At 43.6% G+C, this 288,358-nt stretch overlaps 5 protein-coding genes and 1 long non-coding RNA gene across 7 annotated transcripts; 2 read left to right on the top strand and 4 right to left on the bottom strand.

Moving 5' to 3' along the window:
• The first annotated feature begins 74,742 nt into the window (after positions 1-74,742).
• DCBLD2 (discoidin, CUB and LCCL domain containing 2) lies at positions 74,743-142,795 on the top strand. The gene is made up of 15 exons (XM_075854441.1): positions 74,743-75,033; positions 112,379-112,606; positions 120,674-120,811; positions 124,185-124,236; positions 124,334-124,406; positions 126,673-126,806; positions 127,500-127,540; positions 128,968-129,183; positions 130,479-130,603; positions 131,069-131,216; positions 132,505-132,633; positions 135,515-135,608; positions 137,017-137,066; positions 137,214-137,339; positions 138,376-142,795. The coding sequence occupies exons 1-15, from the start codon at positions 74,940-74,942 to the stop codon at positions 138,801-138,803; spliced, it is 2,076 nt and encodes a 691-aa protein (XP_075710556.1). The 5' UTR covers positions 74,743-74,939; the 3' UTR covers positions 138,804-142,795.
• Positions 142,796-148,976: 6,181 nt separating this feature from the next.
• LOC142741521 (uncharacterized) lies at positions 148,977-189,713 on the bottom strand. 2 transcript variants are annotated; one of them, XM_075850899.1, is made up of 12 exons: positions 189,541-189,713; positions 187,219-187,357; positions 186,997-187,072; positions 183,543-183,647; positions 162,168-162,731; positions 159,834-159,912; positions 158,042-158,160; positions 156,005-156,106; positions 155,684-155,916; positions 155,415-155,487; positions 154,128-154,190; positions 148,977-149,509 (listed from the first exon to the last, which is right to left on the bottom strand). In XM_075850899.1, the coding sequence occupies exons 4-12, from the start codon at positions 183,630-183,632 to the stop codon at positions 149,327-149,329; spliced, it is 1,506 nt and encodes a 501-aa protein (XP_075707014.1). In that variant the 5' UTR covers positions 183,633-183,647; positions 186,997-187,072; positions 187,219-187,357; positions 189,541-189,713; the 3' UTR covers positions 148,977-149,326. The 2 variants fall into 2 exon arrangements, with proteins under 2 accessions (XP_075707014.1, XP_075707015.1); XM_075850900.1 differs by lacking the exons at positions 183,543-183,647; positions 186,997-187,072; positions 187,219-187,357; positions 189,541-189,713 and adding an exon at positions 164,838-165,885.
• Positions 186,691-207,192, bottom strand: LOC142741892 (zona pellucida sperm-binding protein 4-like). The gene is made up of 11 exons (XM_075851213.1): positions 207,184-207,192; positions 206,986-207,142; positions 206,247-206,368; positions 205,666-205,765; positions 194,765-194,952; positions 192,448-192,545; positions 192,009-192,133; positions 189,541-189,727; positions 187,219-187,357; positions 186,997-187,072; positions 186,691-186,770 (listed from the first exon to the last, which is right to left on the bottom strand). The coding sequence occupies exons 1-11, from the start codon at positions 207,190-207,192 to the stop codon at positions 186,691-186,693; spliced, it is 1,281 nt and encodes a 426-aa protein (XP_075707328.1).
• A 2,133-nt stretch (positions 207,193-209,325) lies between these two features.
• On the top strand, positions 209,326-264,974 carry LOC142743558 (uncharacterized). Its single transcript, XR_012881583.1, has 3 exons — positions 209,326-209,389; positions 216,957-217,107; positions 264,616-264,974. It is a non-coding gene; the product is annotated as an uncharacterized LOC142743558 (long non-coding RNA).
• Positions 218,445-227,690, bottom strand: LOC142743738 (zona pellucida sperm-binding protein 4-like). The gene is made up of 12 exons (XM_075854761.1): positions 227,525-227,690; positions 225,589-225,710; positions 224,113-224,209; positions 223,821-223,976; positions 223,545-223,732; positions 221,228-221,325; positions 220,105-220,232; positions 219,818-220,007; positions 219,264-219,405; positions 219,103-219,178; positions 218,926-219,018; positions 218,445-218,581 (listed from the first exon to the last, which is right to left on the bottom strand). Exons 1-12 carry the CDS (start codon positions 227,688-227,690, stop codon positions 218,445-218,447), a joined length of 1,593 nt encoding a protein of 530 aa, XP_075710876.1.
• Positions 240,024-264,936, bottom strand: LOC142743557 (cell cycle control protein 50C-like). The gene is made up of 7 exons (XM_075854440.1): positions 264,596-264,936; positions 261,872-261,982; positions 259,034-259,144; positions 253,442-253,538; positions 251,771-251,914; positions 248,384-248,593; positions 240,024-244,163 (listed from the first exon to the last, which is right to left on the bottom strand). The coding sequence occupies exons 1-7, from the start codon at positions 264,800-264,802 to the stop codon at positions 243,973-243,975; spliced, it is 1,071 nt and encodes a 356-aa protein (XP_075710555.1). The 5' UTR covers positions 264,803-264,936; the 3' UTR covers positions 240,024-243,972.
• Positions 264,975-288,358: the final 23,384 nt, after the last annotated feature.

Genomic DNA, 288,358 nt, shown 5'->3' with positions numbered 1-288,358 from the left:
GCAAAGTCCCTGTGGGACCAAAACAGTGGATCCCCCCCAGAAGTGACCCCATTTTGGAAACTACACCCCTCAAGGTATTCACCTAGGGGTGTAGTGAGCATATTAACCCCACAGGTGATTGGCAGAAATTGGTGTGCACGCGATGTTGCAAAGTGAAAATGTTTTTTCAATAGATATGCCAATATGTGGCGCCCAGCTTGTGCCACTGGAGACACACACCCCAAAAATTGTTAAAAGGGTTCTCCCGGGTATGGCGATGCCATATATGTGGAAGTAAACTTCTGTTTGGGCACACTGTAGGGTTCAGAAGGGAGGTAGCGCCATTTGGCTTTTGGAGCGTGGATTTTGCTTGTAGTAGTTTTGTTTGAGTATTACTGGTGTTTCCGTTTATAATGTGGGGGTACATGTAAGGCGGGCGGAGTATATAACGGGCATAGTCAGGTGGTATAGTGGGGTAAAAAAAAACAATAAAATAATCCATAGATGTGTGTTATGCTGTGACACAATCCTTTCTGCACAGGCCAGTGTCGCACTAATAAATGGTCTTTACTTATTCCCCTTTTGGTCCACACTCGGCACCTTTGAAGTTTGGGGAATTTTGCTGGGAAAGTGTTGTCCTGGTATAATACCGGCGCCCTCACTTCCAGCAGATATGTTTGGGCCCTCCCCTTCCTGGTTCCCTAATTTTAGGGGCCTTGATAATTTGCCACTTGAAACAGAAGAAACGTTCCCCTCGGGCCGGCACAACTGCATATTTTTATTTCCTGGCTTATTTGTGCCTTGACTAATTTTATTTTTTCATAGACGTAGTGGTATGAGGGCTGTTTTTTTTTGTGTGACGAGCTGTAGTTTTTATTGGTACCATTTTGGGGTACATGCGACTTTTTGATCACTTGTTATCCTTTTTTTGGGGGGGAGGCAAGGTGACCAAAAAATAGCAATTCTGGCATATTTTTTTAGTTCTTTTTATACAGCGTTCACCATGCGTTATAAATTACATGTTACCTTTATTCTGCAGGTCAGTCCGATTCCGGTGATACCTAATTTATAGCACTTTTTATGTTTTACAACTTTTTGCACAATAAAATAACTTTTGTAAAGAGAATGGATTTTTTTCTGTCACCAAGTTGTGAGAGCCATAACGGTTTTAAATTTTTCGTTGACGGAGCTGTATGAGAGCTTGTTTTTAGCGAGACGAGTTATAGTTTTTATAGGTACCATTTTTAGGTACATGCGACTTTTTGATCACTTTTTATTTAAATTTTTGGAAGACAAAGTGACCAAAAAATAGCAATTATGTCAGTATTTTTTAGTTATTTTTTTTACGGCGTTACGGTCGCAGCGATACCAAATATGTATGGCTTTATTATTTTTTTCAATAATAAATGACTTGATAAGGGAAAAAGGGCAATTGTGTTTTGTGTTATTATTTGAAACTTTTATTGTATTTTTTACAACTTTTATTTTTACTTTTTTTACACTTTTTTTTTACACTTTTCTTTAGTCCCACTAGGGGACTTGAAGGTCCAACTGTTTGTTTGATGTTCTAATACATTGCACTACCTATGTAGTGCAATGTATTAGAACTGTCAGTTGTTCATTGACAGCAAGCCGATCAGGCTCCGCCTACGGGCGGGACCTAATCGGCTAACGTAATGGCAGATAGGAAGCCATTGTTAGGCATCCTGTTGCCATAGTAGCAGTCGCCAGCCTTGCCATCGCATGGCAAGGCTGCCGATTGCATACAAACCACTTTGATGCAGCGATTGCATTGAATCGCTGCATTGAAGGGGTTAATGGCAGGAATCGGAGCTAGCTCCGGTTCCTGCCGATAGATCGGGGTGTCCGCTGTAACATACAGCGGACACCCACTGCTGATGACGCCGGCTCAGCTTCTGAGCCAGAAGCTGAGCCGGCGCCATCTTGCCGATGGTACCGGAAGCCTCCTGGGCCCCGCCGCCGACGGGGCATAGGAGGATTCCGTTACTGGCGGACCGGGAGGTGAGTATTAGCCCTCCGATCGCCTTTTCAGCCACCGGCAACCCAGCGATCACGTTGCTGGGGCGCCGGTGGCTATAAACTCCTCACATGCTGCGATCTCTATTGAACGCAGCATGTGAGGGGTTAATCGGTCGGATCGGAGGCTAGCTCCGGTCCTAGCCGATACCTCAGGGTGCCAGCTGTAACATACAGCTGTCACCCGGCGGTGATGTCGCTGGCTCAGCTCCTGAGCCAGCTTCATCTCCATCACGTACAGTTACGTGGAGATGCGGGAAAAGGCCATCTCCCATCACGTAACTGTACGTGAAATGGCGGGAAGGGGTTAAAACAGTGCATTCGGAAAATCTTTATACTCTTTCACTTTGTTATGTTGAGTTCTTGTGCTAAAATAAAAAAATTAATACATTTTTCCCATCATTCTGCACTCAATACCCCATAATGACAAAGTGAAAACAGAATGCTAGAAATGTTTGCAAATTTATTAAAAATGAAAAACTCGCATGACATAAGTATTCAGACCCTTTGCTATGACACTTGAGATTTTGCTCTGGGGGCCTCCCATTTCTCTAGATCATCTTTGAAAAGTTTCTACACCTTGATTGGAGTCCACCTGTGGTAAATTCATTTGATTGGGTCTCACAGCTGACTGACCTTATATAGATAGGGTTGTGTCTTTCCAAATCATGTCCAATCAAATGAATTTACCACAGGTGGACTCCAATCAAGGTGGGAAAAAAATATATATTTTTTTTATTTTAGCACAAGGCCTCAACATAACAAACATGATATCAGAGCAAAAACCAAGCCATTAGGAGGAATAAACAGCCTGTAGAGCTCAAAGACTGGATTGAGTGGAGGCACAGATCTGAAGAAGACTACAAAAAAATTCGGATGCACTGAAAGTTCCCAAGAGCACAGTGGCCTTCATAATTCTTAAATGGAAGAAGTTTGGAACAACCAGGACTCGTCCTAGAGCTGGCCGCCCCAGCAAACTAAGTAATCGGGGAAAAGGGTCTTAATAAGATAGGTGACCAAAAACCCAATGGTCACTCTGGCTGCGCACCAAAGATCCTGTGTACAGATGGGAGAAACTTCCAGAAGGTGAACTATCACTGTAACACCCCACCTGTAGCGTCCATGGCCACGGGCCGTCGGGATTACTCACCTCCCAACGCCCGCAGCCATGGATCTGTGAGCGCTGGTCCCCATCTCCTTCCTAGAAGATGCCAGCGCTCACTTCTGCTCCGGTCTGCTGTGTTCCGCTCTTAAAGGGCCAGCACGCACACCTGTTAAACAATCATCATCATCAACCACATGATTTCCTGGTCTATAAGAAGGCCCCAGCCCTTCTGATCCTTGCCTGAGCATTGTTAGTTATCCCAAGTCTGTCTTGCAAATGGTACCTTAATGTTTCCCGTTCCAGTTGTTACCTGTGCCCTGTTACCTGGTCCTGTATCTCGTGCTGTTCTTGTTCCTGTGCCTACTAGCGTTGGAGTCGCGTCTACTGCACCTGCTGTCGTTGCCACGTCCAGTGTCTTCTGCCACGTCCAGTGTCTTCTGCCACGTCCAGTGTCTTCTGCCTCGTCCAGTGTCTTCTGCCACATCGGATACTGCCCGCCACGTCTGGCACTACCTGCTGAACCGACCTCCATCCATGCTGAAGCCACAGCCACTGTCGGGACGAGTTCAGGTACCCAAGTGTTACTAACTACTATAGACTTTCGTATAGACTGTGACCTGGTCAGCTGCCTCTCCGCTTAAGCGTAGCGGCCTAGTGGGTCCACATACCCTGTGATCGTGACACCACCAATCTGGGCTTTATGGCAGAGTGGCCAGAAAGAAGACTCTCCTCAGTAAAAGACACATGAAAGCTCATCTGTAGTTTGCGAAAAAGCACCTAAAGGACTCTCAGACTGTGAGAAACAAGATTCTGTGGTCTGATGAAACCAAGATTTAAATTTTTGGCCTCAATTCTAAGTGTTATGTCTGGAGGAAACCAGGCATTGCTCATCACCTGCCCAATTCCATCCAAACAGTGAAGCATGGTTGTGGCAGCATCATGCTGTTGGGGAGTTTTCAGCGGCTGGGACAGGGAGACTGGTCAGGGTTGAGGGAAAGATGAATGAAGCAAAGTAGAGAGATATTTTTTATGAAAACCAGATCCAGAGTGCTCTGGATGTCAAACTGGGCCGAAGGTTCACCTTCCAACAAGAAAATGATCCTAAGCACACAGACAAGACAACACAGGAGTGGCTTAGAGACAACCCTGTGAATGTCCTTGAGTGGCCCAGCCAGAGCCCTGACTTGAACCCAATCGAACATCTCTGGAGAGACCTGAAAATGTATATCCACCTACGGAACCCATCCAACCTGACAGAGCGTGAGAGGATCTGCATAGAAGAATGGCAGAAAATCTCCAAATCCAGGTGCAAACCTTGTGGCATCATACCCAAGAAGACTGGAGGCTGTTATCGCTGCCAAAGGTGCTTCAACTAAGTACAGAGTAAAGGGTCTGAATACTTTTATCAATACAAGATTTTCATTTTTCCCTCTCAATAAATTAGCAAACATTACTAACATTCTGTTTTCACTTTGTCATTATTGTGTATTGAGTGCAGAATGACGGGGAAAATTTTTTTTTTTTTCTTTTAGCACAAGGACTCAACATAACTAAATGTGAAAAAATTGAAAGGGTCTGAAGACTTTCCGAATGCATTGTACATAAAAAAAAACACATTGCTCAGACATTTTGCCATCTGCTGGATCACACTTTTCATTTTGCAGAAGACTTATCATGCATGGAAATGTTTAAATTGACACCGTAATTATCATGGCTGGTGAATCAGCAATGTGATGTACTCACTGGAATGCACAAGTCTGCCAACGAAATGCTGAAGCATAAAATGTTTTCACAAGGAGGTGACACTGATCTCTATATCATAGATGGAAGCTGCCATTAACTACTTATTGCTGGTGTGAATTGCCAAAGGCAGGAAATACTTAATGCGCTGATCTTCCTTTTGCATTTAAGAAATTACATAATATAATTTTCTAGCGTTCTGTTCTAGATCAAGGAAGAAGTTAACCCTTAGGGCCCATTCACACGTGCGTGAATAACGTCTGTGTGCCACGAATGGAAATCACGTGCAGCACACGGACCCATTGAGTTCAATGAAGCCGTTCACACGTGCGTGAGTTTTCACGCAGCGAGAGTCCGCTGCGTGAAACTCAATGCATGTCCTATATTTGTGCGTTTTCATGCACATCCTTGTGTGGTGCGTGATTTGCGCATCAATTCGATTGAAAAAAAAAAGATGTGCTTTGTGAGTGCGTGAAAAACGCATGCCACTCTCAAAGCACACTGATGCATAACGCAACACACACAGACCAGGTTCACGTGCGTTTTTTATGCGCGTGAATCTGACACGCTCGTGTGAATGTTGCCTTATTCAGGGCTCAACTTGTGCTTCTAACTTATCTGGTCACATGAGTCATAAAATAGGAAAGAGGTTAGAAGTGTTTTCTGTTATCTCTATTATTTTTGGTGGATTCTCAGCTTACTTCAGATGTAGGAAAATTTGGACAAGATGCTGTCCAAATGGCAGACTGCCTGTGACTTCTCAGACAAAAATGTTATCCTCAACGTAATGAGGTTACTGCAATAAAATGGTGTCTACAGACGATCATAAGGAAATGCTATCCGCTTTAAGTCTTCGTTCACATCTGCGTCAGGGCTCAGTTCCGAGGTTTCCGTTTCCATCACCATTGATTTCAATGGTGACGGATCCGGTGCCAATGGTTTCCGTTTCTCTCAGTTGTGCAAGGGTTTCGTCAGGTTCCATTGTTTTGTCGGAATCAATAGCGTAGTCAACTACGCTATTGATTCCGTCAAAACGACGGAACCCCTGCAGAACTGAGACAAGGCACTGGATCTGTCACCATTGAAATCAATGGTGATAGAAACGGAAACCTCTGGTTTCGGTTTGTGTCAGTCAGGGCTCCGTTCCGACGGAAAGCTCAGACGGAACGTTGGAACGTAGCCCTAACGCAGATGTGAATGAAGCCTAACAGGTCCCGTGATATCTACGAGGGACCGCCTTATTCAATTGAAATTTTTGTATCAAATTTACTACACCCCTTCTAAACTATTTAGAATAGGACGTATACCTACTCCTGTCTGTCCACGGTGCCACGGATTTGAAGGCTCCTTCCTACACATGTTATGGGGATTATTAATAATTTCTGGGCTGAGGTATTGGAGTTCCTTGAGCTGAAAGTAGGACTCTATCGTATACATGAACCCAGAACGTGTCTTTTATTATTACTAGAAAAAATTATATCTACTGTAAATGTTCGATCTCTCATGACACTCCTCTTGTCCTATGCTAAAAAGACCATACTCATGAATTGGAAACATCCAAAGGTTCCTACATTGTTAAGCATGAATTCAGTGGCGGATTATCATTAGGGCGGTTTGGGCGGCTGCCCGGGGCCCAAGGCTCCCGGGGGGCCAATGGCCGTCCGAACCACCCATGATCGAACGGCCCGCCTCATGCACGGTGTGGCGTCTCTAGCACCGTTGGGGGCCCCGGTGCTAGCGGCAGCCACATTCACACATCAATGAAATGTTACTATAGTAACTGGGGCCTATGTAATAAACTACACGGGCCCCTGTTACTATAGTAACTGACAGTACTTACCCCTCCTCTTCCTGGAGCGCATCGGATGTTGTGACGTCACAGCGCTGTGCGCAGCGCATTACGTCACGATGCTATGCGCCGCGCACAGCGTCCCGACAGTTGATGCAGTGAGGACCTGCGGCCGAAGAGGAGGTAAGTTTAGTTTTATTGTTTTGCTGATGGGTTGGGGTCAGACACCCGGGACCCCCGCAAATCAGCTGTTTTGAAGGAGTTGCAGCCGATCGTACGAGTGCTACTTCCCCTTCATTCCGGTCACTTTCTCACACTGAATCGCCGACACGGACGAGTCAGCGATTCCATAACACCCATTTGTTAATGCTTGCCCAAAAAGGTAGTGTTAAAAATAGTTACGGCGCGGCAGGGCGGCGGTGCGCAAGGGTGGCCCAAGTTTGGGTAACAGCCCAGGGCCCATTGTCTACTTAATCCGCCACTGCATGAATTGCATTGGTTAATTCTACCTTGCCACTCCTTAAGCTCACTTATGAAGCACGTGGGTGCCCTGATAAATTTCGTATGTAGAGCTTGGATAGCCAACTCTCATAATAGCTCATAAATTGTTATTGCTCAGGTAGCTTGGGTCTGGAATTGGCTGACATTTCTCTGCGGTCCCCGGTTCCTCCGTTAACTGTTGGTATTGACTGGACCTAATCTTAGCTTACATTTTCTTCTGATAAGGAAACGCTGTTTGTTTCATTTTTGTTTTCTATTATTTATACTTACTGATATGTGAAGTAATATATCCGTATGTTTTTGTTAAAAATAGACCGTGTAGACTTGGTACAGCTGTGCTATGTTGTGTTTATAACATAGTTTTATACTTGTTCATTTTGTACCGCTGTTTTATATGAGGTCGTAATAAAGCTACCTTAAAAAAATGCTATGTAAACCTTTGAAAGTGAATTTTTCAGTGTGTTTTGTGCAACTTTCAAATTAGCTTTTATTAAAAATTATTTTTACTTTTTCAGATACAGCTGCTCTGTATCCTGTATACAAAGTGGCTGTATCGTTCGCTGAATCCTGTACACGTCAGGTCCGCGGGACTGACGGGTTCAGTGACAGCAGGGATCCACCTGTAGTCAATCATATCTAAGTTATAAACGCTGACTAGATACTATACACACTAGAGATTTTGGACAGCTGAAAAGACTGATTTAGACTATCTCGATAGATAGATAGATAGATAGATAGATAGATAGATAGATAGATAGATAGATAGATAGATAGATAGATAGATAGATAGATAGATAGATAGATAGATAGATAGATAGATAGATAGATAGATAGATAGATAGATAGATTTGTACACGCTATATACCACTGATGATGCATATGAAAGGTAGGGCTGTTGCATCATCTCTTCTGCTTAGTGATGTTTCACTTTGTGGGGTACCACATCCAGGAACACCACACACACATTATAATGCAGTCATTACATGAAGAATGACTGATCCTTTAAGAATTGGTGAATCATCAAGTCTTACATTTTCAGAAGTGATTGCCTTTTATTTTAGACTTCTTTCCAAAAGCAGATGCCTTTCCTGCTCCTTGCCCTTACTTTCCTCCCACATTGGGCTGCTGGAGTCACTATAAGGACACAGTGATTACAATCTGTGATTCTGGGAATAAGGATTGTGTGATGTCACTCCAGCTTGTTCTACACCTATAGAAAGGAGGCAATTATCTCTATTACAGTACGATAAATGATAAAACCATACTGAAAGCACATCTACTATTATATATAGCTATGCAATTAAGTAATGCTGACTGGACATTAAATAGAATCTGTCGGCTCTCCTAAAATATCTCTTTGTAGTAAATACTTGTATCCCCATGAAATAACAATTCTTGAGGATCTTCTCTTAGAGCTCTGCATTGTGCCCTTCCTCTGTTATTCCTCTTGGAAATATATAATTAAATTGACACCTGGATGTTACCATTCCCTTTGTCATTAGGGTATTTTTCTACACAGCCTGACACTGTCAAACACTAAGGCTATATTCACACGACAGTGAAAAATGGCCGGGTTGTCACACGGCTATTTTTAGAACATGTTCTATGGGTGTATTCACACGGCCGTTTTTTTAAGGACCCGTGAATAATGGCCGTCAAAAATAGGACATGTCCTATTTTTGGCCGTTTTCACGGCCAGGTGGCCCCCATAGAAGTCAATGGATCCATTTTTAATGGCTGTCAATACATGTAACAACCGTTAAAAACAGATCTGTGACATGGGGATTGGCAAGGGGACTACTAGTTCCCTTGCTGGCTATCGTTGGCATACTCACCGATGCAGCACTGTCCTCTTCAGGTGTGGTCTCTCGTCTTCACGGGTTCTGCAAAGGGGACGCAGATCCCGTGCAGACAAGAGACCACACCTGAAGAGGACGAGAGACGGCGCTGCACCAGTGAGTATGTAGGGCAGCCAAAAGTTAAATGTAGTGTATTGTTGCGCTCACTACAAGGGTAGTGTGGCGCTAGTACAGGGGGCATTGTACATAGTAGTCAACTGTAGTGAATTTTCCGGGACTGTCCAGAATTTACAGAGACAGCCCCTGAAAATTCCTACAGGTAGGGTGGGGGAGGGTGTGTGTGGCATCATCTACAGGTGGTATGTGTGGCATCATCTACATCGGGGCTGTGTGGCATCATCTACATCGGGGCTATGTGGCATATACAGGGGTCTGTGTGTCATCATTTACAGGGAGGCTGTGTGTCATCATATACAGGGAGGATGTGTGGCATCATCTACAGGGAGGCTGTGTGGCATCATCTACAGGGAGGCTGTGGCATCATCTACAGGGGAGCTGTATGGCATCATGTACAGGGAGGCTGTGTGGCATTATATACAGGGGGTCTGTGTGCCAACATCTATTGCATCTGTTGTGAAACAATTATGAGTGCCACTTGGGCCATTTTTCACGCCATCCGAGTGGCACCCGATAGTTTTCACGGACCCATTCACTTCAGTGGGTAAATCGAGTCCGTAACTGGACACTGTCAGACTGTGAAGGCAAGGGGCCTATTGGCAAGGGGAATGGTTATACTTGCCTGAGCGTTGTTAGTAAATCCCATGTTAGTCTTTTCAAATGGTCCCTTAGTGTTATCCTGTTTCCGTTGTCCCCGTGCCCTGCTACCTGTATCCCGTATCCCGTGCTGTGTTAGGGTATGTTCACACGGCCTATTTACGGACGTAATTCGGGCGTTTTTGCCCCGAATTACGTCTGAAAATAGCGCCTCAATAGCGCTGACAAACATCTGCCCATTGAAAGCAATGGGCAGACGTTTGTCTGTTCACACGAGGCGTATATTTACGCGCCGCTGTCAAATGACGGCGCGTAAATTGACGCCCGCGTAGAAGAAGTGACCTGTCACTTCTTTGGCCGTAATTGGAGCCGCTATTCATTGACTGCAATGAATAGCAGCGCTAATTACGGCCGTAATTGACGCGGCGTTCAAGCGCCTGCACATGCCGGTACGGCTGAAATTACGGGGATGTTTTCAGGCTGAAACATCCCCGTAATTTCAGCCGTTACGGACCCCCGCCGTGTGAACATACCCTCATTGTTCCTGAGCCTGTTTAGTGGTTGGAGTCGTGTCTTACTACACCCATTGTCATCCGCCACATCTGGCGCAACCTACTGCTCCCGTTCTCATCCGCCACCTCTTGCGCAACCTACTGCACCCGTTCTCATCCGACACGTCTTGCGCAACCTACTGCACCTGTTGTCATCCGCCACGTCTGGCACAACCTACTGCATCCATTGTCATCTGCCACATCTGGCGCAACCTACTGCACCTGCTGTCAACCGCCACGTCAGGCGCAACCTGTTACACCTACTACCATCCGTGCCAGAGCCCCTGCCACCATCTGGACTATTTCAGGTACCCTTGTGCTACGAACTCGTATAGACTTTTGCATAGACTGTGACTTGGTCAGCTGCCTCTCCGCTAGCGGTGGAGCAGCCTAGTGGGTCCACATACCCCTAGATCGTGACACTATGGCACTATCTGCCATAGGCTTTTGTAACAGGAATTTGACAGATCTAAAAAATTGTCTAGATGCCTTTCCTGAAAATACTAATATTACAAGTTCTGTGTACTGGACTCCAATGGGTCATTGTTGGAGGGATTTATTCTTATTGCCATATTTGGAGTCAGAAATTTAATTTAACCTTTAAAATTAGAAAATTCTGCTTCTGCTTTATGGGGTTGGTTTGTCTTATCTGCGTCGGAGCATTCTATTAATCTGCTTCATCAGAGGAGCAGAACAAGGGAATGCCAGATGCAACAGTTTCGTTACAACACAGACACCACCGGCAGCCAACGGAACCCAATGACTTTAATGGGTACCGTCGGCTTTCCATCAGGGTGTCCATGGTTTTACCGCAAACAATAGCGCAGCATGCTGTGCTATTGCTTCTGGTAATTACTGCAGGATCTGCTCAAAGGCCCCTAATGGAATCTCCAACAAGATGTGAACAGGGCCTAACTCACGATCAACACAGAGAGAATAGCTTGAACTAGTAAACATGACTATGTTACAATGCAACTATTTGTTTGCTCTTATTAATGCTGAATCTTGAACTCTGTTCAGACTGGCCTCAGACTGACTTCGATTTTTAAAGTAGCCGTGATGGATATGATAGATGTGTTATAATCCATTTTGTCATGGATCCTAACAGATTATGAAGGATGACATTGACTTAAAATGGGCTCATTGTGTTTCTGTTTTTTTTACTAGAGAGAACAGCGAATCATTCTTAACTCCTATGTCAAACAACTAATAACCACATGCGAATGCCGGGATCGGGCCATTTAACCCCACAGGAGGCTCCCTCTGTCCCCGGATTGCTTCCCCTGCCAATCGGGTGCCATGGCAGCCGGAGGCCTATTGAAGGCCTCAAGGTCTGCCATCAGTCCCCTACTACAATGCCTTGTCAGAGACAAGACTTAAAGGACAGGTGTCGCGAAAAATACTTTTTTAATATCAATTTGCTTTTATTGTGTTATTAAAATAAATGTTATTTATTTGTGTGTTTGTGTTTTACTTTCTTCTTACTTATACTTCACTATGGGGGCTGCCATTTCTTTTTTCATCTCTGTATGTGTCGATTAACGACACATACAGAGATGGAATACGGCACATACATCCCCATAGAGAATGCGAACGGGAGCCGTTCCATTCACTATGGTGTACGCCGTCTGTGTGGGAACGGCGCATGCACTGCTCCCACACAGTCCAAAAGGAAGGTCTTCGGCCGAGCGACATCCGGCGCCATTTTCTTGTGGACTGGAAGCCGCGGCCGGACAGTAAGATGACTACTTCCGGTCGCGGCTTCCGGACATGTGTTCAGAAGCAAGGACTAGTAGCGGAGGCAGCGGACGGAGCGGAGGGAGCGGCAGTTATGTTTGTGTATGTTCGTGTTTTACTGTGTGATTACCACTGTATGTAAGCCTACTACACTGTGCATTCGCTCAAAAAATGGCGGCACACAGTGTAGGAGGTTTGAACATTCAACCCCCTCCTTTCTCCTGGCACTAGCCAGGATAAAGGAGGGGGATTAATTGAGCACACTAGAGCGAGTGTGTCTTCTCCAATTTTGCAGCATAAAGCAATGAGGTTGCTTTATCACATGCCAATGCTGCAATTTTGGGAATAAATTTTGGGATTTTAAAAATATTAAAAAAAAACCTTTTCCCAATTTACACAAAACATTATGTAAGCAATAAAAAATATATAAACATAATTGGTATTGCCGGGTCCATAAAATTCTGAACCAATAAAATATCACATTATTTAAACTACCGGATAAACGCTGTAAAATTTTTCAATGCAGGCAAAAAAGCGGAATAAAATATACCGATTTTACCGCATGATGAATGGCGTTAAAAACGAAACCTAAAGAACAATGGAGGAGTCACTGTTTTTTTTCCCATTTTTTTCCAATTCACTGTCAATGGGACTGCGATGTACTTGTCTATCTCTTGCAGTCCCATAGACAGTGAATGTACTGGTGGCTGAGCATGTGCAGTACCACTCCATTCATATAGAGGACTCAGAGATTCTCGTTCTCGTGATTGGTGTGGTTGCCAGCAGGCAGATCCCCACGGATCAGACATTTATGTGAAAACCCCATTTAACTATTCTGGCCGTCAAATGCAATAGATACCTGATGTAGAAGAATGGAATTGGGAACAGAGCAGAGGATTTTCACACAAAGCATAAAAATAGCTATATATAGGTAAATCCAAAATTTAGTAATTATGTTTCCTTCACTTAAGACGCTTTTACACAGGCCACTGATCGAGCGAACGAGGATTCAAATGAACACTCGTTCATGATCACTGCACTGTGTAAACACGGCAAAGATCAGCTGGTGATCGCTTTTATGCGACCCATTAAATGTGCTAGTCGGCAGCACATCTCCCTGTGTAAATAGGGAGATGTGCTGCCAACATGTAGCAACAGTGGAAAGCGGCTACATAAGGGGTCACTTGCTCTGGAGGACTTGGCATGTTCATGCACTACATGGAGAGGCCATTGATTTCAATGAGCAGATGTAATACTTAATTTCCCCTGTGGTGGTACTGTAGGGACACTAAACACTACCTGCCCACTTCCCTACAAGATTACAAATGAACCCTGGGGGGCACAGCAATGGGACGCCATATGATTAGTTTATCATCGTCTTCTAAGGGCCCATTCACACGAACGTGATTTTTACGCGCGTAAATCTGATACGCTCATGTGAATATAGCCTTACAGAGAGAGATTTTTCTATGTCTAATTTAACCTACAACGCTTTCCTTTTTTTTCTAGTTTTCTTCTGCATACACATTACTGCTTGAAAAATCATTTTTCAAGGTTAAATATGAATTGTAAATTGCGTAGTATAAAAATAGGACTGGCAGTAGGAAATGAATTTATTACAACTTATTAATCAGGTTACTTACTGTAACTGAAGTATAAGTAAAGGTCAAGAACAGTGTCTCGTCTGTCTGTAATTAATGGAGCTGCATTCAATTAAAAGGGGCTGTCCATTCTTTTTGTTCGTCAGTCTTTTGGGTCTTTCATAACAGGAATACTGGCCTCCCACAGCTTTCTGAGGAAATATTCAAATAGCAGAATGCTTTATAGTTATGTTTTTTTTTTTTCAATCTAAGTAATTTTGTGTTTTATTGTTCTTGCCTAAAAGCAAAGTCCTTGATTCGTCGTTTTCCGTCATGTTACTAAAAACTAAATTCAGCCAATTTCTTAGTTATATCTGTTTCTAGGACAGCTGATCACATTTAGGTCTAGCTCACACAGTGCAATTTTTATTTTTATTTTTTGTTATAGACTTTGTTTTTCTTAACCCCTTAATGACCAGCCTATTTTAAACTTTAATGACCAAGCACTTTTTTGCGTTTTTCCATCGTCGCATTCCAAGAGCTATAACTTTTTTATTGTTGCGTTGACATAGCTGTATAAAGTCTTGTTTTTTGCGAGACAAGTTTTTTTGGGGTACATATAATTTATTGATTAAAGAGGCTCTGTCACCACATTATAAGTGCCCTATCTCCTATATAAGGAGATCGGCGCTGTAATGTAGGTCACAGTAATGCTTTTTATTTAAAAAAACGATCTATTTTCACAACGTTAGGAGCGATTTTGGTTTATGCTAATGAGCTTTCTTAATGCCCAAGTGGGCGTATTTTTACTTTCGACCAAGTGGGCGTTGTACAGAGGAGTGCATGACGCTGACCAATCAGCATCATGCACTCCTCTCCATTCATTTACACTGCACTAGCGATATAGTTATATCACTATGTGCAGCCTCATACACAAGCCCTAACATTACTACAGTGTCCTGATAATGAATACACATGACCATCCAGCCTGGACGTCATGTGTACTCAGAATCCTGACACTGCTGAATCTTTTTTGTCAGATTCCGGCAAGTGAAACGAAATCTCGCGAGATTACGGAGCTAAACGAGATTTCTTTCAAAATTATTTGGTTTTGAGTCATAATTGTTTTATTTTTACGCCGATGCATCTGTATGAGGGCTTGTTTTTTGCAGGACGACTTCTAGTTTTTAATGGTACCATTTTGGAGTACATGCGACTTTTTTATCACTTTTTCTCAAAAAATTTTGGCAGGATGAACATAAAACAGCAATTCTGGCATTGTTTTTTATTTTATTTTTTATGGCATTCACTGTGCGGGTTAAATAACTTAATAGTTTTATAGGTGGGGTCGTTACGGACGCGATAATACCAAATATGTGGATTGTTTTCATTTTTTTGTTTTTTCATATTAAAGTATTTTATAAGGGAAAAAGTGGGTTTTTCATTATTTTTGGGAGGCGATTTTTACTTATTTATTATTAACTTTATTAAACTTTTTGATAACTTAATTTTAATTCCACTAGGGAACTTCACTATGCTATCTTTTGATCGCTTTTATAATACACTGCAATACTTCCGTATTGTAGTGTATTATTGCCTGTCAGTGTAAAACTGACAGGCACCTGATATGTCATGCCTCAGCCACTACAGGCACACCTGGGGGCCTTTGTTAGGCCCCCAGCTGCCATAGAAGCCATCGGCACCCTGCGATTGCAATTGCAGGGTGCCGGTGGGGTGAGAGAGGGAGCACCCTCCCTTCAAAACCACCTGGATGCGGCGCATGCTATTGAACACCGCATCTAAGGGTTTAAATGGGTGGGATCGATGTTGAAATCGATCCCACCCATTAGAGCAGGTGCCCGACTGTCTTTAGACCGCCTGACACCCGCTTTAGCCGGCACAGGACACTTGTGTCGGGCTTATGTCACAGCGCCGTGAAAAGTACCCTTTAACGGCCGCCGTGCAAAGGCATATTGGCGGCCGTTAAAAGGTTAATGTCTTCATTAGTATTCATCGTGATACAGATTGAAACCAAAACTACTACACAGTCCTGGATCCGTCACACAACAGACACCAGTGGAGCCCGACGGACCCCATTGACTTATGCCACGCTATTTTTTACTGTCAAATATGACCCAATCTGAGAACAAGCCTCCTAACAGAGATGGAGACATAACCTCAGGCTCTGTTCAGACAGTGTTCAAATCTTCCATTGGAGGTTTACATCGGGAGGATTTCCTGGCAAACCTCCGACAGAAGGCTTCGACATCTGCCAATGTATAAGCATACAGTAGCATACGACGCCCATAGGCTTCCATGTAAAAAAAAATGGATACCGCACAGCATACATTTTTTTAATAGATGCCTCAGCATAAAAACGCATAGTTGACTATGTTTTTCTATACAGTAGAAAAAAAAATGTTTACAAGCCCAAAGAGGCCAAAAGCACAATTTTTTTGCCTCCTTCAGGTGAATGGGGGTCTATGGCTGTGGTCCGTGCACACGCCAGGAACTTTCCTGGAGCATGTGTTGAACATGTTCACAACATGCGATATGCACAGGAAAAAGAAGAGAAAAGAAAAACATAGAACGATAAGCAGGTATTTGGATATGCAAATTCCTGAGAAGTGGCTATAAAAATGGAACATTGATGGGATATATATATGTATATATATATATATATATATATATATATATATACACACCGCATTCCAAATTATTATGCAAATGTTATTTTTCGCTGATCTTCCTAAATAGTCGATGCAAATGACAGTCAGTATAATCTTCAAGCCATCAACCGTTGGAATATAATGCAAATTTTATTGAACAAATCTCCTAATTATAACAGATTTTTTTTAGAAGTACAAAAATCAAAATGCACTGTTTCAAATTATTATGCACAACAGAGATCAAAATATTTTAAAGGTTGTAAAGAGAACTAAAATGGTAATTTGTTGAATTTGCAGCATCAGGAGGTCATATTTACAGAAATCAAAAGCTCTTTCAATCAAAAAAAACTTAGCAGGCCAAGTTACATGTTAACATAGGACACCTTCTTTGATATCACCTTCACAATTCTTGCATCCATTGAATTTGTGAGTATTTGGACAGTTTCTGCTTGAATATCTTTGCAGGATGTCAGAATAGCCTCCCAGAGCTTCTGTTATGATGTGAACTGCCTCCCACCCTCATAGATATTTTGCTTGAGGATGCTCCAAAGCTTCTCAATAGGGTTAAGGTCAGGGGAACATGGGGGCCACACCATGAGTTTCTCTCCTTTTATGCCCATAGCAGCCAATGACACAGAGGTATTCTTTGCAGCGTGAGATTATGCATTGTCATGCATGAAGATAATTTTGCTACGGAAGGCACAGTTCTTCTTTTTGTACCACGGAAGAAAGTGGTCAGTCATAAACTCTACGTACTTTGCAGAGGTCATTTTCACACCGTCAGGGACCCTAAAGGGGCCTACCAGCTCTCTCCCCATGATTCCAGCCCAAAACATGACTCCACCACCTCCTTGCTGACGTCGCAGCCTTGTTGGGAGATGCTGGCCATTCACCAACCATCCACTACTACATCCATCTGGACCATCCACGGTTGCACGGCACTCATCAGTAAACAACACGGTTTGAAAATTAGTCTTCATGTATTTCTGAGCCCACTGCAACCGTTTCTGCTTGTGAGCATTGTTTAGGGGTGGCCGAATAATAGCTTTATGCACACTTGCAAACCTCTGGAGGATCCTACACCTTGAGGTTCGTGGGACTCCAGAGGCACCAGCGGCTTCAAATACCTGTTTGCTGCTTTGCAATGCGTTTTAGCAGCTGCTCTCCTAATCCTATTAATTTGTCTGGCAGAAACCTTCCTCATTATGCCTTTATCTGAACGAACCCTTCTGTGCTCTGAATCAGCCACAAATCTTTTCACAGTACGATGATCACGCCTAAGTTTTCATGAAATATCCAATGTTTTCATACCTTGTCCAAGGTATTGCACTATTTCACGCTTTTTTGGCAGCAGAGAGATCCTTTTTCTTTCCCATATTGCTTGAAACCTGTGGCCTGCTTAATAATGTGGAATGTCCTTCTTAAGTAGTTTTCCTTTGATTGGGCACACCTGGCAAACTAATTATCACACGTGTCTGAGATTGATTACAATGATCCAAAGAGCCCTAAGACACAATACCATCCATGAGTTTAATTGAAAAACTAATAATTAAATGTTTATGACACTTAAATCCAATGTCCATAGTAATTTGGAACACGGTGTATATATATATATATATATATATATATATATATATATATATATATATATATATATATATATACAAAAGAAAGAAGTCTTGCAGCACTCCAACAGGATGAATGAAAAAATGGTGATTTATTCAAGCCAACATATAACAGTGCAATGTTTCAGTCCAACATTAGGAATTTTTTCCAAGCATAATGGTGTGTACAACAGTCATGGTTTATATAGTGTGCATCAAATACAGGCAATCAAGCTCATTAGAATAATTTAAAAAAATACAAACAGCATTTAGCTACGTGTCAAACAAGAGCTACGGTATCAAAAAATTAGAACATTGATCCAAAAAGTGACAAGTGACGTATTAAAAACAACTAAAATCGTCTACATAACAAAACAACATAATATAGACCTAATTATGAATTAATCTAATATTTTCAAAAGATGTGTCTCAAGTTAAGGCTGTCAAACCACTCACCAATCAGAAGACTGATGTTTAATTCATGTAAAGTGCTATAACGTGTTTGACTCACGTCTTCCATATCCGGCATTCATTGTCAGCAAGTGCGCATGCGTCAAGCTGACAGCAACCGGAAGTGACGTTTGAAGTAGGTTGCCAAGTTACCGGCAATCAACAAACTCCTGTAGCCATTGCGCACGCGTTAGACTAGCGAGAGCCGTAAAGAAGCTCCGGAGTCCGTTGCCAAGTGACAGGTAACAATCAATGTTATTGTAAATATTCTATGAAAATAGATTTCATGTATACATATAGACACAAAATACATAGAACGATGGAATAACAGAATTTATAAATATTCAAGACATATATATGTCCGAAGATGTCCAGGATCAGTATCAAGAGAAAGGTAAATAAACCTGTATATACAAATGTATATGTGTGAGAGGGAAGCAGCAATAGAAGCACAAGGTACAGCAGATAGCTGAAAGCATACATATCAATCCATTCATAAAAAGGTAATAGAACTTCTATATAGTAGATGCCAGTTTTAAACTGCGGAAGTAGGATTCACACGAAAGCGGAGGAATCAGGGTCACACTTATGTGCTCCATGAAATCCTACACCAAGGTTCGCGGAACGACAGTATCACACTCCCGTGTGCCAAGTCGAACCACTAAAACCAGCAATCCTGTATCGAACCCATGAGGACAACTCCACAGTAGTTTATTAGACCAAAGTCAGTACCATACACTAATATTCAAATTATTACTGCTCCCCTGTCGCATACATTAAAGACATTTTTCAAAGCATTAATACATGAAAACTAGTCACAGGACATCTAGGCTTGAATATCCAATTTCCATCTTCGATTTAATCCTGGTCAATTTTGTATCATGTAGTCTGGAGTGGTTTACATTCACCTTATGGTCTAAAATAGAAAAATAAAGTGTCAGAGATCTAGGCATATGTATATATATCTCATATAAAAAAAAAAAAAAATAATAATAATAATAATAAGAAAAGGACATTGCTAGAGGAGGAATACAGATGTTGGGGAACAAACTCAGAGGGTGGCCCTAGCGAAATTAAATTCAACATTGAGATCTTTAGGTCTCAATGTTTCCAAGAGGAAAATCCACTTTAATTCGCATTTGTGTAATAATAAATTTCTATCACCCCCACTCTGGGGTAGTGGGATATGTTCCAAAATCATACATTTCAAATCTTTTTCGGTATGACCTAGTTCAAGAAAATGTTTCGCTACAGGCAAATCACGTTTACGTTTCCTAATGGAATACCGATGATTATTCAACCTAGTTTTGAAATCGCAGGTGGTTTCACCAACATATAATAACTGGCAGGGGCACCATAACACGTAAATTATCCAATCCGAATGACACGTAAAGTGTTGTCTAATGTTGTACTTTCTGTGTGTTTGAGGGTGATAGATTGATACATTGAAAATTCACGGGTTTTAACGATCTCAATAGGGTCTGTTTACCACTGCTGGATATCTTACTTGTCCTGGATTTAACCAATTTGTCACATAAACTCCGAGGTCTCCTAAATTACATAAGAGGTGGGCTGTTAAGCTCGCCAATGTGTTCGTAACTGTTACTAATAATTCTCCAATGTTTATTCAGAATTTTTGATATATCCCCGCTCAAGTCATTATAGGTGGAAATTAATGGTATCTGATATCTGTCTACTTTTTTAGTCGTTTTTACCAATTTATCCCTAGGGATACTATCAACCCTTGTCTTGTGAGCATATAGTAACTGTTTAGGATATCGTCTGTTTAAAAAATTAGATCAAACGATCTAAGGATTAATCTAATTCAGTAGGGTAATCCTCAATGCGTTTAAGTCTAACCATCTGGCTATATGGTAGTGATCGTATCATATTTTTAGGATGGTTACTCTCAAATCTTAGGCGTGTGTTTCGATCCGTATCCTTGGTGTATAGCTCAGTGACTAACAAATTACCAACCAATTTTACACAAACATCCAAAAATTTTATTTTCTCAGCTGAATAAATCATTGTGAACTGTATATTGTTATCAATCTGATTAAGGAATTGATGAAAGGACTGAAGAGAAGCTTCAGTATCTGTCCAGATGAGGAAGATGTCGTCTATGTATCTACACCACCCCAAAACATGTCTGAAGTGGTGGGACAAATAGACGAATATCTCCTTAATCATATCCATAAAAAGGTTGGCATAGGTAGGGGCCATATTGGACCCCATTGCCGTGCCCTAAAGTTGAATATAATACTTGTCATCAAAGGTAAAGTAGTTAGATGTCAATATAAGGTCAAGTAAAGAGATTATGAATTCACAACTGGAGGCATCATAATTTGAACAAGCCAATTTCTTTCTAACTGCCTCTACACCTTCACTGTGCCCAATGGAGGTGTAGAGGGACACGACATCAATGGAAACCAGTAACGACTCAGGTGGGGGTGTCATTAATTTAAGTTTGTGCAAAAAATCAGAGGTGTCCCTAATATATGACCCAGTCTCAAGAACGAATTGTCTTAGGGCTCTATCAACAAAAATAGAGATATGGCTCAATAAAGAGCCCCTCCCTGATACGATATGGCAGCTAGGTGGATTCACCAAACCCTTGTGAATCTTGGGGAGTAGATACAGACTGGGAGTATTAGGATGGCTAACCGTAAGGAATGTCTGTAATGCAGAGTCAATAATATTATCCTCAAAGGCCTTAGTCAAGCAGTTCTTAATTCTCCTCTCAATGTCAAATCTAGGATCATAACTCAATAGTCTATAGACCTTAATGTCATAAAGTTGCCTATATGCTTCGGAAATATAGGTTTTGGAGTCCATAACCATGACCGCACCCCCTTTGTCAGCGGGTTTGATGGTGAGGTCGAAGTTATGGACTAACTCCTCCAGTGCAGACAATTCAGATGTATTAATGTTAGGGTGTTTCAAAGTATTACCATATGTCTTAGACCGTAGATCGCATGATTAGTGCATGGTACTGACTTTGGTCTAATAAACTACTGTGGAGTTGTCCTCATGGGTTCGATACAGGATTGCTGGTTTTAGTGGTTCGACTTGGCACACGGGAGTGTGATACTGTCGTTCCGCGAACCTTGGTGTAGGATTTCATGGAGCACATAAGTGTGACCCTGATTCCTCCCCTTTCGTGTGAATCCTACTTCGGCAGTTTAACCCCTTCCCGACATATATATATACGGCGCTGCCGGGCAGGGCTTCCCGCAAAGCGCAGTACCATTACGTTGCGGTGATAGTGCGGGCTCAGGAGCTGAGCCCGCACCATCACCACCGGGTGACAGCTGTATGTTACAGCTGGCACCCTGAAGTATCGGCCAGGACCTGAGCTAGCATCCGATCCGGCCGATTAACCCCTCAGATGCTGCGTTCAATAGAGATCGCAGCATGTGAGGAGTTTTTAGTGACCGAGATCGCTGGGTTGCCGGTGGCTGCAAAGGCGATCGGAGGCCTAATACTTACCTCCCGGTCTGCCAGCAATGGAAGCCTCCTATGCCCCGCTCTCCGGCGGGGCCTAAAAGGCTTCCGGTACCATCGGCAAGATGGCGCCGGCTCAGCTTCCGGCTCAGAAGCTGAGCCGGCGTCATCAGCAGTGGGTGTCCGCTGTATGTTACAGCGAACACCCCGATGTATCAGCAGGAACCGTAGCTAGCTCTGATTCCTGCCATTAACTCCTTTGATGCAGCGATCCAATGCGATCGCTGCATCAAAATGGTTTGTAGCAAATCGGCGGCCTGCCATGCGATGGCAAGGCTGGCGACTGCTACTATGGCAACAGGAGGACTAACAATGGCCTCCTGTCTGCCATTACGGAAGCCGATAAGGCCCCGACCGGAGCCAGAGCCTGATCGGCTTGCTGTCAGTGAACAACTGACAGTTCTAATACATTGCACTACATAAGTAGTGCAATGTATTAGAACATCAATCAAACCGTTGGACCTTCAAGTCCCCTAGTGGGACAAAAGAGAAGTGTAAAAAAAGTAAAAATAAAAGTTGTAAAAAATAAAATCAAAGTTTCAAATAATAACATAAAACACAATCGCCCCTTTTCCCTTATCAAGTCCTTTATTATTGAAAAAAAATATTAAAAGCATACATATTTGGTCTCGCCGCATCCGTAATGACCTGAGCTATAAAAATATTATGTTATTTATCCCGCACAGTAAACGCCGTAAAAAACAACCTAAAAAACAATGCCGGAATTGGTTTTTTTTTGGTCACTTTGTCTTCCAAAAATGTAAATAAAAAGTGATCAAAAACTTGCTTGTATCCAAAAATGGTACCTATGAAAACTATAGCTCGTCTTGCAAGCCCTCATACAGCACCGTGGACGAAAAAATTAAAAAGTTATGGCTCTTACAACATGGCGACAGAAAAAATACATTATTTTTGCAAAAGTAATTTTATTGTGCAAAAAGTTGTACAACATAACAAAGTGCTATAAATTAGGTATCGCCGGAATCGTGCTGAGCCGCAGAATAAAGTTAGCATTTAATTTATAAAGCATGGTGAACGCTGTATAAAAAAAACCCTAAAAAAACGATGCCAGAATTGCTGTTTTTTGATTACCTTGCCTCCCAAAAAAAGGATAACAAGTGATCAGAAAGTCGCATGTACCCCAGAATGGTACCAATAATGACAGCTCGTCCCGCAAAAAAACAGCCCCCATACCACTACGTCTATGAAAAAATAAAATAAAATAAGGCTCCAATAAATCAGGAAAGAAAAATATACAGTTGTGCCGGCCCAAGGGGAAAATTTTTTCTGTTTCAAGTGGCGATTTATCAAGGCCCTAAAATTAGGGAACCAGGAAGGGGAGGGTCCAAACATATCCGCTGGAAGCGAGGGCGCCCATATTATACCAGGACAACACTTTGTCAGCAAAACTCCCCAAACTACAAAGGTGCGGAGTGTGGACCAAATGGGAGATAAGTAAGGACACCATTTATCACTGCGACACCGGCCTGTGCAGAAAGGATTGCTCCACAGCGTAAGTATTTATGGATTATTTTATTGTTTACCCCATTATTATACCACCAGACTATGCCCCTGATGTGCTCTGCCCAGTTTAAATAAGCGCCAACATAATAAACTGAAATACCAGTAATACTCAAACAAAATTACTACCAAGCAAAATCCACGCTCCAAAAGCTAAATGGCGCTCCTTGACTTCTGAGCCCTACAGCGTGCCCAAACAGCAGTTTACTTACACATACATGGCACCGCTATACCCAGGAGAACCCTTTTAACAATTTTTGGGGTGTGTGTCTACAGTGGCATAAGCTGGGCATGACATATTTCCCACTGAAATGTCATATCTAGGGAAAAATTTAAATTTTTACTTTGCACCATCTGCAGCGCCATCATTTATGGAAAAGACCTGGGGGTGAAAATGCCCACTACACCCCTTAATAAATGCCTTGAGGTGTGTCGTTTCCAAAATGGGGTCACTTCTCAGTGGTTTCTTTTATTATTTCACATCAGAGCTTCTGCAATTGTGAACCAATACTTTTATATGTCGCCAAATTAGGCCTCAATTTCGCATTGTACTCTCTCTCCTGAGCCCTGTCGATAGTCCAGGTAAAAGATTAGGGCTACATGTAGGGTGTTTCTAAAACCGGGAAACACAGCATAATAATTGTAGAGCTGTCTTGTTATGGTGGCACAAGCTGGGCACCACACATTGGCATATCTATGGAAAAAATACAATTTTCACTCTGCAACATGGAGTGCACACTAATTTCTTCAAAACACCTGCGGGGTTAAAATGCTCACTACACCCCTAGGTGAATACCTTGAAGGGTGAAGTTTCCAAAATGGGGTCAGTTCTGGGAGTTTCCACTGTTTTGGTCCCATAGGGGCTTTGCAAATACGACATAGCAACCAGAAACCAATCCAGCAAAATCTGGACTCCAAAAGCCAAATGGCGCTCCTTCCCTCCTGAGCCCTGCCGTATGCCCAAACAGCAGTTTATGACCACATATCGGCTATTGCCATACTCAGGAGAAATTGCTTTACAAACGTTGTGTTTCTTTTTTTTTCCTTTATTTATTGAGAAAATGGAAACATTTGAGCTAAAGCTGCGTCTTATTGAAGAAAAAGGATTTTTTTTATTTTCACTGCCCAATTCTAATAAAATCTATAAAACCCCTATTCCTCAAGGGGTGTAGTTTCCAAAATGGGGTCACTTGTGGGAGGTTTCCACTGTTTTGTCCCTTCGGGGGCTTTGCAAATTCGACATGGCCTCCGCAAACCATTCCTGCTAAATTTGAGCTCCAAAAGCCAAATGGCGCTCTTTCCCTTCTAAGCCCTGTCGTGTGCCCAAACAGCCGTTTATGACCAAATGTGGGGTGTTGTTTTAATCTGGAGAAATTGCTTTACAAATTTTGTGGTGCTTTTTCTCCTTTAGTCCTTGTGGAAATGAGAAAAAATTAGCTAAACCTACATTTTCTATGAAAGAATGTAGATTTTAATTTTCACGGCCCACTTCCAATAGTTTCTGCAAAAAAAATGCTTGGTCAAAATACTCACTATACCCCTAGATAATTTCCTTGAGGGGTCTAGTTTCCCAAATGGGGTTACTTTTAGGGGATTTCCACTGTTTTGGCACCGCAAGAGCACTTCAAACCTGACATGGTGCCTAAAATATTTTCTAATAAAAAGGAGGCCCCAAAATCCACTAGGTGCTCCTTTGCTTCTGAGGCATGGGGTGCTTCAGTCCATTAGCACACTAGGGCCACATGTGGGATATTTCTAAAAACTGCAGAATCTGGGCAATAAATATTGAGTTGCATCTCTCTGGTAAAACCTTCCGTGTTACAAAAATTCTTTATTAAAAAAGAATTTCTGCATAAAAAAAATGAAATTTGTAAATTTCACCTCTACTTTGGTTTATTTCCTGTGAAACATCTAAAGGGTTAAGAAACTTTCTAAATGCTGATTTGAATACTTTGAGGGGTGACGTTTTTAAGATGGGGTGATTTATTAAGGGTTTCTAATATATAAAGCCCGCAAAGCCACTTCACAACTGAACTGCCCCCTGTAAAAATAGCCTTTTGAAATTTTCTTGAAAATGTGAGAAATTGCAGCTAAAGTTCTAAGCCTTGTAACGTCTTAGAAAAATAAAACGATATTCAAAACATGATGCCGATCTAAAGTAGACATAAGGGGGGTGTTAATTAGCAACAATTTTGTGTAGTATAACTGCTTGTCTTACAAGCAGATATATTTAACTTTAGAAAAATGCTAATATTTGCAAGTTTTCACCCAATTTTGGTGTTTTTCACAATTAAATACTGAATATATCGAGCAAATTTTGCCACTAACTTAAAGCCCAATGTGTCACAAGAAAACAATCTCAGAATCGCTTGGATAGGTGAAAGCATTCCGAAGTTATTACCACATGAAGTGAAACATGTCAGATTTGAAAAATGAGGGTCCGTCAGGAAGGTCAAAAGTGGCCAAAGCGGGAAGGGGTTAAAACTGGCATCTACTATATAGAAGTTCTATTACCTTTTTATGAATGGATTGAGATGTATGCTTTCAGCTATCTGCTGTACCTTGTGCTTCTATTGCTGCTTCCCTCTCACATATATACATTTGTATATACAGGTTTATTTACCTTTCTATTGATACTGATCCTGGACATCTTCGAACATATATATGTCTTAAATATTTATAAATTCTGTTATTCCATCGTTCTATGTATTTTGTGTCTATATGTATACATGACATCTAGTTTCATAGAATATGTACAATAACATTGATTGTTACCTGTCACTTGGCAACGGGCTCCGGAGCTTCTTTCCGGCTCTCGCTAGTCTAACGCGTGCGCAATGGCTACAGGAGTTTGTTGACTGCCGGTAACTTGTCAACCTACTTCAAACGTCACTTCCGGTTGCTGTCAGCTTGACGCATGCGCACTCGCTGACAATGAATGCCGGATGTGGAAGACGTGAGTCAAACACGTTATAGCACTTTACATGATCAGTCTTCTGATTGGTGGGTGGTTTGACAGCCTTAACTTGAGACACATCTTTTGAAAATATTAGATTCATAATTAGGTTCTATACTATGATTTTAATACGTCACTTGTCACTTTTTGTATCAATGTTCTAATTTTTTTATACCGTAGCTCTTGTTTGACACGTAGCTAAATGCTGTTTGTATTTTTTTAAATTCTTCTAATGAGCTTGATTGCCTGTATTTGATGCACACTATATAAACCATGACTGTTGTACACACCATTATGCTTGAAAAAAAGTCCTAATTTGGACTGAAACGTTGCACTGTTATATGTTGGCTTGATTAAATCACAGTTTTTTCATTCATCCTGTTGGAGTGCTGAAAGATTTATTTCTTTTGAATATCGATACAGTCCTTGGATTTGGACTGCTTGCTGGCACCCATTCACATACGTAAGCTTTCCTTTACCGAGTGCTGCTGCTTTCTCTGTTGAATATATATATATATACATATACTGTGTATATATATATATATATATATATATATATATATATATATATATATATATATATAAAAATATATATATATATATATGGACTGTGACGTCAAGTACTCCTCTGGGACCGAAATCCCCGGCCAGAGCGTCCTCTGGCCGGGGATTCCACTGTTAGAGGGAGCCCAAATGGCGCTATCTACAGAGGGGAGTGTGTATGGCACTATTTACAAGGAGGTGTGTGTGGCTTTTTCTTCGGGGGGCTGTGGCACTATCTACAGGGAGCAGATCTACAGGGAGCACTGTGTGGTAATATCTAAAGGGAGCATTGTGTGGCATTATCTACAGGGAAGCAGTGTGTGACATTATCTACAGGGAGCACTGTGTGGTAATATCTACAGGAAGCAGTGTGTGGTAATATCTACAGGGAGCAGTGTGTGGCATTATCTACAGGGGGCTGTGTGTGACATTATCTACAGGGGGCTGTGTGTGGCATTATCTACAGGGGGCTGTGTGTGGCATTATCTACAGGGGGCTGTGTGTGGCATTATCTACAGGGGGCTGTTTGTGGCATTATCTACAGGGGGCTTTGTGTGGCATTATCTACAAGGGATGTGTGTGTGGCATTATCTACAGGGGGCTTTGTGGCATTATCTACAGGAGGCTTTGTGGCATTATCTACAGGGGGCTGTGTGTGGCATTATCTACAGGGGATGTGGCATTATCTACAGGGGCTGTGTGTGGCATAATCTGCAGGGGGCTGTGTGTGGCATTATCTACAGGGGGCTGTGTGGGACATTATCTACAGGGGCTGTGTGTAAGGGGATGTGTATGTGTGACATTATCCACAGGGGGCTGTGTGTGGCATTATCTAAATGGGGGGTGTGGCATTATCTACAGGAGGTATGGCATTCGACGCCACATTCAATAGTTTCTGCATCCTTTGGAAGCAGATGCTATTGATCACTATGACAGAGCAGGGAGGTATCTCCCTGCTCTGCCATAGGCTACTGTACACAGTGGAGTAGCTCTAGGGGTCACAACGGTCGCAATTGCGACCAGGCCCCTAAGCCTGGGGGGCCCACAGGGCCCCCAAAGACACACAGCGCTGGTCCAGCTTCCTGAATGCATTCACTCTGCTGTGAGCGGCTCAGCGCAGGCAAGCGCGATGTAGTGACGTCATCGCGCCTGTCTGTGCCGAGTCACTCATAGCACAGACGTAGGAGGAGAAGGATCCGCCACCTGTCGTGGGAACGGGGATAGGTAAGTAATTATGTTATTATTTTTCTATTAGGCACCAAGGGGACATTATACTGGATAGGGAAGGGGGGCTGATATGGTGGCAGCTATAGGAGCATTTTACTATATGAGGGGCATTATATGAGGGGCATTATACTGAATTTTACTGTATGGGGCATTATACTGTGGGGGAATTATTCTGGGGGGACAGCTATGTTGGGCATTATACTGTGGGGGCAGCTATGGGGGCATTATATTGTGGGGGCAGATATGGGGGGCATTATATTGTGGGGGCAGCTATGGGGGCATTATACTGTGTGGGGGCAGCTATGGGGGCTTTATACTGTGGAGGCAGCTATGGGGGGCATTAAACTGTGGGGGCAGCTATGGGAGGAGAGTTTTATTGTGGGGGCAGCTATGCGGGGGCATTATACTGTGTGGGGCATTATACTGTGGGGGCTGCTATGGGGCAATATACTGTGGAGGCAGCTATGGGAGGCATTATACTGAGTGGGGCAGCTATGGGGGCATTATGCTGCATGGGGCATTATACTGTGGGGGCTGCTATGGGGCAATATACTGTGGGGGCAGCTATGGGAGGCATTATACTGCTTGGGGCGGCTATGGAGAGCATTATACTGTGCGGGGGCAGCTATGAGGGGCATTATACTGTGTGGGGCAGCTATAGGGAGCATTATACTGTGGGGGCAGCTATGGGGGTATTATGCTGCATGGGGGCAGCTATGGGGCATTATGATGTATGGGGGAATTTGTTTGGGCATTGTACAGCATGGGGGCATCTGTGTGGGTATTATACTGTAAGGGGGCATCTGTGTAGGCATTATACTGTATGGGGCATCTGTGTGGGCATTATTCTGTATGGGGAATCTGTGTGGGCATTATACTGTATGTGGCATCTGTGTGGGCATTATCCTGTGTGGGGGGCACTATGGGAGCATGATACTGTGTGGGCTGGACCGGGTGTGTATGGGCGGGGATTGGATGGGATTAGAGGTGTGGCTTAAAAGATAAAAACTTGCCGCTGCGCGCCGCATCGATTGTCCCTCTTTGTGATACTTGAAAGTATAGCACTGTCTACAGGGGGTGCTGTATATCACTGTATGGGGAGGCTGTATAGCACTGTATGGGGAGGCTGTATAACACTGTATGTGGAGGCTGTATAGCCCTATCTACATGGGGCGCTGTATAGCACTGTCTACAGGGGGGCTGTATAGCACTGTCTACAGGGGGGTTGTATAGCACTGTCTACAGGAGGGGGCTGTATAGCACTGTCTACAGGAGAGGGCTGTATGGCTGTCACATAGGGTTCGTGGACCCACTGGGCCGTACCGCCTTCGCGGTATGGCAGCTGGCCAACAGGGCGCAGGTCACAGTCTATAGTTCGTATAGTGTACCTGTGGCAGCTCGGACAGTAGCAAGGCAGGCTCGGCTGGGACTAGATAGCGGGTAGACGTCAGGTGTGGAGTATCAGGACAGCACGACTACAGCACAGCACGGCACTTGACCAGTATAGCACGGGATACAGGATACAGGAACAGGGAACACTGGGAACTGGAAAACACTGGGAGACCATTTGCTTAGACAAACTAGGATATGGCAAACAACGCTCAGGCATCGAAGCAAGGGGCTGGGCCCCTCTTATATTCCAGGGCACTCATGGGATGATTACACATTAAGGTCTGGTGCACGCGCTGCCCCTTTAAGAACAGGCACGAGCATGCGCGCCCACCCTACGGGACCCGGCCGAGGTGAGTGGAAGTGAGTGCTGGCGTCTCTTGAGGAGGAGACTGGGGCCAGCGCTCGCAGACCCATGGCTGCAGCCGTCAGGAGAAGAGTGGACCTGACGGCCCGCAGCCACGGACATGACAATGGCACTATTTACAGGGGGGCACTATCTAAAAGGGCGGGCTATGTGTGGTACCCAGGGGAGGGCCTCAGTCAAAAGCTTGCTATGGGGCCCCATCTTTCCTAGTTACACCCCTGAAAACAGGGGAAGAATTTCTGACCCTGCCCGGCTTTACAGACCTTTAAAGGGAATGTGTTGCCAGCAAAACATGTTTGTTTTTTTTAATTAAACATTTAGTGTGTAGGTGATTAAACATTGTTCAAATTTTTTTTATTTTTTTCACGAGTCAGGAAATATTATAAATTAGATTCTAATTTATAATATTTCCCAGTGCTGGTCACTAGATGGAGCTATTCCCAAAATTGCAGCATTGCATGTGGTAAAGCAACCACATTGCTTTTTGCTGCAAAATTTGGAAAAAAGCACTCGCTCTAGTGAGCTCTGAGAATCCCCCCCTCCTTTATCCTGGCTAGTGCCGGGATAAACGAGGAGATTGAACGGTCTAACCTCCTACACTGTGTGTCGCCATTTTTTGAGCTAACAAACAGTGTAGTAGGTTTACATACAGTAGTAAACACACACAAACACGAACATACATAGAAATCTCTTACCTGCTCCTGCCGCCGCGGCTCCCTCCGGCCCGTCCGCTCCGTCTGCTGCCGTTGGTCCAAGTGCACAAGTCCGGAAGCCGCGACCGGAAGTAGTAATCTTACTGTCCGGCCGCGACTTCCGGTCCACAGGAAAATGGCGCCGGACGACGCGCATTTCAAATTGGACTGTGTGGGAGCGGCGCATGTGCAGTTCCCACACAGACGGCGTACACAGAAGTGGATGGGACGGGACCCGTTCGCAGTCCCTATGGGACTGTGGCTGCCGTATTCCATGTCTGTATGTGTCGTTAATCGACATATACAGAAATGGAGAAAAAAAATGGCAGCCCCCATAGGGAAGAAAAAGTGTAAAAATAAGAAAAAGTAACACACAAACACACAAATTAATCCAAACGTTTTTAATAAAGCACTACCATCTTTAACATATTAAAAAAAAAATTGTGATGACACTGTTCCTTTAAAGTCACCATACCCAACCTAATCCCAGCCTAATAATGCAGTGATATGGGGCAGGATGTATCCCATAAATACTGTAAGTTGATTTAAAGGGAACCTACTCACCGCTCGCTGTCCGCTGCTGTCAAAATTTCATTGCCGTTATCCCCTCTTCTGAACTCCTCCTCCGACCGTAAATAATGTACTGCAAACATTTTGCGCCTTTTATTTTAATAATCCGGCAGTCTCATTCATTCCTCTTCATATGCCCGCCCTCCGGTGAAAACTGGCCCGCTCTGAATGTTGAAAACTCGTCTGAGATAGCGTGCATGCGCCCTTCTTGTATGGTCCGACACTCTTCCCTGCTTTGTCCAGGCCTTAAAATCTAGTTACTGCGCATGCGACGCTATGGTGTCCCGTTGGGCACATGCAACAGAACAGTTTAACAAACCGAACAATACCCCAATTTGTACTAGTGGTCCTAGTGACTAATATAACAAAACCAGAAAAAGAAGCAAGTCACGACCAGTTATTTGAAAAAATACAAACAGTCTTTATTAAAATCAATTAGACACAGAAAAAACATATTAGGCTGGGTTCACACGACCTATTTTCAGGCGTAAACGAGGCGTATTATGGCTCAATTTACGCCTGAAAATACGGCTCCAATACGTCGGCAAACATCTGCCCATTCATTTGAATGGGTTTGCCGACGTACTGTGCTGACGACCTGTCATTTACGCGTCGTCGTTTGACAGCTGTCAAACAACGACGCTTAAAATGACTGCCTCGTCAAAGAAGTGCAGGACACTTCTTTGAAACGTAATTTGAGCCGTTCTTCATTGAATTCAATGAAGAGCAGCTCAAGATTTACGAGCGTTACAGACGCCTCGCATAATGCGAGGAGGAGCTTTTACGTCTGAAACGACGCAGCTGTTTTCTCCTGAAAACAGTCTGTCTTTTCAGACGTAAAAGGCTGGGTTCACACGACCTATTTTCAGACGTAAACGAGGCGTATTATGCCTCGTTTTACGCCTGAAAATAGGGCTATAATACGTCGGCAAACATCTGCCCATTCATTTGAATGGGTTTGCCGACGTATTGTGCAGACGACCTGTCATTTACGCGTCGTCGTTTGACAGCTGTCAAACGACGACGCGTAAATTAACTGCCTCGGCAAAGAAGTGCAGGACACTTCTTTGCAACGTAATTTGAGCCATTCTTCATTGAACTCAATGAAGAGCAGCTCAAGATTACAGGCGTCAAAGACGCCTCGCATAATACGAGGAGCAGCTTTTACGGCTGAAACGAGGCAGCTGTTTTCTCCTGAAAACAGTCTGTCATTTCAGCCGTAAAAGCCTCTTATCGTGTGCACATACCCAAAGCCAGTTCTCGTGTGCACATACCCTAACAGTTATACATAGTAAAATGCCATGGACCCTCGAACAGAAACGGAATCCGAACATAAAAGCAGAGTAGCCCCTGAGATGTTAAAATGGTCAAAAAATCCTATATACGGCTAAAGTGCATAAATACATATTATTGAGCAGGTGCTAGGCATGATACGTTTGCACAGATGGACACATATGTATAATATGAGAAATATAGAAAGTGCAGACCTAGGTACATATAACATGCAGAGCAATATACCTACACCTACGTAGTAGAAGATGAATAGGAGATCAGGACCAGGAGAGGGGACCTCTGCTTAACTGTTATATGTTTTTTCTGTGTCTAATTGATTCTAATAAAGACTGTTTGTATTTTTTCAAATACCTGGTCGTGACTTGCTTCTTTTTCTGGTTTTATTATGCACCAGAACAGAACAACGATGCGCAAGCGCAGGATTTCATGTGTTCTGTGTGGAGGCGAGAAGCTGTCAATCAAAGGTAACTTTGGCGGGATTAACTCGAAAAGGCTTGAGGAATGAAAATATGACTCTTTTCGAACAAAGATAAGACTCTTTTATGCTCATTAGCATACAGCACAGGAACACTAAAAAACGGAATACTAAAGGTACAGAGTCGACTTAGAAGATCATTGTAGGTTACATAAAAATGATTTTTCACCCACTACCACCAGGTATTGCTGGTTTAATAGGTGAAATGCTGATGACAGGTTCCCTTTAAGTTTGAAATCTGTGGTGAAATTCCACAACATTTCCACACCAAAATGGACATGCTGTGGGGTTGAACATCTGCAGCATGCCCTTAATTGCGCACAGATTTTTTTTCCGCTACACGTGGATGGATTTTTGAAGACCCCCATCCACATGTATTGTGCTGTAAATTGTCACCGATTTTCGGTGCGGATTTCGCAACATCTGAACATACCCTTACCTCCTTTTTTGTTTATCCAATCAAAACTGTTGAGATGTCCAGATGGCATACACCGCCGAAGTTCTGCAGGGATTAAATTAAAGACCATTATTTCGGATATTGCCGCATAAAAGGGTTTGACATAAAATGAGAATGCTGGGACTGAGGGGAAATATGTGTAATTGGGTTAATAACTGGCTCAGTGATAAAAACAGAGGGTTGTTATGAATGGTACATCCTCAGAGTGGGTCACATTTATCAGTGGGGTATCACAGGGCTTAGTATTGGGCCCTTTTTGTTCTAAGGGTATGTTCACATGCAAATGCAAAATACGTCTGAAATTACGGAGCTATTTTCAGGTGAAAACAGCTCCTGAATTTCAGAAGTTTTTGCATGTACTTGGAGTCAATGAAAAACGGCTCCAAAATCGTCCCAAGAAGTGTCCTGCACTTCTTTAACGCGGGCGTAATTTTACGCGCCGTCTTTTGACAGCGACGCGTAAAATTACACCTCGTCTGAACAGAACACCGTAAAACCCATTGCAGGCAATGGGCAGATGTTTGCAGACGTATTGGAGGCGTCTTTTCAGTCGTTATTCGAGGCGTAAAATGCCTGAATTGCGTCTGAAAATAGGTTGTGTGCACATACCCTAATATGTTTATTAAGGCTTATTGAAACTTTAAGGGTATGTGTGCACACGATAACGACCATTACGTCTGAAATTACGGAGCTGTTTTCAGGAGAAAACCGCTCCGTCATTTCAGACGTAATTGCTCGTACTCGCATTTTGCGAGGCGTCTTTGACGGCCGTAATTTGGAGCTGTTCTTCATTGTATTCAATGAAAAACGGCTCAACTTACGTCCAAAGAAGTGTCCTGCACTTCTTTGACGAGGCAGTCATTTTACGCATCGTCTTTAGACAGCGACGCGTAAAATGACAGGTCGTCGGCACAGTACGTCGGCAAACCTATTCAAATGAATGGGCAGATGTTTGCCGACGTATTGGAGCCGTATTTTCAGGCGTAAATCGAGGCATAATACGCCTCGTTTACGCCTGAAAATAGGTCGTGTGAACCCAGCCTAAGGCTCCATTAACTACTATGACACAGAAGCTGTGCCAGTGCAATCAACAGCAGTCGCCTGGCTGTGATTGACAGCTCTCTTTCAGCCATTAACCCCTTTAATACCACTCTGATCCTAGCCATTAAACACTAAGATGCCGCAGTCAATATTGATCTCAGCATCTAAGGACCTTGATGGGGGGCTCCCCCTGTCCGCCGATCAGTGTCCCACAATCACGCTGCCAATGCGTTACCATGGCAACCAGAGGCCTAACAAAAGTATTACTGACAGCCAATAATGATTTGGAATACTAAGTATTCCAAATAATTATACAAGCAGTCATACGATCACAGCTTCTGGTCATTTAGTGGGACACAAAAAAAAAGAAATTAAGTTTAAAAAAGTTTAGTTAAAAAAAATAGTCCCCCAAAAAGATAAATAAATAAACCCCTTTTTTAAAAATTAAATATTTAATTGTTTTAAAAAATAGTAAACAATAAAAATAAACCACGTAGGGCACAACTGCAACAACCTGCAGAATAAAGGTAACATAATAATTATACCGCATGGCACATGGCGTAAAAAAGGAAAACGAATGATGGCGGCTTTGCTTTTTTCCCATTCATCACAATTTTTTTTTACAAAAGTTATGAGATTAATTATATGTGCCCAAAAAAATTATATGTGCCCCAAAATGGTACTGATTTAAAACGACAACTCATGCAAAACAATGCAAAAAACAAACCATCGTACTGCGAGGTCGACGGAAAAATAAAAAAAATGATGGCTCCTATAATGGGGCAATGAAGAGACCCTTGAAAGGTTTGGACCATCAAGGAAATTTTTTAAATGCCTCAACATTGGGACTCCCACTGATAATTTTTTCAACCTTATCAACGATGTAAGTATGCTTAGACTACGTTTTTACCCTACAATAGATGTATACTGTAATGTGCCCATTAGCTTGTATAGTGCAGAAGTATGCCGAAAGTGTTTCCTTTAGCATAGGTTTGACAGGTTTATATCTGGACACGTTTGTTTGTTTGTTTGTTTGTTTGTTTGTTTGTTTGTTTGTTTGTTTGTTTGTTTGTTTGTTTTTATCTTTGAAAAGAACTACATATGCCTAAAAGAACTACATACACTACCGTTCAAAAGTTTAGGGTTACTTAGAAATTTCCTTATTTTTGAAAGAAAAGCATAGTTTTTTTCAATGAAGAGAACATTAAATTAATCAGAAATACACTCTATGCATTGTTAATGTGCTGCAAACGTCTGGTTTTTATTGCAATATCTACATAGGTGTATAGAGGCCCATTTCCAGCAACCATCACTCCAGTGTTCTAATGGTACATTGTGTTTGCTAACTGTGTTAGAAGGCTAATGGATGATTAGAAAACACTTGAAAACCCTTGTGCAATTATGTTAGCACCGCTGTAAACAGTTTTGCTGTTTAGAGGAGCTATAAAACTGACCTTCCTTTGAGCTAGTTGAGAATCTGGAGCATTACATTTGTGGGTTTGATTAAACTCTCCAAATGACTAGAAAAAGAGAGCTTTCATGTGAAACTCGACAGTCTATTCTTGTTCTTAGAAATGAAGGCTATTCCATGGGAGAAATTGCCAAGAAACTGAAGATTTCCTACAACGGTGTGTACTACTCCCTTCAGAGGACAGCACAAACAGGTTCTAACCTGAGTAGAAAGAGAAGTGGGAGGCCCCGCTGCACAACTGAGCAACAAGACAAGTACATTAGAGTCTCTAGTTTGAGAAATAGACGCCTCACAGGTCCTCAACTGGCAGCTTCATTAAATAGTACCCGCAAAACGCCAGTGTCAACGTCTACAGTGAAGAGGCGACTCCGTGATGCTGGCCTTCAGGGCAGAGTGGCAAAGAAAAAGCCATATCTGAGACTGGCTAATAAAAGGAAAAGATTAATATGGGCAAAAGCACACAGACATTGGACAGAGGAAGATTGGAAAAAAGTGTTATGGACAGACTAATCGAAGTTTGAGGTGTTTGGATCACACAGAAGAACATTTGTGAGACGCAGAACAACTGAAAAGATGCTGGAAGAGTGCCTGACGCCATCTGTCAAGCATGGTAGAGGTAATGTGATGGTCTGGGGTTGCTTTCGTGCTGGTAAAGTGGGAGATTTGTACAAGGTAAAAGGGATTTTGAATAAGGAAGGCTATCACTCCATTTTGCAACGCCATGCCATACCCTGTGGACAGCGCTTGATTGGAGCCAATTTCATCCTACAACAGGAAAATGACCCAAAGCACACCTCCAAATTATGCAAGAACTATTTAGGGAAGAAGCAGGCAGCTGGTATTCTATCTGTAATGGAGTGGCCAGCGCAGTCACCAGATCTCAACCCCATAGAGGTGTTGTGGGAGCAGCTTGACCGTATGGTACGCAAGAAGTGCCCATCAAGCCAATCCAATTTGTGGGAGGGGCTTCTGGAAGCATGGGGTGAAATTTCTCCCGATTACCTCAGCAAATTAACAGCTAGAATGCCAAAGGTGTGCAATGCTGTAATTGCTGCAAATGGAGCATTCTTTGACGAAAGCAAAGTTTGAAGGGGAAAATTATTATTTCAAATAAAAATCATTATTTCTAACCTTGTCAATGTCTTGACTATATTTTCTAGTCATTTTGCAACTCATTTGATAAATATAAGTGTGAGTTTTCATGGAAAACACAAAATTGTGTGGATGACCCCAAACTTTTGTATGCCTGAAAGAACTACATATGCCTAAACTGTCAAAATAAATAAAATTGTAACATGTTTAAAAAAAATTGCTGCTGACAAAGCGGTGATGAGGAGGAGGGCATTGTAACAATATTATTCACCCGGCGCCGCGATCACAAGTGCCACTAAGGCGGGCACTTTATGTGGAAGTGCTCTTGGTTTCTCCTGCACTGCATGCTGCCAGGCCCGCACCCCTGCTCTGCGTGATGGCTCCAGCGGTCTCCTGATTGTCCTCTAGAGTCATCACTCAGAACAGAGAGTGGCACTTGTGAAAGCCACACTCAGGGAATCAAACATCGGTATGTTTACAAAACCCCTCCCCTATATCACTATGTCAGCAGTTTTGAGGCCTCAAAACTGTTGACGCATTACTTTTAACTTATGAGATGTACAGGTCAATGTATCTCCAAAATGTAATGTGAATTGAATTAAAAATAAAAGTAAACAAATACCCATGTACTGCAAATGTGACTTGTAGTATTTTTTATGGTGACAAATGTAATACATCATTTATTTGCAGTTAGGCCCCTTTCACATCATGTAGGGGAGATCCGGTCTCCCATACGGTAATTTAGATCTAAGGGGGGGATCAGATAACAACACAAGGGAGAGGGGAAACATATTATGTAGGTACTATGTGTATATATAGTTGAGTGACATTATTATGACCACCTAATACTTTCAAAGTCGGCAGTGCGTAGCCCATGGAGTAAGTGATGTGTCATGGGCTAACTTGGTGGGTATATAAGGTGTGCAATAGGCTGTCTGAACACATAACTCGTTGTAGCCAAGGGTAAAAGGGGCGATTTATCAGAGTTGCAAAAAGGGATAATTGGCTTTCGAGCCAAGGGTGGCGGTATTTCTCAAACAGCGCAGTTTGTGAACTGTTCGCGTGCTGCTGTGCTGAAAGTGTGTCGTGAGTGAACAAATTGCACCATTGGGAATAACCGACGTGGAAACTGCAGATCACCACGTGCTATTGATGTGAGAGTTAAACGTCAGTTACGAAGGTGCGCGAGTTCCGAATGACACGCTACAGTGGAGCAGATCACCATAAAACCAGGTGGATACCAGACGTGTGTCTAAAACAACAGTTCAGCGAACCCTACTGCGTATGGGGCTCCGAAGCAGACGGATGGTCCCTGCTCCTATGCCAAAAAAGGTGCATCGGAAAAAAAGTCTTCAATTTGCACAGCAGTATCGGATTTGCACCACCGGTAATTAGCAAAGGGTTTCCTTCCCCGATGAGTCACGTTTTCTGCTTCATCGAACGGATGGATGTTGGTGTGTAAGGCGAGAAACATCAGAGAACAAACACCCTGCAACCATTGCTGGAAGAACACAAGCTGGTGGCAGCAGTGTTGTGGTCTGGGGAATTTTTTCATGGCCTTCTCTGGACCCACTCAACCATGTGGAAGGCTCTCTGAACCAATTTGGGTAGGAATCCATTGTTGCAGATCACTTCCACCCATATATGCTGTCAGGGGCGTAACTGGGAAACACTGGGCCCTATAGCAAACTTTTTACAGGGCACCCCTCCCCAGGGTGCCACACACAGCCCACCATTGTAGATAGTGCCCCCCTGTAGATAGTGCCATACAGCCCCTCCAGTAGTTTGTGCCATACAGCCCCCCTGTAGACAGTGCTATACAGCCACCCTGTAGACAGTGCTATACAGCCCCCCCGTAGATAGTACTATACAGGCAGTGGCGTAACTACCGCCGTAGCAGCCGTAGCGGCAGCTACGGGGCCCGCGGCATGAGGGGGCCCGTGTTTCGCCCGCCGGCACGGGCCCCCACCATGGCCGGAGGCTCCGCTAGCAGCCGCTATGGCTGCTACAGCGGGACGCCACTGAACTCTACGGCAGAGCAAGGAGGTATCTCCCCGCTCTGCCATTAACTGGTTCCCGACCGCTGGCTGTATTTTTACGGCCAGCGGTCAGGGTCCTTAAAACCCGAGCCATAGACTTTTTACGGCTCGGGTTTTAACTTGCTGCCCGCGCGATCGGGCAGCTGAATGTCGGGTCTCCGGCTGTCAGTGACTGCCGGGGATCCTGAGGAGAAGATAGGAGCAGCTGTCGCTGCTTCTATCTTCTTCGATGTCTTTTTACACAGCGCTCAATGAACGCTGTGTATAGGAATAGAGACAGCAGCAGCGGCGCTGTCTCTATTCCTCCCGGTGATCATGTGACTGGTCACATGATCGCCGGGTGCCGTTAGTGGCAGACTGCTGCTGGGTCTTACTAGACCCAGCACAGCCCAGTTAGTGACAATCGTCACTATGAGAGGGCTGATTTCCCCTGTAACTGGGGTTGCTGTGCAGCCCCAGTTACAGTGGAAAAACATAAAGTAAAAGAAAGAAAAATATATATAAGCTTCCCCAAAGGTCTTTTTTGACCTTTGAGGGACAGACTATAGTAATACAAAAATAATAAAGTAAAGTGCAAAAAATATTGAAATAATAAATACACATAAAATACCCACCCCAAAAAAAAACGTTCCCCCCGCGAATCATTGTTGTAACGCTAGCGCTGACCCAATTACCCTAATATAGACATGTAATATATTAACATTTACGGTAGACAATGACGAACACAAATAAAAGGTCTATTTTAGGGTAAAACTATGTTATTACCAATAAAAAATAGCTGAAACGTAAAAAAAGCTTATTTTTTTACTATTATTTTCAAACTTTATGAATAAAAATTCTAAAATAGAAAAAAAGGTGTGTATAAAAACGATAAAAAATGAAACCTGCATTGTCTACGGAAAAAAACGTCGCAAAAATCACGTCGTTAGCCCAACAAATAAAAAAGTTATAGCCATTTAACTAACACGTGCTAAAAATGGCTAAACGGTGTCTGGTCCTAAAAGCGCAAAATAGAGCAAAAGACATGTATCCCGTATCCACAGGATATCCACAGGATAGGGGATACATGTGTGATCGCTGGCATTGATAGGGAGAACGGGGGACTGAAAGTCCCCTGAAGTTCTCAATCACAAACATCGGACTTCCGTCGTCTGTGTCGGCAGCTCCGTAGAAATGAATGGAGCGTCGGTCGTGCTTGTCCGCATGCGTGAACAGCGCTCCTTTCATTTTTATTGAGCTGCCGACACAGATGCCGGAAGTCAGAGGTTAGTCATGGAGAAATTCGGGGGACGTTCTCCCTATCGCTGCCAGCGATCACACATGTATCCCCTGTCCTGCGGATAGGGGATACATGTATTTTGTAGGACACACAGTAGGTCGCATTTTTTTGGGAGGGGGGACGCTGTATGGCGTTCCCTACAGGGGAGGCTGTATGGTGTTCCCTATAGGGGGGGCTGTATGGCGTTCCCTACAGGGGGGGCTGTATGGCGTTCTCTACAGGGGGGGCTGTATGGCGTTCTCTACATCTCTACAGGGGGGCTGTATGGTGTTCCCTACAGGGGGGCTGTATGGCGTTCCCTACAGGGGGGCTGTATGGCGTTCCCTACAGGGGGGCTGTATGGCGTTATCTACAGGGGGATGTATGGCGTTATCTACAGGGGGATATATGGCGTTATCTACAGGGGGGGGCTGTAAAAAAGGCACTATCTACAATGGGGGGGATTGTGTGACACCCAGGGGAGGGGGGGGCCCCAGTCAAAAGTTTGCTATGGGGCCCAGTCTTTCCTAGTTACGCCCCTGTATACAGGTCCCCCTGTAGACAGTACTATACAGCGCCCCCTGTAGACAGGGCTATACAGCCTCCCCATACAGTGCTATACAGCCCTCCCTGTAGACAGTGCTATACTTTCAAGTATCACAAAGAGGGACAACCGATGAGTCATGCAGCGTGTCGCAACAATTTTTTTTCTTCTAAGCCAAACCTCTACACACCCGGTTCAGTCCACACAGTATCATGCTCCCACCATACAGTATACTAACCCATAGATGCCCCCATACAGTATAATGCCCACACAGATGCCCCCATACAATATAATGCCCCCATAGCTACCTCATACAGTATAATGCCCCCCATACAACTTAATGCCCCCAAAGCTGCCCCAATACAGCATAATGCCCCCATAGCTGCCCCCATAGGGTATAATGACCCCTAGCTGCCCTTATACAGTATAATGCCCCCTTAACTGCCCCTAGTGCCAGTGCCCTTGCATATAGTGACACAGTGCCCATGTAGATAGTGCCCATGTAGATAGTTCCCCTATATAGTGCCACAGTGTCCATGTAGATAGTGGCACCCCCCCCCCCCTTGAAAATAGCGCCACCCCCTGTCCATCTACGAGTGGAATTCCCAGCCAGGGCATAGGCCGGGGATTCCACTCCTAGAGGAAAGCCCTGATGTCACTGTCCATATATGGAGAGTGACATCAGTGGCTACTCCTTGAGCGGAATCCCTGTTGCCGACTCTGGCCAGGGATTCCACTCCAGGTGGAGCCCCGGACGTTAATGTCCATATATGGACAGTGACCTCAGGGGTTTCCTCTAGGAGCAGAATCCCCGTTGCCGATGATCTGGCAGGGATTAGGAGTAGCCACTGACATAGTCGTCAAGGGCTTCCCCGGGTAAACGCTTAAAGTAGTGCTGTGCCCGGCGAGTCCTCGGCGAGCGGAGGAGCTCCCTCTGCTCTGAACTAATTCTGAAGCAGGGAGTTGATGTTTCCCTGCTACAGAATTGGGTCCAACTGTATCTGCGTCCTGGGGATGCAGATACAGTTGACAGCGGGACATACCCCTGCCGTCTGGGACAGCGGGACTGTCCCTCTGAATCCAGGATGGTTGGGAGGTATGTAAGTCTATGGCAGAGCAGGGAGATACATCTCTGCTCTGTCATACTGTTCAATAGTATCTGCATCAGAAGGACCCAGATACTATTGAATGTGGTGTCGCTACCGCTTTAGCAGTCATAAGGGCTGCTAGAGGAGCCTCCGGGCATGGGGGGGCACATGCTGGCGGGCGGCACAGGCCCCCTCATGCCGCGAGCCCTGTAGCAGCCACTGCAGCACAGGCCCCCTCATGCCGCAGGCCCTGTAGCAGACGCTGTTTGCCTTCCCTGGGGCAGATGGAATCTTCCAGCAAGACAATGCGACATGTCACACGGCTAGAAATGTCCAACAGTGGTTGGATGAGCACGTCCAAGACATCCAAGTACTTCCCTGGTCCCCTAATTCTCCATATTTTAACCCAATTGAGCATCTGTGGGACCACCTCGATCATCTTGTTCGCTCTATGGATCTTCCCCCACACACCCTCCAGCAAATGTGGAATGCACTGCAGTCAGCATGGCTCCAGATACCTAAGACAACCTACCAGCACCTTATTGAGTCACTCCCAGCCCGTCTAGCTGCTGTCCATGCTGTACACGGCTGTTACTCTGGATATTAGCTGGTGGTCATAATGTGACTCGACTGTGTATGTGATTCAACTGCTTCACTGCAAGTGTTTGTTGTGGTAGTGGTTGCCTGCCCAGTAGGGGGCAATATGCTCAAGGCACATTGCTTCATCATGGGTGAACAGATCTCCACAAGCTATAAATGCACCGCATACAGTACAAAGCAAAAAATATATATAAAATAACATGGTGTATGTTTGGTAAATTAAAGCGCCCCTATACCTGAAATAAAAACTAGACAGCTGAATGCTTTTGATGTAGATGAAATAATGAAGTCTCTTTTTTTAAACAAAGACTAGAAGGACACAAATAAGGCATCAAGTCCCCCTCCCTCTCATCTTCTATCCTGTATGACTTTATCGCTGCATGAATAATTTTCCTTTTAAAGCAAAGCACCTGCCACTAACCTCAAACATATCTGCTGACCATGGAAAAAATGCAAGCTTTGTTGCCTGTCATTGAAATGCATATTGCTTTTCAGATGATTGAATCGGATAATTTACATTTCGGACTCTTCCAGACCATTGATTCCACAGGGAGTAGGTACAGCCTATTCAATGTGCCCTGCATGTATTAAACTATGATTCCGACACCTGAGGCCAGCCAGCAAAGACATAATATGGCTACATACATCCGAGAAAGAAGCTCAAGTTCTTGGTTAATCATGCGAGATGTCTGTGGAGGATTGAGAAATAATATTGTATCTGAAGTCTACATTTGACTGCAGCATACCGTTTCTGCAAGAATCTCTAAGGCATAATTTAGTTGCTCTTTTTGCAGTAATATTCTATGATTTTTCCCTCCCACATTTGTATTTAAAGGGAATGTCTCATCAGAAAATGACCTATTGTTTAAATCAAGTTTTCATGTTAAAAAAAATTTTGGGGGATTTTTGATGAATTTTTTTATTTTCTATGTTATTATCTGTATTAAAAAATAATCCTAAAATCTTGTAGTTTTCCCTCTGGCCACTGAGCCTCACAATAGACGAATACTTCCTGTTCTGTAGAGATCACTTCAGAACAGCCATCTCATTATCATCACATGCCGGATTACAATGACAGGTAACACCTCTATGTATAACACAGAATCCACCAATGATAATAGGTGATAGACACCGCTCCTCTCATATACCTTCCTGCACAACGACCTCTGCACAGAAGTCAATGGGTCACATCCTGTTCACAGGTTTCTATGGTCCATGTGGCTGCTGTAAAGCATATCTTTAAATCCCGGAAAAGGCAGTTCAGGCAAGTTTGCTGCCTCCACAAGCATTTATTAAAAAAAAGAATCTACAATCAAAAAATTAAAATAGATTAGACAAACAGATTATGTCTTACTATCTCATTTTAATTAGGAAAAAAAATATAGGTAAAGCTTTGCCTTTAAGTAGGAACCCTGATTAAATTAACTCCGTATTTACTGAAATACTTACAGACATTTATATATCTACTTAACCTTCAAGTTAAATGAAATGGAGTCTGGCACTAAGGCCTCATGCCCACTTCAGTTATTTTTGTCAGAGTTCTATCCGTTTTTTTAACTGATAGCACCCTGACACATTAATTTCTATGGGGCCATGCACACTTCCGTTGTTTTAACCGAACCGTGTGTCCGTTCCGTCATAAATAGGACAGGTCCTACTCCTGTCCGTTTTTTATGGAACAGTCTCGGCCTTCTCATTTATTTGGTTCGTGAAACAACGGACTGCACACGGAAGCCATCCATGTGCGGTCCGTGTTTCACGAATCCATCAATAACGGCCGTACGACGGCCAACGGAAGTGTGCATGAGGCCTTAGAAGACCCTTTTAATTAAAGGTGTTTTCCACGATCAGCCAACTGATGACCTGTCCACTGGATAGGTCATCAGTGTATGATCAGTGCGGGTCCGACACCCGGACCCCGCGCCGATCAGCTGCTGCGGCTGCCTCTGGGCATCTGACGATATTACCTGAAGCAGATGTCTCCTGTCAAAGAATAGCGGCAGGTGCAGAGCCACAGTTCTGCCGAACGGCCACTATGCAGTGGTCGGAGTCATCTGCTTCCGGCTCCAACTACTGTATACCGTTCAAAACATCCGGTGCCTGGAGGCAGTCGTATTAGTTGATCGGTGCGGGGTCCGGGTTTTTCGATCATACACTGATGACCTATCCGGTGGATAGGTCATCAGTTGTCAGAACGTGGAAAACCCTTTTAAATAAAACGTAAGATTCCTAATAAAGTCCTAATTACACCTACTTAACAGGCTCAAATGTTTATCACAGGAGAAGGGGGAACAAGTGCTCCTCACATACTAATGCCGCCTCCCTAAAGGCTTTTTTACGCGGGCCAATAATCGGGCGAACGAGCGTTTGGATGAACGCTCATTCCTGATAATTGCCTTGTGTAAACAGGGCAGCGATCAGCTGACAAACGAGCAAACGCTTGTTTATCGGCTGATCGCATCTTTTATGGAGCCAGAAAAAAGGTCGCTGTCGACAGCACATCTCCACATGTAAACAGAAGATGGGTTGCCGACAAGTTGCAAATGTATGGGGACGAACGATTGTATTAACGTTAGTTTGTCCCCATACATTTCGATCATTGCTCTGTTTGAATGGAGCAAACTAGCGCATATCAACATGCTGAATTGTTAAATGCCGCTTGTTTACGAGGCAGAATATCTGCCCACATAAAAGGGCCTCCCAAAAACCCCCCTAAAACTACAATAATCAGTCAATAGTGTAAAAGACACTGATTCTGAATCTATAAGTTTTATCTTACCAGAATCCCGATGGAACCAAGACAGATGCTTTTAGTCTATAGAAAACTGATCTGGCAGAGCTGTCACACTAATGTGAATAGAGCTGACTTTTTAGAAGCACTTGCTGCTACTAATAATAAAGGATGGAAAAACAGTGACATGTGAGCGCATCAGCACCTTTGACTAGCCAAGAGGGCTCAAAGAGAGGCAAGGTGCATTACCAAATAGAGTGCTTTTCATTTTGCCGTATATCTATAGGCTCTGTTCACACTTTTGTCAGGTTTCTTTTGCTTATAATCCATAAGGACACAGACAATTTAAAAAAATATATATTTAAATTTTTGGGGGAAAAGCCATAACTTTTTTATTTTTTCTTCATAATAGCCGTATGAGGGCTTGATTTTTACACGGGCCGAGTTGTATTTTTTAATGTCTCCATTTAATGTACCATCTAATGTATTAAGAAACTTTAAAAAAATAAAAATTGGTGGGTGGAATTGAAAAACAATTAAATTCTGCCATAGTTATTTAGGTTTCGTTCTTAGGGTATGTTCACACGGCCTATTTTCGGCTGTAAACACACCGAAAAACGGCTAAAAATGCGGGGGCTGAACGCCTACAAACATCTGCCCATTGATTTCAATGGTAAAAACACAGTTCCGTTCCCACGCTTAAAAACGTCTGAAAATCAGGAGCTGTTTTCTCTTGAAAACAGCTCTGTATTTTCAGTCGTTTTTTGTTAAGCGTTCACTGTGTGATAAAAATTGCATGTTAACTTTATTCTGCCGTAATAGCACATTTATTTTTGGTTTTTTTGTTTTACTACTTTTACAAATTTAAAAACCTTTTCTTAAACATTCTGAGACCTATAATCTATTTTTTATTTTTCCGTCGATAGAGCTGTATGAGGGCTTTTTGTTGGGCTAGCTGTAGTTTGTATTGTTACAATTTTGGGGTACATACCACTTTTTATTCCATATTTTGGGGGTAAGCGAGGTGAGCAAAAAGCAACAATTACTGATATTATGATTATTTTTCCCCCTCCGTCGTTCACTCTGCAAGTAAAATAACGTGATACCTTTTACGGACGCGACCATACCTAGAAATTTTCCATTGTTTTTGCAAGAGAAATTGATACGCTGCAGATTGAGAATCCACGCCGCGGGTCGGTTCCACACGTCTTTTCTGCACATTTTTTCCGCAGCACGTGGATGATAAATTCGATTGTTCAAGTCTCATCCATTTTGCTGCTACTGTAATACTTTGCGGAATTTCTGCACGGAAATTCCGCAATAATTACGCTACATGCGAACTTTGCCTTAAAATTAGAACTAGATGCAGGAAATTAGCAACTAAACATGACGAAGAATGACCGTTTTCTATAAGGGCAGTAAAAAATGTCACATTGTTCTATTAAATGTTTTTTTAAGAAAGATTCATAACTAGTCTATTGTCATATGAAATTATGTACTAAAACATTATTTACATAGAAATGTAAACAGCGCGCAGATCTCCCGGACGCTTTCAGATCTATTAAAGTCTATAAAGAAATTGATAGCAGCTTTGCGCTAAATGTAGTTTAAACACCATTATGACACCATGGGATACGTTTATTGGCAAACAGAGTATTTGGCTTATTGCCCAGTTAATTAGAGACGCTCAGAAGGAATGGGCTGCATACATTTATTAACAGAGCTAGACCAGAAGGAGACATTTTATGTTTCAGGGTCGTTCCAGACTGATATCATGTATCACACTAATTGCCACAAGGATTTTACAAATGTATTATGATAGATGCCAATGGATCTTAATGCTCACAGCTAACAACAAAACCACATCCATGTCATGTATCAGATATACTTGTCAGCCTGCTGATACAGAAAGGATTACTAGTGTTTTAGCTTTACATTTTTTGAGATTTATTGTATACAAATATACGCCCAAACTCATTTTGGCATCACATTCAATATTCTCTGTTAGGATCTTTTTTTTTTTATCAGGCCAGAAAACATGCCACAATTTTCCCTCCTTACATGTTTTGTATCCCATTTTTAAGTTAATAGATGTGTACAATTTTGCAAAAAAAAAAATGATCCAATGCTTTTAAAATACAAAAATGAAGCAACTTTGCAAATGGGTGGGAGTTTAAAAAAGAATCTACATTTTTGTGTATACAGCTCCTATGCAGACCACAATTAAAACAGGCAGCAAACATTTTAGTCTGATACTTCAATTATGTGTTAAAGAAGGGGCAGATGGAAGAGATTAAAGGGGTATTCCCATATGCTATAAATGTCTGATAGATGCTGGTACCAGCACTGGGTGGGACCTACAATTTTCTCAAGATTGGGGGTCCATCGACCCCGTTTGGTAAAAATTGCCGCTGGCCATTGCATCAAGACAGGGAATCGGTGCAGAGGTGGTCGGATATGGATATGCCATGAATGTCTGAGATGGGAATATGCCTTTAATACCGCAGGCTCAGACTACACACTAGTTTTGTTTGTAGTCTGTAACTATGGAGACACTAGATCTGCATAAGAGTTATATACATAAAACATCAAGTCTATTTGCAAAGTTGCTTAAAGAGGTTGTCCAGAGAAACAAAAACATGAACTTTGCTCTAAAATAAATGTAAAGCACTTACCAGTTAGTTTACATTAGCAAAAATGCCCTTATTGCCAGAACAGAGGAGTGGTAAAGTGATCCCAGACGTTTAGTAGGTTTTTAGAATGCTGTAACGCTTCATCACAGCTATGTGCCACAGGTAGCTGCCTTCCCTCCCATATGTGTATGCGTAGCACTTCCCATCTATGTAGTATGCCATCCTGCCCCTTTCCCCCATGTGAATAGTGTAGCGTCCATGGCCGCGGGCCGTCGGGTTTACTCACCTCCCGACGCCCGCAGCCATGGATCCGTGAGCGCTTGCCCCCATCTCCTTCCTAGGAGACGCCAGCGCTCACTTCCGCTCTGGTCTGCTGGGTCCTGTAGGGTGCACGTGCACGCTCGTGCCTGGCCTTAAAGGGCCAGCGTGCGCACAAAGGAAGTCATCATCATTATCAACTGCCACGATTTCCTGGTCTATAAGAAGGCCCCAGGCCTTCTGATCCTTGCCTGAGCGTTGTTCGTTTTCCCAGCCTATCTTGCAAATGGTCCCTTAGTGTTTCCCGTTCCAGTTGTTACCCATGCCTTGTTACCTGTTCCTGTTTCTCGTACTGTGCCTTTAGTATTGAGTCTGACACGTCTGGAGGAATCCGCAACGTCCTGTGTCATCTGCCACGTCCGGAGGAATCCGCCACGTCCTTTGTCATCTGCCACGTCCGGAGGAATCCGCCACGTCCTGTGTAATCTGCCACGTCCGGAGGAATCCGCCACGTCTGGCGCAACCTGCGGCACCTGTGTCATCCGCCACATTTGGCGTTATCTGCTGCACCCATCTCCATCAGTGACAGAGCTGTGGCCACTGTCGGGACTATCCAGGTACTCTTGTGCGGGACATTGTATTACTGGGGTTTTCGTGTTGTTTGGCCAGCTGCCTCCCCGCTACGGCGGTACGGCCTAGTGGGTCCACTAATCCGCTCCGTGATAACTAGTGACATGCCGACACATACAGGATGAGGAGGCAGCTCCTTGTGAAGAGCAGCTGTGACAACGTGTTATATATTTAGAAAAAAACGACTAAACTGCTGGGATCACATGACCACTCCTCCGTTCAGGAAATAATGGCATCTTTGCCATTGGAAACTAAATAGTAAGTGCTTAGTATTTATATTAAGACAAGAACAATGGTCATGCTTTTTTTCTTTATACAACCCCTTTTATTATTTTAGATGAACTGATCCAAATGGCACCACCTTGCATGATTAATGTAAGGCGTCAGCCTTTGGTATTCCTGATGGCAAAAAGGTCCAGATGCAGGTGGTTAGAGCTAGTGGAGAAAAATAGACTTCGATGTAAAAGGTAGATGTTCTCCGGACAGATTAGCTTTAACTTTATGGTGACTCATTTTCTGAAATTGTAATTTAAGATCTGGTCCAGATGTTGATTTTCATAATCAAACATGTAAACCTTCTGTCAGGATTCGAGCCCAGAAGCACCTGTGCCCTAGACAGTAGTTCTTCTTATTGAGCTACTAGTGTAGCTGGACAGCTCCAATTCGGAATCTATTGTCTAGGTTCTCTCGAGTTTTGCCTCTTGAGATTCCTCGCTTGGTTACCTGATCAGTCTCACACTTTTTGGCTTACTATATAAGCTTGGCCCATGCAGTGGCTCATTGCCAGACTATTGAGCTTCCTGTATCTAGTCAGACTTGGATTGTTTCCTGACCATGTCTCTGCCTTACGCTACAAACTGTTGCCTCTTATCCATGTACCGTATTGGATTATTTGCTGAACACTTCTCTACCTTTTTTTTTTTTTTACAAACTGTACTGCTTATCTGTATACCGAACCTGGACTGTTACTTGACTACTCTTACTATTAAAACCCACCTTCCAGATAGTTTCAACTACTAGACTCCGAATCTGCTTTCAGATCTTTACACCTTTTCTACTTTCTTCAATCCATTCCCACTTTTTTCCAGAAAAAAAGCAGCCTCTCACAAAAGCCTAATTGGATAAGTCCATGGCACTTGGCATACACATGTACTAAATGTACTTGTCTAGTAAGTAGTCTTTACCTTAACCACTGGTGGCCAATTAGTAGACCGCAATCTACCAGTAGAAATCAGAGAGAAGTACACATCGATGGCTTCAAAACCGAAGGGGGAGGGGGGAATTGCTTCCACAGCAGTGTAGCTTTATGGAATGCAGAGGTAGCATTCGTACCCAAGCCCTGGTGCCTAACGGGAGTAAAAAGGCCCCAAAAGGGGGGCCACATAAGAAGACACCAGTGGTACTTGGTAGGTGAGGGCCCCAGAATTTACAGATTTTGCATTGGGGACTAGGAGCTTCAATTTACACCTCTGGGTCTCACACACTCCCTTAAAGGGGTATCCCGGTCAGAACAAGTAACCCCCTATCCGTATGATAGTGGGTAACTTGCTGATCGGTGTGTCTGACAGCTGGGACCCCCACCAATCACGAGAATGGGGGTGCCGTAACCCCCCCCCCCCCGTTTGAACTGAGCGTCAGGTCGCTTTTGCACACTGCCGCTCCATTCATTCTCTATGGTAGCACCAGAAATAGCTGAACGCATTACTTGGCTTTCTTCGCCGCTCCCATAGAGAATAAATGGAGCGGTAGTGCGCACGAGCGACCTGCCGCTCCCTTTAAACGAGGGGGGGCACGAGTTCTCGTGATCCCAGTAGTAGGGACACCCAACGATCAGTAAGTTACCCCCTAGCCTACGGAAGGAGGTAACTTGTTCTAACCAGAATGCCCCTTTAAAGAGGCTCTGTCACCAGATTTTGCAAACCTTATCTGCTATTTCAGCAGATAGGCGCTGCAATGTAGATTACAGTAACGTTTTTATTTTTAAAAAACGAGCGTTTTTGGCCAAGTTATGACCATTTTTGTATTTATGCAAATGAGGCTTGCAAAAGTCCAAGTGGGCGTGTTTAAAGTAAAAGTCCAAGTGGGCGTGTATTATGTGCGTACATCGGGGTGTTTTTACTACCTTTACTAGCTGGGCGTTCTGACGAGAAGTATCATCCACTTCTCTTCAGAACGCCCAGCTTCTGGCAGTGCAGACACGGCCGTGTTCTCGAGAGATCACGCTGTGACGTCACTCACTTCCTACCCCAGGTCCTGCATCGTGTCGGCCACATCGGCACCAGAGGCTACAGTTGATTCTGCAGCAGCATCAGCGTTTGCAGGTAAGTAGCTACATCGAATTACCTGCAAACGCCGATGCTGCTGCAGAATCAACTGAAGCCTCTGGTGCCGATGTGTCCTCGCTCGTCTGACACGATGCAGGACCTGTGAGTGACGTCACAGCGTGATCTGCCAGAAGCTGGGCGTTGTGAAGAGAAGTGGATGATACTTCTCGTCAGAACGCCCAGCTAGTAAAAGTAGTAAAAACGCCCCGATGTATGCACATAATACACGCCCAGTTGTACTTTTACTGTAAACATGCCCACTTGGACTTTTGCAAGCCTCATTTGCATAAATACAAAAATGGTCATAACTTGGCCAAAAATGCTCGTTTTTTAAAAATAAAAACGTTACTGTAATCTACATTGCAGCGCCGATCTGCTGCAATAGCAGATAGGGGTTGCAAAATCTGGTGACAGAGCCTCTTTAAGGCCAATATACACTCTAGCAAATAGCAGAAGAGGAACACTGTCTGGTATGAAGAAGGCAAGGCTGTGGAGCAAATGCAATGAGTAACTGGCTGCTATGACTGTTATCTAAGCACTTCTGAGATAGGAGAAAAAAAATGACAGCAGTGTCCTGTGTGTGCCATATGTGACTGTCCTTGATCTCTAAGAAAACACCACCTAGTGAGATAGTTTGGCTACTTCTGGACTAAACTATTTCAATGTAAGTACCGTGGTCACCATTAAGGACTGATGTGACTGATATGAGAGATTACTTGCTCAGAGCACAACAGAATATGTTGGTGCTATGCAAGTAGGAAGAAATAAATCTATAGTCACTGACCTAGGATTCCTTCTAAACCATAGTCATTCTATTAGTTTTTAGCTTTCGTACTCCACTGAATGCAAATCAATCCACCAACACTGTAATACCCTATAATGCTAAGAATTTAATGAGAAAAAAAAGAGAGATGTTCAATTCATAAGCCCTCCACATAACTGGAAAATGAAATTTGTCAATTATGTGCCTAAGTAGCTGCTATTATGACACATCAGTGCAATGTAATCCCTCTTCAATTATGAATGATGTATGTTTTATTTCTAAAAGATAGCTTAACATTGCTGACACAGCTATGGAGAGAAATGCCCTGGACATTAATGTAAGCACGTTTTCATTAGTTATTTCAGAATGGAAAAATAAAACAGCGGTTATCTTTCAGATAGAAAACATGTATCTCATGAAATATTTACAGGACATATAATATGATTATTCATTCCCACCGGGACGCTCAGTGGCGGATTATCATATGGGCGTTTCGGGCGGCCGCCCGGGGCCCGAGGCTCCCAGGGGGCCCATGGCAGCCCGAAACGCACATTATCCCCTAAATCTATTCAGCGCGCTAGCGCTGCTAACGGCCGAAGATGGGGAGGAGCAGGGAATTCGCCGGGATCCAGGGGTAGGACACGCCTCCCTGACAGTGCGGGCCGCCGCCATTGAGTAACAGAACAGCGACGGACGGCTGTTCTGTTACTCCAAAGCAGCAAGAGAAGAGCCGGCGGGCGGTCACCGGCGCTGAGGTCAGTACAGGATTATCCTCCTGCCCAACTGGTTCCCGACCGCTGGCTGTATTTTTACGGCCAGCGGTCAGGGACGGGTGCTTAAAACCCGAGCCATAGACTTTCTACGGCTCGGGTTTTAACTTGCTGCCCGCGCGATCGGGCAGCTGAATGTCGGGTCTCCGGCTGTCAGTGACTGCCGGGGACCCTGAGGAGAAGACAGAAGCAGCTTTCGCTGCTTCTGTCTTCTCCGATGTCTTCTTACACAGCGTTCAATGAACGCTGTGTACAGGAATAGAGACAGCAGCAGCGGCGCTGTCTCTATTCCTCCCGGTGATCATGTGACAGGTCACATGATCGCCGGGTGCCGTTAGTGGCAGACTGTTGCTGGGTCTTACTAGACCCAGCACAGCCCTATTAGTGACAATCGTCACTGTGAGAGGGCTGATTTCCCTGCTGTGCAGCTCCAGTTACAGTGGAAAAACATGGTGTAAAACAAAGAGAAAGTAGATATAAAGTTCCCCAAAGGTCTTTTTTGACCTTTGAGGATCAGAACATAGTAATAAAAAAATAGTAAAGTGCAAAAAAAAATAATAATAATAAATACACATAAAATACCCACCCCAAAAAAAACGTTCCCCCCCCCGCCAATCATTGTTGTAACGCTAGCGCTGACCCAATTACCCTAATATAGACATGTAATATATTAAAATTTACGGTAGACAATGACGATCACAGATAAAAGGTCTATTTTAGGGTAAAACAATGTTATTACCAAAAAAAAATAGCTGAAACGTAAAAAAGCTTATTTTTTTACTATTATTTTCAAACTTTATGAATAAAAATTCTAAAATGGCAAAAAATGTGTGCATAAAAACGATAAAAAACGAAACCTGCATTGTCTACGGAAAAAATGTCGCAAAAATAACGTCGGTTTTATTTTTTTTTAATAAAAATGTGTGTTTGGTGCAACTTTGTAATTACGTTTTATTAAAAAATATTTTCACTTTTTGAGATACAGCTGCTTTGTATCCTGTATCCGTCAGGTCAGCAGGACTGACGGGATCAGTGAAACGGGCCCTGCGCTAAATTATAATCTTAGATGTGATAGATTTGAGGTGGATCCTGCGTGTCACTGATCCCGTCAGTCCTGCTGACCTGACGGATACAGGATACAAAGCAGCCGTATCTCAAAAAGTGAAAATATTTTTTAATAAAATCAATCAATCACACTGATACACAGACATACTATATATATATATATAATTATAATATAAAGTTTTTAAATGTGTACATAACCTTGTGGCACTATATACAAGGGGGAGCGCTGTGTGGCACTATATACAAGGGGGAGCTCTGTGTGGCACTATATACAAGGGGGAGCGCTGTGTGACACTATATACAAGGGGGAGCGCTGTGAGGCACTATATACAAGGGGGAGCGCTGTGAGGCACTATATACAAGGGTGAGCGCTGTGAGGCACTATATACAAGGGGGAGCGCTGTGAGGCACTATATACAAGGGGGAGCGCTGTGAGGCACTATATACAAGGGGGAGCGCTGTGAGGCACTATATACAAGGGGGAGCGCTGTGAGGCACTATATACAAGGGGGAGCGCTGTGAGGCACTATATACAAGGGGGAGCGCTGTGAGGCACTATATACAAGGGGGAGCGCTGTGAGGCAAGGGGGGGCTGTGTAGTGCTATCCACCGTGGTATGTGTGTGGCGCTCTTTATAGGGGGGGCTTTTTGGTGCTATTTACAAGAGGGGGAGGGCTGTGTGGCGCTCTCTACAGGGGGGCTGTATGGCACTATCTATAGGGGGCTGTGTGTAACGCTCTCTACGAGGGGGATGTGTGATATATAGAGGGGGCTGTGTATGGCGATATCTATGGGGGTGTGTAATATCTACAGGGGCTGTGTGTGGCACTATGTACAGGGGGCTGTGTGTATGGTGTTTTACAGTGTGTGGTATTATATTCAGGCGCGCAGTGTTTGGTGCTATTATATTTAGGGGTACACTATGTGGCACCATGATAACTTTATTTTCGTTTATAGGTGTGGAAATGTTGGAAAAGTGAGGAGACGTCTAAGTGGCAAATTCTGCAGAAATGAGTCATGGCCGGGAGAAGTCGTCATGAGCGCTGGACCGGATGGAGAAGAAAAGAGGAAAAAAACTACTAGAATCTGAGACGTCGTCACCTGTGAGTCACTAGATTTATAGAGAATCTGTCACCTCTCCTGACATGTTTATTATAGGAAATCCTTGTATTTCACAAAAAGTCTTTCTGCAGTCCAGGACTGATAGACAATTCCCCTTGTCAGGAGGTTGTGTCCCTGCACAGTGTGATACTGTCAGTATGTAGGGACACCGCGCTGTGACAAGGGGAATCGTAACACTGTTAATGCTTGCCCAAAAAGGTAGTGTTAAAAATAGTTACGGTGAGGAAGGGGGGCCCAAGTTTGGGTAACAGCCCAGGGCCCATGGTCTACTTAATCCGCCACTGGGGACGCTGATTGCAGATGACTGATGCTCGATGCAGCCTGAATGGCAAAGTGCATGATGTAAGGCCGCAAGACATGTCAGGAGATTGAGAAGTACATTAACTATCAGTGTGGCGGTGAGATGGGGAGACAACAAGGCATCTCTGTGACATGGTTTATCACACTTATATAATACATCATTCTGATGCCACTTTTCATTTAGTTTAGTGGGAAAGGTGAGTTTGCAAACCACTCAAATACCATTTGCTTTCTTTTCTTTGGTTAATTTTGTACCTTTTTTTAAGAGAAGCTCAACTTTTATGTACAGTCAAACAATACGCCTATAATAAGCTTTTTACAATGAAAACGGTACTATGAAAAATTACAGCTAGTCAATTTTAAGGCTCATCCCATTCTAATAGAAATCAATCTGGCCACCATATTTTTTTCTACTACTCTTGCTTTAAGCGCTCATGTACCCGGCAGAGCCATGGGCACTGAACCTATGCTGCAGTGCCCATAAGCTGCATGGCTCCCCAATAACAGAGCTGCACAACCTCCATGTGCTGCCTTAAAGGCTCTGTTGGGTGTAGTATTTACAGAGATATTCTCCCAGAGAAGCAATGCTGCTGGAGCATGCCACAATTGTTTTTATGTTGGATATGAAAAATCTCCTTATGCCTGCATATGGAATCGGAAGCAGCTGGTAATACACTAGGGGCCCCATGCACCTCTATGTAAGCTGTAATACAGCCGTGTGCAAGAGCCCTAATAGTTTAGTATGTGCACAGTGACCCTTATAGGGAACCTGACGCCAGGATTTCACCTATTGAACTCTCCTCACCCCTCGCTGGCCGATGTGTCAAAAGTTCATTGCCGTAAATAACAGTCTGCAAACATTTTGTGCCTTTTATGGTAATAATCTGGCAGTCTCGTTAGTTCCTCTTTTTATGCCCGCACACTACCAAATACTGGCCTTCCCTGAATGACGAAATCTCGTCTGAGATAGCGTGCATGCGCCCGTCATGTATAGTCCAGCACCCATTCCTGCTTCAGCCTGCCCTCAAAACTAGTTACTGCGCATGTGCCGTTATGTTGTCCCGTTGTGCGCACGCACCAGAATGGGACATCGATGCACAAAAGCAGGATTTGGTGTGCGCTGGGGGGATGCGAGGACCAATCAAAAGTAAGGAGGCAGGGCAACCTCGGAAAGGCTTTTCGAATGAAGATATTACTTTTTGAACGAAGTTAGGACACTTTTATGCTCATTAGCATAAGGGCTCATTCAGATGAGCGTAATACTCGTCCGTGTGCTGTGCTTTGAAATCACTCACAGCACACGGACCCATTGATTTCAATGGGGCCATTCTCACATGCGTTGTTTTTTCACGCAGTCAGTGCCCATTGCGTGAAACTCACTGTATTTCCTATATTGGTTCGTTTTCACAGCACACGGACGACATCCGTGTGCTGTCTGTGTTTCACGCATCAAATACATTGAAAAGCAGAGAAATCTATTTTTTTTAAACTGAAGCACGGACGTGAAAAGCGCATGCCACACGCAAAGCACACTGATGCCAATACGCAACGCACACGGACAAGAAATGTAGGACACGTTCGTCTGAATGAAGCCTAAGGCACAGGAACACAAAAAAAAACAGAATACTAAAGGTACAGAACCGACTATGAAGATAATTATACGTTACATAAAAAAGATTTTTCACCCACTTCCACCAGGTATCTTAACACTTTTTGCTGTATGTGACTCTACCCTCACCCTCTTAGTTGTGTATGGTGGCTGAGTTTATATACATTTCTCTTATGACTTTGACATTTTATATTATTGTTGATGAATGAATAATGTAAAAGCAATATATATATACATATATATTATGTGATATTTGTTACATGTTTCTTGTTTTTACATCATTTTGGGACTTGGGCTATGGGTGATCGTTAAAGGGTACCACTGGAGCAGAACAACGGAAACCAGAACGTAGATGTGAACACGCCCTAAGACTGTACAATTTCAGGAAATTTAATTACCAGCTTTTCCCTAAGTTACCAATGTGCCCATACGTTACCAGGGTAATTTAAATTCTTCATTACTTTCCTGCCTGCTGTTTTATGATGTCTGTAGCCTCTGTGCTGAGACCAGTGATGGGGAATTTAAAACTTTAATGATTGACCTGCTCTGCTTTACATTTGTATGCACAGGCTGGCTGTTTGTAGGGAACAAAAGTTTATTTTCTAAAACTTCCTGTTAAAATCCAAAAGTTGTCGTCCAAGCTTGTTTAGCTAACAGAATTTTCTAGGCTGGATACATTTTAGCAAATCCTCAGCTGTGAGAAGTATTAGGTCAGTGATGAGGAATTAAAACACAAAGTTGGAAGTGTTAAGAAGTAGCAGAACTTTTTACTATAGAGTGAATAATACCTACAGGTACTTTAGAGCCCATGAACACTTGCGTTGGAGGCTCCGTCAGGGGCCTCCATCACAGATCCGGGCGAAAATACTGGAAACTATACTGCAGCATGCTGCGCTATTGTTTCCGATATAACCACAGACACCCGACAGAGACCTGACAGAACCCAGTAAAGTCAATAATACGGCCACATTACGCATGTCTGAAATCGGCATTATCCATGGTCAGCATATATGGAAGTCAATCAGCATGAAACTATTCAAGTCACATGGTTTATTTATACACATGCATATTTGTCTTTACCCAGGACGGCTAACAACACTGAATTTTTCAAATAATAATATAATAATAAATATAATTCTAAAAAAATACAGGGCATCGCCAGGTAATATATGATTGTAAATGTTAGCAACACCGTGATATTCATGTTAACAGTTTTAGACCCTATTTTTCATATCTGTACCAACAACGTAATGCTTGCCTAATGAATAATTTTGCCTGGGGCATTAAGAGTTTAATTAACTGCAAATCCCATATATCTGGCAAGAAATGGAGTAGATCTTGGCAAATATAATCCAACCATCATCCAGTTCTCAATTCTTGGGTGTTGACTTAAAAGCAATCTGTCCAAGTATGTGGTGTGGTGGTTTAACATTAACATTTCTTGGCGAAGGTCTTCACACTTCACATTACTGTGTGTGGCAGGTAATAAATTACATTAAAATATGTAATTCATATTTACTATGTTAAAGGGGGTATCAAGGTTCTAGAAAATAATACAGATCAGAATGAGAGGCTTAGGGAGAGGTTTATTAAGACTGGCATTTTATAATATCGTCTTAAAGAGGCTCTGTCACCACATTATAAGTGCCCTATCTCCTATATACGAAGATCGGCGCTGTAATGTAGGTGACAGTAATGCTTTTTATTTCTAAAAACGATCTATTTTAAACCACTTTATGAGCGATTTTTAGCTTTATGCTAATGAGTTTCTTAATGCCCAAGTGGGCGTGTTTTTACGTTAGACCAAGTGGGCGTTGTACAGAGAAGTGTATGACGCTGACCAATCAGCATCATGCACTTCTCTCCATTCATTTACACTGCACTAGCGATATAGTTATATCGTTATGTGCAGCTACATACACACACTATAACATTACTGTAGTGTCCTGATAATGAACATACATCACTACCAGCCTGGACGTGATGTTTATTCAGAATCCTGACACTTCTGAATCTTTTCTGTGAGATTCCAGCAAGGCAAGCGTAATCTCGTTTGAAATTACAGGTTACATCATAATCTCGCGAGATTACGTTTGCCTTGCTGGAATCTCACAGAAAAGATTCAGAAGTGTCAGGATTCTGAATAAACATCACGTCCAGGCTGGTAGTGATGTATGTTCATTATCAGGACACTGCAGTAATGTTATAGTGTGTGTATGTAGCTGCACATAACGATATAACTATATCACTAGTGCAGTGTAAATGAATGGAGAGAAGTGCATGATGCTGATTGGTCAGCGTCATACACTCCTCTGTACAACGCCCACTTGGTCTAACGTAAAAACACGCCCACTTGGGCATTAAGAAACTCATTAGCATAAAGCTAAAAATCGCTCATAAAGTGGTTTAAAATAGATCGTTTTTAGAAATAAAATGCATTACTGTCACCTACATTATAGCACCGATCTCCTTATATAGGAGATAGGGCACTTATTATGTGGTGATAGAGCCTCTTTAAAGGGTGATATAGGGGATGGAGAGGGCATTGGAAACGTACTTTTTTCTCAGTAATGCAAGTTACACGACTGAGACAATGATGTTCAATTCCCCTGATCGGCCGATTATAAGTGCCACTGAGGCGGGATTTGATGTGCAAGTGGTCCTGTACTGCACGCTGCAAGCCCTGCCCCTCTGCTCTGAGTGACGGCTCTAGTGGTCTCCTGAATGGCCGGTAGAGCCGTCACTCAGAGCAACTCAGAGTGGCACGTTCGACGAGTGAATCATACGTCGGTTTCTTGGTCATGCAACTAAGAAAAAGGCACGATTTGAATTCCCTTCCCCTCCCATATATCATTCAGTAAGCAGTTTTGAGGCCTCAAAACTGCTGACAGGTACCCTTTAATATAAAGATAGCTGGCATTAGATGTGCCTAATTTTATAAGAGGCGCCCTCCACTTATTAAATGATGCGCATCTCTTGCTTGCCCATGCGCCTGAAATGGAAATCTCTGCCAGCTACGACAAGTGGTAGATTTCCGCTATAATTTACGCCAGTTTCTGGCGTATATTATAGTAAATTAAGAAGGCTCCTCTTTACTAAGCCCTGTACACTTTTGGGAAAGGGGCGTAGTTGAATCAAAATGCATCAACAAAAAAAATGCAATAAATATTCTACTTTATATTTTTTTAGGCTCTGTTGACTAAAAGGGGAAATACAATAAGGGTATGTGCACACACACTAATTACGTCCGTAATTGACGGACGTATTTCGGCCGCAAGTACCGGACCGAACACAGTGCAGGGAGCCGGGCTCCTAGCATCATAGGAAGAAAAAAAAAACAGAACCAAGATCCAGCGCTGGGTGTGCGTTAAAAAGGAACTCCTGTTCCAATTTTATTGGTATAACAAAGATAAAAATGATAGAACTATATGGAGTAGTTCTGTGGCAGAGTACAGGAATGAATGTTAGGTGAAGGATAGCAGTAAGCCCTGTTCAAATGTACCTACGCGTTTCTGACACATCTGTGTCCTTATTCATGGCATGTCAGAAACGCGTAGGCACATTTGAACAGGGCTTACTGCTATCCTTCACCTAACATTCATTCCTGTACTCTGCCACAGAACTACTCCATATAGTTTTTTTTTTCTTCCTGTTGTTTACCGCTGGCCGCGCGGGAATCCGGGCGCTGTCTGCACTCAGACACAACTAAACGGTGAGCTGGAGGTCTACCTCCCCCCTCTTCCCCATTCATAAATTTTGTCCTAGCATCATAGTTATGTACGATGCTAGGAGTTCCTGCCTCTCCGTGGAACTGCTGTCCCGTACTGAAAACATGATTACAGTACGGGACAGTTGTCCTGCAGCGAGGCAGGGACTCCTAGCATCGTACATAAGTATGATGCTAGGAGCCCAGCTCCCTGCACTGTGTTCGGTCCGGGACTTGCGGCCGAAATACGTCCGTCAATTACGGACGTAATTAGTGTGTGTGCACATACCCTAATAATACAGACAGGTAAAGAACATGCTGAATATGTGAAATATGGATGTAAAGAATTTGTCCATGTTAGTAGCTGCTGTAACGTCTGTGGTCGCTGACCACAAACTCCTTCCATCCAGTCCACGCCCCTCTCTCCAGAGATGTCTGCACATACGGCCATCCTGTTCCACAGTGACCACAGGGTGCGCTCGAGAGCTCAGTCCAGACTCAAGAAGCCAGAGCACACGCATGTGGGAGATTTAGCTGATTGCTCCCAGAGCACCCTGGGCTATAAAAAGGCCTCAGCCCCTTCCTCCCACGCCTGAGCGTTGTTGTCGTATCCTAAGTTTGTCTTGCAAATGGTCCCCTAGTGTTTACTGTGCCCAGTGTTTCTTGTTCCTGTATCCTGTAACCTGTATCCTGATCTAGTGCCGTGTTGAGCTATTGCCGTGCTTTGCTGTATACCACGCCTGTCCTGCTACTCCACTCCTGATGTCTACCTGCTGCCTAGTCCCAGCCAAGCCAGCCTTGCTACTGTCCGAGCTGCCACAGGTACCCTATATGAACTATAGACTCTGACCTGCGCCCTGTTGGGCAGCTGCCATACTGCCAAGGCAGTACGGCCCTGTGGCTCCACAAACCCTACGTGACAGCTGCATTGACTTACATAATCTATGTATGCAGAACTTTCTGAATAAGAGATTAATGAAGACATGAATTCTATGTGTCAGTAGGTTGAATACTATCATGAGAATGGGAGAAATCCGGGTATGAATACCAACAGTGGTTCACTTCCACTTGGTACACCTAGATGAGAGATTCGGGTCTTTGTTCATTGCCTAAGTTTGGCATGGTGGACTTAACCCTGATTGGCCAGGACAATGTTTGAGCCCTTCTTGCGCCTTTTCTTCCTCTTAGGGGCCCCAAAGGCCTTTCCCTACCTTTATTCCCCCTGATTCTTCCTTTCTTTTTAACCTTTTTCCCTTCCCCCCTCTTCTCGTTTGTTCTGTGTTATCACATTTTTTGTGTCTTTTTGGTTGTTCAGTTTGGTTTTAACTTCTTTTGGTGCAGAGGTGTTGCAGAAAAAGTACACCCCTTCATGGCAACTGTAGACCTTAACGACAGTGACCTCTATTATCAGGACAATGTGCCCTGCCACACGTTAAAAATAGTTCAGAAATGGTTTAAGAAACATGATGAGAAGATCAAGGTGTTGACTTGGCCTCTAAATTCCCCACTTCTCAATCCGATTGAGCATCTATGGGATGTACTGGAAAAACCAGCCCGCTCCATGGAGGCTCCACCTCCAAACTTACTGCTGATAACACCTTTATGCCATATACCACAGGACACCTCCAGAGGTCTTGTGGTGTCCATCCCTAGACGGGTCAGAGCTATTTTGGCAGTACGGGAGGGACCTACAGAATATTAGGAAGGTGGTTTAAATGACTGATCGTGTATGTGTATAGCTCAGAATACTAATATGAACATGGTAGCAGCATTTCCTGTGAACTGTAAAATTATAATACAATCAATAACCTTCAAGAAAATCTGACACGTCTATTTTGTAATCTACACTGAAAAAAGTAACCTATTTCTACAGAGTGTTCAAAATAAGGGCCACCCACTATAGAAATGACCTAAACGATCAAAAGGAAGTAGCGGTCAGTGAACAGCTGACCATTCACATGAGATATCTGTTGACAGATCCAGTCATCTTTGATGGGGGCTATGTAATGTTTGTGGTCCAATCCTGTGGTCTAATCCTTTGTTTCCTAGGAAAATAAGCGGCACCATAGGTGTCTGGCAGAAGCATATCTCCCTCTCCCCATTGAAATAATATGCCCATGTGGCCATGCTGTTTATGGGGTAGTCTAGTATGATTGCTGTGAACTAAACGACCTGCTAGTTAACAACTCCATTTTGTGTATGGCCAGCTTTAGGCAGGACTGTTGTGGCTGCAACATGTCCAGCATGAAACAGATAAAACAAATCACCTTTAATTTCTACATACCTTTACACTGTATTGTTCCTATTGTGACTCCATTTCTGTTTTAGGCAATAAATAGCATTCATTGTCTAAAAACTGTGCAAAGTCGGTAAATCCCACATAGGGAGCGCTCAACCCACACCTTTTGTACAGTGTACGGCTTTACTAATTAGTAGATGAGCGGGTATCGATTAGCACCTTAAATGCTCATCCTTTGTATCATAATTAAGGGGATTATATACAGGTAATCTCGGAAATTGTAAACGTGGAAAACAGCTGAATTTTTAGCTAACACTTTATATAGTATAAAATAGTATATAATTTATTTTTGTGGGGGAACATATGTTCTTTCTCATTTTTACAGCCCATATCGAGGCGTGTCAAAGGAACTTAATTCTGAAGCACCATCAACTTTTGCCAATACCTTCATACAAGGAAACCCATGAGAAAGAAAACATCCATTTCTACGTAGAATCGGAGGTACTATAGGTATCTGCCCAAATAATCAGTGTCAGTTTATTCTGTATGAAGAAGAGGCTTGTCCAGCCTGAAATTTTAACAACTGTACACAATCAAATAATATCCTTATTAATGTTGACTCAAAAACCCCACGGCACCTCCATTGAATATGTAGCACATAGATCAAATATCTAATGGAATTACCAAATAAAACTTCCCTATGAAAGGAGCAATGTAGCATGGCCTTAAATACACTGGAGGGGAGGGACAGTGTTTGTTTGCAATACATATTGGAAAAAATATTAAGTTTGGGCTAGTCTTAATAAAAATCAAGCTGTAAGATGTAAGAGTAACATGCAACAAATTCACTTTTTCTACATTTTGTTATGTTGAGGTCTTGTGCTAAAATAAAATAAAAAATCAAGTTTTTTTTCCCATAATCCTGCACTGAATATCCCATAATGACAAAGTAAAAACAGAATGTTAGAAATTTTTGCAAATTTATTAAAAATGAAAAACTCATATTTTGCATGAACATAAGTATTTAGACCCTTTGCTATGACACTTGAAATTTAGCTCTTTCTAGAGCTGGCCGCCCCACCAAACGAAATAATGAGGGGAGAAAGGCCTTGGTAAGAGAGGTGACAAAGAACCCAATGGTCACTCTGGCTGAACTCCAGAGATCCTGTGTGCAGATGGGAGAAGCTTCCAGAAGGTCAGCCATCACTGCAGCACTCCACCAATCTGGGATTTATGGCAGAGTGGCCAGAATGGAGCCAGTAAAAGACACATGAAAGCCCGCCTGGAGTTTGCAAAAAAGCACCTAAAGAATTCTCAGACTGTGAGAAACAAGATTCTGTGGTCTGATGAAACCAAGATTGAACTATTTGGCCTCAATTCTAAGCATCATGTCTGGTCATCACCATCCCAATACAATCCCTACAGTGAAGCATGGTGGGGGCACCATCATGCTGTGGCAGTGTTTTTCAGCGGCTGGGACAGGCTGACTGGTCAGGGTTGAGGGAAAGATAAATGGAGCAAAGTACAGAGATATTCTTAATAAAAACCTGATCCAGAGTGCTTTGGACCTCAGACTGGGCCGAAGGTTTACTGTCCAACAAGACAATGACCCTAAGTACACAGCCAAGACAACACAGGAGTGGCTAAGGAACAACTCTGTTGTAGCGCTGGCGGCTTCTGACCACCGATGTTCCCCTCCTGCTGGCGGTAACGGCTTAACTGTGCTCACTGGCGCCCACCTCCTCCGGGATGCTGGCGAGCTGTGAGATGTGTCAGGCAGAGAGCACGATCTGCCCGTAGGGTGTGTGCGTGCGCTCTGGCAGTCTATTCAATGGCCAGCCCGCGCACCAGTAAAAGTGCCCCAAACCTAACCCTGTATACCCTGGACTATTAAAGGAACTCTGCCAACTGTCCCAGTGCCTGAGCAACGTTGTACTAACCTATTGTTATCCTGCGGAGGTTCTGTATCCTGTTTCCGTTACCAGTCGGTATCCTGTATCCTATACAGGGGCATAGCTAGGGGTGGGCAAGCGGGGCATGTACCCCGGGCGCAACTAGGTGGTAGTGAAGGGGGGCACCGCAGAGCAGCTGATCGCTGCTGATAGGCGCCCTGTATGTCGGACACCTGCAGCAGCGATCAGCTTTAGGTAGAGCCAGGAGATCATGCAGCGGCATTCTGACTGGGGTCTGTGACGGCCAGGGAGTGGACCAGTCCAGTCACCTGACCTGTCACCTGACCTCACGTCAGTGACATGAGATCAGATGACTCGGGTCAGGTGACTGGACTGGTCCACTCTTAGGCTGTCACCAGGGCCGGCCTTAGGGGTGTGCGAGCGCACAGGGCGCTGCACCCTCCCAGCATGTAGGGGGTGCCACTGGGCTCTGCCTCTACTCTGTGCTATGCTGTTACACACACACGGAGTAAATAACAGCCGAGGAGCAGAGGAGGTAGCTCCGCCCACAGGCCGTCCTGCAAGAAACCTGTGATCCTGTCAGCAAGGAGACATGGTGAGTATCTATGTGTGTATATGTGTGTCTGTGTGTATATGTGCTTGTAGTGGGTATACAGTATGTGTCTCTGTGTTTGTATGTGTATATGTTACAGTGCGTGCGTGTGTGTGTGTGTGTGTGTGTGTGTGTGTGTGTGTGTGTCTGCATGTGTTTATGTCTCTTTGTAAAAGTGTGTGTTCAATATTAAAGTAGAACAGATAAAATGCAGGTATATGTGCTCCCTCCTATATACCCTGCTGCCCCCTATATACTTTGCTGCCCTCTGTATACCCTGCTGCCCCTATATACCCTTCCGTCCCCTATATATCCTGCTGCCCCTTATATAACATGCTGCCATTTATATACCCTGCTGTCCCTATATACACTGCTGCCAATTATATATGATGCTGCCCCTTATATACCCTGCTGCCCCTTATATACCCTGCTGTCCCTATATACCCTGCTTTCCCTATATACCCTGCTGCCCCTATATACGCTGCTGCCCCTTATATACCTTGCTGCCCCTATATATTCTGCTGCCCCTATATACCCTGCTGCCCCTTATATACTCTGCTGCCCCCTATATACCCTTCTGACCCCTATATACCCTTCTGACCCCTATATACCATGCTGTCCTTTATATTCTCTGCTGCCCTTATATATATATGCCCGTGTGTGTGTGTGTGTGTGTGTGTGTGTGTGTGTGTGTGTGTGTGTGTGTGTGTGTGTGTGTGTGTGTGTGTGTGTGTGTGTCTGTGGGTATAGTTATCATTTACGACATTATCTGTATTCAGAGAGTTATTACTGTTATCTGTGGTGTTACATAGGACTGCAGGTAACATCTACTACATTATCTGTTCTCAGAGAGTTATCACTGTGTTATCTGTGGTGTTACATAGGACTGCAGGTAACATCTACTACATTATCTGTACTCAGAGAGTTATCACTGTGTGTTACCTGTGGTGTTACATAGGACTGCAGGTAACATCTACTACATTATCTGTACTCAGAGCGCTATCACTGTGTTATCTGTGGTGTTACATAGGACTGTAGGTAACATCTACTACATTATCTGTTCTTAGAGTTATCACTGTGTTAGCTGTGGTGTTACATAGGACTGCAGGTAACATCTACTACATTATCTGTTCTTAGAGTTATCACTGTGTTATCTGTGGTGTTACATAGGACTGCAGGTAACATCTACTACATTATCTGTACTCAGAGCATTATCACTGTGTGTTACCTGTGGTGTTACATAAGACTGCAGGTAACATCTACTACATTATCTGTACTCAGAGCGCTATCACTGTGTTATCTGTGGTGTTACTAAGGACTGCAGGTAACATCTACTACATTATCTGTTCTTAGAGTTATCACTGTGTTATCTGTGGTGTTACATAGGACTGCAGGTAACATCTACTACATTATCTGTACTCAAGAGAGTTATCACTGTGTGTTACCTGTGGTGTTACATAAGACTGCAGGTAACATCTACTACATTATCTATACTCAGAGAGTTATCACTGTGTTATCTGTGGTGTTACATAGGACTGCAGGTAACGTCTACTACATTACATGTACTCAGTTATTACTGTGTGTAATCGGTGGTGTTACATAGGACTGCAGGTAACATCTACTACATTATCTGTTCTTAGAGTTATCACTGTGTTATCTATGGTGTTACATAGGACTGCAGGTAACATCTACTACATTATCTGTACTCAGAGAGTTATCACTGTGTGTTACCTGTGGTGTTACATAAGACTGCAGGTAACATCTACTACATTATCTATACTCAGAGAGTTATCACTGTGTTATCTGTGGTGTTACATGGGACTGCAGGTAACGTCTACTACATTACATGTACTCAGTTATTACTGTGTGTAATCGGTGGTGTTACATAGGGCTGCACATGAAATCTACTACATTATCTGTACTCAGAGAATTATCACTGTGTTATCTGTGATGTTACATAGGACTGCATGTGAAATCTACAACATTATCTGTACTGGGTGTATATGGGTCTGTTTGTGAACGTGTCTTTTTACTTGTATATATGTGCCTTTTATGTATTTGTATATATTCCTGTCTGTGTATTTATCTGCCGGTGTATGTGTATATGTGTCTGTACGTCTATATATTTACCTGTATGTATATATTACAGATCTGTGTATGTATATTTGCCTGTATGTCTAAATATCTGTCTTTATGTAAAGGATCTGCCAGGCACAGCTTCGGGGTTAACTCCCAGAACTAATCAGTCAGCACCTGAGAATACATCCCTGAGACTGACTCCTGCTTCCACCATTCAGGCTGGCAGGCTTAGGAGTGGGAGAGCCTATCGTAACCTGGCCAGACTCAGCTAGCTCCCGCCCTCGGTCTATTTAAGCCTGCACTTCCTGTCCCTCGGTGCTTGTTATTGCTTGTGTTTCTTTCCTTGTGGTTTCCTGGCCCAGCTACAGCTCCTGCTATTTTTGATCCTGCTCCATACAGACCCTGGCTTACCGACTACTCTTCTGCTTTTCGTTTTGTACCTCGCACACTCCTGGCTTGACTCGGCTCGTTCACCACTCTGGTTGCTCACGGTGTTGCCGTGGGCAACGGCCCCTTTTCCTTGCTTGTGTTCCTTGTATGTTTGTCGTGTTTGTCGTGCACTTACTGAGCGCAGGGACCGCCGCCCAGTTGTACCCCGTCGCCTAGGGCGGGTCGTTGCAAGTAGGCAGGGACAGAGTGGCGGGTAGATTAGGGCTCACTTGTCCGTCTCCCTACCCCCTGCCATTACACTTTATGTATATACAGTATATATGTTCCAGTATGTGCGTGTCTATATATGTGGTTAATTTTTGGTTTGTGTAGGGGGCGGCAATAGAGTCCCGCACAGGGCGCCATCCAACCTTAGGCCGGCCCTGGCTGTCACCAACCCTAGTCAGAAGGAACTCCGCCGCTGCCTGCGCCGCATGACAACCTTGGCTCCTCTGGTAAGTTACGTCAGGCAGAGTGGAGAGTGGTAGCAGTAGGCTACCGCTCACCGCTCTGTTTACAGTGTGGCACTAAGTACAAGGGGGGAGTGTGGCGCTATTTAAAAGGGGGGAAATGTGGCGCTATTTAAAAGTGGGGAAATGTGGTGCTATTTACAAGGGGGGAGTGTGGCGCTATTTACAAAGGGACACCGGGCTGTGTGTGGCACTATCTACAAGTGGGGGAGTGTGTCGCTATTTACAAGGAGTGGAGTGTGCCGCTAACTACAAGGGGGGAAGTGGGCTGTGTGTAGCACTATCTACAAGGGGGGCTGTGTGGCGCTATTTAAAAGGGGAGCTGTGTGTGGCGCTATCTACAAGGGGGATGTGTGTGGCACTATCTAAAAGAGAGGGGCTGTGTGTGGCGCTATCTACAAGGGGGGCTGTGTGTGGCGCTATCTACAAGGGGGGCTGTGTGTGGTGCTATCTACAAGGGGGGCTGTGTGTGGCGCTATCTACAAGGGGGGCTGTGTGTGGCGCTATCTACAAGGGGGGCTGTGTGGCGCTATCTACAACAGGGGGGCTGTGTGGCACTATCTACAACAGGGGGGCTGTGTGGCACTATCTACAACAGGGGGGCTGTGTGGCGTTAACTATAAGGGGGGGGCTGTGTGTGGCGCTATCTACAGGGGGCTGTGTGTGGCCTCTTTCATTTATTTTCTCTTAATTTATTTTTATGTTAACTATGTTATCAACTATATTGCTTGTAAAATGTAGAAATGCTTTTATGCTCGAGTTACATTAAAAAAATTGTGAAAAAAAATTGCACCTCATTGATTTGTAGAGAAAGCAAACATGGCGAGGGGGAAGGAGATGTCGGGAAATAAGTTGGGGGGGGCAATCTGAATCTTTTCACCGGGTGCAGGAGAACCTAGCTACGACTCTGTCCTATGTCCTGCATCCTGTGTCCGTGACCAGTCGGTATCCTGCATCCTGTGTCCGTGACCAGTCGGTATCCTGCATCCTGTGTCCGTGACCAAGTCGGCATCCTGCATCCTGTGTCTGTGACCAGTTGGTATCTTGTACCCTGTGGCCGCTTCCAGTAATCCGGCACCAGCCTTCTCCCAGTAATCCGGCTCCAGCCTTCTTCCAGTAATCTGGCAACAGCCTGCTTCCAGTAATCCGGCACCAGCCGAGTAATCCAGCACCAGTTTGTATCCACTACCTGCAATCTGACTGTAACCAGCTGCCACCATGGTAGCATCTACCCGTGACTGTTTAACCCATCTGGCCAGCAGCTACTCCATTACGGCGGAGTAGCCCAGTGGATCCACAACCCCATTGGACTTACATCTGTGAATATCCTTGAGTGGCCCAGCCAGAGCCCTGACTGGAACTCAATAAAAAATCTCCGGAGAGACCTGAAAATGGGTGTTAACCGACGGTGCCCATCCAACCTGACAGAGCTTGCAAGGATCTGCAGAGAAGAATGGCATAAAATCCCAAATTCCAGGTGCAAAGCTTGTGGCATCATGCCCAAGAAGACTGGAGGCTGTTATCGCTGCCAAAGATGCTTCAACTAAGTACTGAGTAAAGGGTCTGAACACTTATGTCAATGCAAGATTTTAGTTTTTCTCTTTCAATAAATTAGCAAAGATTACTAGCATTCTGTTTTCACTATGTCATTATGGGGTATTGAGTGCAGAATGATGGAGAAAAACTTGAATTGTTTTTATTTTAGCACAAGTCCTCAACAATACAAAATGTGAAAAAATTTAAAGGGTCTGAGGACTTTCCGAATGCATTGTATTTAGAGGCACACTCCTCTTAATAAATTTGTTGCATTTTCAGCTGTCCATGTGCCGCTAAATTAAATCTTTACCATCCAGGAGCTCGCGTAGATTTACGCAGTAATATATGACAGATTCTGGCGTAAATCATAGTAAATGCGGCAGGCTGCTGTGGCCACACCCCCTTCTGCTAAGCTACGCACTCTTTTTTAAAAGAGTCTAGAGCGGCCCGTTTGCAACATTTTTTTGACGTAGAAACGTTGTTACATTTCCCCCTTTGTCACTAAATCCATAGACATCAATATGGAGTTGGTTCCCTTTTGCAGCTAAAACACTCTTCTTGCACTCTTGAGTGTCAGTGGAAATATTTGCCCATTAGTCCAGGGGAGCATTTGTGAGGTCAGACACTGATGTTGGACATGAGGGCCTGGGTCGCAATCTCAATTCTTGTACATCCCAAAGGGCTTGGATGGGGTTGAGGTCAGGACTCTGTGCGAGACAGTCAAGTTCAACTACACAAAACTCCCCCAACCATTCCTTTATGCACCAAAGTTGGAAGTTACAATTGTCCTACATGTCTTGGTAAGATGAAGCCAGTAGCGAATTATCATTAGGGCGTTTCGGGCGGTCGCCCGGGGCCCAAGGCTCCCAGGGGGCCCAAGGCTCCCAGGGGGCCCATGACCGCCCGAACCCCCTCATGCCCAGTGGCGTCGCTAGCACCGGAGGGAGCCCCGGTGCCAGGACCGCACCTGTCAGGCGAGGGGAGCTTCGCTTCTACTTAGCAGCCGTGGTCTGTGCTGCTTTAGAAGCTCCCCCTCCAGCCCCCCTTCCCTGCTCTAAACATCTCTCCTCTGCTGCTAGCTGTCGGGACATGGGGGAGGGGAGACTGTCGGCGGGCTCTGTGTCGTGCTGTGAGCAGGAGAAGAGCTGCAGTGAAGACTTAAAAGGTAAGTGCATGTGTGTTTAATGTCCATATTCATGTATGTTTAATGTCCATATTCATGTGTGTTTAATGTCCATATTCATGTATGTTTAATGTCCATATTCATGTATGTTTAATGTCCATATTCATGTGTGTTTAATGTGTATATTCATGTGTGTTTAATGTCCATATTCATGTGTTTACAAGGTGTACTTTGTGTATAATGTGCATACTCGTGTGTACTTTGCGTACTATGCATACTTTGTGTATAATGTGCGTACTTTGTGTATAATGTGCCTACTTGGTGTACTTTGTGTATAATGTGCATACTCGTGTGTACTTTGCATACTATGCATACTTTGTGTATAATGTGCGTACTTTGTGTATAATGTGCCTACTTTGTGCATAATGTGTGTACTTTGTGTACTGTGCGTACTTTGTGCATAATGTGCGTACTTTGTGCATAATGTGTGTACTGTGCGTACTTTGTGCATAATGTGCGTACTTTGTGCATAATGTGCGTACTTTGTGCATAATGTGGTACTTTGTGTACTGTGTGTACTTTGTGCATAATGTGCCTACTTTGTGTACTTTGTGCATAATGTGCGTACTTTGTGCATAATGTGCCTACTTTGTGTACTTTGTGCATAATGTGCGTACTTTGTGCATAATGTGGTACTTTGTGCATAATGTGGTACTTTGTGTACTGTGCGTACTTTGTGCATAATGTGCCTACTTTGTGCATAATGTGCGTCCTTTGTGCATAATGTGCGTACTTTGTGCATAATGTGCGTACTTTGTGCATAATGTGGTACTTTGTGTACTGTGCGTACTTTGTGCATAATGTGCCTACTTTGTGCATAATGTGCGTACTTTGTGCATAATGTGCGTACTTTGTGCATAATGTGCGTACTTTGTGCATAATGTGCGTACTTTGTGCATAATGTGGTACTTTGTGTACTGTGCGTACTTTGTGCATAATGTGCGTACTTTGTGCATAATGTGCGTACTTTGTGCATAATGTGGTACTTTGTGTACGGTGCGTACTTTGTGCATAATGTGCGTACTTTGTGCATAATGTGCGTACTTTGTGCATAATGTGCGTACTTTGTGCATAATGTGCGTACTTTGTGTACGGTGCGTACTTTGTGCATAATGTGCCTACTTTGTGCATAATGTGCGTACTTTGTGCATAATGTGCCTACTTTGTGTACTTTGTGCATAATGTGCGTACTTTGTGCATAATGTGCCTACTTTGTGCATAATGTGCGTCCTTTGTGCATAATGTGCGTACTTTGTGCATAATGTGGTACTTTGTGTACTGTGCGTACTTTGTGCATAATGTGCCTACTTTGTGCATAATGTGCCTACTTTTTGCATAATGTGCGTACTTTGTGCATAATGTGCGTACTTTGTGCATAATGTGCGTACTTTGTGTACTGTGTGTACTTTGTGCATAATGTGCGTACTTTGTGTACTGTGTGTACTTTGTGCATAATGTGCGTACTTTGTGCATAATGTGGTACTTTGTGTACTGTGCGTACTTTGTGCATAATGTGCCTACTGTGCGTACTTTTTGCATAATGTGCGTACTTTGTGCATAATGTGCGTACTTTGTGTACTGTGCGTACTTTGTGCATAATGTGCGTACTTTGTGCATAATGTGCGTACTTTGTGCATAATGTGTGTACTTTGTGCATAATGTGCATACTTTGTGTACTAGTGTTTAGGTAGTGTTAGCAATAGTTACGGCGCGGCAGGGTGGTGGTGGAGAAGTGGGGCCCAAGTTTGGGTAACAGCCCAGGGCCCATGGTCTTCTTCATCCGCCACTGGATGAAGCATTAGGATTTCCCTTCACTGAAACTAAGGGGCCTGGACCAACCCCTGAAAAACAACCCTATAGCTTTATCCCTCCTCCACCAAACTTTACCGTTGGCACAATGCAGTCAGGCATGTAACGTTCTCCTGGCATTCACCAAACCCAGACTCGTCCATCAGACTGCCAGATAGAGAAGCGTGATTCATCACTTCACAGAACACGTTTCCACTGCTCCAGAGTCCAGTGGCGGCGGCTTTACACCACGCCATCTGACGCTTGGCATTGTGCTTGGTGATGTAGGGTTTGAATGCAGCTACTCGGCCATGGAAACCCATTCTATGAAGCTCCCGAGGCAGTTTTTGTGCGGATATTAATGGCAGAGATTTGTAGCTCTGCAGTCATTGAGCCAGCCGAGTGTTGGCGACATTCGTGCACCTCAGTACTCGGTGACCCCGCTCTGTAACTTTACATGGTCTGCCAGTAATACCACTCACAGGTTATTGTGGAATATCTAAGAAAGTTGAAATTTCATGAACTGACTTATTGCAGCGGTGGCATCTCATTACAGTACCACGCTGGAATTCAGTGATCTCTTTGGAACGAGCCATTCTTTCACAGATGTTTGTACGGGTAGACTGTATGGCGAGGTGCTGGATTTTATACACCTATGGCAATGGGACTGAACAAAACACCTGAATACAATGAGTAAGAGGTGTGTCCCAATACTTATGTCCATATAGTGTAGGATAGACCGAAAGGTATCTATGTACATGTACCATCCATATGGATACACATATGGTATGAAATACCTTGGCATCCACGGTGTAAACTGGCCATAGACATAAGATTTTTATCAGTGGGTCCTAAAAATGCTCCGCTAACAATCTCATGACTATGCCCAAAGGTCCCACCAGCATCTGCTATGGGGTGGGGGAGGGGGAGGGGAATCGGACAAGTTAGATGTGACCTGTCTCTGGGCGCAGCTATAGGGGGTGAAGAGGTAGCAGTTTCAAGTCCTGGTTCTAAAAGCCTCTCTGCCACATAAGAAGACACCAGTATAATGAATGCCACATAGTAGGTGGGTGCCCTTTTACCGATTTTGCATTGGGGCCAAGAAGCTTCAAATTACGCCTCAGGGACTGAGCGCTGGAGGGGGCGGCAACTCATGGAGACGGCTAAGTACAATTTCTGGGTGCGCCCCTGTCTATAGGAGTAATGAACACAGTCGAGTGAGTGCGTTCCTATAGTCTATAATGGAGAGTGCCCGCACATGTATGGCCAAGCTCTCCATTCTTCTTCCCAGTATTCAGTAGATGGGGCACAGGGCCACAAATGCTTGTTTACCACCTAGGCTACCCACGATCAGGCATTTATGGTGTATCCTATAGAGTTGTCACTCCAGGGACCTTCACACAACATTTACCACAATGTGTAGGATTTTCCCATCATGCACACATTATAGAGTGATGTTAGAAGGAGCCGAAATTCTCTGCCAAGTGTTATAAAAATTTTTTTTGAAATCTTCCATCTCATGTAAGAAATTTGTCAGTTGTGATTCTTACCATTGTATCAATATACCCAATTCTGAATTTTTCATTATAGTGACGCAAGTCATTAAAGGGGCATACACTGCAAAATGTCTGGAATAGTCAAAACGACACCCCTCCTTCCCAAATATCATATACGGCAACTGCGGCACTTGTATTTTCTCATATAATAACGGATAAATGTTTACAGATCTGTTACAATTACGGATTGGGTTTACAGTCGCACCAGTACGGGCTTGGTGTAATTATAATGTGGTGACTGAGCCTCTTTAAGGTCGGGTTATCAATGAGAACTTACTTGTTATACTAAGATGAATCTATATTGGACTCTATTGGGAACAGAATCCCTACATGCACCTGAGGCCCCCTGCAGGACTCTCCCTGACATGGAGTGGACAGTCATGTGGACGGACACTACACGCTAGACACACGTGTGCACAAAGTAAACATTCCCGCTGTGGACGTGACATGTGTTATGGGAGGAGCCTGTCACGTGTGAGGGGGTCTATCTTCCTTACTGGGGGGGGGGGATTACACCATAGCCCTCTCAGAGAGGAGGAGGGCGAGTGATTACCCGCCCCCCCTTGGACGTCCCCTTAACCCCACGCACGCCAGGCAGTGGTAGCAGCTGCAGCATAGTCAACTTGTTGCAGGCGGCGCTGTATCTCCAGGACATTAGGGGTTAACGGGAGTCCTGCTGTGGGGATCCGGCGGCGGAAGTCGTGCGCGCTCACAGGATCTGCCGGGATCCGCTGTGTGATCAGTGTGCGGATCTGCTCTCCCGCCGCCCAGCATGTATTCACCCTGGCCGCTGTTGCTGGGATGGACACCGGGGGGATGCTGAACCGCCGGCAAGTGCTGATCGTTACCGGCTGGGTCCTCTCTGTGCTGCTCCGGACTGCGGGGGCTCAAAACGGTGAGTGGGGCCGCCGGGGGCTGCTCCGATGTGTACATATCACAGTGGGTATATATCTGTGTGTGTTTTATATATATATATATATATATATATATATATATATCACATCACAGCTGTCATCTCTATCAGAACTATTCTATAGCACATTGTTCTTATATAGTGATACATTGTACACGTGTGATCTATACATTGTAACAGTTTTGCATTCTTGTGTTTTTAACCTCTTCCTCGCTCCCCTTTGGAGCTCTGCTGAGGTCTATGGAGCCGCTCACAGTAATGTCTCGTTGTAGTGTTGAGAGTTATGACCTCTTCAGATCCATATGGAGACTGTGATATGACATGAGAATTTGTGTTGTGATTCTGCTGAAGTTTGTTGCTTCTATGCCGGGTTTCAGAGTGGGTTTTTACAAATCCCAGAAAATGTAACATTTCATGGACTCCTGTACTAAGCGTTATCATGCCGTGTTTATTGCCATATACATATATCCAGGAGTGGTCCTGACCCGCTGTGTGTGATCCAGCATTGTTATATATTGTGATGTACAGCTGCATGTGTGTGATCCAGCATTGTTATATATTGTGATGTACAGCTGCATGTGTGTGACTATAAGGTATCTTCTATATGTGACCATTGGATATTTTGCAAATAATTTGTGTTTTTTAAAAGGGAATAAGGATTGAAACCAACCACCTGAAACATGTAGATATTTTTTTTTATTGTCTGGTCATATGTTTTTTGTAGTTCTTGTTCCATAGTATTATATAACAGTCATCTGATAGGAATTTTCCACGTAGGGCAAAGGAAATATTAATACATACCGGCTTTTACTGCTGTCAGAATAATTTTCCATGAGAAATTGTTTAGATAGCAAAATATCTGCACATGTATATTGTGTAGGGACAGTGAGAAATCTATCAGTTCTTGACTGGGGCTCATATAGCAGCGTGTTGTAGTTGTAATAAAGATTATTATTATTAGTTGTTTACGGTCCTGGACACAGATGGGGGACACCATATGGCCGAGACGTAAAATTTTTTTGAAGATAAGGCTTCTCAGGAAAGTGGAATTCTTCTTTAAGGCCAGGATCACACACTGTTTTGATGCAGTTTTTGATGCAGTTGTTGGCTCTTTTTGATCTGAGGTCAGGATTAGATCCAAATGGAAGTAAAGATACAAAGTAAAAACTGATCTCCTTTTATTTGTGTTTTGCTTTAAAAAAAAAAAAAAAAGTGACAAAATTGAGACAATTTGCATCAGATCTGTGTGTGTGTGATTCTGGCCTAAGGAAATGTGAGCAGAGGACTGTTTTATTGCTGTAAAGGTATAAAGTGACAGCAGTAATATGCTATAATATAGATGTCTTGTAAAACGTGTCTTCATTGACTTCTAGTAGTCGATGCCCCGACTCTCTTGGAATCCGCGCCAGTCAACTTGGTTAACAGTAAAGTAGAATTAATGTGTTCTCATGGCCTGGGTGATATTGATTTCTAAGCTCCAGTCCAGATTGTGACACTGCTCTGTTATCAGTCCTCAGACTCCTTCTGCTCTGTCCTGGCGAGGACGTAGTGGCACAGAGGTGGCAGTGTCTCCTTTCTGTAATAAAGCAGTAAATGCAATAAATTCTGTTTTTTTTCTGACGGAATAAATAGCTCACTCGACTGCGCTATTGATTCCGTTAAAGCGCAACCCTCTCTCAACGGTGGTAAACGGAAACCATTAGCCAAGTATCCGTCACCATTGACATCAATGGTTATGCAAGCAGAAGCTATGGCTTCCATTGAGGGGTTCCTCCAACAAAAAGCTCAGATGGAACCCCTGAACGGAATGACGACGCTGATGTGAACAGGCCCTTAGTTGGTACGGATTTCCCAAAATCTCCTATAAATTCGAAACTGGTCCCTTTTTTTTTTTTTTTTCAAAATAAACGCACCCCCTAGTAGACTTGATTTACAAATGTATATTGTGCTGAAGCTTCAGGCAAGTTGGTTGTTAATTGATAGTGCACTTAGTGGAGCGAGCCATGTCTGCTCAGGGCTGGATCAAGTGGATATATCTTTAGTCACTGGGATAGCGTAGAACGTTTCCAGTAACAGTAATCTGCTAATCTGACACAATTTCTGGCATTCACTGCGCAATATACTTAGCAAATGAATGTAAGTGATGGAGAGGGTTGTAAATTTCACAGCAGTCACTTTACAGCATAGCAGCCAATGATTGCAGCGTTGGCCTTAGAAGTCGCTTTGTAAGAGGTTATAGACTTTATTTTACACATACTCTATTCACATCAGATTAATTTCCATTTCTAGTCGGTCTTCAGCTACAGAAATTTGGCATTATTTGTAGCCTTGTTTTTTTTTTGTATGACTATTGATCACTTCTTAAAGGGATTTTCTACTTTAGGACATATGCAAAAAGATGATCTAACCCACAAGCCAGCTATTCTAGACTTTAACATTTTATCATCTATCCATCAGAAAAACTTATCAAAAGAAGCCTTCTCCCCAAACTACTTGATCTACTGGGGGTAACTGCAAGCGGACAGATATTTCTCCTGCTCGAAACCTAGAATTACACGACGGCTATTTAAGTGCATGGGCGAGCATACACACTTTTGCTGAGTTCTTCCGAGTGGGAACTGGTCTTACCAGAGGCTTTCCGTTCTGGCTAATGGGACTTTAACTTTAAGCGGATTCCATCCGCAATGTGTGGCACTTGGTCCGTAAACAGCAATGCATCAGTTCTGTAAGGCCCATTTCAGGAATGAGTCACAATACACAATGTGTCTGTCCCAATTGTCACATAAGACTAAGCTCCAGAATATAATAGTTGTAATGTTTTATATAAATAGAACTCAACACTAAATATGTTGTAAGTTTGTTGCATAAATTATGTACAAATGTAATGTCCATTTCTTTTTTTATAGACTTAAAGGGAATGTGTTGCCAGCAAAAAATGTATTTTTTTTTTTTTTTTTAGTTAAACAATTAGTGTATAGGTGATTAAACATTGTTCTAATGTTTTTTTTATTTTTTTTCACGAGTCAGGAAATATTATAAATTGGATTCAATTTATAATATTTCCCATTGCTGGTCACTAGATGGAGCAATTCCAAAAATTGCAGCATTGCATGTGGTAAAGCAACCACATTGCTTTATGCTGCAAAATTGGGAAAAAAATCCCTCGCTCTAGTGAGCTCTGAGAATCCCCCCCTCCTTTATCCTGGCTAGTGCCGGGAGAAACGAGGGGATTGAACGGTCAAACCTCCTACACTGTGTGTCGCCATTTTTTGAGCTAACACAGTGTAGTAGGTTAACATACACTAGTAAACACACACTGAAACATGAACATACATAGAAATAACTTACCTGCTCCAGTCGCCGCCGCTCCCTCCGGACCGTCCGTTCCGTCTGCTGCCGCTGCTCCATGTGCACAAGTCCGGAAGCCGCGACCGGAAGTAGTAATCTTACTGTCCGGCCGCGACTTCCGGTCCACAGTAAAATGGCGCCGGACTGCGCGCATTTCAAATTGAACTGTGTGGGAGTGGCGCATGCGCAGTTCCCACACAGCGGCGTACACGAAAGTGGATGGAACGGGCCCCGTTCGCATTCACTATGGGACTGTGGCTGCCGTATTCCATGTCTGTATGTGTCGTTAATCGACACATACAGAAATGGAAAAAAAAATGGCAGCCCCCATAGGGAAGAAAAAGTGTAAAAATAAAAAAAAGTAACACACAAATAAATACAAACGTTTTTAATAAAACACTAACATCAAACTGATATAAAAAAAAATATTTTTGGTGACACTGTTCCTTTAAGCTTTACAATATGGACCCGGAAAGGTTTTGCACCCATGTATTGTGGTAGTCTTACCAAAGGAGAGCTGTGTAGTTTTTCTGCAACACACATAGCATATGAGCATCACCAAAATAACATTCTGTATTGGACTAAGGCTTCGTTCACATTTGCGAAAGAGCTTATTTACACGAGTGTGTTAAACATCTCCGATCTATGTAATTCAATGTGACCGTTCACACAGCCGTTGTTTCAGCCGTTCTTTTCGTGCATCACACATCCCTCCATAGACTCAACTATGGGGGATGCGTGACATCACGTCCCGCAGCGCTGAGCATGGATACACCTCGGACATGAAAAACGGCAGTTCATGTCCGAGATGAGCAGTGCTCGTGTGAATCAGGCCTAAGGGTCCCGTTCTGATGGAGCTTCCGGTTTGCATCACCATCATTTCAATGGTGACAGATCCGGTGCCAATGGTTTCCGTTTGTCTCAGTTGTGCAAGGGTTCTGTCGTTTTGACGGAATGAATAGCACAGTAGACTACGATATTGATTCCGTCAAAACGACAGAACCCTTGCACAACTGAGACAAACGAAAACCATTGGCACCGTATCCACCACAATTGGAATCAATGGTGATGCAAACAGAAAGATATGGTTTCAGTTAGGGAAGGAACGTCAGAACGGGACCGTGGTGTTCAGATGTGAACAAAGCCCAAGCTGTCCACATAAAAAAATAATAATAATAATAATATATTTAATATTTCTCTCTTCTAACGACTTGTATCTACCCAGTGCATGCCAAAAAAAGGGCTATGGACCATGGATAGTTATCAAAATGAAAACTTAAGTGCCTTGATCTCCTATCAGTGTTTGTCCCTTGGGCTATGTGACTGCTTAGTAACCCGTCCATGCTTTTAGTCCATTTGTAAATAAGAGGATAATCACTGGGGTGTTGTTTGGGAGCCCATCTGTCCACGACTCTGTCTAGGAGCCAGCTGAGCATTTGATGTACTTATTTTCAAAGGAAAATAGACTTGCGAAATGTTTAAAGCGGGTCGTAAATGCAGATTTTTGGTTGGTTGTTTTGTGAGAGGAAAAAACATGGGCTTATTCTATAAGATACATCTGACCAGTAGAAACCGTGCGTATACTTCATGACCCATGTGTCCTTTCAAGGCCAGGATCACAGTTTTTGAGGATTTTTATTTTTTTTGGGCGCTTTTTTTATTTATTTTTTTGAGCCAAAGTCAGAAGTGGATCTGAAAGGCAGGAAAGGTATAAAAAAAGACTGATGCATCTCCTTACTTTTGTGTTCACTCCTGTGTTTGGCTCAAAAACTGAACTAAAAACGACATAAAAAACTGTGTGTGATCCTGGCCAAACTGGGACTGCGGAAGCTGCAAACTGCGTCTCAAAGTAACTGGTCATGGGTCTCAAGACAGCGGCACCCTCGTGAGTTGTGCACAGATTATAGCAGATACTGAGAGACAGATACATGAGACAATACCATACAAACAACAATCTACCATAAACCTACAGGGCGTCCAGCATATCTGAGATGGAACAGCTTCCATCCGAGACACATAAAGAAATCCATCATCTACAGCCAGGCTCTGCGCTACATACGGATCTGTTCAGACAGTGAAGACAGAAAACAACACCGGCTATCACTGAGGAATACATTCTTACAACAGGGATACCATCCAAGGATTATAGATGATCAGATCTACAGAGCAACAAGAACTCCAAGGAGCAATCTTCTGGAGAACAAAAAGAAGGAAGACAACAGCAGGGTTCCCCTAGTGGTCATATACAACCCCCAAATGAACATCTTGAGGAAAATTGCTTCTGATCTCCAACCTATATTTAACAAAGACAGAAAACTGAAGGAATTATTCCCGGATTTACCACTCCTTGCCTACAAACAGTCACCAAACCTAAGGAATCTCCTGGTCAGAAGTCCCTCTCATCACCATCAGAGACTGGCACTTTTCCTTGCAACAGTAGAAAATGCAAGACCTGTACCAACATCTGGTCATCAAACACCATCCAGATACCAAACACGCAGCAGGACTATAAAATCACTGTCACGTTCTCCTGTACATCCTCCAATGTAGTGTACATGATCCTGTGTACAAGGTGCATCAATAAAGGAATCTACATTGGAGAAACAATACAAAAACTACAAACCAGGATGAATCTTCACAGACATACAATAAACCAGGAGGTGGATACACCGGTGGGAAAACACTTCTCTGGACCTGATCACAGTTTGGCAGATTTAAAGGTCCTAATACTGAAGGGTCATTTTAAAAACAACAGAGAAAGAGAAAAATTTGGGAATTCAAGCTGATGATAAAATTCCAGCCATTGACACAAGGCCTCAATCTAACACCAGGATTTATGAGCCACTACATGACACACGTCACATCCCCCATCAGACTGACGACAGATCCCTATAAGTCATCACCCCTATAACCTCAGTTTTATTGCCTTGGGTTATCTTAATGATGTATCACCTCATGTACTAATTGTCTTTGTGCAACATCTTAAATGTTGTGCTTTTTTCTAAGTCATTCATTTGTAAACTGCCTGAAGAAGGGGCCTGTGTGCTCTGAAAGCCGCATATAGAACTTTTATGGTTAGCCAATAAAGGTATCATACCTACTATACTTTTGTCTTTTTTGACACAAAAGTATTTAACATTTCACTAGGTCAATCCAAAACCCTCCTAGCCTCGCCCTATTGCTTTTGTGTTTTGCATCATTGTCTTGCTGCCTACTCCAGTTACACTATTCCTTATGGACAGATGACTTTGACTTTTTCCTCTTGGGGTTTATTCAAACATGGCGTTTAGATGTAATTTACTACAGCGGACTAAGTTTAGAGTCCAACATGGACTGTACTATTGGAAACTGAGATGTTTAGGGAATTCTGTATATTTTTGGCATTGCAGTATTTAAAGTTTGTTCTGAATACCCACAGCCCTAATACATATCTATATTGTATTATACATCAGGACTGCAAATATTACAGGAACAAGGTAGTCATGGTTCCTAATATTTTACAGCTGGTGCCTAACTTTTCCAGTTTATATTCATTTCTATAGATTTTGCGTTGCCCTGCGTACGTGCATAAATATATTTAAAGGCTATGTGCACCTTTTGAAAACGTCTTTTTTTTATTTTTTATATAAAACTGTATCCGTGTGATTGGTGCAACTTTCTAATTACTTTTTATTAAATAATTTTTTTACTTTTTGAGATGCAGCGACTATCTTGCGCTGAGACCTGAATCCATCATGCCAGCAGGACTGACGTATACAGTTCTAGTTCCACCTGTTATCTATCACATCTAAGTTATGAACTTAGATGTGATCGATAACCACTCTATCAGACCCGCTGTCACTGAACCGTTCCGCTGACCTGACGGATGTGTTACATCGTTAGATACAGCTGCTCTGTATACAGGTTACAAAGCAGCTGTATCTCAAAGTAAAAAATATTCTTTAATAAAAAGTAATTAGAAAATGGCTTCAATCGCACTGATAGACTGTTTTGTGAGAACAAAATAACATCTTTTTCAAAGGTGTACATTGCTTTGTACAATGAGGATAGTAATTCACTAAAAAAATATATAATACGTTCCGTCCATTACGGACGTAACCTGCTCGTGTGAACCCAGCCTTAGTCTCCATTGCACATTCCATAAAATTTGACCGGAAACAAAAGCTCTGCACGCACATGCCAATGGGTGCCACAGGTATCCATGCAGCAGATTTAGCACTGCGTCGTGGCTTCTGTTATTATCGGAAACTATTACGGAGATGTGAACAGAGCCTTATTGGGAGAAAACGTTTGGTTACGTTGTGATACTCATGTATTATACTTTGTAAACTTCATATTTAGCAGTTTGCGAGCCAGTGCACTGGAGTCAGCTGACAGACTCTTGGGTCAGAAAGGCAAGGACTTGGCAGAAGATGGTGAATGTGTCGTTGTGAGCTGGTTTGGCATTATTCAGCATTCATATCAAAGGGAAACCTATCAGATCGCAGTCACCCAGGCTCACTACTGCAGCTGTGCCCACTTATTCTGGTCAGGATTTGGACTTTGTTCTACTTTACTTAATCTGTTGGGCAAGGCATATGATTCAGATCCCGTGCACTTGATGTTGAAATTTCTCCCTTGATTTAATACTTTCCCCTTTGGTTTGCCGCAAGTTTTTGGCTGTGTGTAATGAAAGGCGGAAGCTCATACAATGCAGAGCATATATTGTAAGCAAACACCCGAATGAACAGCGCTGCAAAAGTCGTGTTGGTGGAAGAAGGGAGGAGGAGATCACGTTCACACACGGCAGATTTGTTGAATGGAGCTTGCAGAAAATCATGTACCTGCTGCAAAAACAACCAACCAGATATGTGGAACTGATTTTCAGTCCTAAAAATTTCTGCAACAAATGTGATGTGTGAAGTCGCCAATTAAAGGGCTTGTACCAGTATCAAAAAATGATCCCCTGTCCACAGGATTCTCCTCACTGCGCCCTCCGCAATGAGGAGGACATTGAATGGAGCCGTGGTCCAGCATGTGCGCTGCCACTTTATTCAAAGTCCATGGGAATGACGGAAACAGCCGAGAATATTGTTTGGTTGTTTCTGTCATTCTTATAGACACTGAATAGAGCGGCAGCGCGCATGCTCACCACCGCTCCATTCATTCCGAATCTTCGACACAGATGTAGCGGCGATTCACAGTATTGCAGCCTTCTCCCATTCCCGGGAGTCAGACCCTGAGCTATCAGCTATTGATGGCTTATCCTGATGATAGGCGATCAATTTTTAGGGATTGGAAAACCCCTTTTAAGGCTGGCGTTTCATATGCAAGTCTTAATATGAAGAAAGTAAATTGATCCTCCTGGGAAATTAGGCAGATACCTGGCCGTCTGTGCACCAGACAGTGAAATCTACACCAGCCATGAAGGTAGATTTAGGGTATGTGCACACACACTAATTACGTCCGTAATTGACGGACGTATTTCGGCCGCAAGTACCGGACCGAACACAGTGCAGGGAGCCGGGCTCCTAGCATCATAGTTATGTACGACGCTAGGAGTCCCTGCCATGCTGCAGGACAACTGTCCCGTACTGAAAACATGATTACAGTACGGGACAGATGTCCTGCAGCGAGGCAGGGACTCCTAGCGTCGTACATAAGTATGATGCTAGGAGCCCGGCTCCCTGCACTGTGTTCGGTCCGGTACTTGCGGCCGAAATACGTCCGTCAATTACAGACGTAATGCCCTCGTGTGCACATACCCTTATGCCAGTCTCTGGCGTAAACTATGAAAAATTTGACGGCTGCTCCACTCCTTCCGTCTACCTGCGCCCAATTTTCAGAAAATTGCTGTGAGCGGCGGAAACAGCGTAAAAGCTGACATTTTTTGCCGCAAATCGAGAATTGTGCAGTTTGCGACACTTCTACGGTAGAAAAGTTAGGAAATATTTATTAAGGGGTTACCATAATTAATTCATATCCAATAACCGTAACAAGGCTTCGTCCTAAAGACTCAAGCATATGAGTCCAAATTTAAATTGAACCATCGAAGACCTTGTCCACCCATATTTTATTGGGCGACGACTCCTTAAGCCAAAGCAGTCATAATTGCCATTGCCCCCCCCCCCCCCCAAAACGCAGCCTTCTGAATTACTGATTGAAAAGCAACATTAAATATATCTAAAGCAATATCAGATAAATGCACCGTATCTGATCTATAGAAACCTGACAAAAAAAACGAACTCGCAATGCCAAAAAGACACATCACCGACTGAATCCAGAAATGTCATCAGTTTTCTATGGATCCTTTTTTTTTTTTATCTTCTCGGTAAAGGCAAAATCAGAAAGACCAGAAGTCTTGGAACAATTTCTGAAAAACTCAAAATTGTATTAGGAAACGAACACTTCAAATGTGAAAAGTCTCTTTTCATTTCCCACAATAAATTTAAGGTAGTGATTTTACCAAGGATGTTACCCCCTGCATGAATTATTTGAAACGGGGTCTGGCCAAAACTGTCTTCTATCTTCAATTTCCCGTAATACGTTTCTCCATCTTAAAACTCACTCCCCACCAAAAAAAACTTGAACTTTTCAGTATAACAACGATCGGCTGCCCTCTTCTGAGCCCAGAAGATAAAAGAATGTCCTACGATCTAGACAAAAATCTTCCGGGAACCTAAGAAGAAAATGATAAAACTCTCTTAAATCTGGTCTAATATAAATTTTTAAGCTATCTCTTATTACTGCCTCGTCCAAGCCTAAATGAGAAGCCTCAGTGGCAGCAACAATTAGAAATGAATGTGAAGAAAGTTTAACCTTATCTAATTTTAGTCCAGCACAATCGCAGCATCTAAGATGGTACAAACAGGGGGGAGCCCCGCTCTGACAGCTCGTCGCCCCCCCCTCCCCCCCGCAAACAAACAGTAGATACAATACAAAGGACACAACCAAGTAGCCGTATTCTTGATAGGAGCACCATTTTTAAAAGCTAAATACATAATCAAACATTTCATTGTGTGTGTGTGTGTGTGTGTGTGTGTGTATATATATATATATAATTATTTATTTATTTGAAAAGCAAAACCTTATTCTGATCCAGGCTAGGGGATTTGAAGATGTGTGTGTGTGTGTGTGTGTGTGTTGTTTTTTCTCCAATAATAAAGAACTCTGAGGGGTCTGGCAGTGGTTTTTTGACGTCTTCCGCATTGAAAACACATGTAAGCTTGGCTGAGCCGAGTGTGCATGTTAATGGGGTCCGGAGGAATAGCCGTCGGCCGAATAAGCATTCGTCGGGCATCTATCTATAGGGTATGCCACCTTCACTCCGGGTTATTTTATTTTTATTCATGAGCCTGAGAAGGTGGAGGACACATCACTGCTGAATTTGGACAAATGGGCTTTAAAATAGTTGTAATAAACAAATAAAGTAGATGGATGCAGTGGTTGGTTATCAGTAGTCCACAAGGTCAATTCCGTTGTTTATGTTTTTATAAATCCATTTTTTTTTTCTTTTTATAGAATAATTGAAACCCTGCCAGCTGTCAAAAAAATCTCAATACACTGAAGTGTTTACCACCTGCCTACTACCGCTGATTCTTGCCTACTACCGGGCGGGTTGTTTACATATATCGGACTGGCTGTATATAAAGCAGCTGCTGATTAGTGCTTAAAATTATGCTGCGACTTCCTGCTGGTAGTGGGGGCTGAAGAGCTTGTCTCAGAAATATACAGTGTAGTGCAGTTGCCATGATAAGCAATGTATCTGTTTTGTCTTCTTGGAAACTCTTGTGAAATTGAACTCTTGGAGTGCTGGGAATGGGAGTGTTTCCTACATGCAACTTTTTATGTTGTCACCTTTTAGAGCAGGCCTATTAAACAGTCAACCCCAGTAGGAGCTGCCAGCCTCCCTGTTTATGTAGCGTTACTCATTGCTGCGTGTGCTCGGACTATTCTCAGCTTAACAGCTATGTAGACCGTTGCCTGTGATTGATGCGGGTTTGGAGTAAGCAGTGCTGTTATTAATCACCTCTTCTTCTTAAAGCTTCCACAGCTCTTACAAACCCTTATGCAATAATCATATCTAGGAAGCTTAAGAGCAATTTTAAAGAGGCTATATCACCACATTATAAATGCCCTATCTCCTACATAATATGATCGTCGCTGTAATGTCGATAAGTGTTTTTTATTTAGAAAAACTTCGGTAACGTTTGTTTGTGATTTACAGCAAGGCAAGCGTAATCTCGTTTTTAAATGACAGTTTACAGCGTAATCTTGCGAGATTACGCTTGCCTTTCTGTAAATCTCACACAAACGTTACCGAAGTGTCAATTCTGAATAGACCTCACGTCTTGGCTGGAGGTGATGCCTATTCATTGTAGGGACACTTGAGTAACGTTAATATGTGTGTATGTGGCTGCACATAGTGATCTAGTAAGATCACTATGTGCTGTGTAAATGAATAGGGAGAAGTGTATGACGCTAATTGGTCACTGATTGGTCAGCGTCATACACTTCTCTCCGGAACGCCCACTTGGTCAAAAAGTAAAACGCCCAGTTGGGCATTAAGAAACTCATTAGCATAAAGCTAATATAGGTCATAACGCCGTCAAAAATGATCGTTTTTCGAAATAAAAATCTGCTGTAATCTACATTACAGCGCCGATCACATTATGTAGAAGATAGGGCACTTATAATGTGGTGACAGAGCCTCTTTAACTTTTAACCTCTCTTTCAGATATTCTTCTGACATGTCCATTAGTGATATGTTTACTGTGTGGTTTTCCACCTGGACTAATGTTCAACTAGTGAAGATAAGTCTACTAACATATGTATCATATTATTCGGGGGTGTAAACCCTATTTTGCGATGGAAAGGGTGTATTTACATAAGCCTTTTTAATTTAAAAAAAAATTTTTTTTTGGTGTCATATTTTTTCTTTTTTCATTTTATTTTTTAAATCACTGCAAAATCGGCACAGAACGACTCCTGTGAGTACACCTTCTAGACTATCGAAAAATAACACCTTATTAACCTATTTCTTGGCCATTTTAATACCGTAGTTGTAGGGGATTCTATAATCCGAAAGACGGATAGAATAATTTGTTTCCAAGACCGCCTCAACCGAATGGTTTGCGGTCTCCATGGTGCCAGGGTTCAGCATGTGGTGGAACGGGTGGACAAACTGCTGGGAGGGGCTGGTGATCCAGCTGCAGTGGTCTGTGGGTACGAACGACAGAATACATGGTAGGTGGGGGAGCCTTAAGAATAATTGTAAAGAACTAGGCTACAAGCTGAAGGGAAGGACCTCCAAGGTTGCATTCTCAGGAATACTGCCTGTGCCATGCGCATCACAGGAAAGACAGCGGGAGCTCAGGGAGATAAATGCATGGCTGAAGTCTTGGTGTAGAGGAGAAGGCTTTGGGTACCTAGAGCACTGGACTGACTTTTCATTAGGGAACAAACTGTATTCTGCAGATGATTTGCACCGAAATGGAAGGGGGTCCGCTGTGCTGGGGGAGAGAATTCTAGCTGGGGTGGCAGAGTATTTAAACTAGGGCTGAGGAGGGAGGCCAATGTAGAAAATAAAGGGGTAGTTAGGTTAGAGAGGGGTCAGACTATATTGAAGACTGGGGAGAGGACTAGGCAACAAGATAAGGAGATCCTTTCGTTACAAAACAGCAGTGAAAATAAAAAGGCCCAAATGTCAAAGAATCATATTTCTGATACTGAAAGTGAAACATTTAAAGGCAAGTTAAAGTGTGTGTTCACAAATGGCAGAAGTCTAGCAAGCAAAATAGGGGAGCTGGAGGCCTTGATACTGGAAGAAAATATAGATATAGTTGGTGTTGCTGAAACATGGCTGGACTCTTCACATGATTGGGCTGTAAATCTACAGGTTTTTACACTGTTTCGGAAAGACAGGGCGAATAGGAAAGGTGGTGGTGTATGTCTGTATTATGTGAGAAGTGATATGAAGGTGGTGGTGTATGTCTGTATCTGAGAAGTGATATGAAGGCGAGTGTGAAAGAGACATTAGAGGGTGAAGATTGTGAGAAGGTTGAAACCTTGTGGGTGGAATTACAAAGGGAGGTAAACACTGAAAAAAATACTTTTGGTGTAACCTATAGACCCCCCCCCCCCCAATAGAACTGAGGAGATGGAAGATCCGCTATATAACCAGATGGAGATTTTAATTACAGGGATATTAGTTGGTATCATGGTTCGGCTTCAACTGCAAAGGGGAGACATTTCCTCAACGTGTTGCAGGAAAATTTCATGGGCCAGTTTGTGGAAGACCCGACTAGAGGTGAAGCTCTGTTGGATCTGGTCATTTCTAATAATGCAGAGCTTGTTGGGAACGTCAATGTTCGTGAAAACCTTGGTAACAGTGATCATATAGTTATATTTTACATATACTGTAAAAAACAAACACAGGCTGGGAGGGCAAAAACACTTAATTTTAAGAAGGCCAATTTCCCCAAGATGAGGGCTGCAATTCAGGATATAGACTGGGAAGAACTAATGTCAAATAATGGTACAAATGATAAATGGAAGATTTTCAATCTACTTTGGGTAATTATAGTGCAAAATTTATTCCTATAGGTAACAAGTATAAACTACTAAAATGAAATCCCACATGGCTTACACCTTCTGTAAAAAGGGCAATACATGACAAAAAAAAGGGCATTTGAAAAATACAAATCTGAGGGTACAGCTGTAGCCTTTGTAAATTATGAAGAGCTTAATAAAATCTGTAAAAAGGTAATAAAATCAGCAAAAATACAAAATGAAAAGGCAGGTGGCCAAGGATAGTAAAACAGATCCCAAAAAGTCTTCAAGTATATAAATGCAAAAAAGCCAAGGTCTGAACATGTAGGACCCCTAGATAGTGGTAATGGGGAGTTGGTCACAGGGGATCAAGAGAAGGCAGAGTTACTAAATGGGTTCTTCAGCTCCGTATATACAACAGAAGAAAGAGCAGCTGATGTAACTGGTGCCAGTGCTGTTAATATATCAGTTGATATACTGAATTGGATGACTGTAGATATGGTCCAAGCTAAATTAAATAAAATTTGCACAAGGCCCCGGGACCAGATGGGTCTCACCCTAGAATTCTTAAAGAGCTTAGTTCAGTTATTTCTGACCCCCTTTTCATAATATTCAGAGAATCTCTAGTGACTGGTATAGTGCCAAGGGACTGGCGCAGGGCAAATGTGGTGCCTATTTTCAAAAAGGGCTTTAGCTCTTCCCCGGGTAATTATAGACCAGTAAGCTTGACATCCATCGTGGGGAAAATGTTTGAGGGGCTATTGAGGGACTATATACAGGATTATGTGACAATAAATAGTATTATAAGTGACAGCCAGCACGGTTTTACTAAGGACAGAAGTTGTCAAACTAACCTAATCTGTTTTTATGAAGAGGTGAGCAGAAGCCTAGACAGAGGGGCCGCTGTGGATATAGTGTTTTTGGACTTTGCAAAGGCATTTGACACTGTCCCCCATAGACGTCTAATGGGTAAATTAAGGACTATAGGTTTAGATAGTATAGTTTGTAATTGGATTGAGAATTGGCTCATGGACCGTATCCAGAGAGTTGTGGTCAATGATTCCTACTCTGAATGGTCCCCGGTTATAAGTGGTGTACCCCAGGGGTCCGTGCTGGGACCACTATTATTCAACTTATTTATTAATGATATAGAAGATGGGATTAATAGCACTATTTCTATTTTTGCAGATGACACCAAGCTATGTAGTATAGTTCAGACTATGGAAGATGTTTGTGAATTGCAAGCAGATTTAAACAAACTGAGTGTTTGGGCATACAGTTGGCAAATTAAGTTTAATGTAGATAAATGTAAAGTTATGCATCTGGGTACCAACAACCTGCATGCATCATATGTCCTAGGGGGAGCTACACTGGGGGAGTCGCTTGTTGAGAAGGATCTGGATGTACTTGTGGATTATAAACTAACAGCATGCAATGTCAATCAGTTGCTTCAAAGGCCAGCAGGATATTGTCGTGTATTAAAAGAGGCATGGACTCGCGGGACAGGGATGTAATATTACCACTTTACAAAGCATTAGTGAGACCTCATCTAGAATATGCAGTCCAGTTCTGGGCTCCAGTTCCTAGAAAGGATGCCCAGGAGTTGGAAAAAATACAAAGAAGAGCAACCAAGCTAATAAGGGGCATGGAGAATCTAAGTTATGAGGAAAGATTAAAAGAACTAAACCTATTTAGCCTTGACAAAAAGACGACTAAGGGGGGACATGATTAATTTATATAAATATATGAATGACACATACAAAAAATATGGTGAAATCCTGTTCCATCTAAAACCCCCTCAAAAAACAGGGGGGCACTCCCTCCGTCTAGAGAAAAAAAGGTTGAACCTGCAGAGGCGACAAGCCTTCTTTACTGTGAGAACTGTGAATCTATGGAATAGTCCCCGCAGGAGCCGTCACAACAGGGACAGTAGATGGCTTTAAAAAAGGTTTAGATTTCCTAGAACGCAAAAATGTATAAGCTCCTATGTGTAGAATTTTTTTACTTCTCGCTTTCCCATCCCTTGGTTGAACTTGATGGACATGTGTCTTTTTTTTTTTTTTTTTTTTTTTCCAACCGTAGAAACTATGTAACTATTTTAATAATGGACAGCATACAGACTGATACAAATCAATGGAGCTATTCACACCTGGTTTTTTTTCAACGTAGTCTGTGACTGTTCTGAGAAACTTACTGCATGCCCTATTCTGGTCCGTTTTTGCGTACAAGACTTGCCCATTAAAGTCTATAGGTGCGTGATAAAAACTGACAGCATATTCGTGACATCCATGTGCTGTTTAAATTTTTTGCGGATTTGTTATTAAACCAGTAATTCTACATGCACACAACAGTCTGTATTTTGCGGTCCGTAAACTGATCCGGTAAAAACGGACGGCATCCGTTTGCCGTCTGTTTTCACATCGCCATAGACTTGAATAGGTTAGCCGAGCCGCAAACACGAACTGGTATAGGACCTGCTCTGAGTTTTGTTTTTGTGGCATGTTTGCACAGCGTTTAGTATTTTTATTTGCTGCACTCACTTAAAGAGGCTCTGTCACCAGATTTTGCAGCCCCTATCTGCTATTGCAGCAGATAGGCGCTGCAATGTAGATTACAGTAACGTTTTTAACGCTTGCAAAAGTACAACTGGGCGTGTATTATGTGCGTACATCGGGGCGTTTTTACTTCTTTTACTAGCTGGGCGTTCTGACGAGAAGTATCATCCACTTCTCTTCAGAACGCCCAGCTTCTGGCAGTGCAGACACAGCGTGTTCTCAAGAGATCACGTTGTGACGTCACTCACAGGTCCTGCATCGTGTCGGACGAGCGAGGACACATCGGCACCAGAGGCTACAGATGATTCTGCAGCAGCATCGGCGTTTGCAGGTAAGTCGATGTAGCTACTTACCTGCAAACGCTGATGCTGCTGCAGAATGAACTGTAGCCTCTGGTGCCGATGTGTCCTCGCTCGTCTGACACGATGCAGGACCTGTGAGTGACGACACAGCGTGATCTGCCAGAAGCTGGGCGTTCTGAAGAGAAGTGGATGATACTTCTCGTCAGAACGCCCAGCTAGTAAAAGTAGTAAAAACGCCCCGATGTACGCACATAATACACGCCCAGTTGTACTTTTACTTTTCAACACGCCCAGTTGTACTTTTGCAAGCCTCATTTGCATAAATACAAAAATGGTCATAACTTGGCCAAAAATGCTCGTTTTTTAAAAATAAAAACGTTACTGTAATCTACATTGCAGCGCCTATCTGCTGCAATAGCAGATAGGGGTTGCAAAATCTGGTGACAGAGCCTCTTTAAGCTAGGAGTCCGTCTGACTTGGGCCACATTTTACCCTGTGTACTCGTGCCCAACATGGTGACTGCATCTCATTTTAAACAACGCTACAGAATGTCACTTCACGTTGGGTAAAAAATAGTCTTGTTGTACATGTTGGTTATCGCTGGAAAGCCTCTTCACATGGCGCTAAAGAAACAACGTGTAAACATGTGAAATACGCAAGCGTTTCTTGTGAAACGCTTATTAAAATACAGGCATTTTTGATACACAATCAGGACTCCCATTGACAATGGGAGCGTTGGGCATGTTTTACGCGTCAAAAAATTGACATGATGCTTCTCTTTTACGCCATGATTTCTTATAAAGGGGCACACTGAGTTTCTTAGTCCATGTTATGGAAATGTAGACATTCAGAAGCACCAGGTTCACTCCTGCAGGAATGTTTCTGGGGGAGGATAGCTCTGTAATACGGCATTCGATTAAAACCTGCCACGTGTCTTTACGGTCTTGGTAGGACGTTGTAGTTCATAGGTTGAGAACTCCTTTTCATTGGATAACTGAATACATTAAATTCATTCTTTTGATGCAGCTTATTGTGTGTTACTCCGCACTAAAATGTGACTTCACTCTGCCTTGTTCTATTTATTGCTAACACAGTACAGCACCCTAACACAGCAGTCTAGGTGGAAATATGTGGGATCTTTAGGGGGTTATCCAGGTTTGGAAAAAACATTTTCTTTTCCCCCTGAAACAGCGCCATTCTTTTTCATGGGTTGTCTGGTACTGCATCTAATCGCCATTCAACTGAAAAGAGCTGAGCTGCAATAACGGAATACATGCCCATGCATAAGAGTGGCGCTGTTTCTAGAGCGAAAAGCAGACCCTTTTTCTTATCCCAGATAACTCCTTTAACTTCTTAGTTTAGCTTTTGCAAAAAATGCTACGTTTCAGTCAGTTCAGCAGGACCTTTCTCAAGCAATGGTGATATATGTAGATCAGGGTTTTATACCCGCCACTTGTGATTACTTCATTAGTGATAATTAACCCCTTCCCGACATTTGCCGTATGGGTACGCCATGGAAAGCATTGACTTCCCGCATTTTGCCGTACCCATACGCCAAATGTTTGGCACCGGCTCAGAAGCTGATTCAGTGCCATCATCGTCGGATCTCAGCAGTTTTTTACAGCTGACATCCGACTGTAACAGCGGGGACCGAAATTTAGCTTCGATCCCCGCCATTAACCCCTGAAGTGCAGCGCTCAAACGCGATCGCTGCACTTAAGGTGTTTGCAGCTCATCGGAACCTCAGCAATGAAATTGCCGGGGTTCCGGTGGCTGCAATGGCAACCGGAGGCCTAATACTGGCCTCCCGGTCTGCCTAGCACGGAAACCGGTCAAGATCCACCCGGCGGCAGAGCCTGATCGGCTTCCGTAGCCGCCGGCAAGATGGCGCCAGGTCAGGAGCTGATCCGGCGTCATCAGCGGTGGAAGTCAGCTGTGTGTTACAGCTGACATCCACCTGTAACGGCAGGAACTGGAGCTAGCTCCGATACCTGCCATTAACCCCTTCGATGCAGCAATCGAAAGCGACTGCTGCATCGTAGCGGTTACTAGCAGATCGCCAGCCCTGACAGGCAATCGGGACTGGCGACTGCTGCTATGGCAACAGGAGACACAATGGTCTCCTTCTCTGCCATTACAGAAGCCGATTAGGCCCCGCCGGGAGGCAAAGCCTAATCGACTTGCTGTCAGTGAATAACTGACAGATCTAATACATTGCACTACGTAGGTAGTGCAATGTATTAGAAAAAAATAAATCTGACAGCTGGACCTTCAAGTCCCCTAGTGGGACTTGAGAAAAAGTGTAAAAAAAAAAGTGAAAAAAATAAAAGTTTGAAAACAATAAAAGTTGCAAGTAATAAAATAAGAGTAAAAGGGGATGGCGTTTTATCAAGTCCTTTTTATTATTGAAAAAAATAAACCATACGTATTTTGCATCGCCACGACCGTAACGACCGGAGGTATCAAAATATGATATTTATTTCACGCGGTGAACCGCATAAAAAAAAAACGTAAAAAACTAGACCAGAGTTTCTGTTTTTTGGTCACTTTGACCTATAAATATTGGAATAAAAAATTATCAAAGTCGCACGTATTCCAAAAATGGTACCTATAAAAACTATAGCTCGTCTCGCAAAAAACAAGCCCTCATACAGCTGCGTCGACAAAAAATTAAAAAGTTATGGTTCTCACAACTTGGCGAGAGAAAAAATACATTATTTTTACAAAAGTAGTTTTGTTGTGCAAAAAGTTGCAAAACATGAAGTCCTATAAAATAGGTATCGCCGGAATCGTACTGACCCGCAGAATAAAGTTAACATGTAATTTATAACGCTTGGTGAACACTGTATAAAAAAACTAAATAAAACTCCAATAAATCAGGAAATAAAAAATATGCAGTTGTTTGAAGAGGCGATTCATCAAGGACCAAAAATTAGGGAACCAGGAAAGGGAGGGCCCAAACATATCTGCTGGAAGCGAGGGTGCCCGTATTATACCAGAACAACACTTTCCCAGCAAAATTCCCCAAACTGCAAAGGTGTGGACCAAAAGGGGCATAAGAAAGGACGCCATATATCAGTGTGACACCGGCCTGTGCAGAAAGGATTGCTTCACATCGTAACACACATCTATGGATCACTTTATTGTTTTTTACACCATTATTATACTGCCTGACTATGCCCCTGATGTACTCTGCCCAGCTTACATGTACCCCCACATTATAAACGGAAACACCAGCAATACTCAAACAAAACTACTACCAAGCAATATCCGCTCTCCAAAAGCCAAATGGCGCTCCCTCCGCTCTGAACCCTACAGCATGCCCAAACACCATTTTCCTTCCACATATATGGCATCGTCATACCCGGGAGAACCCTTTTAACAATTCTTGGGCTGTGTGTCTCCAGTGGCATAAGCTGGGCATGACATATTTGCCACTGAAATGGCGTATCTAGGGAAAAATATACATTTTTAGTTTGCACCATCCGCAGCGCATTCATTTATGGAAAAGACCTGTGGGGTGAAATGCTCACTACACCCCTCAATAAATGCCTTGAGGGGTGCAGTTTCCAAATGGGGTCACTTCTCAGGGGTTTCTTTTTATTATTTCACATCAGAGCCTCTGCAATTGTGAACCAATACTTTGTAAATCGCCATATTAGGCCTCAATTTCGCATGGTACTCTCTCACTCCTGAGCCCTGTCGTATGTCCAGGCAAAAGATTAGGGCCACATGTAGGGTGTTTCTAAAACCGGGAAACACCGCATAATAATTAGAGGGCTGTCTTGTTATGGTGGCACAATCCGGGCACCACATATTGGCATATATATGGAAAAAATCCCATTTTCACTCTTCAACATGGAGTGCACACTAATTTCTACAAAACACCTGCGGGGTTAACATGCTCACTACACCACTGGGTAAATGCATAGAGGGGTGTAGTTTCCAAAATGGGTTCACTTCTGGGGGGTTTCCACTGTTTTGGTCCCACAGGCGCCCAGAAACCAATCCAGCAAAATCTGCACTCCAAATGGCGCTACTTCCCTTCTGAGCCCTGGCGTGTGCCCAAATAGCAGTTTCTGACCACATATGGGGTATTGCCGTACTCGGGAGAAATTGCTTTACAAATGTTGGTTTTGTTTTTTTTCTCCTTTCTTTGTTGAGAAAATGAAAAATGTTGCGCTAAAGCTACGTTTTATTGAAGAAAAAGGATTGTTTTTATTTTCACTGCCCAATTCTAATCCTATGAAACATCTATGGCGTCTAAATGCTTACTACACCCCTAGATGAATTCCTCAAGGGTTGTAGTTTCCTAAATGGCATCACTTTTTGGGAATTTTCCTTGTTTTGTCCCCTCAGGAGCTTTGCAAATGTGACATGGCCTCCGCAAACCATTCCTGCTAAATGTGATCTCCAAAAGCCAAATAGCGCTCTTTCACTTCTAAGCCCCGCCGTGTGTCCAAACAGCCGTTTATGACCACATGTGGGGTATTTTACTCTGGAGAAATTGCTTTACAAATTTTGCGGTGCTTTTTCTCCTTCAGTCCTTGTGGAAATGAGAAAAAAATTAGCTAAACCTACATTTTCTTTGAAAAAAATGTCGATTTTTATTTTCGTGGCCTACTTCCAATCATTTCTGCAAAAAACCTGTGGGGTCAAAACGCTCACTATACCCCTAGATAATTTCATCAATGGGTGTAGTTTACAAAATGGGGTCACTTGTGGGGGGTTTCCACTGTTTTGTCCCCTCAGGGGCTTTGTAAATGTGACATGGCCTCCGCAAACCATTCCTGCTAAATGCGATCTCCAAAAACCAAATGGTGCTCCATGCCTTCTAAGCCCTGCCGTGTGTCCAAACAGCCGTTTATTACCACATGTGGGGTATTGTTTTACTCGGGAGAAATTGCTTTACAAATTTGGTGGTGCTTTTTCTCCTTTAGTCCTTGTGGAAATGAGAAAAAAAAAATGCTAAACTTACATTTTCTTTGAAAAAATGTAGATATTAATTTTCACGGCCTAATTCCAATAATTTCTGTAAAAAAACTGTGCGGTCAAAATGCTCACTACACTAGATAATTTCCCTGAGGTGTGTAGTTTCCCAAATGGGGTCACTTTTGGGGGATTTCCACTGTTTTGGCACCGCAATAGCCCTTCAAGCCTGACATGGTGCCTAAAATATATTGTAATAAAAATAAGGCCCCAAAATCCACTGGGTGCTCCTTTGCTTCTGAGGCCGGTCCTTCAGTCCAGTGACACGCTAGGGCCACATGTGGGATATTTCCTAAAACTGCAGAACCTGGGCAATAAATATTGAGTTGCATTTCTCTGCTAAAACTTTCTGTGTTATAAAGAAAATTGGATTAAAAATAATTTCTGCCAAAAAATATGAAATTTGTAAATTTCACCTCTACTCTGCTTTAATTCCTATGAAAAGTCTAAAGGGTTAAGAAATTTTCTAAATGCTGTTGTGAATACTTTGAGGGGTGAAGTTTTTAAAATGGAGTGACTTTTTGGGGGTTTCTAATATATAAGGACCTCAAAGCCACTTCACAACTGAACTGGCCCCTGTAAAAATAGCCTTTTGAAATTTTCTTGAAAATGTCAGAAATTGCTGCTAAAGTTGAAAGCCTTGTGATGTCATAGAAAAATAAAAGGATGTTCAAAAAACTATGCCAATCTAATGTAGACATATGGGGGATGTTAATTAGCAACAATTTTGTGTGTTATAACTGCCTGTCTTACAAGCAGATACATTTAAGTTGAGAAAAATGCTAATTTTTGCAATTTTTCGCAAAATTTGGGTGTTTTTCACAATTACTGAACATATCGAGCAAATTTTGCCAGTAACACAAAGTCCAATGTGTCACGAGAAAATAATCTCAGAATCGCTTGGATAGGTAAAAGCATTCCGAAGTTATTACCACATAAAGTGAAACATGTCAGATTTGAAAAATGAGGCTCGGTCAGGAAGGTCAAAAGTGGCTAAAGAGGGAAGGGGTTAAATACAAAACCTTGAAAAATGCAAAACAATGCTTTATAAATACAATAAAATTGTGTATATGCATTATACATACATTGATTAAAGTGCGTAGTGAAAATACATCATATAAACCATAAAAAAATCGTCTATTGTCAAAGAACTCATGAATATTCATAAGGAGGAATACCTTCTACATACAAAGATGGATAGATAGATATGAGATCGATAGATGCAAAGAAAGATGATAGATGAGAGAGATCTGAGATGGATAGATCGATCTAAATTGCGATTTATTTATTTTTTGTGTTATACGAATAAAGATTATTTCTATCTCTTTATCTCTATCTTTCATATCATATGTATAGCTGTATTGTACCTTTTTAGGCTGGGGCTACAGCGGCGACTTTGGCCGCGAGACTGGTCGCATACACAAAGATCGCTATGGAACCTGCTTTGGAAAATTTGCTCTCCAAAAGCCAGTTTGCGCATCGCTCATTGTAAGCTCCGCCTTGCGCCCAGCGTGTATGAAATGCCACATATTTGGTATAGTTGAAGTCGGCAGAAGTTGCCAAGTATGTATTCAGGTGTGTTAACCCAGTGGCATGCACCAGATGTAATTCAATGAATTGTCTGGAAAAAATAGAGGGCTAAAATCTTTTATGTCGCTAAACTAATACCTTGAGGGGTCTAATTTTAAAGCCTCTGGTCAAGAAGTGGTTTAAAAAAGAAATATGTAAACAAAAATTTACACAAATGCAATTATTATTTTTTTTACAAGAAATAAACTTTATTAAATATAAAACCTAAAATAAGACATATTTGGTATCTTCATGACCCTAACAACATGCACAATAAATGTATAGCATTACTTATGATCAGTGGTGTATGCCATGAAAAATTAAATTAATTACTAAAACCTGCTTATTTTTTTATTTTTTTCTGCATTTTTGCCAAAATAAAAATTAACCAATAAGAATGCTAATGTATATGTGCCAAAAAGTGTCACCTAAATAAAGTACAACTACATCGACCAAAAAATAAAGCCGAAAAATAAAACATTGTTCTGGTCCTCAAGGTCAAAATTGTCCCATTCCTTTAGGTCTCATTCACACTTCAATCACCGTTTTCACGGCCGTTTCTCACGGATCAGTGGGTCCGTTATGGTTTCCATGTGTACTCCGTGTCCGTTCCATATTTCCGTTTCAAACGGACGTTGTGCTTCCGTTAAGAAAACGGAAGGTATTAAACTTTATTTGAACTTGTCACATGACCCAGTCTGTGAACTTTGGCACACCCTGCCGTTGCTAGGGCAAAGGATCCGTCAAAAACAGGCGGCACACGGAAGCCTTCCGTGTGTCGTCCATTTTTTGGGATGGACCCTTTGACTTCTATGGGCCCCACTGTCACGGAATCACTGACCAAAGTAGGACATGCTCTAGTTTTGACGGATCGGAGCAACGGACCGTCAAAAAAACTGAAGTGTGCATGGGCCCATTGAAATGACTGGTTTCAGGGTGCTATCAGTGACAAAAACGGATAGCACCGTGATGGAAAAAACTGAAGTGGGCATGAGGCCTTAGGCCTCATGCCCACTTCAGTTTTTTCCTTCAGGGTGCTATCAATTTTTGTCACCGATAGCACCCTGAACCCATTCATTTCAATGGGGCCATGCACACTTCAGTTTTTTTGACGGTCCGTTGCTCCTTTCCGATCCAATGTAGAGCATGTCCTACTTGGTCCGGGATTCCGTGACCGTGAGGCCCATGCAAGTCAATGGGGCCGTCAAAAAAACTGAAGGCACACGGAAGGCATCCGTGTGCCGTCCGTATGTGACGGAGCCGTTGCCTAGCAACCGCAGGGCGGGCAGAAAAACATTAGAAAAATATTACACTAATCGGCAGCCACTTGTCTCTATCAATAACTGATAGAGAAAAGAGGCTGCTGATTAAAAATAAAAAGCATTTCATACGTACCCGGTCGTTGTCTTGGTGACACGTCCCTCTTCTTCCTCCAGTCCGACCTTCTTTCTTGACGCGGCAGCCTGTGATTGGCTGCAGAGGCCGCGGCAGCCTGTGATTGGCTGCAGAGGCCGCGGCAGCCTGTGATTGGCTGCAGAGGCCGCGGCAGCCTGTGATTGGCTGCAGAGGCCGCGGCAGCCTGTGATTGGCTGCAGAGGCCGCGGCAGCCTGTGATTGGCTGCAGAGGCCGCGGCAGCCTGTGATTGGCTGCAGAGGCCGCGGCAGCCTGTGATTGGCTGCAGCGGCGACATGGATTGAACGTCATTGCTGGAGGCCGGACAGGAGGAATGTAAGTATGAACTTTTTTTTTATTACATTAAAATTGTATTTTCCGCGCGCCGGGCATGGTACTGTCACCCTGGACAGTACCATGCTCGGCGCACGGAAACAGAATCACGGCCGCTAAAACGGGTTCACGGACCCGTCAAAAGCGGCTGTGAAAACGGTGACGTAAGTGTGCACGAGGCCTAAGGGGTTATGTCATGCATTGGTTTAAAATATGCATAACTCTTTTTGTCGCGATTATTGTAAGTGCTTAATTACTAAACACATTAACATATACACATCTTTTACATAAAAATGCATATGTAAATATGCTTGCCCAGGCCTCATGTTTTATATATTATACTAGAAAAAGTACCCGGCGCTGCCCGGGTATAACCGGTCAGTCTGTGTTCGTTGGATTTGTTCCAAGGGTGCCCAGGAGTCTAATCCATGCCCTCATATTTTTTGGGTTTACGCGCAAATCGCTAGTAGCCCTATATGCTCCAGCAGTTACACACTGTTTTATTTCAATTTTAACTTCCTAAATACCTAACCGCTAAACTGGCAGAAAATGGAGTCACAAGACTGTGACAGAGCCTGTTGATTAACAACTTTGGCAGTTTTATTACCAGTTGGCCATAGACTATGGTTGGATCATAATTGAAAACCGCATCATGCATGAAAGCCCACTCATTAGCACGCTAAACCCGATGATGTGCTTTATCAGCTTGCTTTCTGCTGGCCTGGGTTCGGGCAGGAGTCTCTGTGCTTCTGAAAGCCACCTGTCTGATCTGTTGCTGAGAGAGCCTGAGTTTGCTGAGGAGTTTCAGCAGCTCAAGCAGCAGTAGGATGCATTTTATTAGCTTGCAGTTGGGCAAGAGGAGTCTCTGCAGCTAGTAATGCAGCTTTCCTCTTGGCCCTCAGTAATCTGGTTGCTATGGGTAACCGCTCCCCTGTACCTTCCCATCTAGGATTATCTTGCAAAGTGCACTACCTGCTACTGCCAGACAAAAACATCTTTACTATAAAAGTGAATGTCTGTATTCCCTTTTATAGTATTGGATCACGATAATGGCTCATACCCGAAAATAACGGTAAGGTTGGGACCTTTACAAAAACCTTCCCGGACACCCGATGTACCTATGTGCCAAATTTCGGGTCAAATGGTTCAGGCGTTTGGATGCCTATAGAAAACAGACATTGACTTTTATAATATAGAATAGCAGAGTTCCCCGGCTTCACACTGGTCCATTTGTTTGTGTGTGTGGTTAAAAACGTAATTTCCTACTGATATGAAGCCAACGTATCCAATAAAATCCAAGTGCAGGGTTCCCTTTTGGAGGCAGGACTGGTCTGAAAGGGGTTCAATTTATGAGACTGCTGAAATCCAGGTGCTTGATTCTGTCAATTTCTGCAGCTCGGGCAGCAGCCATGCACTTTGCCACAGGAGTCTTTCGTCTAAGTGCAGGTACCTTTTAGGAGGCATGACTGGTATGAAAGGGTTGCAATTTATGAGAAAGCTGAAATCCAGTATAGATACAGTTAATTTACAGCGAGTAACACGTAGCGTAAAGAAAAATGTCTTGGTTGTTATGGAAACCTGTTCTAAAATGGTGTGTATGTGTGTGAGGCTAAGAATGAAGGACCTGCGAGCTTCTATTGGCTAATACAGGTCATCTGATGTGATATGAAGGAAGGTCCTTGATGTGGAAGCCAATGGTGCCATATTTGCTTTTGTGTATATGTCGAAGAGTAGGTCCTAGAGAGCTGAAACCTGGTCCAAACCTTCGGAAACGCGTGACTTACTTATGTGCATGTGAATTTGGTGCAGATGTTTGGCCGTGTATAAAGAACAGACATCAGAAATTTTTATATATATATACGCCAGTTTGGGCACAAGCGCAGTAACTCCAGAAAGTAAGCTTCCCTCACGTACGTCACTTAATGACTGATGCGGCATGAGAGCGGCTTCTCTGGAGTCCTATGGCGCATTAGTTCGAGCTACTTCAGCACTAGCGCAGTAGCTCGGGAGATAGCACTGCCCTGTCTATGCTGCATCGCTGATGATGCACCGTACATTAAGGCAGTTAGCCATGTGACGTCACGACCAAGGGGAACCGGGAACAGAGGCCAAAAACAAAATTTTAATTGATTTTAAAATACACTAACGTTACTGTAGAAAAGTTAGTTAATTTTTTGTATCTTCTTAAACAAATCCGATTTAAAGGTTATGTTTTAGATTAAGGATCACGTCCTGCCACTATTGTATGTTGCTCTAGAAAAGACATTGCCCCCCCCCCCCCTCCAAAAAAAAAAAAAGTCTTGGAATGACCCCTTTAAACATTAAATATCCTTTCTCGGACACATTGGCGCCTAGGAATTATTTGTAAAAATAGATTTTACAATTCCTCTTGATTTGCGTTTTGTAATTCCGATCGCCTTTAGAGCGTTGTAACTTGCTAATGAAGCTTTCCTGGAGATTGCACCAGAGGGAGCTGTGAATACTGGCATTACAATGAAGCCTATGCAGAATGTTTCTCGCTGCGCCAGTCCTTGCTCTGCAGTCTCGCAGAGTTCACTGTTCCGCGATCGATTGGCACTGGGCAGAAATACAATTGCTAGTGTTTACTGCTTGTCAGAGTGGTTTACTTTATTTACAATACACCTAATGAAATACCCCAGTGACTTGTATTAATTTACTGTGTAAGTAATTTGCTTTCATCTAGACCTTACTAGAAAGACTTGTGGTTCTGCTGCATGATGCATCGGAGAAGCTCCTTCTGTCAATCACTGGACTAAGGCTTTGTGGATGTGACTAGAAATGTCACATCTTGTCTGCTTCGTTGTTAGTATTTAGCTCCTCGTTTTTGCCTCTCAGCCATAACTTATTTTATTTTTGCATTGACATGGTGATATGAGGCCCCGTTTTATGCGGGAGAAATTGTAATTCTTTTCTGCGCAGTTTGGGGGTAAATTTTTTTTTATTTTTTTTACGGTCTAAGTTATGTAATTTATTATTGCAGCGTGAATATAGAAAAGTGGTTTTCGGTGTTTTTTTTTTAATTTTTTTTTAAAATAATTATTCTTCAAGTTATTACGGTTGTGTAGATACTTAATGTGTCGTTTTTTTGTTTTTATGTAATGTATGGGCAAAAAAAATGATATGTTTTTACCCATGAAGTTTTTAACAACTTTTATCTTTTTTACTTATGTATTGGTATACTCCTGTATGCTAATAAATGACACGGTCACTATAATAATAATAATCTTTATTTATATAGCGCCAACATATTACGCAGCACTTTACAATTTAGAGGGAACATGTACAGACAATATCAGACATTACATAGTGACAAAGTTAATTTACAATTCAAACCTGGGGAGTGAGGACACTGCTCGCAAGAGCTTACAATCTATGAGGAAATAAGGGAGACACAAAGTGTAACAGTGTTTGTTCTGTACAATGGTCCTGCCATTTTTATACATATGGGGTGGTAACATAAAGCTGCATGAGCCGGCCACCAGCCGGTATGTGTATGACAGACGTGAAGAGAAGGAGTGTGAGGGAATCTTATTCTGATGACTAATCTAAAAGGAGGGCCATGGAAAGGAGTCCGATTAGGGAATGTTATAGGCCTGTCTAAATAGATGTGCTTTCAGGGCACGTTTAAAACTGGATATTGGTAATTAATCGGATTGTCTGGGGTAGCGCATTCCAGAGGACGAGTGCAGTACGAGAAAAATCTTGGAGACGGGAGTGGGAGGTTCACTATGACACAGGCTGCTCTTAGGGCAACACACAGTGTCCTGAAACAGCAGGCATACTGCGCAGACAGCCCTGGGGTACTTTCTAGGTCCCCAGGGCTGACTGATCCAGGAAGGGAGTCGCCTTTTGATCATGTCTCGGACCGATGAGATCAAAGGGTTAAACGGCTGGGGTCAGCGTTGCCTCCGATCCCATCTGTATTCAGCAGGCTTCTCTAAGAATAGGAGCTATAGTGACAGCTCCTTCTTAGAGAATGAACGCTCACTGGAGCGCTCAAAAGCCTATCTTAGGCGTTGTTTACACGGTGCAGATTTGCTGCAGATTTTGCCAGTATTTTTCAAGCCAAAACCAAGAACGAAACCTAAACAGAAGAAATATGCAAAGGAAGGCCTTATAGGTCAGCTCTCCTGCATCCAATTTTGTTTTTTGCTTAAAAAAATGCACGCAAAATCTGCAGCAAATCTGCAAGGGCATGTTCATAAAAGCGCAGTGACACCAATAGATGACGACGTCGATGGACCTGCGGTCAAGGCAGTGGGCGGTTGTAAAGGAATTTCTCAAATTTCAGCAAATAAAGTTTAAGGCCTGCAACTATTTTGGGCCTTGATCGCGGCACCTTTTAATTTTTTTGTTTTAATCGTTTGTTTTTGTGTCACTGCGTTTTGAGAGCCATAGTTGTTTTGTGTTTTTTGTTTGTTTTTTTTTACCCTCATTTGAGCTGTGAGTCTTGTTTTCTTTGCGGGACAAGTTGTTTTGTGATTCGCTAAGTCTGAAAGTTCTTATTTAGCACGGTGGTCTGAACTTGCATTTATTCATTCAAACATTAGTGGAATTAGATTTTTCTGATGTTTACTTCGTACAGAGATCGACACTACTGTGATAAAACCACTAGGTGAAGTATAATAATCTGTATGTTAGGCAAGGTTTACACCATGTTTTTTGTGTTTTGTTGAAATGTCTCTTTTTTTTTTTTTTTCTTCTTTTCAAAATGATAGAAAAAGGTTCCTTGACTCCTATTAAAAAAAAAAAGAAGGAAAGATCTGTCTGGATCCTGTTCTTTTACAGGACAGAATAAATGAGCCTGCATCATTTTTGTGTCCAGTTGCATTTTGTGTTTAAAGGTAAATTGGACCAATAAATTAAAACAAAACCTTTCAACAGGATGCAAAAACGTGGTGTGAGCCTAGCGTTGGGCTTCCTTCACATCTGCGTCGGGGTTCCATTCATTGGTTCCGTCAGACCTTTCCATCAGGGGAACCCATGAACGGAAACTATAGATTTCAATGTAAACGTTTCCGTTTCTAATGGTTTCCGTCTGTCTCCGTTCCCTAAGGTTTCCTTTTTTTTCTTTTGTGTTAACAATAGCTCAGCCGACTACGCTGTTGTTTCTGCTAAAAACGAAAACCTTACGGAACGGAGACAAACTGGAAGCATTTGCAACGCAAGCGTTACCATTGAAATTAATGGTAGTACAAAAAGAAGCTATGGGTTCAGTTTGGCTTTCCGTTCATGGGTTTCCCTCACGTAAAGGTCTGATGGAACCAATGAACGGAACCCCAACGCAGATGTGAACGAGGCCTTAGAAAACGAAACTCCAGAAAGTGGCCAAACTGAAATAGCAATTTGAAATTCATGACTGGAATATGGAACGTGTGGTGTTGCAAAAGGTGTTACTGAACATAAGATGGGAACTACTTGCATGACTGCTGGCAGAAACCACTTCCAGCGTCTCCTGTAACGAGTAAATACATAATTCTTCCATTATCCTCTACAAACCACACAAGGGAAACCTGGTTCTATTTTCATGGCTTACCCTGTGTAATAAGTCCTTACGTGTCATGGTTTCTTCTCTAATCTTACCCAAAGCTAAAAATCTGAATACTGCTTGTTTCTTCTTATTCGAGTGGTGCATAATGGGCGTTCAGATGACTCTGGTACAAGTAGAGCTACTTTTTGTTTTTCAGGTACATTTTTTGGGGGGGAAATTGAGCAACTAAACTGCGGACACGTTCCAAGTAGCAACTTGCCTAATTTTTACTTTCACTTTGGAGGTTAATGGAGAAGACGGCAAAAGACTAAATTGTACAAAATAAGCAAACCAAAGTATTTGCTAAGTTGTTTAGAAATGCACTGGGTCACTTGACAGTTTTACGTTTTTTTTTTTTGTACAGCTAGAAAGTCTGACGTTTCAGAAACTTTGAACATTATATTTCAGGGCGTTGGGCATGTGCGGCCGTCGCTAGCTTTAATGACACCCAAGGCTCTGCTACAAAGCATTTCTAGACCTATTGACTCCCGGCTCCTGAGTCTCAGGAAAGAGATCCTTCCTGTCACGAGGATGCAGAAAATATTCCTCAAAAATGTGCAGTGAATTCTATAAATATGCAACGCAAGAAAACAATATATATATAAATAGGGGCACAGAAAGAAAACTAACTTTCATTCAGGATAAGAAATAGACTGATGTAATTTCCTGAGGAAAGCCCATGTATCTGGCTCCATCCCAACATTCCTCTGCAGACCTATTGAGGTCATCACCATGTTTGTGGTTAGTGATTCTCTGCTCCAATGTTTCTCATTTTTGAAAAATGGAGCTGCTTGTTGTTTCCTAGAACAATTGTAAAACCCATTCTGGAACATCTCTAGGTCACAAGAACGTAGGAATGCAGAACACCCAATTTTCAATGTGGACTGGTGAGATATTCTACTAGTCGCATGAAAAGACTACACATTCCAAACGTCTGAAGAGCTATCTAGGAAAATGCAAAACCCTAATTCTCTAATGACCTCTGTTGTGGCTTCCGTTCAGAATTGAAGCCATGACAATGTTCCGACTTTGTTGTACGACTGACTCCGTTGACTTGCAATGGATTTGTCATTTTGCGAACATAGCCTTAGTAGAACGAAGTAGACTACTCAAAGCTGGTGCCCACCAATGGGGAGTTACTGCTATTGATGCACTAGTCCAGTTGGCCAAAAAAAGCATTTAGCCAACAGCTATCTCCCACGACCTTGTCTGCCAGTGGAAGACAGTCAAAATGTCTTTTGAAGCCCAGGCCACAGCGTTGCCAACTTTTTGGCTGCGAACTCCGGCATTGAAAAGCTCTAAACATGACTGTCCATATACAGAAAGTGACGTCAAGGGCTTCCCCAGTGCCTGGTCAGGGACTCCGGCATTGAAAAGCTCTAAACATGACTGTCCATATACAGAAAGTGACGTCAAGGGCTTCCCCAGTGCCTGGTCAGGGACTCCGGCATTGTAAAGCTCCTGACGTCACTGTCCATATATGGACAGTGACATCAGGGGTGGAATCCCCAACCACAGCGTTGCCGACTCTGGTTGGGAACTCCAGCATTGAAAAGCTCTTGACCTCACTGTCCATATATGGACAGTGATGTCAGGAGCTTCCACAGCGCCAGGGATGCTATGCCTGGGGACTCTGGCCCTGGGGTAGCTCCTGACGTCATTGTCCATATATGGACAGTGATTACAGGAGTTTCTCCATGCAACGTATCCCACTGTATGCTATACAGTGGAATGTTTTGGCCTTCCGTTAGAGGCCCCCCCCCCCCCCGATGTATACCCTCAAAAGGAAGGCAAAAACACGATGTGAAGGGACCTAGCCCTTTAAACTTTCATCCAATGTGTAAAGGCGGTTTAACATATTTGTAAAGCAGTATATGAGTGTATATACTTCCAGTTTGAGACCTGTGGCTTGTGTGACTTTTTTTTTTTTTCTTTAATACAGCTATTGAATGACCTCGTCCTTTTCATCAGGTGAATTTTAGACTAGGGGAGTGAAAGGGCTGAAATATCTCTGTACAGCAAGTTGTGAGGAGTAGAGGAGGCATTACAATTTAACGTTGTGAAAATCTCATGACTTATAGGTATAACGGATGCCTGTGACATATGCCATATAGTGGCATATGTTACTTATTGGCTAACAAGTTTTTTTGTTTTTTTTAAAAACAACAAAAAGTATACTGTGCAGTATACGTTTTTTTTTTGTGGGATCTCATTCTATCGACACCAACCAGCCCAACAGTGGCCAAAAGGACCCTTTTTTTTTTTTTTTTTTTTTTTCTTCTTCTCCTTTTTTTGGCCTCCTTCAGGCAAATAAAGCCCTATGGACAAATTTAGCATGTGGATGTTGTGAGCTTTCCTGGCATACATTATAAACAGGGCCCGAGGTACCAGAAAACATCTCAAGGATTGGGGATATCTTTCTTGATGGGTGGGGGATGAGATGATGCCAGTAGGGTAGTGAACCCTTCAAATCCAGGAGCAATGGTGAATCGTAGTTAGGGTAATTGGGGGAAAATAAGGCAAAGAGATTATTTCATTGTGTCCCCACACTGAAGAGTGTAGTGCTAGTATGATTGGATGAAGTCAGGAGGGAAAGCCAAAGAAACATTACCCAAGCCATTGGAAAATATTCAGCTACCTCCAGGGTCTGATAGATGTGGGAGATCGGTAAAGGCTAGTTGTTTTTTTTATTGCATATAGTCAAACTCCCAGATCGCCTGAGGTTTTGGTTCTAAATAATACGGAGTTCTTTATTGGGGGAATAGTCTTACCAAGTTTGACCATGTAAAGTCCTAACAAAGATAACCATGTCGCATCGGAGTGATTGCTTATTGGCACTTGCTCTTATAGATCCGCTTTCATTTGTGGTTTCTGATGGGTGTAGGTGAAAATGTCTCTTGTCAGCGCTTTATAACATATGAGGGGCTTGTAAATCAAGGATGATCATAATAGTTTGACATTTAATAGCTGTGGAACATCTTCTCCACCCTAAATGTTATGTCTCTTGCTTCAGTTATATTTAAACCTTGGCTTGACCCTCGGAAAGTGCAGAAGTGAAGCATGCGTAAAGGAAGTATCTGTAGCTGAAATATTTAAGTGGTACATGTTCTCCGAACATACTTGTGGTTTAGCTGAAAGTTGATGACCAAGTGTCACGCAGAGGAATGTCATGTCTTTGATCTTCCTTCTGGGGAGGTGCTATATTCTCTCTATACTAGTACAATCTATTATTGTACTACCTAAAGGTTAATTTACTCATAGCATTTCTTTCTGACCACAAATGATCGGAGTGATCATTACAATTACCTGATTGATATTTCCATCAGTACAGTTGCCGTACATATGCTGCCATTTTAGAAAAGGTATGGCATCGCTGTGTACATGTTTATTGCAAATGTAGAGGTTACATTTTGTGAATATTTTTATGGATGCTCGATCAGTTTTGATCAATGACAAACAATCGTTTATGATCTTTTCATGCATTAAAGGGGTTTTACCGTAATCAATGGAGCTGCTGAAGACACCGCTACATTCATATGGAGCTCATGAGAATGGCCCTACCTAGCTGTCCCTATGATCAGTCCCAGCGGTCGGAACCCCCACTGATAACATATTTATAACCTATCCCCCTTTAAGTCTAGGCAATAACCTTTTCAACAGCTGAAACTAATTATTGTTACATGTAAACTGTTTTTAAGGCAGTTTTCATTTAATTTAAAATCCTATAAACCTCAAATAACACCTAAATTACCAAATAAAAATTAAAAATCATACTAAACCCCCATACCTATATATTTTCAGAAAATACACATCTGGCACATTATCAAAATGCCACTCCGCACTTTATAGACACAGACAGCAGCATGCAATTTCACGTCACATTTTAGTTCAATGTATGCCTATGTCTTCATGCACATATCTTCATAAAATCACCAGAATTGAACAGACCAAAAACCTTGTTTTAAGCTGGAATTTTTTTTTATTTTTTTTAAAGTAACCTATAAAATACTCGGATTACACCATTTATAAAAGTGAGTTCAAACCCTATATATTTCCTGAAAGCCGACAACCTGACCACTGAAGCTGTACTGGTGTGTGGTTAACAGCCATGTCCAGCTTCACGTATTAAATTTGCGTCCGCTGAAAACAGACCGTTTTTGATTCACTTGTGTGTCCGTGTGGTTTCCATTTTTCTTGTCCATTTTTCTCCTCTGCAAGCACTTCCTGGTTTCACTTTATTTCTTTTTTTTTTCTTTTTCCTGCATTTCTTTAGCAACTGATTCTAAAACGCACAGCACACAGATTTTGTCCGTGTACTGTCCGTTTTGTTTTCACGCACGCATAGACTTCAATGGGCGAGTCTGTTTTGCAAGAACAGGCCAGAATAGGGCATTATTTTTTTTGAGCGCGCATAGCTCACTAGGTATAAAAATACAACTTGATTCATACAAACCAGCACCTTCACACAACTATGCATCAAACAGTGATACAAGCAAAAATTGCTTTAAAATTCAACTTTGTAAGGCCCCATGTACACGACTGTAAGAAAATATCTCCGTAATTATGGACCGTAATACTGTCCGCAATTACGGACCCGTTCGGTTCTATTGGCAGCGGACACCTTTCTGTATTGCTATGGATAGGTGTCCGTGACGTAGAACTGTACTGCAAAAATAGAACATGTTCTATGTTTTGCGGTTTACGGGTCGTGCTCCCATACTTTGTATGGGAGCACGACCCGAAAATGCAGCCTGCGGCCGTCCGTGATTACGGGCACGGCCGTGTTCATGAGGCCTAACTAAAATGCGTACCCAAGCAGACCCCTTATGCAAACAAAATGTACTCTGCAAAAAAACGAAATAAAATGTACTCTGAAAAACTGTATAGAGGTGAGGAGTTGATACATACCACACCACAAGAGTGCACCCATTAATTTTGCATGCAAACTAAACGAGAGATTATATAGGTATCTCATATTCCACCCCCCCCCCCTATACAAACACTAATGCTGTGTTCACACGTTGCAGTCAAATAGCTTTTTCATGTTTTTTTAAAACAATTGCAGCAAAATCACACTATTTTGCTGCGATTCATTCGAACATCGCAGAAAATGCACAAATTGACCAACATGTGAACCCAGCCTAACCCTAATGAATTATCGCAATTCCTAAACGTAAAAAAACAACAAAACCGCATTAGATGAAGTAGTACTAGTTGGTAGCTATTGTTTATGGTGAACATCAGGGGAAAAAAATTATCTTCTGACTGACGAAAATCTTTTTCCAGCCATCAGAAATGTTTAGACATTTACTCTCTAGTGAGTGATCGTTATTGCGATGACTGTAGCTTGTAACGGCTATCACTGAAGAACCGGTCAGCAAATTTTACAGGAAAGCTAGGATAGGGACAGTGTAACAAACTTTATGGATGTTTGTGTGTGGTGCAAGTGAATTGTTCCTCTTATTTGAACCGATGATCTGGACGCTGGTAAACATCCAGGTCGTGGAGTCCGTAAATGGCCGAATTAAGCACAGTGGGGTGATTAGATGCACTACTACTCATCTTCTCACTCCTTTTCTGGAAAAGATTTTAAAAAAAGACCTCCCCCTGCCCCCATAAGTGAGCAAGCATTCTATCGTATATGATGGAGAGTGGTGGTGATCACATGAAGAAAAGTTCATATTACCTCTCCTTCTGGAATCCTCTACAGCCATACAGGGACAGGCAGAGGATCACCGATTTCTCTTCCTCTCCCCACACACTGCCAGCACGTCACTTGGGCTACCTCAGGGAAGCTCCAGTGATGTAGCTTCCGTGGGCAGAGATAGCAGCTGGGGACTCTGACTGCTTTAACATTCCTGCAGTTGCAGGGGGATTTGGGGGCACTGTGCCTTGGTGTCTTGAGTCGGGACCGCTCTGGCTGGGGACACTGGCATCGCGATGCTTCTGACATCACTGTCCATATATGGACCGTGATGTCAAGTGCTTCCACAGGGCCGGAAAACCCTGGCCTGAGGACGTCTGATGCTATAGACAGGGACTTTGGCATTGCAAAGCTCCAGACATCACATTCCATATATGGACAGTGATGTCAGGAGCTCCTCCAGGACCAAATGTATTTCTATACAGTGGAATACATTGCAGCCTTCCCTCGGAGATATATGTCGGGAGTCCTTCCGATGTATACCTTCGACGGAAGGAATAAACGCAATGTGAACTGGTCCTTAATGTTAAAATTTCACATTGTTGAGCTTGAGGACCACTGTTTGTGGGAGGATACTTGTTTAATAGCTGAGGCCAACTGACCAACGTATAACCAAGTCAAGCATGCTGATGAGTAACTTTATTAATGATGAAAAGTGTCGGACTGCGTTGCATATCAGAGGTGTATTATGGTTTTGTTTTTTTTGGACTAGGTGGCTTATGAATCATCTTTGTGTTTATGCATTTAGGTAGGGGGACCTTTAAAGTGGCTTCTGCATGGTAACGGAGTGAGAATAGAACCAGAAATTGCAGACTGGTGCCCTCAGGCCTGTCTGAACGATTTCATGTAATTATCATTCTGTTTCAGCAGTTGAAGGAGTTTTTTATTTTCTCCTTTTTTACCTTTCAGTTCCCCCTGCCGATTTTTGTCTTGAGTGGAGATTATTGTTGTACAATCTATTTGAGCATTATGTATGCAGACTTTTAATAGATGTGATTGTTATTTAATATATACCTTTTTAATTTTTGTTTACAATTTATTTTTTATTTTTAGGTGATGGTTGTGGCTACACATTTTTTGGTCCAGAAAGTGGAACTTTTACATCGAAGAACTATCCTAATACATACCCAAACAACACTGTGTGTGAGTGGAAAATACAAGTGAAACCCGGTAAAAGGATTCTTCTGAAGTTTGGAGACTTCGATATTGAGGATGTTGATTCCTGTCATTCCAGTTACTTGAGGATTTATGATGGCTTTGGAGCCTCAAGAACCGAACTAGGTAAGAAGCTTTCATAATTGTAAACCTATCCTATGAAATCCAGATAACTGAAAGCTCTCAAACGTTACCCAATTTGTGATATTTGTCTTGTTCTCTGTAGCAGCAAGCATTTTAGCCAATTAGTATATTTGGTGTCTGTCAAAATAAAAATAATTTAAAAAAATTAATTGTAAGGGCCGCAAGAATTGCTAAGCAAAAAAGTTGCAATTATATCTTCGATACTTAGACTTCACAATTTGATACATCTTTTGGTTGTTATAACTTGGCTTTTTTTTTTTTTTTTAAGAAGGGAATTATAGAAAAAACATAAAAGATTAGTACAGTCAACAATGAGAGAAAACCGATCGGATCGATCCAATATTAACAAGAAGATCAATGACTGTTCATTGTGTCAAAAACAGGCATTCCGTATATGAACATGCCTCTACAAATCCCCTTTTGTTTTTAAGAAAATTTGTTATTACAGGTTTTGTGATCCTCACATGATAACTTTTTGGAGCACCCAATGTTAAGTATTCTTTCACATAATGCTTACTTAACACGATGGCGCTCTACTCCTTCCACATAACCGAAAATTGATGGCTTCATCGTAACTAGACTGAGCTGGGAGAAGCTGTCCAATACAAAAGAATAGTGTTTGTACTTGTAATCTGTATATTCATGGTTTCCCACTGCTGCACATATGAAAATCTGAAACCTCTGTTGTATACCACAGTGGTATAAATGCGGATCCTGCTAGCCGTTTTTGTTTCCGGGTTTTTTTTTTTTTTTTCTCGCCAAAAACCGGAGTAAATACAAAAGAAAGGAGATGCATACGTTTTTTGTTTTTTCTTTTATACCTTTCCTCCCTTTTCTGGCTTTGACTAAAAAAACTGATCCAAAGACTGCATCAAAATGGTGTGTGTGATCCCACCTAAAAAAAAGTTTAACTACTTGTTGAAGTCACAACGTCTTGTTTTTTTAGGCTGTTTCCTTTACCTCGAATACAACTTTTTAAAATGTTCTGATGGAATTCACTTAGCAGAAAAAAATTTTAACAAATAATTTTTCTACCATTTTAGTTCTATAGGCTCTTTAACTGGTTGTTTCATCAGAGACCACACTTTTCATATTGAATCCTGCGGTTTTGACTCACCACAAACAGTTCATTTTGCAGAGAAGGCTCACATGGCCAGACATTTCCCCAGCAGTAGCTGCTTCAGGGGTAATGTAGTATTACATGCGGCCATTCAGATGAATGGCCGACCATGTAGGACAGGTAGAGCTTGCCAGAACAGGAGCTGCATCGGTCACGTGACGACGACTCATCACTAGAAGTTGAACGTAAAAAGATAGTCAGGGAAGTGTTGCAAAAAAGGGAGCGTCAGGGAAGTATAGCCATAATATCAAGCACAGTAGAAGGAAGTCAGCACCACTCTCAATCTTCACAGCATGGAACAGGCAGATAGATGCAAGTGGAGTCAGGGTTTCCTCATTTAAGCAAACTTCGGGCGGTGCTCAGCATAAAAACAGACGGTCTTGTAGTATAATATAGATGAAAGAAATGAAAATGCGGCACTCACCCGTTTGCAAATCTTCTCAACTTTATTGTGTCACCTTGGCGAGGGTAAAAGCATTACAGGGAGGACAGCTAGTTGTAGGTTACAGCCTGTTTCGCGCTGGAGATCGCGCTTCTTCTGGTTCTTCTGGTCAGAAGATTTGCAAACGGGTGAGTGCCGCATTTTCATTTCTTTCATCTATATGGCTGGTTGTCTTGGTGTGGATTTCCTTGCAACGGTCTGTGGATATGCTGTTAAGTTACTGCAGCAAATCGCTGTGTGTGGACTTAACTCTTACCTCTTTGCACAAACCCCCAGCAGATCGCAGAATTCCCAGTTTGAGCCAAGATGACCTTTTGGCCTTATATGCACAGCTGTATTATGGCTCACTGTTGTATGGAGCCAAAATAGGGCACCCATAGATGTGTATGGAGCTTTACCCTGCCTCCATAGTCATACAGAAACATTCCGAGTATTCTTCTTTTCTTTTTTTTTTTTTTTTCCTTTTTGATTCCGTAAGAATAAAATCGTGGCATTCCCCATTGCATGCCCTATTACAGAGGTGTTCTCTCATATCTCCACCGTAGATCATGCATCATCTGATGGCACAGTGTCCTGACAAACGGTCACTTGCGCCCTGCCATGTCCATGATGCCATTCCTTGCAGTTCTGTCCAGGGCTCATGGTCGATATCATGGAAGGTTTTTTTTTTCTTCTGTCATTTTGCTTGTGCTTCCTTTTTCAGGAAGTCCAAGCTGTTGCCTTGATTTAGTGCTTCCATGTTCACACTTCACGTACTATGGGATAGATGTTGGCGCCATTTTGTTTTTATTAGGCAAGTGACTAAAACAACAAACTTTTTTTGTATAGATTTTGTAATCCTGTCTGCAAAGTGATAAACACAAAGGCACTTAGAATTTTTCATCAGTTTTGAGCCCTTAAAACTGCTAAGAGCGCTAGATAGAGGGGGAGGGCATTGTAACACTTCCTGTCATGTCGATCATGCAACTTGAAGTTTAATGCCGCCAGTGCCACGATCGCAAATACCACTCTCCGCTCTGAGTGACGCTCTACTGTCCAATCAGGAGTTCACTAGAGCGCAGAGGGGAGGGGCTGGCAGTGTTCAGTGAGTCTGGAGCACATAAATATCAAGGGCCACCTCATTTGTACTTCGATCGTTGGGGCGGGGGCATTAAACATCGATTTCTCACAACCGGTATCGTTACGCTGCCCCCTGCCTTCCTCTGTAGAGCTCTGTTAGATTTGAGGGCTCAAAACTGCTCACAGGTTCTCTTTAAATGGCAAGGAATTCGGCACTGACTGCGTATTCATTTCAGCGTGTGATGTTTTCCAGGTCTCTGTCTCTTCTTTGGTTGTTTTTAGTAAGTTTATATAATACGATATGACTCCTGTGAGCTGTGTACAGTGTAACTGAAAGTCAACTGCAGTATCCGGCCATTGCCATCCTTTACACTTGTTTTCCAACGATTACACTGAATCGTGCAGGTCACCAGCAAGGGATGCTGGCACACTACATCTCCCAGCATGCACTAATAATTTTCCTGTCTGTGCTCCCAACCATCAAAAGAAACTCTGATGCGTACACATCCGTGTTGCAGTGTTTGCTGATGGTAACCACTCACATGAAATGAATATTGAGTAACATTCTCATATACCTCGCACATTGGACAAGACTTTGGAGTTACATGTTAGGCCCTTGTGATGTCACATTTTTGGCCTACGTCTAACGTATACGCCTGGAAAAAGCACCCAATGTAAATGTTGAATGTAGGCTGTGATGGATGCACAGTGGCATACGTCACCATAGACTATAATAACTGTTAAACAGATACGTCGTGAGTGTTCATGACAGATCTGTTCAACCAATGCCATTATAGTCTATGGATGACAAATGCCACTACCAGACATCCGTTTAATGTATCCGTCATGAATGGCTATTAAAAAAACAACCTGTGACGTATGTTAAACACATACCGATGACATATGCCGAACAGTGGTATAGGCCACCATAGACTCCCATATTAAAAAAACAAATGTATGCTGCGCAGTATCCATTGTTTTGTTTTTTTTGTGGGATCCAGCAGAATAGAAAAGCGGAGTCTACTATGCTATTCCGTCCTTCAAAAAAAAAAAAAAAGGGACACTGATGTGTACCAGCCCGACACAGGCCAAAAGGAAACGTATTTTTCGGCCTTCTTCGGACTAACACACCTCAAAGTTTGGCCCGTGAAAAACAGTCAGTGTTGGCCGCATTTCCCGGGCCGACCACGGTACAGGTGAGCGGGAACTGGCATCAGACATTTATGATGCTAGGAGTCTCTGCCTCCCCACGGAACTGCTGTTCCATACTGTATCATTTTGTTCAGCACAGAACCGAAGTTCCCTGGGGAGTCTGACTCCTAGCATCAGAAAATGTCTCTGATGTCGGGAGTCCCATTCACCTGTACCGTGGTCGGGCCGGGAAATGCGGCCGACACTCGGACTGTTTTTCACGGCCCGAACTTTGTCGTGTGCAAGAGGTGTAATGGAGCCTTCATTTGCATATATTTTCTTATGAAGTAACGTTTTAATTAAACAAGCAAAACCTCAGAACAATTATTAGGCTCTGTTCATATTGGCATCATGGCTCATTTATAACCAATCATGACAGCTATGACCGACACATTTTTGATACTATTGGTTTATAATGCGGTCTTTTCTACACTATTCTTTTCATCAAAAATATCAACCTCTTATGGAACGCAAATCCCCAAATGTGAACAGAGCCTAAATGGAATAGAGGGGGGAATTGTTACGATCTTTGAAAAAGAAAAATGCCATTATTTTTTTTTTTGTTTTTTTTGGTGTGGCTTATTATGAAAATGTGTGTGTGTGTGTGTTAGGCTATGTTCACACGGAGTATTTTGGGGGAGGAATATCTGCCTCAAAATTCCGTTTGGAACTTTGAGGCAGATATTCCTCTCCCTGCACGCCGGTTTTCGCGGCAATTATCGCGCCGTTTTTCGCCTGCGGCCATTGAGCGCCGCGGGCATAAAACAGCGAGAAATATGCTTTCTCCTGCCTCCCATTGAAGTCAATGGGAGGTCGGAGGCGGAAGCGCCCGAAGATAGGGCATGTCGCTTCTTTTTCCCGCGAGGCAGTTTTACTGCTCGCGGGAAAAAGACGCCGACACCTCCCATTGAAATCAATGGGAGGCGTTCTCGGGCCGTTTCTGCCGAGTTTTGCGACGCAGTTTCCGCGTTAAAAAACTCGGCAAAATACCCCGTGTGAACATAGCCTTAAACTGGTTTTAATTAGCTTATTAATTAACTTCTTTTCATGACGCACTTTTTTTTATTTTAGTGTAAAACTATTTCTGTTTTTGTTTTTTACCTGTATGTTTTAATTTAGTTAAGAGATCATATCTAGTGAGTTAGAGTGCAGTAGGGGTTCCACTTCATTAGCACTCGATTGCAGTGCATGTTCCGCATATACTAGTCCTTCTCAATGAATTAGAATATCATCAAAAAGTTAATTTATTTCAGTAATTCAATTCAAAAAGTGAAACTCCTATATTATATAGATTAATTACACACAGAGTGATCTATTTCCAGCATTATTTTTTTGTTTAATGCTGATGATTATGGTAACCGTTAATGGAAACCCCAAATTTAGTGTCTCAGAAAATTAGAATATTATATAAGCCCAATTTCAAAAATGATTTTTAATACTGAAATGTTGGCCTACTGAAAAGTATGTACAGTATATGCCCTCAATACTTGGTCGGAGCTCCTTTTGCATGAATTACTGCATCAATGCGGCGTGGCATGGGGGTGATCAGCCTGTGGCACTGCTGAGGTGTTATCAATGCGGCGTGGCATGGAGGTGATCAGCCTGTGGCACTGCTGAGGTGTTCTAGAAGCCCAGGTTGCTTTGATGGCGGCCTTCAGCTCGTCTGCATTGTTGGGTCTGGTGTCTCATCTTCCTCTTGACAATACTCCATAGATTCTCTATGGGGTTTAGGTCGGCGAGTTTGCTGGCCAATCAAGCACAGTGTTACTGTGGTTATTACACCAGGTATTGGTACTTGTGGCTGTGTGGGCAGGTGCCAAGTCCTGCTGGAAAATGAAATCAGCATCTCCATAAAGCTTGTCAGCAGAGCGAAGCATGAAGTGCCCTAAAATGTCCTGCTAGACACTGCGCTGACTCTGGACTTGATATAACACAGTGGACCAACACTGCTGCTCAGTGGTCCAAAGTCCTCTTTTGAGATGTAAATTTGGAATTTCATTTGGAAATCTCAGTCCCAGAGTCTGGAGGAAGAGTGGAGAGGCATCAATCCAAGTTGCTTGCGGTCCAGTGTGAAGATTCCACAGTCAGTGATGGTTTGGGAGCCATGTCATCTGCTGGTGTTGGTCCACTGTGTTATATCAAGTCCAGAGTCAGCACAGCTTCTACCAAGACATTTTCCATCACTTCATGCTTCCGTCCGCTGACAAGCTTTATGGAGATGCTGATTTCATTTTCCAGCAGGACTTGGCACCTGTCCACACTGCCAAAAGTACCAATACCTGGTGTAATAACCTCAGTATCACTGCTCTTGATAGGCCAGCAAACTCGCTGACCTAAACCCCATAGAGAATCTATAGGGAATTGTCAAGAGGAAGATGAGACACCAGACCCAACAATTCAGACGAGCTGAAGGCCGCTATCAAAGCAACCTGGGCTTCCATAACACCTCAGCAGTGCCACAGGCTGATCGCCCCATGCCACGCCGCAGTGATAACACCTCAGCAGTGCCACACGCTGATCGCCCCATGCCACGCCGCAGTGATGTAGTAATTCATGCAAAAGGAGCCCCAACCAAGTATTGAGGGCAGATACTGCACATTTCACTAGGCCAACATTTTTATATTCTAATTTTCTAAAACACTAAATTTTGGGTTTTCATTAACTGTTAGCCATAATCAAAACTAAAAGGGAAAAAAAATGCTGGAAATAGATCACTCTGTGTAATGAATCTATATAATATGAGTTTCACTTTTTGAATTGAAATACTGAAATTAACTTTTTAATATTCTAATTAATTGAGAAGGACTAGTATGCTGAGCCTTTGGTATTCTTGCCAGATCCTTTGTATTGAAAGTGTAGTACACTCTTTTTTGGCATACGCCGGGTCCATAGAAGTCTGGACACATTGGGTGTATACTTCGAGCGTGCACTGCACACAGTGTGAATAGAGTCTTGGCAACTACTTGCAGCACTTTTAGTGCATCCTTGTAAGATTTATAGTTTCTAGAAATTTAATTTTAGCAGATCATGATGACCTTTTTTTATTGCCTTGTCTTTATAGTCTCTATAATTTTGTAATGTGCAATGAAAACGCGTCCGGCTATCTCTGAGTTAAGTGTAGTGGAGACGTGACTTTTTCAAAGTGTCAGCAGGCTCTGTGCAATTTCATGCAACTCCCATATCTGTGTCTTTCTAAAGGAGAACTCTGATCCCTAAGCAGAAACGTACTGTCTCGGGGATCATATTGAATGTCCGTGCACCTGTATTCAATATATTCTACCACACATACTGCATACATTGTATTTGTTTTCATCAGTCCTTGTTATCGCGGCGCTGGCAATCGAATTTCAGATGTAATGTCCGGTTTATCAGTAGCGATAATTATCATTGATATTTGGTCGTTTTTACATAAAAATAATCGTTCTTGTTTGTCAACAATGTTGACTGTAAATGGTCATCTGATGAACTGTATTTGCTAGTACAGTAAAATCGCTTTAATTCACGATTTGATGATCCGGTACTTATTTCTAGCAGGAAACTCCAATATAAAGGTAAATTGCACAAGGCTTTATTCACAGATGTCGAATTTGGCACAAATTCTGCGTCAAATCCGAGGACAAGTTGCAGTCAAGGCACGTGAATAGGGTTTCCGAAACTCTAAACTTAAATGCTATTTCATTTTCCTGATTTGGGTTTTTGTTCGCACCATGGGAAAAAAGTCAGCGCAAAGATCAGTAGCATGCTACTTATTGCCGCGTATTCCGCATGGAATATTCTTGTGTATCTGCTGCCCACCACCTAAGTTTTCCCTGCACAGCAGCGCTTCCGGGGCACAGCCCCAAACCTAGAAGGGAACACCGGCTTAAGGCAGTGCTGCAGCGTTTTTATTCTCCGGATCGGTGGGTGTTCCAGAGGTCGGACCCCTCTGATCATAAAGTGAAGGTATAAGGTGAGGTTTTTTGCAATACTCAAGAATTGCAGTAATTTGTAATACTGCTGTAAGGAGCAGCTTTGCTTGACATCATTCAGCATTGGCATGGAGTAAATATCCGGCCTACAGGTTTTGTAAAACACAAAGTATACTTTCACATTTGGCATCTGTGAAGGGCAAAGTATTGAAATGCGCTGAAGAAATAACTATTAAACCTTGCTATATCTCTGAGAAAGTAATGGAGCCGTGCTGGAAGTCGCTAGTTTCTCTCTATTAAAGATTTCCTGTCTTTCCCTCTCTGGCCAGGGGCTAAGTATTGCGGCTTGGCGTTAAAACCAGAAGACGTGGAGTCCAAGAGCCATGAGGTCACGGTGCTGTTCATGAGTGGGATCCACATCTCTGGGAGAGGCTTTCTGGCTTCATATTCAACCACAAATAAAACAGGTATTGGTTACTTTGCTTTGGCGTAAAGTTTTGTGGGGGGATATTGGGGTTTTCTGGCCTGTTCATTGTCTGAATATACTGTATGTATAGTATGCAAGTCTGGAGGGTAGAACACATTGATACAGGACGTCCTCTCTTCGGTCATTTTTTTTTTATTTTTATGATATTTCTTAGTTCTGTTCCTGGGAAAGTTGTGCGGCAACCAATTTGTTCATTGTTACAGTTCTCACTCTACTTTTTGACAGTCCTGAATGGTTCATCTTCCAAGCTATGTGTTGATCTTTTCTCTGCACCCCTATCTATTCATAACCGGGTGTTTGCCATTCAGGAACATGGGAGAGTTGAGTGATAATCACTGTGGGAATTGAAATGGTGTCCATATTGGCTGGAGCACGGCTTTCTGTGCAACGGATATGGAGCTGAGAAATGGCTGAATGGAAAAAGGGAGCTCAAAGATATCTCTCTCTCTCTATATCTGATGTATTTATTTTAGGGGGTAAATGCTTTTGAAATCCGAACACTCATAAGTATTCGCACGGCCAGTGGAAATATGTGACAATCATTAAGAGGCGTTTGCCTTAAGTGTGTCGAATGTGACGCCAGCGAGTTTAATACTGGTGTATGCAATGCCAGTCTAGGTACATCTGCGACATTGTCTTTAGTGATTGGCGGCCCTTTTTCACTGATTATCTGAATGTAACGAGTGCAAATTAACAATATAGCCAGTTGATTGGTCATACGAAAGTGCGCTCGATCATCGGCCCGTTTTAAAAGGGCCTATAGCTTTCCCACGATAACCCTGCTGCTACATCATTGTTAACTGCAGGGAATGGAAACTCCTACTGTAAGAATGCGTTCAGATGTTCAAATTTATGGCCTCCACATTGAAAATGTGCAGCAAATCGCAATACAGTACAGCAGGGGTCCGCAACCGGTGGCAGCGGTGCCACAGCCGGCACGTGGTGCATGATCCGCTGGCGTACTTCCCTCTCCCGATGTCCAGCGCTGTTGTGTGCTTGGTGGCGTTGTACACAGGAGAGAGAGCAGTGCTTCATTGTGTCTGTCGCTGCTGAACACTTGACGACAAGCGCTTCTCTCACCTGGTGATCCGTGCCACAAGGACTGCGTTCAGTAATCACTCTGTAAAGGAAAAAGGGCTTCTATGTGCAGTGCCCCCGAGCTGGTGTTCAGTAGCCGCGGTCTCTCTTCTATTGTGCGCCCTTCCCTAAGCGGTGTTCAGTTACCTCGTATGCACCACAGATGGATCGTCTTCACAAAGTCAGGGACGAGGGTCACACTGAAATAGAAGTATAATTAACTGGTTAATTGGTTTATGGCACATACATAACTGTTTGTTTTATTACTTTAATTTTTGCACGGCACACTTCATCGTTTTGTTTTTTATCGGCACACCATACAAAAAAGTTTGCCTACCCCTACAGTACAAGGTTTTACAGAACCCTATTCAGACATAGTAGAACAAGTCTGCAGGGATTTTAGGTCCTGCTGTGGGTTTTCATATCAAGAGAATTTTGCGGTTATGCCGTAGATTTCATTCAACTCTTGCAAATCCCCAGCACAAACTCTGACCGTAATACATATTTTTGCAGAAGATTGGCTGCATATTTGAAAATGATTTGCAGAAATGGCCAGAGGAAAACATCTGCCACATCTGAAGGTAGCCGTAAAGAGCAATTCAATAACCATATATTAGGAAATGGTTATAAGACCATTACATGAAGTTTATTAGGTGTCCCTTTTCTAATTTCGATCAAATGTATGGCACTCCTTTTCTAATTGACAGAGCTAACCCTTTATGTAATCCTGTAGCACTAGAAGGATAATGGGGTCACCATACAGAGCATTGATGTGATAACCCGCTACTGTACAATTTGTTAGATTCAGTTCCTATTACTATGGGAGGCGTCATTGTACAGAATGATGTAGAAAGCCATATTGTACAATCTGTTTTGTAAAGGCTTATGTCCCTTTAAACTGCCGTCCATCACTATTCTCTGTCTCTTCTCATTGTGATCCTTTTATTTGTTTTCTCTGAGCGAACTATGGAAATTTCTGCTTTTTGTTTCTTTGCCAAAAAGTCCAGGGCAGTTTATTTCCTTTCGTTAGAGGAGTTTGCACAATACCCTTGGGATCACATCACATCACTTCCCTTTCATTTCTTTAGATTACTTTAATAAAAGTGTAAGCACGGCCCATCCTGGGGCCTCCAGCACAGGCCACTCTTTCTGAATAGTCTAAAGTAGCTTCTCCTAAATTCCTCTCACCTTTTTGAAGAAGATATTAAAGGGGTTGTATGAGATTCAATGGGGTTCTGCTGCAATACCAGACACCATCCACAGACAATAGTGGCGCTGTTTCTTGGGGAAAAGCAGACCTGTTTTCTAATGGAATACAACCACTGTAAAAAAAAACGAAAAAAAAAAAAAACCTTGTATATACGCAGTTTCCTATTATGCTGTTGTTAATGGAATCCCTTCCCCCTAGTCACGAGAGTGAACCAGAGAGCAGGACAGCATCGAGGAAATTCAGATTACTTTGAGTTTCTGTCGCTTACTATTGATCACCATTGACAGCAGTCTGTAATTTGCCAATAGGGTGCACACTGTGAAATGTCATAGACCAACCTGTAGACTGCTGTAGGCTTTACTGAGAAATTTAGATTTTTGTGCTGCCATGTTTTGCTGCATAAACTAGACCCCCCCCCCCCCCTCCATTAAACACCGTACCGTTTCATTTTTTTACGCAGATCTTATCTGAGTCAGTCATTGGGGTTTTCCAGTCTAGACAATGAAACTGTGCTTTACAGCCCTGTTGACTTCACTGGGAAAACCGTACTGCAGACTCAGAGATCTGAAGATCTTAGGGTTAGCGATCAGTGGAAACCCCAGTGATGACATCATCTGATAGGTCAGCAGATGATCAAAGGTGAACCAGAGGTACTCTTTAACCCCTAGATGTCCACAATCCTTATCTTTATGTTCTAGATGTCGATGCCTCATGCAGCTAGAACGCAAATATACAGTGCGATGTGCCATTAAACTAGATTTATAAGTGATCTGTCATTAAAGAGATCGGCTGACACTTTGTCAGTAGTAGTTATTTTGCTTGCATGGTGAAGATCTTCGTTCCGTGCAGTCAGCGAATGGTACTCTGCTATAACATAAATTGCTATAACCTAAATTACTAGGATACTATTCAATAGATTAAGAAATGGCGAAGAGGGGGCAAGAGCAACAGAGGCAGAGAAGGAACTTGACGTCCATACAAGAGATCTATATCCATGAAACAATTGGTGGTTGCGCATGAAGTTCATACATCGGACATGTAGCTTATTGTTTTCTTCACTTCCTAGATCTCATCACATGCTTGGAGAAGGCGAGCCGGTTTTCTGAACCTGAATACAGGTAATGTGTTACATGTATGGTATATATCGGCTTATTTGGGGGTGGCTGCCTGTTTGGAATAATTTCATATATCATATGAATTTTTCTTATCGTACAGAAAATACTGTCCGGCCGGTTGTCTGACACCTTTTGGGGAAATCTCAGGAACTATCCCTGTCGGCTACAGAGATGTATGTATTTTAATTTTATATATTTTTTTTCTCTCTAATTTGATTTTCTGTGGAAAGCGATAGATGGCTCTCCCTGTATAACGGAGCCATGTACAACTGTATCCTATTTTTATCTGATACAATGATTGTAATATCCTTTGTCAGATTGTTGTGGATTTCCACCAAAAACATTTATTAGTAAATTAGAGATTACAATAGAGCAGCATTATGTGAACTGTTTTACTTAACCCCTTAATGACACAACTATTTAGGGCTTTTTTTTTTTTTTTAGCATCACTGCGCTCTGAGGGCCATTTCTTCTTCTTTTTGTTTTCTGTGTTTTTTGCAGGACGGGTTGTCGTTTTTAATGGCACAGTTTTGGGGTTCATATCATGTTTTTAAATCTTGTATTCATTTTTGGGGGGGGGGGGGAATGGAAACAAAACAATTCCACAATTGTTTTTGGGGTTTTGTTTTTCCTTGTGTAGTATAAATGACCTGCTCACTTTTATTCTGCAGGTCGATAAGATTCGAAATGATTTTCTTTTATATTTTCTAAGTTGATTCGTTACAACGTTTTATAGTTTATTCTCTGCTGAAAAAACTTCATGTGAACACTCGCTAATCAAAGCAATTAGTCTGTAGTTTATTATAATCTGTTTCTGGATCACGCTGCATCAGATGTTTGCAGCTAGAAATGCGGAGCAGTCCGGGCCCTTCCCACACGCAGTCATGTTACCTCATTAAACTGGTGGAATGACATGCCGAATATTTTCCAGTTGAAAAGTTCATTGAGTTCACGACCATTGTGCATGTGATGTGTATAATACAGTATACGTTTTCATAGCTGTATGATCGCATTGCCGCGTACCGTTTATAGCGCCAGCACGTTGTCACGTATCCTGGATGTGGGGATTTTTTTTGGTTTTTTTTCAAAGATGTAAACTTTTTTACTGTGTGTTTCTCTGCAATATGAAGATACCGTATTTCTCTGCCTAGGCCCGTGACACACAATGGTCTGATTTATATAATGTTTCTTTTTTTTTTGTCAGTGTTGCATCAAATTCCTGTCAGTGTTTTTTACATTTTTCTTGACCGTTAAAAAAATAAAAATAAATAATATGGTAGGAGGCACAGAGTCACTTTTGTCACAATTTTAGATCCATCCTTCTGAAAACACCCAAGGAAGGTGTCATGATCGCACAGATCCAATTTTCTATTGCTTTACAGCATATAGAGCACTTTGATTCTACTACTTTGTTGGAACAGTTTTGGGCTATATTTTTGGCTGCTTATCAGGTCTTCCTTACCTGTGGAAAGTTTTCTGGGGGTCTCACTCATCTTCCGTCGATTTGGCCAGCAACGTGAGAGCCACGTAAAGTCAATGTGCTTCAGCGGTGTGGAGGAGACCATGATTTCACTTTCTGTTGATTGGCACTGTATCCGTTAAAATCAGATCGCACACGGATCATTTCCGTATGCAATCTGTTTTTTCCAAAATCTCTTCGGCTTGAATGGCTTAGTCTGATCTGGAAAAACTGGCCAGAAAAGAACATTCACGGAGTTTCTCGAAATGGACACACAGATGCGTTTAAAAAAACCAAAAACTGATGTGTCAATTGCCCGTTTACTTGTATAGGTCAGTGTACTTGTGCCTTGTTAAAACGGACCGCACACTGAAGAGAAATACGGTTGTGAAAGCAAGGCCTTATTTATTATGCATTGACTCACAGATGGTTCCCTATACAAAGTGGACTTTACAATCTAATTTCCCTGTCTAAGGCCTCGTTCACGTCAGAGTTGGTATTTCAGTCGTTCTGCTTCGTCAGAGGAGCAGAACAACGTAAATACTGGAGGCGCCGGTTCCGTTGCAAGATGGACACCATCCGCACCCGATGAAACCCATTGACTTTAATGGGATAATTCGGGTTTCCGTCGGTGTGCCCGTCGCTTTACCAGAAACAATAGCGCAGCATGCTGCCCTGTAGTCAGTATTTTCGGACAGATCTGTGACCGAACCTCCAATGCAGAGGTCTTGGGTAATAAATTTTAATAAGGAAGATTAATTCGTATGTTGAAGTATGGTAGGAAAACGAAATACATGTAAGAACATACAATCTCTGTTCTCTTGTTATATCAGGCCTAGGACCATAGCACTGCAAGGCAATAGAGCGAACCACTGAGCCTCCGTAGTTTCTGCTGGTTTATAAGTAAAGTTGAGACCATATAGTATGAAGATTTTTACGGTATTTGCTGAGGTTTATATAAAATTTATTTTCTTTTTCAGTCCTCGTTGCTGTGTATGGCGGGGATTCATGCAGGGGTGGTGTCTAATGCACTTGGAGGATCAATCAGCGTTGTCATAAGTAATGGCATCGCATATTACGACACTGCTCAGGCAAACAATGTTACATCTAAAGTGTGAGTATTGTTACTCTGCTCCTGTTATGGTCTGTGCCGTTTCCATGTTGGGGCTATTAAATAAGTGGCTGTAGGTCCTGTCCCTGCCCAGAGTAGAAGGTTCATCGGGTACTGGATTATCCGATTTATCTGGATTAGGGATTATTGGACAGTCATAGAAAAATGTATGAAATTTCGATATCCCAACGTAAAATGCTTAAAGGGGTTACCTAGGATTTTAAAATATTATATGGCATATCCTTAGGATAGGTCATCGATATTCGCTCAGTGGGGGTCCTCCCCCGCCGATCAGCTGTTTTGAAGGGGCTGCGGTGCGCGTACTCAAACCAGTAAGAAACCGATGTAAACCTTGAAGAGCTTGTGCCCCAGTTCATCCAAAAAGCTGATCGGTGGGGGAGCACAGAGACTGATTAGCCATTGATTAACATTTCTCTAGTTTCAGATTTATAACCAGCTTTTCTTTTATTCTGCCCCATCTCCTTCCTTGACACATTGGCATTTTTCATGTGTATATGTGGAAGAATGCATTATAATGAGATGGATATATGGTAAACCCCGTAATTTACACTGATGTTCCTCATATAAGGCTTCTGAAATGGGGCAAGAACAAAAGAAATTTCTCGAATATACTTAAGAAAAGATAGTTCTTCAGTTACACTTATAACATCGCTCCGTGTCTTTGTTTCTTAAAAGGGGTTCTTTGTCGTCGACGCTCTTCACGTTCAAGACTAGTGGTAAGTATTTTATCTATCTTTCCCTAATGTGATTCGTTGGGCTATTTACTTCAATAAAATACTTCAGTGTTCAGGCCCTATTACATCAGCCGATAATCAACCTCGTTGATCGGCTCTAGTTTGCTCCTGTCCGATCGCTCGTCCCCATACCTTATTATCATATCGGCAGCGCGTCTCCCTGTTTGTTCTGCCGACAACAATAATATTTCACTTTTTTAAAACAATACGATCAGCAGATGAACGAGCGTTTGCTCATTAGTCTGCTGATCAATGCCCTGTTTATACAGTGCATTATTGGCAACGAGCGTTCTATGAACGCTTGTCTGCCCGATAATCGCCCAGTGTTAAACCCCCTTTACTCTAATCTTTCAAGACTGTCAACTTAAAATTTAAATCAAAGGGGTTGTCTCAAGATTAAAAGTTATCTCCTAACCACAGGATATGTGATAACATGCTCACGAGAACGGGGGTCAGTTCCTCCGAATAAATGGAGCGGCAGGTTGCGCTTGTCCCCTGCTGCACCATTCCTTCTCTATGGCACTGCCGGATATAGCTGAGCACTGTACTCTATCTCTGGCAGTCCCATAGACTGTAAATGGAGCGGTCGGGCGCATTCTCTACCTGCCACTCAGTTCATTCAGAGGAACGGTGACCCCTGTCCTTGGTGGGGGTCCCATCGATCAGACCCCCACCGATCAGCATGTTATAATTTATCCTATGGTTAGGAGATTACTTTTAATCCTGAGACATCCCCATTAAGGCTCAAATTGCAGCGTCAAACTGTGATGGCAAATGTACTGTTTTCTGGATCTTTATAAGGCTTAATTTACACGAGTGTGTCCAATTTGCAGCCACAAAGAACAGACCATTTTTCGTGTATATAAATGTGCGTGTTGCGTTCATGTGGTTTGCGTCCTCTGCGAGCACTTCCTTTTTTCTGAATATCTTAGCAACTGATCAGATGTCGTCCGTGTGCTGTCCATTTTTTCTCCTTTTTCCCATAGACTTTTTAATGGGGGGAGTTTGATCAGCAAAAACGGACCAGAATGGGACATGCGTTGAGTTTCTCTAAACGAACACATGCAATGTGGAAAAAAAAAATTAAATAGCCCACTTGACGTGTATGGGTCAGTGTTCTGTCCGTTGTTAAAACAAACAGCACACAGACCAAAAAATACGTTTGTGACACCAAGGCCTAAGGGTATGTTCACACGTACAAAAAGAAATGGCTGAAAATTACGGAGCTGTTTTCAAAGGAAAACAGCCTCACACTACACTGGATGTGGCGCATCCCCAATCTGTAAGTCGTATTCTGTGACGGTTTCAGCTCATCGATATCTATGCATGTTGAGCGACCACACTGAATCTTGGTGTATGTGGAAATTTACATATTAAGACCTACTATACAAAATCTTGTTATTCTATAGGCTGCTATGGATTTCTGGGAATGGAAAATGGGGCTATTCCTGACTCTCAAGTAATGGCCTCTTCTGTTCTGGAATGGACGGACCACGCAGGGCAGATTAATATATGGAAGCCTGAGAAAGCCAGACTGAAAAAACAAGGGCCTCCCTGGGCTGCATCATTCAATGATGAGCATCAGTGGCTGCAAATCGATCTGAACAAGCTGACCAGGGTCGCAGGTCAGTAATAAGATTTATGCTTGTAACTTTTCTTGGTAGTCTGGAGTTTTTTTTATTTTCCCGGCTAAAATATTCTCACAGTTTTCAATACAGCTACAGCACTCTGTTGATTAGTAGCGGTGAGCTCAAATGCTATGGATGCCTTTGACAAGGGAAGAAAAAATATTTTTTTTACATAAATTAGTGGTTACATAGAGTTTAAAAAAAAATAAAAATGCTTGCACTATGTTTCAGACTGCAATCTTCATTCCATCCTTAATTCATTTTCAGACCCCCTGATATGCAGTTTGCAACCTGCTCCTAGTTTTTAGACTTTTCTCCTATGTACGTGTCTCTCCCAGTAATAAACGTTGGATGTGAGTCCAGAATGCTGCTGTATTCACTAGCTCTCATGCCTTAGCACAGCTTCATTCCGGTACTGCTTTCACCTTCCACAGCCTGTTGTGTGAACTCTCCCTCCTCCCCAGCAGATTCTGTTGTGGATTCTTCACTCCTCAACCTCCTCTCCTCCCTGCTGGTATCTGACACTGTACTACTGTAAGCGGAGGGAGGGGTAGAGCAGATTGTTAGCCCTAAGCAAACGGTGGCCAAAAGCCGTATTCTGTAGCATCTATGTCAGAAGCAGCAGCATAGTACGCTATGGACAGGAGCTGCACAGACTTTAGAAGAGCAAAATGGTAGGAAATTTGAAATTGAAGGCTATTTAGAAAGTTTAGGGGAAAAAAAAATCTTTGCAAAGGTGTCCAAAAGCTTTAATAGGGTCCCATAATAATTTCCTTTGAACTACAAAGTGTACTGCACAACGTAAACCACAAAGTAATATAAGAATCACCCATGTAATTAAAAAATACTTCTAGGTAAAGCGTTCGATTCCCTTCTACGTGACAAAAGGATCAGAAATGTTATGTGCTGTTTTGAATGACTTATGTGGAGTTCGCCCAAGAAAGCGTTATGGTATCAAATGTACTGATTGCCTCGATGTAGAAATATACGTCCAGTCCAGTGTAAGTTACCTGAAAAACTAATAGAACTGCTTATAAGCCCTTACCGCCTTCAGAAAAAAACCAGTAGTGTCCATAAAACCTACCCCCTCCACAAAAAAAACTAAATCTTAAAGTAGTGCCCATAACAGTAGGACCATTCATCAAAACCATTCCTATTCCTTACCTGCCTTACACTTGCACATTGCGCCCCCTGCTGGCATTCAGGAAACTACCCGTACCTATCACAAGCTGGTTTTGCCAATGTAGATTTAAGCGGTTATGTAACAGAACATTCTTGTTTCCATTTAATAGGTATCATAACCACTGGATCCACAATGTCCGCTTACAATTACTATGTTACATCGTATAGAATCGAGTACAGTGATGATGGCCTGAAGTGGACACTTTATAGAGAACATAATGTGGATAGAGACAAGGTAAGTTTCTCCAGGTCTTGAGAGATTAAAGGCTATGTAAACCTTTGAAAGGGAGTTGTTGTGTTTTTTTAATCAAAAGGCCTATCTGTGTGATTTGTGTAACTTTATAATTAGTTTTTATTAAAAATTATTTTTACTTTTTGAGATACAGCTGCTCTGTAGCCTGTATACAGAGCAGCTGTATCGTGCGCAAGATCCTGTAAAAGCTGGTCTACGCAGGATCCACCTGTTATCCATCACATCGAAGTTCAGAGACACGCAGGACCCGCTGACACTGAACGCGTCAGGTCCATGGGACTGACGGATTCAGTCCTTAGCGAACGATACAATTGCTCTGTATACAGGATACAGAGCAGCTGTATCTCAAAGTAAAAATTTATAGTGTGTGTGTCTAGATTGTATTTAAAAAAAAATACATTATAAATTAAATCTTATTTGTTCACTGTAACCCGCTTCACAACCTAGATATTTCAAGCAAACTCTGACTACTACCAAGAAGTCCGAAACAACTTAATTCCTCCCATAGTTGCAAGGTTTGTCAAGATCAGACCCACAAGTTGGCACCAGAAAATTGCCATGAAAGTAGAATTACTTGGGTGCCAGTTTATACCAGGTAAGAACCAATATTTGTGTGTCTGTCTGTTGTAATACTGTAGGTGCATTAGAGTCCAGCTTCTTTAAATTGGCATACATATGGGATGTTGACTGATCTCCCCCAAAAGCATGGGGATCCGCCAATCTGAGCCTGCGTGTTAACTTAAAGTCAACCTGTCACATTATAAAAGCAGTCTGATCTGGTTGCAGCATGTCATGGAGCAGATTTATTTAACGTTTTGTGGGAAAAATTAAATATAACCTGTAATTTATTGATCTAAATCTCTGCTCATTCTGGGCTTAGGAGTCCCGTGGGCAGTCCTTAGTGAGTGACCTCTGTATGCACACTCATACAGGGAAGGCGTTCAATCACTGAGTAGGACCGCCCACTGGACTCCCTAGCCCAGAATGAGCAGAGATTTAGATCAATAAATTACACCTATATGTCAGTCTGCTGAACTCCTCCTGCAATATAACATACTGCCACCAGATCCGACTGTATTTTCAATGTGACCGGTACCCTATTAATAGAGAGGAGCCGCTATCAGACGCCTGGCAGCACTTTTGTCTCAGCGTCGTGCTTAAGTTTGCCATGTTAAAATCCTATTAGTTTTCCACTAGGGGACAGTCGGACTGTACCCATAATATTTTGTCCGATCCCCTGAAATTGGCAGGTACGTTTGTGTGGCTTCTTCTCTGGAGGTCAAAGCCCTAAAAGGTCCTGGCACTCATAAAAAATAATAAAGATATGACTGCACATACTGTAAATGCCATTATCTGAATAGCCCTTTAAGGGGAATCTGTCATGAAACACACCCTTTTAATAAAGAATATTTATAAGATGCTTAATTTTGTGATTCAGCGGGTGCTACTGCACATTCTGGAAGGCACCTGTCGTATGCCAATTACAGCACTTTGATGCCAATCAGGCTGAGATGTGCCGTGATTAGAATGACGCGTTCTCGATCGATGACCCGGAATATCACCCACTGAAGCACAATACTTTGAGCATTCTCTTTATAAGGTGATGACAGATTCACTTTATAACAAGAAGGGCAGATTTTTTGGGAAGTCTGAAATGGTGTAATACATTAAAAAAAATCTATATGTTTGGCAAGGGGTAAATCGTCGTATTTTTCGTACCGTAAGTAACTGCAATATTTCAGCTACTGACCTGTTTCCGATAATATCAGACTATCAATTTCTCGATGCAAGCATAAAATAGATGTTCAGCGTCTCCTGTATACGACAATAGCACAACAAAGACTTTCACGTATTTTTGTATGTGTTTTTTATTTTCTTTCAAGCACCTATTCCAAAATTAACAGTTCCTCCTGCATTTGGGCCACGTGCCAATCACCACCCACTACCAGTAGACAAGACCACCTCCCCTCCTGAAATTAAGAACACAACGGTGACTCCAGATATTAACAAAGGTAAACCTCTTGACGTGACTCTGGTATAACCCGTGCTTCGGCATTATAGGGCTACGACATGGGGTCGCTGTTCTCACACACGGTTTCTTCTTTTTAGCGTTTTTTTATTTTTTTACACCGCTTCTATGTTCAGCTTGCGGTGTGAAGCACCTAAAAACCATGGAGGGGGTTGGAGCTGTGCTTCTCGCCTGGAGTTGCTTCATTCTGTCTTATGTCAGCGGCCTGCCTCCGCATCAGGAATGTAGGGGCTGACATCAGTGCTGTGAACTCTAAGCGTACTCTGACTCATCCTGCGCAGGCCGCATATCATCTTTAACTATGTCATTCCCTGCAGGATTTGGGTTGTACATTTTGCATTTTTTAGTGCTTACATTTCTGTACAGGCTTAGTATTAAAATGAATTTTTTACAGACAATTCGCTGCGGGATACTCCTATTTATGAGCCCATGATCAGTATTCATGCTTATGGACTTGTGTTAATGCATTTACATATAACCATTGTAACATGGACATCCAAGCAAAAGAAGTACTACAGCACTCACCATCTGTTAAAATGGGGAAGCTTTATTCTATAGGTGCAATACAGGAACACGACTAGTAATCCCGGCCATAAACATTATCGTTGATGCGTGTAGGTTTGATCTCTGTAACGACAGATGAGACACTAATTCTGACGCATAAAGTTGGTAAATGTCTGTTGTATATGACAGATTTTTTTATATTGCTACCGTTAAAGGGTTTTTCCCAGAATCCATATTTATCACCTACCACGGGATAGGGAATAAATCTGATCGGTGGGGGTTCGACCACTGGTACCCGCCACAGATCACAAGAATGGGCTTACGCTGACGTTCCTTGGAGCCCCATATGAACGGAGCGGAGGTGCGCATGTTCTGCCACCGCTCCTTTCGTTTCTATGCTGTCAGACCCCCACTGTTCAGATATGTGAATAGGTGATGAATATTGATTATGGGAAAACCCATTTTATGGTTTCAATTAGTGGGTTCCCTAACCGTAGTTTAAAGGGCTGCTTACAACCTGCTCACTGAATCAATCAGGTAAGTGAGGCAGTGCGAGGGAATCCATACCTAGAATGATGCTCAACCAATCCGATATGAGCCCTGTGGTTTCTGGTTAGCCATGGCAATGTGATAGGTATTCCCTGGCACTGCACCACCCGTCTCGCCCGTGTCTAGTCCTGTTAGGAATCACTGGATCACCCCTTTATGGTCATGGTTTAATATGTTTGTTTTTGAAAGGTAAAAGGAAATTTTGTCTAACATCCTCTTGTAAAGTGTTGTATAGACATAGCAAAATATTAGATTTGGGGTTCTGTGAGTTTGCTCCCCTTTCAAAGTAGAAGCTGTCATCTGTAGAGCGGCTAAGCTTCTCTGAATTTACTTTGAAATTTGGATTACTGGAAATTTCTAAAAATAGCCATGAGTACCTCCCCCCACTGGTGTCCGGTGTATGACCGGTCTGAAGAAGAGAACTACATGGAACCGAATGTATGCACATTGCAATAATGCTCCAATATATATCCAGCATTTAAAATGTCATGTTAGGCCCCATGCACACGACCGTAGAATTTGTCCGTAATTGCGGACCGTAATTACACTCCGCAATTACGGACCAATTCACTTCTATTGACCACGGACACCTTCGCATATATTTGCGGGAAGGTGTCCGGGGCGTAAAAAGCCTACGCAAAAGATAGGACACGTCCTAACCTTTTGCTTTTTTACGGACTGTGCGCCCACACTTTGTATGGGAGCACGAGCCGAAAATGCGGATGGCTTTCCGCGGCCGGCCGTTTGCTGGGGGCCTTATAGTGCATTTTACAATATAGTATTATATAGCATATGAATTGACCTAGGCTCTGTTCACACTTAGGCCTTGTTCACACAGTGCAGATTTGATGCAGATTTTGCGTGCATTTTTTAAGCCAGAATCTGATCCAGGAGCGCACACATATAAGGCCTTTCTTTATATATTCCTTTTGTTTAGGTTATGTACCTGGTTTTGGCTTAAAAAATACATGCAAAATCTGCACTGTGGGAACAAGGCCTTAAACTTTTGTTTTTAATGGAGTCGTGACCGGTATGATGGTCCCATTGACTTATAACGGGGTCTGTCAGGTGAATAATACTACAGACTGCTCTTCTTGTTCGCAAAAATGTTTGAGCTCCGACAGAACTGAACTCCGCGCCAATTGGAACAGAGCCTATGGCCACTTTCACCCGGCAGTATTTGGCCACTTTCACCCGGCAGTATTTTGCTCATTATATTGCTTCAGTATTTAGACGCCAAAACTATGAGTCGAACCTACAGAGAAAAGGCGTAATAGAGAGAATTGCACATCTTCCGTGTTTTGGACCCTCTCCCCCCAAATACTGACCAAAATAATGCCGTGTGGAAGAGAACTTACTGTATTATATTGTATAGACGCCACTTATTAATGTGAAGAAAATACTTAAGATTTATAACCGAGCTGTAATATGCCGGCAAAATGCACGTTCTCTGCCCCACAAGTGGCGATGTGAAGTGGCGTCAATGCTCTGTACCATGCATTATATATTGATTTTGGCCATGATTGTGACGCGACTACTCCGCAGGATGAAGCACGCCATTTTACCTAAAGCATCCAAAATGCCAACTTGTATTATTACTACTATAATACAGGGGTTTAGAGCCTTTTGCTTCCATGATACCCCGACCCGCCACCACCTTGTTGCAGATGGATTTTGCCGAGTGTGGTGTGAAATTGTTGCTTCTGTTATACTGGTGACCGGGAAGAGCAAACTCCTTCCAACACCTACACAGGAATGTGGTCCGTGATCGGCGTGTAAGTTGATCTGTTCTTGTTTTTAATGGGTTACAGATGTACCCTTGGCAGCCATCCTGGTCCCTGTGTTGTTCATGGTCTGCACCAGCATCGTAGTGCTGCTTCTTTGCGCCTGGCACTGGAGAAACAGGTTGGTCGGATTTTACACTTTGTTTAAGGACTGATTTCATGTTGTGTATGTTCTTGTGTAATGGATAAGAAGAATTGCAAAACTGCAGAAACGAACCTTTCCTTCTAGCGGAATGTGTATGGATGATATAATCGCTATATGGTAAACCTTCCGGGATCAGGCTGCCATAGGTCTTGCAGCAAAGGGGTAAATACATGGCAATATGTTCATAAGCCCATGCAGATTTCAGGCCACTTCGTTGTGGGAACATGGCTTGTGTGCTACTGCATCGCATTTGCATTAAGTGTTTACTGAAAAGACGCTTTCCAATAACTTGTGTGCCTGATGTAAGGGTATGTTCACACAGGTTATTTTTGGCAGTTTTTCGCGCCGTAAACGTCACATGTCGGAAGGAGAACGCCTCCAAACATCTGGCCATTGATTTCAATGGGAAAAGCGGTATTCTGCTCTGATGGGCTGTTCTTTTCGTGGCGGTTTTCAAAGTGGCCGCCTAAAAAAAACAGCCACGAAAAAGAAGTGCATGTTACTACTTCAGCCGTTTTTTGAGCCGTTTTTCATGCTCTATTGAAAAACCGCTCCAAAAACGCAGAGAAAATCGCAAGTGGCTTAAAAACATGAGCTGTTTTCCCTTGAAAACAGCTCCATATTTTCAGACGTTTTTGAGTTTGTGTGCACATACCCTAATAATCATGGGAGTGAAAAGAAACCTTCCGCCAAAACAAAGAAAGGGAGCAGAGAAGCTTAAAAAATGTAAGCTTTCTTCCAGTAACAGCGGCACTCTTGTTCAGGAGCTGTTTCTGGTATTGCAGCTGAGCTCCATTCAACTGATTAAGAATAAGCTGCAATTCCAGACGCAGTCCATGAACATGAGTGGCGCTGTTACTAGAAGAAAAACACTTTCTCCTTTAAACTTGGCATGATCGGAAAAGCTTATTTTTCAACTAAATACAAATCTAGACTTTATTATATTTGACCTACATAACCAAGACAAATTTGGGGAATGAGAAATTGGACATGCATACATACATGCATACATACATACATACATACATACATACATACATACATACAATGATAACCTGGATACAAATCAATGTGGGTACCTGCTATACAATTGTGTACAAGCTCTAAGAAATTGCTATTGAAATCTACTACACCAGCGACATCTGCTGGATAAAAAAAACTATTGCAGGGTAAACCATACTAACGTTACATATCAAAAATATACATGGGACCGTATTTTAGAGAAGCAGAAATTAAAAATCCCCATATCTTTCTGAATTCTTCTCATCTGGCTTTTGCTTTTTCCATATAATAAAGCTTTGTGTTCTGTAAAAAGAGTACAATTAGTAAAGAATGTTTGTATGTATTCAGTATTCTCATGATTTGATCTCTTCTCCCGCGTCAGAAAAAAGAAAACAGAAGGTACATATGACTTGCCATACTGGGATCGTGCAGGTAAAATATATTCATATTCTATATAGATATAGAGAGATGTACATGAATATATATATAACGGCAGCTCGTTCTACACTGAATGTATCTGGACCAAATATTAGATATTTAGTGCTGTTTAATATATATATATATAATCATTTTCTGCAGGCTGGTGGAAAGGAATGAAGCAGTTCCTGCCTGCCAAATCCGCAGAACACGAGGAGACACCGGTGAGGTACAGCAGCTGTGAAGTCAGCCGCCTGAGACCAAGGGAGATGACCACCATGTCAGCAGGTAGTGATCTTCTTTAGGTGGAATAGGTTTCCAGACACCTGATTTAGTATTATATGACCTCAATAGTAACATTTCTAAAACTGAAATAGCATAAAGGGGTGATTAGATTTCCAGTCTTGTGGGTTCTGGCTGTAGTTCATTGCTGCATACAAAGTAGCCTCTGAGTGCCTCTGTTAACAGAACTGCACATATTGTAAAATCGCAGGATTAAAACAGTTATTCAGGTGGTCATTTATACTGAGGATAAGTCATCGTTATATGATCGTGGGGGGGGGGGGGGGTGGTCTGGGCACCGGATGTTATGCAGTGGTCGGTGCCGAAGTCTACAGTCACAGTATAGCGGCCGTGCTGGGTTATCGCAGCCACTATACTGTGACCGGAGCTATCTGCTTCCAGCATGGACGGATAATCCGGGGCCTGGAGGCAGCCAGAGCAGCTGGTCAGTGCAGGATACAGGTTTTGGACCCCCACCGATCATATACTGATGACCTACCGCCCCATGCATGGACAGCCCCTTTAACACATCACATCCTCTGTTTTTGCTATGGGATAAAAGTTGCAAGTGGCCTTTGCAAAAAAAAAAAGTCTGTCGTTTTTTTGTGTTTTGCAATGGTCACAAGATTGCTTCCCTGTAAAACTTGGAGTTACGGTATACCCCAAATTTCTACACAACATATGCTGTAAAATTGCGGCATTGCCGTGCAACCTCAATGTTAACATATTGGTGGGGGGAAGCTTGCACACACGTCTTAAAAGTTGCCACCCATGGGGAAACATTAATGTTGCTTGCGAGTCGCGTTAATATGGCAGTTTTTGAACTACTTGCAGGCGACCTACACTTGCCTTGGAGGCCTAGCCTACTACCTTAGATCCTTATAAAAAGCTGTACGAAGTCTATGTCCTTGCACAACAATTGACTAACATTCCAGCTACAGGGAATACATGTCCTGCATGCAGCTGCCATGTGATTTGATTTCTGCATGGGATTTTACACGACTACTTTTTAAAAAAAACATGAAATCCATTATTTCCACAGAGTACGCCCAGCCTCTAGTTGGCGGAGCAGTTGGCACCTTGCATCAGAGATCAACCTTTAAACCAGAGGAAGGTAAAGAAGGTGGGTATGCCGATCTGGATTCCTACAACTCCCCCGACAAGGACATTTACCATGCATACGCAGAACCACTGCCAACCAGTGGTCCGGAATATGCTACACCAATCATTATGGATATGTCCGCGCATCCTGCCGGAACCATGTGCCTTCCCCCAACTTCTACTTTTAAAGGGGCAGGAAGCCAGGCTCCTGTACTAGTAGGGACTTACAACAAACTTGTGTCTAGGACAGACAGTTCGTCTGCACAGGTACTATATGACACACCAAAAGTGACGCCAGGCACATGTGCAGTGGAAGAGACGGTTTATCAAGTGCCACAGCCAACAGCCAGCAAGGATGTACCTCCTTAAGGGTCAATGGAGAAGCATAGACTTCTGTATGTATTCATTTGAACAAAATGGCTTTATTTTCTATGAGCACATTGCATTGTGTCCATAAATAGATTGTAGTTGCACATGATTTGAATCAAACTTCAAACCACTGTTCACGAGCTTTATACAGAAACACTAAACTACTTAACCAAAACTCCTGTACGAATATGCAAGATCAGGGAGAGGGCGCTGTGTACAGAAGATTGACCTGTAACGCTGGCTCCTGATTGGTTCATCGGTCCTGGTCTTGTAAGTTGTTCCACTTTATAAAACGTGTTTCTGGTGCTGATATCCACTTAACACTTATGTTATTTAATTTTGGTTTATGCCGTCAGGTCATCTTTATGTTAAAGCTTCAGGAACTGAAGTTCTGCGAATAACATGCCGATATTTATTTACTGCCTGTTTATCCTACTGAGCTCTGCTTAGGATCACAATTGTGCCAACCCTCCTGTGTGTGCGTCTAGCCTGAAACTCAAAAATGCTGTGATTTCTCTTCTTTTTTTTTTTTTAATTTTGTCTCTGGTGTTAGTATGTTGTCAGTGACCACAATCTGCGATGTCTTCAAGCCCTTTCGGTTTATGAAGCATGCAATGCCATGTAACACGTTTTTAGTAGGCCAGTATTAGTCCGTGTGTAGGTTAAATAATGGACATGGGCGCAGGCATATCTCTCTTCCACTACATATGTAGGGAATTTTCAGACTGGAGGTTTAAATCTTAAAGTGAAGCCCATGAACACCATTATTTTTTTAAATCTAAATACACGTTTTTCTGATTTTCATTTTTTAACATATCTTTATAGCATTTTACTAATGCAGTTAAATAATCAAACTCTGACTGGATGCCCATAGGGGGAGCATCCAATCTATACATTGAACTCTGTAAAGTAATATTTAGGTAGCTCTCGAGCTCCCCCTAGTGGTGGCTGTAAATGGTCAGATTTTTGTCACTGAACTGTCTATGCGGGGTATTTCAGAAAAACACTTTGATTGCTATAAAATATATATTAAGAAATCGGCACAGAATGTTGGACCTAAATACAACATGATGTGGACATGACAATCAGTCTTTGAGCTGGTGCGGGAGACTTAAGCCTGGGCTACTTTTAGTTGCGCTACTGATTGACTTTAACTATTGAGTGACTGCTGCGGTCCAAATGAGTACATTGAAGTGCATGCAATCTTGTGGACTGCAGCTGTCGCTCAAGAGGTAAAATCAATCAGTAGCGCTACTAAAAGTCTAGTAGCCCAGGCCTTAGCATTACTAGTCTTGTGTTACAATCAAGAAAGCATTGTCTGTCTGGGACAAATGAAAAATGTAATGTTGTTCGGTTTGCAAAAGTCAAAGATTTGAGCTTGTTGTAGGTGTATGGTGTTATCGGGCAACAGTTTGATATTGATGAAATATTGTTTGTTAGATTGGGGGAGAAATATTTCCATTTATAGCTGCCTTTAGTCCTAAATTCTATCCCAAGTCCTCTTCACATAAAAGACATCTATGGCTCCCTGAACTGTGGTCAGTCTGGGAAAACACGCCTGTCTTAATAGGGCCTTAAAGAGACTCTGTCACTGCTTTATTAATTCCCTATCTCCTAAGGCTATGTTCACATCTGCGTCAGGGCTCCGTTACGTCGGAGCGACCTGACTGACCCAAACGGAATCCATAGGTTTCAATTTCCATTGATTTCAATGGTGTGGGATCCGGTGCCAATGGTTTCCGTTTGTCTCCGTTGTGCAAGGGTTCTGTCGTTTTGACGGAATCAATAGCGTAGTAGACTGCTGTATTCTGCCAAAACGACCCTGACAGAGATCTGAACGAAGTCTTACTAGTTTAATAGGCGCTTTGCTGCTGATGATTACAGTGTGATTTTATTTTTTAATCTTTTATTTGCAAAGTTCTGAGCATTTTTCTAAATATGCCAATATGGCTATACTTGACAAACGGGAGGTGACTTTCTTTTCACTCTGGGCAGTGTAATGTTTTCTGTATGACGCTGTCTAATCAGCATACAGCTTCTCCCCCTTCCCTGCCCAGCAACACTGGGTTATCTTATAGTATACAGCTTCCATTCCCGACTGTGTATTCAACTGGCGATATCTCTGGTAATGTCACAGCTAGAACTTCGGATCCTGGTGTCGTATGAATGATTATAATCTCCTCATATGCCACCAGAACCGCTGTTCTAGGTGGTCCACAGCCCGAGATATGGCTGTTTGAAGTGATCCCCTTCCCTCCAGCCTCAGTCTCTCACACTGTGTGAAGCAGCTTCATGCTGATAGGACAGTGTCAGAGGCTGTGAGGAGGCTCCACCTCAGGAGTATCGCTGCTGTTATCTCCCAGTTGTCTAATAAAGGCTCATTTACATATTTAGAGAAAATTGTGTCCCAAAATGTTTATTATTTTAGAAGTTATGAGCTTTTTCTCTATCATCAGTGTGATCACTCCTATTAGATTAGCTAGGAGATTGGGCATTACTAAACTAGTGACAGAGCCTTTAAGTAAACCTTTAGTACCACATTCATTCACAGCCAATGTCTGGCTCCTGTATTTTGTAATTTGCTGACCTCTTCTGGGATATTTTCCTTCTAGGTTTCCCCTTCAGTGGCCAAGTGCAAAAAAAAAAACACAGTATGTTTTGTTTTTAAAGAATATGAAGCATTCCTAGGTATAATTTTTTCCAGTTTTCTGATGTTTTCATCAGACCCCAACACTGCAAAATAGCTTCCAGATCTGCATCCATGCTTTGACTTTAGTCCTGTCCAAGCAAATTGATGGAGATCTGTTAAGATTCATGCAGGAGACCAATCGTCTATCTAAACTGGCTTGAGAAATGCAAACAATGATCTGATTGGATGTTATGGCTGATTTTTCCACTTTCCTTTGCACTCGTTTTTGTGAATCTCCCTGGTCAAAATTTTCAGCCTGCAGACTACCTAAAGGTGACTTCTGTATGGGAATGAATGCCAAATAAAGTTCGAGGTGAAATTAATATTGAGGATATTTACTTGAAAGGAATTGTTTCCAAACGGTTATTTTATGATTGTGCTTTGGTTACAATTACATATATCAAAAACACCTCAGGGATGGTGTCATTTTGTTCACACTATATCTAGTTCTCGGTAACCACCTTTTTTTTATCCCAGTATTTTTTCACCTCCGCCATTAATGTGGTTTTACCAACATGTGGTTCTTGTTTATACAATGCAAAATACCATTCACGCATATTTTGTGGATTTTAAACATCACTATTGAATGGGGAAGTGTGCAAGCGGGATTATAATTTGGATATCATGCTGATGTGTTATGTCCACACACCACCATACAAGTCCTGGTGAGCCTTCTTACCTCCTTCCCTCAATTCTATGGCAATTCTGACGAGCTGAAGACCAGAGTAATCTGAGACAAACTGGTTGCTAGGAATGTGCTGCCTGTTGTTAGGCAGTGTATCCTTGACAACTAGCCTGTCAAATGTCTCGGCTGTGCAGCATAAAACTGGATTGACACTGCTGACGAGAAAGGGAGAAGCAGCTTTTCAACAGTCGGGCCACGTCATACACCATAACAGAGGGCATTATTAATCACAACTATATATATATATAACATTTGTTCTTGCAATCCGGTTTTCAACACTTTTATACAATTATGATATGTTGTATTTCTAGGCCATTAACTGCTCATCAGGCCATTAGTGGCTTAATATAGCAAGACTGTCCCATAGAAAAGGTGTCGTGGTTGCCCTCTCCATACTACGGTCATGGCTTCTGTTCATATTGGGGCCATGGCAAGTAGGACGCCCTCATGAAACGGTACACCGTTCTAATATGAACATAGCTTTTAGAAAATCTGTGTCTGTCTAGTTTACAAGTCTTACTATAGGAAACTTTGAACGCTTCAGATGACCAATATTTCTGACACTGTGAGTGAAACCTTAACGTAAACTTCCCCCATTAAATGTGCTCGTAACATTTACGCAAATGTGACCGGTACTTTTTAATTGATGTAGGAAATGGGATTATTGTTATAATTCAGATAGGTTGACTTACCTATATGACTTAAACCCTCAAGCCAAGAGTAGACTAGGCTATGAACACCTTTTGACATGGGAAAATTTTATTTTTGGATGTTAGTGCATCTTTTTGAACACAAAATCTGCCCTGGGTTCTACCTCCCCTCCCCGCTCTCTATCTTTATCTCTCTCGTGATCTCTTCCGCTACATACTATGGGTCCTTTACTCCCTCTCTGTTGTGTACAACCTTCCCCATTCCGGACATTTTTCCATCTGTAAGGAGTCAGAATTTCACTTCTGTATGTCATCAGTTTTTTTGTTTTGTTTTTTATTTTATTTTCAGCATAACTTGGTAATGTGGCATCCAGATGGTGTCTGTGTTTTTTTGGTTTTTTTCTGTCTCCTCTGCAAATCGGACTTCCCCCTCCGCAAAAGGAGGGGAAGAGCAGGGGACGCCAGCCACCAGCAGGAGCAGTTTTGTTGGATCTGTGTCAGAAGTAGCAGCACAACCATCTATGTACAGGAGTTGCACAGACTATACCAGCAAAATGGTAGTACATTTTTAATGAAGACTATTTGGATAGTTGCTTAATTTTTGCATTTAGGAAGCAAATGAACAATACATAAAGAATGCAATTGTGGCCGTAACTTGGGTTTTTACAGTTTTAAATAAACGCCTAATCCCTATATAAATAAAGTTCCACAACTTTCTAATGTACTTTGTGTTTTATTTCCTCATCTTCATGATATTTTTGTTATCAATGAATGAGAACACTCTTGTTTACATTCACGGACTACAAACCCTGGGCGAAAAAAATGAGATGTGAACAGAGCCTTAAACAGCCTGGACAGAGCTATGTGCAGCTGCTGATGTATTTAGCTCACAGATACAATTGTGCCGTCTAGGCAATGCTCTACTTGTCAGCTAAGAGTAGGACTACACCAGTTTGCTGCCTCTGAATGTAAACCAGTTCATTTTCAATATGTTTTTGCGGTCAGTGAATGGAGAGGAATTGAGACACAAAGGGGGAAATTTATTAAAGACACTTCAGTGATTTTTTTTATTTTATTTTTTTATTGTGGCACCCATTTGTAAAGTACACCAGGTAAAAGGTAGGGCAGCTCATCCTCCTACTGGGTGCTTTGTTGCCAAAATATCCCAGCCACAATTAAGTCACGTGACTGGCCGATTCCTACAGCGTCTGCTCTATGGACCGGAAGTCTCTTTCACTATACATTCCTATGAGACTCTTAGGGCTTGTCCACACGTAACAGAATTGCTGCGTATTTTCCGTCCGGAAATATGGACGGAAGATAAGGAGGAGCATACAGCTGCAACAAATCGGGTAAGATTCAATAAATCTCATCCACACGCTGCGTAATATTTCTAAGCAGAAATTCACCTGCGGTGCCTATTTTTCCTACCATAGCATCTCAATTCCTGCTGCAGAAAGTGGCCAGAATTGCTGCGTATTTCAGAGATGTCACCATCTCCTAACATTGAGAAAAACGCAGCAAAATCCGCACAATTTTCTGCAGTAAAAAACGCAGAAAATGGTGGTTTTTCCGCAGCGGAATTTCTGCTATTTCCTGTGAAATTACTGCAGAAATTTTCTGCAACAATTCCATTACGTGTGGACAAGCCCTTAATGTGTCTCATAGGAATGTACAGTGAAAGAGACTTCCGGTCCACACAGCAGACGCTGTAGGAATCGGACGGTCACATGACTCCATTGCAGCCCGGATATTTCGGCAACAATAGTCCGGTAAGAGGATGCGTTGTCCTTTTACTTTTCTATGCCGGTTTTCTGCCGCAAAAATGTCACAAATGGTGCAAAACTCTCAATTTCTGGGGAAAAAATTTGACTTTTGTGACACTTTTGTTGCTCACAGCACTCTTCTAAAAATTGGCTGAAAATTTACCATTTATTCCAGAAACTGGTGTAAATTATAGCGCAAATCTACTCCAGCTCGGCCAGAGATGCGCCTAATTGATTGAGACGTGTGCCTCTTAATAAATTAGGCGCATCTTACTCTGGTATAGACTGGTATATAAAACACCAGGATGCTGAATTCCCCTCGTATTACAGAACTTTTCATTCAGACACTTACTAAGCTTTATTTATAGAAAATCAGCGTTTTCAACCTTGGAAATCTGGAAAGTCGTCTTTATGTTGGTTTTCTGAGAATATATGAAGCGTTTGATCTGAATAAGGTGGTGAGCGCATACTTGAATTACTGTATCCGTGGACTGAATATTATGGTCAGGGGTTAAAAGCCTCTCCATACAAATAAAATATTTCACATGGTTCCATGTACAGGATACTTCTCATCTAGGGCACGGTCTAGAAGCCATTTATGACAGCGGGCATGCGGCCTCCTGTGCTATGTGCCCAGATGCGGTCTGTTTGCATTAGAAATATTGTAGATGTTAAATACGTATCACAGTTGATTTCATACGACCCTTGAGATTTTCCTGGAATCTTCTGTAAAGGTGGATGGGACATTGGTAAGTGCTGGCATGATGTTCTGTTAGTGCTACTCAATATCAAGATAATGTAAACCGCAATTTGCATGGGGTTTTGAATGTGAATTCACATTGGGTTAGAATGGCACCAGAAAAGGGCTTCATAAAATGGGTGTACGATAGACACTGAAGATTTTCAGCTCGGTTATGTCATTTAAACCTAATTCTTGAATATCTGAAAGGGGATTTACAGGACAACATATTCATGGCCTATCCTTGGATCGAGTCATTGATGTGCGATCTGTGCTACAGCCCCTCTGTCTGTCCAGGCATATCAGGGCATCTATGTGCGGCTGGGCCTGCACCCTGACCCCCTTTTAGTTCTAGTGATTAGTGAGGCTCCTAGAGGTCAGACCCCCCCCCCCCCCCCCCCACTGATCACGCATTGATGGCCTAGCCTAATGATTAGCCATCAAAATGTTTACCCCAAAAACCCTTTTGAGCCTAGACTGGCCCACGTGCTATTAGAACCTCATTCAGATGAATGGAACAGGTTTTCAGTTGCAGAAATCTGTCGTGCCCTAGGTGAATATCCTGACTGGCACATAGTCTCTTCCAGCCACCCCCCCCCCCCCCCCCAAATAAAATGGGCAAAATGTTAAACTAGAAAATATCTGATCGCTGCCATTAGTGATGGATCATGCTATGATAAAGAGTCTGACATGTCGTCGCGCGTAAGTGCGGGGAGAGATCGCTTCCAATTGGATTATAAATACAACTTTTATATAAAGAGGTGCTGGATGACTTTACCTTTTTTGTCAATCAGTAATTTTCCATTCTGGGAAATAGCCATTAATTCCATCTTCACAAAATATTGGTGTATGTAAATGGAAAGGTCAGACAATGGTTCCGGTTATTATCTAAAAACGTAACAAGACTGGCCAACATTTTGGTGTAGGATTTTGGGTTCTAGGGTGCTACTGTGCTGTTAACATGAATAGAGAATGTGTGCCCTGTACAAACGCCCCCACGATATCCAATGGCTGTAGTCTTACAAAAACAGCGCTAAACCTGTCCATGAGTAGTGTGGTATTAACGGGCTGAGCTGCAATACCAAATACAACCTGTGGTCAGATGCGGTGCTATTTTAGGGGGAGAGGAGCCATGTTTTTCTAATCCTGGACATTCCTCTTAGGCCTAGTTCAGTTTTTTTTGACATGGAAACTGTGCCAAAAAACATTTAAAATCGCCTCCCATTGATTTCAATGGGAGACAGAGGTGTTTTTTTTTTTCCCACGAGCGGGAAAGCAAAAACGCTCTGCTCCTTTTTTTTTTTTTTTCCTGCGTTTCCATCTCTGACCTCCCATTGACATCAATGGGAGGTAGAGAAAGCGATTTTTGCCTGCAGCGCTCAATGGCCACAGCCGAAAAACCACAGCAAAGAAAGTGCAGCCAGGTCAAAATCTGCCTCAAGATTCCTTCAGGAATTTTGAGGAAGATTTTTCTGCCTGCAAAAAAAACTGAAGTAACTAGGCCTAAATCCTGTTTTCCGACTGCTGAAACGCTCTGATCCGTTTTTTGCGATCATAAAATTGTGTTGGCGGTCTTCTACATGTTCAGATGTGCAGTAATTCACCATAACCGGCTATTAGCACTGACCAATATACTGCAACCTAAACTAAGCAAATGTTTCTGTATGGTGATCGGCGATCGCATATCAGATACTGCTGGTGTTGAATGTGAAAAGAATTGATTACGTTTTACTTCAGGTACTGAATTTATTAGAAGCATTCACTGTAGTAACTTTTATAATGGCTACAAAATGTTAGATGTTTTTTGTATTTATCTGCTTAGAAGCGGCACATAAAATGGACACAACTTCTCATGTTTTTCATATAAATCCACAGTGCTCTCCGAATGTAATGTGTTTGACATCAGCATGTACTGTAGGCACATTGTATATGTATATGTTGTTAGACTGTAGATTGTATAAAAGAAAGTTCTATGTCTTTTGAAAAAAAAAAACTGTACATAAAAATAAAAATTGAGTCGTGAGACTTTTGTAATTTTTTTTCCCTCTGGAGGTGTGGGTAACTTTTTTAAATGTAGGTACACGTAGAAATTAACTTTCTATGCAGATTATGATGGTGGACAATAAATTATTTAGCTTTTTTATAAGAGAGAAACTTTTTAATATACTTAAGGGCCTGTTCACAGCGTTCGGGCTTTGTTCATCGGTTCCGTTCAGCCTTTCCGTCAGAGAAACCAATGAACAGAAACCGTAGCTTCCGTTTGCTTTACCAATGATTTCAATGATAAGAGCCTGTTCACATCAGCGTTGGTTTCCGTTGAGGGATTCCGATTTTAAGCACCACTAATTGATTCTTAATTCTTGAGACTACTACAGTCCACAAGAATACATGTACCTCAACAGTTAAAAATGAACCAGTAGCGCTTTAAAAAATAAAAAAATTCTGTAGCACTGGCCTTTGAGAGTAGAGTGTCTTATGCTATGCTGACTAGACTACTGTAAGTAGAAATGTTTTAGTAATCGGGGCAGGAATAAATATCAGAGACATGATATAATAGGATGTCCACATTGGAGCAGACCGGTAGATTTTGGTAATTTTGCATGCATTCTTTTTTTTTTTTTTTCTAATAAGTCTATGGGAAAAATACTATATGCCTGATGCATTTTGAGAAAATAACTTCACTGACCCAAAAATGCACCAAAAGGCCAGAAACACAAGATATTGCATACAGAGCACTATAGATTTTTAGCTAATATGCTGCAAAAAACCTTACCAATCCATTTTTGGTGCAAGAGGCATAAAAAGATAAATACAAGTTGTGGCTTCAGTCTTAAAGGGAATGTGTCACTAGAATTATAATTTATTTTTTTTCCAGTCAAACAATTAGTATTTGAGTGATTACACATTGTTTTAATTTTTTCACAAGTCAGGAAATATAAATTAGATTCTAATTTATAACATTTCCATGTGCTGGTCACTAGAGGGAGCAGTTCCGAAAATTGCAGCATGGTCAATGTGGTAAAGCAACCTCATTGATTTATGCTGGAAATTTGGGGTGGACACTCTCCTCTAGTGTCCTCACACAATCCCCCTTCCCTTCTTCTGGCTAGTGCCAGGAGAAGGAGGGGTTTGTAGGTCTTCAAACCGCCTACACTGTGTGCTGCCATTTTCTGAGCGACTGCACAGTGTAGGAGGATTAGATACAGGGCTCAGCAGACAGTATAACACGAACATAATACACACATCACATACACGAACATAAATTACCTGCTCCTGCCGCCTCCGCTGGTCTACACTCCTTGCGCCTTCGCTTCGTTGAACATATGGCCGGAAGATGCAGCCGGAAGTCGTCTTACTGTCCGGCAGCGGCTTCCGGTCCACATGAAAATGGCGCCGGAGTTCGCTCTACGAACGAGCTTCGTTTTGGACTGGGTGGGAGCGGCGCATGCGCCGTTCCCACAGACTGCGTACGCTTCTGAGACTGGAATGGCTCCCGTTCGCATTCTCTATGGGGTTGTATGTGCCGTATTCCATCTCTGTATGTGTCGTTAATCAACACATACAGAGATGAGAAGAAAAAAAGACCGCCCCCATAGAGAAGAAAAAGCAAGAACACAGTAAAAAGTTTAGTCACAACACTAAAATACAATTTTTGTTTATATTTTATTAAAAGAAATATAATAAAAATAATTCATGACACCTTCCCTTTAAAGGAGACCACAGCTCCAGGACCATGTTTTCTTAACAAGTGAGGTGAGTAACGTACGGAGTAGTTGTAGTTCCATGCATAGCAAGAACTTGTAGACGTGTGGAGGAGATTTGAGGGCAGTGGATGTAATAAATATACCCAGAAGTGAGGCTCCGACAATAACTCTGGCCACATTGGCAGTTGGATCAATAGAGTAAATTCACTATTTCCATTTTCTACCGTCCTCCATAGTATAGAACCGAGGACTATCTTACACAACAAAAGGTTTTCTGATACATTGCCGAGTCATTGGAGGTCTTTTTTCAGCCTCTGAAGGATCCTTTCTCGTTCTAGATAGTTGTCTTTTCTATGGAGAATCCTTTGCAAGCTGCGGTTCATCTGGTCTTTGTCTTCATCTGACATCTCACTATTCTGCTTCACATGTTTTAAAGAGTAAGTGACTTGTAGTCTCTTTTTCTGCACGCTTGCCTGATGAACAGAAAACATATGTTAATTGGAAAAGCAAATAAAAGGCAAAGACGAGTCATCATTTTCTGTTCAATGGAAAGACATTGGCGTGTGCAGGCAAGTTAAAGGGAATGTGTCGCTGGAATTATTTATTTATTTTAGTTCAACAATCATTATTTGAGTGATTACACAGTTAATTTTTTTCACAAGTTGGGAAATATAAAATTAAATTCTAATTTATAACATTTCCATGTGCTGGTCACTAGAGGGAGCAGTTCCCAAAATTGCAGCATGGTCAATGTGGTAAAGCAACCTCATTGTTTTATGCTGCAAATTTGGGGTAGACACACTCGCTCTAGTGTCATCACACAATCCCCCCCCCTCCCTTATTCTGACTAGTGCCAGGAGAAGGAGGGGGGTTGATTCATCAAACCTCCTACAACGTGTGCTGCCATTTTCTGAGTGAATGCACAGTGTAGGACGATTAGATACAGTGCTAAGCAGACAGTATATCACAAACACAACTTACCTGCTCATGCTGCCTCCGCGCCTATTCATTGCGCCTTCGCTTCCTTGAACATGCAGCCGGAAGTAGTCATCTGACTGTACGGCAGCAGCTTCTGGTCCACATGAAAATGGCCCTGGATTTCGCTCTGCGAACAAGCTTTGTTTTGGTCTGTGTGGGAGCGGCGCATGCGCCATTCGCGCACAGACCGCGTACGCTGCAGTGAATGGAACGGCTCCCGTTCGCATTCTCTATGGGGATGTATGTGCCATATTCCATTTCTGTATGTGTCGTTAATCGACACATACAGAGATGAAAAAAAAAGTGGCAGCCCCCATAGAGAAGTAAAAGTAAGAAAAAAAAAAGTAGAACACAAATAAATAAAATGTATTTTAATATCACACTAATGAAATATTATTTTTTTTTATAATATTGCTATGACACCTTCCCTTTAAGAAACACTAAAGGGTGTCTACACCCAGCAGAAAGTCTGCAGGACCATCCAACTAATCTGTATGGGGATGTTCAGACTCTTCCTGCCACCAGATGTCAGAGAAAGAAGGTTCAAGCATTGACAACTACTTCTAAATTATTTTATTTTTTTATTTTCCCCATTGTGCCATTTTTATTTATTTTTTTTAAAAAGGAAATGATCTGGCGAGAAATAGAAGTTTCATCACACTCATTAGTTTAAAGAGGCTCTGTCACCAGATTTTGCAACCCCTATCTGCTATTGCAGCAGATCGGCGCTGCAATGTAGATTACAGTAACGTTTTTATTTTTAAAAAACGAGCATTTTTGGCCAGGTTATGGCCATTTTTGTATTTATGCAAATGAGGCTTGCAAAAGTACAACTGGGCGTGTTGAAAAGTAAAAGTACAACTGGGCGTGTATTATGTGCGTACATCGGGGCGTTTTTACTTCTTTTACTAGCTGGGCGTTGTGTATAGAAGTATCATCCACTTCTGTTCAGAACGCCCAGCTTCTGGCAGTGCACAGACACACAGCGTGTTCTCGAGAGATCACGCTGTGACGTCACTCACTTCCTGCCCCAGGTCCTGCATCGTGTCAGACGAGCGAGGACACATCGGCACCAGAGGCTACAGTTGATTCTGCAGCAGCATCAGCGTTTGCAGGTAAGTAGCTACAACGACTTACCTGCAAACGCTGATGCAGAATCAACTGTAGCCTCTGGTGCCGATGTGTCCTCGCTCGTCCGACACGATGCAGGACCTGGGGCAGGAAGTGAGTGACGTCACAGCGTGATCTCTCGAGAACACGCTGTGTCTGCACTGCCAGAAGCTGGGCGTTGTGAAGAGAAGTGGATGATACTTCTCGTCAGAACGCCCAGCTAGTGAAAGAAGTAAACACGCCCCGATGTAACACACATAATACACGCCCAGTTGTACTTTTGCAAGCCTCATTTGCATAAATACAAAAATGGTCATAACTTGGCCAAAAATGCTCGTTTTTTAAAAATAAAAACGTTACTGTAATCTACATTGCAGCGCCGATCTGCTGCAATAGCAGATAGGGGTTGCAAAATCTGGTGATAGAGCCTCTTTAACATCTTAGACTGGGGGATAAAAGTCTCAGGTCAGCTGGCATTTGAGTGTTTATTGTAGATGTTCAACTATAGCCCCCCAATATGTATATACTTTGGGACATGACTAAAGCATATGCATCAGGTCGGTAGGGTGAGACATCAGGGCATCTAGCGGTATCTCTGATTCTCATCCTGTCATGTAGACTAGTGACAGGTCTTCATTAAATCGGTTGCGTAGATAAACAAATTCTTTGTTTTAGTAAATACATATGTTCCAGAATTGTCATTTCATGGGAATACATTTTTACATAACGCTACATTGCACCGTTCCAGTTATTAAATATTGACAAGTAGTAACTTTAGTTAGATGAAGCCTTTCTGAAGATTGTCAGAACTGTAGATCTCTGGTAAAACCCTCAGGATGAAGTGTCTAAAGACCGCATCCCATGGCTGATAGACAATGGTTTCTGTTCACCTACGTGAAAAATGACATTCTTGAATTGCTCCCTCTGCTGGCTAATCATGAAATATTTCAGATTCCCCTGAATAAACCAAAAGGATTCAAATTTTCAATTAAAAAAAATATATATATATTTTGGTTACTTAAATAAAAGTATGCCCATTATATATTACCTTAAATGTTGGCCTGAATAAATGTTAAAGTGTTATTTAATAATAAAAAAAAAAAAATATTCCCAAGCTATAAAAATTCTATCTATGGTTGTGTTCCTACTGAATAACAACAAGCCGAGATCTGGAAAAATATGAGGAATTAATGCAGAATGTATTTAAGAAAAGGTTATAACTTAATTATGCAAAAAAAAAAAAAAGAATTTGCTGAAACCGGTCAACCCCTTTAAAGGTCATTCAGTTATATTATTATAACATTTGTGGAAGCTCCACCACCGCCTACACCGTGATTTTGTAACATAGACCGGTCTGAAATGATGACATTACAATGAGTAGGGGCATCTGGCCGACTATCTCATCCTGGATAAAACAGACACGGTTCCCTGCACATTACATTCAGTTCTGTACATCTTTGTTGATTAAAGGGAAGGTGTCACGAAAATAAAAAATAAAAATTTATGTTTTTGCTTTTAGTATGTTATTAAAATAAATTTTATTTATTTGTGTTTTTGTGTTGTACTTTTTTCTTTTTTCTAACATTTACTTCTCTATGGGGGCTGCCATTTTTTTTTTCATCTCTGTGTGGATTAACGACACATACAGAGATGGAAAACGGCACATACATCCCCATAGTGAATGCGAACGGGAGCCGTTCCAGTGTGTGTGTGTGCGCGCGTTCACACGTACACGTCCGATACGCCTGACATTACGGAGCTGTTTTCAGGACGTAAAGGCAAGTGCAGGCGTTTTTCGCAGCGTCCATTACGGTCGTCAATGGAAAACGACTTCAATTACGTCCCAAGAAGTGACAGGCACTTCTTTTACGCGGGCGTCTTTTTTATCTAAAAAATTACCGTCGGCACAGAACATCGTAAAGCTCATTCAAATGAATGGGCGGATGTTTGCCGGCGCATTGGAGCCGTATTTTCGGACGTAATTCGAGGTTAAAACGCCCGAATTACGTCCGTAAATAGGGTGTGGGAACCCAGCCTTATACTGTGAGATACCACTGTATCTAATCCTCCTACACTGTGCATTCGCTCAAAAAATGGCAGCACACAGTGTAGGAGGTTTGAACATTCAACCCCCTCCTTTCTCCTGGCACTTGCCAGGAAAAAGGAAGGGGGATTGTTTGAGGACGCTAGAGCGAGTGTGTCTTCTCCAATTTTGCAGCATAAAGCAATGAGGTTGCTTTACCACATGCCAATGCTGCTATTTTGGGAATTGCTCCCTCTAGTGACCAGCACATGGAAATGTTATAAATTAGAATCTAATTTATAATATTTCCTGACTTGTGAAAAAATTAAAAAAATTAGAACAACGTGTAATCATTTATATACTAACTGTTTAACGGAAAAAAAAAATCTATATATTTTTCTAGCAACACATTCACTTTAAAGAGGTTCTGTCACCAGATTATAAGTGCCCTATCTCCTACATAATCTGATCGGCGCTGGAATGTAGATAACAGTGGTTTTTATTTTGAAAAACGATCCTTTTTGACAAAGTTATGAACAATTTTCGATTTATGCTAATTTCGCTTCCAGCCCATTGTTACATTGTGATTGTGAACAATGAGACGTGTATGACGCGGATTGGTCACTGATCAACGTCATACACTCCTCTGTACAACGCCAGTTGGTCATTAAGAAACTAATTAGCATAAATCAAAAATTGCTCATAACTTGTTAAAAAATGATCGTTTTTCAAAATAAAAACCACGGTTATCTACATTACAGCGCCGATCAGATTATGTAGGAGACAGGGCACTTATAATCTGGTGACAGAGTCTCTTTAAATGAAGGATCAGATCTTGCCACAAGAGAGAGGCGAAACATTTCCTACAATTTATTTAGGGAATGTTTCCGATCATCGTTTAATAAAAAAAAAAAAAAAAAAAAAGAAGACGGACCTGCCGAACCAAAGACATAACAAACAAGATATAGTTGGATACTTGCCTCTAGCTCAGATTTATTATCCTCTGTCCGGTTAATCTGTGTTTTCAGGGTGATCACTTCTTCCTGTATACAAACAATAGAGAACATCACACTTAAGGCTGATTTACATGGCACATTTCTGCCCAGAACAAGCACCAATATGGAGATATAACAAGTAGATTGGCTCTCATTTAAAGGCCCTAGCAAACTATATAGGGGACGATCATTAATACAATCATTTGGTCCCCATACCGTTTGCATCATTGCTGTTTACACGAGGAGATGCGCTGCCGACAGCAATGATTTTATAGGCTGCATAAAAGATGCGATCAGTCGACAAACAAGCCGATCGGCTGCCCTGATTACATGGACCAATGATCGTTCACCCAATCATTGTCCCGTGCCAATGGGCCTTTATTTACCTGCAAGTCATTCAAGAAACCCACAGAAGACGTATACAGCATTATGTAAAGAACGTTTCATATGGAAGCTTACATAAGCCAGATACATGAATATACCACGGGAAGTCTCTTATCTCACCCCTAAGGCCTTTATTACCCAAATACACATATGCAAGTTTAAAACCGGTTGAGTGCCTAACGATCATGTCGTGGTATCCTCGGTTTACCACGTGGCCAATAAGTACAGTCAGCACTACAATGAGGTCTCTTTTGGTTCAGCTTTTAAGCTTAAGTGCCAAATACAGGAGTAGATCTTACGGAAAAATACACAGTATATTTCTCGTTTCGAGTCCATCCTGGTTTTGACTGAAATAGTGCAATGTTGTGCAGTTTTTAAAAACGATGTGAACAGCGGTCTCTCTGCTAGTGATGATCACCCTATAAATACGACAATATTACTCAATAGCATTGTTATTTGCATTGCAGCTCATCACCCTGGAGTCATGATGCGGCCCCGTAGTTTCTCATCCTGATGGCGCATTGGGATCGGCTATCTGCATCCCCAAGAGTGTTCTCGGGCTGAGAGCAACTGACAGACCGGATTCTCCCAAATGTCCTTTTCAGCTGTATACCAGGCACAATATACACCCACCACCCAAACGGGATCAGGGAGCCGTGCAGCTTCAGCACCCACTGGTTTCTGTCCACCTTATAGATGCCCCTGTTACAGAGCTGTTGTGTATATATGTTTTATGAAAGATTAGTAGATGTTCGATTATTATTATTATTATTATAAAATTAGCAGATGCACTTACATGTTTACAGTTGCTTTACGGGTCATTGTTAAATGTGACTAGTTCACTTACAGAAATTGCATTGGGATAACCCAAACCAGAGGACGTCATACCTTCAGCTGCTGGATTCTACATTGTACCTCCTTGAGGTGCTGCTCAGAGGATTTTACCTTTAAAGTCAAGGATCTGAAAGAAAGAACAGAGCCAAGGTTGGACACGAAATAGACCCGTTAGGCTGCACTTATTTGCATACATGATCTATAGTAGTGATAAGGGGGACCAATCTAGAACAGGCCATCAACATATTTCATATATATTATTGAGTGTGACCCGTGTCATGCATCTCATCCACCACATACAATGATATATTGTGTTACTTTACCTCCTCGGGTTTTCAGCCGGACTCGTTCTGTTGGCAGCTTCATGTTGTCTTCTGTGGAGTTCTTTCTCAGCTGCCGCTAGCTGATGTCTCACCTGCTGATGCAGACTTTGAATGCTCATAGAGTTTAATTGCTTTAGCAGATCATCAGGGGTCAGATCACCAACACTGCTCAGATCCCGTGTCCTGCTCAGCAGCGCTCTACCCAGCTGCACAGTTCTGTCAAATGATCGTTTCTACAAAACCAGAAGAAAGTATTGTACATTTCTTGGCATAAGCACAAACCATACTGTGTGTGGCGTAGACGAATAGAGTGTACATTACCATTTTCTCAATGTCATCTTCAATCTTTTCTTTCTTGGCCAAGACCAATTCTTTTTCTTGATTTGTGGCTGTGATGGCCTTTCTTAGACACAGTAATTCTTTCTAAGAAAAAAAAAAAGTAAAGGAAGTTGCTAGGGCAGTACCCCAGGGGTGTATGCAAGGTGGAGAGGGATAAACTCCCCCCCCCCCCCCCCCACACATCTTACAACACAGTTGCTGATGGAAGGGAGAGAAGCACCGGCCGGCCGCAGTACAGAAGGAAGAGCCAGCCAGCCCGCCCGCCCACCCACCTGGGACCTCCAACTCCTATGCTGAAGGACGACCTCTCCCTTCAGGGCTGATGAACTGGCTGCTGCCTGCTCTGCACTTCCTCACATGGCATCACCCACGCCCCTTCCATACAGCGCTGATAGAGATATATATATATATGCATATCTTTCTATATATAACTACATTTTGTTTATAGGGAATGTTGACATTTTAGCATTGTTTATGGTATTATTTGAGATTTACATGACAATATATTGTTGTATAGCGGCATTGTGTGTACAGTATGGCAGTATTCACTTGTACAGTATGACCATGTTACTTATGTGTACTGTATAGTGGAAATATATGCACAGTGCGGCAGCATTATCTACCTTTACTGTCTGGCGACATTATTCACTTTATAATGCGCGCAGGCTACGTCCATGTGCACCTATTTGTATGTTGTGCATGCAGCAATTGTATAACCAATATAACCGCACCCGTAAAACACCACACATCTGTCTTGACAAAATCCTGCTGGTGCCCCGGATGACTGTCCTTTGGTGTACCCCACCTGTCAAAGTCAAGCAATCGTATGGTATTCAATCCTCATCTGTAGCTCGAATGCCTAGATTGTTTACTAGCTATAATTAGTCAACGTCTTCTAGAGGAGCGTTTTCATAAGCATTCAGATCTATAGGGTTACATGAGTTTGAAACAATTATTGTCCCATGGTAGCAAAGTGATCAACAAAAATATAAATTTACTGTTGACAATTGTTATCTCCCATACATGCAATCTGATTGTTATATTTTGTAAATGTAAATCTTACACTGAACCACATCAGTGTGTAAATGGGTGTCCATTGTGTGATCAGCCTCGTTGTACACAGTTAAGGCCCTTTTACACCGGCCGATACTCGTTGATCGGCGCTCGTTTGCTCCTGTCACACGGAGCTATTGATGGGGATGAGCGGTCATTACTCCGATCGCTCGTCCCCATACATTATCATCATGTCGGCAGCGGGTCTCCCGGTTTACACAGGGAGATGCGCTGCAGTGAGTGATAATGTTTTGCTTATTTAAAACGATACGACCAGAAGATGATCGAGTACTTGCTCGTCTATCTGCTGATCGCTGCCCTTTTTACACAGGGAAACTATCGACAATAAGCGTTATATGAACGCTCGTCTGCCCGATAATCGTCCTGTGTAAAACCCCCTTAGGGCCCTGTTCTGATCACATCTGAGCCTCCAGTCAGATACACAAGTCGGAATTATTGCTAGATGTATACCTCTGAGGGGAGGCAAATCTTATCCATAGGGCTCTCTACCATTGAGCACGGTATAAGTTTGGCGTATATGCTGGGAATACCTCCTAGTGTATACATCAAAAGTTGGGCTCAAACACAGTGTAAGCAAAACCTTGTGTGTACACTATTGAACGAACCCGAGAAAATCTGTTTTGACAATAAGTAAATTTCCTGTTGCAAAGCTGTATTTAAAAAATAGAAGACAATGGAGGCTGAAAAGGTAAAATTCAGATCCATATTTAAGTGTCTATTGTCTAAATGTGAGAATAATTCAGATTTTTTTTTTTTTACAATTGTAATGCTTTTCAGGAATGGGGCACACATGATAAACGGAGGACGCTTACTTGAAGGTAAGCCAAAAGCATTAGAAAGGAAATATCCATCCTGTTGGATCTCTGTTTCCTGAGACACCAGCCCTCACAGCGGGACCGTCAGCAACAAAAATCTAGTGTCCATAGGCAGCTGTAGCGTTCGTACCTTTAACACTTTAGCTTTTTCTTGGTTTTCCATACTCTTGAGAAATTCTAGGTCCTCATTTCGACACTCATATCCGACCATCTTTTTCAGCACGCCGGATATACGCATCTGATTTAGTCCTGTATTTAAAAACACACAAATTACAAAATTCATTGAAGAAAAATAAAAACTACAAATATTGAAAACTTGATCACCTGCTGACTTGTAATAAGGCTTGAAAACATTTTGTAGATAATCAGAAAGAAAGGCCGCCTTCTCTCCCTCCATTTGTTTTACACCTCCCTAATCCATTACTTTGATCATGTAAAGAACACTATATTGAATGCGACATTGCTACATATGAAGTCACCTTAAAGATACAGTGCCTTATGAAAATAGTGCTCTCCGATTCCGGCAGTTTAACCCATTAAATGCCGCTGTCAATAGTGACAGCGGCATCTAATGTATTTGAAAGAAGGAGGGAGCTCCCTCTGTCACCCGATCGGCGCCCCCGCAAACAAATCGCGGGTCGCCGGCGGGTTTTCATGACAGCCGGGGGTCTAACAAAGACCCCCAGATCTGTCTTCAGCAAATGCCTGTTAGGCGATGCCGGAGGCATGACCTATTAGATTGCCTGTCAGTTTTACACTGACAGGCAATAATGCTTTGGTATACTAAGTATACCAAAGCATTATATATGCGATCAGCAGATTGCATAGTGAAGTCCCCTGGTGGGACTTTAAAAAAAAAATGTCAATCAGTTAAATAAAGTTTGTGAAAAAAATAAAATAAAAAAAAAGACAGTAAAAAGCAAATAAAACTACGTTTTTTGCTCAAAAAGTGGTTTTATTTAGTAAAAAAGTGTCAAAACAAATCACACATACACATATATGGTGTCCCCGCGATCGTAACAACTTGACCAATAAAATGAACACATTAATTAAACCGCCGGATGAACGGCATCCAAAAAAAAAATGCAAAAAACTACGGCAAAATTCTCTTTTCTCCCATTCCCATCAAAAATAAAAAAGTTAATCTATAAGTCCTATGTACCCCAAAATAGTACTAATGAAAACTACACATTGGCCCGCAAAAATCAAGCCCACGTACGGCCACATCGCCGGAAAAATAAAAAAATGACGGCTCTTGGAATGCGGCGATGCAAAAACAAGTAATTTTTTTCTAAATGGGTATTCATTGTGCAAACATAGGAAAACATATAAAACCTTTACATATTTGGTATCCCCGTAATCGTGCCGACCCATAGAATAAAGTTAACATGTTATTTACGCTGCACAGTAAACGGCGTAAATTTATAACGTGAAAATCAATGCTGGAATAGCGGCTTATTTTCAATTCTCTCCTAAAATAAAGTTAAAAGTTAATATATATGTTAGAAGCATCTAAAAATGGTACAATTACAAAATACAACTCGTCCTGCAAAAAACAAGCCCTTATACGGCTATGTCGACGGAATAAAAAAAAAAAGTTACGACTCTCGGAATGCGACCGTGAAAAAACAAAAAATAATCCTTGGTCATTAACGCGCAAAATGGCCCGGTCATTAAGGGGTTAAGCAATGTCAATGTTTTGATTTTTTTATTTAACCCAACTCTAATCTATACTTCTCCACAATGTCTGAAGTGAGTTGGTTTGACCAGACCTTATTTAGGTGTCATAACATAGGGGGTGAATACACTCACAACTTTGTTTCTTCAAAGATTATTTTTTTTTTTTCATTCCACTGTAGCAATTTGGACTATTTTGTCAGGTCTATTACATAGAATATTTTTCTCCTGCAGCACGCACTTACCTTGAACAGGCATTTGACTTATTCTCTTATTCTGGATCGTGGGCTTGCTAAAAGCTTCAACACTTTCACTTTTTAGTTCCTGCAAAATACATCATGTTCACAATTACACGCTTATTTAAAATCAAGAACATTTCACATGGGGGATAGTAGGTTCTAGATATTCTCTTTTTTTTATTTATATATATATATATATATATATATATATATATATATATATATAAATAATTTATTTATTTATTTATTTTTTTTTGGGCAGTTGTGGAAAAATGCTGCAAAGTAGGAATGCTTTAAAAAAGTTGAAGTGTTAAGTTTTTTTAAATATTAATTAACAAAATACAAAGTGAATGAACAGGAAAGAAATATAAATCAAAATTTGGTGTGCCCACCCTTTACCTTCAAAACAGCATAAATTCTTCTAGGTACACTTGCACAAAGTCATAGATTTTATAGGATTATATTCATGTGTATGATTAACCAATTATACTAAACAGGTGATAATGATCATTGTTTTCATGTGTAGGTTGAACCACAGTCATTAACTGTAACATAAACAGCTGTGTATGGGGCTCAAACAGCGAAACTCTGCTACAGAGGTGAGGTTGTGGAGGACAGTTTCATGTCACAGGTCCACCATGGCAAGAATGAGCACAGCAACAAGACACAAGGTAGTTATACTGCATCAGCAAGGTCTCTCCCAGGCAAAGATTGCAAAGCAGACTGGGGCTTCAAGATATGCTGATCAAGCTCTGTTGAAGAATCACAAAGAAACGGGCAACGTTGAGAACCATAGACGCAGTGATCGGCCAAGGAAACTTAGTAGAGCAGATCAAAGACACATCATGCTTTCTTCCCTTTAAAATCGGAAGATGTCCAGCAGTGCCATTAGCTGAGAACTGGCAGAAAACAATGGGAACCAAGTACACCCACCTAGTGCTCGGAGAAGTCTGGCCAGAAGTGGTCTTCATGGAAGAATTGCAGCCAAAAAGTCATACCTTCGATGTGGAAACAAGGCCAAGCGACTCAACTATGTATGAAAAGATAGGAACTGGGGTGCCGAAAAATGGCAGCAGGTGCTCTGGACTGAGGAGTCAAAATGTGAAATATTTGGCTATTTCAGAAGGCAGTTTGTTCACCGAAGGGCTGGAGAGCGGTACAATAATGAGTGTCTGCAGGAACAGTGAAGCATGGCGGAGGTTCCTTGCACGTTTGGGGCTGCATTTCAGCAAATTGAATTTGGAATTTGGTCAGGATAAATGGTGTCCTCAATGATGAGAAATACAGGCAGATACTTATCCATCATGCAATACCCTCAGGGAGGCGTCTGATTGGCTCCAAATTTATTCTGCAGCAGGACAACGACCCCAAACATACAATGTCATTAAAAACTATCTTCAGCGTAAAGAAGAACAAGGAGCCCTGGAAGTGATTTTATGGCCTCCACAGAGGTCACCATTATCCTGTCTGTCTGGGATTACATGAAGAGACAAAAGGATTTGAGGAAGTCTACATGCACAGAAGATCTGTAGTTACTTCTTGAAAATGTTTGGAACAACATTCCTGCCTCTTTTCCTTCAAAAACTGTGTGCAAGTGTACCTAGAAGAATTAATGCCGTTCTGAAGACAAAGGGTGGTCACACCAAATTTTGATTTAGATCTTTCTTCTGTTCATTCACTTTGCAGTTTGTTAATGGGTATAAAAAAAAAAAAAATATTAACACTTCTATGTTTGAAAGCATTCTTACTATGCAGCATTTTTCCACAACTGCCGAAAGCTTACTATATCTCTCTCTCTAATTACACACAGTATCAAAAAAATGTGAACCCCAAACACCAATCTTAACTCCCCCCCCCCCCCCCACTATTTCTACAAATTACAGCGCACATTACACTTAGGGTGCAGTCACACATACTCTCTTTGTAAAGGTATTCACAGCGTATGATTACGCTGTGGATAAATTTACAATATAAACCTATGGAAAAAATATTTTGCAGCGCAATTATTAGGGAAATATGTCCAAGTTGCGGAATATTTTCCCATTAGAATTTGTACCGTTTCCCGCAGAATATTTTTACGCTGCGGAAATAAAAGGCAAATACACCACGTGTGACTTCACCCTAGGAATCGATATTGCCGTAAATATGTCTTGGCTTTGAATGTTCTTTTGGCTTGGGGAATGCCTTGAGCAGAGGAGCAAAACCATCAGACCAATTCCAGAACACCCTCATAAGGACTCTGGCACATCATGTTCGGGAGCATCCAATTTCCCATAACTCTTATGATCAAAAGGAGGATCAGCTCTCGGCACTGGGTAGTATTTTATAGAAGTTACTAACCTTTGGCGTGGTCATCCTCTTACCACCAGAGGGCACGTTCTCCAGGTCTGGCATTGCGTCAGATCCTCTAGACACGGCATAGTTCTCATCATTGCGTTTACTTCTTACTTCCCTTTCTGCTTCATGTTTCCCATCACATTCACTTTTTTCTGTACTTTTGAATGGTCCAACTTTTTCATTGACCTGAATTTCTCGTAACACATTCACCCTAGTCGGGGTGCGTGCCAGCTGGTGACCACATGGCACCATATTGTCATGTACCCTGAATGAACCCTCATCATCACCTGTGCTTGGCTCAAACTTCTGAGAGGGCAGAAGGGCCAAAACCCCAGGACCCGGTGTCCGGACAAGTTGTCTCCCAGTATGGAGAACATTCCCGGGGGAAGGATATGTTGGGGCTTTTAATCTGTACTTTTTCTTCATACGTTTTACTTCTGGGTCTTTTTCTCTTTCTTTTCGTTTTTGCTCAGCCAATTCCTGGAAGAGACTTCCTGCGTTCTGTTCCCTCAGTGCATCTTTCGAGCACGTCCACGCTGATAAGCTTCTCTCTGGGTCCTGCATCATCTGCATGAAATGAGAGACATAAGTTACACGAGATACATTCCTCCTTAAGCACCGTTCACACGTCGCTAGAAAACGTGACGTGTATTTCTGACGCGGATGTGCTGTGGGTGAAGATCTGAATGAGGACAAGTCCGATTGTCATTTAATGGGGCTAATCCTCAGATTTTCCGTGCAGAAATCCATCGAAATAAATAGCATGCTACTCATTTCCACTACTGATTTTTTTTCTTTCCATGTTACGGCCAATTATGAAGGGTAAGTCTACACGTAGTGAAGATTTTGTCTTACGTGTGGATGGTGCCGCAGATTTTACCGTTTGCATTGCAAAGAATGAAATCCACAGCATTACCGCAATCTAATTGACGTGCAATGAATTCCGCACAGATTTTTCCCGCTACGTGTCCGATCTATCACAGAAATGGCACCATTTTTTCACCCTTTACAATGCAAATCTGTTGCAAAAATCCAGTTGTCAAAATATTTATACACTACAAGGGATTGGAAACATCCAAATAGGAAGTAAACATTTGAGAAGACTTTTGGAAACCGCTTCTATCCCAGACAATCCGCTCAGCAGCACAAGTCGCTCTCCTGTCCTGAAAGCAACGGCGCAGATTTACTAATGCTGTAAAGCGTGCAGTCACACGCCGCGTATTTTCCACAGCGTAAAAATACGCTACAGAAAACGTTACAATGTAAGTCTATGGGAAAAATATTCTGCAGTGCAAGAAACAGAGACATATTCTGAGCTGCGGAGGATTTCTCCCATTGGACGTTATACCGTTTTCCACGGCATATTTTTACTGCACCCGAAGATTCAGACAGCGTAAACTTAGAGCAGGCAGTTGGAAGATGCGCCATTATTTATCCCGGTGGCGCACGCTGTAGAATACATTTCACATTAGACACTTGTCCTTACACCACCTCCTGCTTGGCTTAGTTTACAACATTTTTTGTGTGCTGCACTTTGGCACCTTCCCTTTTCAATAAGCCACAACTCCTTTACGACACTTTTGAAAAAAGGTCTAGTGAGGCGCAAACATCTGTTCTTTTTGACGCATTTACTCCATAAAAAGATCTAAAACTTGATGTGACATTTCTAGGCACATTTTATGACAAGGTCCACATTACAAAATCTGCCCCAATGTGTCCGTGCAGGTAAAAGGCCGAGGCGGTTTAGTTCAGAGAACGCCATAAAAGTCTGATCCGCAAAACTCCGATCACAGTGGCCGCTGCGGGGAAAATGTGTTATTACATTCTGGCCAAACAAACAAATGGCCTCCCATGTAAAACATGGACAGAGTGGGTACAGCAAAGACAACATCTATAGGCATAAAGAGAGGGGATGTCTACATATTGGGGCTGCCAAAACAGCTAAGTGATCAAACGAGGATCAGTCAGAACTGCAGCGATCAGACGTTTATGACACATCTGAACAATAAGGGTATGTGCACACACACTATTTACGTCCGTAATTGACGGACGTATTTCGGCCGCAAGTCCCGGACCGAACACAGTGCAGGGAGCCGGGCTCCTAGCATCATAGTTATGTACGATGCTAGGAGTCCCTGCCTCTCTGCAGGACAACTGTAATCATGTTTTCAGTACGGGACAGCAGTTCCACGGAGTAGCAGGGACTCCTAGCATCGTACATAACTATGATGCTAGGAGCCCGGCCCCCTGCACTGTGTTCGGTCCGGGACTTGCGGCCGAAATACGTCCGTCAATTACGGACGTAAATAGTGTGTGTGCACATACCCTAAGACATAAATGTGGAATCAGAATGTCAGCAGGAGCAGTGACCACTGACAAACTCAGCTCTGCTACATCTGCAGTTTGGTACATTTAGAACATTCTGAATACTGAAAATGATTGGGGCTGTGGAAAGTTTATTCCGAATTTGCAAATGTTCCGTGAGAACGTCTACCATGGACACTTTAAACATTGGGATTATTTGGAGGTATTCATATGTAGAACCACTGGTCCCGGTATTCTATAGCAGCCGGGCTCGCACAGCACGTGATAAAGATGCTCCAGCAGAATTACAATTGCTAGTAAATAAAACCAGAAACAGCCGATAAATATACGATTAGGCCAGATTATTACCGTCCGATCGCCGCCTTCCCCTCCTTCCGGCCGCCGCGTCTGCTCTCGATTGTGAGATTTAAATGTCGCGCCACTTCCGTTCAGAATAGAGTCATCCGATTGGATAGAGAAGTAGAAACGATTGCAGTGATTGGCTCTTCCGGAAAGCCAATCGCCAAGCTAATTCCGTGGTTCGTCACGGCACCTAGATGCCACCTGGTGGGCAGAAGTGGAAAAGCACTCAGTAGACTTGCAATGAAGGAGCAGATGGAAGCGACGGTGCCGCATCTGCAGTGTGCATGGAGTTCATCATTATGTAGCCTCTCCTAGGCTTTTCTTTAATGTGTGCACTTCACCAGATTTTTTGTTCTTAAATTGAAAATTTTTGTGGGTCAGTTGGCTGGACATAAGGTCTGCAAACCAAAACCACATGATTATAGAAGAAAGCCGGTAGGGAATATAATTCCCCTACCGCCCCCATCCAGAAATAAAAAAAATATTAATCTTTTAACCTCTTAAGTACCAAGCCTTATTTGAGACTAAGGACCACATATTTAAAAAAAAAATGTCGTTTGAGTAGTTCATCAGAACGACTCATTAGTGTAACCGTACTTGGAGTCAGGTCTGTTGACTGGACTACCAACTCAAAAATCAGGAATCATTCTGGATCCATACATTGCAATTCCCAAGGGCGTAGCTAGGGGGGACAGGCGGGGCATGTGCCCTGGGCGCAACTGGGAGGGACATTAGAGAGGGGCGGCGGGCCGGGTGCAGGTAGAATGGACTTCTCCTCCTGGAACGGAATCGCCCCTGATGTCACTATCCATATATGGACAGTGACGTCAGGGGCTCCTGCTCCAGGAGAGGAATCATACCCCCCATTCGTCCTGGGCGACTAGTGATATGTCCCGCAGTCAACTGTATCTGCGTCCCCACACGGACAGTGATGTCAGTGGCTCCTCTGAAGCGGAATCCCCGTTGCCGAAGCTATGGCAGGAAATTTTGCTCCAGGAGGACAGTGACGCCTCTGAAGCAGAATCCCCGTTGCCGACGCTATGGCAGGGGATTCTGCTCCAGGACGTTACTTTCCATATATGAACAGTAGCATCTAGAAGCTGAATCCCCAGCACATGTTCTGGCTGGGTATTCCGCTCCTAGAGGGAGTACCAATGGGGCTATCTACAGGGGGAGGGGCTAGCGCTATCTACAGGGACAGTGGCGCTATCTTCGAGGGCGTGTGGCACTATCTGCATGGGCTCTGTGGCACTACATTGGCACTGGCACTAGGTGCATTATACTTTATGGGGCAGTTATGGTGGCATTTTACTATATATGGGCATCTAAGGCAGCATCATACTCTATGGGGGTAGCTATAGGTGCATTCTACTGTATGGGGCAGCTGTGGGGGCCCTATAATATATGGGGGCAATGAGGCATTATAGGACTGCTATAGAACATTATGCTGTATGGGAACAGCTATAGGGGAATTATGCTGTATGGGAGCAGCTATAGGGGAATTATGCTGTATGGGAGCAGCTATAGGGGTCACAGCAGTTGCGACCGGGCTCCTAAGCCTGGGGGGCCCACGGGCCCCCGTTGCCATACAGCATGTTTCCTATTAATCTTCTGTGCCGTGAAGCCGGCACTTCCTGGTTGCGGTCACATGGTACACTTAGTGTACCATGTGACCGTGTTGTCACGTGACACGGCTTCCAGACGGAGCAGAAGAGTAAGAGGACTCCAGGTAAGCTGCAGTGTAATGTAATGTATTGTGTTGTGATGCCTTGTGATGTTTGCGGTGGAGAGGGGGGGGGGCGTTAAATCACAGCCCCCCCCCCCTCCTCCACCACCACAAACTTCACAATACAGTATAGTACACATGACTATGAGAGCGGGGCTGCGGCTGTGTAAGGGTATGTGCACACACACTAATTACGTCCGTATTTTACGGACGTATTTCGGCCGCAAGTACCGGACCGAACACAGTGCAGGGAGCCGGGCTCCTAGCATCATAGTTATGTACGATGCTAGGAGTCCCTGCCTCTCTGCAGGACAACTGTCACGTACTGAAAACATGATTACACTACGGGACAGTTGTCCTGCAGCGAGGCAGGGACACCTAGCGTCGTACATAACTATGATGCTAGGAACCCGGCTCCCTGCACTGAGTTCGGTCCGGAACTTGCGGCCGAAATACGTCCGTCAATTACGGACGTAATTAGTGTGTGTGCACATACCCTAATACAGTCACTGCCCCGCTCCTGAGTCCTGACATGTGCGCGCCGTCAGGATGATGCGATGCTGCCGGCGCTGCACTAATGATCTGCAACACTGAAGACAGAACATGGCGGGCGCACTACAAAAACACCCCCATGTTCTGTCCTCAGTGCCTGAACCGCCGCTCATTAGTGCAGCGCTGGCCACATCTCCTCATGCTGACCGCGCGCGCACTTCCTGTCAGGAGCGGGGCAATGGCTGTATTACACAGCCGCAGCCCTGCTCTATAACGGCGGAGATCATAGAAACCTCTCATCTCCGCCGCTATTCTCCTGAATGCTGCGATCAAAGCTGACTGCAGCATTCAGGGGAAAATGAGAAGGGGGGATGCCCCTGGATCGCATCACAGGGAATTCCTGTGACGTGATTAAGGGACATACCATATATGGGCAGACAGCCCAGGGTCTATTGAAGGACCCCAGGGCTGTCCTACCATATTTCCTGTTAGGGCATACTGAGTTATGTCCTAACAACTGCCTGTGTACTATCAGTACACAGGCTAATGTACAGGTATATAGCTATAGGCCAGTACATTGATGTTTAAAAATAAAGTAAAAACAAAGTAATGTTAAATTAAAAAAATACACATACGCCTTTTTTACAATAAACATTAAAATAAGTCTCAATACATAAAACATGCACATAATCGGTCTTGGCGCGGCCGTAATAACCTGCACAACTATTCTTTTGCATCATTTATAAAAATTGCCTTCTATCACTTAGGCCCCATTTACATGACAGTGCCCGCAATCACGGCCCGCGATTGTGGGCACGGCCGGCCGCCGACTGCCACCACCATTTTCGGGCCATGCTCCCATACAAAGTATGGGAGCACGGCCCGCAAAATGCAAAAGGACGGACATGTTCCATAATTTTCGGAACATTTCTACGGCACGGACACCCATCCGTAGCGCTACGGAAATGTGTCCGCGCTCAATGAAAGTGAATGGGTCCATTTTTGCGGTCCGCAAAAACTGAGGTTATTTACGGTCGTGTGCATGGGGCCTAATTGTGAGGCACAAGGTGCATTGATGAATTTAACCTCCATGTGCCTCACATTAATAGTAATTAACCCCATCATGTACCTTACATATTAACCCATTATGACTGAGAAACATGATGGGGTTAATTACTATTAATGTGGGGCACATTCAAAATTCATCATCACACCTCGTGCCTCACATTAGAAAACGAAAGAACTTTTTTTTTTTTTTATTACTGTTGGCAAAGTAAACTAAGTATCGGTATCGAAGTCCAAATTTTGGTATCGTGACATCCCTACACTGTGAATCGCGTCCCCCTGGGGGATCGTGAGTCACTCACCGAGGTCCCGGTTCCAATCAATGCTGGAGCAAGGAGCTGACATCTCCTTGATCCAGCATTCCCTGTGCCCTGAGCGGCTCAACGCAGGCAGGCGGGATGTAGCGACATCATCATGCCTGCCTCGCTGAGTCACTCATAGCACACACCGGAGGAGGCGAAGGATCCTCCACTCGACGTGGGAACAGGGATAGGTAAGTAATTATGCACATATGGGGGCATTATACTGTATGGGGGGCTGATATGGGGAGCATTATACGGTATGGGGCTGTTATGGGGGGGGCAGTATACGTTATGGGCATTATACTGTGTGGGGGCAGCTATGGGAGCATTAACTGTGTGGGGGCATTATACTATGGGGGCTTTTGGGCAAGGCGTCTGGGCATAGGAGCGTGCAGGGGTCTGATGATGGTGGTGGTGCTGGGGAGGGGTAGGGGGCCCAAGCTGAATTCTTGCACCCGGTCCCATGAGCCTTTACCTATGCCCCCGATTATGCTGTATGGGCGCATCTATGGGGTCATTATACTGTATGGTGGCATTTAGAGGGCATTATGTGTTGCTACGCATGCTGCATCGGTTGTCCTTTGTGATATTTGAAAGTTTGGAGGTATGAAAGAAACCCCGGCCAAAGCTTGCCAACGCTCTTCCAGGGAATTCCGCTCCTGGAAAAGCTCCTTACATCACTATCTGTATATGGACGGTGACATCAGGGGCTCCTCTAGGGAGAGCCAACAGCACTACGTACAGGGATGAGGGTGTGACACTATCTACAAGAGGATGTGTGTGGCACTAAAGGGGGGGGGGGGTGACACTACAATTGGAGGCTGTTCATTATGTCACCATATAGTCTCACAAACCTTATACAATCTGTTTTAGTTCAGCACTGACCTCTTTGTTTTCTTTTATTGTTAAAAGAACTCCCTTATATAATGACACCGCTTGTAAATTGTACAAACTGTTTTATGCTCATTACATTAAGAAAACATTTTTTTTAATTATCTCATTGATTGGTAGAGAAAGCAAACCAACCTGGTGAGGGGGAAGATGTCAGGAAAGCGGTTCGAGTGGGTCCAAACTGAATCTTTGCCCCGGGTGCTGGAGAACCCAGCTACACCTCTGCCAGTGTCTTGATGGGTGTTTACAGATGGCATGTTGGGCATGGCACAGTTGACATGATTTGTTCACTACTTAGCCATAGACTCACTTTAAAAGGCTATACTTTATTATCCAAGGTAATGTATCCTATCATCATTAATGATTAGTGATTTGGATTCCTCTAACAATTTGTCTCCATTACCCTATAGGTTCGGCTTTATTCAGAGGGCCGTAATGCGGCTTCATTTTAGCATACTGATCCATATTATTGCTGCAAGTCCCCAACCTGACCGCATGTCTAATGACCCAAACTAAGAGCATCAGTGATCCCTAGGACGCTGTAATTATCTGAATGAGGGTATGTGCACACGTAGTGACCAAAAACGTCTGAAAATACAGAGCTGTTTTCAAGGGAAAACAGCCCCTGATTTTCAGATGTTTTTTGAGCAACTCGCGTTTTTCACGTCCGTTTTTGGAGCTGTTTTCAATGGAGTCTGGGAAAACAGCTCCAAAAACGTCCAAAGAAGTGTCCTGCACTTTTTTTGACAAGGCTGTATTTTTACGCATCGTCGTTTGACAGCTGTCAAACGACGACGCGTAAATGACAGGTCGTCTGCACAGTACGTCGACAAACCCATTCAAATGAATGGGCAGATGTTTGCCGACGTATTGTAGCCCTATTTTCAGAATAACGAGGCATAATACGCCTCGTTTACGTCTGAAAATAGGTCGTGTGAACCCAGCCTGAGGCTGTAAGTGCATGTACTAATGCCATTGTAGCCCAGAACCCCTCTAGTTCCTAATAAAACCAACATTAAAATAAGACACACAACACTTGATGTTGGATAAACTTATGGCCGTGATGTTTATTAAGGATTACATAAAATCATAACATCTGAATAGAATGATTAAATTAAAACCATTAGTCAGTTGAATAATCAATAACCAGGTAGCAGATAAAACAATTCCACCCAGCAATAGCTGGGATACTGCACCCCTCTAAAGCCAAGTTCCCATCTAGTTTTTACTGTACATCTGACATGTACGTTTTAAGACACACAAAAAAAAAAAGTGTACGACAGCGTTTACATTGATTTCTATGGTCAGGAGCAGTTGTGCCGTTTGTGTACTTACAGTCTATTCCCTCCCCCATGTCCTGAAAAGCATAGTCTACTACACTTTTCAGGACTTCTCCAAAAACGTATACACCGCGTTCCAAATTATTATGCAAATGTTATTTTTCGCTGATTTTCCTAAATAGTCGATGAAAATGACAGTCAGTATAATCTTCAAGCCATCAACCGTTGGAGTATAATGCGAATTTTATTGAACAAATCTCCTAATGATAACAGATTTTTTTTAGAAGTAAAAAACTCAAAATGCACTGTTTCAAATTATTATGCACAACAGAGATCAAAACATTTTAAAGGTTGTAAAGAGAACTAAAATGGTAATTTGTTGAATTTGCAGCATCAGGAGGTCATATTTACAGAAATGAAAAGCTCTTTCAATAAAACTTAGCAGGCCAAGTTACATGTTAACATAGGACCCCTTCTCTGATATCACCTTCACAATTCCTGCATCCATTGAATTTGTGAGTATTTGGACAGTTTCTGCTTGAATATCTTTGCAGGATGTCAGAATAGCCTCCCAGAGCTTCTGTTTTGATGTGAACTGCCTCCCACCCTCATAGATATTTTGCTTGAGAGTGCTCCAAAGGTTCTCAATAGGGTTGAGGTCAGGGGAACATGGGGGCCACACCATGAGTTTCTCTCCTTTTATGCCCATAGCCACCAAATGACACAGAAGTATTCTTTGCAGCATGAGATGGTGCATTGTCATGCACCAAGATAATTTTACTACAGAAGACACGGTTCTTCTTTTTGTACCACGGAAGAAAGTGGTCAGTCATAAACTCTACGTACTTTGCAGAGGTCATTTTCACACCGTCAGGAACCCTAAAGGGGCCTACCAGCTCTCTCCCCATGATTCCAGCCCAAAATATGACTCCGCCACCTCCTTGCTGAAGTCACAGCCTTCTTGGGACATGGTGGCCATTCACCAACCATCCATCCATCTGGACCATGCAGGGTTGCATGGCCCTCATCAGTAAACACGGTTTGAAAATTGGTCTTCATGTATTTGAGCCCACTGCAACCGTTTCTGCTTGTGAGCATTGTTTAGGGGTGGCCGATCAATAGCTTTATGCACACTTGCAAACCTCTGGAGGATCCTACACCTTGAGGTTTGCGGGACTCCAGAGGCACCAGCGGCTTCAAATACCTGTTTGCTGCTTTGCAATGGCATTGTAGCAGCTACTCTCCTAATCCTATTAATTTGTCTGGCAGAAACCTTCCTCATTATGCCTTTATCTGAACGTGCCCATCTGTGCTCTGAATCAGCCACAAATCTTTTCACAGTACGATGATCACGCTTAAGTTTTCTTTAAATATCCAATGTTTTCATACCTTGTCCAAGGTATTGCACTATTTCACACTTTTCGGCAGCAGAGAGATCCTTTTTCTTTCCCATATTGCTTGAAACCTGTGGCCTGCTTAATAATGTGGAACGTCCTTAAGTAGTTTTCCTTTGATTGGGCACACCTGGCAAACTAATTATCACAGGTGTCTGAGATTGATTACAATGATCCAAAGAGCCCTAAGACACAATACCATCCATTAGTTTAACCCTTTAGTGACCAACAATACGCCTTTTCACGTTCGTCACTAAGGGGCCTTAGGCTAGGCTGACGCCTTTTCACGTGAGCCTAGCCTAAGTCCTGCACGGGTCTCCCGTGCAGGCTGGAGCCGGGGCTCTGCTGTCTGATGACAGCTGGGCTCCTGCTCCAACACCCGCGATCGAAGTTTACTTAGATCGCGGCCGTTTAACCCGTTAAATGCCGTCAATAGCGACCGCGGCATTTAACTTGTTTACAGAGGGCGTGAGCTCCCTCTGTCACCCATCAGCGGGTCTACGATGGGTTGTCATGGCAGCCGGGGGCTTGATAAAAGCCCCCAGGTCTGCCCTCGACATATGCCCATTAGGACGCGCCTGAGGCACGTCCTAATAGATTGCCTGTCAGATTTACACTGACAGGCAATAATGCTCTGGTATACGAAGTATACCAAAGCATTATAGCAGCGATCTGAAGATCGCACAGTAAAGTCCCCTAGTGGGACTAATGAAAAATAATAAATGTGAAATAAAGATGAATAAAAATTACAGTAAAAAAACAAACAAAACCATTTTTTTTTCCATAAAAAGTGGTTTTATTTAGTAAAAGTGTAAAAAATAAATAAAAGTACACATATATGGTATCGCTGCGACCGTAACGACTCAATTAAAGTTAGTGTAATTGAAACCGCAAGGTGAACACCGTAAAAAAAAAAAACAATGGCAAAATTGCTATTTTTTTCCATTGCCCCTCAAAAAAGTCATAATAAAAATGAATCCATAAGTCCCATGCACCCCAAAACAGTACCAATCAAAACTACGTCTCGTCCTGCAAAAAAAATAAAAATAAAAAATCACTACATTGGAGGAAAAATAAAAAAAAAATGACGGCTCTTGGAAAGAAACGATGCAAAAACAAATACATTTTAGTTCAAAAGTGTTTTTATTGTGCAAAAGTCATAAAACATAAAAAACCTCTACATATGTGGTATCGCCGTAATCGTACCGACCCATAGAATAAAGGTAACATGTTATTTACGCCGCACAGTGAACGGCGTCAATTTAAAAACGCATAGAATAGTGGAATTTCAGGGGATTTTTATAATCCTCCAAAAAAAGTTAATAAAAAAAATTATGTACCCTAAAATGGTGCTATTAAAAAGTACAACCAATCCCGCAAAAAACAAGTCCTCATACAGCTATGTAGACGAAAAAATAAAAAAAAAGTTATACCTCTTTGAATGCGACTATAGAAAAACAAATAAAATAGCTTGGTCATTAGGGCCTAAAATGGGCTGGTCACTAAGGGGTTAATTGAAAAAGTAATAATTAAATGTTTATGACACTTAAATCCAATGTGCATAATAATTTGGAACACTGTGTACGTTTGTTTGTATTGAAGTTAATGGCAACGCATGCAATCCTATACCTTACGTTTGCATACCTTTTAGTCACCATATATGGGAAATCTTGACTTTACAAAGTCTGATTTAGCTCAAGAACAAAAACATGTTTTTAGAAGTAAGAACGGACACAAAATGTATACCACAAAAAGCCTAAATATATGTATAAATTTTTGTAACATTAAAACTTAACCTTAGAATTATCGCAACAAAAACAGGGCGGGTGGGCACTGGTCTTCAGGCTCTTCTTAACCAGTTCAGGACCGGGCTATTTTGAGCCTTCAGGACCAGACACCATTTAGCCCGTGTTAGTTAAAGGCAATGTGTTGCCAGAAAAACATGTTTTGTTTTTTTTTTAATTAAACATTTAGTGTGTAGGTGATTAAACATTGTTCAAATTTTTTTTATTTTTTTCACGAGTCAGGAAATATTATAAATTAATTCTAATTTATAATATTTCCCATTGCTGGTCACTAGATGGAGCTATTCCCAAAATTGCAGCATTGCATGTGGTAAAGCAACCACATTGCTTTATGCTGCAAAATTGGGTAAAAAGCCCTCGCTCTAGTGAGCTCTCAGCATCCCCCCCCCTCCTTTATCCTGGCTAGTGCCGGGATAAACGAGGGGTTTGAATGGTCTAACCTCCTACACTGTGTGTCGCCATTTTTTGAGCTAACACACAGTGTAGTAGGTTTACATACAGTAGTAAACGTACACAAACACGAACATACATATAAATCTCTTACCTGCTCCTGCCGCCGAGGCTCCCTCCGGCCCGTCCGCTCCATCTGCTGCCGCTGGTCCAAGTGCACAAGTCCGGAAGCCGCGACCGGAAGTAGTAATCTTACTGTCCGGGCGCGACTTCCGGTCCACACGAAAATGGCGCCGGACGGCGCGCATTTCAAATTGGACTGTGTGGGAGCGGCGCATGCGCAGTTCCCACACAGACGGCGTACATTGAAGTGGATGGGACGGGAGCCGTTCGCAGTCCCTATGGGACTGTGGCTGCCGTATTCCATGTCTGTATGTGTCGTTAATCGACACATACAGAAATGGAAAAAAAAAATGGCAGCCCCCATAGGGAAGAAAAAGTGTAAAAATAAGAAAAAGTAAAACACAAAACACACAAATATAAACATTTTTAATAAAGCACTAACATCGTTAACATATTACAAAAAAAATTGTGATGACACTGTTCCTTTAAATTGCTATAACTTTTTATTCATTGGGCCAATGATGTGATTTTTGCGACTTTTTTCCGTAGACAATGCAGGTTTCTTTTTTTATACACATCCCTTTTGCCATTTTAGAATTTTTATTCATACAGTTCGAAATGTAAAAAAGTTTTTTTATTTTTGTTTTGTTTACTATTTTCAGCTATTTTTTTGGTAATAACAGTTTTACCCTAAAAGAGACCTTTTATTTGTGATAGTCATTGTCTACCGTAAATTTTAAGATATTACATGTCTATATTAGGGTAATTGGGTCAGCGCTAGCGTTACAACAATGATTGGCGGGGGCGGCGTTTTTTTGTGTATTTATTATTAATTTTTTTTGCACTTTCCTATTTTTTTTATTACTATGGTCTGTCCCTCAAAAGGTCAAAAAAGACCTTTGGGGAACTGTATATATTTTTTTTCTCTTTTACACCATGTTTTTCCACTGTAACTGGGGCTGTATAGCAGCCCCAGTTACCTGAGAAATCATCCCTCTCATAGTGACGATTGTCACGAATAGTGACAGACTGCTGCTGGGTCTTACTAGACCCAGCACAGCCCTAACAGCACCCGGCGATCATGTGACCAGTCACATGATCACCGGGTGGACTAGAGACAGCGGCCCGGCCACTGCCTCTATTCCTATATACAGCGTGTGAAAGCTGCTTCTATACTCTCCTCAGGGTCCCCGGCAGTCACTGACAGTCGGAGACCCGACATTCAGCTGCCCGATCGGCGCAGGCAGCAAGTTAAAACCCGAGCCGTAAATAGTCTATGGCTCGGGTTTTAAGGACCCTGACCGCTGGCCGTAAAACACAGCCAGCGGTTGGGAACCAGTTATAATCTGGTGACAGAGCCTCTATAAGTCCCCTATCTCCTACATAATCTGATTGGCGCTGTAATGTAGATAAGTGGTTTTTATTTTGAAAAACGATAATTTTTGAGCAAGTTAACAATTTCAGATTTATGCTCATGAGTGTCTAAATAGACAACTGGGCGTGTTTTTACTTTTTACCAACTGGTCATTGTAACAAGAAGTGTATGACGCTGACCAATTAGCGTCCTACACTTCTCATTGTTCCAGCCCATTGTTACAGTGTTATTGTGCAGTGAAAGAAGCTGGGCTGGAACAATGAGAAGTGTATGACACTGATTGGTCAGCGTCATACGCTCCTCTTTACAACGCCCAATTGGTAAAAAGCAAAGACACGCCCAGTTGATGATTAAGAAACTAATTAGCATAAATCTAAAATTGCTCATAACTTGCTCAAAAATGATCGTTTTTCAAAATAAAAACCACTGTTATCTACATTACAGTGCCAATCACATTATGTAGGAGACAGGGCACTTATAATCTGGTGACCGTCTCTTTAAACTGCCCAGAACCACTGGCAACAGAAGTCTAAATACTTTCAATTTTCCCACCATTTAGCCCAACTGACCAATCAGCCGTGGTCACTAAGGCTCAGGAGAGAGGGCACATTAACCATAGCCTGCTCATGCCAAAGCACAGCTGACACAAATATGACCTTTCAATCAGGTAAAGCCACTGAGACAAGAAAAAAAGGGGGGCAGGCGGCGATGCCGACAGACAGGACTAAACCAAGTACCAAACATTAAAGAATTTAAAAAAAGGGGTATACGTTACCCCCTATCCATAGGATAGGGGTTAACTTGCTGATCGGTGGGTGTTTGACAGCTGGGACCCCCACTGTTTACAAGAACGGGGTCCCATATACCTGGTTTGAACGGAGTGTCAGGTTGCTCCTGCGCACTGCCACTCCATCATGCTCTATGGCAGTGCCAGAAATAGCCGAACACTGTACATTATCTCCGGCGCTGCCATAGAGTATGAATGCAGCGGCAGTGCACATGAGCAACCTAACACTCCGTTCAAATGATTGGTATGTGACCCACATCTCCAAAACGGCGGGGGTCCCAGCTGTCAGACACCCACCGATCAGCAAGTTTTCCCCTACCCTACAGATAGGGGGTAACTTGTTATAACCGGAATACCCCTTTAAATAATGAGCGAAATTAAAAAGGAAAATCAAAAGGGGGACCAAGCCACAATGTTGTCCCAAGCTAAATCGCTCTGGGTTCCCATGTCATTCTCATTTGTCAAGATAAAGTGGCTCACACATGACTTCGAGTGATCACACATGAGTCGAGTGATCAGTAATTATTCCTTACCCCCTTAAGAATAATAATACATGACACCAAGGTTGGATTTTAATGGCCACAGCAGCAGTTTATTATAAATTTTATAAAATTAGAGCTTTTATAACCAAACATTAAATAACCTAGAATTCCCCAAAATTGGAATTCTTCCAGAATACACATAACAAACCCTTAACAGGGTCAATATAAATAACACCTATAACATGACCAGGGGAAGCCATTGAGGTTACCACAACTTAGAAAAAATAGCCATCTGCCACCACCACTTGTTTTTACCTCCAGCCGTAACCCGGCTCGAAGGCACCGCTCACTTCTTGCAGATGGCTTTGCCCATAAAGCACTTCAAAAGGGGTAACACCCTAAGAAGCCTTCCACATATTTGGGGGATGCATACCCCTGATGTGACCCCCCCACCAGTTTTACTGACCAACCTCAAGGACTCCCCCCGCCACTGCGACATGGGCCTTGACCACCTCAAACCCATGAGCTCCTTCACACCAACACCCCTCTTTCAATCCCGTCTGCTAGGGCCAAACTCCACAAATCCATCCCCACCTCATTCAAATGCACCCCATCCTGTCTCCAATAACAACCTACGCCCGATTCTAGGTCCCTGTGCCTGACCACCACACCTCCATTTTTTGCCACAAATGCCGACACCGCCCTATTCACTTTTATTCTGGCCTTATTGAGCCTCTCCACGGATCGGGCCAAACGCCATGTCTTTCTGGGCACAATATCTGACCAGACTATAATCAGGCCCGGGTGTAACGCCCATAAACACAACAAATCGTGCTTAATATCCTTTACCAAATCACGAAAAGGGCGCACACTCAAGTCATTCCCCCCAACATGTAAAACTAAAATCTCGGGAACCCGGTCTAGCTGCGTATACACCTGAAACTCTGGTAACACCCTAGACCAAACCATTCCCCGGAAACCTAGCCAATGCAGAACAGCATCCTCCCGCGGAATCCTCAGTTGTCGACCATCCGGGCGAACTTCCGCCCTTAGTGCGCCCCAATACACAAAGGAGTGCCCCAAGATCCAAACCATCAAAGGACGCAAACCTGCGAAAGAAAAAAAAAAAAACACACACATCTTACAAATCCCATTCGCACTCCATCTTCCACAGGCACAACATACCCCCTAGCAAAATTTTAACAGTCTGACAGCAAATGAGGCTGAACATAAGTACGGAAACGGTTAGACTCCCATCTCCCAATACGCCTAACCCCTGCCTCATCCAAACCCCATCTCACCGCTTCAGTTGCTGCGCCAATTCGAAACGAATGGGAAGAATACTCAGCTGCCTTTAACCCAATTGCCAACAAACAGCGCTTGAACACCGCACCAAATTGGAATCTGGATAAAAAAGGACCAGTCTTCATGCCGCAATAACGGAACCCCCGTTACCCCCACCTGTACCCCAAAAGCAGACATACACTGTACCGGACACACCGCCGAACCCCCGATAGCAAACACAATCCATGTCCCCTTACCCGCCGTGTCAGTTTTTGACCTGCGCAGCACTATCTCCACTCTATCAGCAAACAACTCCACATCCTCTTGACATATTCCCCCCGCACGCAACCCACTCGGCGACACCAATTCACCTACTCTAAAAGCCCCAAAAAAGGCTAACGAAAAAGCCAAGCGAAACAAAATCGGACTTCAAAAGGCCGAACTACAAACCACCTCCACCGACGTACCCAACAGGCAAGGAATCCGGTAAGAAACTGGCCGCCAATCTACCGACCCTCTCCCCCTGCGAATACCTTTTAATGATTGAACCGCCAATAATTCCTTGGTCACATCTTTATCTCCATGCAATTTCAAGCCAAACGCCACAGCGGACACAAACTTGTTCACTTTTGCCACAGACACCTGACTCATACGCATCCCCCAACCAATACAAAAAGGCCACCAGCCTGTCCCGGTCTCACCGGACGTCGCCCAAACCTCTCAACCAAAGCTCCCATTGAGCCCAGCTAGCCCTATATGCTGCCCACGTAGAACTTGCCAAGGATCGCTCAATCAATGCTCCTGCCGCAGAGAAACCAACTCCCAAAGATGATCCGGGCACACTATGCCGATCCGATCTGCTCCGCTCCCGGCGCCAGCTGACGAAAACGATCCCACTGTGAGCGAGAAAGGGCATCAGCAACACAATTGTCAACCCCCGGCACATGCACCGCCACCACCCAAGCATTTAACGACAAACAAACTAGCACCAAAAATGCCGCAACAGTTGAACCACCGGAGGAGACGACGCTGAGATGTTATTGATAGCCAACACCACCCCCAGGTTATCGCAGTGAAAACGGATCTTCTTGTCCCTGAGCCTATCCCCCCAAATGGTCACAGCGACCACGATAGGAAATAGCTCGAGCAGGGCCAGGTTTTTTGTCACAGTTTTCCACCCAGCTAACCGGCCACCCCCCAGCACACCACAATAGGCCCCAAAACCACCCCCTCCAGCCGCATCTGTAAACAAGTCTAGATCCACGGAATCGAAAGCCCCAGCCATCCACAGGGACCGCCCATTGTACTGTCCCAAAAACCGATGCCATACTTCCAAGTCGTCCCGATGTTCCCCGCTCAATCTTACAAAGTGATGCGGTGCCAACACACCAGCAGTCGCCGCCACCGCCAAACACCTACTAAAAACTCTGCCCATGGGCATGATCCGACACGCAAAGTTTAACTTCCCCAACAACGACTGCAGACTGCGTAACGTGACCTTTTTAAGCCGAGTCAACGCCTGAACCTCCAAAACGAAGGGCTGCCAATTTATCCTCCGGAAACCTGCATTCCATTAACACTGAGTCGATTTCAATGCCTAAAAAACGAATAACCGTAACTGGCCCCTCTTTTGTCAGGAGCCAGCGGGACTCCAAAATCCCTCAGGACTCCCTGCAAAGCAAACAAAATATTGGCGCACACAGCCGATCTGCCTGGGCCAACACACAAAAAATCATCAAGGTAGTGAATAACTTAATTCACACCTGCGACGTCCCGAGTCACCCATTCCAAAAATGAACTAAATGCCTCAAAATAGGCGCATGACAGGGAACAACCCGTGGGCAAACAACGATCTACAAAAAAAATCCCAATTCCAAAAACAACCCAACAACCATTGACTCTTGGGATGAACCGGCAGTAACCGAAAAGCCGCCTCAATATCAGTTTTTGCCAACAAGGCACCTGCACCCGCTTCCCGAACCAACACCACGGCCTTCTCAAACGACGCGTACACCACGGAACACAACACCGGATCAATACCATCATTAACCGATGCACCCCGGGGAAAAGAAAGATGATGTATCAACCGAAACTTGTTCGGCTCGCGCTTAGGCACCACACCCAACGGGGAAACAACAAGATCCGACACAGGTGGTTCCACAAAAGGCCCTGCCATGCGACCCAAAACCACTTCTTTACGAAGTTTTTCAGTCACCACCCCGGCGTGCTGATAAGCGGACTGGAGATTCCGACGAGTGACTGGAATGTCATAAGGAGAAGAAGGAATTACAAAGCCCATGCTAAACCCATCCGCAATCAATTGCGCCCCAGCCCTATCCGGATATCTACTTAGAAAGGGGGCCATCCTTTCCAGCTTCACCGTCGTCACCCCCTTGACCCCTGGTCCACCTCCCTTCTTGCCTTTTCGCAAACATTTTGACGCGCCATGGGATGACCCGCTGCAATGGGAACACACATGCTTGAACTTGCACGCTGCCCCAAATTTACATTGGCCGTCGTTAAACTGCCAGCAGAAACAGAGTTTTGAACCGGAACCTTGACCGGACTGACCGACCTGCGCTGCAGACCCTCCGCTCCCTGGAAAGGACTGTCCCGGCTTAACCGGAGCAGTCAACCACAACGCGATGTCTTTCTGATCCCATCTAATGCTGGGCCGCACCGCCTTCCGCTGCCAAAATTGCTCATCATAACGCAGCCAAGCCATACCGCCGTACACACGATGCGCCTCACCGATAGCATCCAAATAACGAAAAAAAAGCGCGGAACAATACTCCGGCGCCTTTTCCCCAACAACACTAGCCAAGATCGCGAAAGCCTGCAGCCAATTCACAAACATTTGCGGAATGAGCCTATAACGCCGACGTTCCTCCTCTTCCGTCTTACTCTCATCCCTCTTCCCTTTGTCCAAATTAAATTTTGCCAACGGAAGGAGAGAAAATATCTCCACATACTCGTCCTTCCAAATGTGCTCCCGAACTTCCTGTTTCAAATGCGCCCCCAACGGGCCCTCAAAACAGACAAACTTCACTTGCTCTATCATCCAACCACACCCTCTTACCCTCCTGAGCCCCATCTGTCTGCACCGACACAGCCACCGCAGAGCTCCCCACCTGCACCCTATCTTGAGGCTGCCCTACCAACGGCGGCGCCGTCCAAACCGCAACCGGGGACACCCCCGCCGATACCAGGGCCCGCGACCTATCTAATTTGTTGACCAGCTCGTGCAAGCATCTCACTAATTCAACGAAACCGCTACCCCCCACCCTCAAGACCTGCCGACAGCCGTATAGCCCGCCGCATCCCCTAACATGCGCGTAGTAGGAGAAGAGAAAGAAGAAAAAACACCCACCTGGCTGCTCAGGCGCTGTGATCCCGCCAGCCGGACGAACTTGAACACGCCGATGCTCAACAACCTCTCCTTCTTCCAAGTCAACCGCCGTCTGCGACCGCTGCCCGCACCCACAATGCGAGCACGGAGATCCCCGACCAGACTGTCCCGAAGGGCCAGCCTCCATAGGAGCCCTGATGCTGATAGGGCCAGCCGCCTGCTATGCGGTATCCATAGCTCAGACCGCACTCCACGGCCCACCGGACTCGCCATTCTTCCTGACGCAGACCTCGAAGCAGCCAGCCCCCTGATTGGCACCTCACCAGTCGGGGCTGCCGACATCCCCGCATCTTGCACCACACCAGACAGAGGGGGGGGGTATTTAGGAAGCCAGGAGCCAACACCCCCCCCCCCTAGCTGCCAATCACAGCCGCGGCTGGGGATTTCTGCCAGGCCGGGACACCCGAGGGGATGCAGCTCTCCCTGGAGACCGGACTGCAGCGACCCTGAAGGGGCTTCCCCTGCGGCGCTGTACCCGCGGGATTTCGTCAGGGCTAAGTCTCGCTGGAGGTCGGGCACGCCGTGACCTGCGAGCAGGCACGACCTCAGATGAACCAACATCGGGCATGATCCCTCCACTAGCCGGAGGGCTGAGCAGCAGAGGGCTGCCTAAAGCTAAGTCCAGCACTACAGGGGACGACAGGGACGAAGCCGCCCCACCCCCCTCCCTGGACACCGCGCGAAAAGAGCGCAGGGCCCAGCTGCCTGGGGCACAGGCAGCCCCACAAGTCTCGTCACCTGCTCAAACCAGCAGACATCCTGATGATCAGCTGCCGCCCGGAGCCACTCCACAAGATCATTGAAGGACGCCATCGCAAACGAGCAGGTAAGAAAGATAACACACCACGACGCTGCTGCTGCTACTCCTGTTGATGTGTTACCTCCCACTGTCTCCCTCGCACTGAGGAAACCAGCGGGAAGCCCGAGACTCCCACCCCCTCCCTTCCAAACCACTCCCTGCTACGAAACCCTTAACCCATTCCTCACCTGTTCCCTCCTATCCTGTCATGGCGGCCACTCCTGGAGGTACTAGGGGTTTTAAAACCTACTTTTATGTGTTTATTTTTTTTGACAATGTCAGATCCTTGACTTGGATTATGTTACAGTCACAAATAACACCAGTTCATATAGATTTCACTTCTCGTAATTTTGCCACATTTGCATTGGTCTGGTAACGCTGCCCGGCCTTCTGCATCTCCAAGGCAATGGATCGTCACACTTGCTCTCTACCATTACGCAGCCAAGCGCTCATTTATGGCAGCGGAAGATCTTCCTCCTTTTCCAGCACATGGGGTGGCACATAGTCCTACTTCTGGTTTAGAATTGCCAGGGTAATGGGCAGATGCCACCAGGCCCGCACCTGCTGAAACTCCACCAGTCTGGGATATGCTGTATGACCGGTTACAATAACCTTCTTGACGGGCAGCCTCTACAATTTACCAATCACTTTAGCTAAAATGAGTAAGTCATTCTCCGCTGATGACTAAAATATAAATTAACCTGCAGCACTTTAAAAGCAGAACAAAAGTTGTTGGTTTTCCTCATGATAGTTCACCATTACCTCTAGCAGACTCATTTACCCTCACCCAGAGTAATAGAAATACGCAAGGGACATGGCACAAAAGAGTTTTATGCATTATTTAAAAAGTAATGTGTTTTTTTATTGTTAAACTGGTACATGGTATTTGTCATTGAGCATCTTGCATCTTCTCTTGATCACACAAATACCTGCTAACAGAGCAGCAAGAACACAGACTACAAGAACGATCCTGACCCACTCTTTGTCTAGTGGTCCAGTGAGCACAGGAGACCCTGTAAGAGAAGGAGGTTGACTCGCACAAGATTGACTATATACAGACACCAGAGAAGTCTGTATAGGTCCTAATCATACGTATATAATACAGACCTTTTCCAGAAGCATCATCCTCCTCTGAAGTTGGGAAGTACACCGGCCCCTGGGAGGACACCAAGATTGTCCTGTTGCTGCCAGTTTCATCTATTGCCCGCTTCTCTGTAGAGGTGAAACATAAAAGACACAGGCGTATGCTTGTCTATTATAGCACAATATAGGTGGATTCACACCATTTACAATAAAACAATGGAGGGCAAGACATTTCTCCTCTTTAGGACTCGCATAAAAAAATAAAAATAAAAAAAAGGTAGTACAATCTTCTGTTGCTTCACCCTATCCCCTAAGAAAGTAGTATGGGACTTGCATCTTACCAACTCTGCAAGCTGAGGTTTATGGTGAGCAGGAAGGTCATATTTAAAAAAATATAAAAATAGTAAGACTCTGAATGGAAATATAATTTTTTTTCAAAAAGTCAGGACCTGTAACAGCAGAGAGCACCAAGTTACAATTCCAATGAGAAATTGGCTCTAAGCTTGGGTTTCAGTCTTGTAGAGTCCACTATGAGTCTCCTGATACTTGGGTGGTCAGCCAGCTGGCAAAAATAAAAAAAAATAAAAGCACACCCTTTCAAGCTTCGACTTTTTATCTAGACCTGCCTGAAGGAAATCTAAAATTAAAGCTATAAAAATGTGTTTCGATAATGGCTTCTGATCTTTAGTCTGTAAAATTGATGAAGGCATTCCATATGGCAAGATAAATATTCAAGGTAACCCGTTTCCTATTGGCCAAAAGGATAGATATGAGTCAGGCAAGCTTCTTGGAAACTGAATGCTAATTTCAAAGTTAGAGGCTCTGTCACCACATTATAAGTGGCATATATTGTACATAATGTGATCGGCGCTGTAATGTAGATTACAGCAGTTTTTTTTATTTAGAAAAACGCTCATTTGATGGAGTTATGACCTATATTAGCTTTATTCTAATGCGTTTCTTAATGGACAACTGGGCGTGTTTTACTTTTGACCAAGTGGATGTTGTGGAGAGAAGTGTATGACGCTGACCAATCAGCATCATACACGTCTCCCCATTCATTTACACAGCACATAGCTATATCGCTATGTGCAGTCACATATTAACGTTACTGCAGTGTCCTGACAATGAATATACATTACCTCCAGCCAGGACGGATGTGTATTCAGAATCCTGATCACTTCTGTAGCGTCTGTGTGAGACTACAGCACAGCACAGCGAGATCTCACTGTAAATGACAGCTTAATCTCACGAGACTACGCCGGCTATGCTGTAAATCAGAGAAGTGGTCAGGATTCTGAATAAACATCACGTCCTGGCTGGAGGTAATGTGTATTCATGGTCAGGACACTGCAGTAATGTTAGGGTGTTTATGTGGCTGCACATCGCGATATAGCTATATCGTTGTGTAAATGAATGGGGAGAAGTGTATGACGCTGATTGGTCAGTGTCCTACACCTCTCCACAACACCCAGTTGGCCAAAAAGTAAAAAACACGCCCAGTTGTCCATTGAGAAACACATAAGCATAAAGCTAATATAGGTCATAACTCAGTCAAAAATGATCATTTTTCTAAATAAAAAACGCTAATGCCGATCATATCATGTACAATATAGGCAACTTATAATGTGGTGACAAAGCCTCTTTAAGTGCAGCTTGGACAATGGATGAAGAACTGGGCCCTGGTATAGAAGATCTTGTCTGGTAGAATCCAATGTTGGCTTGACATTTTTCTCAGCCAAGTAAACCACTGTCTTTTTGGCCAGTATGGGGCAGAGTGATTCAGAGGATAAGGCCTCATTTATTCTCTTTCAGAATCAGACAAAATTGAGAAAGGCAGTTCCCCTCTTGGCTCCAATATTGTGCTGGAGCATTCATGGCTACCGGGCAACCCCTAAACTTCCAATGCTCTCCGGATGCAAAGGAGGTCTGGAGGGGATTCCCAATTTTGCTCTTATATGCAAGATTTTGGAATGCAACGACTGCTCCGGTTGGCTTTACTGAACCCTGCTCAAAAAGTCAGCTACCCAATTGTCCTTGTTCTGGAGATGGACTGCCGAAATGTGAAAGGAGATGCTTTGCTAGCGAATTTAAAAAAAATAAGTGTTCCTTGTAGCTTGGATTAGTCAAACATCCTTCAGGAACCTTGGAATCCACAAATAAGTAGTAATTGTATGCTATGTTCACACATTGCAGACTTTAATGTCAGAAGTGGTTTCAAAGGAAATGAGAGTTATAAAAATGGAACTGCTACATTCTCCTGCATCCACTTCTGGTTTTGGCTCAAAAATATGCAACAAATTGTGACATGTTAACATAGCCTTAATGTGCTCCCAACCCCAGGTACTTACAACTGTGGTTATATTCACTGTGGCAGAAGTTACCCATGAAACTCCCATTTTTATGTGTTTTTTTTCTAACTACCACATGAGACAACCAGGTCTTGGAGGAAAGGGATAGGACAGGCCCAGAGTAGATTTGGTTCCATTTCATTTCCTGAGGATCTCTATATGAAGTGACCTAACCAAAAGGGAAGCCAATTGCACCGCTGAAATGTAGGCTGGTAATAGAGCCACGACTGACATTGTATTCCTGAATGATGTTGTAGGGAGATAGAAAAAGTTCTGACATAGTCCCTCACTCACTTTACCTTTTCTGGGAGGGGACGGACGTTTTATGGAGTCCAGGAGAATCCCTAGAAAAACAATTTCTTTGAAGAGGTCAAACGGGACGAGTTGTAGTTTCTGTTCCATCCTAGATTGAGCAGTTGATCTTTAGGAGATCAGTTAGTTATTTGGATTATTTTTAAGTTGGAAAAAAATAAAATAAAAAAAAAAACTGATATGGAACCAGAAGAATGGTCCCATGGCTAATGACCCGCCCCAAGCTCTTTTCCCACGTGGGATGCAGAGTAAGCCACTTCCTAGGAAGTCAGTGTCACTCCGCTGTAAGGAGCACTGCACACTGAATACGGAGTGTCCAATGCTTGTGGAACTCCGTCCCCTCCAGGCAACCCATCTGAGTAACACTTACTCTGGGTGTGGAGAGGGGTGTCCATTTATTGTCTCATGTTTCCTGTCCTGTGGATGGGAAGTCTCTTCAGGGGTGCTTTCATGGGTGAGAGGGATATAATTGTTCTTTAGTAGCACTGCACAATTCTATTCATGAGCCTTTAACCTTGGTAATCTGGACTGCCCTGACAGGTCTGTAGGCACTCCGTATGCCACCGCTTAGTGCCTCCGAGCACTAATTCTAGAGAATACAGTGAAATACATAAGGGAGAATATGGCATCCGATGTAACAAGCCACAATTTATTCCTAATAGATTCTCTGAGAAGACACACACGATGAGCCCAGAGTTTTCTACGATGACCATATTACATAGATTTGTAATACGACAATGCATGAGTTAACAGTATAAAATTCTCAGTCCTTAGCCACTTTAGCTGACTGAATAAAATACATTTTAGAAACTTACCTCTTTGCAGGCACAGCGGGATACATGGATCAAGTGCACTTTGGAGGCATATAAAAACACGACAGTGGAAATATACCTAGTCAAAAAAAAAAAAATAATCAATAGTAGACCTACATTGTCAAATATTGGTCCTGGGCTGATGCCCTCTCAGTCAAAGTTGGTTAATTAAACAGAAGGCTATCAATTAATGGCAGAATTTCTCTCCAAGTAATTTTAACTTACCAACCCACCATCTAAGGGTGTTTCTGCTGGCTTGACAGCATTAACAATAAGTCGTTTGTAGTGTGATTGAAATTGCAGCCCAACAGGACTTGCCGGAAACACTTCATAAGATTTATAGTGGCCACCAGTAAATGGGCACCTAAGAGAGTGAAACAGTAAAAACTACAGTAGTAAGCCAAAAATACTGACCTCATTGGATCTTGAGCTGTGAGCATGTAAGAGAACATGGTTTGCTTAAAAAAAAAAAAAAAAAAAACCATTGTGGCCCCTTCATTCTTAGGACTAGGTTGGACCCCTATGGATTATAGAGTTATGGCATATGCTATCACCTTATAAAATAGTATACCCCTATGAGGCATTTTAGAAACTATACACATGCTAGCAAAACTAGTGTCCATACTCATGGCCGGCCTTCGCTATGTTCGACCAGTGCGGTCGCACAGGGTGCCAGCCGCCACACGGCAAGAGGGGCGCCAGCGGGTGTGTGTATCCCTGCGCCATTGCAACTACCAGCGGGGATACACACACTAACTGCAGTCGCACCCAGGCGCTTCTTCACTTAGTGGCTACCGCTGTAGCAGCCATAGCGGCTGCTAGCGGTGACACCGGGCATGAGGGCGGTGGCGCCGCTAGCAGCTGCTGTGGCTGTGGCTGCTATAGCGGTAGCGACGGCACTATAGCAGAGCAGGGAGATATCTCCCTGCTCTGCTGTCTACTAGCGCCACTGTAGCTCCCTTCTGCTACAGCGGCGCTAGTAGACAGCAGAGCAGGGAGATACCTCCCTTGCTCTGCTATAGTGCCCCCTGTAGATATCAACCCCCCCTTCCAGGATAGCGCCACCGCAGCTCCCTGAAGGAGCAGAATCCCCGTGTGGCCGGGGATTCTGGTCCTGGAGCGCTGCTTGATGCCTCTGTCCATATATGGACAGTGACATCAGGGGAAACTCCTGAAGCGGAATCCCCGGTCACAGCATTGCAGACTCTACGACCGGGGATTCCACTCCAGGAGAAGCCAATGACATCATGGACACAGACGACAGGCGCTTCTCCTGGAGTGGAATCGACGGTCATAGTGTCTGCAACGCTGTGGACGGGGATTCCGCCTCAGGAGTTTTCCCTGATGTCACTGTCCATATATGGACAGAGAAATCAAGCAGCGCTCCAGGAACGGAATCCCCGGCCACACAGGGATTCCGCTCCTTCAGGGAGCTACAGTGGCGCTATCTTTACTGGAAGGGGGGGGGTTGCTATCTACAGGGGGGCTGTGGGCTGTGTGGCACTACCTACAAAGGACAACTGTGCAGGAGCACACAAAATACCCAGCTTTCCCGGGTATCAAAAAATAAAAATAAAAAGTGTGGAAATGAACTAAGATAACTTTTATTTAATCTAGCTAAAAGGATTAATCCTTTACTCAGACTAAATAAAAGTTATATCTTAGTTTATTTCCACACATTTATTCGATAGCTGGGAATTGTGTGCTCCTGCACAGTTGTCCTTTTTTGAATGTCTATTGCCCGCCAGCTATCAGGGTCATTTCGTAGTCCTTGCACTACCTACAAGGGGGCTGTGGGCAGTGTGGCGCTACCCACAAGGGGGCTGTGCGGCGCTACCCACAGGAGGAATCTGAGTGGGGGGCTGATGGTCATTTTACTGTGAGTGGGGGGGCTGATGGTCTTCAAGCGGTTTCCACCTCTGACCTCCAATTGAAATTAATAGGAGGCAGAAAATACATGTGGCTCCCGTTGAGCTTTTTTTTCCTGCGTCTTTTGCATTTGCTTCAACAGCTTAAGAAAAAACACGAAGAAAAAAAAAAAAAAAAAAGGTCACAACGCTGTTAATTGCTGAAGGAATTTTAAGGCAGATTTTTTTTGCCTTACAAAAAACGTGTGTGAACAGACCCTACGAGTGTAGTGCTTGTTCTTAGCAGTTTTCTGTCTTTCTCAAAACATTTTTGGTAGGGGAGCCCTGAGGAAATTTTGTTTTTCCAGTGCTGCCTCGAGTCCGAAAAGTTTGGGAAACTGTACTAGGCTACAGGGTCCCGTCATGGAGCAGCTCAGTTCGTCATGGGAACGGGGCCTAGGTGAGTACAATTTTTGTTTTTGGTTGGAGGCACTGTCTACAAGGGGGAAGTGGGGGGACTGTATGGCACTGTCTACAGGGAGGCTGTATGGCAAAATCTACAGGGGGGCATTTTTTTTTTTATGACGGGGTGGGGCGCCGAAAGATCATTTCGCACAGGGCGCCATCTATCCTAGGGCCGGCCCTGTCCATACTATGGGTTTAGCAACTGTAAAGTATTATTATTTTTTTAAATTCTTACCCATTAACCAAAAAAGGCCACTGAGGCACTGTGTTTGGATCCTCCGTTGGAGTAGCCCAGCACTCATGAAGAGCCAATGTCAAGTTTGAATCGTTTTTCGGCAGTAACAAAACTTCTATCGGAATAAAATCTTCAAGTAGTTTCACCACAGGGTAATCTCCATCATAGTATTTAAGATAGAGGTAATCTGAGTAGAAAAGGTGCAAGTCATATGTTAAGCAGTTTATTGACCGTTCATTCTATCTACAGTATACTGGGAAATTCTATGGTGTAGGGGTTATAGTTCGGAGGTGACAATTAACAAAACAGATATGTTAGTATACATATAGAAACTAAAAATTGTAATAGTTGGTAAATTTGGATATTTTCTCTTTAACAAAAACAAAAATGAGAATATCGAGGGAGAACAGAAAACAGAAAGAATGGGGAATATGATGTTGAATGTGCAAGTACGGAAAACAGTTGCTTACACACATCTGTGTAATGGTTAAAAACATAAATAAAGGGGAGAGGAAAAAAACGTGGGGTGGGGGGGGGGGCGACGACATCATGCACAGTTGTCAAACGTACAATATTCAGATCCATCTCTGATCTGCGCGACAAAGAATTTTTCTTATGGATTTTGTCAGAGTCCCTAAGACGCCATTTTTCTGTAAATTTGTTTATAGAGATTTGTATAAGGGCCATTAAATACTACAATGAACAAAGATCTTGGAAACGAGCATAAAAGCTCCGACCTAGAAGATGGAGCGGTAGGTCTCCAAAAAACAAAGACATAAGGCATTTTGCAGCAGTCAATATGTGGAGTAGCAACCTGGTACCGGACTTAAATCTTCAGGAGATATATTTGTAAGTGAAGCGAATGAAACAGTCAAGCACTTCTAAGCAGATGGTTGACCTCCTACCAATGGGGGGCAATTAGGGAGCACTCCCAGAATATATGACACAGGTAGCCCCCTGGGGAACTACAGGGCCAACAGAAATTTGGAATGCCTGAGTTAAGCCTATGGAGCAGCGCAGGAGTATAATACCAGATAATAAGGAGCAAGAGAGATAAAAAGAGCAGAGAGCTTTTGATTGCCCTAGAGAAGGTTTATGTGGGAGAGCACAGTCAAGGTCAGCTATAAATACTGGAGAGGAGGCCCTTATGCCTCATGCACACAACAGTGTGCACCAGCCGGGTCTGGTCAGTGATCCGTGGAAAGATAGGACATGTCCCATCTTTCCAGGAATCAGAGAATAGCAGGTGAATTGGGTCCATGAAAACTAACACTAAAGTGAATGGGTCTGTGAAAACTATCAGGTGCCATTCCGATGTGGTGAAAAACAGCCCTAGTGGCACTCTGCCTTAGGGACCTTGCATACAGATATGTTCGGATGAGGTTAGGTGGGGGCCCATCAACAAGTCCAGAACAGATGAAAAATAACAGGCTATCTGCTGATAGCTAAAGGTTGTTGGAGACAGGGAAGGTTATTTCTTGTGAAGATCACAAAGTGACAATATGCATCCCCAAACGTGGGTCAACAAGGTCTCCGAATCTAAAAAGACCAGCCATAAACCAGGGTCGTGAGGTCACAGAAGTCATACTAGCTGGGAGGTTTGGCATATACAGGAAGGGTGAGTGGGGACTGTAGAGTGGCGAGCGGATACCGCATACTACATTTATACCCGATCTCCCTGAAGAACGCCATAGGACCTAAGAGGGCACAGGATTGGACACTGGATGGTTGGCCAAAGAACTAGGATAGACAGAAGCTATCCATGAACTTTCCACCTCAGTCCACCTATTGTAGGGCTAAAAGTAGTCCAGGATGCCAAATATGTAGCATAGGAATAGGACGACGATATCTGGGAGGGCCCGTCCTCCTCATGAGGCGATTGCAGTAAGAACGGGACCTAGGAATACAGTGACTTTTGGAAATTCCAAATAAAGTTAGAGTATTGTATAGTTCTAAGAGTGCTAGCAGAAACGGGAATCCGTAAGGATTCAAACACAGACAACCGGTTAAAAAGCAACATCTTAAAATTGCTGCTATTTGAGCTAAGAGTGAAATATGTGGGGGTTTCCACTTAGTAAATAGTGAGTGCATATCATTAGGTAGATGTGGGAAATTAGGACGAATACGTGATATGGATCCCCATATATTTCAACAAGTGCTCCCTCCATTCATATTTAAAGGAAAGTTTCAGGGTTGTTAACCGGAAGGTCCTCAGTCTATGTGGTATTCAATTCATGCCCGGATAAACGACTATACCGGTCTAAAGCCACATAACGATGAGCGAGAGAAGTTACGGGATGTGAAAGTCCATAATAGAGTCATCTCAAACAAGATATTCTAAACTGTCCCATAATAAAAATCCCTTGAATGTCAGGATTATAATTTTTATTTTTTTTTAAGTTCCTTCAGGGTTGGTTCACTTGGTGGGTTCATAAACAGCATTTAGGACACGGATAACAAATAATAACCTTCAGCAAACCTCATCTGCAGTGTAAAGGATTCAGGAATACCATTGGTTACAGGTGATTGGATCAGTGCACCAGTATTCTGTGTAGGTAGATCACTGGAAACTAAACTACAGTGGATGTGCAGCCTAAAACAGAGAAAGAATCAGGGCTTAATACAGAGAGAAATAGCCATTGCATAATCTTGCTCGTATAGCAGTACTCCGCCAGAAGCTCGGCTAAAGGGAGTGCAGAGGTTACATTTGCACCTGGGCCACGGACCCAAAATGTCTGTCAGAGGAGACCAGTACTACAAACATGTGATAGTTGGGGGTCCCGCTACAGATTTGTTATCGGGGGTCCAGGAGCATAAAAGTTACCTCTATAATTAGCCTTTACTAAAGGCTCCACAGACAGCCATACAATCAAGGAAAATGTATATACAATCAGCAGAAATCCTTACCGTATTGGGACACTTGACCTTATGCTCGTATCATTAGGAATGGTCACATCAATATTTGCAAGTATGATGGTCTCGTATATTACTATACCATCTATTTCCTATGTGTAAAAAAAAAAAAACAAAGTTAGGACATGATAGGAAGTTAACCCCTTAGTGACCAGCCTATTTTAGGCCCTAATGACCAAGCTATTTTATTCGTTTTTCTATAGTCGCATTCAAAGAGCTATAACGTTCTTATTTTTTCGTCTACATAGCTGTATGAGGACTTGTTTTTTTGCGGGATTAGTTGTGCTTTTTAATGGCACCATTTTTGGGTACATATAATTTTTATATTAACTTTTATTAACCTTTTTGGGGGGGGGGGGGATTATAAAAAAAAAACTGAAATTCCGCCATTGTTCTATGCGTTTTTAAATTGACGCCGTTCACTGTGCGACGTAAATAACATGTGACCTTTATTCTATGGGTCGGTACGATTACGGCGATACCACATATGTAGAGGTTTTTTTATGTTTTACGACTTTTGCACAATAAAAACACTTTTGAACTAAAATTATTTGTTTTTGCATCGTCGCTTTCCAAGAGCCGTCATTTTTTTTTTTTTTCCATCAATGTAGTGATTTTTTGGGCTTGTTTTCTGCGGGACAAGACGTAGTTTTAAATGGTACTGTTTTGGGGTGCGTGGGACTTATTGATTCATTTTTATTATGACTTTTTTGGGGGGCAATGGAAAAAAATTGCAATTTCGCCATGGTTTTTTGCGTTTTTTTTTTACGGTGTTCACTTTGCGGTTTAAATTACATATTAACTTTATTAATGGAGTCATTACGGTCGCGGCGATACCATATATGTGTACTTTTTTTTTTTTACACTTTTACTAAATAAAACCACTTTTTATGGAAAAAAATGGATTTATTTTTTTACTGTACTTTTTATTAATCATATTTATTTCACTTTGATAACTGATTTTATTAGTCCCACTAGGGGACTTTACTGTGCGATGTGCCGATCGCTGCTATAATGCTCTGGTATACTTCGTATACCAGAGCATTATTGCCTGTCAGTGTAAATCTGACAGGCAATCTGTTAGGACGTGCCTCCGGCGCGTCCTAACAGGCATATGTCCAGGGCAGACCTGGGGGCTTTTATCAGGCCCCCGGCTGCCATGACACCCCATCGGAGACCCGCGATTTCATTCGCGGGCCGCCGATGGGTGACAGAGGGAGCGCACTCCCTCTGTAAACAAAGTTAAATGCCGCGGTCGCTATTGACGGCGGCATTTAACGGGTTAAACGGCCGCGATCGAAGTAAACTTCGATCGCGGGCGTTGGAGCAGGAGCTCAGCTGTCATCAGACAGCAGAGCCCCGGCTCCTGCCTGCACGGGAGACCCGTGCAGGACTTAGACTAGGCTGACGTGAAAAGGCGTCAGCCTAGCCTAAAGCCCATTAGTGACCGACGTAAAAAGGCGTATTAGTGGTCACTAAGGGGTTAAAGGATAACTAAACGTTGAAACTTCTGACATCATAAATTTTGATTGGGTGTCTCAGTGCTCGGACCCCAACCAATCGCTAAAACAGAGCGGCTGACGCACTCGTATGAGTCGCTTAGTTTCTGTTCAGCTTTTTCCAGAAATCTATGTAACGGTTACTATGGACTCAATAGAAAGTCTGCGAGCCCGTACTAGGCTACATCTGGATTCTGGGAAAAATCCAGACCGAAATGAAGTAGCTGAGCAATCACACAAGCGCTTCTGCCGCTTCGTCTTAGCGATTGGTGGGGGGGGGGGGGGGGGGTTCTCAGTGCTCGGACCCCCACCAATCAAAAAACTTCTGACATGTCACTATGACATGTCAGAAGTTTGAACATTTAGTTACCCGTTAATGTATCCAGTGCATTCACCTGAATATGCATGTTCCACCTTTTTGTATAGTTCACACGAGCATAATTGTTAGCTTATCTGTATTTCAGCATAAAAAAAATGGCGCTGTTGTTTTCACAGCCCCCATAGAGGTCAATGTCAGTTTAACTGCTTTTTTTTCCCCCACGGTGGTGTGAAGGCAGGATTTGGTTTTTTTGGGGTGTGCATGGTCAATAAGGGCACTCTGGGAGGGTTGATGGAGTATGGCCAGTATTTGAGAGTGATGCTTATGTGCAAAACAATTTTATTTAAAAAAAAAAATCTCCCTGAAAGAATGTTGTTAACCACGACCCCCATTTTCCATATTATGCCGTATTCTTAGAGAGCCAGAGGTTGTATGCAAGTACTCTAGTAATAGTTTGGTTATAGCGAATGAGTGGACACTTCATGCTACTTACTTTAGAAGTTATTCCACATGTTGATGGACTGAATTGGAACAATATAAACCCATTAGTCCTCAGTACAGGTTTACATGCCTCCTCATTCCCTGCGATCATGTGCACAGAGTCCAGCTTGAGTGATGGCCTAGTGAGGTCTTTAGAAATGGCAATAGAGATATGTTCATCCTGGGTACACCGGACGGTCACTTGAAGACAAATTTGTATATGTCAAAGCACATTATCTAAATGTGACCATAAAGAGGACGGGACACCTCAGCTTTCATAGTAGCAAGGTTTAATCCAACCCGCAAACCCCCCCACAATCTGTTAAAGTTTGGAGAGAAAATAAAATAAAGACCTGCACACAAATACAAGCAATATTCAGGAGAACTCAGCACCATAAAGAATAGTTTTGTATATTGCTTGTTACAAACGATGTATAAAAATGCTTGACTACTCACTATTGCCCTACCAGACAATTTTTTTACATTTATGGGATGGTAAAATGGAGCAGTTCTGGCCTTAGGGGTCTGCAACCACTAACCGTCTAGCAGTGGGGTCTGCAACCACTAACCGTCTAGCAGTGGGGTCTGCAACCACTAACCGTCTAGCACTGGGGTCTGCAACCACTAACCGTCTAGCACTGGGGTCTGCAACCACTAACCGTCTAGCACTGGGGTCTGCGGCCCTGGTCCCTAGCTTGGATTTTGAACCCATGGAGAAGGCCACATAGGAGGCAGTGGCCCGCTCTAGTTTGATAGGGTAGAGTATTCCTAAGCACTCTGCCCAAACAGAGGAGAACAAAATCATGACCTTACAGTCCTCCCTCCTGTACCGATCTTTGACACACCAAATTAACCCTAAAACACCGTAGAGCATCACTACTGTTGTAGACCACCAGGTATTTTAATATTTACTGTACAGTAGTATTTATGCGATTATAGCAAGGTCATTAGGTCACCGTAGTCTGGCAATGTATGGCATTATTTGGTCAGTGTATGGTGGTATTCCGTTATGGTGCTGATGTTTGAGGCTTTGTATTGCACTGTATGGTCATAGCGGCATTGTATTGTTAGGCAGCAGTATGGTAGTGTTATAAGTTGGCCAAATATTGCCCAAAATGAGTTATTTGACACCATACTGTATGGTATAGTAATTTTCACACTATATGGACGTTATTTAGGCATTACATTGTATGACAAAAGTGTGTGGTGCAGCAACAAAAAGGTACCCACAGGTCACCCGAGTATAAAGTTCCTCGTGTCTAGCTATTCTATATGTTATGGTGTCCCCTGGGGACTTGATCCCTCTTCGTACATCCGCCTAACTCGTCCAGTGCCGCTGGTCACACACCCAATAGCTTAACCCAATTACCACCTGGCCAGGCAATAGGGCACTAGAAGCTTTACTCATCAGCACTGAACACATTAGGTGGACATTCCGAGGGGTAATCAATTGTCACCAGGGGGCACCGTAACAAGTATGGAACAGCATAGCAACAATATAAATATTTGGCAGCATATTTTTCTATTGGCACAGGTTACATGCCCTACATTTAGTAAGCCATTTTTGATATTGCTAATGACTCCTACACTGTAAATCCAGTCAACAGCTCTGCCAGGGAATAAGCTGCTGCCAGACCACTCCTGTGATGACAGTCTACCAGTGGGGGAATAAACTATCCCCGATGCTCTGCTGGGATCAGATAATGGTCTAGTGTGTATGGGGAAGAGCGGCAGTCCCCAGATTCTAATTGGCCAACTTTAACCGAATGTACAGTATATGAGCAAGCTTTAAAGGGGTTTTCCAGTCCCATAAAAATTGATGGTCTATCTTCAGGATAGGCCATCAGTATGTGATTTGTTAGATCAGACTCCTGACGATCAGCTGTCTTTAAAGGCCTGCAGCGCAATTTCGCCTTTATTTCTACTACTCCTACTGTGAACCGTCACACTTTAGCGGCAGTTCACTGTATTACAGCCTTCTCCCATTGAAGTAAATGGGAGAAGGCTGTAATACTGTCAAACGCCGATTCAAGCGTGTTGGTGAATCGCAGAAGAGATGAAGGGGAAGCAGCGCTTGTAAGAGCGCTGCGACCCCTTCAAAACAGCTGATCGGCAGGGGTGTCTGATCCCAATCGATCCCTAAGATGTACTATCCTCAATATGTGGACTGGAAAACCCCTTTGAGCTGGCTATACCCGTAAGATAAAAGTCGTTCAAACACACCAATTTTATCCTCCAATCAGGTGTATGGGGGGGGGGGGGCCCTTCCAACTCTCCCACAATGGTAGATGTTGGGGTAAAATGGGATCAAGCATGTTTGTTGTCAACAAGTCCAATCTTTTGGTCCCGTGGGGACAGAGGTGTCTGGCAGTAGCTTATTCCCCACTCGGCCAAGTACGTAGGTTTATGGTGGAATCAGGAGAAATAGATTTTGGACGAACAAGCATTCATCCAGCAGTTATTTGATGGTATTGCCCGCTTTAGACATCTAATATGTCTGTATAGTCAGACATAGCAGTCATATCTTTTTTTTTTGTATGGTGCTCGTAGCTAGAGATGAGCGAACTTATGAAAAGTTCGGTTCGGCAAGTTCGCCGAATTTCGTGCAAAAGTTCGATTCGGACCGAACTAGTTCTGACCGAACCTGTAATACAAGAAAGCCCCTAAAAATCGTGTATAACACTGTTTTAAAGCCCTAGAAGCCCTGTATAACACTCTTAGGTCACCCATGAGTGTATCCAAGTACTTTTGAGCTGTCTTTAATGCAAAGTTGGTGTCAAAGTTACGCCAACATGTATGGCTCTAGGAAAACGGATGGGACACGGAGATAACTAACAGAAACCACTGCACTTGTGCATGTTGTATGCTTAATGCATTGTTAAAAAAGGTACAAAAATTAACCATTTTAGGCGGCTGATGCCTGCCAGGGTTCATACATATAAGGTGGTAAAAGAAGAAGCAATGGCTTTTGACAAGCCCTCCAAAAATTGACCCTTTTTATTGGCAGATGCCTGCCGGGGTTCTTCCATACATGGATGTAAAAGCAACAAGCAATGGCTTTTGACAAGCCCTCCAAAAATTGACCCTTTTTATTGGCAGATGCCTGCCGGGGTTCTTCCATACATGGATGTAAAAGCAACAAGCAATGGCTTTTCACAAGCCCTCCAAAAATTGACCCTTTTTATTGGCAGATGCCTGCCGGGGTTCTTCCATACATGGATGTAAAATCAACAAGCAATGGCTTTTCACAAGCCCTCCAAAAATTGACCCTTTTTATTGGCAGATGCCTGCCGGGGTTCTTCCATACATGGATGTAAAAGCATTAAAGCAACAAGCAATGGCTTTTCACAAGCCCTCCAAAAATTGACCCTTTTTATTGGCAAGGGTGAGTAGTAGCAGCACATTAAAAGACACTGGACGACAGTCACAGGACAAAGCCCTGTGGTGGGGCAGGCCTGCTTGTAGCAGACGGGCGGCAGTGGAGGTGTATTGGTGGTAGTAGTCGAGGTAGCCAACACAGACAGCAAGGGTGCAAGCAGTAGTAGCAGCACATTAAAAAAAAGAGACTGGACAGTCACAGGAGGACATAGCCCTGTGGTGGGGCAGGCCTCAGGCCTGCTTGTAGCAGACAGCAGTGGAGGTGTATTGGTGGTAGTAGAGGTAGACTAGCCAACACAGACAGCAAGGGTGGTAGACTGGTAGTAGCAGCAGCACATTAAAAAAAGAGACTGGACGACAGTCACAGGACATAGCCCTGTGGTGGGGTAGGCCTGCTTGTAGCAGACGGGCGGCAGTGTAGGTGTATTGGTGGTAGTAGAGGTACTAGTCAACACAGACAGCAAGGGTGCAAGCAGTAGTAGTAGCAGCACATTAAAAAAAAAAAAGAGACTGGAGAGTCACAGGACAAAGCCCTCTGGTGGGGCAGGCCTGCTTGTAGCAGACGGCACTGGGGTGGATTGGTGGTAGAAGTAGTAGCAGCTGCAGCACCAACAGCGGCACATTAAAAAAAAGAGTGGACAGGACAGAATCCCGTAGTAGCAGGCGGCAGTAGCAGGCGGCAGCAGCAGCAGCAATGTCAGATCTAATCAGTGGCATCAGGCACAGGGGTTTTAAAATCCTCACCGATCCACGCTTGATTCATTTTCAGAAACGTGAGATTTTCCAAGCTGTTGGCGGACAATCTTGTTCGCTTAGGGGTGACGAAGCCCCCTGCTGCGCTGAATACCCTCTCTGACGCTACACTGGAGGGTGGACAAGACAGTACACCCATGGCAAACTGGGCCAGTTCTTGCCAATGATCCAATCTGCTGACCCAGAAGTCCATGGGGTCTGGGATCAGCATTTCTGACGGAGAAAGGGCACAGTCCAGGTACGAGTGAACCTGGTTGTTTAGGTGCTGCACCTGGAGATGGTGAACATCCCTTTGGTGACTAGTACTACGATGTGTGTCAGGTCGGGGTATTGGATGTAAAAATGTTGTCATCATATTTTCCAAACTGAATTGGCGGCTGCTGCCGCTGCTGCCACGGCTGCCGCCTATTGCAGAGGTAGCTCTGCCAGAGGCGGTGGAACGATGACAGTGGGGAGCGGAGAGTGGCCCCCCGGTCAGACATGCTTGCAGCGGGTGTCTGCCGTTTGAAAGCCGTGACAAGCTGGCTGCATAGCTTCTCTCTATAATAAGCCAATTTTGCCTCCCTCTCGGAAGGCGCAAAAAACTCCCCCATTCTGGCTTTATACCGAGGGTCTAAAAGTGTGGCTATCCAGTAGTCATCTCTTTGCTTCATGCTAACAATACGACAGTCAGCGCGCAAGTAACGAAGCATACAGCTCGCCATCCTGGCCAGCGTTTCAGAGGGCCCGGTTGGTTCCATCTCCGCCCCATACTGCCATAGTTGTCCATCATCAAGGTCGTCGTCAGACTCGTCATCACCACCATCACTTTCATGTTGTGCGGCTGCCTCGTCCCCTATCCCTTCCTGTGATTCCATCTCCAAATCCAGCTCCTCTTCAGGTCCTGTTTCCTCATCCTCCTCCTCCTCCATAGCCAGATGTGATCCTTCCTCCATCCTTTGCTGAATCATCGCTGTGAGCGTTTGCTCCATAATGAATATCAGCGGCATAACATCGTTCATTCCGCTAGCGTCACGGCTCACAAATCGTGTGGCCTCTTCAAAGGGCCTCAAAACGCGACATGCGTCTCTAACCAGCTGCCAGTGCCTGATATCGAAATTACACTGGCTCCAAACGCTGCCCGTCTGCTGCATCAGGAAATCATTCATGGCTTTCCGCTGTTCGTACAGACGGTCCAACATGTGCAGGGTGGAATTCCATCGTCTTGGAACGTTGCAAATCAGGCTGTGTTCTGGGAGATTGTTTTGACGCTGTAAGTCCAGGAGGGCGTGCTTAAATGCATACGAACGTCTAAAGCGAACGCAAACCCTCCTGGACATGGCCAGCACACCCTTCAAACCAACATATGACTTTAAGAAGCGTGTTATGACCAGATTGATCACATGTGCCATGCAAGGAGCGTGTGTCAGGTGACCTAGACGCAGTGCAGCCACAACGTTCTTGCCGTTATCAGAGACAACATTGCCCAGTGTGAGTTTCAGAGGAGACAGCCAGCGTGCGATTTCCTCCTTGATGCACAGCAGCAGCTCCTGCCCTGTGTGGCTTTTCTCGCCCAGGCTCAGCAGGTGTAAGACAGCGTTGTGGCGCTTCACCTTGCACCTATGAAAAGAGGAGGGAGGAGGAGTGGAAGATACGCTGTGTCCTGTCGGGGACGGGAAGACCTCCAAGGAGGAAGGCAAGGAGGAGGAGGAGAAGGATGGTAGGCGCCTGGTGTCCGGAGTTGAACTAGAAACATACAAGCGTGGAGGTGGTAATGCCTGGCATTGCTGCGGTGGTGCATCGGACTGCAAAATATTGACCCAGTGGGCCGTGAAAGACATGTACTATCCCTGCCCATAGTTGCTGCTCCACGTGTCGACGGTGGCATGTACCCTGCTGCACACGGATAATTGCAAGGACTTGGACACCTTTTCCTCCACATGCTTGTGCAAGGCAGGGACAGCTGTTTTGGAGAAGTAATGTCGGCTAGGTATTCGCCACCTAGGCTGAGCGCACGCCATCAATTGCTTGAAGCCGGCGGAGTCGACCAGGTGGTACAGCAGCGACTGCACCACCAACAACTTAGCCAGGTGTGAATTAAGCCGCACGACAAGTGGATGACTGGGTATATATTGTTGCTTATTGGACAACGATTCCGTAATGGATAACTGACGGGACATAGGAGGAGCACTAGATGACAGTGATGATGATGACAACGACATGGTGGATAAGGCCTGGCTACTACTTAGATGACAGGGACTCGGAGCAGCAGCAGCAGCGGAAGAGGGGTCTTCATTAGATGTACATGATGGTGGGGCATGTTGATTGTCCCACATGGCCTTGTGATGCCGTTCCATGTGTTTACGTAGAGCAGTAGTTCCTACATTGCTGCCAGTGGCGTAACTACCGCCGTAGCAGCAGTAGCGGCTGCTACGGGGCCCGCGGCATGAGGGGGCCCGTGTCGCCCGCCGGCACGGGCCCCCACCATGGCCGGAGGCTCCGCTAGCAGCCGCTATGGCTGCTACAGCGGGACGCCACTGAACACTACGGCAGAGCAGGGAGGTATCTCCCCGCTCTGCCATTAACTGGTTCCCGACCGCTGGCTGTATTTTTACGGCCAGCGGTCAGGGTCCTTAAAACCCGAGCCATAGACTTTCTACGGCTCGGGTTTTAACTTGCTGCCCGCGCGATCGGGCAGCTGAATGTCGGGTCTCCGGCTGTCAGTGACTGCCGGGGACCCTGAGGAGAGGATAGAAGCAGCTTTCGCTGCTTCTGTCTTCTCCGATCACTTGTACACAGCGTTCAATGAACGCTGTGTATAGGAATAGAGACAGCAGCAGCGGCGCTGTCTCTATTCCTCCCGGTGATCATATGACTGGTCACATGATCGCCGAGTGCCGTTAGTGGCAGGCTACTGCTGGGTCTAACTAGACCCAGCACAGCCCAGTTAGTGACAATCGTCACTATGAGAGGGCTGATTTCCCCTGTAACTGGGGCTGCTGTGCAGCTCCAATTACAGTGGAAAGACATGGTGTGAAAGAAAGAAAAAAAATATATAAAGTTCCCCAAAGGTCTTCTTTGACCTTTGAGGGACAGACCATAGTAATAAAAAAATAATAAAGTAAAGTGCAAAAAAAATGTAAATAATAAATACACATAAAATACCCACCCCAAAAAAAAACGTTCCCCCCCCCCCCCGCCAATCATTGTTGTAATGCTAGCGCTGACCCAATTACCCTAATATAGACATGTAATATATAAAAATTTACGGTAGACAATGGCGATCACAAATAAAAGGTCTATTTTAGGGTAAAACTATGTTATTACCAAAAAAAAAATTGCTGAAATGTAAAAAAGCTTATTTTTTTACTATTATTTTCAAAGTTTATGAATAAAAATTCTAAAATAGCAAAAAAGGTGTGTATAAAAACGATAAAAAAAGAAACCTGCATTGTCTACGGAAAAGACGTCGCAAAAATCACGTCATTAGCCCAACAAATAAAAAAGTTATAGCCATTTAACTAACACGTGCTAAAAATGGCTAAACGGTGTCTGGTCCTGAAGGCGCAAAATAGAACAAAATACATGTATCCCCTCTCCACAGGACATGTATCCCCTCTCCACAGGATATCCACAGGACAGGGGATACCTGTGTGATCGCTGGCAGTGATAAGGAGAACGGGGGACTGAAAGTCCCCTGAAGTTCTCCATCACAAACCTCGGACTTCCGGGGTCTGTGTCGGCAGCTCCGTAGAAATGAATGGAGCGGCGGTCGTGCTTGTGCGCTTGTGTGACCAGCGCTCCTTTCATTTTTATTGAGCTGCGCAGACGCCGGAAGTCAGAGGTTTGTGATGGAGAAGTTCAGGGGACTTTCAGTCCCCCGTTCTCCCTATCGCTGCCAGCGATCACACATGTATCCCCTATCCTGTGGAGATCCTGTGGAGAGGGGATACATGTCCTGTGGAGATCCTGTGGAGAGGGGATACATGTCCTGTGGAGATCCTGTGGATAGGGGATACATGTATCTTGTACGGCACACTGTAGGTCGCATTTTTTTGGGAGGGGGGACGCTGTATGGCGTTCCCTACAGGGGGGAACGTTGTATGGCGTTCCCTACAGGGGGGGAGCTGTATGGCGTTCCCTACAGGGGGGGGCTGTATGGCGTTCTCTACAGGGGGGCTGTATGGCGTTCCCTACAGGGGGAGCTGTATGGTGTTCTCTACAGGGGGGGCTGTATGGTGTTCTCTACAGGGGGGGGGCTGTATGGCGTTATCTACATGGGGGGCTGTAAAAAAGGCACTATCTACAAGGGGGGGGGGGGGGTTGTGTGACACCCAGGGGAGGGGGGGCCCCAGTCAAAAGTTTGCTATGGGGCCCAGTCTTTCCTAGTTACGCCCCTGATTGCTGCCCTGCCCACGCCTTACTTTCTGCTTGCAGATACGGCACTGTGCCATGTTTTCCTCCGGGAAGGTACAGAAAAATTGCCACACGGCAGAGTACCGTAAAGAGGTAGTACCACGTCCACCACCACCACAACCACCCGAGCTTGCCCCTTGTCTGGCAGGCTTTTTTCGGGAGCCTACACCAGCATCTGTGTCGCCGTCACCGGCTCCTGAGCTGACCCTACCGCTGCAACGTTTTGCAGATTGACTTCTGCCCCTACCTCGGCTTGGCTGTTTATCACATCCAGTGCCGCCACTACTACCCTCCTCCTCTGACGCCGTCATCACCTCGTCACCTGGTTCCCACGTCCTGTCTAAAACAACATCATCATCGCCTTCCTCATCATCCCCGCCACTTCTGTCACTGTGTTGTGAATGTGATGTGACATCATGGCGGGCTCCATGCCCCCCCTCATTACTGCGTCTGCCACCACGGCTACCACCACCAACACCCCCACTACCGCAGCTATGCGTCTCGGTCACCGCTTCCACCTCCACCACCGCCGCAACACACTCCGTTGGCTGACTCGCGGAAAACAAATCATCATCATCACTATGTTGTTCAGTATCTTCCTTCGCACCCGAGGAGATGTCTCTTAGGACTCTCAGGAAAGATGGCTTCCCGCTAGGAAGGGGGAGCGAAGACATAGATGATGGAATGGAAACGCTAGAAATACCTATATTACTACTGTCACCGTGCCAAGGAACTGTAGAGGATCTGGAATCCAACGAAACCTGGCTTGAAGCCAGATCGTCAGAGTCTTCCTGCTGAGATGACCGCGAGCCAGCCAACCAGTCCACAATGGCCGTATTGTCTAAAGTAACCCGCCCACCGGAGGAGATGGACAAGTCTGGCTTGCTGATACTACTACGAGCAGGCACATGGCAGCTGCTACTAGTGGAACTGGGCACATGTCTTGTGCCACAAATGCTGCTACTGGGTCTGGCACCAACAGATCCAACATTTGGACTGGAAGAGGAGACGGCATGGGTGTTTCTTCCTCTACCCCGTCCTTTCACAACCTTTTTTTCCCCAGACATTTCAGAGCCCCTTCTAAAAGCGTATTCACACACGGACACTGGCTTGGCAAATGGCAATGAATGAGAATTTCAATCAGCCTCGCTGCAGTGCACTCAGGGAATGCTGGGCCTTGTAGTACTTCTAGGCTGCCTGTATGGCAAGTTGGATTGTTATTCCAGGGATGAGCCCCTTTTAAAAGCGTAGTCACACACGGACACTGGCTTGGCAAATGGCAATGAATGAGAATTTCAATCAGCCTCGCTGCAGTGCACTCAGGGAATGCTGGGCCTTGTAGTACTACTACTACTACTACTACTACAAAGGCTGCCTGTAATGCAAGTTGGATGCAATGGGGATGAGCCCCTTATAAAAGCGTATTCACACACTGGCTGAGTAGTGAGTAGTGGATGAGCCCCTTCGATTTCTGAATTCCTGCCTTTTAGATTCCTAAAGCTTTCCCTTACTGCACAGAGATGCTATCCCTACAGCTCCTGTCTGTAAAATGGCCGCTGAGCTCCGTGCATAGACTTTTATTGCAGGCTTGAGCCCGCCCCTATGCTGCCTCCCGATTGGCTGGGAGAGCCGTTTGCAAGGCATTATGGAGTAGCCTGATGTCAGGTGATCTTCTGTAATCCTCCATTTTAGATGTAACATGTGGCAGGCGCCAAAATGTAGCCGGGTTCGGTCAAAACAGGTTCGGCCGAACCCGGTAAAGTTCGGATTCGCTGCGAACCGAACTTTTCCTGAAGTTCGGACTGAAACCGGGTTCGGTTGTCCCGGTTCGCTCATCTCTACTCGTAGCAATAAACCGCAACATCTGAATATACCCCCAGTCTTTAAAGTGTTGCAGCTTCAGAACACCCCCACCAAAGGACACTGACTGCAACTTAGTTTCATATTAAAATAGCACATCACTCAGTTTGTGTCCCTGTCTTCCCACTGCACAGCAGCTTTATGCCTATAACATAACAGCATCAGAACCAGGACCAGTGTAGCAGTGGAAAAAAATGCTGAAGTTGGGAAGAACCCTTCAAAAAGTTGATGAGAGGGCGAGTCTTCATAAAAAAAGGGTTGTTGGTTTATAATGTGCCAAAAGTCGGGCACAAAAGTAAGCCAAAACAAAGAAGTGGTAAATGGAAGAGAATAGTGTGTAAAAAGATGCACCAAGTTTATCATACAGTATACACCACTGATAAATTTGGCGCGCATTCAGACTGCCTGGTCTATGATTGTTGTCTAAATATTCAGAGTCACGATTTGCATGTATCTACTTAACCCCCACACACATGCGTGTCATAGACTCCCCTAGTATACAGGCAATTGTAAATCTAAACATTTTACCTCCCAGTTTTGGGCATCGCAACTCTTTTACTTGAAGGAAGGTCCAATTTCCAGGAATATATTCCTTTTCTACGGATATGGTCATCAGATTTTCATTGTTCTAAAGCAAAAGGCAGAAAACATAAGGAAAGCCTTAGGCCGGGTTCACACGTTACGTATCTGTTGCGGAATCTGCACCAAAAAGGAACAGTACAACTTAAGTAAATGGTGTTTCAACAAACCCTTCACTCACTGCATAAACACTCAGCGGCACGCCCAGACTGTTGTTGAAATGCCACAGATTCACACCATGGATTTCCATTGCCATGCATGAAATACACAATGAAATGGAACACGCAGGTTTTATTGCAGATTTCTAGGCTGGTTCAACAGCGTAATATTTTTGCGATGTGTGAACCTGGCCAAGTACTGTACATGCAAAAGGCTGAATTCACACATTGCATATTAGTTGCAGATTTTTTAGCACAACCTCTTCCTTTTCTTTTGAAACAACTTCTGGCTTTGGCTTAAAAACTACCAAAATCCACAACAAATACGCGATGTGTGAATCCAGTCATAGTCTACCTCTGCCCAGAACTTACCTCTTCATAAGCATAACATCCATTATAGGATGCACGTAAAGCCACAGATCCACTTGGATGTCTTTTAATCCAGGTTTTACAAGCCTTGTGGGTGGATAATACATGAGCCCTTCCTTGCTGGTCTGCAATATGGGAAGAAATACCATAAACATTATACAGAACATTTCCTTCGTATTTTTCAGGTGCATTTACATGACATTGACTGTACAGTAAATACCAGTTTTTACAGGTGGAACACATTTATGTTACAGGTGTCACCTGTAAAAACTGAAGCAATTGACATTTTTTTAATGCAGTTTCTACCACACGGTTAAAAGTCATCTCGTGTAAACCGACCATTTGGATACACAAAAAATTAATTTTTATATATATATATATATATATATATATATATGTGTGTGTGTATGTATTTACGTTTCCAGTCTAAGACTGTATTCACACTGTTTTGCTGCATTTTTAAATGCGCTACACACGACAGCATTTTAGTTTGTGGCATTTTTGTGGTCAGTGGCATATTTTTTCCAAACGCAGCATGCTCTGGGTACGGCCTTTCTTCAGGCGTTTTTCCCCATAGGACTTCAAAAATGTCAGAAAAAAAAAATTAAACCAAAATGAAACCACCACCAAAACGCCTTATACAACAATTTACATTTTACTAGTCCAAGTATTTTGAAGCGTTATTTGATGCGGTTTAAATTGCCCAAAAAAAACCTGTGTATGAAAGAGGCTTGAAGCTTACCAAACGCAGTCAGTTTAACAGAAAGATGCCCATTCCACTTTGGATAGACAGTGTAGTGGAAGCCGAGAGGATCACAAATGAGACCAGGGCTGTCTATAGGATTTATGCTCCATGAACCTTTCCCATCACTAGATATAAGAGTGCAGTAATCGAGTAACTGTAGAAAGCAAAGCGTGCACCAGAGTAACCCCCTCATACCAGCATCATCTGTAACCTAAACTCATTCCGATTCCCATGTTGGGTGTGCTCCCGGGCTTAGTATTTGTAGGTATGTACCAGATCCAAATTAGTTAATTGATGTCATTTGCTGCTTGTAAATTAACCCATGCAGCTTAGCCGGCAGCTTGTCCTTCTCAGGGTATGCTCACAGGCAGGATATGCTGCAGAATTTACATGTAAACGCGGTGCGGAAATCCCGCAGCATTTACAGTTAGCAGCAAATTAGATGAAACTTCAGCAAATCTCCGCTGCAGAAAACTTGTGCGGAATGTGTTCTGTGGTGCAGCTTTCAAATCTGCAGCATGTCCATTTATGCTGCATATTCTGAGCGGAGATGCTGCGTGTTTGGCCCATAGACTTCAATGGGGAGCATAAATTCTGCACTAAAATACACAAGTTGACTTGTGTTGCTGTTTGTACAGCCATTCCGCATTAATATGTGCAGCAAAAATGCAGTTAGCTGCGAATTTCTGTGACTGATTTAAAAGTGGCTTTTTTAAATGCTGAAAATCTGCAGCATTTCCTGACTGTTTGGCTACGTTCACACAGGGCGGATACGCTTCATAAAAGTCCACAGCATATCCACCCTGGGCGCCGCAGGGAATTCCAGCCAAAAAAACGCACCAAATTGTGGTGCAGTTTTTTGGCCGGAATGTCCACTGTAGATGAAGTTTTATCCCATGTGACCGCTGCAGTCAATCACATGCTGCAGCGGTCATATGGGATGAATCGTCATACCAGGAGGCCGACCTGGACAAAGAAGCACAGAATTCTGGGTAAGAATAAGCTTTTTTTTCTGAGTTGTGTACTTGGCGGCAGAATCGCAGCTTTTCTGCCGCAAAAAAATGCAACATCTGTTGTGGGTTTTACCTGTGATTGGCTGCAGCGGTCACATGGCCTGCAACGTCATCCAGGGAGGCCGGAGGGGACATCAGAGGAGGGAGAGGGTTAGTATGTGCGATCATTTACGCAGTGGTGCGGGTTTTCCGATGGTGTTCCCTGCGGTGTTCAGGGCGTGTACGCTGCACAGCTTAACGCAGCGTATCCGACCTGAATACGCCGTATGTGTTCCTACCACCCTAAGGGTGCATTTAGATGAGGGTTTTTGGGCATGCGGCATAAATCGCATCAAAATAAACACATTCATTTTATATGTTTTACCTGAAAAACCATACAGGCGGAAACCGCATTGCAAACTGCGATTAATTTTTTTACGGCGCAGCCAAAATGTCTCATGTAAATGCACCCTAAACTGCACACACTGCAGATTTTGTTGCATATTGTGTGCTTGCTGCAGAAACAACCTCATTCAGATGAATCTTTTGTACAGAGCCATAAGGCCTCGTTCATACCGTGCAGCTTTGCTGCAGATTTTGCCATTATTTTTTAAGCCAAAACCAGGGACGGAAGCCTAATAGGTCTGCTTTCCTGGATACAATTCTGGTTTTGGCGTATAAAACCATGCCGAAGCTGCGCTATGTGAAAAAGGATGCAGTCACATGAGGTGTATTTTCCTTGTTTTTCCGCAGCGTAAATGGTGCAATGTTCAATGGGAAAAAATTTCGCTACTATTTATGTCTATATTTTTCCGTAGACCTACATTAAAAAGTTTTCCGCTGCATATTTTTAAATGTAATGTGTTTTTTGGGTGTTTTTTAGTGGCGTTCTATAGAGAATCCTATGCCGTAAAAACGGTAGAAAAACTCCATATCCAGAACATGCTGCATTTTGTAAAAAAAAGCCACTGAATCCCAAAAAAATCACAATCCAAAATGCCATTCATGTAGACTTTTTAACTATAGACTTTAAAGTAATATCCGGTCGCAGCGTTTATGACCGAAAAAAAAGTTGCCGTGAGACACACCGACAGAAACGCAGTAAAACGCTTTGTGAATCCAGCCTTAGGTCTTTTTCACACCTACTTTTTTTGCAGTGTTTTAAAAACCATATAAAAAACACAATATATTTCAAGAGTTTTTAATGGCGATTTCTACTTGTGCTTTTTTTAGGCTTTTTTATTTAATGTCATTTTGCACGTGTTTTTCCTGGTATTTTTGAAGTCTCATAGAGAAGCACATGGAAGAAACGTCAGGAAAAAATGCCATACCTAGCGCATGTGGCATTTTGAAAAAAACTGCCACTGACCTGAAAAACACTGCAAAAAGGCTACGAACGAAAATGCTGAGTATGTAGGCTCATATTTTACTATAGACTTCGCAGTAACATCTGGCCACTTTGAGGATGTGTTCCCTGCTTCCACATGCCTCTTACATAACCCTGGCTGCTCGCTTGCTTGCTTTCACCCACCTCAAACTTTCGCACCACATTGTTTGATGTACAGGGAGACATGTAAGGAAATATGATTATGTAGGGATAAGCTGAATGCAGCATTTTATGTGCCCACGCTAACAAAATGCTGCCCAGAATGAAGATGGGTACCTGAAAAAAAGATATTTCACTAGAACGACATGTTTACATAATGATATTGTCAGGAGGGGAAAAAAAGATAACGTACTACTGCTGGAGTGGTTTTTATGTCTGATTTATAATAACTATAGTATGGCATACACTGGACAATTGTTGCCTGAGAATAACGTGCATGTATATTGGAACTGTTTTAGATATTACAAGCGTAATTGTGCTTTTACTTTTTATTGTGCCCCTGCTATAATATTTGAAATGGCAAATATAGCCTGGTGCCCTTTTCAGCCTATGTCACTATATATGATACGGTTAGTGCTCTTAAAGGGAATGATCACATTCACAGCATTTTGTTAATAGTCCCAATTCATCTGAATTCAAAAGGAAGCAATTTTTCTAAGGGTATGTTCACACGCAGTGTTTTCAGACGTAATTCGGGCGTTTTACGCCTCGAATTACGCCTGAAAAAACGGCTCCATTACGCCTCCAAACATCTGCCCATTGCTTGCAATGGGATTTACGGTGCTCTATTCCCACGAGGCTTAATTTTACGCGTCGCTGTCAAAATACGGTGCGTAAAAAGACACCCGCGAAAAAGAAGTGCATGTCACTTCTTGGGGCGTTTTTGGAGGCATTTTTCATTGACTCCATTGAAAAATAGCTCCAACAACGGCCGTAAAATACGCCGCGAAAAACGCGAGTTGCTACAAAAACTTCTGAAAATCAGGAGCTGTTTTCGTCTGAAAACAGCTCTGTATTTTCAGAAGTTTTTGGTCACTGTGTGTGAACATCCCCTTATAGTTGTGATGGCTCCCAAAACTGGTAGTCTGCTGTTATAGCCCATCTATACATAGGAACAATGAGTTGTTCATTCAGACATGTTAGGCCTCATGCACACGAACGTATTTTTTTCCTCCCGTAAATACTGGCGTAAATACGGGTCCTTGGTCACACGTATTCGACCCGTATTGCACCAGTATTTACAGACCCGTGCCCGTAAATATGAGTCCGGTATCACCAGTATTCCACCCGTATTTACGGGCACATTTTCGCTGCAAAATTGCACTGCACTAATCGGCAGCCCTTCTCTCTATCAGTGCAGGATAGAGAGAAGGGACAGCCCTTTCCGCAGTAAAAGTGAGGCATCATTTAGACGAGCGTAATATGCACGCGTGCGACGCGCGTGCTTTTCACGCGTGTCGTACGCACCTATATTAGGCTATGGGGCAGTGCAGACAGTCCGTGAGTTTTGCGCAGCATGAGTCCGCTGCGTAAAACTCACGACATGTTCTATATTTCTGTTTTTTGCGCATCACGCACCCATTGAAGTCAATGGGTGCGTGAAAACCACGCAGGTCGCACGGAAGCACTTCCGTGCGAACTGCGTGGTTTGCGCAACAGCTGTCAAACTCAGAATGTAAACAGAGTACCAAAATGATAGCGGCTGCGAGAAAATCTCGCAGCCGCGCATCATACACTGATGACACACGCAGCTGTTAAGTGCCTTTTGCGCACGCAAAATGCCGCGTTTTTTGCGTGCGCAAAACGCACACACTCGTGTAAATAAGGCCTAAAAGAAATTCATATTTACCCGGCCGTTGTCTTGGTGACGCGTCCCTCTTTCGACATCCAGCCCGACCTCCCTGGATGACGCGGCAGTCCATGTGACCGCTGCAGCGGTCACATGGGCTGTAACATCATCCCAGGAGGCCGGACTGGAGGAAGAAGCAGGGAGTTCTGGGTAAGTATGAACGTCTTTTTTTTTTCTACAGGTTGATCTACTGTATATTGTGATTGGTAGTCACTGTCCCGGGTGCTGAAAGAGTTAGGGTATGTTCACACACACTAATTACGGACGTAAATCGGGCGTATTAACCCCCGAATTACGTCCGAAATTACGGCTTGAATGCGTTGACAAACATCTGCCCATTGAAAGCAATGGGCTGAAATTTGTCTGTTCACACGAGGCGTATATTTACGCGCCGCTGTCAAAAGTGCCACAAGGTTGGCACTTTTTTAAAATACAGTCCCTGGCTAGTCTAGCACTGATGACCTTGCCCTGTCCAAAATCACTCAGATCGCTCGATTATCAAATTCAAATGTGGATTCACATTGATCCACAGAAAACATGCTCATTTGATTTTAGGTGTCACCGGTCTAGTTTTCATACAGGAAAGCTCCAATTGTGAAAAGGCAGGTGTCTCTAATAAAGTGTCCAGTGTATAAACAGATTCTATGTATTCCGATCCTGCAAACTCATTTCCTACTACTACATTCCATCTACATTTGGTAGGGGACAAATTCAGGGCAGCGAGACTGTAAGATCTGACTACACAGCATTTGCTTGTAGTCTGTTACCATGGAGATTTATAGGTCTGCATAGAAGCAAGACGCAAAACAAAAGATTTTTTAATCAAGTCAATTTGCAACGTTGCTTTATTTTTCATTTCAAATACTTTGACTTTAAAAAAAAAAAAAGAAGAAACCCCACACTACACCACCTAGTTCTAGCCCCAAGCCTTATAATAGGACCATTCAAATCAATGGCAGTAAGCCTAGAAAGTGTTCAGATTTCCTAATCCTAAAAGGTGTAAAGTGTTCAAGACACCCTGATAGCTGTACCCTCGTCTTAGTCAGCTTGATAACGTGCTTGTGCTCCAGCAAAGCTGGCCTTTAGTTAAACTCACAGGAAGCTCTATTACCTCTATACACCAGTAAAAGATGTTTATATTAGGACCACGCCAACATTGTGCCCCCTTAGGCCCTGTTCACAGAGGAATTTGCAGGCAGAAGAAAAAAAAAAAAAAAAATATCAGAATTCCTTCAGGAATTTTGACGGGCCACACTTTGACATGATTTTCACCCACGGCCATTGAGAGCACAAAACGCTTTCTCTGCCTCCCATGGATTTCAATGGGAGGTCAGAGGCAGAACCGTGGCAAGCAACCGCATGGTGCTTTTCCCACAAGCAGAATAAAGACACCTCCCATTGAAATCAATGGGATGCAGGTTGACATCTTTCGGTGCGGATTCCGACGTGAATCCGCGTGAAAAAATTTGTGAACTGCACCTTATGCTATGAGTCATTTCAATCAATGCACAAAAACTTTCAGAACAGCTGGTTTCTGGTTAGAGATCAGATGACAGCTACAACTATGCTATAGCAAGTTGAGGCGGTGACCCTTTCCCCCCCCCCCCTCCCTAATTGGAAAAATAGGGGGTTGCACCATGTTTAGACACAAGAATATTGTGCCCAAACCCAAGCCACTGCTGGTTATAACCTTTAGACTGCCTGGTAAAACGTACATATTACAGCCTCAATAATCCCAATGTCATTATGCCCATAAGCCATCTCAATGTAACCCTCCCACCACCACCAGGGACGTCGGTAGCACCTGTCCTCCGGGGCCCAAGCTGGATCCCCAGGCGACTGCCACTACAGGTATCGCAGCAGTCTCAATTGCGACCAGGCCGCAGCCCCCTCACCACGTCTATAGAAATTTATTATAGTAACTGGAACCCATGTCATAAAATACACAGGCCCCTGTTACTATAGTAATACCACTTACACTCCTTCCCAAGCACAGCAGAGGTCCTGACATCTTTTTGAATCACTACGCTGTATTCCGTGCAGAAGGTCACGATGCTGGATGGTGTCGGGACATCCACTGCACCAAAACGCTGAGTACGTGTATCATTATTACTGCCTGCTGGGGTCCTGTATCTAAGCCTGCCTTGTAGTAAGCTTAGACTCTGGGTCCAACAGACAGCATCACACATGGTCTTAGATACAGGGCTCATGTGTGATACGGTCTGCTGGACTATGTATCTATGCTTACCACAGGACAGGCTTAGATACAGGTCCCCAACAGACAGTAATCTTATACTGTACACAATTACTGTCTGCTGGGGCCCTGTATCTAAGCCGAACATGTGCTAGGTTTAGACACATAGGCCCCGTATCTAAGCTTACCACGTGTTACTTTTTTGTGTTTGTTTTTTTACAGGTTCGGTCATTGGACTGTCAGATTTGAGGACTACTTATGACATTTTTATTTTCTATAAAATCACTAAAGATTGTTGTGTATTTTTTTTTTAACATATTTTTTCTAGGTCTTTGTATTTTTTTTTTTTTTTAAACTATTTCTACCCTGTTTGCAATGGCTGTTCGCTGATTGACAGCATCCATTACTAAGGCAGAGCTTAGTCTCTGCACCAGCTAATGCTAACACCCTAATATTACCCTGGTACCCACCACCAGGGGTACCAGGAAGAGGTGGTTATTATCCACTGCCCGACAATCTGTAGTGACAGCCAGGCACAGGGGCGGCCGCAGGCTGGTATTATTAGGCTCTGAAAGGCCAAAACCAGTGGCCCTTCCCACCGTAGTACTGCTAGGCAACGGCTGCTGCATTGTATCTGGCTGGCTAGCAAAAATGGGGGAGACCCCACATCATTTTTTTTTTTTTTTTAAATGTCATCTTCGTTGTCTCCCCCCTCCATTTTTCATAACTAGCCAGATACAACATACCAGCAGGGTAGCATTGGCAAGGTGGGAAGGGCCACTGGTTTGTTTTAAAAAAAAAAACTCATATTGAGAACAAAAAATGCAGTAATTGAAGTAGTCCTCGAATTCAACAACCGAACCTGAACTCACTCCCCTAAGAAAACAATGTAACATGTAATGTGTTACTGTGAACTGTAGACTGCACTCTACACTAGAAACAGCATGTAGATGCCGAGACTGGAAGCCACCTGGTAGGCAGCGCTGCCGGCATATGGTCCGGACAATGCAATCTCCCACAGTGGCGCTCCACGAGTGGTCAGTAGAGCGGCAGTGCAGGGGATGCCATCCAGAGTTCAAAGCCAGTACGAGCAAGGTCGCTGTTTGTGCCCATAGGGCTTGATGCAAATCCCTGGTGCTATGCAGCCTGTGACCAGAGCTGCTTCAGATCAGGTGAAATTCTGCAGCAGCATCCCAAGTGGGCTAAACTGGGGTGGCGATGCAGGAGAGACCATCCAGTGTAAGATACCAGAGGGATTAACCTCCAAGGCGAGGTAAAACGAAACCATGGAACGCAGCATTAGGCCTCATTTACACGAGCGTGTGCGTTTTGCGCACGCAAAAAAACGCTGCGTTTTGCGTGCGCAAAAGGCAATTGACAGCTCCGTGTGTCATCCGTGTATGATGCGCGGCTGCGTGATTTTCGCGCAGCCGCCATCATAGAGATGAGGTAGTCGACGCCCGTCACTGTCCAAGGTGCTGAAAGAGCTAACTGATCGGTAGTAACTCTTTCAGCACCCTCGACAGTGAATGCCGATCACAATCTACACCAACCTGTGAATAAAAAAAGACGTTCACACTTACCATGAACTGCCTGCTTCCTCCAGTCCGGTCTCCCGGCCGTTGCCTTGGTGACGCGTCCCTCTCTTGTCATCCGGCCCCACCTCCCAGGATGACGCGGCAGGCCATGAGACCGCTGCAGCCTGTGATTGGCTGCAGCCTGTGCTTGGCCTGTGATTGGCTGCAGCCTGTGCTTGGCCTGTGATTGGCTGCAGCCGTCACTTGGCCTGAATTGTCATCCCGGGAGGTCGGACTGGAGGAAGAAGCCGGGAGTTATCGGTAAGTCAGAACTTCTTTTTTTTTTTACACGTATATGTATATTGTGATCGAAAGTCACTGTCCATGGTGCTGAAACAGTTTAAGTCTTTCAGCACCGTGGGCAGTGACTGTCTCCTGACGTCGCGTACACGAACATTTTTTGCCGGGTTCGGTTAAAACGAGTTCGGCCGAACCCGGTGAAGTTCGGTGCGCTCATCTCTAATTTGACACTCCGTTTGGATGTTTGTAACCAGAAAAGCACGTGGTGCTTTTCTGTTTACATTCATCCTTTTGACAGCTCTTGCGTGATTTTCGCGCATGCAACGCAGGACCGTCAGTGTGGCATGCGTTGTTTTTACGCACCCATTGAAGTCAATGGGTGCGTGTTGCGTGAAAAACGCAAGAATATAGAACATGTCATGAGTTTTACGCAACGCACTCACGCTGCGCAAAATTCACGCATCGTCTAAACAGCCCCATAGACTACTATAGGTGCGTACGACACGCGTGAAAAGCACGCGCGTATAATACGCTCGTGTAAATGAGGCCTTATACTCCACTGCTAGCCTAAGCCCAGCGAGGCTACACTGTAGTATCATGAGACCTCGCTGGCTTGCATCCAGAACAGCTGATCGTGTGGACGTAGCTAGTTTCTCGCTACATCCAGACAAGCTATTTTGAATAGTAGTGGACTGTATCTCTAATAGGCCCTAGCGTTTCACATAGGATTATTAAAAGAACTAAGCACCTGACACGCGTTTCGCCAGCATTCTGGCTTCTTCTAGAGGTGGGGGACCACCATTACACTGACCAATAAAGCAAGTCAGGGTTGATTGACAGCCTTGTGCGTGGTGCTACCTGCAAGGGGGCAGCATGGCGCTACCTGCAAGGGGTAACCTGCAGAGTTTCCACCTCTGACCTCCAATTGAAATTAATGGGAGCCAGTAAATACCTGCAGCACTCATTAGCTTTTTTTTGCCTGCGCCTTTTGCATTAGCTTCAAAAAAAAAAAAAACAAAACACTCAATTCCTGAAGGAATTTAAGGCAGATTTTTATTTTTTTTGCCTTACAAAAACACTGAACAAACCGTGCTTGATTTTAGATGTTTTTGTTCTATCAAAAAACAAATTTTGGTATGGGTGCCCTGAGGAAAATTTTTCTTCCAGTGCTGCCTCGAGCCCAATAAGGTTGGGAAACTCTGTACTAGGCTACAAGATCACGCCGGCCAACGCAAAGATCCCGTTGTGGAGCAGCTGTATGGCTGTCTACAGGGGGGCATAATATTGTGGGCACAATTAGAGTTTAACACTGTGTCCTTGAAGGGGTTGAAATATATTATACTGTATGGCAGCACTTAAGGGGCATTTTTTATTTTTTTTTAATGATAGGTTGGGGTGCCGAAAAACCATTTTGCACGGGGCGCCATCTATCCTAAGGCCAGGCATGTATGTATGTATGTATGTATGTATGTATCCAAGCCTATCATGTATGATACCATCTGCTGAGAATGAATCCAATTCTAGCCATCTATAGATCTGCTACCAGGTATGCAAGTAAAAAAAAAAAAAGAGTATTTTCGAGGGGGGGGGGGGGGGGGGGTAAATATGTCTTGGCGCTTGTGCCCCTGATGTTTAAGACCCTAGCAACGGCCCTGCCCCCACTAACACAACTTCCAATAAGTAAACCGTTGCATACAACCAACGTAACCTGTGCTTGTCTCATGTTTAGGTGGAAGATCTTTGTACCAAGACCATTGCCAACTACCCTGGTGAAACTGCAAGGGGCATTACATCTACAAAAATTCTAGAGAGCTGCAGTAACGAAGGCAAATTGCTCACCAACTGCATCTGCCGATTAGGAATGGAACTAAAATATATCAGTAAGAATAGAGGAAGCCTATTAACTTACTTTAGAAACCTCAGATTACTTTTTTAAACCAACTGGGCCATCAGAGAGCAGGCACAGATTTTTCTGGCTGTATGTTATGTTAGTTAGGAGTGGGCCATCTCACTGTAAGAACAGAGAGGTCACCATCTCCTAGAACTGTGAACAGAATACGCACCCTTTTTCGGCTACTTTCAACGGAGTTGCTGCAGAAATTTTCTGCAGCGATTTAATTACGTGTGGACAAGCCCTTAGAGAATACAGATTATTCCAAGCAACAGTAGGCAAATTGTACAACACCCTCTAAATATTAGTGCTGTAACCGTACTACCCATTTACAGGGGAAGATGGCCAGACATTAAAGAGGCTCAGTCACCAGATTTTGCAACCCTTATCTCCTATTGCAGCAGATCGGCGCTGCAATGTAGATTACAGTAACGTTTTTATTTTTAAAAAAAACGAGCATTTTTGGCCAAGTTAGACCATTTTTGTAGTTATGCAAATGAGGCTTGCAAAAGTCCAAGTGGGCGTGTATTAGGTGCGTACATCGGGGCGTTTTTAATACTTTTACTAGCTGGGCGTTCTGATGAGAAGTATCATCCACTTCTCTTCAGAACGCCCAGCTTCTGCCAGATCACGCTGTGACATCACTCACAGGTCCTGCATCGTGTCAGACGAGCGAGGACACATCGGCACCAGAGGCTACAGTTGATTCTGCAGCAGCATCGGCGTTTGCAGGTAAGTAGCTACATCGACTTACCTACTAACGCCGATGCTGCTGCAGAATCAACTGAAGCCTCTGGTGCCGATGTGTCCTCGCTCGTCTGACACGATGCAGGACCTGTGAGTGACGTCACAGCGTGATCTGGCAGAAGCTGGGCGTTCTGAAGAGAAGTGGATGATACTTCTCGTCAGAGCGCCCAGCTAGTAAAAGTATTAAAAACGCCCCGATGTACGCACATAATACACGCCCACTTTTACTTTTAAACACACCCACTTGGACTTTTGCAAGCCTCATTTGCATAACTACAAAAATGGTCATAACTTGGCCAAAAATGCTCGTTTTTAAAAAATAAAAACGTTACTGTAATCTACATTGCAGCGCCGATCTGCTGCAATAGCAGATAGGGGTTGCAAAATCTGGTGACAGAGCCTCTTTAAATGCAACTCAATTCTTTAAAGCACATGGCCATCATGCATTCTATATTTGCAACATGCTTTCTGGGCTTCAGTTTGCCTCACTACACCTTTTGCACAATATTTTGTTTTTAGGGGGTGGGGGGGGGGTCACATGTGTAATAGTAAAGTGAAGTTACACACAAGAAATGGTCATTAGATATTTACTTTTTTAATTGTATAAACATTTTGTTTTGTCAGCCAGACAGTTATTATAGCAATGCCAAAAATACTTCCAGCCAACACAGCCCAGATCCAGTCCAGTCCTGGGTGTGGTCCATTTTCTTGAAAACCTAGGAGAAATATATGCTGGATTATATGTATACAAAACAGATTACATCTACTCATTTGCATAGTGAGATCAATACTGTATATATTGTTTAGAACTAGCAATTAAACTACCTTATCCACCTTTCTAACATGGCTAGGTGGTCTATGGGCCACTCAGATGTTTGGACCAGGTAGCAATTAGCCACCCCTGCAACTTTTGCCTTGATGACATTTTATATATGTGATTTAAGAGCCTTGAGAGTCTGATGCCTAGATTTGTATCTTTTTTTCTAAAAATAGATTACAGGCCCAGTAATGTCAATATCCTTGGGAAAGTCCTTTTGTTGAAAGAGGATGGTAACATTACCTTCAGATAGCTGTTCTTTTCTATCCATGTAGAACTCAATAGGTCCATCTGCAGAAACCGTCACAGACTCCATGTTGTTTAGAGCCCTTCGTCCTGGTTAGTAGGAGAGATGAAACATTGTAATGTCACCAATGAAGATTTAAAGCCTATGCCTTATTTATTAGAGAAAGTTCTTACTTCTTGTGGGGCATCTAGTCACACACTGATCTCGGGAAGAAGTCACGCATGCAGATGCACTACAGTGGAAGTACACCTGGAAGAGAATTATTCAAAGTGTTTGCAAAGTTAAGATATTGAACCCTATTGAGATAAAGGAAGCTACAGTAAAGGGAACTTACCAGCCCTGCTAATGAAGCCTGGCCTGCAGAGTCAACAAATGTGAACGTTCGGACAACAAAGCGCTTATAATGAACAGGGATCTCCAGTGAAGTATCTATAGTTACCACCTGGGTCATATAGTTGTCACCATCAAAAGGACACCTAAAAGATGGAGGTCAAAACCGCTTACCTGAGAAATTAATTTTACATGCCATGCATTCCGTGGTAGCTAGAGGGGATTTATGGCCAAGACCAGCCCTATACTTTGATATGTGTTTGAGACTATTCTTATGTTGCCACCACTAGTGTCACCTGCTACATCCTGTTGGCACAAGGCAACATACCATGCTGAAATGGCATCTAAGTGAGTCGCTGGCTGATCGGTGTAGTCCATAGTGACATAACTGCTGGAAGAGGGGGGGGGGGGGTGCCACCCCCAGAGTGAGAAATTCTGTTTGCAGTTAATGTCTAGTAGAGTGAATCCCCCAATAGTCATGGGTTGTCCTGATGACCGCTTTAAATATTGGATTAAGTCTTAGAGTATACCCAGTTGTGTTGAGCTGTGCAATCTTACCCATCTACCAGGATTGGCCACTGAGGTAATTGTTGAGGGTTCATGGAGGTTGTTGCCCAGCACTGATTCAGCTTCAGCACCACGCCAGGGTCCCTTCTATTTAGAATGCGAACTTCAACAAAAACTGGATCCCTGAGTACTTTAAATATCGGATAATCCCCATCTACATAGTATTTTCTGTACTGAGCATCTGTAGAGATTTAAAAAAAAAAAAAAAAAACAGGCTTTTGACATCTGAAGAGTTTTGTCATTGGAAAAACGAATCATGAGAGATTTAAAAACTGTACCTATGGCAATCCTCATTTCCAAGTTCAATGGTCCCATGCTAGATGCAGGCGGGGGAGGAGGAAGTGTGAAGACTTCTACACTTAATGGCACTAAACCACTTCTAATAAAACTGCAGCGTACATGCAATCTAAGGGGTGGGGTATGGAGGAGAAAAATATAAAATAAGTCTACTCATTAACTTTATCTACCATATTTGAAGACATTTTGGCAGATTAATAATCCAGTGGCAATTTTCCTTCCTTCTTGAGAGCAAACCTTTCCAGACAGACCTTAAAAGAAGTTCCCTTATTTAATCATGCAATTGTTTTATTGGAGACAGTATTTGTTAATACTGATCTCCAATCACTAGACACAAAGATGGAGGGGGGGGGGGTAGGTTCTATCAATACCTTCATTCTTTGGAGTGACAGATCTTACTGAAGAGACAAAATACTAAGCAAAAAGTCTAAAGTAACGCCAGTGAGTTCTTCAAACGCTTTGGCAATGCTCAAAATGGTTCTTGAAAAATCAAACAGGTTGAAGCACCGTACAGAACTGTCTTGAGGGAGCGGTGATCAAGGTCTCAAACTTCTGCATGATATCAGATAGTTGTTTCTGGACTTATCTGTTTATAGGGTAACCATAGCAGCTGCTATGGTGCCTGGAGGGTGAGGGGGGGCTCCTACAGCTGCAAGAACATTGTTCTTTGTGTGGGAGGGGGCACAACAAGTTAGTTGCTTTCTGCTATCTAGGACTATTGTGTGGATTCTCCAATATGGTGCTATTGTCCATATCCTAAATTATTGCAATTTCTTGTAACTAGGTGGGGGCCCATCTCATTAGGATGGGCTCTAAATTTTAGTTACACCCCCTGCTTTAAAGTACAATCAATCTGTCACATACCAGCTTAGTGCAAAATTAGATAGATATTCTTACAGGATCATTAAAAATAAAATTGATGATTTGTTGTGAGGATCATTATCTGTTATAATGATCCTCACAACAAAGAATCAATTTTATTTTTATATTTAGGATCTGCAGACATAAGCTTAAGTATTCTCTACTACCACAAGACATTGAGGAAGTATTAAAACCACCAATTAAACCAGATATTTGAAGGGTCGCATTTAAAGACAGTCTTACCTAAAAGTGCTATCTCTGGTTATTGATGAGCCTCTCCAAGTTCTCACATCTCTAGAAGCCACCAAGTCATTCTCATAATACACATTAGAGCCATCAACCTTGTTGGGAAAAGATACACATGAAATCGTAGTGATACCAAGAGATATGGATATCAGAAGACATAGAACAATGCGTTTAGGAGAGTGCCATCCGTTTCCAGTGAATCTGTTGGAGTCCAAGCATTTTCTGCAAACTAGAGTATAGTTATAGAAATCTCACATGTCCTTGGTCAGTCAGATCAAGTAGATGCCAGTTTAAGATACTTATGGAGCAAGTGTAACAGGTTCCTGACTGCTGGCTGGGTTTTTACAGTCAGGGTCTACGAAGTCCGTCAGAGACCATTCACGGCGGCACGAGAGTGCATGCGCGATTGCATGCACACAGCCCTGGCTGTTCAACAGCCCTGGGCAGAGTATCAGGGACCAGTCTGCTGGTCCCCGAGCATGTGATCGCTGTGAAAACCCCATCACAGCAATTTTGTTTTTATTTTTACATTTGACAGCAAATCTCCTGCCTCTTCTCACACATTGTTTCAGTGTGAGGAAAAGGTGTGTATTTTTTCTGGCAGCGATTCAGTGTTTTACCATAATACATTCTTTGTATAGATAGATTTCCATCTATACAATCTAACCACCTTTCTATCTTTACTAGAATATTAGAGTAGGCAGGGAATATATATTTAGATTATCCCCCTACATACATCAAAAAAAGTCGGTTAGTGTTAATGACATCATGGTGAGGAGGTTATATAGCGCAGAGGAGGCATACTCCATGCTGTGGTCAGACTCAGACTACATCCAAGATGGCATCAGAATTGGAACAGGATTTAAGCAGTGACAGCGTCACTTCAGGTTCATCTTCAGGGGAAGTTACCCCTGACATTTGAAACTGCAGAAAATGGAAGTCCAGAACAGCATGGACCCTCCAGTCCAGGCTCTCATATGGGCACCTGCTCCATCTTTTGGGCCTAGAATCCACACATTTACTGCAACTACTGGTATAACGGTGGACAATTCAAATTTTGTCCAAATGGATTACTTCAGTTGGTTACAGACGACCTAAATTTAGTAGTCCACGAAACCAACTTATATGCCAAGGCAGAAACCTTCATCCATGCCCTCCAATTTGCCAGAGTTAGAACTTTACTGGGGGTTCACCCTAAATATGGCCCAAGCCACCCTAGTGTGTTCTGCAGCAATGCCCAGGTCTCATAATGAAACAAGGATCCTTCACTTAGATGACCCACCAGCCCCCCCCCCCATACCAATGCAGACTGATTGGTTGTTCGAATTAAGACCACTGATAAATTGCCTTAACAATTTCTCCAACTTTACACCCCAGAGCAGAATGTGAGCATGGACAAATCACCCTCAAATTCCATTGCTTTAGCCAATATCTACCCTCCAAAAGGGCAAGATTTGGAATGAAACATTAAAAATTGTGTGAAAGCAGATCAGGCTATACTACTGCCTTCAGAATACATGAAAGGTGGGACTGTTCAATACCCCCCTGATCTTTCCACCAGCAGTAAAATAGTCTGAGATAATGCAGCCTCTGCTCCACAAGGGCTACCATCTGTACTGCAATTATTTCTATTAGTGTGCCCCTGTGATACCATGCACAAAAACCATTCACCACAGCAATTAGTGGGGAAGTGCATGGTAATGGGAGACATGCATGCTTATGTATCTGAGGAACTGCTGGCGGTAAAGTACAGGGATTGCAAAGAAGTTTGTGTCAAGCACAAATCATACTGCAGTAACAGGGGGGGGGGGGGAAGAGAAGTATAAGAGGCCAGGTTTTACAGATTTATTTTGTTCCATCTTATTCAAGAAACCTGGACTTTCTAAAAAGATGATAAACCCCTTGAAGAAAACCTTGGGGAGTCCACTTGTGAATGAAGTCGTTTATGGTGAGTTTGGCATTTCAGCAACACTGAGCCCCCCAGAAAACTATGCTGCTAGAAAATAAAGTGCAGATTTGCTGGACTTTTATGCCAAGCCCTGGCACATGCCCTCAGTGAATATATTTGGTATCCCCCAGGTGCAGGAGAAGTGGCAAAACATGGGACATACGTGTTATCCATGGTCCACTATGTCTGATCACGGTTTGGAGAAAAAAAAAAAAAAAAAAAAAAAAGAAATTAAGTGTCTTGCAATTTTGACTACTTTAGAGAATAAAAATGTATACCGACATATGCCATTGAAACAAAGCCCTATCTGCCCTTAAAAAAAAACCGCTATATAAAGTTTAAAATGTGACTTAATATTGCACTTACAGTTTGGGTGGTCCCACAGGCTGACAAAGGGAAACTGAAGAGGAGAAAATCATTATTTTGAGCAACAGGTCCGCAGCCTGTATCACTAGATCTGGGGAACTTGACCGATGATAGAATTAATGATGGCAAAGTGACACCTCTAGAAACCGCAATAGAGAGCATGCCATCCACGGTACACTGGGCAGTAACTAGAAGAAAAAAAATAAAATAAAAATAAAGTTTAAGCATACAGTTTGTAAGATGTAAATAAATTAGTAGCATAATACAGGAGTTTACCGCGGTTTCCATAATAGCATGGTGTCATGGAGTCTGCTTGGTCATAACAGCAACTATTCTGGAGGCAAGAGTCTTGGGAGACTGGAGGACTAAGACATGGAAGTCTGTTTTCTCTAGGGACATCTGAGCACTCACTCGGGGATGGAGCATCTTTAACTAGAAAGGAAAAGAATATAGGAGAATGGGTTTCGTGTGGCAACGTACAGCACATGGTATTAAGGGGGTTCTGATCAAAGAGCAGGCTGTATAATAGGACAAGGGACAAACTCCCCTCAAACTACACAAATCTAACCTTGAAAAACTGGACACATAAGATCTTCTTTCTGGTACACTTCCCATTCTCCAGTAGTGTTGACCTCCAGGAAGATGGTCATCAGGTAGTTTTGCTCCTGCAAGTATCAAACCATAAATATACAGAGCCCAAATGGTCATACCAGCAGAGCCTATACACAAGACTTATTAACCATGTTACCGCCATATTGCAGTCTTAGGTCTAAATATAAGACAAAGTTGTGTCAACTAAACGAGCCAGTTTGACTAAGGGCACATTCACACTGCCCATTTCCAGCCATTTTTAGGGTCGTAAACATCCCAAAAATTGTCTGAAAACACAGGGACTGAACACCTCCAAACATCTGCCCATTGATTTCAATGGGGAAAAAGGGCTTTGTTCCTACAGGGTGTTTTTTTTTTACGCAACCCTTTGTAAAAAAGGGGTGTAAAAACACACCCCCATAAAAAAGTGCATGTCACTTCTTGAGCCGTTTTTCATTGTCTCAATAGAACAGCCCCAAAAAACACTTTATGCATTTGAAGAAAAAAAAAAAAAAAAACCAGAGGCCGTTTTCCCTTGAACACAGCTCTGTATTTTACAGACATTTTTTTGTTAAAGAGACTGTCACCAGATTATAAATGGCCTCCTACATAATCTGATCGGCGCTAGTTTTTCAAAATAAAAACCACTACATTACAGCATTTTTGAGCAATTTTAGATATATGCAAATTCGTTTTAGACAACTGGGCGTGTTTTTACCAACTGGGCGTTGTAAAGAGGTGTATGATGCTGACCAATCAGTCTCATACACTTCTCATTGTTCCAGCCCAGCTTCTTTCACTGCACACACTAACAATGGGAAGTGTAGGATGCCGATTGGTTAGCGTCATACACACCTCTGTACAACGCTCAGTTGGTAAGTAAAAACACACCCAGTTGTCTATTAAGAAAGTAATTAGCATAAACCTAAAATTGCTCAAAAATGATAGTTATAATCTGGTGACAGAGCCTCTTTAAGCTTGTGAACATACCCTTAGGCAGCTGACTTAGTTGGCTCTTTCTACGGCTCCCCTTTAGCCTGTGGCTGCCAGTACAGCGCTCTGGGGATTGTTGATATACCAAGGCACATCGCCTGAAAGATTGAATGGTTGATTTGGAATCATTGCTGTCAGATTGGGTCTTGTTAAGTTACCGCAAATCTGCAACATTTTATATACACTCCTAATATGCTTAATGGAATTGGGGCCCATGGCCTCTGCACTTTTCATTATTAGCTTTAAATATTAACACAGCATTTTAAGGAGGTCGAGGCATTTAAATATATAAAACTTAAAGTTACCCCGCTACCACTTGTGGGGGTCTATTCATATGTTAGTGATATGATTTTTGCAAAAAAAATAAAAAATCTGGCTTGTAAGACACCCCCCCCAATAAAGAGGACTGATTCATAGATCTTGAGTTTTCCCATGATTGATTTATACAGTACCACCTTACCATTATCTGCATGTAACAGCCATCATATTGTGCATATATGACTACATATCCATCAGACTCCGGAGTTATCCAGATACCACAGGATTCATCAGTGACAAGTGGGGTCCCATTTGCATCAGCATCTAAAACACACAACATGAGAATCCACTGTAAGCCCAGTTCTCTCCCGATCCATATAAAAAGAAGGGAAGAGCGGTCAGTCACAACAAGCAGGATGTGGGAAGGCAGAGGAGGGGGGGGGGGGGGGGGAGCTGGAGATCATCACCGATACCAGCACACAAGGCATCATTGCTAAGGGAGGGGTCCAGTTTCAAAAATGTTATATACTGGTTTAGGGAATTCTACGTTTACAGAGGGGGTTTCTCATCTCTTTGCCAAAGTGAAGAGGTTACAAAGTCTTTCATTCTGTAGGACCTGTCCTGCATTACACGAACAAGTCATTGACATGAATAGGCACTAATGCTTCATATTCCCTGTGGTGGCGCTATAGGAAAATGTAACACTTACTGTCAGGTTTCAACTGATTGCACGGGGGTGCCAGCAGGGGGACACTGATCAGATTGTCAGAGGACCTTTTAAACAATCCCTAAATTTTCAAAAGCAGAGAACCACTTTAAAGGGCAAGTTCACACAGGGCAGATACGCTGCGTTGGAGTACACAGCATGGCTGCAAGGAATTTTGGGTGTGGAAAAAAAAAAAAAAAAAACACGACAAAATGTGGTGCAGATTTTTGCCTGCTGTGGAAAACTGCAGCATTAGCCAGATGGCCACCTGGGACAACGTTTTATCCCTGGAGACCACTGGAGCCTGTGACTGGCTGCAGTGGCAGTCACATGGGATAACACGTCATCCCAGGAGGCTGGCCTGCAGAACGTCAGAAGTAGAAGGTGTTTTTTATTCTTCTAAGTAGCAATTTTTGTAGCGTAATCGCGGCGATTCTGCCGCAACACTGAACTGTTTGTTGCAGGTTTTAGATCCCATTGAAGTCAACAGGGAAAAACGACAACAGAAACTGCACATCAATTTTTGTGCAGAAACTACATATCACGTACGCAGCACATGGATGAGAGGTCTTAAGAACTCATCCACTCTATCGTATTATGCTGCAAATTTTCTGCAACAAAATACGCTGCGGAAAATCTGCAGTATTTACACTCGGTGTTGCCTAGCCCTAAAAGCAGCTCTCCAATTCCAATCTCCTGCCCTATCTGACAGTATTGTGCACAGATCATATTCTAATTAATAGAAACCATGCCAAAAACTCAAGGCATCGTACAGTTTCCACCCAGCATGCACTAGCACCTCACACCTGATGTCAGATCTAGCAGAGCACTAAGTAACAGGCTCCCTTTAAAGTTCACCTGGCCATGGGAAGTTAGTGCATCATTTTGCTACACCGATACCTAAAACATCACAGAATGTGTCCCATTATCCCTTAACTGCTAGGAATATATAGTCAGGGATAAACCATACTGTATGTGATGGAGAGTTGAAAACCTCATGGCCATATTACAGCTCCAAGTTGTACTGAGCAGCAACATGGCACCTAGAGGGCCACATTGTACAGAAATATTTACCTAGCATGTCCCAGGAGTCATTCTCCCAAAAAAACATTCCTTTTTTTAGAGGAGAAGATCTATCCATAAAGTAGTTGCCAGGTATCCGCTACACTTTACAGTATGTGACTTAGGCCAAGTTCACATCACCATAGGACACAAAAAAAAACAACTGCTGGATCCATCACGACAGCACCCATTGCCCAGGTTCAGATAGATTATATATATATATAGCTGCATTCAGCACAATTTTTTTTTATGAACCTGCAATGGAGGCTTCCAATGCAGCATCCAACACAGATGGCAACATAGCCGTATCCACCAAAACCTGCAAAAAAATAAATAATATTTCATGAAGAGTTGAAGTATGTGAACTCACCATAAACTGAAAGTCTAGTAGAGAGGTTAGTGGCCAGAAGCTGCAGGGTATACTCCAGACTCTCTTCTCCACAGATCAGCAAAGGCTCCTCATAGAAAACATTTTCAGCAGCAAGGCAGCCCCCTAAAAGCAACACCAACAAGCTCCTCCACCACTGCCCAAACATTGTGCTGACTGACACTATACCTAGGACCAGGGAGATCCTCTATTTATTCTCTGATACGCCTGAGGGGGAAGGTAACACAGGTGAGCCCAGTGTAACATTAGTTCTGTGTAAAAGGCCGCGTTCACATGTGGCACAGGGTATATTCACATGGTGCAGTTGTTGCTGCAGTTTCGCCTCAAATTGCTGCAGTTACAATAAGCTTCGCCTGTGCTAAATTCGTGGTAAAACCACTTCTTTTTTAATCACACAGTCCACGGCAACACAGCAACAAACGCAGCACAACCACAATGCGTTTTTTGTAAAAATTCTACCATTGTAAAGACTGCAACAAAAAACAACTCATGTAAATGCATTAAGCTAAAGCTCCATGGCGATTAAACGCGCACAAATATAGCAAGTGTGCGTGCCGACTAAATAGCATTGCGATATAGAATCTAATGTATGTCAATGTTATCGCATGACATTGCATGTGCGCATGCGATCTAATGCGCACGTTACATCACAATTGCAAACAATCCATAATTTTTGCTATAAATGCATAAGGTTATATTTACATGAGTTCTTTTTGACCGCACAGTTATAACCGCAGCAAAATAGCACACAGTTTACCGCAAATTGCTGCAGGTTTTGCAATGTGGTTATTGGCCGTGTGGCTTGTACAGATGAAGCACAATAACACCATGTGCTTTACCTGTTTGATACAGTTTTGACCTCGCAGTCAAAAAAGGCTCATGCGAACATACACCAAAGCAAATTGAATACCCTCCCTCTACTTGAAGCGAAATGTCACCGCGGAGCTCTGGCCTTAGGGTGTATTTTATCACAGATGTGCCAAAAAGACTCATCTAAGGGTTAATTCAGACGTTGCGGTAAGGTACAGTTAAAAACATATAGAAAGATTGCATTCATTTTCCTGCGATTTGGTGGGTTTATCGATACGCTTGCGTGTTACCGTAACTGCATTGAAAAACTTCCCAAATAGCGGTAAAAATACATGTGATTTTCGTACGTGTTTTTTCTATGTCGTGTTAACTGCACTTCAACCGCAACGTCTGAATGAACCCTGGGTTCACACGTAGCGTAAATACTGCAGATTTTCCGCAACGGATTTTGTGATAATCCTATCATGATCATGCTATCATGATAATCCTATCATGTGTGGTACTGTCTGCTGAGGTTCTGTATCTAATTCTATCATGTGTGATACCGTCAGTGGCGGATTAGTTAGACAATAGGTCCTGTTCCCCAAACATTAGCCCCCCTTCTTCACTGCCATCTTGCCACGCCGTGTCTATAATTAACAACACCTTTCTGTGCAACAAATAGGAGTTACGATTCCCCTTGTCAAAGGACTGTGTCCCTACATACTGACAGTCTCCAACCATCACACTGTGTAGGGACACATCCTCTTGACAAGGGGAAGGTAGCACCCATTTGTCTATCATTCCTGGAATACACAAAGACTTTTTGTGGAATACAAGGATTTCCTACAACAGACATGTCAGGAGAAGTGACAGCTCCTCTATAAATCCAGTGACTCATAGGTAACGTCTTCTCTGATGGGAGGGGTTCTTTTTCTCTTTTCTTCTACATCCGGTCCAGACCTCATGACGACTTCTCCCGGCCACAATTCATTTATGCAGAATTTGGTCCACAGATGTCTTCTGCTCCTCACTTTTCCAACATTCCCACACCTGCACTCTTCAACATTGAAATTGCAACACCAAGAATGAAAACTTTTGGAATTGTGGAAATCTCAGGATCAATAGACATGTTAATGCTATGCAAATGATAAAAAAATGGAAACAAAATATTAGAAACATCTTGATTTATTCAGTATCGAGTATGAGCGCCACACGCAAAAATACATGCACTTACATGCCTAGGCATGCTATCAATGAGAATATTAATGGTTGTCTGAGGAATGTAATTCCATACGCAAATCATCAAGATTGGTTGCTGGCAACTCCTTTTGCAATTGCTGACCAATGACATCCCAGATGTGCTCGATGGGAGACAAGTCCAGAGACTCTGCAAGCCATGGTAGCACGTATAGGCCACGCAGTAGCATGAGCAACATGTGGCCTGGAATTATCCTGTTGAAAGACGGCTTCTGGGACAGTTTGGAGAAATGGCCGTACCAATGGTTCCACGACTAAATCAATGTAGCGCCAAGCTGTTAGTGTACTTGAAATGAAGACTACAGGGGTCCGGCTACCGTACATTATGCCACCCCACACCATAATCCTGGGAGTAGGACTGGTGTGATGTTCCCTTGTGAAGGCCTCTTCATGCCGTTGCCCACGTGGTCTCCAGACAAACCTCTGACTTTAAATGTGTCCGAGACAAAAGCAGGACTCATCCCTAAAGAGGAAATCCAGCCTCCATTGACATCTTGTCTTGCTGTGCACCATGATAGCCTTTGAGAGCGGTGGAGTGTGGACAATGGAAAACCTGTAGCTGGACGCCTGGCTTGTAGCCCAATGTCATGCAAGCTCCTTCTGATGGTTTATTTTGACACTGGTTGCCACCCTAGGCTTGGAATGTGTTGTCCAATTTCACTTGCAGTACAGAATGGATCACTATGCGCCTTTCTTACATTCAGATGATCCTGTCATACCCGCTCGTTGTTGTTCTCCCAACCTCCGGGACACGCAATGTTGAACAGTGCTGACATCTCGGCCTAGGCGCGTAGCGAACTGCCGTAGTGATAAGCCAAGGTCTCTCAGTTCAAAGATTCTGTCCCTCTCAGTTTGCGACAGGTGGCGATAACTGGCACGTCGACAAACTGGAGGCGTCGCACAATCATCCCACACCACTTGACCTGATTTTTGAGGTTTCATGTGGCTTAAAAACTTTGCTTTCAATCTGGCTTTTATGCCCCTCCCACATGCCACAGATTGGAGCTATGTGCTAGAAAATTTGGTCATTTGCAGATCTTTGCAGCGACACCTGCTATTTCCTCGATTTGCATAACCTTATGGCTTGCCCTTCTTGGTGTTGCAATTTCAATGTTGAGGAGTGTATAAAGTAAGATAAAATTCTCATGCTGCCACACACCGCACCCCTGAATTTAATATTACCATACACACTGCCCCTGAATTTAATAGTACCATTCACTGCGACCCTGAATATAATAGTACCATACACTGTGCCCCTGAATACAATTGTGTCAAACACTGTAAAGATAGTGCCTGCATAGAGCCCCCTGTATATAGCGCCCCCCATATAGTCCCCTGTAGATAGTGCCCAGTATAGTGTCGCCTGTAGATAGTGCCCCCTGTAGATAGTGTCCCCATAGAGTCCCCTGTTGATAGTGCCCAGTATAGTCTCCTGTAGATAGTGCCCCATGTAGATAATGCCCCCTATAGAGTCTCTTTTAGATAGTGCACCCTGTAGATAGTGCCCCATAGAGCCCCCTGTAGATAGTGCCCCCTGTAGATATTGCCTCTATAGAGTCTCCTGTAGATAGTGTCCCCTGTAGATATTGCCCCCATAGAGCACTCTGTAGATAGGGCCCTAAACACTACCCACTGAAAAAAAACATTACATGCTCAGCTGTCCCCATTCCAGCGCCATCCTCCAGGGAGGCAGGCATGGTCAGAGGCCTCATCCAGTGGAACGACACAGACATGCATAGTTGCGCCAAATACCGGTTCCCGTACCTTGCCAGGCAGCGCTAGACTAATATTGAGCAGATGGGACCAGTTCTGGGTCTCACTTCTCTCAGATTCTCCAAAGCAGCTGTAATTTTAACAACCGGTTCATGGGTACCGGGACAAAGCCACCGGATTCCATGGGCCCCCTGGGAGTCTCGGACAGCCGCTCGATCTACCTCAATGGTGATCCGCTATTGGATACTGTATACTGAGCCCCTGTATCTAATCCTATCTGGTAGCGTAGCTATAGGGTTTGCAGTCTTATAGATATGCTATCTCCGCTATATACCGTATGCTGGCGCTCTGCAGCTCCCCTGCATCTGTGTCTCCTTGCAGCAGGACATCGCTGAGCTGAATCTCCGAATCATATCCTGTGCTGCAGCCCAAAGTGTAGTGGACACTGTCGTCCCCGAGCTGGAGATGTGGTGGAGAGTGTTAGACAGATTCTCGTGATTGGGTGATTGAGTTGCGTGAAGCAGTCAAGAGATTACAGAGGACATATATGTGGGGAAGGGACAAGTTGGCACTGTGGAGCAGCACGAGTGACCTGGAAGGTTGGGCTGCGGCTGACTCTGAGCCACATAATAAACTACTGTAAAGGATCTGCCAGGCACAACTTCTGTGTATACGCCCATAGGTAATCAGTCTGCACCTGAGTCTATGTCTCTGAGACTGACTCCATCTTCCACCACTCAGGATGGCAGGCTTAGGAGTGGGAGAGCCTATCGCAGCCTGGCCAGACGGAGCTAGCTCCCGCCCTCTGTCTATTTATACCTGCCTTTCCTGTTCCTCCTTTGCTTGTGATTCTTCTCGTGTGGTTTCCTGGCCCAGCTACAGCTTCTACTATTTGATCCTGCTCCATACTGACCCTGGCTTACTGACTACTCTCCTGCTCTGCGTTTGGTACCTCGTTCTCTCCTGGTTTGACTCGGCTCGTTCACCACTCTTGTTGCTCACGGTGTTGCCGTGGGCAACTGCCCCTTTTCCCTTAGCTTTGTGTACCCTTGTCTGTTTGTCTCGTGCACTTACTGAGCGTAGGGACCGCCGCCCAGTTGTACCCCGTCGCCTAGGGCGGGTCGTTGCAAGTAGGCAGGGACAGAGTGGCGGGTAGATTAGGGCTCACTTGTCCGTTTCCCTACCCCCATCATTACATAATCACAAGCCCATATACCTAGTCTACCCTGGTCCCTGCCACTACTATGGACCCCCTTGAGACCCTGACCCAGCAAATGCAGGGTCTCTCCCTATAGGTCCAGGCCCTGGCTCAGAGGGTCAACCAGCCTGACGCTGCCATGGTAGTACCCCTCACCTCACCTCTTGAACCCCACCTCAAGTTGCCTGACCGGTTCTCAGGGGACCGGAGGACTTTTCTCTCCTTTCGCGAGAGTTGTAAGCTCTACTTTCGCTTAAAGCCCCACTCCTCAGGTTCTGAGAGCCAGCGGGTGGGTATAATTATGTCCCGGCTCAAGAAAGGACCCCAAGAATGGGCCTTCTCCCTGGCTCCTGACGCCCCTGAACTTTCCTCCGTTGACCGTTTCTTTTCTGCTCTCGGACTCATTTATGACGAGACTGATAGGACTGCCTTTGCCGAGAGTCAGCTGGTGACCTTACGTCAGGGTAAGAGACCTGTGGAGGAGTATTGCTCTGACTTTAGGAAGTGGTGCGTAGCTTCTCGGTGGAATGACCCTGCCTTAAGGTGCCAGTTTAGGTTGGGTCTGTCGAACGCCCCGAAAGACCTGCTAGTTAGCTATCCCTGTTCTGACTAATTAGACCAGGTTATGGCTTTAGCGGTACGACTTGACCGACGTCTCAGGGAACGACAACTTGAACGGTTTTGTGTTTTCCCCTCTGACTCCCCCATGATGCCTCCCGAGGTCCCGTTGCTTCGCTCTTCCACGGAAGACTCGGAGGTACCTATGCAACTCGGGGCCTCCGTGTCCCCCCGATAACGTAGAGAGTTCCGCAGGACGAATGGTCTCTGCTTCTATTGTGGGGATGACAAACATCAAGTGAACACCTGCGTAAGAATAAGCAGCCGGAAAACTTCCGCGCCTAAGTGATCATCGGGGAGGTCACTTGGGCGCACAGGTATTTCCCGTAAATATGAAACGTAATAAAATCATGCTTCCCTTTCAGGTCTCTTTTGGTGGTAGGTCTGCTACCGGCAGTGCCTTCGTGGATTCAGGGTCTTCTGCTAATATCATGTCTGTGGAATTTGCTATGTCTCTAGCCATGCCTTTGATTGATTTGCCTAAACCTGTCCCGGTAGTGGGTATCGACTCCACTCCTCTTGCTAATGGTTATTTTACACAGCATACCCCTGTTTTTGAACTCCTTGTTGGCTCCATGAATTTGGAGCAGTGCTCTGTACTGTTGATGCAGGGATTATCGTCCGATTTGGTTTTAGGCCTTCCCTGGTTGCAGTTGCATAATCCCACGTTTGACTGGAATACTGGGGAGCTTACCAAATGGGGTAATGAATGCTTGACGTCATGTTTTTCTGTTAATTCTATTTCTCCCCCTGAGGAGGTGAACACACTACCTGAGTTTGTTCAGGACTTCGCTGATGTTTTCTCTAAGGAGGCCTCCGAAGTGTTACCTCCTCATAGAGAATACGATTGCGCTATCGAATTGGTACCAGGAGCTAAGCTCCATAAGGGTAGGATATTTAATCTTTCTTGTCCCGAACGTGAAGCCATGAGAGAGTATATCCAGGAATACCTGGCCAAGGGTTACATTCGCCCCTCTACTTCTCCGGTGGGTGCTGGCTTCTTCTTCGTAGGGAAGAAGGATGGTGGTCTTAGGCCATGCATTGACTACCGTAACTTGAATAAGGTCACTGTAAGGAACCAGTATCCCCTTCCTTTGATTCCTGATCTCTTTAATCAGGTTCAGGGGGCCCAATGGTTCTCTAAGTTTGATCTACGGGGGGCGTATAACCTTATCCGCATCAAAGAGGGGGATGAGTGGAAGACTGCGTTTAACACGCCCGAAGGTCACTTCGAATACCTCGTCATGCCCTTTGGGTTGTGTAATGCTCCTGCGGTCTTCCAGAATTTCATAAATGAGATTTTAAGAGATTACCTGGGGGTATTTCTTGTAGTGTACCTTGATGACATACTGGTGTTTTCCAAGGACTGGTCCTCCCACATAGAGCATGTCAGGAAGGTGCTCCAGGTCCTTCGGGAAAATAAACTGTTTGCTAAAACCGAAAAATGTGTGTTTGGGGTACAGGAGATACCATTTTTGGGTCAAATCCTCACTCCTCATGAATTCCGCATGGACCCTGCCAAGGTCCAGGCTGTGGCGGAATGGGTCCAACCTGCCTCCCTGAAGGCGTTACAGTGTTTCTTGGGGTTCGCTAATTATTACAGGAGATTTATTGCTAACTTCTCGGTCATCGCTAAGCCTCTTACGGACCTCACCCGCAAAGGTGCTGATCTCCTCCACTGGCCTCCTGAGGCTGTCCAGGCTTTTGAGGTCCTTAAGAAGTGTTTTATCTCGGCCCCGGTACTGGTTCAGCTCAACCAAATGGAGCCATTTATCGTGGAAGTTGACGCATCCGAGGTGGGAGTGGGGGCTGTCTTGTCCCAGGGTACAAGGTCCCTCACCCATCTCCGCCCCTGTGCCTACTTCTCCAGGAGGTTTTCGCCCACTGAGAGTAGCTATGATATTGGCAACCGCGAACTCTTAGCCATTAAATGGGCATTTGAAGAGTGGCGCCACTTCCTGGAGGGGGCTAGGCACCAGGTAACGGTCCTTACCGACCACAAGAATCTGGTTTTCCTAGAATCTGCCCGGAGGCTAAACCCGAGACAAGCTCGATGGGCGCTATTTTTTACCAGATTCAACTTTTTGGTTACCTATAGGGCTGGGTCTAAAAATATTAAGGCCGATGCACTGTCGCGTAGCTTCATGGCCAGCCCTCCTTCGGAGGAAGATCCTGCTTGTATTTTGCCTCCTGGTATAATCATTTCTTCTATTGATTCTGATTTAGTCTCGGAAATTGCGGCCGATCAAGGTTCAGCTCCCGGGAACCTTCCTGAGGACAAGCTGTTTGTTCCCCTGCAATTCCGGCTAAGGGTACTTAGGGAAAGTCATGACTCCACACTATCTGGTCATCCAGGCGTCCTGGGTACCAAACACCTCATTGCCAGAGACTATTTGTGGCCTGGGTTGCATAAAGACGTTAAGGCCTACGTCGCCGCTTGGGAGGTTTGTGCTAGGTCCAAGATTCCCAGGTCCCGACCAGCGGGCTTACTACGTTCTTTGCCCATTCCCCAGAGACCTTGGACCCATATCTCCATGGATTTTATCACCGATTTGCCTCCATCTCAAGGCAAGTCGGTGGTGTGGGTTGTAGTAGACCGCTTCAGTAAGATGTGCCACTTTGTGCCCCACAAGAAACTACCCAATGCCAAGACGTTAGCTACCTTGTTCGTCAAACACATCCTGCGTCTCCATGGGGTCCCTGTCAATATTGTTTCGGACAGAGGGGTACAATTTGTTTCATTGTTTTGGAGAGCCTTCTGTAAAAAGTTGGAGATTGATCTGTCCTTCTCCTCTGCCTTCCATCCTGAAAGTAATGGCCAAACGGAGAGGACTAATCAGTCTCTAGAACAATATTTAAGGTGTTTTATCTCTGACTGTCAATATGATTGGGTCTCATTCATTCCCCTCGCCGAATTTTCCCTTAATAACCGGGTCAGTAATTCGTCAGGGGTCTCCCCCTTTTTCTGTAATTTTGGGTTTAATCCACGGTTCTCCTCCGCTTCACCTGGTAGTTCCAACAATCCCGAGGTAGAGGTCGTTCATCGGGAACTGTGCACAGTCTGGGCCCAGGTTCAGAAGAACCTAGAGGCGTCCCAGAGCGTACAAAAAACTCAGGCTGATAGAAGACGTTCTGCTAACCCCTTGTTTATGGTCGGGGATCTGGTGTGGTTATCGTCTAGGAACTTGCGCTTTAAGGTCCCGTCCAAGAAGTTTGCTCCCCGGTTTATTGGGCCGTATAAGGTCATTGAAGTCCGCAATCCTGTCTCCTTCCGAATGGAGTTGTCCCCATCGTTTCGGATACACGACGTGTTTCATGCCTCCCTCCTTAAACGCTGCTCCCCGTCCTTGGCTCCCTCGAGGAAACCTCCTGTTCCCGTTCTCACCCCTGAGGGGGTGGAATTCGAGGTGGCCAAGATTGTGGACAGCAAGATGGTCCAAGGCTCCCTCCAGTACCTGGTCCATTGGAGAGGATACGGGCCTGAGGAGAGGACTTGGGTACCCGCCCGGGATGTTCACGCTGGGGTATTGGTCAGGAGTTCCACCTTCGTTTCCCCAATAAACCAGGTCCACTTAGAAAGGGTCCGGTGGCCCCTCATAAAAGGGGGGGTACTGTAAAGGATCTGCCAGGCACAACTTCTGTGTATACGCCCATAGGTAATCAGTCTGCACCTGAGTCTATGTCTCTGAGACTGACTCCATCTTCCACCACTCAGGAGGGCAGGCTTAGGAGTGGGAGAGCCTATCGCAGCCTGGCCAGACGGAGCTAGCTCCCGCCCTCTGTCTATTTATACCTGCCTTTCCTGTTCCTCCTTTGCTTGTGATTCTTCTCGTGTGGTTTCCTGGCCCAGCTACAGCTTCTACTATTTGATCCTGCTCCATACTGACCCTGGCTTACTGACTACTCTCCTGCTCTGCGTTTGGTACCTCGTTCTCTCCCGGTTTGACTCGGCTCGTTCACCACTCTTGTTGCTCACGGTGTTGCTGTGGGCAACTGCCCCTTTTCCCTTAGCTTTGTGTACCCATGTCTGTTTGTCTCGTGCACTTACTGAGCGTAGGGACCGCCGCCCAGTTGTACCCCGTCGCCTAGGGCGGGTCGTTGCAAGTACGCAGGGACAGAGTGGCGGGTAGATTAGGGCTCACTTGTCCGTTTCCATACCCCCATCATTACAACTACGTTGAAAGATAGGCCATGCATAGTAAAAGATAGCCCAGGAATTATACTCCTTGCAGTGGATTGATTTAGGAAGAGCATGTGGTGAGCATGGATGTAGCAAACACTTGGCTACGAGTATCACACAGAAGCAGTGGAGGATTATAAAGACCCCTGGTAGGGATCAACCCATCACCACTTTATAAGCTTGAATATAAACATTGATCCACTGGGATGATAAATTGTGCTAAAATTTACATTTTAAGCCACTACAACTGACCGACATGGACAGTGTCAAAATGAGGTACATTGGGCACACTAGAGGGCCATCCTCCATCTATACAGAACATATGCATGTCCACTTTTAATCGCATTGTAAACATTATCATTACACACGCAGGACATATCGTCAATAAGGTATAATAGGTTATTTGTGATCATCCCATAAGAAATAGGACCTAGTGGCAAGTAATTGACTGTAAAGTAATCTTCAAATGAAGTTGTCTTCTGCTGGACTTTTAGGGTTCATTATTGTGTCAGAACCTGGGACCAACAGAGGATTCCCTGGTGCTCTGGTGTATCTAAGCCTATCTTATTTGGGGTGAGATGAAAGGAAAGGAGAACTATTTTTTTTTTGTTTGTTTGTTTTTACTTGTTGAGAGGGGAGAAATAGTATAATATATTGGATGTTTATTAAAATGTAAGCATTGTATTTTATTTAAGCCTTTCGCTGTCAGCGGTTTTTCAAAACTTTTGCACCTCTTGTAGCTAGAACAATTTTGACACTTTTAACATGAACAAATGAAACCTAAATGACAAAATAAGAAATCATATTAGACCACCATATACTTTTATATTTTATGAAAGTAGACACCTGGCACATTGTCAAGAATGCCACCCAGCATTTTATACGCACAGACACCATCAGGCAATTTTGTGACAAAGTGTAATGTTTCAAAAAATACATAAATATTTTTTCTGACTGAAGGAAATCTTTTCCATCCATCAGAAATGTTGTAGACATGCTTTTTTAGTAATAATCGTTATCGCTATTACTGCAGTTTGTAACATTATCACTAGAAAAGCAGTCAGCAGATTTTACGCTAAAGATCAGGTATAGACAAGATAGGGACAGTGTAAAATGTACAAATTTTATTGATGTTTTTGTGTGGTGCAAGCGCTTGGTTTGACTTATTTGACACCAGCCAGACACTGGTAAAGTCCAGGTTATGGAGTTGATAAATGGCCTTATTAGTAGCAGAGGTGGGATTAGATGAGTTACCGCTCATCTTCTCACTCCTTTTATGAAAAATACACCCCACATATATGATAATCAGAGAGCAAGTTTGCTCTCTTACTAACAAAAGGGAGTGATAACATGAACAAAAGTTAATATTACCCCTGCCCCTGGGGTTATCTACAGCCATACAGGGACAGGAGGGGGCTTACATATTCTTCTCCTCTCAATGGAGGACATCCCTCTGGCCCCTACTCTCCTCCACACAAGCTGAACTGAGCGCTGCAAATATATGCAGCTCCCACTTCAACCTGCTTTAACAGATTCTTGAATTTAAAACAAGACGTAGATTGCAGCTGTAGCTGCGATCTAGCCTGAGCTAGAGCCTTTAGAAGCACAGTTTGTAATGAAAGATGCAAGTATATGCAGCTCTCAATTTAACCTGCTCTTGCTCTGGCTAGATTGCAGTTAGAGTTTCATCTAGCCTGGGTTAGAGGCGCAAGTAGCAAGGACATATCAGATACATCCTTGTCTAATGAAGTGCCTCCCTGCCAGGACATATGAGATACATCCTTGGCAGTGAAAGGGTTAAACATTTATGACAGAATTATTTGCAAGTGAAAATTGGCAGAATTTTTCTTTAAATATTTCATTATTCAATCACAAATTTCTTGGCCAGAGTGGAGATCGGTTACAAAGAGCTACTATTGCTCTGGAGGACCTGTCCTGTCCTGCATTACACAAACAACCCATTTATTTGAATAAGCAATGTATAGGGCTTAAAGGCATTGTGTTGCCAGAAAAACATGTTGTTTTTTTTTAAATTAAACATTTAGTGTGTGGGAAATATTATAAATTAATTCTAATTTATAATACTACCCATTTTTGGTCACTAGATGGAGCTATTCCCAAAATTGCAGCATTGCAACATTGGGTTAAAAGCCCTCGCTCTAGTGAGCTCTCAGCATCCCCCCCCCTCCTTTATCCTGGCTAGTGCCGGGATAAACGAGGGGTTTGAACGGTGTAACCTCCTACACTGTGTGTCGCCATTTTTTGAGCTAACACACAGTGTAGTAGGTTTACATACAGTAGTAAACACACACAAACACGAACATACATTGAAATCTCTTACCTGCTCCTGCCGCCGCGGCTCCCTCCGGCCCGTCCGCTCCGTTTGCTGCCGCAGGTCCAAGTGCACAAATCCGGAAGCCGCGACCGGAAGTAGTAATATTACTGTCCGGCCGCGACTTCCGGTCCACAGGAAAATGGCGCCGGACGGCGCCAATTTCGAATTGGACTGTGTGGGAGCGGCGCATGCGCAGTTCCCACACAGACGCCGTACACGGAAGTCAATGGGACGGGAGCCGTTCGCAGTCCCTATGGGACTGTGGCTGCCGTATTCCATGTCTGTATGTGTCGTTAATCGACACAGACAGAAATGGAACAAAAAATGGCAGCCCCCATAGGGAAGAAAAAGTGTAAAAATAAGAAAAAGTAAAACACAAACACACAAATGAATATAAACGTTTTTAATAAAGCACTAACATCTTTAACATATAAAAAAATAATTTGTGATGACACTGTTCCTTTAAGGTCCTCTTACACCGGCCAATTTTGGTTGGTGCAATGAGCGTCGATCAATGAGACAGCTCTTTGATCGGCCATGTTTGCTCCTGTCACAAGGAGCTTGTATGGGGATGTGCACTCGATACTCGATCGCTCATCCCCATACATTATTATCATGTCGGCAGGGAGATGTGCTACCGACAACGATAATATTTTTGTTTTTTAAAACGATATGATCAGAAGAGGAACAAGCGTTTACTCTTTCATCTGCTGATCGCTGCCCTGTTTACACAGGGCAATTATCGGCATCAAGCGTTCTATGAACGATCGTTTGCCTGATAATTGGCCCGTGTAATAGTTTGGCCTTTAGTTTCCCCTGTGGTGGTGCTGCAGGGAAATTAAACACTTACTGCCAGGTTTCACCAAAGATAACAGCTGATCGCTGGGGGTCCCAGCAAGGGGACACTTTGTGATCAGCTTATTGCCAAGAGACCCTTCTAACAAGTAGACATTGTCCAAAGCAGACAACCCCTTTAATGTTGATGGCCTATGGAGTCAGACCCCACCGAAAGGCCATTCATATTAAAGTGTCGGACAATCCCTTTAACTCCTTAACGCCGAAGGACGGATATATCCGTCCTCTGCAGCTGCTAGTACGCGCAGGAGGACGGATATATCCGTCCTGTGATGGCGCGGGTACTGACACTGTACCCACGCGATCAGCGGCAGGAGCACGGCTGTTATGCACAGCCTGGCTCCTGCTGCAACTGCCGGAATCGAAGCGCGCTCCGATTCCGGCAGTACAACCCATTAAATGCCGCTGTCAATAGTGACAGCGGCATCTAATGTGTTTGACAGAGGGAGGGAGCTCCCTCTGTCACCCGATCGGCGCCCCTTCAAACAAATTGCGGGTCGCCTAACAAAGACCTGTTAGGCCTAGGCATGACCTAACAGATTGCCTGTCAGTTTTTCACTGACAGGCAATAATCCTTTGGTATAGTAAGTATACCAAAGCATTTCTATATGCGATCAGCAGATCGCATAGTGAAGTCCCCTGGTGGGACTTAAAAAAAAAAATGTTAATCAGTTAAATAAAGTTTGTGAAAAAAATAAAATAAAATGACAGTCAAAATCAAATAAAATTAGCCCAAAAAGTGGTTTTATTTAGTAAAAGTGTCAAAACAAATAACACATACACATATATGGTGTCCCCGCGATCGTAACAACTTGACCAATGAAATGAACACATTAATTAAACCGCCGGATGAACGGCGTCCAAAAAAAAGGCAAAAAACGACGGCAAAATGCTCTCTTTTCTCCCATTCCCCCCATAAAAAATAAAATAAAAGTTAATCTATAAGTCCTATGTACCCCAAAATAGTACTAATGAAAACTACACATTGGCCCGCAAAAATCAAGCCCACATACAGCCACATCGACGGGAAAATAAAAAAATTACGGCTTTTGGAATGCGGCGATGCAAAAACAAGTAATTTTTTTCTAAAAGGGTTTTTATTGTGCAAACGTAGGAAAAACATATAAAACCTTTACATATTTGGTATCCCCGTAATTGTGTCGACCCATAGAATAAAGTTAACATGTTATTTACGCTGCATAGTAAACGGCGGAAATTTATAACGTGAAAATTAATGCTGGAATAGCTGCTTATTTTCAATTCTCTCCTAAAATAAAGTTAATAAAAGTTAATCAATATCTTGTAAGCATCTAAAAATGGTACAATTACAAAATACAACTCGTCCCGCAAAAAACAAGCCCTTATACGGCTATGCCGACAGAATAAAAAAAAAGTTACGACTCTTGGAATGCGACCGTGAAAAAACAAAAAATAATCCTTGGTCATTAACGTGCAAAATGGCCCGATCATTAAGGGGTTAAGCTGAATATCATACACGAGCTAGACTGATATATGTGGTTTATATTTGAATTTTGACAATTTGTACTATTACAATCAAACATGGTTATCAGGATAGACAAAAAAAGCACAGGTCAAAATGCAAATCAATGACCTCAGAGCAGATTTAGAGCAGTCTTCATCCTGAATAGATCATAAAACCTTATTATACTTTGACAGACCTCTCCAGTGTAACACACCTATTAATGTGCGTTATAAAACCGGCGGTGCTTTCCTCAGGAGCTATTCAGTTGTAAAGTCTTGTTATGAAAGATTGCTTGGTAAATTCCATCCACACTTGAAAAGCCACCGCTTGTCTCGTCACATCCAGCTGTCAACAGTATTAACACTCCTCGGCACCCTCACAAATGGATCTCACATTTTTTGAGATTGTTGTGTATTCTATTTACATATATCTTTAATATGGTTACATAAATGCTACCAGGACTGATACCAGAGAAAAATGTTAAGGCCATTTGGCAAACTTGATCAAATTCTCTGGGCTATCCCTCAATATCATGGACCTTCAACCTTTCCGTCTAATCGCCATTTATAATACCTTCTCAGACATCTTCCTACTTTGTTTGTCAGTATGCCTCCTGATTTTCATCCGCTATATGTTTGCCTTTGTTAAATTGCCTAGATTATAATTTTCCTTCAAGTCTTTTCTCTGAACTTCTCTATAGACAGTCCAACTTTTCACTGTCTCCTGTATGTGAACTATTGTAAACTATTGTAGATACCGCCCAGATAAACATACGATGTACCAGATTATGTAATATATGGGTAAATTGCTTTTTACATTGCTGTCATTTTTTATTTTACTCTTTTTCTTTGTTCATCTGTTTTTACTTCCCACCAATCTCATCCCTATCTTCACCATAAAGAGGTTATATCACACAAAATACTGTTTTTTTTCCATTGCTCCATGTGTCTGCTATTGCCACTTAACTCCATTTATTGTGGTTCCAGGGTGCACCCATGGACAAGAGTGGCGCTGTTTCTGGAAAATAAAAGTTGTTTTTTTTTGTTTTTTTGTAATATCCTATAACCTTTTTAACTAATAAAATCCAATAAAACGAAAGTGATACGTTTGCCAAAGGAATCAACCATTATCACTTACAACTTAGAACGTCATTCTCCTAAGCAGTAGAAGAATCAAGTAATGGGGACTCTGGAGGTCTTGTAGTATAATAATATAATAATACAAACAGAGAAAACATTTTTTTATACTGTTGTTTTCTTCATAATTTTTATGACCAGTGTGATCAGTAAAGTACGTTGGTAGCAAAAAATCTGGAAATATTACGCCCAATTCTGCCAGTAAATGAAAGTCAAATTCGTCCATACATGAATAAAGCTGAATTTAAATGTTTGGCCTATCAGTTTGCTTAGGTGGGACACTGTTGCAGGGCAAGTAGCTCAATATAAGTTCATATCCTGGATGCTGCAATATCAAGTATTTTCCTTTCTTTTTCATCAGGCCTCACACGGATGCCAACATTGTGTGCGCGCAGCCCGTAAAGCTGCACACAAAGTCCCTGCGGTTCCGTGTGCTTCCACATGGTTGCCCCGTAGAGCATCGTATTCTCTGCTAGAACCAATTCTTCTTGAGGGGGGGAGTATACCTCCATAAAATGACATCCGATGGAACATGGTCCACTTTTTTTTATATTAATTCTGTATAGAAATTTCATACAGAGGCACACGGAGATACTGTATGTGCCCATAGATTTCTATGGGTGCCGTATTACGGATCTGTACAAAGCAGATCCGTAATACTGTCATGTGCATGAGACCTTAATCAGATAAAAAAAAGTGGAGATTTAAAACTGGGTGTCTGATTTGTTAATACGAGCTGTGAGTATTATCTTCATTTGGTAATGCTGATGTGTCACTGTTGTATTCGATAGATGAAGTAATAAAACAGCAAACGCGTTACCAGAAGGTTCTTGCCAATTCAACTTATTGTGCAGTGATCGGTTTTATCTAAAAGAAAAGGGCTTCTTAGTCTTCTGTTTTTTCAGGTGCACGGCAAGCATGACAGATGCTGTTAGTACAATAACCGCTCCAGCCACGGTGTATGCAATTCCTAGAAACATGTTTTTTCCTCCGCACCATGATAGAGTTGACAGGATCACGTGCTTTTTTCCTCCAAACTTGGATACAGGAAAATCTGAGTGTGTAAGTTAAGACTATAATAGATTGAGTTTCTGGATGTAACAAGAAAACAACACACATTTTTATTCATGTAAATCTCTACTTGGTAATTATTTTAAAGTAAATGTCTGCCCTTGAACTGCAATTTCTTTTTGATGGTTTGGTTTTTTATATTAACCCCTTAATGACACGGCCAATTTTCGCCCCAATTGTGCCACCAATAGGGGCTATAAAACAGTATGTGACCCAGCTATATATAGCTACTGCATTAAAGATATATTAGGAAATCAACACAGAATCTTAGAAACTTAAAAATGACGTGTTGCTAAAAGTTGTCCATTCACTTTGCGGACAATTTTCCTGATCGTATAGGGCGGAATTGGATCTTATCATTGGTACTACATATACGGCTCCAGCAGGGCGTAGCAGGCACCATACTGATTAAGGAAGGTGGCATGGACTGCAGTCCACACTAGTACACACTGGTACGCACATTAGGGGTGGGGCGTGTGTAGGGGATAAAAGTGGCAAGCACGTTAAGCTTTAGCTGTTTGCCGCTTGAACCAGCAGCATTGCCCTCCCTACCCTTGGATAAAAAGTACTGTGCAAAAGTTTAAGGCTGCAAAGTAAGAATGATTTAAAAAATAGAAGTGTTAATAGTTGTTTTTTTTAAATAAATTAACAAAATGCATATTATCTTCTGCGTAAAGAAGAACAAGGAACCCTGGAAGTGATGATATGGCCCCCACAGAGCCCTGATCTCAACATCATCGAGTCTGCCTGGGTTTACATGAAGAGACAGAAGGATTTGTGGAAGCCTACATAAACAGAACTGTGGTTAGTTCTCCAAGATGACGATCCTTGCCAAATTGCTTCAAAAACTGTGGAAAAGGGTGGTTACAACAAATATTGATTTGATTTAGATTTCTCTTCTGTTCATTCACTTTTCATTTTGTTATTTGATTTAAAAAAAACTATTAGCATTACTAATTTTGAAAGCATTCTTAGGGTATGTTCACATGAGGTCATTACGTCCGTATTTGACGGACGTATTTCGGCCGCAAGTACCGGACCGAACACAGTGCAGGGAGCCGGGCTCCTAGCATCATAGTTATGTACGACGCTAGGAGCCCCTGCCTCGCTGCCGGACAACTGTCCCGTACTGTAATCATAATTTCAGTACGAGACAGTTGTCCGACAGCGAGGCAGGGGCTCCTAGCGTCGTACATAACTATGATGCTAGGAGCCCGGCTCCCAGCACTGTGTTCGGTCCGGGACTTGCGGCCAAAATACGTCTGTCAATTACGGACGTAATAACCTCGTGTGAACATACCCTTAGGGTATGTTCACACGGCCTATTTTCAAACGTAATTCAGGTGTTTTACGCCTCGAATTACGCCTGAAAAGACGGATCCATTACACCTGCAAACATCTGCCCATTGCTTGCACTGGGTTGTAAGATGTTCTGTTCAGACGAGGTGTAATTTTACGCGTCGCTGTCAAAAGACGGCGTGTAGAAAGACGCCCACGTCAAAGAAGTACATGTCACTTTTTTGGCCGTTTTTGGAGCAGTTTTTCATTGACTCCATTGAAAAACAGCTCCAATTACGTCCGTAATGGACGCTGTGAAAAACAGCTCCGTAATTTCAGACGTAATTTGTTAAGACGTGTGAACATACCCTTACTTTGCAGCATTTTTCCACAACTGCCTAAAACTTTTGCACAGTACTGTATATACGGGTATTTTTGGTTAGGAGTGTTTTTTTGCATTAGATCATATTAAGGTTGTTGTATCTGTTTTGTACATGATGTTTTCTTTGTGCCTTATAAAATGTCACTTCTGGCGAGTAAGGGCTTGCCCAGCAAGCCAGTCAGCCATCAGTATGTATTACATGTATGTATTACATGTTCACTGCAGTGCTGTGCCTGGGCATACTGGTTGTGATGCCCATGGTCGCTGACCGCCGATATCCCCCCTCTTACCTGCAGCCGCGACCGTAGGACTCTGAATCTCCGACAGTGTCTCCTTCCCCAGTGGCGCCAGCGTACTCTGCTCTCTCCTCTGGCCTGCGCACCAGGAATATTGCTCCCAACCTATCCCAGCACACCCTGGACTTTTTAATGAACTCTGCCCACTTCCTCGGTGCCTGAGCAATGTTGTTGCTAACCTTGTGTTAGTCTGCACAGTTTCGGTAGCCTGTTCCTGAGTCCAGTGTCCAAGGCGACTTCAGTATCCGTGTCAAGTCCAGTGACCAAGACGACTTCAGTATCCATGTCCGGTGTCCGTGTCAAGTCCAGAGTCCGAGACGACTTCTGTATCCGTGTCCAGTGTCGTCAAGTCCAGTGTCCATGATGACTTCAGTGTCCGATGTCCGTTTCAAGTCCTGTGTCCGAGACGACTTCATTATCTGTGTCCGTGGTTTGTGTCAAGTCCAGTGTTGACTTCAGTCTCCGTATCCGGTGTCCGTGTAAAGTCCAGTGTCCATGACGACTTCAGTATCAGTGTCCATGTCAAATCCAGTGCCCGAGACGACTTCGGTATCCGTGTCCGGTGTCCGTGTCAAGTCCAGTGTCCGTGAAGACTTCAGTATCCATGTCCGGCATCCGTGATAAGTCCAGTATCTGCGTCCAGTGTTCGAGACCAGTTCTGCCTCCAGTTATCTGGGTTATTAAAATTGATGGCCTATCCTTAGGATAGGCCATCGATATTAGATCAATGGGGGTTGGACTGTCGGCACATGGTTCTCCTCTCCATTCGTACATACACGCGCCATTACATTTGTAGTGGCTGTGTAAGGTATTGCACCATTGTCCCATTAAAGTGGACAGTCGGACCCCTACCGATCTTATATTGATGGCCTATACTAAGGAATAAGATTTCTATTGTCCTAGATTCCTAACTGAACAATTGAATCATCTTTGTAAAAATGTACTCAACCAGTAGCACGGGAGCCACATGTGGCCCTGAAGCTGGTATACCCTAGTGCCATGGCTTAAAATTTTACAAATTGTTATAACATTTTGCACTAGTTTCAAAAAAATATAGCTGGCAGGGGTAGGAACCATGTGACTTAGTCATATCCTTATAAGACTTTTTCCACTCTCATGTTTGAGAGTGGCTGGCGAACTAGGAAAGGTCGGGAATCTCTGCTTTTCACCAACAACTTTACGGAATTAAGTTATTTTACACATAATACTAGGGGTAGGCGATTAGGACCTAAATAAAAATCCCGATTAATTGAACATGTAACCTCGATTACGATTAATAAACAATTCTAGGCCAAACCCCTTTTTGCATGTCACACCCCCTATTTGCATGCCACACCATTGAATTGATATAGATCCCCTAAGCCTGCTGTATACTACTGTATATAATTTACCTGTAAACTGCCCCTCACACAGCATAATGTCCCCATACAGCCCCAATAATGCCTAATAAAAATAATAAAATAAATACTCACCTAACCACATTCCAATGACGAGTGGAGGAGATCCCTTTGCTCCTCCAGTCTGTGCAGGGATGATGGCAAGCTGGTATATATACTGTGGTCCCTGTATATAACCCCCATAATTCCTGTATATAACCCCCATCGTTCCTGTATATAACCCCCATTATTCCTGTATATACTAGACCGCTATCATCCCTGTATAATACTCCCTTCATCCCTGCATACAGGGATGATGAGGGTAATAAACAGGGATGATAGGGGATATATATAGGAATGATGGGGGCATTTACAGGAATGATGGGGGTTACATGCAGGAATGATGGCTGCTATATAAAGGGATGATGGGGATAATATACAGGGACCCCTATCATCCCTGTATATTACCCCATCAACCCTGTATATTACCCCATCAACCCTGTATATATTCCCCATCATCCCTGTATATAACTCCCATTATCCCTGTATATAACCCCCATTATCTATGTATATACAATTGGGGCGGACACTGAGGCTAGACATCGTGGACCAATAAGCTGCCTGAACACCGGTATATATGGCAGAAGTGCAGCGGACTCTGCCAGCGTCATACAGTAATTAGTAGAGCAGGGAACATACGGCCCCCTGCTCTACTACAGGACTCAACAACTGTATATGTGTCCTGAGGGGGCAGATACAATTGAACGCGGGAAAAAAATAAGGTCCATTATCTGTGCTAAATTTTGGTTTCGTATTTTGTATTAGATTAATTGCCCAGCCCTACATAATATGTAGTCAGCTGAAAGGATACTATATTCAATGATAAAGCTATAATTTCCAGCCGGTAAGCCATTAGAGAACTGTTGTACGGGTGAGACACGTCTATAAAGTTTTCTAAAGGACGGCAAAGCTGCCACTCTCATCCAATTGATTAAGTCATCATTTATATAACCATTGTTATTGGGGTCAAGAGGATCAAGAGCGTAGACTGGTTTCTGCCAATATGGCGGTCTGGCACTTCCTGCAAAGACAAAAAAAATGATTGGTTGGATGGTTCTGTGTTTTAAAACTTGATTTCAATATATCCTACTGTGCTTTACAAGGAACAATCATGGTTTCAGATCCACAGTTTGTTGTCTGGAGCAAAATAAGTCCAGCTGCAACTGAGTTGGCAAGTCTGCTAATAGACAAATATAAAGACTGTGTCTCCTCTCTCCTTTACACACTGCTAAGGCTCTGTTTATATCTGCGTTTGAGCCTCTGTCGCAGAATTTTCCCGTCAACACGAAGGGTTGGTTATGTGTCATGGTTTCTGTTATAAAAGGAAACAATGATACAAATGTGAACAGAGCCTTAGTTCCACTCTCTTTTCCTGTATTTCATTTAACCCAACATCTCCAACTTCCATCCCCTGCAGCGGACTAGAATTCCATCAGCAGGAAAGAAAAAAAAAGTCCAGAGTCTAGGAAAAGACGTCAGCAAAGTTTGCCTTACAAAATTAGTAAGATGGCGTAGACATGGGATAGCTCTTGGTTGATCAATCATTTGGCCTACAGTTATAAGTCCTGTTGCAAAGAGCATGCTATTTGAATGAGGCTGGGGCTCAACCGTGATATATCAAATGCAATTTTACATTCTATTTTCTACAATTTAGTTAATAAGAAATATCACATAAAACCACGATTACATGTAATTTCAATAGGACCAAATTGGGAGAAAAAAAAGTTACACGTGATATGGGATAAAAAAAAAAAATAATCCTACATCTTGATTGCGATATTGCATGTACACATGTAATGTCATGCAACCCCATAGAAATACATTGTATGCGCTCTAACGTGAATGTGCTTGGCTTGTCTAAGAATCACGCATGATACCTTGCTATAAAGCCCTGGCCTAAAACAAGAAAATACTGGAAGTATCTGTCAAACATAGCTGGTACTTATTACTTATGGAGAAAAAACAAGGTTTGGACATGAAAAATAGGTTCCTTGATTACTCTAACAGCAGCTCTTGGATAAGGTTCTTGCAGGGATTCATGCCTGGAAACAGTCAGTGCTGCCATCAGGGCAGAATGTTTGGTGCTACAAACAGGGGCCTGGTTAAATTTTTTAAACAGAGGGACCCAAAACCGCCAACCGTCATCTTATTATTGCTGACCAGCGAAGTTTCTGTGGTAGCAGGGGCCTGTGTAGTTTTCATTAGGTGAATCTTGATACTAGGGTCAAAATCATATTTGCGCTGTTCCCTAGCCCGCCATTTACTTTCCTTCCTAGCTCCCAGATCCTCTTCACCATTGAGTGCCACCGTAATATGGTGCCACCTAGAGGTGAGGCAGACCCGATCAGGGAGCGAGGAGTGGTAAGTACTTGGACTCTTGCACACGAGTGTATGTGTGCTGCCCGTCCGTGATCCGTGGAAAGATAGGACATGTTCTATCTTTCCACAGATCGGAAAGTCGGGTCCGTGAAAACAAACCCGATTCACCCACTGAAGTGAATAGGTCCATGAAAACGACCTAACTATTAGGTGACACTCGGATGCCATGAAAAAGGGCCCGAGTGGCACACAGTCGTGTGCAAGGGGGCTACATTTATTTAGGGATTGACTTAGTTTTAGGGTCTGTTCTGGGGTCTGAATTAATTTAGGGGTCTGGGTTAAGATATGGATTCATTCTGGTGTCTGAATTTATTTTAGGGTCTGCTCAGGATTTATTTTGGGGTCTGTTGTCTGGTTTATTTAAGAGTCTATAATGGGGTCTGAACATATTTTGGTCTGACTTAATTTTGGGGCCTGGTCTGGGATCCCAATTAATTTTAGTGCCTGGTTTTGGGTCTGAATTAGTTTTGTGGTTTGACTTAATTTTGGGATGTTGTCTGGATTTATTTTGAGGTCTATTTTGGGATCTATATTAATATGGGGTCAAGCATATTTTTTTCCCACAGGTCCTTTTTTTCAATTTTTTTTTAGCCTCCTCCGTACTAACCCTTGTTACATTGGACCCCCTGAGTGCCAAGAAAGGCAACATTATTTGGATAGAAATTTCTGGGGTACAAGACAGAGAGCCAATAATGTGTGTGTGCAGGTGGGGAGGTGCTGCATCTTTTTCTGTAAAGGGCCTAGAAATTCCTGATGGTGACCCTGCCTGGTACACTCCCGTTCCGGCAGATTTTGTAGACTTGTTCTGGAAACCCAGCACCTGAAGATCTGCCTCAGTCCTGTTCTGCCATTGAGTTGTCTCCTTCCTAGTCTCTGTTCTGTGTGTCTGCTTTTCCTTGTATTGAGATGTTGCTTGCTCCTCTGGTCCAGACATCCAGATCTGCTTGTCTTGGACTCCTGGATTCTGATCTGCATTCTTATTACTTCTACACCCTTTTGTTGCTGCGATGGACTTATCGACTAAGACTCCTCATTATTATGGCCTAACATCTGTAATCCCGCTTTTGACAGCTAATGTCTAGCCTAACCCAACCCACACTGGACATGATCCACAAGGTTGCACTAAATAGGCCTTTAGTTTTCACCTTCAATGTCATTTGAGCTGCCTTGTTTGATCCAGGAAACATGGCCAATGATCACACCACCAATAAGGGTATGTGCACACGGTAGCAGGCTTTTACGTCTAAAATGACAGACTGTTTTCAGGAGAAAACAGCTGCCTCGTTTCAGACGTAATTGCTCCTCCTCGCATTTTGCGAGGCTTCTCTGACAGCCGTAAATTTTGAGCTGCTCTTCATTGAGTTCAATGAAGAACGGCTCAAATTACGTCTGAAAGAAGTGTCCTGCACTTCTTTTGACGAGGCTGTATTTTTACGCGTCGTCGTTTGACAGCTGTCAAACGACGCCGCGTAAATGACAGGTTGTCTGCACAGTACGTCGGCAAACCCATTCAAATGAATGGGCAGATGATTGCCGACGTATTGTAGCCTTATTTTCAGATGTAAAACGAGGCATAATACGCCTCGTTTACGTCTGAAAATAGGTTGTGTGAACCCAGCCTAAAGATTGTATAACATTTCAACTCAAGAAGGATTGTACGGATAGCGACACTTGCTTGAAATTGGCCATTATTTCTAGAATTACCCAACATCTCACTTTTTTTTCCTATTTGTACTGTTTTTTTAAATTAATCATATTGTGATAAATACAATTAAACTAAATTTCATATTTCAGATAATAGGTGGGGGAAATTCCTTACCTGCAAATGCCTGCACAAGATCATCATGTGGTTTGGGGTTACTGAACTTCACATTCTTATCAGACCACCAGGTGTTTCCAGTTTTCAGCAGTGGAACTTGGATTATAGAATTGGAGTCAGGCTGATAGATTAATATTATTGTATCTAACACAGAAAGCAAAAATATATATAGTATTTAGAATCATAGAAAAGTATTCTTCTGCATCAGTATGAGCTTCACATGGCCAGAACAATAAGGGCACGTTCAGACGTGGCGGAATTGCTGTGAAATTCTGCTGCGGACAGTCCGCACTGGAAATCCGCAGCAGACAGTTTGTCCATTGGTTTCCACACCTTTTTAGTTATCTTCGGGCAGACGTTGCGGACAACTCTGCTGCGGACCATAGGCTGCAGTGCGGAATTTTCTGTCCGCAGCATGCACTGTCTGTTGTGGACTTGATGCGCACTTGTTGCGGAATTTCTCCATTGACTTCAATTGAGTTTCAAAATTACGCAATGAAATCCGCAGATGTAATGTGTGTTGCGTTGTGGATTGCTTTCAGGTACAGAGATATTTCATCATTCTGGCTGGACCTATGTGTGTCGTGGTCTATACCCAGACTGGGATGGAATGTTTGAAAGAGAGCAGGGTGTGATCCGAACCTGAATCCACAACGACAAATCCGCAGCATTTTACTAAACATTTTAGCCAAATCCGCAATGGAATCTGCAACGCAGATTATGTGCGGCATTGATGCGGACAGTGTCTGCAGAAATACGCCGCATCTGAACATTCCCTAAAGCTTCTCGTGAGTAATTGATACACAGAGTATATTAGAAAACTGCAGAACTACAGCTGGATTTAGGGGGTGGCAAACAGAAAGGAGCAAAATATAGCAGTATTATTTGGGAAATTAATTTGCGGTCACTGTAGGACATTAAATATTGAGTCCTAAACATTTGGGGAAAAGGTACAAATGTATCTGGTTTTTTTAATAGCAAATTCCAAATATGAGGCAGCACTCCAAATAAATTTAAGAATGTGGGTGCCTTTATTCACCTAAATGCAACCTTTCAATCCAACTCAATGGAGCCCTTGTCAAGCTTGAGAAAGGCCCCATAGAGTAGGGATGTAGTGTTGCATTTGAGTGAATAAAGGAGCCCACATTATTCACTATATTTGGGGTGCTATTCCATATTTGGATTCTACTTGATACTGAGGGACACGGAGTCCGTGGTCCTGGGAGGATTTGCACCATGGTGCAAATATTACTTAACTTTTTATTGTTTAAAAAAAGCGCACAAGGGGCTACTTTGCTTGTTGTTCAGGGTCACATTTTCTGTAAAACCAGCCCTGTGCATGACTTTTCATAAGACAATAAATATTCTTACCGTAATACCACTTTAAATTGGTACAATTGTCCAGTAATGTTTTGGAATAAGGTTGGCACATGTTTCTTGTTATTGATCCCATCAGGCTCATTATCTGTGTTTGAAATGTTTTGAAATTTACAAAATGTTGCCATGTCTGGGCATGGTTGTACTAGCATGGATATGACCGGGGCATGGTCTTTGCCTCCTTCTCAACCCCGGGTTCTCGGAGATGCTCTGAGCAGTAGTATAATACATAATAAGTGTAATGCTATATTTGCTCACGCTATTTATATTATTATATTATACTTTCCTACTTACCATTAAACATGCTGTTGGCAATTGCACCACAGGGAGCTATTGGGGTGCCATTGTTATCGGTAGAAAATGGAGCGCAGTAGCTACCTTGCTGTATACTCTATAGCGGAATATCAAAGAAGTTACATTAAATAATAATAATTCTGTTCTTCTGATGCAATTACAATAACTTCCCATTATAGCAAGAGTGACATTTATGAGTATGCTCATCAATATTATAACCATCACATTAGTGATCAATGTTCATAGTTATTTAATGTAAAACACAATTTCGTTAAACTGAATGCAGCAAAAAAATGATTTGGTGATACTTATTATAAAAATAACAAACATAAATGAATGCCAGCTAAATCTTATACGGGGTCATTGGACTGGGGTTTAGACAGTACACGGGTTACTACATTATCTGCTTGTAATCTGAACTGGGTTTATCAGCACCAAGAGCGCTAGTCTATGCAGTTTTCCAGCACGGCTCAGCGCCTGATGAAGGTCACTTAGACCGAAACGTCGCACTCTGCCACTGGCATTAAAAACAAAAACAAAATAAAAATACGTTTGTTTCAAAATTGGTGCGCCGGATACTCTTTTATATGGGTTTATGGACTAGTCATGGCAAATGTTAAATGGAAATCCAGGTCTAAAGACGTGATATGTAAGGCATTAGCTATGGGTGAAATTTCAGCTAAATCTTGTATCTCTTGGATTTCAAATGTATATTTGCTTCCCATTCCTATTTCATTGCGTTCCTGATTATTCAGCCGTGATATCTATTCATTGCATTTTACAGTTGAGTTGACATATTCTGCAGGTGCAGTAAAAAGTGAGTAATGTTGTAAACTAGGCCGTATGTGGGGAGTTTATTACCCTGGTATAATGTTACTGTGTAGATAGACAGGATTTTATTGAGCTTCTCACATATCCCCAGTTTCACATGTTGGCTTTAGTGTTGATTTAGGGTTTGGTTCTATGTCATACTCAGAGTATCTGTTTCTATTTCCTTTCTAGTTTACTTCATTGTGCCGGAATATTCGTATAACATATCTCCTACTGTTTTGTGTATAGCTCCTTTGCAGACTTATGTGTCTCCATGGTTACAGACTCCAAACCATGTTTAGTCTGCAATCAAGTCATGGCTATTACACAACGGGTGCAAAGTCCATTGACGTCTAATATGTTATTATTGATCATAGATTAACAGATACACAAAATATACAGAGAGGTGGCATCTAAGCAAAACTTTCATAGTGGGCGCATTGTGTGGTATAAACAGAATGGCCAAAGTCAAATGGATTTATATATTAAAATATATTGAAACATAGTAAAAGAAATAAAATAATACATGATATATAGACAGTCACGGTGGAGAGATTATCTTTGTGAGTCAATTTCATAATTTAAGTAATAAAATCTTTGCAATTATATGCAAAAACGAAAATATTTTCTGAATAAATTATCCAACTATTCCAGAATTTAAATTTTCACCAGTCCATTCTTTCAGTGGTGGAGAAATGGTACAAGAACACTTGGTCGGAGCTTTTACTAAAATGAAACCTAGAACAAAAACATATTACCTCCTCCTCACAATGTTGCGTATCTGTGTATGAACTGTGCACAATGCAACAGTATCATCCGTGGCGCAAATATTTTACATCCACATTTAGGCGAGAAAATGCTGATTAGGTCACAATTTGATGGCATTTCTATGTATGTGGCAGATTTATTGAAATGTCGGTGCGGAATTTGTTATGTGGGAGAGACATTCCAAAAAATAAAAGACCGGATCTCACAACATAAACCCACTGTCCGCACGAAACAACGTGAACTACCAATACCTCAACATTTTGCTAAAATGGGTCATTCACCTAGTCTGATAAGAGGAAATAACACAAGCAGACGAGGGGGCGGTTACTTGAACAGTATATGGTCAAATGGCCTAAATCGTGACTCTGATATACATCTTCTTGTATAATGACTTATGTATTATTGCTTTTCTAGAGGGATATTATAGATTACTCTATTTGGGAATTTTGAATTTTTTGGGTGATGATGGCCAGGATTGGGAAGAATGCGCATATTTCATGAGGCATCAATGGGAGTTAATCACTGCTATGAGGATATAGTACTATAGATATTAGAGAGTATAGATATCATTCTCATAACCTATTTATAGTAACATTCATAGATAAGTATGACTTACTGATTGTATTTTGATTACATTAAGGAAAGGTTTACGAGTACAATCCTGCACTTTGACCCTGTGTGACGTGGGCTTTTTGGATTGCATAAATACTTTGTACTGTGAATGGTACTTATCTATGCCTGGAGACGGACCTGGAGTGGTCCGAAAGCTTGCATTGTCTAATGCCTGATATGTATCTATTTGCTCATAGAATACTTTAAAGGCTATGAACACTCTTGAAATTTTTTAATTTTTTTTTTATAAAAATGTCTATCAGTGTGTTTTGTGCAACTTTCTAAATACTTTTTATGAAAAATTATTTTTACTTTTTGAGATACAGCTGCTTTGTATCCTGTATACAGAGCAGATGTATCGTGTGCTGAGACCTGAATCCGTCAGGTCAGCGGCACTGACGGGTTCAGTGTCAGCGGGTCCTGCAGGATCCACATGTTATCGATCACATCTAAGTTATGAACTTAGATGTGATCGATAACAGCTCGATCGGACCAGCTGTCACTGAACCCATCAGCCGCTGATCTTTCGGATTCAGGTCTCGGCGTACGATACAGCTGCTCTGTATACAGGATACAAAGCCGCTGTATCTCAAAAAGTAAAAATAATTTTTCATAAAAAGTATTCAAAAGGTTGCACAAAACACACTGATAGACATTTTTATTACAAAAAAAAATAATTGATTTCAAAGGTGTGCATAGCCTTTAAAGAAATTCCTGCATTTCAAGTGCTGTGGAGAAATTGATTTGTTTTGCCTTATATTCCTGTAACACAGTGGCGTAACTACCGCGGTAGCAGCAGTAGCGGCTGCTACGGAGCCCGGGGCTTCAGGGGGCCCGTGCCGCCAGCCGACACGCCCACCCAAATGCCCGGTGGCGCCGCTAGCAGCCGTTATGGCTGCTACTGCGGTAGCGCCGCCACTGTGGGGCCCGCGCCGCCGAGCCTTACACAGGCCCTCTCATGCCTGTAGGTGTCGCTAGCACCGGAGGGGGCCCCAGTGCTAGCGGCAGCCAAATACATGTATTAGCACTGAATGGCCGGGCATGTTCCGTGCCTGACCATCCAGTGCCTTACAATGACACTGATTGGCTAGCGGCGCGATGACATCATCGCGCCGCTTCCATGCTTGGAAGGTGCTGATTGGCGGGGCATGTCATTCTGCCCCGCCAATCAGCGTCATTGGAGGACGCTCGATCAGCTCCTGCAGACATGCTCAGAAGAGAGCATGTCTGCATCGCCAGTGAACAGCGTGGGAACGGGATCATGTGAGTATGTCAAGTTTATTTATTTTTTTCCTCATAAAAATGTGAATGGCATTATCTATAGTGGGGGGTCTATCTACAGGGGGGGGTCGTCTTTATGTGGGCTATTATATATAGGGGGTCTATATGTGGGGCAGTAGCTACAGGGGGGTCTATATGTGGGGGTGTGGGCCACTATATACAGGGGGCTCTATATGTGGGCCATTATATACAGGGGGTCTATATGTGGGGGTGTGGGCCACTATATACAAGGGGCTCTATATGTGGGCCATTATATACAGGGGGCTCTATATGTGGGCCATTATATACAGGGGGTCTATATGTGGGCCACTATATACAGGGGGGGTCTATATGTGGGGCACTATATACAGGGGGGGTCTATATGTGGGGCACTAGCTACAGGGGAGGTCTGTATATGGGGATGTGGGCCACTATCTACAGGGGGGTCCATATGTGGGGCAGTATATGTGAGACACTATACAGGGGTGGGCTATATGTAGAGCACTATCTATAGGGGAGCTATTTTATAGGGTACTTTCTATAGGGGTGGGCTATGTGTGGGACACTATATACAGGGGTGGGTTACCTGTGGGGCACTAGCAACAGGGTGGCTATATGTAGTGCACAGTCTACAGGGGTGGGCTATATGTGGGACACTATATACAGGGGGAGCTATATGTGAGACAATATCTACAGAGGTGGGCTATACATGGAGCACTAACTATAGGGGAAGCTATATGTAGGGCAGCACGGTGGCTCAGTGGTTAGCACTATTGCCTTGCAGCTCTGGAGTCCATATGTGGGCACTATCTACAGGGGCTTCTATGTAGGTCACTATCTACAGGGGGCACTATCTACAGGGGCTTCTATGTAGGTCACTATCTACAGGGGGCACGGTGTGTGTGTGTGTGTGTGTGTGTGTGTGTGTGTGTGTGTGTGTGTGTGTGTGTGTGTGTGTGTGTGTGTGTGTGTGACAGTTATATTTAGATGTGTTGAGAATTTTAACTTTGTTTATAGGTGCAGAAATGTTTTAAAAGTGAGAAGCTGAAGACATCTAAACGGAAAACTGCAGAAATGGGTCATGGCCGGGAGAAATCCTTCATAGATGTCTGAACCGGATGGAGAAGAAAAGAACTAGAATCTGAGACGTCACCGGTGAGTCACTTAATGTAAATGTTTATTCTGCCTCTAATCAGTATTGTAGTCACTGTATGATCTGCAGCGAGATGATGGTGGTATGATTTTTTTTTTGTGAAACCGCATCTCCCAGCATATCCTTACCATTGTTCCGGCCATGCTGGGAGCTGTAGTTTGACACTGTACAAACCTATACGCAGTGGCGTAACTACCGCTATTGCAGCCGTAGCGACTTCTACGGGGCCTGCAGCATGAGGGGGCCCATGCCACCCGCCGGCACGGCCCCCTCCCATGGCCGCAGGCTCCGCTAGCAGCCGCTATGGCTGCTACAGCGCGACGCCACTGAAAGGGTTGTTCCTACAAAAGACATGCATCCCCTATCCACAGGATAGGGGATACATGTGGGATCGCTGGGACGCCCAGCGATGAGGAGAACGGGGGACCGAAAGTCCCCCCTAAGTTCTCCATGACAAACCTCGGACTTCCGGGGTCTGTGTCGGCAGCTCCGTAGAAATGAATGGAGCGCCGGTCGCGCTTGTGCGCATGCGTGACCAGCGCTCCTTTCATTTTTATTGAACTGCGCAGACGCCGAAAGTCCGAGGTTAGTCATGGAGAACTTCGGGGGAATTTCGGTCCCCCGTTCTCCTTATCGCTGCCAGCGATCACACATGTATCCCCTATCCTGTGAATAGGGGATGCATGTCTTTTGTAGGACAAGCTATAGGCCGTTTTTTTTGGGGGGGGGGATATGGCGTTATCTACAGAGGGGGTCTGTATGGTGTTATCTACAGGGGGGCTGTATGGCGTTATCTACAGAGGGGGTCTGTATGGCGTTATCTACAGGGTGGACTGTATGGTGTTATCTACAGGGGGGCTGTATGGCGTTATCTACAGGGGGCTGTGTATGGTGCTATCTATAGGGGGGCGCTGTGTGGTGGAATCTATAGGGAGGCACTATCTATGGGGCCCAGTCTTTCCTAGTTACGCCCCTGCTGTAATACCAACCTCTTTAGTTGTTACATTTCTTCCAAGCAACTGGCTATCAAATCTGGACATCACATATTTTCGATGGTTCTGAAAAAAATTGCTGAGTCCGTAATACATAAAGACTTCCCCCTGTTTTATGGAAACATGACAATAGAAATGTAAAAAGATATGTATATAATATAGTATAATACATAATACATAGCTGCTAAAAAAAAATCATCATATTCAGAATTTCATATACGTCGTTCTCTCCAGCTTTTGGTTTTTATCCTTTGTCTACCTAATATAGTGATTCCCAACCAGAGTTTCATCAAGTCATGGGGTTCAATTGGACCTGGTCAGTGGTTCTCCAAGAGACAGCAGCAAGAGCTGTCACTTTTACAGAAGAAATGACAAACTTCACTGGCTCAAAGATGCCTGGCAATTAGGGCAGGCAAAGCAGCCAATAAATCTTTGCAATGTATAAAAGTCTAGAAGGCTTTACCCGTCCTACTACTTTAACTTTCTTTGAGGTAAAAATGGGAGCAGATTTTTCTGGGTTTCCCCGATAGTAGTGTCGGGAGTCACTGACATGACAAAGGCAGCATTGACTCTTCTACAGTATTCACCCATACTGTTTATAAGTACTCTGATCCAAGGCCGGCCTTAGGATAGATGGCGCCCTGTGCGAAAAGATCTTTCGGCGCCCCACCCCATCATTTAAAAAAAATGGCGCATAAAAAAATTGCAATGCCCCTTTAGTGCCCCCATACAGTATAATAATAATAATATTTAATAATATAATATATTACAAGCTCTTCAAGGACACAGTATTTTGTCCTCTAATTGTGCCCATACTATTATGCCCCCTGTAGTACCCCTACACAGTATAATGTCCGCTTAGTGGCCCCCACATAGTACAGTGCCCCCCTGTAGACAGTGTCATAATCCCCCACCTCCTCCTTGTAGACAGTGCCATACAGTCCCCCACCTCCTCCTTGTAGACAGTGCCCCCAAACAAAAACAAAAATTGTACTCACCTAGGCCCCGTTCCCATGACGAACTGAGCTGCTCCACGACAGGATCCTTGCGTAGGCCGGCGTGATCCTATAGGCTAGTACAGAGTTTCCCAACCATTTCGGACTCAAGGCAGCACTGGAAAAATGTAATTTCCTCAGGGCACACCTACCAAAAATTGTTTCGAGAAGGACAGAAAACGGCTAAAAACAAGCACTACACTCGTAGGGTATGTTCACACAAGTTTTTTGTAAGGCAAAAAAAATCTGCCGTTGAAGCTAATGCAAAAGACGCAGGCAAAAAAGCTCCAAACGGGCGCTGCTGGGGTTTTCTGCCTCCTATTAATTTCAGTTGGAAGTCAGAGGCGGAAACCACTTGAAGACCATCAACACCCCACTCACAGTAAAATGACCATCAGCCCACCACTCACAGTAAAATGACCATCAGCCCCCCACTCACAGTAAAATGACCATCAGCCCACCAATCACAGAATCCCCCTGTAGTTAGCGCCACACAGCCCCTTGTAGGTATTGCCAAATAGCCCCTTGTAGGTAGCACCACACAGTCCCTTGTAGGTAGCGCCACACAGGCCCCTTGTAGGTAGCGCCACACAGCCCCCTTGTAGGTAGCGCCACACATCCCCCTTGTAGGTAGTGCCACACAGCCCCCCTTGTAGATAACGCCACACAGCCACCTTGTAGATAGTGCCACACAGCCACCTTGTAGAGAGCACCACTCAGCCCTCTTGTAGAGAGCGCCATAGAGCCCCCTTGCAGAGAGCGCCACAGAGCCCCCTGTAGAGAGCGCTACACAGCCCCGTTAGGGACTGGCACACAGCCCCCTGGTAGGGAGTGCCACACAGCCCACAGCCCCCTTGTTGGTAGTGCCACACAGCCCACAGTCCCCTTGTAGGTAGTGCCACATAGCCCACAGCCCCCTTGTAGATAGCACCCACCCTTCCTGTAGATAGCGTCACCGTAGCTCCCTGAAGGAGCGGAATCCCAGTGTGGCCGGGGATCCTGCTTCTGGAGTGCTCCGCTTGATTTCTCTGTCCATATATAGATAGTGACATCAGGGGAAACTCCTGAAGCGGAATCCCCGTCCACAGCGTTACGGACGCTGTGACCGGGGATTCCACTCCAGGAGAAGCTGTGTCCATTTAGGGACAGTGACGTCATTGGCTTCTCCTGGAGTGGAATCCCGGTCACAGCATCCATATATGGACAGAGAAATCAAGCGGAGCGCTCTAGGAGAGGAATCCCCGGCCACACGTAGTAGATAGCAGAGCAGGGAGATACTTTCCTGGTCTGCTATAGTGCCGTCGCTACCGCTGTAGCTCCTGCAGTGGCTGCTAGCCGCGCCACCACCCTCATGCCCGGTGTCACCGCTAGCAGCCGCTATGGCTGCTATAGCGGTAGTGATGGCACTGAGTGAAGAAGCGCCCAGGCGGAAAGGCGACTGCTGAGTCGCCGGGCCCGGGCGCTTCTGAAACAAGCAGGGGAAGGGAGCCAGCACAGCGCCCCCTTCCACCTGCTGGAGTGATGCGTTCTGTGGGAAGGCACAGGTCGCACACCCCTAAGGCCGGCCCTGCTCTGATCTTTCTGTTTCTTTCTTCTGCTCTTTTTTGTGTTTGTTTCATATTTTTTTATTTCCGCTCATCCACAAATATGGATTTATTATATCAAGCACGCCTTGGTTCCTTTCATAGATTTCTAAAATACAGTATTACACTATTCCAAGGAATTGACTTGTGGTTTATGTTCTTGTTCTTTCTACTCTGTTGTGTTTCAAAATAAAATAAAAATGTAAGTAAAAAAAACAACAAAACGCACTTCTGGACAAAAAGATGTTCTTTCTCACCTTAATCTCTTCCTTGACAGAAAACTTGACAAAGCAGCTGCATGGCTTTTCTGAATTTGATGAATTTTTCCTTACTTGCATACATTGTGAACAATGATCAGAATAGGTTATCTGTAAACAATACAACAAAATATACTGTACCACAACTAGCATTAAGAACGAAAATACAAATACTATGATGCAATGCATTTATGGGACCAAGGAGCTCATTTTATATAATTGCAAACTCTATTTCATAGTCTGTTCAAAAAACAAAAAATACTTCTCAGGATTTAAACCACAGATGATGTAGTCTTGTTACAAGTAGTTTGATGATGTCACGGGGAAGAGCATTCTGTATTTCTGCACACGGCTGTATTATGGCTTAATTTTTTAAGGATCCATAATACGGCAGTGGTGTATGGGTCCTTACTGTACTTCCATACTCACCTTCCATAGTACAGAGCCGCACAGGACTCTGTGTGCCACCTACAGCCTCCTGCACAAGGCTATACAAGAACCTTAATAATTTTACAGTTCTTTGGATATATTTTTACATAGCAAATTAACTTGTGAAAATGTATTGTCGACAGTTCACTTTGCTGATCACTTATGGTAGTTTGATAACTAAGAGGTGATTGGGCCGAAGGTTTAGAGTAATCAGCAGACAAGTTCATAGTCACAGTAATCATTAAAGAGATAATGACGAAATTATGTTAGGTTTTCCTGTTTTGCATTTTATTGGTAATACAGGAAAACGTATTCTGATAGAACCCTTCCTTAAAAGAAAATCACAAAAAAAACAGTTGAAGCAAAAAGAAAAGAAAAAGTTGAGAAGCAGTATGTTAAAGAAGCACACCAGCATATTTTTTTTGGGCTATATCGTGCAGCATAGGCTATTGTTAGAGAATAATGTAGAAGTTCTTGTGTATGCCTTGTACTAATACATAGATATTTAAGTTAAAGAGGCTCTGTCACCAGATTATAAATTCCCTATCTCCTACATAATGTGATCGGTGCTGTATTATAGATAACAGTGGTTTTTATTTTGAAAAACGATCATTTTTGAGCAAGTTATGAGCAATTTTAGATTTATGCTAATTAGTTTCTTAATGACCAACTGGGCATTGTACAGAGGAGGAGTGTATGACGCTGACCAATCAGTGACCAATCAGCATCATACACCTCATTGTTCCAGCCCAGCTTATTCCACTGCACAATCACACTGTCCGCAGCGAAAAACTCACGACATGTCCGTTCTTTGAGCATATTTTGCGCATCACGCACCCATTGAAGTCAATGTGTGCGCGAAAATCACGCGCAGCACACCACACCACGTGCTTTTCTGTTTACAAACATCCAAATGGAGTGTCATAATGATGGCGGCTGCGCGAAAAGCACGCAGCCGCGCATCATACGGGGCTGACACACGGAGCTGTGAAGTGCCTTTTGCGTGCGCAAAACGCCACGTTTTTTGCACACGCAAAACGCACACGCTCGTGTGAATCCGGCCTAACAATGGGCTGGAACAATGAGAAGTGTATGAGGCTGATTGGTCACTGATTGGTCAGCGTCATACACTTCTCTTTACAACGCCCAGTTGGTAAAAAGTAAAAACACGCCAAGTTGTCTATTAAGAAACAAATTAGCATAAATCTAAAATTGTTTATAGCTTGGTCAAAAATGATAGTTTTTCTAAATAAAAACCACTGCTGTTATCTACATTACAGCGCCGATCAGATTATGTAGGAGATAGGGCACTGGTGACAGAGCCTCTTTAATGTGCCATTTATAGGTTGTCTGCCATCTTTGTTTCTTCTTCAGCTCTGATATGGTTCCCCTAATGCAGACTACATTTCCCATGATGCTTCTGGCTTTGCTGAGGCAGATGGGGCGGAGTATCATCATATTGCACTTGCTCTGCTATGAGTCCTATCTAAGTGCAGCAACTGACAGATCAGTGACATAGTGACATAGAACTTCTGTCCACTAACCGCAGATTCTCAGTGTATTCCTATGTGATGCAGCTTCTGCACCTCTCCTGCTTGTGTCAGTTTTTACACAGGAGACAGTGAGGAAATACTCTGGACTCTCTGCACACAGGACTTATAGATAGTATAGACAGGCAATGTGAGTCAGGGGAGTATTGTATGGACTCCTGCTCCCTTAGATAGGGCAGAAATTATCTCTTCAGTAGCACTCTATGCATGGTGGACCTACAGAGCAACAAGGTGGGTGGAGCTGGGTGGGGAGGGGTCTTAGTGCTGCCAGGAGGGATTTGATAAGTGATGATGTCATCCTGTAGTTCACAGAAAGCCATCTACACAGAGTGACCTCCTGTGTACACATGAGAGCATGGTCTATTCTGGAAGTCAGACTGAGATCATATAACACAGCTGCCCATAATGAAAGGGTTCAAAATGTAGAGATGCAACGGACACTGCAAGATTATTGCTAGTTGTTTTGTGCTCTTTTAACTTACCACCTTGAAGGATCAAAGATAATAGCAATAAAACTTGACTTTACAGTCACAACTAACAAGAAATCCAATAAAATAATTCAAAAGTAGAAAAAAATATTATACAGATCATAATTAAAATATAAATACTAATATTACAGAAAATATCTGAAAAATATTACAATTTTGGTCTATATAAAATGTTTTTGTTTATTATGAAAATATATAACGAATACATATTAAAATGTAGAAAATTGTTACATTGTACACTGTGGTTCTTTACTTACCCATATTTCTGTAACATTAGTTGTCGCTACAATCCAGCTGATTCCTACAGCAAGACAGAAGAAGCCGATGAGAAAGAATGAGCTGAGGACGGACTCCGGGGTTAACCTTGGCTTCCACGCTTGGATTCTCTGCTGTTTGAATGCGGTGTTATCTGGACATTTTGATGTAGGAACGTTTTCATTTTCTTCCTTTTTCTTTTTTCCCATGATACTCCTGGGTAAATCCTCAAGATTGTGTCTTACTTATAGAAAGCTTCCCTGGTATTGTTTAATTGTCATTGTCTTGTGGGAGATGGTGGAGACTATCTTCTACTGAACTTCCTGAAATTACTTATTAACTCCAGTCTCATTGTGTGCTAGGATTACCCGTTCACTTGGCCGGCCTATGTCAGTCTTGCCCAGTGTACTTTGCTCATGCATAAAGAAATCAATACACTATACCAGTGTGTGTTTGTTTTATAAAACTATTTATGGTCCATACATTACACTCCTTAAAACACCACTGCTTTTAAAGGGAAAGACGCATACTTTAAATTGGACGTTTATAAATGTAGTACTTGTACAGAAGATATATGGTTAACCTGATAATGGGAACTTTTATAAATAAATATATTTATTACATTTATTTATATTTACATATTCCCATGTAGTTCTCATTTGTTGTAGGACTCATACACGGGAGACACATGTGCAAAGATCCCTTCAACACCATGCGGCACCATATTATGAATGTCTTTACATGAAGCAATAGTTATAGGGGAGAATATGTTCATAATATATTATCGAGCACGATACACTTTTCTTTTCCTGTCAGATTATTCATGTCTCCGTATGAAATTGGAGGCTTTCAGAGGTACACTAACACCCCATAGACTTCTACTACTACTTGAAGCTTGTATTGAACTGTAATATAAGGCCATACATATAACATATATGCATAATATATGCATAAGGCCATACATACAGGGGTGTAACTAGGAAAGACTGGGCTCCATAGCAAATTTTGACTGGGCGCCCCTCCCCGGCAACCATAGGGTGGGACTGGGGGTAGATAATCTACCCCTCGTCCCTGTGGGGAGTACCCCACACAGTGCCCACTGCATATGGTGTCATACCCCCCTATATGGTGCCACACACAGACCCGCTGTAGATAGTGCCACAGACAGCCCACTGTGGATAGTGTCACACCACCCTCCCGTATACTGCCACACATAGTCTCACTGCAGATAGTGCCACCCCACCCCCTTGTAGCTAGTGCCACATACCCCCTTGTAGAATGTGTCCGCCAAACAAATAAAAAAACGTATACTCATCCAGCATAGTGTCCACGATAAACGGAGCTGCAGTCTCACAGCCTCTTCAGTCCTGCAGCCTATGAGATGGGACCCTTGCGTAGGCCGGTGCGATCCATTGACGTCTTACACTGGCCTGCGCAGGGATCCAGACCCAGCGTCTTATAGGCTACAGGCCTAATGTGGCCTGTAGCCTACTGAACGGCAGAGCAGGGAGCTGATAGCTCCCTGTTTTGCCATAGAATTCAATTGATATCTGTTAAAGATGGGGGGGAAGCAATCACCAGGCCCTTCTGTCCTGGTTGGGGGAAAAAAGCAACATAATGGGGTCCCCTCCTTTCTATGTACTCCACTGGCCATGTGCATGTGGGTTTATATTTAGTTATTTTTTTATATTTAGTTATTATAATACAGCTATGTAACTAGGGGATGGTACATAACTGGGGGGGGTGGTGGGCCTTTTGTAATCCATTTGCTTGTATCATCAGTATTACACCAATGAAGTAGTAGTTAACAGAATTATGGCCCTGTTACATAATAATACAGTAAAATGATCTAGTCCAGAAATATATTACACTAGAAAAAGTACCCCCCCCCCCCCCCATTTAATATTTCCTGATCTCTCGGCTGCTACCTTGCAAGCATGCCGCTCTTTCGCTCCTATGACCAGAGCACTTCAGAATGTGGATACTAAATACTAAATATAAGTGGGGGTTTCCGACTAAGCTGATTATTAACCGTCGAGGAACAATACATATAGTAGACTCTGTAGAAGATGGCTTATCCCTGTTGCATAAATGGAACATTTTTCTCCCTTCCTCCCTCCCCACTACCATGCCGGGGGCTTTGAGGAAAGTCCTGGAAGAGTGGCAAACTGCTGGAAAGCGAGGAAACCATTTGTGAATGATTTTTAGTGATAGCTGTGCTGCTTTTCTGTTCCTTAAATTGCTGTGATTATCTGTGATTATCTCCATAGTTGACTGTCTTTGGGCTCACTACCCGTCCCGATAGAAGAAAAAGCTTGGCTCAATGGTTGAACTGAGTTCTAGTTTTGTTTTTTGTGTAATCATTTTTTTTCTTTTCTTTTTCTTTTTTTTTTTCTGTACGCTATGCCCTGTGTCTGCTTTGTTGTTGTTTTTTTTGCTGTACTATTTTATAGATTTATTTTGTATGCTGGGTACGCCAACGGTACACATTATGATCAGGATTACCATTCACTGACTTTAGGATGTGATTTATTACACACCATAAGGTTTCGTACGCAAAGTGAACTGCACCTCTTTATAAACTCCCAATGCCTGTTACCGTATCTTCTATTAATGTAAAGGGTCGTAATAGTCCCTATAAGCGACACCTCATGTGGAAAGAGGCATTGATGTTAAATTGCGGTGTGCTTTTTACCGAGGAAACCCATTTCCATAGTGAGAAAACTCCTAAGGTTCCACATGTATATCTAGCATCAATGGCTAACAAAAAGAGAGGAGTTATGGTTGCTATCAATTCCGCTGTTCAATTTACTTATGTACGCTCTTTTTCTGATAATCCAGGAAGGTATTCTTATATGTGAATTAAACCAGGTTAAATATACTCTGGTAAATGTCTACGCTCCAAACAAGAAACAGAATCAGTTCCTATCAAAACTATTTGCGAAGATTAGGAAGATGTCGGAAGGTCTGGTATTAATTGGTGGCGATTTTAATGATGTCATGTTTCCAGATCTGGACTCCCCAGTTGGCACCAGACCTTCCTCATCTATTCATCGTCTAATTGTTAAGGAAGGTTATCTGCCTGCATGGCACAGAAAAAGACTACACATTCTTCTCAGCTAGACATATATCTTACTCTAGAATTTATATGTTTTGGTTGGAAGACACAAACTTTATAAAGCATTTAGTGCTAAGATCGGTCTAATTATGTGGTCTGACCACGTGACTATTTCAGTGGACATATCAGACACCCTTCGTGGACCATCCACCTTCTCTTGGCGTTTTGACGATTCCAATTTGAATCACCCTACACATTTTGTTAATTTTGCTACAAGCCTTAGGGACTATTTTGATTAGAATGTGCATTCCAGGTCGAACACTTTTGCAGTCTGGAACGCGCATACAGCTTATATGAGAGGTTTATTTTTGCAAGCAGCAGCTCGCATTAAAAGCCTGCGTAATATAGAATCTACACGTCTTATTTCTAAAATTGTGGAATTGGAAAAGTTAAATAAACGGCGTCCATCTGTTAGTATTTTTAAAGAGCTCCAGGCGTTCCGCTGGGAACTTTGTTTAGTTCTAAAGCGTATACACGAGTTAGTACTACAATATAAACTTAATTTCTACTCCCATAACAATAAACTAGGACATTTTCTTGCTAAACAGGTAAAATTCAGACAAGCCAGACAGAGAGACAGAGGATAGCCTTCCTCCGGTCTCCAACTGGAGATAGTAGTTAATTTCAACATTATTATAGTAATCTATATAATATTAACCCCTTAGTGACCACCAATACGCCTTTTCATGGCAGTCACTAAGGGGCCTTAGGCTAGGCTGCCACCTTTTCACGGCGGCCCAGTCTAAGCCCTGCACGGGTGTCCCGTGCAGGCTGGAGCCGGGCTCGGCTGTCTGATGACAGCCGGACTCCTGCTCCAATGCCTGCTATCGAATTTTACTTAGATCGCGGCCGTTTAACCCGTTAAATGCCGCGGTCAATAGCAACCGCGGCATTAGACTTGTTTACAGAGGGAGGGAGCTCCCTCTGTCACCCATCGACGGCCCGCAAATGCAATCGCGGGCCTCCAATGGTGTGTCATGGCAGCCGGGGGCCTGATAAACGCCCCCAGGTCTGCTCTGGGCATATGCATATTAGGACGCGCCAGAGGTACGTCTTAATAGATTGCCTGTCAGAGAAACACTGACAGGTAAAAATGCTCTGGTATACTAAGTATACTAAAGCATTATAGCAGCGATCTGAAGATCGCATAGTAAAGTCCCGTAGTGGGATTAAAAAAAGAAGTAAGTAATGTGAAATAAAAAATGACTAATAAAAATTACAGTACAAAAATAAATAAAACCATTTTTTTCCATAAAACATTGTTTTATTTAGTAAAAGTGTAAAAAATAAATAAAACTACACATAAATGGTATCGACATGACCGCAATGACTCACACAACTGCTTGATGAACACCGTAAAAAAAAAATGCAAAAAACAATGGCAAAATTGATATTTTTTCCATTGCCCCCAAAAAAAGTCATAATAAAAGTTAATCAATAAGTCACATGTACCCCAAAACAGTACCAATCAAAACTACGTCTCGTCCTGCAAAAAACAAGCCCACATATCACTAAATTGACGGAAAAATAAAAAAATTACGGCTCTCGGAAAGCGATGATGCAAAAACAAATCATTTTAATTCAAAAGTGTTTTTATAGTGCAAAAGTTGTAAAACATAAATAAAACCTATACATATGTGGTATCGCCGTAATCATACCAACCCATAGAATAAGGGTAAAATGTTATTTATACCGCAGAGTGAATGGCGTCAATTTAAAACGCATAGAACTATGGTGGAATTTCAGGGTGTTTTTCTATTGCCCCCCAAAAAAAAGTTAATAAAAGTTAATCAAAAAAATTATATGTACCCAAAAAATGGTGCCATTAAAAAGTACAACTAATTCTGCAAAAAACAAGTTCTCATATAGCTATGTCAATGGAAAAATTTAAAAGTTATAGCTCTTTGAATGCGACTATAGAAAAACGGAAAAAAAACAGCTTGGTCATTAGGACCTGAAAAGGCTGGTCACTAAGGGGTTAAAGATGATCCCAATACCCCACAACCCAAGTCTTTTGCTGTTAATACCTTTCTGAATAAATTAAATCTCCCGAAGATCTCTCCTGTGCAGTTGGAGACCATGTCAGTACCGTTCACCACGGTTGATGTGTTGGTGGCAATTTAGTCCCTTAAATTGGGTAAATCACAGGGCCCTGAAGGCCTCTCTAATGGATATTTTAGGACCGTTGCCAGCAATTTGGCAACACATCTGGCGACTGTTTTTAACAAAGCAGCTGACAGTGCGGAATTTCCAGCAGAGATGCTTTCAGCTACTATTATCACAATACCTAAACTAGGCAAAGAACCTGACATACCGGCGAATTTTCATCCGATCTCTCTGTTAAACTCAGATGTGAAGTTGTATACAAAAGTGGTGGCAACTAGATTATTACATATCTTGCCCTCTATTATACACTCCGACCAAGTGGGGTTTGTAGCGTACAGACAGGCCTCATGGTACGTGTAGAATTAAAAATTTAAATACAACATGCCGAGAACTCTTGAACACTTTCCCTGCTTCTTGCCCTAGACGTGGGGAAGGCGTTTGACAGAGTTCACTTGGGATATTTAGAGGCAGTTCTTCAGAGGTTTGGATTTTCTGGATATATCAAGTCAGCTATTATGGCTTTATATTCCTGCCACTCAGGATGGGTACTTTCGTCTGTGTACATGTCACAACCATTTATGATTACTAATGGCACCCTCCAAGGTTGTCCGCTTTCACCACTCATATTTGCTTTAATTATGGAGCCGTTGGCGGAAGCTATTAGGGTGAATAGTGATATACATGGACTATTAATAGGTAAAATAGTGCACAAAATTGGTTTATATGCTGATGACGTCATTCCAACTATATCTAACCCCCATACCTCCCTAATCTCGTCATATGCATAATTGTGTAAATATGGCGCTTTATTCTACTATAAAGTTAATGACAAAAAAATACCAAATTTAAAATTTGGGCAGGATCTCGGCTACTGTTGGAATAAAAATTCCCCTATCAATGGAATACGAAATCAATTAAATATTTAGGTATTAAGTTGAAGTTCCCGAGATCTGCTCTATATAGAGAGAATTTTAGGCCATTGCTGCAATCTCTACCTAAGAGACTCGATTCATATTCTAAAGTGCAGCTTTCATGGGCCAGCAGAATTGCAGTATTTAAGATGATGGTGCTGCCGTCAATCTTATACTTCTTTCGTACAATGGCTATACCGATTCCTGCTATATTTTTTAAAACACTACAAAGAGTAATTTCATCTTATCAGGGCACTGCCCCAGAACACCAGGGCAGCACCCCAGAACACCAGAACACCAGAACACCAGAACACCAGAACACCAGAACATCAGAACATCAGAACATCAGAACATCAGAACATCAGAACATCAGAACATCAGAACATCAGAACATCAGAACATCAGGGCAGCATGGTGGCTCAGTGGTTAGCGCTATTGCCTTGCAGTGCTGGGGTCCTGGGTTCAAATCCAACCAAGGACAACATCTGCATAGAGTTTGTATGTTGTTTGTGTGGGTTTCCTCTGGGTACTGTGGTTTTCTCCCACACCCCAAAAACATACCAATAGGGAATTTAGATTGTGAGCCCCAATGGGAACAGTAAAATAGAGAACCTCTGTACAGTGCTGTGTAATATGTTGGTGCTATATAAGTAACTGAAATAAATACTGCATAATGACTAAAGTATGGAGATTGGGTGGTATGGGTGTTTCACTTTTAGATAAGGCAAAACACTGGTGGATAGATGGACCCCGTAAAGCCTGGGTACAAACTGAAGAAAATTGTATTGGACATCAGGCTATATCTTTATAGAACCTGCCAGGGGTAAGCAATAACGTCCTGTTTCCCCCACTCTTTAAGACTGGGTTCACACGACCTACATCGTAGGCTTAAAGGGGTTATCCAGTCCCTAAACATTGATGGCCTATCCTCAGGATAGGCCATCAATAGCTGATGTGTCAGGGTCCATCTCCCGGGAGACCCGCCAAACAGCTGTTTTGAAGGGGCCCCAGTACTCGTACGAGAGCTGCTTCCCCTTCCGTTCACCACTCGCTCACACTGTGAATCGCCGACACGGATTCACAGTGTGACCGGAATGAAGGGAAAGCAGCTCTCGTACGAGTGCTGCGGCCCCTTCAAAACAGCTGATTGGTCGGCCCCCGGGAGTCGGACCCCGCCAATCAGCTTTAGTAGTCAGGGATACTAATCTTACCTTCCTCTTCAGCCGCGGCGGAAGTTCTGTCCTCTTGATGTTGTGCGCGGCGCATAGCGTTGTGACGTCATGCGCTGCACACAGCGCTGTGACGACAGGACCTCCGATGCGATCCGGAACCAGGAAGGTAAGTACAGTCAGTTACTATAGTAATAGGGGCCCCCGGCCCGAGTTATTATAGTAACTTTTTATTGATGTAGTGCTGGGGGCCGTGGGCCCCCTGGCTTCGGGGCCCGGTCGTAATTGCGACCGCTGCGACCCCTATAGCTACGCCACTGCTTAGGTATCTTAAAGATAGGATCTTTATATAAGGAGGGCTCTCTTTTCTTCTACATATCACCTCCCAAAAAGTTGATTTTTTTAAATACCTACAGATTAGATATGCATTAATAAAACTCAAACCTAGAAATATATTTTTTCCTAGATGAGTTTATCTATACTACTTCAAATAGATCTATGATGAAAGGTATTTCCTGTTTGTATGGTGCTCTTAATGATTGTCATAAGGATAATAAATCTAAATCTATTGTGAACTGGGAATGGGACCTAGGGGAGACCTATAGTATAGGGGATTGGACAATGGCACTTAACTGGACTAAACATATTTTGAAAGGAACACATCATTGGAAACTTTCCCATAAGTTATTACTTAGATGGCACCTAACTCCAGCCTGGATCTCAAAAGTTAATCCTGCATATTCTGATCTATGCTGGAGAGGTTGTGGACTCCGAGGTACATACCTCCATGCATGGTGGTCATGTCCTGTTTTGATACCATTGTGGTTTACTGTTTTCGATGCCTTAAACAAGCTTATGCCGTCTTCTATACCCTTGTCGCCAGCCTTGGCATTATGTTTTTTACATGTAGATAAAGTACCCATTCATGTTGTAACGTCTATGGCCACGGCCCTTCGTTCTGACTTACCCCTCGACGGCCGTGGCCATGGACATGTGTGTTCCCTGCAGCGTCATCCTCCTGGTGTCTCCAGAGGGCGCGCGCGCCTGCGCGTGTATGGTCTTAAAGGGCCAGTGCACGCATAATTGCAGGAGGTCTGCAATCAAGCCCAGAATGCTACTGGACTATAAAAAGGGATCTGCCCTCTTGTTCTTTGCCCGAGCGTTGTTCGTTACCCAAAGTTTGTCTTGCTAATGGTCTCCTAGTGTCTTCCAGTTCCCAAGTGTTCCCTGTTCCAGTATCCTGTTTCCCGTGCTGTCCTGGTGCCGTACTGAAGCTGTTGTCGTGTTCTGCTACTCCACGCCTGACGTCTACCTGCTGCCTGGTCCCAGCCGAGCCTGCCTTCCTACAGTACGAGTTGCCACAGGTACCCTTTCTGGACTATAGACCCTGTGCTATACCTGTTTGGCCAGCTGCCATCCCGCTACGCAGTATGGCCCAGTGGGTCCACACCCCGCATCGTGACAGTACGCTCAGGTCATGGACCCCGCTGGTCAATTCAAGGGCATGTCACCCTCCCGAGCCATGCAGGCGGACCTGCAGGATCTCCGAGCAAGACAGGATCAACTTTTTGTGGCAGTGGACTCCATGGCAAAGTAGCTAGGGATGCTAGCTGCTTCCCTTCCTGCTCCTACGCAAGCTCCTCCATTCGCCCCTCCTGCTACACCTCCTGGCAGTTCCGGTTCGGATCCTCGGTTCTTGCTGCCATTACCTTCTCTGTTCCATGGAGACGCAAGTACGTGCAGAGGGTTTCTGAACCAATGCCATATCCATTTTACCCTGCATGCCCAAGCATTTCCGTCAGATGGAGCCAAGATCACCTTCATCTCTACTTGCCGGCAGGGCCCTGGCATGGGCGAACCCAATCTGGGAATGTCAGGGACCTGAGACTTCCAGGGGCTCGTGCGGTTATTCTGTACTGTTTTCGAAGAGCCAGGATTAGTCTCGTCAGCAGCCACTGCTATCTTTAACCTTCGCCAAGAGGACACCTCCGTGGGCGAATACACCATCCAGGTCCGGACCCTGGCAGGAGTACTGTCCTGGAACAATGAGGCCTTGGTAGCTTCCTTCTGGCATGACCCTGTGCTATACCTGTGCTATACCTGTTTGGCCAGCTGCCATCCCGCTACGCAGTATGGCCCAGTGGGTCCACACCCCGCATCGTGACAGTACGCTCAGGTCATGGATCCCGCTGGTCAATTCAAGGGCATGTCACCCTCCCGGGCCATGCAGGCGGACCTGCAGGATCTCCGAGCAAGACAGGATCAACTTCTTGTGGCAGTGGACTCCATGGCAAAGTAGCTAGGGATGCTAGCTGCTTCCCTTCCTGCTCCTACGCAAGCTCCTCCATTCGCCCCTCCTGCTACACCTCCTGGCAGTTCCGGTTCGGATCCTCGGTTCTTGCTGCCATTACCTTCTCTGTTCCATGGAGACGCAAGTACGTGCAGAGGGTTTCTGAACCAATGCCATATCCATTTTACCCTGCATGCCCAAGCATTTCCGTCAGATGGAGCCAAGATCACCTTCATCTCTACTTGCCGGCAGGGCCCTGGCATGGGCGAACCCAATCTGGGAACGTCAGGGACCTGAGACTTCCAGGGGCTCGTGCGGTTATTCTGTACTGTTTTCGAAGAGCCAGGATTAGTCTCGTCAGCAGCCACTGCTATCTTTAACCTTCGCCAAGAGGACACCTCCGTGGGCAAATACACCATCCAGGTCCAGACCCTGGCAGGAGTACTGTCCTGCAACAATGAGGCCTTGGTAGCTTCCTTCTGGCATGGTCTATCGCCCGAGATCAAGGACGAACTTGCTGCTCGAGATCTACCACCTGCCTTGGACGACCTGATTCTGCTTGCTACTCGGGTGGACATAAGGCTCAGGGAGAGATCTCATAAGGTTCGACACGAGAGCCGGCTTCCTAGACTGGCACCCAACTTCCAGCAACCCCTCTTGCTGCCTTCTACTGCTTTCCCCGAGGTGGATTGGCTAAAATTGTGCACCTCCGGACTCTGTTTATATTGCGGCCTCGGTGGCCATGTCGTGCGTCTGTGTCCTCAGAAGCCAAAAAACCCCAACCCCTAGGTTTGGTTGGAGAGACAACCCTGGGCACTATTGCATTTAATCGAGAACTCTCCTCCAAACTGTTCATTCCCGTGACCATCATTGCTGGCGAGAAGCGCCATTCGGTCTCTGCCTACCTGGACTCTGGCTCTGCAGCCAATTTCATCTGCCAAGACCTTGTGGATCTTCAGTTGCCCACTGTCCTGCTGGAAAGGCCGTTGATCGTTGCCTCGGTAGATGGACTGCCATTGCCTGACCCAGTTTTGTCTGTGACCAAGCCATTCAGACTACAAGTGGGAGCTCTTCACGCTGAGCTCATCTCCCTGTTTGTCCTGCCCAAGGCCGTCAACCCCGTGCTGCTGGGTTTGCCTTGGCTCCGTTTGCACACCCCAGTCCTGGATTGGAACTCTGGAGAGGTTCTCCAGTGGGGTCCCAAGTGTCTCGACCACTGTCTGGGTCATATCCATCCATCGCAGTCTCCTCCGCATCAGTCATTGGCAGGGTTGCCTTCTTGTTACTCTATGTTCTCTGATGTCTTCGATAAGAAGGAAGCAGAGATCTTGCCGCCACATCGAGCATATGATTGTCCAATCAACTTGGTTCCTGATTCGTCCCCTTCTCGCGGTAGAGTGTACCCTCTCTCCTTGCCTGAGACCCAGTCAACATCTGCCTACATTAAGGAGAATCTGGAGAGGGGCTTCATTCATAAATCTTCATCCCCGGCCGGAGCTGGGTTTTTCTTTGTCAAGAAGAAAAATGGATCCCTCCGACCCTGCATTGACTACCGAGGCCTCAACCAGATCACGGTGAAGAACAGGTACCCATTGCCTTTGATTTCGGAACTGTTTGATCGCATACGGGGGGCACATTTTTTTTCTAAACTGGAACTGCAGGGGGCGTACAATCTGATCCGGATTCGTCAATGTGACGAGTGGAAGACTGCATTTAATACTCATGATGGGCACTATGAATACCTAGTTATGCCCTTCGGCCTATGTGACGCCCACGCGGTGTTTCAGGAATTTGTCAATTAAATTTTTCGTGATCTCCTCTATGTCTGTGTTGTGGTGTATCTCGATGACATTTTGTTTTTTTCCTCTGATGAGTCATGTCCGCCAGGTGTTGCTTAGTTTAAGGGAGAATCATCTCTATGCCAAGCTGGAGAAGTGCGTGTTTGAAAAAAAGTCTCTTCCCTTCCTGGGCTATATCATCTCCGATCAGGGTCTCAAGATGGACCCTGAGAAGGTAAAGGCTGTCCTGGAATGGCCACGCCCCCAAGGCTTAAGGGCCATACAACGCTTCCTGTGATTCGCCAACTTCTACCGGCTGTTCATTCCCAACTTCTGGTTTTTGACAGCTCCCATCTCTACCCTCACTAAAAATGGTCTCCCAATTACCACATAGCGGCTCTTTTTTCATAACGCATTTTATACCCTCAGTGCAAGTACTTCCAGAGGCCCTTAATAAATGTATATAAGGGATATACAGAATTGGAGCAATAGTCTGTGGACAGTTCATAGGTTTATCACAGACTAGCCACGTGTTTACAACTAGCCACAAATTTGCTTCAGATAGATACAGTATCTTGTTCTGAAGTGACTTTTAGGTTTGCTTTTTATTGCATTTACTTTGTATGGTTGTTTCAATTACCAAATATTGTTTAACGGTGCATAATGTCTTTAAATGTATTGTCATAGAATGTGAGGGGCATAGGAGATACCCACAAACATAACCAGGTATTTTCCCAGATCCGTAAACATAACCCACAAGTGATATGTCTCCAAGAAACGCACTTGCAACCTGAAGCAACCAGATTTATACACTTGCTGCCCATTTATTCTACTCCAGAGGTGTGTCCCTTTTAATTCATAGATCCCTACATTGGGAACCAGGGATGTTGATGAAAGATCCAGAAGGTCGTTATATTTTTGTACAGGCCTGGATTATCTGCCTTACGTTCTGCTGGGCATATATGTCCCTCCATCGCAGTCTCTGGTTATCTTATATGAAGCAGACAATTTTGCCTTAGCATACGCCCACGCTACGATCTTATGTATGGGAGATTATAATGTGATAGCTAATCCTACTCTAGATAAATTTAGACCGATAGAGGCGGGAATAGACCTTACACCACCCCGACCTTCTTCCCCAACCTTACTTTTGGAGGCGGTTTGCTGGTACGACCTTTGGAGACACCTCTGGCCTGATGTCATGGAATACACTTGTTATACACCAGGTAGAAACTCATTGTCTCGCATAGGTTGTTTGTGGTAAAGTCAAAGCGTGCTCTATGCTACATTCTATTGAAAACCTGCCACGCACATTTTTGGACCATTCGGTTATATTAGCTCAAATATCATTAGAACAGAGAGGGGGCCAATTCCTGAGTAGGAAAATACACTCATTGTGGTTGACAGAGTTCACCCAACAAGATCATATTCCAGATCAGTTGCAAATTTATGGCCAAGAACACTCAATTATGACGAACCACTCAGCTTACTGGGACGCACAGAAAGCATACCTAAGGGGGTGTCATTAATCCTCCATTTGATATATAAAGAGGGAATATGTAAAGAAAGAGAACAAACTTGCTAACTCCTGTAAGTTACTGGGGGCAGCCTACATATCCGACCCCACATATTAGAACAGGGTTACCCGGCTACAGGCGGGTAGACAAAATCTACTATATCTGACCGAAAAGAGTAAACGTAAAATGTTTTTTTACTAATCAGAAGTATTTTGAGCAAGGTAACCAGTCAAGTAGTCGGTTAGCCCATCTCATACACCAGAACAATGCCTTACCTGTGGTATTAAAAATTAAAACAACAGATAGGTCAATCCTAACCTCTACATCAGATATCCTTTCCACATTCTCCAACTATTATAAAGACTTATACCAGACCAGATTTAACAGGACAAGGGAGGAGTTACTTAATTTTTGTGATCCTATTAGTTATCCGACCCTATCTCCTGATCAGCGATCTAGACTAGATAGTCCAATCACTCAGGAGGAGATATCTGAGGCATTGGCTGATATGACTAGGGGGAAGGCCTCGGTTCCAGATGGCATACCTTTAGGATATATTCTCACGCTATACTAAAAACGGCTGTAAAATACGGAGCTGTTTTCAAGTGAAAGCAGCCTCTGATTTTCAGCCGTTTTTTAAGCAAACGTTTTTTGATGTGTTATTTGCAGCTGTTTTTGGAGCTATTTTTATATGGACCCAATGAAAAACACCTCCAAAAACGGCCCAAGAAGTGACATGCACTTCTTTTCACGGGGCGTTTTTTATGCAAAGTTTTTTCGAACGGCCGCGTAAGAAAATGCCACGTTGGAACGAAACTCAGTTTTTCCCCACTGAAATCAATGGGCAGATGTTTGAAGGTCGTTCAGCTTCCGTATTTTCAGCCATTTCTCGGGGCGTTTATGGCCTGAAAACCGGCTGAAAATAAGCTGTGTCAACATGCCCTTAGAGGTTTACCTACAATGCAAAGAACAATTACTCCCCAAACTACTGAAAACCTACCAAGCATCCCTAGCAGCTATGTCCCTCCCAGACACCTTCTATGACGCAATAGTAGTCGTAATCCTTAAGCCAGACAAGGATCCCTAAGGCCCTGTTCACACTGAGTTTTTAGAAGGAGGAATTTTCCTTCAGGAATTTTGATGCAAATTTTGACCTGCTGGCAGAACATTTTCCGCGTTTTCCACCCGCGTCCATTGAGCGGTGCAGGTAAAAACCGCTGCGATATACGCGATCTCTGCCTCCCATTGATGTCAATGGTAGGTCAGAGACGGAAACGCCCAAAGAAAGGGCAAGTCACCTCTTTTACCCGCGAGTGTTTCTTATCGCTCACCTCGCGGGGAAAAAACACCTTCTCTCACATTGAAATCAATGGGAGGCGATTTCGGGCGTTTTTTGGTTCTGTTTCCGACGCGGTTTCCTCGTCAAAAATAGTACCAAAACACTCCGTGTGAACTAGATTGTAGCTCATATAGACCAATAGCATTACTAAACATTGACTATAAAACATAGACTAAAGTGTTGGCCAACAGGCTTCAAGGGGTTGTCCACCTTCTGACAACCGATGACCTACCCACCGGATAGGTCATCAGTATATCATCGGTGCGGATCCGACACCCGGACCCTGCATCGATAAGCCGCTGTGGTGTTATGGCACATAATGATATGTATGGAGCCTGGAAACAGTTGGCTCCGTACATAGCTTAGCGGCCGTGCTGCAAAACTGCAGGTCCGCTCCTATTCACTTGAATAGGAGCAGAGCTTCAGTACTGCATCTTGGCCGCTATTCCATGGCCGGAGCGAAATGCTTCCGGCATGTACCTCCGGTGCACAGAGGCACCGGACCAGATGATCTGTGCGGGGCCCGGCTGTCGGACCCCCACAGACCATGTACTGATGACCTATCCGGTGGATTGGTCATCATTTGTCAGAAGGTGGAAAACCCCTTTAATGGAATTATGACATCACTCATACACTCTGATCAAGTTGGGTTTATACGAGGGAGAAGTAAAGTACATCAGACAATCTATGTAGAGTCCAGATTGTATCCCAAATTGCAGCGAAAAAAGGAGGATTGGATGCAGCCAAGGCCTTTGACTTCATCGGTTGTATATCCTACAAATGTTTGGTTTTGGACCAGTGTTGGATTGCTATCTTATACCAGCATCCTAGAGCGGCTATATCCATTAATGGAGAATTATGCCTTTATTTCCCACTGGCATGTGGTACTAGGCAGGGTTGAACGATCTCACCACTATTATTCGCCCTCGCAATGGAGCCAATGGCCATTCTACTCAGAAGAGATGAGATCTACAAAGGAGTGCCACACGATTCTGGAGAAGACCGTCTGGCCCTATATGCTGATAACATGATGTTATTCATGTCTGATCCGGATACGTCACTAGATAGAGCTATGACAATTATCAACCAGTTCGGAGTGTATTCAGGACTAAACATTAATTGGGCCAAATCATGTTTGATGTACTTCTACCCACATAGAAATTCTAGGGTGGGCTCAACGGTGTTGTGGCCTGAGGGTGGTCTAAATACCTGGAAATGATTATCACTAGGTCAGAGTCGGATATGATAGGAGCAAATGTCGAGCCTTTAGTCCTTTTTTTTTTTTAGAGGTAAATTGAAGATCTGGTTAGCTCTGCCCCTATCTGTAGCAGACCATATCAACCTCATAAAAATGGTGGTCCAGGGGGGCGTGGCCAGCTATGGGAGAGTGAAGACGTGTCCTCTCTAGCTCCTCACCCAGCGCTCTAATCACCAGCTAGCATCGGCTCCCAGTAATGGGGAAAACGTCTGCTCCCAGTAATGGGGAAAACGTCTAAAAAATCGAAGGCAGCAGCCCTTTCCTGCCCCTCCTCACCCCAGCGCGATATTGGGGTCTATTTCGGCCACCAGCCGCAGATGCAGCTAAGGACCTCGACTCGGACCGAAGCATGCGACCAAGATGGCCGCCCGGCGTCTTCCACATCACTGACCCAATGTCCTGGGCCTTCGGAGACGACACCAGGCGACGTCCACTTACCCTCCAGGGTGCAGCTGCAGGAGACCGCTGGCTCCGCGTCTCCTCATCAGGTACCTGACGATCCTGTCTGCTGTCTCCCAAGATGGCCGCCGAGACTCTGCGACGCCTGGAAACATGCCTGAGCAGGAGAGCACGGCCCTTCTCACACTCCCTCCAGCTGGGAGAGCTCTGGATCGGGAGGTGCCGGATCCCTGGTCTGGATGGGACGTCTCTGGGGCTTCCTACGCGGCTGCCGCCACTCTCCTTCAGCCGGACCGCGTGGTCCTGCGAGATGGCCGCCGGCGCTCTACGGCCGGCCAGCAGATGCCGGGACTTCATCTTCCGGTGGCGCTGTCTTCATGGCCTGCAGGCCCTCTGCCTCCTGGCCAGGACTGTGGGCGGCCACAGAATGATCTGGAGTCCCCTGGAATGGGAGACGCCGCGGACGACCCGACGGTGGATAATCAGCTGGAGGACCCCCCTGGGAGGCGCAGTGAGTGCCACATACCGCCCGTTCCACTGCTCAGCATTCAGGGCTGATATACCCAGATCTCCCCCTCTCTCCCAGGGGCCCTGTGCTGGTAGGGGCCTCCCCCTCTTGGTCCTCGGGCTCCTCATGTAGCAGTACCCCCAACGCATCACTGCCTACCACCCAGCCCCTGCATATGGGGTCTATCCCGCATCCCGGGATTTTGCCTGTGCTGCGGACGCGTGGCCAGAGTCCCCCATGCCACCCACTTCCTTCTCCTGGCCTGGAAAATGCCAATACACCGGCAGGCTTGGGATTTCATCTTCCAGACCCGTCGTCTGGGTCCGTGTGTGAAAATAGGCCGGCAACCCTCTCAGATATCCGCCAGCTTGTTCAATTGATGCCCACTAGGGAGGATATGTCTTCCTTTGCTAGACAGATTGTGGAAGAGTGTAAGCTAGAGTTTACCCAGTTCCGTGCTGAACTTTCCTCACTTAGGCCTCATTTACACGAGCGTATTATACGCGCGTGCGACGCGCGTGCTTTTCACGCGTGTCGTACGCACCTATAATAGTCTATGGGGCTGTTTAGACGATGCGTGAATTTTGCGCTGCGTGAGTGCGTTGCGTAAAACTCACGACATGTTCTATATTCTTGCGTTTTTCACGCAACACACACCCATTGACTTCAATGGGTGCGTGAAAACAACGCATGCCACATGGACGGTCCTGCGTTGCATGCGCGAAAATCACGCAAGAGCTGTCAAAAGGATGAATGTAAACAGAAAAGCACCACGTGCTTTTCTGGTTACAAACATCCAAACGGAGTGTCAAATTAGAGATGAGGCGCACCGAACTTCACCGAGTTCGGCCGAACTCGTTTTGACCGAACCCGGCAAAAAATGTTCGGGTACGCGACGTCAGGAGACAGTCACTGCCCACGGTGCTCAAAGACTTAAACTGTTTCAGCACCATGGACAGTGACTTTCGATCACAATATACATATACGTGTAAAAAAAAAAAGAAGTTCGGACTTACCGATAAGTCCCGGCTCCTTCCTCCAGTCCGACCTCCCGGGATGACAATTCAGGCCAAGTGACAGCTGCAGCCAATCACAGGCCAAGCACAGGCTGCAGCCAATCACAGGCTGCAGCGGTCTCATGGCCTGCCGCGTCATCCTGGGAGGTGGGGCCGGATGACAAGAGAGGGACGCGTCACCAAGGCAACGGCCGGGAGACCGGACTGGAGGAAGCAGGCAGTTCATGGTAAGTTTGAACGTCTTTTTTTATTCACAGGTTGGTGTATATTGTGATCGGCATTCACTGTCGAGGGTGCTGAAAGAGTTACTGCCGATGAGTTAGCTCTTTCAGCACCTTGGACAGTGACGGGCGTCGACTACCTCATCTCTATGATGGCGGCTGCGTGAAAATCACGCAGCCGCGCATCATACACGGATGACACACGGAGCTGTCAAATGCCTTTTGCGCGCGCAAAACGCAGCGTTTTTTGCGCGCGCAAAACGCACACGCTCGTGTAAATCCGGCCTTACTGCGAGAGTGGACACCATCACTCAGGACCGGGTGGCTGATAATGCTACTATTGCGAATATCCAAACAACTATCCAGCAGCACTCGGCCCAACTGTTCACTTTACAGCAACATCTGGATGACATTGAAAACCGTAATTGGAGGAACAACCTACGTGTTCGGGGGTTGCCAGAATCCATTCCTGTCAACCAACCCTGTCAACCATCTTCAACAATTTATTGGGCCGTCCGCCGAATACCCATATAGAGATCGACCGGGAACATAGAGCTCTCCGCCCGGTGAGTGTTGAGGATCCGCGTCCGAGGGATGTCATTTCCCGAATCCACTTTTACGCCATCAAGGACTCTATCCTACAAAAAATCAGACGACAGCCTATCATTCTTCACCAAGGCACGCAACTACGTATTTTGCCGGATCTGTCACGACATACGCTGGCGCAAAGAGCTGCTCTCAAACCCCTCTTGGAGGTACTCCGGAGCTGTGACATCATCTACAGGTGGGGCTTCCCCTTTGCCCTGATGGTCCGACAAGATGGCCGCACCCACACTGTACGATCCCCGGCCGACGTGCCTGGATTCTTACGGGACTTGAACCTCCCTCGGGTTTCTCTACCGGAGTGGCCCTCGCTGTTATCCTCCGCTGGCGGGGGATCGCGGTCGGGACGCCCGCTCTCTGGGCCTCTGCATGCGGCGGTGGGTCGCCCCCCTCGCGGGCCCCGCAGAAGATCTGGTCACCGGCAAGAACGTGACCCTACTCCGCCTATGGAGACTGCCCGTTCGGCGTGATGACCTGGATTGCCTTTTTCCTGTCATGAGGACTTATCCTTCTTCTGTGTGATATCGAGACTGCCTGTTGTTTTGAGTATTTCCCTCAGATGCCTTACTGCTTTTTTCTTTGCATTGAGTCTTAGATGTTAAGCTGTTCATACTTCTATTATAGTACGCTGGGGAGTGCGGATAACTCTCATGCGTAGTTGTCACCTTCCCCCTGTAGGTATTGGACCAAATTTTTGGTCATTCGCATTTGTGCGTTTAGCTTGTGCGGCAGTTGTTTTCTTACTGCCTTTTTTGTTGAAAATTTGTATGTGTTTTTTTTCTAATGCTGTTTTTTACTTCTAGCTTGTCTCCTTCCCCTTCTCTCCTCCTGGCGATTCTGGACTCCTGCCCTTCGTGGGTTTTCCGATACACATCATCAAGCCGTTTAGTCTACATCCATGGCTGACCTTAATATTGCCTCCTTCAATGTGAAGTGGCTGAATGTTCCTGAAAAGCGGGTGCAAATCCTCCACCATCTACACAAGCGTAAGGTACACATTGCATGCTTCCAGGAAACACATTTCAAGGAAGGACATACCCCTACCATTAAGCATAAATTTTACACTACTTGGCACTTCAATAATAATCCCCTTTCCAGATCGTGTGGAGTGGCCATAGCTCTCCACAAGTCCCTCCCTCATCAGGTTGTCAATTTGGTCGTGGACCCCGACGCTAGATATATCATCTTAGTGCTCAATATTGGTGGGAGGGAGTTCACGGTGATTAATGCTTATGCTCCCAACCAGGGTCAGGTGCCTTTCATTCTTAAACTTATAGATACCGCCCTTCCGGTGGTCTGGGGGACCGTGGTGCTGTGCGGAGACTTCAACCTTACTTTGGATCCGACAGTGGATAACTCTACTGGTCGCTCGAGTATGGCATATGGTGCTATCAGGCGGGTGAGACGTGCTCTTTATAGTTTTTATTCCCATCCGCATGGCACTTACAGTCGCTTGGACTAAATTTTTCTTCAGCAGCATGCTCTCCCCTGGGTCACCACCACGTCCATTGGCAGCATCCTGTGGTCTGACCATGCCCCGGTGTATTGCACCTTGCATCTCCCCTTCCTCACTAAGGGCCCTTGGACTTGGAAACTTAATGAGTCCCTCCTCCTGGATGGGGTGTGCCATGCTGACTTGCTTAAAACGGTGGAGTATTTCACACTTGATCACGCCCAGGATGACACGTCCCCCTTGGTTCGTTGGGAAGCCCTTAAATGTGTTCTCAGGGGGGTACTTATAAAACACGGGGCGCGCCTTAAAAGAGAAAGGGCTCACTCCCTTAAAACTGCGCTCCAAAAAATTAGCTCCCTGACACTGGCTCACAAGCGTGCGCTTTCTCTTCCGATTTTACGGGAATTACAGGTTGCCCGACAGGATGCCAGGCGGCTGCTGGACTCGGTCCAGCAGCGTGCTCTTCAAGTCTGTCGTAGTAAGTTCTATGAGTTTGGCAATAAGAGCGAACGCATGTTGGCCAGAGCTTTAAAGGCTAGGATTGCCCAGTCACACATACCAAACACTAAATCTCCTTCTGGCCAGGTAGTTCACACGACCCCAGAGATAGTGGATTGTTTCCATAGCTTTTTCTCTGACCTCTACAACCTTGACCCTCCCATCCGCCGGACCGGGATTCTTTCCCCTCTCCCTTCACACCGTTGTCTGGGGAAATGGGCGAGGAACTTGATATGGACTTCACCTCCCCGGAGCTCCTTGCGGTTATAACCGATCTTCCTGGGGGAAGGAGTCCTGGCCCGGACGGCTATACGGCCAAGTTTCACAAAGCGTTAGCCGATCATTTGATACCGCTTCTACTGCCAGTTTTTAATTCTATTTCCCCCGGAGGTCATGTTTCCTCCTAGCTCCATTTTGGCCCATGTCGCGGTTATCCCTAAACCGGGTAAAGACCCTCAACTCTGCTCAAGTTATCGTCCCATCTCCTTACTCAATGTAGACCTAAAAATATACGCCAAATTGCTCGCCAATAGATTTAATAAATACCTGCCTAGTCTAGTTCATCCGGACCAGGTGGGGTTTGTGCCTAGTCGTGAGGCACGGGACAACACCCTCAAAACTTTCGATATCATCCATCACGCCCAGACTAACCACATCCCGCTGATGATCCTATCCCTAGATGCCGAAAAGGCGTTTGACAGAATATCGTGGCCTGCCCTTCGCCAAACCCTTCAACATGTAGGCATAGAACCCTCTCTCCTGGCAAAAATTATGGCACTGTATCGCACGCCCTCGGCCCAAATAAAAATAAATGGATCCCTCTCGGCACCTTTCCCGATTCATAATGGCACAAGACAGGGCTGCCCCCTGTCCCCCCTGTTGTATGTCCTGGTCATGGAGCATCTCATGGCCTCCATCCGGAACAACACGGATGTTAAAGGCATTACCATTGGAGGAATGGAATATAAGTGCTCTGCATTTGCTGACGACCTATTGGTCTATCTCACAGACCCTCATGTCTCTTTCCATTCATTGATGTCCGAGTTGTCCCGTTTTGGAACATGGTCTAATTTCAAGATCAACTTCTCTAAATCTGAAGCGTTGAATGTTTCTCTCCCGGCCCCGTTAGTGTCGCTTCTCCAAAGTAACTTCCCTTTCTCGTGGCCTTCCAGAGGCATTACATATTTAGGTACCCGTATAAGTAGAGACCTCACACAACTGTTTACAAATAATTTCATCCCCCTGCTGGCCAAGTTTCGTACTGATCTTAGTTCCTGGCATAAGACTGAATTTTCCTGGTTTGGCCGTATTAATATTATTAAAATGTCTCTCCTCCCCCGATTACTTTATCTCCTGCAGACGGTCCCCATCTCTATCCCATCTTCTTACTGGTTGCGGCTTCAGCAGGGCTTTGGCTCCTTCATTTGGCCGACTGGTCGTCCGCGTTTGAGCCGAGCTCTTCTGACTCGTTCCAGGGGTGCGGGTGGGGTTGGTCTGCCGGACTGCCGGCTCTATTATCTAGCGTCAACTCATGCGCGTTTTAGATTTTTTTCACAATCGAGAATCAAAACCGTGGGTCCGTTTGGCACAACAACTATGTCCCAGTACCCTTTCTGCCCTGCCGTGGACCCTGCCTGGGAATAGACCGATCCAAACCTCCTTTGTTGTTCACCATACCCTTTTGGCGTTGAGGTCCATAGGGCCTGGAAGTACGCTGACAGACCCCCTGGGTCCTTTAACTCCTATTATGGATAATCCTGCCTTTCCTGCTGGTCGCTCCTTCCTAGGTAGGTCATCCACCGACCCCATGTATTTTGCCCAGGTCCTCTCTGCTTCCTCTCTTCTTCCTTTAACCTCTATCTGCCCCGATGATGTGCCCTCTCCTCACCGTATGTATGAATACGCCCAGTTAAAGCATTTTTATGGAGCCGTTAATCGACGCACACATCTCCACCGGTTGTTAACTGACTTTGAACGCCTATGTGTCTCCACCCAGCCCCCTACCCATACCATCTCCACATTATACAAACTACTCCTTACACAGCGATCCCAACAACTCCCCTCCTTCTGCGGGGCCTGGGAGAGAGAATTACATACGACATTTACGGATGCACAATGGAAGCGGTGTTTCACCCTTTCTCAAAAAGCCTCTATAGCCAGCAGGGCTCAGGAAACTAGTTACAAAATTATCTCTAGATGGTACCGGGTCCCAGCTGCTCTTCATAAATGGTATCCGTCTGTGCCTGACAATTGTTGGCGTTGTGGCGATGCGGGAGGTTACATGTCTCATGATTGGTGGAGTTGCCCCTCGTTGAGGAGTTTCTGGGAGGCAGTACTTAAATTAATATTGGAGGTTACTGGAGTCTCTGTGCCCAATTCTCCGGAAGCAGCTCTTTTATTTATGTTCCCGATGCCAATACACGTTTATAAAAGTTCCCTAACTAGACATCTCCTTCAGGCGGCAAAATCAGTGATCCCGCATAGGTGGAAAATGGCAATACCCCCAACATTAGATGAGTGGTTTCGGGAGGTTGCCGTGATACAGCGCATGGAACACCTGGTGGCTCATTCCCCGACAGCTGTGGTAAAATATACCTCTACATGGTCTCCATGGATAGTGTTCCTCTCTTCCTCTTCATACCTCACGGCCGTAACCTGAGTTGGCCTATGCTCCTGTGAAGTGTAATGTGGTACTTATTTTCTGCTGGTTTTATTCATAATACCCCGGAACAGGAGTCCAGGATCCCCATACCCTCTCCCTTCCCTCCTACTCCTCCCTCTCTTGGGGCTTTTTCTATTCTTTCTTTTCCCCTGTCTAGGGTAATGTGCCTCTCCTCCACTTGAATTCAGTAGCCCCAATGTATGTTCTGATGTTTTGCTTCTTGGCTCATTCATGCTGCTGACATATACTGAACAACGTCCTTTGTATTGGGTTCTGATGCACATTTCTGATTTTGTTTTTGTGGTTTTTGCTTTGGTCCTCGACCTTGTTTGCTGTTTTTCCGTTTATAGTGTGGAGGCCTTCCCTCCACTATGTCTTGTAACTCTGTGTATTGAAACTCAATAAAACTTTGAATAAGAAAAAATAAAATAAAAATGGTGGTCCAACTCAAATGTCTATATATATATATATATATATACATACATACATATATATATATATACATACATACATACATATATATATATATATATATATATATATATATATATATAGCAACATGTATTCTCTCCTGTGCCTATTTCCTTATTTAAAGCCATGGATTCTCAGATTCTAAGGTTTATATGAGGCTCTTCTAGATCAAAATTGCAATTAGATAAACTTCAACGGCCGAAAGATCTAGCGGGTATGGCACTCTCTGACCTTTATTTGTACTATTTAGCAGGGCAACTTAAATATTTTAAATCGTGGGCATCCCATGATGGACCGAAAGGCCCAGAGAGATATCTAGCGGAGTACCTGAGATTATCCAAGTTGTGGTCTATCCAAGACCCTATATGTCCTCTTATGAGACAATCCCTCTTGATATACAAAGTATCTTGTAAAGTTTGGCAAGAGGCATTGAAAATTATTTCCAGGA

Source organism: Rhinoderma darwinii, chromosome 2 (genome assembly GCF_050947455.1).
Source record: "Rhinoderma darwinii isolate aRhiDar2 chromosome 2, aRhiDar2.hap1, whole genome shotgun sequence".
Classification (NCBI taxonomy): Eukaryota; Metazoa; Chordata; class Amphibia; order Anura; family Rhinodermatidae; genus Rhinoderma; species Rhinoderma darwinii.
This window is presented reverse-complemented; position numbering and strand designations above follow the sequence as displayed.

Bases quoted from the DNA above. Each gene is read 5' to 3' on its own strand.
- DCBLD2 (XM_075854441.1), top strand. From the start codon at position 74,940: ATGGACACCGGGGGGATGCTGAACCGCCGGCAAGTGCTGATCGTTACC. The intron at 112,607-120,673 runs GTAAGAAGCTTT...CTCTCTGGCCAG, and splicing joins AGCCTCAAGAACCGAACTAG to GGGCTAAGTATTGCGGCTTG. The intron at 130,604-131,068 runs GTAAGTTTCTCC...TTCACAACCTAG, and splicing joins ATAATGTGGATAGAGACAAG to ATATTTCAAGCAAACTCTGA.
- LOC142741521 (XM_075850899.1), bottom strand. From the start codon at position 183,632: ATGAAACTGGCAGCAACAGGACAATCTTGGTGTCCTCCCAGGGGCCGG. The intron at 156,107-158,041 runs GTACGAACGCTA...TTTTTTTCTTAG, and splicing joins AAAAAGCTAAAGTGTTAAAG to AAAGAATTACTGTGTCTAAG. The intron at 154,191-155,414 runs GTATGACGTCCT...GTTTGTATACAG, and splicing joins GTAGAATCCAGCAGCTGAAG to GAAGAAGTGATCACCCTGAA.
- LOC142741892 (XM_075851213.1), bottom strand. The intron at 194,953-205,665 runs GTAAAATGTTTA...TTTGTCTTCAAG, and splicing joins GCGATGCCCAAAACTGGGAG to TGACCGTCCGGTGTACCCAG. The intron at 187,358-189,540 runs GTAAGAATTTAA...TCACTCTCTTAG, and splicing joins TGGCCTTTTTTGGTTAATGG to GTGCCCATTTACTGGTGGCC.
- LOC142743738 (XM_075854761.1), bottom strand. From the start codon at position 227,690: ATGTTTGGGCAGTGGTGGAGGAGCTTGTTGGTGTTGCTTTTAGGGGGC. The intron at 223,733-223,820 runs GTAAACTCCTGT...TTTTTCTTCTAG, and splicing joins ATGCTATTATGGAAACCGCG to TTACTGCCCAGTGTACCGTG. The intron at 220,233-221,227 runs GTAAGACTGTCT...CCCACCCCTTAG, and splicing joins ACCAGAGATAGCACTTTTAG to ATTGCATGTACGCTGCAGTT.
- LOC142743557 (XM_075854440.1), bottom strand. From the start codon at position 264,802: ATGGGAAAAAAGAAAAAGGAAGAAAATGAAAACGTTCCTACATCAAAA. The intron at 261,983-264,595 runs GTAAGTAAAGAA...TATTGTTTACAG, and splicing joins CTAATGTTACAGAAATATGG to ATAACCTATTCTGATCATTG. The intron at 244,164-248,383 runs GTATCCTTTCAG...TTACACACTCAG, and splicing joins TAGCTTTATCATTGAATATA to ATTTTCCTGTATCCAAGTTT.